Source organism: Lissotriton helveticus, chromosome 12 (assembly GCF_964261635.1).
Source record: "Lissotriton helveticus chromosome 12, aLisHel1.1, whole genome shotgun sequence".
Taxonomy (NCBI): Eukaryota; Metazoa; Chordata; class Amphibia; order Caudata; family Salamandridae; genus Lissotriton; species Lissotriton helveticus.
In genome coordinates, this window is record NC_136073.1 from 697125914 (window position 1) to 697414271 (window position 288358).

General features: G+C 46.3%; 1 protein-coding gene across 1 annotated transcript; it reads left to right on the forward strand.

Annotated features, from left to right (window-relative positions):
• The first annotated feature begins 108098 nt into the window (after positions 1–108098).
• CALB2 (calbindin 2) lies at positions 108099–234413 on the forward strand. Its single transcript, XM_078670589.1, has 11 exons — positions 108099–108326; positions 181047–181123; positions 181774–181863; positions 182838–182918; positions 186453–186509; positions 196034–196111; positions 205530–205585; positions 209832–209871; positions 216483–216536; positions 224664–224735; positions 233802–234413. The coding sequence occupies exons 1-11, from the start codon at positions 108230–108232 to the stop codon at positions 233922–233924; spliced, it is 825 nt and encodes a 274-aa protein (XP_078526715.1). The 5' UTR covers positions 108099–108229; the 3' UTR covers positions 233925–234413.
• The last annotated feature ends 53945 nt before the right edge of the window (positions 234414–288358 follow it).

Genomic DNA, 288358 nt, shown 5'->3' on the forward strand with positions numbered 1-288358 from the left:
CTCACCTGGCCTCTTCCTATTGGCAATAGAACCGCTCCTAACAATGATACGAACGAACGAAGACATAGCTGGTGTGCCGATAGGAGGAGAAAAATTTAAGCTAGCGGCGTATGCGGATGATGTTTTAATAATGACAGAAGACCCTGAGAGATCTATCAAGGCACTGACAGACACAATTGAGAGGTACGCCCAGGTCTCAGGGTACAAACTCAACAAGGACAAATCAGAGTGCAAGCCCCTAAACATCCACACAACAAGTGCAGTACTAGGAACGTCAGGCCTAGCGTGGCAAAATAAGCCTATTAAGTACCTAGGCATTCTCTTTGAGAGGAACCTGAGCACGACACTAGAACATAATGAACAGGCTATAATCCAGAAAATCAAGGCCAAAGTAGACGGGTGGTCACCCAAGTTCACAACATGGTGGGGGAGGGTAGAAACAATAAAAATGATGCTCACACCAATGGTGAACTATATGCTAGCCATGCTACCCCTAACCAACACAGATGACTTCCACAAAAAGGTAGACAAGATACTGAACGATTTCCTATGGAGAGGGAAGAAGGCCAGAATAAGCATGCAAAAACTCAGATTATCAAAGGTACAGGGGGGACTAAACATAACAAACTTCAAACGATTCCACGAGGCGTGCATAGCTAGACAGGGACTGCACTGGCTGGACCCAAGACAGGACTACACACCGGCATGGCTAACACTCGAACAGGGGTTGCTAAAAGGTATGAAACCCATCACCCTCCTCACGGCCACCAAACACCCGGCAATCAAAAACAACCCGGTACTCAGAAACACAAAACGAGCTCTGCTGAAAGTTGACAAACTTCTAAACACGAGCATCAAGGGAGGGCCCTTTGAATCCATCTGGCACAACCCAACCCTAAAATACAGGGGCAAGGTCCTAGACATGCACGATTGGTATAGCCAAGGGATATCCATAGCCAGGGACCTTAAGAGCAAGGGCGCTGACGTAACATTCGACAACCTGAAGGGAGAGTACAGCCTAAACAGCGTAGAACTATACAACTTCCTGAAGATAAAAGTCGCAATAAGGAAGGCGAACCTCAACACCCAGACACCCTCGATAATACAGCTGGCTAACAGCCTGAACACGCTAGGACACCAGGTAGCACACCTCTATAAGATCCTAGGCCCCAAACACACCAAACTTAATGACAAGGTCATAAACTTCTGGGGGGAGGCAGCAGGTCAAGCACTCAGTGAGGACGCTAAAGCCGAGCTATGGAGGTCCACTAGTCGGAAAAAGGTGACGGCCACACTGAACCAGACAAAATTCTGGCTGATACACAAGGCATACTGGACACCAGCCCGATTAGCCACAGTAGGCATTAGAGACAGCGACGTATGCTGGAACTGCGATAAAGAAAGGGGAGACTTAGAACACCTCCTACTAAAATGCCCAAAAATCAAGGACTTCTGGGGGAAGATCAGAATACTTATACACGAGATCACAGGCATAGACATACAAATAGACCTCACAAGCCTGGCCCTAGGGTTCACATCCCAGGCAATCACAAAGGCAGAGGATCGGGACCTCATTGATCTTCTGCTAACAGCCGCAGTCAAAATAGTCCTAACTAACTGGAAGGACACATCAAAGGCGGCTCCACAGGCGTGGCTCAATTGGGTCACGTTCCTCAGGGGGGCGGACAACATCACAGCAAAACACACACCGAAAACGCACAAGCAGTCTACCATGTGGGGGTCATTAGACCACTACCTGTCATCACACAAGCCACCGTAGGCGTGAGCAAGATACATCTGAGGGCGCTTGCTGAAACAGTTTTGTGATAACAGAACACCGTGCACATCTCCTACTTCATCTATATCTCTCTCTACTGTTCCCCCGGGGCGCGGGGCACAAGACGATCGATCACAGAGACGTACAAATGCCATGGAACATCAAAAAGACGGAATACGAACTATGAGACTATGAACTTGCGACCAATCTCAAGAGTACGGACTGCCGCTCCCCCCCCCACCCCCCCCCCCTTTTTTTCTTTCTTTCTTCCTTTCTCCTCTTTAGCCTATTTTCGTCTTTCTTCTTCCACTCATGTATAAGCCTCGTCCATGTATGTACATTTATATTTTTCTATATACAATAAAGAATTTCGGAAATAAAAAAAAAAAGAAAGAAAATGAATAGCTACAAATCGGAAGATCGTATAATAGAGCGGTGTAGGACACGTCAGGGTAACTGGATAGTCAGTAGATTCAAACTTCCCCACCAGGCTGACAGTCAACCATAAAACAAGCGCCAGTACCTATATGTTTTGTGTTACTTGTTTTATGTTACATGTTCACAAGTCAGAAGGGCAATGAAACGCAGGCAGATATGCTCAATTCGTAAGCCCCATAGAAATCTGCAGACAAAACTCAAAAACGAGAGCCCCTGCGAGAACAACCGCGAAGTGTTGATACATGTTATTTGTCATATACTATAATGTGAAAATACCAATAAAAATTACTACTACAAAAAAAAAAAATATATTCATTACACTGAGTTCTGCTTTCCGCTTCCCAGTCCTGCAAGACCTCCTTCACACTCTGGGAGTGATGGCCATGGTTTCTCGTTTTTTTACTCACAGGATTTAAATAGGAGATGTAACCCTCTTGTCCCTCCCGTTGGGGGGTGGGGGGCATTTAATGAAAGCAAATGAGAAAGGGAGACCATGGCAGCTTCGTTAGGGGACGGCAACATAGAGATAACATCAGAAGGATAGCACATTTGGTGGAGAAAATGAATTAGAAAGCCATTTTTGATGTAATTACTTTCACTTGATGCCGAAAATGTTTTTGATCGTGTTTCATGTCCTGCTTAGAGGCTTTGCTGTAAGCTGTTGGGCTTCACCTAAAGATGTTAGAGTGGACACTGGTATGCTATAGAGCCATCAGGCTAGAGTGTGGCTCAATGGAGGGGTATCAGAAAGCTTTCTATTGACGAGGGGCACAAGACAGGGGTGCCTGTTACTTTTCATGTTGTACACCCTGGTAGCAGAGTCCCTAGAAATAGCTATAAGAATACTCAACACACCAGGGGGGTGGAATTTGGGGGAAAACATGATAAAGTGTTCTTTCTTTGCAACATTATACTATTATTGACCTCAAGGAATCCATACCGGCCTAAGGGCTGCTCGATCAGTCTGAAAAAGTGTTGGGTTACCAAATAAGAAAAAGTCTGACGCATTAGGTTTGTCTGTACCCACACGGGCAATGAAATACCTTATGGAAAATTCTGACCTGACATAAAATGATACAAAATTAAAGTAACTATGCATCTACCTGACATGGAAGTTCAAAGGGTGGCGTGCAGCCAACTGACCAGGGCAAGTACATGTCCTCCAGATGAAAGTCCTCCTCTGTCTGTTATATCTTTTTTCAATCCCTCCCAGTCCTGATTCCACAAGTGGAACTATTAGCCCTCTAGGATAAACTAATTCAGTTTATGTGGGCTGTTGAAAAGGCAAGAGACAACCAAAATACTAATAGCTTCTAGGGAGAGGGCTGGCCTACTTTGCCCACATACGCTTAAGCAGTACCAGACAGGACATTTACGGGTGATTGCAGAGTGGGCTACTAAGGAGAGAGAGGGGAGAGGGCTATTGATGGACTGAGCAGTGGTGGTGATAACTCTCTGGGGCTGACCTGGTTACAAAAGGAATACAGATCAAAGAATGCATACTGATCAAGCACATTTAAAACTGTCCCAGAAGTGAGGCCTATCAATGTTTCCTTCACTCAGTTCACCTATTTATGACAATCCACGAATCACCCCAGTTATCAAGAGAGAAATCTTCAAAAATTGGAAGCTGCACATTATTGTCAGACCTATTCAAAGGTGGGCAAGCCAGGTTAGTTGTTGAATGTAAAGCTGAATATGGAATAACAGAAAATGATAGATTGGTATATTTTTGGACGTCCCTGACTGAGCATGGCACAAGATGGAGGGCAAGCAAAGCCTCCCGACAGTGGAAGTATATTGCCTGCATTTCTGTGGCTGGAGGAGGAAGACTCGGAAGTGAGGAGGAAGGACATTCCATAAATACTTTGTTAGCAAGGGACTTGGGATAGCACTCACATTGGTTGAAATACAAAGTGAGATTTACAGCCCTATATGTTTACATTTTCTTGAAATATTTTTATCAGGACTCTTTTTCACTACTCCTTCCTAGTTCCCAAACCAATTTAACAGATCTTGTTCATAAGTTCTTCCCATTCTCTTCTAAATCTTTCTGTCAGATGGGGATGGCTCTGTCGCTTTTACTCGCACTAGGAGTGGTACCCTCGACAGAACACAGATAAGTATTAGTATCTTAAAGAGAAGAAAAATAGTCTTGTTTCACATTTGCTTAATCCTTCTTATCTATATTCTTCTCACAACTTAGATTTATGTTTTGTGGACCAAGGTTTATCTTGCTTTTTGCAATTTTTTCTATTTCATCTTTTATTTCTCAATTGACTTTGGCTCAAGAGAATGTCCAATTGATTAAGGGAGGAAAGCAAAAAGGGAATTGGGTTCCAAATCAAAAACACAAGGAAAAGGGAGGACATAAATGATTCACCAAACCCAAAGTGGTTTCTTGTCAAAGGATCTAAGGGAATGTCAGGTTAAAGACCCTACACTAGCTGCACCAGTCATATTAATTGTGTTAATTGTGAGTGAAGGGACGCAAGAGGACACAGTTGCACTGAATTTGGTAGCAATGGTCACAAGAAAAATTGACCCATATGCTCAGAAGCATATTCACCCATGTATCAAGGGGTTTGTGTTGAAAACTGGTATCAATGTAAGTTAGATTCTGGCCTTGAGGGATAAAGGTGGTTATAGCACAAGGTATCTCAAACCCAAGGAGGTCTTCCCTGGTGCCAATGGCAAAGCCTTTGTAGCTGGTGGGGATAACATGGAGTACCTGATTACACAAGTTGAGGTAGAAATCAGTGCAAGTTGGCCTTGGTAAATATATGAATGAGAGAGAAGCGAGGTGCTCACTGTCTCTTGGTCAGTGACTTGATCACCAGTGGTTTCATACCAGGATTAGGACACAAGATGGCTTACCCAATATCAACTGTTGCCCAGAGCACAAGTTGCTTGTCAGTCTCAGCAGGAACTAGAACTATTGCAGATTTGCACTGACTAGCGAGAGGTTGTTAGTGGATCAAGGCCGATTCTGGGAAGGTATAAACCTTGGCATCCATCACCTCAGCTCATGAGGGAGAGGAGGAGAATGTACTGGAAGTGGATAGGGTGTTGTAGTCTGATGACTGTCAATTCTGAAGTGTTTATTAGTTGATGAATAATCTTTTTAGGGGGCATGGGAAAAAACACTAAGAGGAGGCCAGTAAGGGACTGGTAAGAAGGCATTAATGTTGGCAGGGAGGATAAATGTCGTATACTTGTAAAGCGCACAGCTGCCCCAGCAAAGGGGCGTCCCGGCGCTGTATACCGCTGGGGAACCCGTCCTGGCTTTCCCTGTGGGATGGTCCCTACTGGGAATCCCCAAGGTGGAGCCAGGCATCCCCGGCGTTGATGGGGCCGTTGTGGAGATTAGGCAAGCTAATGCCCAGAGTTGCCGAGTGGGACCCCAGGTTAGAGTAGGCACCGAGGCGAGAATTGTCGAGTCCGCTGACCCTGGTCCACGACCCTGCCGCGTCGGGAATTGAACCCTGGTCCCGGGCCGACTTCTGCTCCCGGGTCTGCCGCCTCTAACCAGTGAGCCACACCACTCCACTTTACAATGAGCCTGTGACGTATTAGCCAGCAAGCTGGTGATTCCCCTACTACACAAGAATTTACTGTTGTCACTGGCCTACAAAGCACTCTTAGAAGGAATACTTATGATACAAAAGACCCAAGATTGGCTGCGCTCTTTGTTCTACTGGGCACAGAAAGGTTCTGTAGAACCTGTCAGACTTGCCAATTGTCAGGAGGTAAGACTAAGGTACCATCAGTGCTGGACCCATTTTTAGGTGTTCTATTCAAGCAGGTAGATGTTGTTCTATTTGCCTTGCCCCACCCAATCTATTTCAAGCTTCTTGGTTGTGGTGGACCACGTCTACACGTTGAAAAAAAATAGTACCTCTTAGGAACACAACTACAAAGGTGGTAGCTGGGGCACTCATAAGGAGCTTTTCAAGGCTTGGATTTCCTAAGACAGTGTGATTTCTGTTGTTAGAATAAACTTTATCTCCCCATACAAGAGGAAGAAAGGGATCAAGCTGGTGGGATCTACCAGTTCTCCACAGCATAAGACCTGCAAAACCAGTGGGTTTTCACAATTCCAATGGAGGCATGTAGTAGCTTTTCTAGAGAAATTTCAGATAGAAGTTGGGTTTAGTCACTTTAAACTTCTCTTTGGGCAACCAGATCACAACACAGTCATCTTAGTCAGGGAAGCGTGAAAAGGAATGTCGGAATCACCACATAAGGATGTAGTGGACTGTCTTCTTATCCTCAGGATGTTGATGGTGCAATGCATGGGCCAGGAAATGTAAAATCTTCAGGCAAACAATCCAAGAGTTGGTGAAGCAGTGGTATGACCATAATGTTGTGCAGACAGAGGAACAGGAGGGTCAGGACGTATAGGTGCTGGAGCCAAGTTGTCCAGGAGTGTATTAAATAAGTGGTAGTGCAGGGTGTTTATCAGATAAACTACCCAGTGGCAAGTGGCACAAGGTAACCAAAGAGGATGTTCCATGTGAACCGGCTTAAGTTATACCTCCGGAAGGATTTCAAAATAAGCATCATGACAATGGCAGAGGAATTTGAGGAAGATAGTGTGCCACTTACTGACCAACTACACAGTAAGGTGAAAGATGTTCCTGTGGATGGGGTAAACCTTGCCCTCAAACTAATGCCTGGGCACTAAAGAGAAAGTAGAGCAGTGCTGGGACAATTTTTCCATCTCTTTTCTCTAATTCCAGGATTGACATGTCTGTGCATATTTTTCCAATGTTGAAAAAGTGACTTCATTATCATGTGAATAAATGTATGTAAGAGAAATAAATCACTAGATTAATAACTGAAACGACTTTGAGAAACATGCACAATCTCTTGCCCCGAAGAAGTTCTGTGTTCTCAAAAAAGGAATGAAATGTGTTGGCTGTTATGTCTCATTCGACGAAGAATAAAGATACATTTTAACTGGTAATTTGGACTTCATGTAATTTCATTACCTTTAAGAGTGTGCCCTCCCAATGCCTGTGCACATAACATAGCTTCAGGGGCTAGCTTGCCATTGAAGACTAACGTATACAGGATGTCTAACTGACTCCAGGAGTCCATCATGGCCAAGGTTGCTAAGATGTTTGACTTGGTCGTGATTGAGCAATCTAGTAGTCCTAGGATCTTGGGCCAGTAGTAGTGGTACCCAATCAAAGATCAACAGATTTACACTTTTGTGTTGTGTTCTAGGAACTCAGTAAGGTGACTAAAACCAATGCACACCCCCAAGACCTGATGAGATGGTGTACGACTGTGAGCTGTTTGCTACTTTAGCATTTTTTATTTGACCATTGGTTATTGGCAGATCACATTAACACATATGGCAAAGAGAATACTGTATTCGCTATGCTAGAGGGATTGTACCAGTTTAGGGTGATGTCCTTTGGGCTTATGAATGCTACTGCCACTTTTCCGTACCTGGTGAACTATGTACTCAGGATGGGAGGAAATCTGCATGGCCTACCATGATAACATTGCAGTCTTTAATAATTTATCAGAAGACCACTTGAGATACCTGGAACAGTTGTCGGTCAGGATACAGGAAGAGAAGCTTTCCATCAAAGTGAAAGGCGGTCAGTTCCCTGTAGGCTACTTTGGGCTTCATGTGGGTGGGCAATAGGATGAACCTGCCAGTTTGATGCCAAGAACCAACCTGTGGTGGAGTGGAAGGTTCGCACCACCCTGACTCAGATGAGAATCTTGTTAGGAATAGCTCTCTACTACAGAAACCTTGTGGCAAGCTGTTGGAAAATGAGGCAGCATCTGTGAGGCCTGCACAAATAACATGACTACATCTGTCCATCACTGGGAACCAAACACCCAATTGTAGCGCCTGACTCTCAGAGGGTAGCGTTGCAGAACAGTCTGAGGCTTACTAAAGGGAGGTGGTGTGGGCTAGTAATCGCCATTTGCAGGTGGGAAGAAATAACACTCAATATTTGATTGTCCAGTCTGTACTTTGCTTTATAAAAGTTAAGTGTACATTTATTAAACAAACAGACCACTCAATACTATGCACCAATTTACAAATATACATAAGCTGTTGGAATTACTTTGTGATATTGCATAACATCTCCACCTCTCCCACAGGGGGGTGGGGTCAAGTACCACCACTCCTGTGTATGCACATCATCTTGCCCCCAATTCAGTTAGTTGAACCTAACCTGGAGTGAGGGCCCTGCGCACTGGCACCATCCCAGTGGAGACCCACCCCATTATCTAAACAAGCATTTAAAATAGGTAACCCTGCCTTGGTGATACATAACCCTGACTGAGCATTTCCTACTGACCATGAAGTATACACCTCTACAGCTTAAGGGCTAGCAGTCTGGGTTCTTCACCTAAGCGCAGCAGCAAGAATACATGTTTAAGCATCACTTTAGATTGACAGTACTCATCACATTTGTGGATCATTAGAATGCATTGCAATTACAGCCCCTAAAGGCATCACAGATGAAATCACAGGATTACGCATATTCAGCCAGACACCCCAGCAGGAATGTCTGACAACATAACCCCACTTTGCTTATGACATCACCTTACACAGGTACTTCACATTACACATGTGACTTTCAGTCCCTCTAAAGGAAATAACGTTAGTAAATGCATTTCTGGTGCAATTACACCTCTTCACCTCCAGGGGATGCCCTTCTCCAGACATCCCCAACTCAGCCCTTCACCCCTTGATGCACTTCTCCCTACACCTCCCAGCTGTAGAACAAAAGTTCTAGCCCAGGAGGTGTTGAAATGCAAGATGAGCCCTTGAGGAGTTATTATTTCCAAGTCCCCATGAGACTTAAGGAGGGACTTCTCTTCATGCTGGGGGAAAACTGTGCTTCTCCAGCAGCTCCCCCGGCACCTTTGCACCCGTGTGGTGGTGACCACCACATGCCAAGAAAACACTGTTTGCCCTTGCAGGCCGGTCCTGGCCTGCTAGGCATTGTGGGATCTTTTGCGTGTTAGATCAACGGCTCCCCCGCGGCTCCTGGGAGAGCCGAGCTGCCCTTCTGGCTTTCCCTTCACGCCTCGTTTCTTCTGCAGTGGGGGGCCCGGTCCCACCCAGACCCCAGGTGAGTGTTCAGCTCGGGAAGCCCACCCCCAGCCGATCTGCTTATTTTCGGTCGCCCGATCCCACCCGGGCCCGAGGTGCTCTGCCTTTCTTTTAGGGGTCCCGGGACCCTTGCCTGCCCCCGTTGTTGGAGGGCAGCCTGGGGAGCCCGCCCCCGGCTGCCCCCGCCAGCTACCCACCCGGCCAGCACCCTCGCATGCTGCCGCGGGAGACGGCCCTGCAGTTCTGGTCCGCCCACTTCGGCGGGCAGACACGGAGGCCAGCGCTCACCACAGAGGCTCCTCTCTCACCACTTCCGGGGCCCAGGGATAGGGTCCCGGACACCTCCTCCTCCTCACTGGTGGGGGGGCAACAGCAACCCCTCCCCCGACTTGCGCAGCCTCTTCTTCGGGCCCGGTAATGGGGTCCTTGGCCCATGGGCCCATTTTTCACGGGTAGCGCGACGGCGCTCCCCGACTATACTTCAGCCCAGCGGGTGCTCGGTGGGAGTGCGACAGCAATCCCCCCTCCTCCGCCTGCACATTGGGGGCCCAGGGATGGGGTCCCAGGCCCCTTGCTATGTTCACGGAGAGCGCAACGGCGCTTCCCGGCGGGGCTTTGCCACATCGAGGCCCGGAGTTGGGGTCCCGGGCCCCTACAAGCTTCCTTGTCGGGGGCGCAAGGGCACTCCCTGCCCCCCCATATCGCCGAGGGCCAGGGTGGGCTCCTGGCTCCCCGCTTAGCCACCTTTATGGGGAGTGCGACGGCGCTCCCCGGCTTTTCTTCCTGTTGGGGGCAGCCCCTGGGACTTGACCCACCCTGGGGGCACAGCATGGACCGGCGGCGGAGCACCACACTCTTCGTCGTCGGTCCCTCCAGAGGTCAAAGGTCGCCTACCTTCTGGGAGGAGGCGTATCTCGGCCCCCAGGGGTCCGATTTTGATGATCTTGGCCTCTTCTTGCTCCTGGATCTCTGAGAGAGGGGATTCAGCAGGGCGCTGTCTTCACTGGCTCCCTGCACCAGGCTTTCGCCTGGCTCTCCTCCTGGGCCTCTCTTCTCCTTGTGCGCCCTGGTCCTGGTCTCTTCTCCTGGCGCTGTTCAGGATCCTCGGATAGTCAGGGGGTTCCTCCTTCCCACTGCCCATTGCGCCAGGCTCCAGCACCCTCTACCTCAGCAGACCACACTCCAGAGAGAGCTCCTCTTTTTGTGCAAGTTCTTTTAAGAAGTTGGGGAGGGGGCTGGCAGGAAGTTTCTGTTTGCCCTATCACACAGCGACACATCTCTTCTCTGTCCCTGCTCCCTCCTTCCTGCCCAGGCCTCTGGGTTTGTTCAAGATGGTGTCGTCCATGGTCTCCTGCCACATGGTTTCTGAAAAAAGCCCCTTACCCGCAGGGCTACCTACTCCCTGGTGCAGCCTGGTGCCTGGCACCCAGTGTAGCTGCTGATGGATGAGTCTGTAGCTCCACCCATCTTCTCTTCCTTGGGGAGGAGGCCTTAGCTCGTGGAAGAAAGGTTTTCAATCCAGCCTGCTGAGGGCAGGCCCCAGCCAGGCCCTGGTTATGGCTGACTCAGAGAAATTTGACATTTCTGGATGACCCAAAAGCAGTACAAATATGACTTTTGATTTGGCAGAATACTTCTTCTTACACCCGTTACAGTGGACTTTAGTGCGTGTCTGGAATTTGTAGGCCTTAGGAAAGTAAAACTAGCCCATGTGCTCCCTATCCCCATAAGAGAATAATGGAATACACACTGTAAAGCACACTGACTTTCCCTGGCATGTTGCTTCCCACAGTATAAAGCCTATTCCATGTCACCACCCAATTCTGCATAAGTCCTGTCACACCATTCACTTTGTAGCTGCTCCTGAACTGCGCACCCAGGAGTCTCTCCTGCGCAGCCCTTACACGTGTGCACACACATTTACACATGTGTCTGCATGTAACCAGCCCAGTGTCCTTTACTCCAGTTGCTGCGCAGCGGCCTGGTCAAGCCAGGGGGACACCAGTAAAATCCACATGCAGTCTCTTTCATCATCAGTTCACTGTAGGTGAGTCCCAACTTATGAGGCTCTCCCACAGTAAAAGCTCAACAATTAGGTGCCCAAAAAAGCGAAAAATCTGAGCGGCCCATATGACAGAACCACCTTCTAACACAAGCTGTGGGACTATATTGGTGCCCATTACAGCTCTGACAGCCAAGAAACAGCTTAAGAAGGGGCAGAGTTTCAGAATGCCTTGAGGACCTGAAGACAGCACTATATAATGCACATGTTAAAGTCACCTGACTATGGTCTGCCCTTCATTGTAATGACTGATGCATCAGATAAAGGAAAAGTACTGGATCAACTTGATGATAAGGTTAAAAAGCGTTAAGTTGCCTTTATCAGCCATAGGCTGCTTCCGAGTGTTCCATAGTCTGGCGGCATTGTAAGAGAAGGTGCGGCCCCCTGAACGGGCTCTCTTAATTTTAGGTACTGCTGCATCTTGAAGGGCGGGGAAAGGCCACGAGAGAGTGGTTTATCTTTGGGCCGATCCCCCAGAGCGTTTTATGTGCTACGCACAATGATTTAAACCTTATCCGTTCGTTTATTGGGAGCCAGTGCAGTTTTTTTAGTGCTGGCTTGGCCGAATGAGTGTAAGGGGTATGATGAAGCAGCCTGGCTGCGCAGCTCTGTACAACCTGCAATTTCTTGTGGTGGACTTTGTGGTGCCAAGATAGAGGGAGTTCCCGTAGCCCAGGCGGGAGAGTACCAGCGCCTGGACCATCACTCTTCGAGCTGGGGTGGGGAGGAGTGAGGAGGAGTGGGAGGATTTTTCGCAGCATTCTGATGATACTAAAACAGGATGCGGCTAACTTGACGGCCTGGCAGTTGAAATTAAGGAACTCCCAAATTTTTGATTTGATCTTTGGGGGCTGACGGCGGGCAAGCTAGGCCAGTTAATTCCGGCTGTGGCGATAGGGTAGTTACCCAAGATCATTAGCTCAGTCTTGTCTCCATTGAGCTTGAGACATGACTGATCCATCCATGTGGCCACACTTTCCATACAGGCTTCTAGATTGACTGGCATATTCATTGGGTGTTTTAGCGCTACCACTAGCTGCGTGTAGTCTGCATAGGTAATGATCTGAATCCCATATGGGAGGACTAGCTCGGCAAGAGGTTTTAGATTAACATTAAATAGAGTGGAGCTTCATGATGGGCCCTGAGGGACACCGCACGTTAGTGGTACGCGCTTAGAGGTGCATTTACCCTCAAATACCTGGAATTATCTATTCTTCAGGAAAGACTTGATCCATGCCAAAACCTTGCCTGAAACTCCCACCATTCTGAGTCTGTCAAATAAGATGTTGTAATTGACAGTATCGAATGCAGAGCTCAGGTCAAGTGGGATGACCACCACCACACCTCCTTGGTTGAGGATTTTCCTCGATTCCTCTACTACTGCTAATAGAGCTGTCTCCGTACCATGGTTAGGATGAAAGTCAGTCCGAGAAATATGCAGTAGGGAGTGGGTTTCTAAGTATTCTGAGAGAATCTTGTTGACATATTTCTCCAGAATTTTACTGGTCCTAGGTAGGAGTGAGACTGGACGATAGTTACCCCATAACTCAGGGTCAAGGTTGTTTTATTTTAGGTGTGCTCTTATCATGGCTTGTTTCCATGATAGAGGCAACTGACAGCTGGATATAGAGTAGCTTAGCTCCTCCAGAAGAACAGAAAGTACGGCTTCCTCTACCTTTCGGAGTTTATGGAGAGGGGCCAGATCAAGAGGGGATCCAGTTTTGACCCGATTGTCCCGATGAAGTTAGAGCTATTAATCGACAGTGCCAGATAGGGGCCTTCCCTGTAAGTAGAGTTAATAACGCTATAGCAGCAATAATTGGATATCGTAATGAACTGTCTTCCTCTCCCTGAATAAGACCTATGAGGGAAGCCGCACCATAGTTCATTCCTGGAAGAGGAAATGCAGATAATGATGACCTTAATGATCCCAATGCTAGAGCCCATTTTTTGTATAATTGGATATATACGCCCTGGAAAAGGACGGATGTGCTTACTTTAAAAGCCTCCTTACCAGACATACGGAAAAATCCTAGAGGATTTTATGATGATGTTCAGGCAGCCATTGATTCCTGTTTCATGACCTTAGCTGATTTTGATATGTTTTTTGGTATGATCCAGCCACCGGATATGTGGCGACTTACTCGGCAACAGGGTCATGCTGCTGATTTAGGTGGAAACTGCGCTGCCATCATAACAGCCGACAGCGATAGGAAACCTGGTCAGAAACCTAGTCAGCTCATACTGGATCTGCCTGGTAACATACTTACTTATATAAAAACGATGGTACTGGCAAGGAAAATAGATTGGGCACTTCTCACTGCTTGTAAAGAAAAACAGGGAGAGGCCGTCCCTGATTTCTTTACACGCTTTGAGGAAGTGTTCCACAATTTTAGTGGGCAAGACACTTCTACACCTATGGGTGCGCATTTGTTTGTAGATAGATTTGTAGAAAATTTACATCCTGAGATATCTGTTCACTTAAAAAATTCTGAGAGTACATGGGCTGCGGTAACCCCGAAACCTATATTAGATATGGCTCAGTATTATCAGAATCAAGTGACCACTGAGCAAGAACGGAAAGAAGGAAAACTAAAATAATTGAAAACTAAGTTAATGATGGTCCAGGCCTATGGACCCCGAGGTCGTGGTCAAACCTATGGTCAGAAATTTAGGCAAGCACCTCCAGTAGGGCCACCATGTAGACAAACTCCACTAGGGCCAGATCAATGTGCTTATTGTAAGGGGAAAGGACATTGGCATTCCAAATGTCCTGTTTTAGCTGCTAGTGGCAGAGGAAGGGGACAACTGTATGGTAACCGGGGCACTCCAGTTCTCCGACAACAGGTACAACAAGCTCAAGCTCCAGAGAAAAATTGGTCAGAAAATGATTTTTATCAACGGAATAATCAATATTCTATGGAGGATTGGGAATCAGAAGAAGCTATGGAAATGCATTTTGCCTAGGACAGCGTAGGACAAGGAGGACCAGTTCAGATACCTTTAGACCAGTCAGGACCCTATATAATAGCCACAATACTTGGGCAGGATCCGAAATTTTTAGTGGATACAGGGGCGACACGCAGTGCGATATCTCAGAAACTGGTCCCTGGGACACCCTTGTCTGGCCAAGTGATCCCATCGATAGGGTTTGATGGGACACCAACTCCTATCCCTCTGTCCCAATAATTGCCTTTGCAGGTTGAGAATGTTATTGTTTCAGCCCCCTTTTTACTTCCCCCACACGCTCCTGATAATTTGATGGGACTCGATCTTCTGAAATATTTCCATGCTACTATACATTGTTCCCCATCTGGAGTACATGTCATTTTTGGAAAAAAGACATTGCCTAATCAATATAATTTCTCTTTATGTTCGGATCTTGATTCCGTTCCTTCATGTGTTTGAGCTACTGCGGACACAGATGTGGGAAGAATGGACATTTCTCCAGTATACATGCAGGTTTGGGAGGGTGCCTCCTTACCAAGGGTCCCGCAATATAAAATATCGAAAGAAGGTGAGGATGCGCTAAAATCTATCATTGACGACATGATATGTAGAGGAGTTGTTGAGGAAGTTTCCTCTAATGTATGCAATAGCCCCATTCTCTCCATCCTAAAATGGGGCAGTGGAACAGGGGACAAGATTCACCGATTTGTGATTGATTTAAGAGAAGTAAACAAAGTAGTGATTCCTCAATATCCTGTTTTCTCTGATATTACGACCTTGTTGGCATTAATCCCACATACAGCCACTGTATTTTCTGTTATCGATCTCAAGAATGCTTTTTCTCTATTCCTATACATAAGGATAGTAGATACTTGTTTGGATTCTTGTTAAGGGGCCACTCATTTAGATTTTGTAGAGCTCCACAAGGTTATACAGAATGTCCTAGTTTTTACAGTCAGGCACTTAAACGACACGTGGATGAACTTCTTTTGCCACCAGAAGTTTCACTTGTGCAATATTTCAATGACATTTTGCTCCCACCTGATACAGTTGAGCATTGGAAAGAGGCCACTCTTTCCCCATTGCATCATCTTGCTACTAAGGGACATAAAGTCTCTAAGAATAAGTTGCAATATTGTCAACCTGAGGTCACCTATTTGGGTCACCTCTTGTCTAAGGAAGGCCGCACTCTGACTAAAGACAGAATTCAAACTATTCTAAAAATTCCCATCCCAAGTACTCAAAAATAAGTCAGGGCACATATTGGCATTACTTCCTATTGTAGACAGTGAAACCCCAACTTTTCCCTCATCACCAAACCATTTTTGTCCCTTGTTACTAAAGACACTCCCTTTCCTCTACTATTGACATCTGAATGTCAAGAAGCATATCGGCAGCTTCGTGCAGCCCTTTGATCTGCTCCAGTGTTAGGCACTCTAGACTATGCTAAGCCTTTTATATTATATGTACACGAGAGAGAAGGATGTGCATTGTCAGTTTTAACACAACCATGTGGTAGTAAATATTGTCCATGTGATTATTTTTTGGCTGTATTGGACCCAGTGGCCAGAGGACTTCCAGGCTGTCTTAGAGCGGTTGCTGCCACGGCCATTTCTACACGACAATCTGTGGGGATAGTATTGAGTAATAAGCTTATGATTATGGTACCACATTCCATAGATGCACTCCTTAAGCAGACTAAGACACAACACCTGACTAGTGCTAGACTTACAGGATACAAACCTACGCTCTTGGCACCTCATATCACACTCAAGAGATGTTTGACATTGAACCCAGCTACGTTGTTACCTTTGCCAGCTGAACAAACTCATGATTTTCACAACTGTATTTTTATGACAGAAGAACAAACTAAGGGAAGAATAGATCTTAGATCCTGAGGGGGAATTATGGGTGGATGGTTCCTACTGATGGCACCACCTCTGCATCCTATGTCATAACCACATTATAAACTGGTAGAAACAGCTTGTATTCTACAAAAATCTGCCCAATCAGCTGAACTTATTGTGCTTTTTAAGGGCTTGTGAACTTAGTGAAGGGTTATTAGTGAACATTTACACAGACAGTCAGTATGCATTTGGTGTGGCACACAATTTTGGCAAACTTTGGAAGGAACGAGGATTCCTAACCTCCCATGGTTCTAAAATACAGCATGGTGAATTGGTAAATAGTCTTCTTACTGCCTTGACATTGCCAAAGAGTGTAGCTATTATCAAATGTAGTGCTCACAAGAGAATCGCAGATAAAGTGGGACAGCGAAATGCCTTTGCAGACGAAATTGCCAGAAACACTGTGAGTATACACACAAGTAGGATGTATGTATTACGATCCCAAGCTGAGAGATGGGAAAATATGTATACAGAGATCAAAGAAATACAGCAGTTAGCTAAAGAACGAGAAAAAGCAGAATGGAAAAAGGAAGGAGAGTTAGATTATGAGGGATGTTGGAGGTCAAAAGATATGCTGAAATGGAAGTTACCTTATGCTTATATACTGCCCTTTGTAACCATGGCTCACGGACCTGCTCATGTTAGGGCCAAAAACACTATCTCCCAACTAGAACAGGTTTGGGATAATAAGCACATTCGGAAAACAGCTGAACATTTGGTTAAACATTGCAAGATATGTCTACAGCACAATCCTGGGAAGGGAGTATCAACTCCTACTGGTGGATTTTCTCCATCCCAGGCCCCCTTCGAAGCACTTCAAATGGATTATATTCAGTTAGAGGGCTGTCATAAGTTAAAGTATGTATTAGTAGTGGTTTCTTCTTTTAGTCAGTGGGTGGAAGCTTATCCAAACAAAGACAACACAGCTTTGACAACAGCTAGAATTCTGTTAAAGGAGTTCTTCCCCCGTTTTGGGGTTTGTAGAGTCCTATGGAGTGACAATTGCCCCCACTTTACTGTCCAGATAATTAAGTACCTAATGAAGGGTTTAAGGGTAAAACAAAAGTTTCATGCTGCTAATTACCCCCAGGCAGCGGGTCTGGTAGAAAGGTACAATGCTACATTGAAGTTTAAACTAGCAAAGATATAGGCAACAACGGGCCTTAATTGGCCAGATGCTTTGCCACTAGCATTATTATCTGTTCATTCGATCCCACATAGTAAAATTAGACTCTCTCCCTACGAAATAGCTTTCCGCAGGCCTATGAATCTACGGGGAACCCCAAGGCCAAATGTGATAAAGGAAATACAGTACCCTATTTTGAGTGATTATCTGAGAAATTTGACTGAAAAATTGTCTTTGATTTACCGGCAGGTGCATGAAGCTACACCAGACAAATCAGAGGGTCCAGCTCATAGTCTCCAACCCGGACACTTCTTGTTATTCAAACATTTTCAACGCTCTAAGAACTTGGAACCTTGTTGGAAGAACGCCAAGCAACTTCTGCTGGCCACCCGAACTGCTGTCCGTGTCACCAACAGACGTCATTGAATAAATGCAGTACACTGTAAAGAATCCCAGCGACTTTTCTCCAACCAGAAGGCAGAAACGATCTGAAAGACATCTTACAAACTCAGAAAAGTGTTGCTTCCCTGAATGAAAACACTTTGTTTCCTGATCAAACTACGGCTTTGGCAACAAGGTACAATTTACGACCAAGGAAGGGAAAGAGCAGATAGAGATACTGGAGGACCAGCTTCAATTAGTGGAATGGTTCGGCTGTGATGCGGTAGGATCACAGAATCAGCTGAACTAGGTTCAGAGTGGGTTGTGATATGTGTTCAGTGGTGCCTGGGTCTCTCTCTGACCTGTGGTTGAATTGATACAGAGAAGGAGAAATGCAGAGATTGGGATCCAAGCTGCAAATTAATGACAAGACTCTGTGTATGGTGACTCTGATCATATTGTTGATAATATTGGCAGCAGTTTTTTGGACAATGGAGAAAGTAATTCCAGCTCGAAACTTATTGCCCACTACTACTCCTGTCCCCACGGAACATTGTTATTTCACCCTTCCCCACCACGAGCGAAAGCACTGAATGTCCTACCTTAATAACACTTTCATACAAATGCTACATCATACTCATAATGCTACGAACACTACCAACTGCTAGGTATGTGAAATGATGCCAGCCCATCAGAAAAAAGGAGGAACGCATCTCATTCCCCTGCCATTCTCACATAATGGCTCTTGTGGAGCCTGGTTCGCACTTTTGTAGCCTTCTGCAATCAATAATATTACTCTAGCTGATGTTGAAAGACTCAATGCCCAGTTAAACAGGTCTGTTACCCCGATGAGGAAGGCCTCCCACAGGCCAAAGTAACTGTATGGGAAATGGAGTAGTATCGCAGAGGAAATTCCTCCACAAGATATGTTTTTCCTAACACTCAAACAGCCAAAGGTAATGGACCTCCTGTCATCGCTGTAACCAGAGCTCGAGCAGACCTTTGTGTAAGCAGCATTGGCAGTATTCCTGTGGGAAAAAGTGACTGTACTACAGTATTGAATATCACTGGAATGAACAATAGTAGTTTCCTATCTTCACATAACACTTATTTAATTTGTGGACACAAAGGTTATTATCATCTACCAGTCGGTTGGTCTGGAACTTGTTATGTGTCCTTTTTGCTTCCTCCTGTATTCTTAGCACCTGCATCTTATCACAAAGACCAGAGATGTTTAATGACATTTTGTGAATAGATTTAAAAGAACTATAAATAATGATGAAGTAGATTAAACTGATACAGCATTACAGCAGTACGATGATTTTAACTTGGGATTCTTTTTCTTTGTCGGGCAGCCCTAAATAGTAGGAAGATTAGATTCCTGACTTGGGTGGTAGAAGCAGTAACTAATCAAACAGCAATGGCTCTTGGAAATATTACGGAAGAGCTTCAAATTACGAGAATTGTAATGTTGCAAAATAGAATGGTCCTAGACATAGTATTAGCTGATCATGGTGGAGCATGTCGCATTATCGGGAGTAGCTGCTGTGTGTTCATCCCTGACCGCACCCCATCTGTTTATGATGCCATTTCTAAATTGCATAAAATAGCTGTAGATATACATCAAGACCAAGGAACATGGACTTGGTCTGAGTGGTTATGGGGAATCAATTCTACATGGGGCTGGAAATTATTAATGGGAATAGGTACCATAGGAATCATCTTTCTCACCTGCTGTTGTTGCATTCAATGTGCCTCTACGATATGTACAGCTTGTATAGCTACTTGTAATGATATTATCAATCAATCAATCAATCAATCAATCAATCAATCAATCAATCAGAGCATTTGTATAGCGCACTACTCACCCGGAGGGTCTCAAGGCGCTGGGGGGGGGGGGTCGCTACTGCTCGAATAGCCAGGTCTTGAGCTGCTTCCTGAAGGCGAGGTGGTCCTGGGTCAGGCGGAGGTGGGTCGGAAGGGAGTTCCAAGTCTTGGCGGCCAGGTAGGAGAAGGACCTTCCTCCTGTGGTGGCTCTTCGGATGCGGGGGATGGCGGCGAGGGCGTGGCTGGTCGATCGAAGCTGGCGCGTGGGAGCGTAGAAGTTGAGGCGGCTGTTGAGGTATCCTGGTCCTTGGTTGTGTAAGGCTTTGTGTGCGTGGGTGAGGAGCCGGAAGGTGATTCTCTTGTTGACCGGGAGCCAGTGCAGGTCTCTCAGGTGTCCGGAGATGTGGCTGCGGCGGGGGATGTCCAGGATGAGTCGTGCTGAGGTGTTCTGGATCCGCTGAAGTCTCTTCTGGAGTTTGGCGGTGGTTCCGGCGTAGAGGGAGTTGCCGTAGTCCAGACGGCTGGTGACGAGGGCCTGGGTGACCGTCTTCCTGGTCTCGGTGGGGATCCATCGGAAGATCTTGCGTAGCATTCGCAGGATGTGGAAGCACGACGAGGAGACGGCGTTGACTTGTCTGGTCATGGAGAGGGAGGAGTCCAGGATGAAGCCCAGGTTGCGTGCGTGGTCAGTTGGTTTGGGTGCGCTGCCCAGGGCGGGGGGCCACCAGGAGTCGTCCCAGGCGGAGGGTGAGGATCCCAGGATGAGGACTTCCGTCTTGTCTGAGTTCAGTTTCAGGCGGCTGTTCGACATCCATTTGGCTACTTCTGTCATCCCTTCGTGCAGGTTGGCTCTGGCGGTGGCGGGGTCGTTAGTGAGGGAGAGGATCAGCTGGGTGTCGTCGGCGTAGGAGATGATGTTCAGGTTGTGCTGGCGTGCGATGGCTGCGAGGGGGCTCATGTAGACGTTGAAGAGAGTTGGGCTGAGCGAGGAGCCTTGAGGAATGCCGCAGATGACTTCGGTGGCCTCCGATCTGAACGGGGGAGGCGGACTCTCTGTGTCCTTCCGGTGAGGAAGGAGGTGATCCACTCCAGTGCCTTCTCCTGGATTCCGACGTTGCTGAGGCGCTGTACTAGGGTGCGGTGGCAGACAGTGTCGAAGGCCGTGGAGAGGTCCAGGAGGATGAGGGCCGCTGTTTCTCCGTTGTCGAGCAGGGCTCGGATGTCGTCTGTGGCTGCGATCAGGGCAGTCTCGGTGCTGTGGTTGGCCCGGAAGCCAGACTGCGAGAGGTCGAGGGAGCCGTTCGTCTCGAGGAAGGCGGCCAGTTGCTTGTTGACGGTCTTCTCGATGACTTTGGCCGGAAACGGGAGCAGCGAGATGGGGCGGTAATTCTTGAGGTCGGTAGGGTCTGCTGATGGTTTCTTGAGTAGAGCGCTGAGTTCGGCATGCTTCCAGCTCTCCGGGAAGGTGGCGATGTCGAAGGAGGTGTTGATGATGTCCCGCAGGTGGGGTGCGATGACAGCGTCGGCCTTGTTGAAGACGTGGTGAGGGCAGGGGTCTGTCGGAGATCCGGAGTGGATGGAGTTCATCGTGCGGATGGTGTCTTCGGTGCTGATCGGGGTCCAGGCGCGGAGGGTGGTGGTGGGGGGCGGTGGTTCGGTCGTGGCGTGCGTTGGTTGAGTGCTGAAGCTGTTGTGTATGTCCGCGATCTTGTTGTGGAAGTAGGAGGCGAGGGAGTTGCAGAGGTCTTGCGAAGGGGTGATGTCGTTGTTTCCGGCGTTGGGGTTGGAGAGCTCTTTCACGATGTTGAAGAGTTCCTTGCTGTTGTGTGCGTTGTTGTCCAGTCGTTCCTTGAATGCAGTTTTCTTGGTGGCGCGGATCAGCTGGTGGTGTTTTCGGGTGGCGAGCTTGAGGGCAGTCATGTTGTCCGGTGTTGGGTCTGTGCGCCAGGTTTTCTCGAGTGCTCTGCAGTTCTTCTTGGAGCTCTTGAGTTCGTCGTTGAACCATGGGGCTTTCTTGCTGCCGGGTCTGCTCCGCGGGGTCTTCAGCGGGGCGAGTTCGTCTGCGCAGTCGCTGATCCATTTCGTGAGGTTGGTGGCTGCTTGACTGGGGTTCGTTGTGCTGGTGGGAGGGTTCTTGCTCAAGGACGTAGTGAGCTGGTCTGCAGTGATCTTGTTCCAGCTTCTGCGGGGAGCCTGTTGCTGGTGATGGTGGAGCGTGGTCCTTCTGAAGCTGAAGTGGACGCAGCTGTGGTCCGTCCATGGGAGTCCCGTGGCGTGGCTGAAGGCGATGTCCTTGCTGGAAGAGAAGATCGGGTCGAGTGTGTGTCCGGCGTAGTGGGTGGGGGTGGTCACCAGCTGCTTGAGTCCCAGGTTTGCGAGGTTGTCCAGCAGGGTGGTGGTGTTGCGGTCGTTGTTGTTCTCCAGGTGGAAGTTGAGGTCCCCGGAGAGGATGTAGTCGGCTGAGGGGAGGGCGAGCGGGCTGATGAAGTCGGCGATGTCCTCGCTGAATTGTGTGCATGGTCCCGGGGGTCTGTAGATGAGGGTGCCTCTGAGGGTGGTCTTGGGGTTGACATGGATCTGGAAGTGCAGGTGTTCGGCGGGTGCGATGGTGTCATCGGTGTTGGTCGTGATGCGGATGGTGTTCCTGTGGATGATGGCGATGCCTCCTCCTGTCTGGTTGACGCGGTCCCTCCGGATGATCTTGTAGCCGTCCGGGATGGCGATGGCGATGTCGGGCGCTGAGGAGGCGTTCATCCAGGTTTCCGTGAGGAAGGCGACGTCTGGGTCTGTGGTGTCGAGCAGGTTCCAGAGCTCGACGGCGTGTCTGTGGACGGAGCGGGTTTTGAGCAGGATGCACTTCAGGTGGTTGCTGCTGGTGTTCTGCTTGGTGGACGCTGGTGCAGTGCAGGTCCGGATGCAGGAGAACTTGCAGGCCTGGCAGATGAAGGGTCCGTGGGTGCGTCTCGGGGTGGCTCGGTAGCATCCAGGGGTTCGGCCGGCGTTGAGTGCGTTGAGGGTGGCGGCGTCGTACGTCCGGCGGGTGGGCTGGGGTCTGCGAGGGCCAGGGGTCCTGGCGCTGGGCGCGGTCCAGGCACGGACGGGCGCAGACGGGCTTACCTTTGGCGCACCTTCGGCGCTCAATCGGTGCTCCCGCTGCGCGCGTCCGCTGCGCGGTCGCTCAGGGGGCGTCATAAGAAGGGGGACGGGAGGGCGGGTCTGCTGGGCTGGGCGAGCGTCCGGGCCAATGGGCCGGTGGTGGGCGGGGCCGCAGGGGCCAGCGGCGGGAAAAGTGGCGAGCGCCCGGCTCCGCTGTGGCTGGGCCGCTCGGGGGTGCTGGGGGGGCGGCGGTGGCGGCAGGCAGGCGGCAGGCAGGCAGGCAGGGCAAGGAGGCTGGCTAGCAGGGCAGCAGGCGAGTGAGGGGGGTGACCCGGCCTCGAGAGGCACAGTGGTATTAAACCTCCCCCGATTAATGTTCATGAATCAAATCGAGAAATTATGATGCAAACTGAAATTTACGAACGTATGAATATTGACATCAGAGATTAATACATGTACTTTTAAAATGGATTCAGCATAGCCTGAAAAGGAAGGACTGTAAAATCTGATTGTCTAATTTTTTGATTAACTATGCCTCCTCCATTTTTCACCCCTACCCTGCTTCTAGCCCGGCTCTAACCTTTCACCACATCTGTATAAACATGAGTAAAGAATCTAGATTGGGGCATTGTAGGCTGTGTATACATGCAGAGTCAGTGCAAAAGAACAGCTGGCGTCTGCACGAGGTTTTTCAGACAATGGCTAATCCTCAAGTAAAGTTTACTCAGATAGCATATCTTTTTGTTCAGCCTTAGGACGTAGCAATTGCGCAAGACACCAAGACTGTTGATTCTTGCCGTTACCTCATTTGTGTGTTTTTCAAAAAGCTCTATTTACCTCCGGGCATCCCTTGTTTGTGATCTTTTGCTATAAAAACCCATGTAACCCATCGTTCAGTGTGCTTCTGCTAGAGTATCTCTATGGTGCTTGTGGGATGGGTTAAATACAATGGTTGACCTCTTTTATACCTCACTGTCAGGAAATTAGCGTCGGCTATGTCAAAAGCCTTCACTCTGCCTCCTGCTTTGATATTCGCCCAGGTTATCAACCCCCGTATCGAACGCCCGCACCTTGATGGAGATGCTGGGTTTTAACAGCATACAAAGCCGTCTATATGTGCTTCATTCCTCAGCCAGGTCTCCCGAAACATTAATATGTCATACTGGCTGATAAAGGAATGCCAGTTCGGGCATGACCGTTTAGATTGTAACCTGGCTATATTCCAGCTCAGTATTTTTAATGTGTAATCTTTAGGAGTTCTAATTACACTCGAGCCTAACGTGTTCTTTGAGGCTGGCTCTGTGATTGGGTCACTGATTACCGAGCTGGACCTGCCAGGAGAAGTGTGTCTGAGTCAATCCAACCAATCTAAACCCTGTAAGATGGTGAACGTTTTCTCTTGTATGGAATATTGCGGGGGGGGGGGGTAAAAGCCTTGTTATCATGGGTTTATAAAAATAGTGGGGGAGGCAGCAAATGTTAGTGTTAGAACCGCTGCTATCCTCCTGTTGTCTTAACAAATTGCATGCGATCGAATGTCTTCGAATCTTAACCATAATATGGGGGCCTTCAATAGTTTTCTCAGAGCGTCCAACCCACCCCACTCTCTGTTCCATCAATATGTTATTGCTATGGATTGGGTTAACGCCTTTGTGTTTTGTAAGCCAGTCAACACATTTATTACGTAGTTCCACCCAGGATTCTCTTTGAGCAGCCCTCAATGGCGGCACTCCCACATAGGTGCAAACAGTGCCAAATGTGTGCTTGTAGTTGCCGGTGGTGGGTGAGAGGGACTTCTGTTGCATTATAAGACTTTTACCCAGAGCAAGAGAGAGAAAGGTACAAAAGAGAGAAAGAATGGGAAAAAGAAAGATGGGAAAACAGGAACAGAGGGGAAAAGCTGTAATGAAAAGGTAACCTGAAAGAATGAGATGAAAAGGCAGCAAGAGTAGTGTGGAAGAAGGGAGAAGTGGTGACGCGTGAGCACGTGATTTCAAGATGGCGGCCGTTTACGAGTCTCGGAGCGTTTTTAGCCCCTTTTCAGACATAAAACGACGATTTTCATCAGAAACTTTGATTTAAGGAGGTCTCTTGATTCCTGAAGCCCTTACCTCTACTGTGGAGCGATTTTATTCGATTTCCTGCAGCAGAAGTGTTTTTTTTCCTTCGCCTGGTTCCTGCTCCCTGCAGAGCAATCAGGTACAGCCAGGCTTTCTGTCAAGGGGGCGGAGTGATCTGTCAGGAAAGGGCCTGGCTTGGGCCTAGCCACTCCCCCAGCCCATTTTAGCTGCTGCACCAGTCATTACTTGGGTTTTTCCACAGTTTCTGATTTCCCATTCAATAATTGGCTTCTGCAATTATAATTTTGTCACTTTTACATCAATATGGAAAATAAAAGTTCTAATAATAATAAAAGGAGGCAGCAAGTTTTTCCTCCTCCTGCTAAATCTAAGGTAGAGGAGTCTTCTGAACCCTCACTATCTCTAATATTGGAGGAAATTCAGGCTCTTCGAGTCAGCACAGATACTATTGCTTCAATGTGCTCAAAGAAATGGCTAGCCTGTCAATGAAAATATCAGATAATTCCATCAAAATACAGGATAATAAGGCTAAATTTTATACATTTATTCCACATGTTGCAAAAATCTCACCTATGTGTTCAGCATTACTGGACTTGGAAAATTGCAACAGACAATACAATTTACGCATATTTAATATGCCTGAAGATGTTGAAGGAAATAACTGCAGATTATATTTGGAGAATCTATTGCCTGGTCTTTTACAAATATAGGATGGCGGACGGACTTTGCCCGTCCGCAACCCCTGTTGAAAACCGGACAGTCTGCCACGTGGGTGGCGGTCCCGCCATGCCAATTATGATGCGCCCGCCACACTGGCGGGCGCATCATGCATTTTTAACATTGCAGCGGACGGTGCATTTGGCCCCCAAAGTAAAGACCGAATGCCTTTCCGTGGCGGCATTGAGGCCACGGAAAGGCATCTGCATGAGGCCATCCTAATATGGCTGGCGGTGTCTGGAAAAGCGGCGGATGGTGTTTCCGTCCGCCGCGGTCCCCCCCACCATTGTAATATAGCAGGGGGGAAATAGGTGGCGGACGGGCAAGGATGGCGGACGGATCGGCGATCCGTCCGCAATCCTAACCGGCCCCTAAGTTTCCAGAAAAAATTGAAATTGATACGGCTCATAGGATTCCCTCACATAGGAACCCTCTTCACACAAAACCGCGACAAATGATTTTTAAAGTTCTTCGACACCACCATTTTTAATCAGAAAAGCAGCTAGAGAAATTTCTTCATTAATGATAAATGGAAACAAAATATTCATTCATCAAGATTTCACCAAAGAACTGAAATCAAATCAAATCAAAAAAGACCTTTATTCGGTTCTCGTTTGTATAAAAACCATAAAAGTACATTCACATCAAATATTTAAAAATTCAACAGTTAAAAAGTTTGAGTAAAATTACAATTAATTAAAATGTATATACAGTAGAAATACCTAGGAGCGGGATCTGGTATGGAAGTATTTTCAGGTACTGCCCATGATTTCATCGTCTATTCGAGGTTAGGCCTATGTCTTACACACAACTTTTTAAATAGTACGATGTTCTTAGCGACACATGGTTTTTCAAGATATTGGATAGCAAGGTAGGCAGCTCGACATCTGCGAAGACCCATAGTTTTTAAGATCGGAATCAACCAGCGTTTCCTGAAATCCATATAAAATTTGCAAAATAGAACCAAGTGAATTGTCGTTTGTGTGGAGACATCATCTCACGGGCATAAAATTAATTGCTTAGACCAATCGTTCATTTTTGGAAAGGACAATAGGCGATGAAATATATCCAGATTAAATCGCGTTAAAAGAAACCTTTCATAGGAACTTAGGTTAAAAGTGAGATAGGGCTGAATAGTTAATGTAGTTTGGATGGATAACGTATGTTGGACTGAGGATTTGGGAGCCTCAGTAGACAACCGCAGTTGATCCAGATGGCTTAAACAAGATCTTTTAAGGGCCTTTCTGGATAGTTCTGAGATTGCTAAAGGCGAATAATAATATCTTGCTAATCCTAAATCGGTCAGGAAGTTCTTAATATAGTTAAGCCATCCAATCTTGTGGTTATGCTCTAGGGCAAGGCAATCCTGAATTAAGTCTTTGTTAAGGGTGGTTTTGGTCGATGTCCAAAGACGGTGCCATAACAATATTGGTTGCACTTTAGATACGGCATACCTAGTTCCAAGTGGGAGCTATAAGTAGAGGTGCTTTGCGGGACAGCCAAAATAAATCTTAAGAAGCTGTTTTCTACTTTTTGGAGCACATCCACCTTACCATACCCCCATACTCCGGCACCATAAATGGCGACGCTTACGCATTTGGCTTGGTACAGTTTTATCAGTTTGATTGGTGGCCTTTTCCCTAACCTTTGTGCAAAATTCGCTAAAGCTGTTACTGCCCTTGAAAAAAGCAATTTCCTGGCCTCAAAGCTTGCTTCCACGTGGATTTGTTATCAATTAGTATGCCTAGGTAAGGATAGGTCTTTGTGTTCTCGAGCTTTGTTTTTTCAATGAATGTGTCCAGTGTTTTCCTAGATCTAGGACCACTAGTCATCACAAAGGTTTTTTTTATATTGATCCTAAGATCTAGGTTCCCCATAAAACTATGGTAGCTGTTGAGAGCTCGTTGTAAGCCAAGGGGTGTTCGGGCGAGGATTACGGCGTCATCGGCGTACAGTAGGGCCGGAATTGGTAGTTTCCCAATGGATGGTAGGTCCTGACAACCCTCCAACATCACGCGTTCCAGATCGTTAGTGTAGAGCGTGAATAGGAAGGGGGCCAGGACGCAGCCCTGCCTTACCCCTCTCTCCACCCCAAATGGGGCCGTTAATTCGCCTGATAGCCCGAATCTCACTCTGGCTGTTGCATTTGAGTATATCTCCCATAGAAAACTAACTAGAGTGGGGTCAGCTCCCATTCACAATAGGATGGACCATAGTTTGGAGTGGCTCACGCAATCAAAGGCTGCCGTTAAATCGGCATACGCCAATGTAAAGGTTTCCACCCTTTGCATGGACGTATTTTCCCATGATTAGTGTCAAGTTGAGAGCCTGCTCTGTGGTTCCTAGACCCTCTCTGAATCAAAATTGGAGGTCTGAAAGCTTCTTGTGGTCTTCTGCCCACTGCTGGAAGCGTTCAAGAATTATGCGACCTACAACTTTGCCCAACGAATCGAGCAGAGAGATAGGCTGATAGCAGGCAGGGCTTTGACGATCCCCTTTTTTAAAGATCGGGACCAGGACAGATTTTGACCATGATTCTACAAGTCCCACAACACAGGAGGCTTCCAGAACTCTGGTCAATATGGGGGTCCATAGTTCCAGATTATGTTTATATAAGTCAACCGGAACCCCGTCGGGGCCAGGTGCCTTTCCCCCTTACTCGCTTGCAGTGAACGCTCAACTTCGAAATGTGTTATTTCGAGAGCTATCGGGAAAATTGGGGACGCTAAGTTAGTATTTAAATTACCCTTGTCTATAGGGGTGTCTTTATCCTGTGATGGTAAGCCAAATATCTGGGAAAAGTGTTGGACCCAGGCAGCCTCGTCGATAGCGACGTCTACTTTAGAGTTTACCCTAGCTTCAGTTAAGAAGGGTGACCTGATGGTTTTCCAAAAGGAAATGTTATCTTTGGTGGAACAGCTTTTATGTAGTTGTTCCCATAATTCATTTTTTAATTCCCTCTTCCTTGCTTTGATGGACCGGTTATACGCCTTTCTTAGTACTGAGACTTCTTTCCTGTCTCGTTCTGGTTTATGAAGGGCTACTTTTAGATTAGAGTAGGCTTTTGTACAAGTGTTATCGAACCAGCCTTTCTTTCTGTCCTTACCACCCTTAGCTTTCTTGTGGAGGGCTGTTCTAACTGTGCTAGTTATAGTTAGGAAGCTATCTAGAATTTCGTTGTGTGGGGTAGCGGGTTCTAAGCATTTATTTATAGAACTCAGGGAGTTGGACACAACCTCCCTTGTTATTAATGCTGGATCGATTTTATCCCACTTTAGGGAGTAACCGTTTAACCTGTCTAACGTTAAAAAATCTTGTCCATGTGATATCTCTGGCTTGTGTTTATCAGGATAATGTGGAAGGGTGATTGTTACACTAATAGGAAAGTGGTCACTAGTAGAGTTGTGAGGTATTGTGAAATCCAGGACAGAAGGTGCAGCATTTCTAGGGAAGAAAATAAAGTCTATAATACTACAAGCTCCTCTTCCATTAAAGGTGGCTGTGAGTGGAACAGTTGGAAACACCAACTCATTTACAAAGCCTAACTCCAGTGCAAATAAGATTTCATTTAAACATTCTCCTACTGGTGTATGGGGGAAGTGAATTAGTATGTTCTCACTCTCGTCCTGAAGTCCACAGATCAAGTTATTATTGTGTTTACAGCGGGTGAGGTTAAAGTCCCCACCCCATATTATAAGAATTTTTTGGGAGTAATCGTTTTTAATTTTCTGTAGGGTAGTTGAAATGTCTTTTAAGGTAGATATTAAATCAGAATGGGGAAGATTATTATAAAAATGTATTAGTACATAGGAGTCTTGTTTATTTAGGTCTAAAATTACTATTTGATAATTGGGTTCCAACTTGAATGGAGTAATTTTCTTAAATTCCAAGAGATTTGCAATGTATATTATGAAACCCCCCTTGGCCCTACCTGATTTAGAGGAGAGTGCTTGCGAGAAGTATGTTTTGAAGCCCTCAAGGTGAACTGGTAGTTTCACCCATGTCTCCTGGAAACAGAGTATGTTAAAGTTTCCAATAAATTCAAGCCATATCTCATTTACCCTTTTTGATTGCAGACCTGCTACATTCCAGAATGCTATCTTTGCTAAAGACTGCTCTGTGGGTTTTATGCTCTGGGTACTCCTATTTCTATTTACAGGCCCTACCCTAATGCTTTCCAGTATCTCCTGTCCATTTGAAGAGTCCATCCCCTTAGTCCATAGGCCTGTATTCGGATGTATGACGTTAAAACGCATACTTTTACAACGCCTACCATTACAACACATTTTTTAAAACGCAAAAACTTTTACAACGCATACCATTACAACGCAAGATTTTACAACGCAAGTACCTTTACAACGCATACCATTACAACGTAAATATTGGTAAGTATATAATATTTTTTTTAATATAAATTATTTAAATATAATTAAATTGTATTTAATTTTATTTAATTAATTTAATTTAAATATAATTTTAATTTATTTTTACAAATTAACCATGTACCCCAAAAACCCAAAACTGACCCTGAACCCTAAAAATATTTTTTTTAATTTAAATTAATTTAAATTATTAAAATATAATTAATTTATATTTAAATTACATTTAATTAATTTAATTTAAATATAATTTTATTTTATTTTTACAAATTAACCCTGTACCCCAAAAACCCCAAACTGACCCTGAACCCTAAAAATACCCCTTTACCCAAAAACCCAAAACTGTCCCTGAACCCTAAAAATACCCCTTTACCCAAAAACTGAAAACTGACCCTGAACCCTAAAAATACCCCTTTACCCAAAAACTGAAAACTGACCCTGAACCCTAAAAATACCCCTTTACCCAAAAACTGAAAACTGACCCTGAACCCTAAAAATACCCCTTTACTCAAAAACTGAAAACTGACCCTGAACCCTAAAAATACCCCTTTACCCAAAAACTGAAAACTGACCCTGAACCCTAAAAATACCCCTTTACCCAAAAACTGAAAACTGACCCTGAACCCTAAAAATACCCCTTTACCCAAAAACTGAAAACTGACCCTGAACCCTAAAAATACCCCTTTACCCAAAAACTGAAAACTGACCCTGAACCCTAAAAATACCCCTTTACCCAAAAACTGAAAACTGACCCTGAACCCTAAAAATACCCCTTTACCCAAAAACCCAAACATATAATATTTTAAAAATAATTATATACTTACCAATACTTACGTTGTAATGGTATGCGTTGTAAAGGTACTTGCGTTGTAAAATCCTGCGTTGTAATGGTATGCGTTGTAAAAGTTTTTGCGTTGTAAAAAATTAGTTGTAATGGTAGTTCGTTGTAAAAGTTGCGTTGTAAAGGTTGTTTCCCCCTGTATTCAGGTTTATAAGCTGGTTAAATGAGCTATGTAAGTGGAGTTTAGGAGCAGTATTATCTATGGATAGGGGGCAGCTAGAAGTGGGAAAAAGATCGATTTTGGGTCTAGGAGAGTCAGATAACAAAGACCGTGGCCTTAAAAATCTAGGAGATGAATTTTTTAGTCAGTCTATACCATCTAAACCCATGAGCGGGTTAAATCTATTTGAGATAGGAAATTCACAATTTGGTATTTGAGTTAGAAATGGACCTCTATATGTTTGTCTTCTAGTTGGGGGATAGAAGAAACCCAGCGGAAAGATATTTATACAGTTCGCAATCAAGCAATTATTTCCACTCCCCTCAAGAATTTTTCTGACCAACATGGGAGATCTAAATGTAAGGACAATGCAATCTCCTGGTAAGGATTTTCCTAGGCTTCCAACCCATTGCACCCTCCGGACCATCTTGAACTCCTGGAACAAGTGGTCAGTTAAGCCCATCTTCTAGCCAAGCCAGTGGAGTGACTTGTTTCTGAGCGACTCCCAGGTCTCGATTTCTGAGAGACCCATTTTTGGGCATTAGCCAAGACAATTACGTAAGGGGTAGCATCTGGCGGGAGATGTAAGAGCTGGTCAGTTCCAGAGTTGTCCCAGTGTTTTAGATTGTGGGAAGGTATTAGTTGTTTGGGATTCAGTTCTAGGGGGGGCAAGATGTACTGCCTATATCTCTGTCTCTACCAATGGTCTTACCAATCAGGGGGAAACTGTCAAATAGATTACATCTATTAGGCAGAAGAGAGGGAACCCTTTCTGGATGATGTGATGTGGCGGAAGATGGCACTAAAGAATCAGTATGAACCTTCTCTCGAGTATAGGGAACACTCCCTTCAGGGTCAATTGATGGTCTCGTTTGTGTGGTGTTACTGTTTTTCCCCCTCTCTAATTCAGTTAACCCAGGGGGGGAGCCAGAGCCCTGGTTCTTAAGACTAAGTATCGAGTCTTCTATGAGAGTCAGTCTGTTCCTTATTTGGTCTAGGCTAACTCTCAGATATAGGTTCAATCCTTCAACTAGTATAGTCAGGTTCTTTAAATCACCCTTATATGAGTCAGCTTTCCCACGGTGTTCGGTTGTCGTCGGGCCTGGAGTCCTCCGCTGCCCAAGCCTTTTCTTTGATTGATTGTATTGCTTGGGAGCTATTTGGGCAGTGGTTACTACAGTGTTATTCCCTTCTTACAATTGCCTTTGCTTGTCTCTGTGCATTTTAGCGGTGCGGGGTTCTTTTGTTTTTTCTGGGGAGGTGGGGTTAGTGAATCTGTGTCGCTAATCGAAAACTCGCCTATAGTGGGCTGGATACAACCATTAGAAGCTTTCGTTAACTCTACTGGGGGATTCGAGGAGGCCTTGTTGGCTACTTTATCTGATTCTGTGGAGATCTTTAGGGAATTTTCCTCGAGAGATTATTCCACTGTGAGAATCTGTTTGTTGAGTGCCCCCATGGCACCAGTGAAAAATCTCAATAGTGATTGTTGTGAATCCGATTGCCCTTTCTTCCCACCTCCCAGGTCTTGACTCATTTTTCTTTTGCCCATTCCCAATGGAGTAATTTTACCAATTTAACGATTATAGTGTGTAAGGGGACGCCCACCCTTTCACTGAGTGCTGGATTCGATTTAGAGTTATGCTAGATATATATGATTATTAGACGGTCAGTTCAAAGTGAGAGATCAGTCTTAAAGTGGTGTGAACGAATAAGTCTTGATAGGAAATTGGGCGCTTATCACAAATGAAGGTAGAGTCTTACTTGGGTGAATGCAGATAGTTTTCCTAGAGAGCCAAGAAGTTAGGCTTCTGACGGGTGCGGGACGCGATCTCCCGGTGAAATTGATGCTGGTGACGTGGGCCCTCTTTGGTTGGTTGGTCTTGGCTGAGCCTGAAAGTCACTGGGCAAACTTGGCAGGAGCAAGAGTAAGCAAAGAATCGATGGCCAGGTATTTAACAGAACAGCGTCCTGCGCAGCGCGATCTCCCGGTGAAATTTATGCAGGTGACGTGGGCCCTCTCGCGCCTCTTCCCGCGAGACCGCACTGCCTTCTGGGGGGTGTAGTTCCCCGGCAGTCCGCAGTCCGCGAGGGAAGCGCGTCTGTGGCTTTGGTTGGTCTTGGCTGAGGCCGAAAGTCACAGGGCAATCTTGGCAGGAGCAAGAGAAAGCAAACAATCGATGGCAAGTTATTTAACAGAACAGCGTCCTTCTCACCAAAGAACTCAATTCGCAAAGAATTCACTGCTGTTCGTCCTCAACTACGGAGTTTAGGCTACAAATATGGCCTTTTTGATCCGTCGACGATGCACATTTGGAAGTATAACTTCTCGAAGTCTTTTCAACGTCCAGAAGATTTGAGACATTTTTTGGAACATCAATCACAACACTCAATGGATACCAGTGACTCTGCTACATGATTGTTACCAGTTATGTTTTTCTGACACAATACTGAAATTTCTTTATAAAGGGCTCCAACGGTTCTGGTCATGATTGTAAAGCGTGCGCGCGTTTCACATCTCACATTTATGTCTTTTGTTTGATTTTTTTCCTTTTTCCTTTTTTTCCTTCCTTATTTGGAGCTACCTTTTCCCATTCTCTTGACCTTTCTTTATCTTCCTCTTCTTGATCTCTTTTCTCCTTTCTTCTATCATAGCCAATACACACAATATTAAAGTAGTTTCATTAAATGTTAAAGGTTTATGCCATCCAGTTAAACGTACAAAAATGTTAGATTATTTAAGTAGTTGTAAAGCGGATGTTTGTTTTATACAAGAGACTCATATAGATGATAACATTTTAGAATATATGTAGAAAAAATGGGTAGATGCTATTGTCTCTTCTCCTCCTAATGGTAAGAAAAATGGAGTTGCTATTTTATTTGCAAAAAAATTACATTGTCAAATTTTGAGTACAGCTTCTGACAAAGATGGTAGATATATAATTGCTAAAATTAAAGTTCATGACACATTTTTATTTTTATTAAATGTTTATGGTCCAACGGCAGATGACCCATTTTTTTGGACTACACTTACTACAGAGGTTCTAAAGATCGGTAATGCACCTTTTATTGTTGGAGGTGATTTTAATTTTATCTCTGACTCTTTATTAGATAAATTATCTCTTTCTAAGTTTCACCCTTCTAAGGTTTATTTTGCTTGCAAGTCATTTATCCAAACCACTAAGTTGGCTGATATTTGGAGATTACATTTCCTACAGAAAAATGTTTTACGTTTTTCTCAAATCCTCAGAATTCCCATTCTAGAATTGATTGTTTATTGGTATCTAGGCAACTAATTGGTTCAATAACTACTCCTACTATTGGTAACATTGACATCTCAGATCATGCTATGATTTCTTTGGTTTTGAATTTGGAATCAAATTTTACTAAACAATCTAGATGGCGAATGAGCACTGGTATAATTTTAAATGAATATAATAAACCTAAACTCTTATCCGCCATTCAAGAATATTTTATTCTCAATCCTGAAGGTTCTACTTCTATGATTAATAGATGGGATGCATTCAAAAAAAATTCACGCAAATGTTACAATTCTTCAAATACAGATTGCGAAATGTGAACGACTTTTTATCTCATCTAAAAATCCTCAATATAAATTTAAGCTACAAAAATTGCGCTATGAATTTAATTCAATCCTTAGTAAAAGAGCGGGTATCGAAATCTCGAATGCTAAAGCCAGATTTAGCTTTAATGCCAATAGATCAGGTAGACTTTTAGCTAATTATTTGCGTGTAAAAAAAGATAAAACTCAAATCAATTCAATTCACAGTCCCCATGGTAACATTGCTCTATCTCACAATGAAATTGTTAATGAATTTTGAATTTCAATTATACATTATATAATAAACCTGATTTTAATGATGTTTCATTAATCGATTCCTTCTTAAACTCCTGTAATTTACCCAAGATTTCGCAAACGGATAAAACTGGACTTGATGCGCCTATTACTAAAGATGAAATCATATCAGCTATGAAATCCCTTAAAAAGAACAAATCTCCTGGTCCAGATGGGATTCCAGCAGAATTTTATAAAGAATTTCAGTCACAACTGTTACCTTTTTTACACCAGTTATTTTTTTAATTATTGTCCAATATCCTTAATTAATCAAGATTGTAAATTATATGCTAAAATACTTGATACTAGATTGGCCCCCATATTAGACTCTATCATACATCCTGACCAATCCAGTTTTATGAAGAATAGATATTCTGCTAATAATACAAGAACCTTACTACATATTATTGAACAAAGTCCTACTTCAACCTTACCATCTGGAAGTTTAGCTTTAGATGCTGAGAAAGCATTTGATAAAATCCATTGGCAATTTTTATTTTCTACGCTATCTTCATTTAATTTCAGGGATATTTTTATACGCATGATTTCAGCTTTATATTTTGCCCCTACGGCTCGTTTATTCATTAATGGCCAAGTCTCAAATACATTTTCGCTTTTTAGAGATACAAGACAAGGTTGTCCTCTTTCCCCTCTCTTATTTTTAATTGCCATTGAACCTTTTCTTACCTCTATGATTCATCATTCATGGACTCTGTTGCTGCCGTATTACGTGACCCGTGACCCGTGACCCCGACGTGCTGTGCGTGCTAGAGCTCGAGAGAGAAGCCGGCTGCTGGAGCGGAGCTGCTGCGAGCGCCGAGTCAACTAAAACACAACGAGAGGAGCGAGGAGCGAGGAGCGAGGTGACCGGGGCCTGTGGGACCCGTGAGTCCAAGCGGTGACCTCGCCCTTGCGGAGTACAGAGCCCTGAGAGCTGGGCTAAGCCGAGATGCGACGTGAGGAGAGAGGAGCCCGGACCTGTGAGACCCGTGAGTCCAGGCGGTAACCTTACTCTCGGTAACACGAACTTGCGTGTACACTGCCCCGCAAACTGAATAAGATAGCCACAGACCTGCCATAGACCAGCGTGAGCGTGTAAAATTTGAAAAACTCCCCCCCCCCCGCCTGAGTTCTACCTGTGTCGCGGAGGTGGAGTGGGAGTAGAGGAAGCTGGTGGAAGCTGGTGGAGGCATAAGAGAGGGTAAAGAGAGTAGACCTCTTGGTCAAAACAGTAAAAGGAGTGATCCCTCTTGGCTATACCCTTATTAACCCCCATTAACCCTCATGAGAGTCAAAGCTGAGGGCGTGGAGGAAGGAAACTTTGTCCAATTGGCAAAATAAACCAAGACAAATAAATTTACAAGGAGAAGTGGAGAAGGGCACGGGGCACGAGCGCAAGTACAAGGCACAACAGAGGTAAGTGGAAATAATTCTTGCATTAATATTTAATTTAAATTAAATTAAATTGTTTTTAATTACAATGCAATTGAGGGAAGTGCTTAAGGACTAGTATGGCCACACGGTAAAACAAAAGCACTTTAGGAATAACAAGGAAAGCAAAGTCTAACGGCGAAACCCGACAAGACGACCAAGAGAGCCTGACATCACTAGGGGCCAAGGAAAAACCTAAACGCTCTCAAAAGAATAAAGAGTAAACCCCCGAAGAACTACAATATGGAGGAAGTAAGGGGAGTGTAGCGTTCCATACAATTAAGGAATTCGTGGGAAAGCACTTCAAAAGGGTTTTCTCACCGGCTAAAGCCATGGCTACCAGAGAAGAGGAGGATTCATGGAAAGGGGGCACGTCTTTAATCTTTGATGAATGTTTGGTATACTCCATAGACCTGGTCATTCGATCTGTACAGTCTCTGACAGGCCAAAAGGGGACAATAATGTCACAGCGACTTTCTTCTTCTCCGCGATTGGTACGACAGACGTCAGAGGAGGTAGTTAGCCTGGGTTCAAGGCAAATTGATGAAAGAATCCTAAACCCAGATGGAAGTCTTGCTGGAACAGAAAAGCTGGTTTTAATGGGAAGCAATGACCTTGTAGGTCTGGACAAAAATGGCGACACAAATGGCGAAAACCAGTCACTTGAGATAAACTTGGAGTCGTCAGAAACCCCAGCATCTTCAATCTTGGAATTGATGCTAATGGTGCAAAAATCGTTACAAGGATTGTTAGAAGTAACAATGCTAAACCATGATAACCTGAAAAGTCAAAAAATTTACCTGTCTAAAATTGAGGGAGAATTACAGGGTATTAGGGGTCAAATGCCCTCAATGTTAAGACCTGTCTTAGATCCGGTGGTTACGGGGCTAGGGAGGGAAGGGGACGAGGAAGGTGGAATTGTAATCCCCCATCAGTAGGTCATGTTGATATAGTCCACTCGGGTGATCAAGAAGTTTATGTGTCAAGATGGCCAATGCTGGTAAAAAGAAGAGGCGAATTTAGGAACTATGGCTTATCAAAAAGAGTAAGAGTGGCAAGAAGGGGGGTGAAAAGAAAGGTGAGCAAAAGAGCGACAAAAAAATGTGAAGAAAGGTATGAGTTAACAGAAGTAGTAGTACAAGATCCTAAGACCCAGCCCCATAAAACCGTGAGGGAATTCAGATTAACTAGAATAAGATCAGAGAATTGGGGCATGAGGCTAGCTAAAAAGGAGAGCGGTTGTAAGAAGCAAACCCACCAGGAAAAGGCGATAAAAAATATAAGACATGTGGCCCCTGAGCAAGCGAGTGCACCCGCCCGGAAGGCCCCATCTAAAAAGAAGGTACATCGGGAAAGTAGCCCGGACGAGGGACGTAGAATTAACACAGAACCACATCAGGGGGGGTTAAGTCGGGAGAAGAGGTGGATAAAGGGAATAAGTGGCTCTATTTTGAACAAGTGAAATTGGGAAGGGGTGGGAAAAAAATAAAAAAGAGCGCTTATCTAAATAGATCCCACCTTCTCAATATATTTGCGCATTGTTCAAATTTAAAAAGAATAGGCACAGAAGACCTGAGACAGGTGGGATTCCAGGTAAATGGTGATGGTAAGGAGGTTACTAAGGTACGGTTCTACTCGGCTCTGGTCATAACTGCAATAATAAATGCAGAGCAGGAGATCCGAAAAGAGGGGATTAGACTAGTGCCCAAAGAAGAGCTAGTACAAGGACTTATGGTGCCTCAGCAGAGATCTTCTTTAAAGTACCATGCAGGGCTAGGCAAGAGACAAGTGAAGCTACCAGGAAGGGAAATGGACCAAGGGCGGGGAAACTTCAATATAGTGATAAATAATTCAGACCTAGTGGAGTCCTGGAAGAATTGGAGTAATATCGTAAGCCCAGCAGGCCCCTCACAAAGCTATAAGGAGGAATCTGTAATCAATGATCCCCTAAGCGATGTAGAATAGGTAATGGGGCAGCTGCGGAGCACATATATGATCTCTTGGAATATAAATGGGTTGGGTACTCAAGTAAAACAGGAAGCTTTGAAAGAACTCACAAAAAAGAGTGAAATCATTTGTATACAAGAGACCTGGCTCTGTGGAGTACCCCCGGTAGTGGAAGGGTTCCAACAAATTTACCGACCAGCAGGAAAATCTACCTCTGGCCGCCCAGCAAGTGACTTGTTGACTTTGATTTCAACAAATTTATTGACTAAGGTTTTTCAGATACCTGTGACGTCTAAGTGGCTCTTGGCTTGTAGAATACAAACATCATTTGCTGATAAAAAATATGAAAATATGTTGATTCTAAATGTGTATATGCAGTGGAGTTCACGGAAGGAATATGGGGCCGAATTGTTATATTTTAAGAATGATATGGATGCACTTTGTGACAAGTATGGGAATGATTTGATGTTGTTATTGGGAGATTTTAATCATAAATTAAACCCAAAATTGTCTGATCAGTGGTATACAGAAATTCTAGAGGCTTATGAAGTAAAAAAAGCAGAGTTTTTGGATATTAAAATACCGACTGATGCGGCTAAGCTGGGCAATTTCTTAGCGACAAAAAGTTTGTTTTGTCTAAATGGTAGGGCAGCTCAGGACTGTCCGGCCAAGAAAACTTTTAAATATGGGACTCGGGGCGTGGCCAAGATGGCGGTGTGAGCGGACGCTTCCTCCCGTAGCTCCCCCGGCCCGGCTCAGCATGAGCCCCGGTTCCTGCGCTTCTCTCCCCCCGCGGCTGCTTTGCGGGCGAGAGAACTGTGCCGGAGTTCCTGGGGCACATTTTGATACTACTTTGACCCCCATAGCCCTGGTGGAAGTGCCCTGAAAGTTTGTTCGTAGATCAGCCCACGGAGAAGAGCCTGGATCGGACCACGGAGAGGAGCCTGAGGGCGGAGCGTGTTGCGGCGCTGTCCGCGCGCCTCGGCTGGGCCGAGTGCAGTGTGCGGGTGTTCCCGAGGGATCGGACCCGACGTGCTCTGCGGAGTGCGGGTCCCTCCGGCCGGAGCCTACGTGACCAGAGTCGACACTGGACAACGGACCCTGGACCCTCGCTGGTGCGCTACCCCTTCCCCACGGAGGTCGGTGAGTGATGCGACGTGGCTCCCGCACCTGGAGGCGGGAGACGGAGGTGTTTGAGCGGCGGCCGATCTGGGTGTACCCGCCGATGCAACTGTGAGACATTTGCTTTGCTCTTTCCTGGCCCACTGCAGCCCGGGGGTCTCCGGCGGTCTTGCCGGCTGGGCCGCCCTCCCGGGTTCCGCTCTTCCGCCATCTCGTCACTGGGGAGCTGGACCTGGCGACCCTCCCCGCGCCCTTGCCGAACGAGTGCCTCCTTTCGCCCTGGCTCCCGCACTGCCTTCCTTAGGAGTGAGCCACTGAAGGACCCTGACTTTGGCCCTGCTTACCGCTCTGGTCGGTGCTGTGATCGTCTCGCCCTGGCCTGAGCCGCCATTTTGTCGCCTGTGACGCATCACCCTTGTCCCCGGCGGGGCCTTCACATTTGGTGCCCACGAGCGACTGGACGCATCTACGGCGGCCAGCCCTGTGCTTTGCCCACTGCGGAGGCCAGGATGACTGGGAGAGGAGGCGCGAAAAGGGGAGACCGCACTCTGCCAGACATGCTCAGCAGGGCCCAGCAGCAGCGGGACAGGACGCAACCATCCCCGGGGCCCTCTCGGGCCTCGGCAGACGCCACTGGAGGCGAGCCACCGGTCACGAGATCCTTCATGGAGGACTTATTCAGCTCCCTCAGGGAGGACTTCCAGACGCTCAAGAGTGAGGTAGCCAGCGAGGTCCGGGAGGTGCGCAGAGAGGTCGAGGGCCTTGGAGAACGTGTTGACGCGGTGGAAACGGCGGCCCAGCGCCGCGATGAGGAGATAGTCCATCTCCAGCAGGACGTTCTCCGCCTACGGGAGCAATGCGTCGAGCTCCAGGCCCACTCTGAGGACCTCGAGAACAGGTCCAGGCGGAACAATATACGGGTGCGGGGTGTTTCATCCACAGATGAGGGATCGGACCTGGTGGCCTATTTGCAGGACCTGTTCCGGGAGATTTTGGGGGAAGACGCGGACTTTCCGATTCGCATAGATAGAGCGCACAGAGTGGGCCGCCAGCGCCAGTCATCGGCACCCCCCCCTGATATTCTGGCGTTTCTGCCGGACTTTCCTTTGAAGGAGCGCATTATGACAGAAGCCCGCAGGAAGCAGCCTTTAACCTTCAGAGAGCGGCCCGTGGCGCTCTACCAGGACCTGTCCGCCATCACGCTGCAGAAGCGTAGGTCCTTCCGGATCGCTACGGACTTTCTGCGGGAACATGAGACGCCCTACTCTTGGGGTCACCCCTTCCGTCTAATCTTCCGATGGAACGGAGTGTTACACCAGCTGCGCTCCCTCCAAGACATCTGCGGGGTGCTGGGACTCACAGCCACGGACGAAGACGGAGCGACGCCCGCATGGAGACGTCCCGAGAGACGGGGCCGGCGCAGATCGAGGAGACGACAATCGCCGGCGACTCTGAGTCGCCCTGATTCCCCTACCGTCAGAGCGGAGATGGCGGAGGCCTTGAGAACGGCGGCCGGGACCTTGCCTGAATCCGACGGTGTGGCCTTGACGGCCTAACTTCACTCCGGGGGGAGAGATTCTTAGCCTCTACGATGCTGGGTTGGGACGGGGGGGTGGGGGGGGAACAGTTGGAGGTGAGTGGCTGAACGTCCACTTGACTGATTTCTGCAGACTTGCCCGTTCGGGCTGGACTGAGACTATGGGGTGTTTTTCTTTGTTTATGGTTTTGGCTAGTTGCCGTGGGTTGGTTCAGGGAGGGTTTAGGGGTTGGTTTGCTGTTCGTGGGGTCCCGTCCGATACTGCCCATGCATGCGCGCGGCCGGTTCTGGCCTTCCCTGCACCCCTGCCCCGCGCGCCCCCTCCGCTGGTCCCCCACTTGCTGCATAGCGCTTCGATCCCCTGGGAGCGATGCCGTCCCTGAAGGTGGTGACCCTTAATGTTAAGGGTCTGAACAACCCTGTGAAGCGTAGGGCGATCCTCTCCCTGTTGGAGGGGACGCAGGCGGACATTTGCCTTTTGCAGGAAACCCATTTACTTTCCAATGATTGTCATAGGTTGCGCTCTGCCAAGTTCCCCACCCAATTTTTCTCTTCGGCGGCGACCAAGACTGCGGGGGTAGCCATTCTTTTAGCCAGCTCCTTCAGGGGCGAGGTGTTGTATAAATACGCCGAGCAGAAGGGGAGGCTCCTAGTGTATCGCATGCGGCTTGGAGGTATCGCCTTCACGGTCGGCTCCGTTTACAGCCCGAATGACCACCAGGATCGTTTCCTGGCATCAGTGTTGGTGGACGTCACTGCCTCGCCCGATCGCCATGTTGTCCTGGGGGGAGACCTAAATGTGGTCTTCGACTCGGCTTTGGATAGGTCTGCCCAACGCTTCCCGCAGACGGGGGAGCTTTCTCGAGCGGTGCGAGACCAGATTGCTGAGATGGATCTGCACGACCTCTGGCGCACTGTGCACCCCACCGATAGGGACTATTCATACTTTTCCCATGCGCACCGCACTTATTCGCGGTTGGACTACCTCTTGGTGAGCGGACCGCTTCGCTCGGCTGCCACGGCGGCAGACATCGGGGTCTTGTCCCTGTCCGATCATGCACCGGTTTCCGGAGTCTTTGCTTGGCCGGCAACCCCCCCCTCTAGAGGGATGTGGCGGCTTCGGGATACGCTTTTACATAGGAAGTCGGTGGTGACGCGCGTGGGGGAGGTCATTCAGGAGTACCTGGTCCACAATAGCAACTCCGACACGTCTCTAGCGACGCAGTGGGCAGCCTTGAAGGCGGTCCTTAGAGGGGAATTTATTTCCGTTTCCTCGGCGGAGAACAGAGAGCGGCAGTGTAAGAGAGACGAGCTGACGGCGCAAGTCCGGGAACTTGAGCAGGTTCACCGTCGCACGGGGGCTCCTCGTGTCTGGAGGCAGCTCAAAGCGGCGAGGAAACTCCTCTCTGCGCTGGATCTAGATCGGGCGGAATACGCGGCGTTGCGTCTGAAGCATGCCTTCTATACAGGCGGAGACAGATGCGGTAAGCTCCTGGCCCATCGGCTCAGGGCTGCGCGGCAACGCAATGTGGTGAAGGAGTTAGTGGGCGCGGATGGGGTCCCGGTTTCCGGTGACGCGGAGGTGGCGGATTCTTTCCGTAGCTTTTACGAGGCGCTATACGCCGCGGAACCCTCCCCACCGGGAGAAGCAGAGGCCTATCTGGAGTCTGTGACCCTCCCGTCTCTGGAACCCGCCCAGGCGGACCATCTGGAGAGGGACATCCATGTGGAGGAAGTCGTCTCCGCTATCGCACGACTGAAGCACGGTAAGGCCCCGGGCCCGGATGGCTACACGGCCTTGTTCTACAAGACCTTCTGCTCCACTGTGGCGCCTATCCTGACTCGCCTGTTCAACTCCTTCTCTGAGCCGGGGGCCATCCCGCCGGACCTTCTTTCCGCGACGGTGTCGGTTATTCCGAAGCCCGGGAAGGATCGGACCTTGTGCGGTTCATATCGGCCTATTTCGCTTCTGAATGTGGACCTTAAGCTCTACACGGGGATCCTGGCGGCCAGACTTGGACTGCACCTACCGGGCCTGGTGGAGGCGGACCAGGCTGGTTTTGTGCCCGGTAGGCAGACGGTCGACAACACCAAGAGGGTGACGCACGTGTTAGAAAAGGCCTCACGCGTCCCGGGGGAACGGATGTTGCTGTCGGTCGATGCGGAGAAGGCCTTTGATAGGGTTCATTGGCCGTACCTTGAGCTGGTTCTCGGGAAACTGGGGATCGGTGAGAAGTTCCGCTCCATGGTCTTCAATTGTTATAGGAGACCGTCAGCATCGGTGCGGGTCAACGGACACAGCTCTGGTAGTTTTGCCATTGAGCGTGGTACGAGACAGGGATGCCCCCTCTCACCGCTTTTGTTCGCCCTCTATATGGAGCCGTTCGCCCAGAGGATTCGCGACAATCCGGACGCTATTGGGGTTGAGATGGGTCAGTATACCCATACTGTTAGCCTATATGCGGATGATGTCCTGCTGACCCTGGATGACCCCAGGCGGTCACTCCCTGCCTGCGTCCGGGAACTGAACGCCTTTGCACGCGTGGCCGGCTTTAAAATGAACATGTCGAAATCGGCTGCCCTGGATGTGTCGCTCTCCGCGGACACCAGGCGAGCCCTCCAGCGTCTTTTCCCTATGCAGTGGTCCTCTTCCACGGTGTCGTACCTGGGGATCCTGCTTGCACCTTCGCTGCCCGAGATGGTCGAGGCCAACTATTCTTCCCTTAGCAAGAAGATTAAGGAGGAACTCGGCCGATGGGGCAAGGGCCTGCTCTCGTGGCTGGGCCGTATCGCAGCGGTGAAGATGACGGTACTGCCCCAGATCTTGTATCTTTTTCGCGCTCTACCTCTCCAGCCCCCTGTGGGTTGGATACAGCAAGCGCAAGCTGACATCTCCCGTTTCGTGTGGCAGGGCCGCAAGCCTCGGATGAAGAGGGTTCTTTCCACGCTTGCGCCAGAGGCGGGGGGTCTCGGTGTTCCGGACCTCCGGAAGTACTTTCAAGCGGCGCAACTCCGGTATTTGGTGGAATGGAGCAGGTGGGAATCAGACAAGCACTGGCTCTTTCAAGATCAGGCGGTTGCAGGTCGCACCCTTCAAGAGGTTCCATTCCTGCGGCGCGCACACCGCCCGGCTAATCTCTACGCCTCCTTTGTCACCCGGGTTCCACTACGGGTGTGGGATGCGGTTTGTGAACTCCGCGAGCTAACTACTTTCCCATCACCGTTCACGCCCATAGTTGGTAACCCAGACTTTACTCCGGGCCTGGAACCGGGAGCTTTTTCTCACTGGGTGAGTGCGGGTTGCAGGGCGCTCTTTCAGATTTACGGGCCGGAGGGCGTGCTCCCTTTCCAACAACTCCGACAGGACTTTGGTCTGCCGGAGGCGGACAGACTGCGTTATATGCAGGTCCGTCACTGGGCTCTCCAACCCCAAGTGCGCGACGTCGCGGCCCGTCAAATCACACCTTACGAGCGGTGGCTGGTGACCCGGACCTCGGATGCCAAGCTTATCACTGATTTATATAAATTTCTCCAACCCCCGCCATTTCATTACCACAACCCGGGGAGAGAGCGCTGGCACAGAGAGTTGGGCAGAACCCTGAGCCACAGGGAGTGGGACGGGATCGCATATCGGGCGAGGCACTCTGCGTATCACACTGGGCTGACGGAGACGTTTACCAAGGTGTCCACCTACTGGTATTACACCCCGGAGAGGCTCTACGAGATGCACAAGCTCACCGACAAGGGTTGCTGGCGAGGCTGCGGACAGGAGGGTACTCTATCGCACATTCTCTGGGGGTGCCCGATACTGTCTGCGTATTGGAAGGAGGTCTTGGATGAGGTGGACAGGCACTTCGAGGTTGAACTCCCGCGCTTCCCGGCATATGTCCTGCTAGGCCTTCCCAACGATTTGATGTACCCGCTGAAGTCCCGCAAGGGTAGGCAGATTGCTATTGCGCTAGGCTCAGCGGTTCAAAATATCCTTGTGCACTGGCGCACCCCCACTGCCCCCTCTATCACTGGCTGGTTACATAGACTCTGGCAGGTACTGGGTGTGGAGAAGATGTCGCTCACAGTGGCTGGTAAGGTAGATCAGTTCGAGGAGCTCTGGCACCCTTTCTTGGCACTGTTATCCACGGAATTTCGCGAGATCACATGTCCGAGGTACCTACGCCTTCTTAGGCTGACGCCGCCAGCGGCTCCAGCGGATTGAGAGGGATGGGATCGGGGGGACTGGGGGATGGGGGTGGGTGGCTGGGGTGAATGTTTCTATAACGGGATATTGGACGGGGATGTTGGGGTATTGTTTTCTTCCTTTTCTCTTCTGGGGCTGGGGGGCTGGGAGGGACTGTGTTGTTTATGCTGTGTTGTGGGACGCTACTCATGCTTAGCCTTGATTGGGAGGTAGGGGGCTATTGGAGGGTTATTCGCACGGCCTTCTTGCCTTACAGCATTTGCCTTTTTTCCCCTCCGGGAATACCGACCTCCCCACTTTCTACCAGACTTGCTGCAACATGCCTCCTCTTGTACTGTATGTACACTTGACCTCCTAATTCCCTTCCCCGTGTTTTTATGTTTTTATGTTTTAATAAAATGCTTTAAACCTAAATATGGGACTCAAAATTGCCCTATAGATTATATTTTTATGTTAGCATGGAATTTTGAGTTGGTAAAAGATTTTAGGATTGACCCCGCGGAATGTAGTGATCATACAATATTAAAATTAGAGCTTGTACTAGCCCAACATTTAGCATGTGATAGAGTTATCTCTCAAGAGATTGATTATCCAAAGCGGATAACCACCCGGTTAACTGAAAAACATATCGAGAGGCTAACTAGTCTGCAACAAAAGGTGCAATTAGGTTGCTTGTGCGGCCAAAACTTACCTTGGTACGTTGAGAAAATAACTCAAGTAGTGAAAAGCATAAGTGTAGAATTAAGGTATGATTTAAGCGTCCATAAGAATAATGGAAGGTCACAAGTAAAGCAAGGAACTTGGGGGCATATTACCAACGATTAGCGATATTTATCTCTAACGAGGCTTAGCAACGAATTTTTTAACGCTAAGCATCGCCGGAAATTATCGCAGAGATAACGTGCTATTAGCAAGGTTTATCTCAGAAGTGATAAAAATCCTCGTGCTAACTGCCAAATGACAGATTATCGCTGGAAAACCAGCGATAATCTCTCGAAGTTTGGTGTTAGCTTGATGATAGGGGCTCACAAACTTAGCCATGATATCCACCTTCCATAGGATATCATGGCTAAGTCAGGAAAATACCAGGTGTAAAAAAAGCAGTGCTAAGCGCGGTTAGCGCTGCTTTTTTTATCACTAACAGGGTTAGCGAAATCCTTGATAATAGGAGAAATGTCGCTTAACAACATTTCTCCTATTATTTTTCTCTGGAACGCCCCCTTTGCATCTCATTAGAGATGCAAGGGGAAGCATAGAGAAAAAGGGTGCTAACATGCAAATTTGCGTGTTAGCACCCTGTTGCTGATAGGGAGATAATTTTATCTCCGCTTTCTTGGCTTTTAAAGCCAAAAAAGCGGAGATAAATCCCTTGATAATATGCCCCCTGGTTTAATCAGGACTGCTGAAAAGAGAAGTTAGGCGAGAAGAGCGCAGCCTACGGAAAAAATGTGTGCAAGCTAGGGCTGAAAACCTAGTAAAAATAAAGAGAGAATATACCGCTCTAATCCGCAATGCTAAAAGGACCTATAAAGAAATGTGTTGGGGCAAATTATTGGAAGCAATCGAATCCAAGAATACACGTCAGTTCCGGAAGCTAATGCAGTCAGCTACGGAACCTTGGGTTGCTCCTATGATTTGCGCAGTGGAAGAGGGGGCGTGGGCAGAGTATATACAGCAATTATACGCCCCTGGGAGTGGGATTGGTAATGAGGCATCAAGGGATTGGAGAGGCCTAGCAGAGGATTTAAAACAAGAATGCTCAATAACAAATGTGCTTAGGACAATAAGGACATTGAACCTAACTAGAGCTGCAGGCCCAGATAACTTACCAGCCCTGATACTAAATTCAAATCAGCCCTGGTGGGCGGAATTCTACTCGAAAATGTTTGCTTTAATTTTAGACCAAGGGACCATGCCCCCAAACTGGAAGGGAGCTATAATAAGACCGTTACATAAGAAAGGGGATGTACATGACCCGAAGAATTATAGGCTAATTAACCTATTAGATATAGGAGAAAAAATATTTTCTAAAATAATTCTTAGTAAGCTAAAAGTTTGGGTGGAACATAGGTCTATCGTGCCGGTTGAACAGAGTGGGTTCAAAGAAGGCCACTCCACGATAGATCATTGTTTTGCACTGTAGGCATTGGCCAAGAAATCGATGGAACAAAACGGCAAATTCTTTTGCTGTTTCGTCGATTTCCGAGCGGCGTTTGACACAGTGGATCGAAATAGCCTTTGGGAAGTACTAGAAAACTATGGAATGCCACAGGGTATATTGGATATCTTAAAAGAATTACATAGTGGCAATTGGGCCCAGGTCATTAGAGACATAAAGGGCTCATTAACCCATAAAATTCCAGTAAAGAATGGCTTGAGACAAGGGTGCGTTCTGGCACCCTTGCTTTTTTCAATTTTCTTAGCAGACCTCCCAGCGGTCTTGGGAGTTGAAAAAAGTGCGAGCCCGCGAATGAATAGTAATAAAGTATCATGTCTCTTATATGCCGATGATCTTGTGATCTTGGACCAAACTGAAATGGGCCTCCAAAGGAAGTTAAATGTGTTCAAAAAGTATTGTGATAAAAAGCTCTTAACTGTGAATATGGAGAAAACAAAGATCCTATGTTTTGGAAAGAGGGTAAACAATTTTAATTGGTTTTTAGGACAGGATAAATTAGACGTAGTAGGCGAATATAAATATTTAGGCCTTTGGTTTGACAGCGCATTAAAGTGGAATACCCACTTGGAGGCACAAACTGCAAAGGCTTATTCATCGGTCTGTGGTCTGAATTTTTTTTATTTAATAAAGATTACGGTGATATGTCACACAGACCGATTTTAAAGGCTTTTGAAGTTATGATCCCCCCACAAGTGCTTTATGGAGCAGAAGTGCTTTACCTGAGTGGTAAAAGGGGGTGGAACCGGGAAGAAGGTAAGATTCTGAAAATGCTGCTGTCCTTACCAAATAGCTCCATGATCCAAGCTATTAGAATGGAGGTGGGACTGACAGCATGGGATGTAAAGACTCAAATGTCCTTAATAAGATTTTGGAACCGACAGGAGTCTGGTGGTGACCAGAAGATCTCAATTTAGTGCAGAGAGGAAATTCAAGTAAGTAGCTTACGCTGGGCGCGAGATGTGAGGAAAACCCTCCAGTCTGTAGCCGCGCACTTAAAATTAAGCCTCTCCCCACCTTCGTTGAATATAGTTTGTACTAAGAAAATGCTTAGAGACCAAGGGCTCGAATACTCTAGATCACAAGACATGGACTATCTGAGGCTAAAAAAATCGGTTAACTGGGTAAAGAATGAATGGGAAAAGGAGGCCCGGTTCCCATACTTGGATTTGCTGCCCAATAGATGGCTAAGACACGAAATCTTGAGTGGCCCTGATCCAACCAGACGGTACTTGTAAATGTGGTTTAGGAGTAAGAAATTATATTTTACATATACTGCTTGACTGCACATGGATTTTAGCAGTTCGGAAAGTATTTTTACGTCCAATTTTTTAAAAATATGAGGTGAACTCACGTGCTGGCGCATTGACCTCCTTACAGAAATGTAATTTTTGGATATTACAATTGCGTTGGGGAAGTTTCTGAAAGCGACAAGAGAGTGTGTAACTGAGGTAACAAATGAGGGTGGGAGAGTTTAAAATTTACAGAGTATCCCAATTTTATGTCTTATGGTTTTATATGTTTTATAGATGTGTAAAATGAATTGTGGTTTTAACTATTTTATCACTGTGTGGATCCATTGTTCTATGTATGGTTTATAGACTATTGTCTAAATAAACTTTGTTATCAATTCAATTCATTCTATAAGAAAATGTGATACTATTAAAGGAATCAATATTAAAGATGTTATTGTTAAAAACCTTGCTTATGCGGATGATGTGCTTTTATTTGTAAGTGACCCTATATCTTCTTTCCCATCATTAATGGAAATTATAACAAATTATTCTACAGTTTCGGGATATACTTTAAATACCAACAAAACAGAATTTTTTCCCTTAAATGTTTATTGCACTCCTGATATGCTTCCGATGCGTGGAATTATTTTGCAAAAGAATAAGTTAAAATATCTTGGAATCTTGTTTTCCTCATCTATAAAATCAACAATAAATTTAAATTGTGATTTCTTTCTAAATTATATTAAAAACAAAACGTCTAAATGGGCATCATTACATCTTACATGGTGGAACAAAATGTATTCCATCAAAATGACTATTGCTCCCAAAATCTTTTATACCCTTACTATGCTCCCTACAAAGTTTCCATTAACGTTTTATAAAGATGTAGATAAACTTTTGTCTAAGTTTTTATGGAACAATAAATCACCTCGTATTAGTTATAAACAATTAAAAGTACCTAAACGTAATGCTGGATTTGGTATCCCATACTTTTTTCTTTACCACAAAGCTTTTATTTTAAAAGAAAATATATTATGGTTTTAACCATTCCTTTTTAAATAATCCTCCTGCGTGGCTGTGTATTGAGAAGTCAATAGTATGTCCATTCCCATTACCTAATTTTGTGTCTATGTGTAATAATGCTACATTCTTTCAAAAATCAGCTATTATTAAATCTACTAAAATGTTATTTAATGATCTTGACTTAATTTTTCTCGTTCCCATGAATAATACAGAGGAATTATCTCTATAGTAAAGTAGTATTATTAAATTGAATAGAAATATTCGTTTCTGGTATTCATGGATTAAAGCTGGTATTTTTTATCTCAAAGATGTTTATTCCAGTAATACCTTTATTTCTTTTGAAACGTTACAAGAAAAATTTGGTTTACTTAAATATGACCTTATTAAATATCAATACTTGTGCAATTCAATATTAGATTCCTTCCCCAATGATACTCCCTCTAAGGCTACAGCTGATTTACCAATTTACATTTAAACAATCTATGCTTCATCTTATGGGGTTTCCATTCTCTATAAGAAATTATCAGATACTCCAGGTAGCAATTTAGAAATGATTTTATATTTTTGGAACAATGAACTTTCACTTTCTTTACTTATTGACACGTGGAAGGAAATTTGGCTTAGTAGTTTATCTGGTTGGCTACCTGTTTCACTTTACCAAAGCAATTCTTATGTCCTATACAATCGTTTGTGGACTCCATCACGTTTATTTAAAGCTAAACTTCTTCCCTCTGCTGAATATTGACATTGTAAATTACACCCAGGTACATTGCAACATATGCTTTTTGATTGTCATTTAGTTTTTTAATTTTGGTCTGAAGTTTGGGATATCATAAAGATTTTAAAAATTCCTATAGATGTTTCCCAACAATTAATAATATGTAAATCTGTTATTTTATCACAAAATGTACATGATTTAGACAGCAAACTTTTTAACTTCCTAATCTCTGCTGCGTTGAAATCCATCACTTTTTGTTGGAAAGATGTGTCTACGTTATCTGTTAATGCTTGGTGGTCGTGAGTTATCTTTACTAGAAGGGCGCGCAATTATCTATGAATGGGATTAATCAAAATTCAATCGCTCATCTATCCTTTTGGACACCTGTTGATGTATATTTATCTTCTTAAAGTTGTATTTATAACTTTAGGTTTGACTTTAATTCCAATATCATATTGTATTTATAGAATATAGTAGCTCTATTTATTCAATATGCATTTGTTGTTATATTTGTCCCCTCCCTCCCCCTCCTTTCAGTCCTTCTCCATGTATCTCTTGAATATGTTTTATCTAAAATACCTATTGTAATGTGTTCCATAGTGATGTTTAATTTATGGTTCGATCTTTAGGTATTTTTTGCTATTCAATAACGTTTTCTGTATTGTCTTTATTATTTGTTGGTAAACAAAAATTCAATAAAATATTTTAAACTGGAAGAAGGGAGTAGTATGAGTTGTAATCAAGGCCAGTCAATCTTAGTATTCAGCAGTGCTGTCATTAGGGAAAGCTGGGTGCGCACTCCTGGTCTTAAGTTATTTACAAATTAAACAATGATTATGAGGAAGGCTCTCAGGTTTCCGTTTTTACTGATTTTTACAGACAAATATAGAGAGAAACAATGTATTTCCTGTATGCATTTATTTAAAAAAATAGAAAAATACAGATAATTGGGCTTTTTTCTAGTGACTTTTCATACGGTCTTTCATCAATTCCAGGCTAACAGCTGAGCAGATAGATGACATGGGGAGTTAAAAAAACAGAGTGAGATTTCCTTAAATAACGACATATATCAACATCCATTTATTGTATAATGTTAATATTTACTCATGGGTGTATTGTTATGTTACATTTGGGTGCTTAATTTGCTACAACATGACAGGCGTCAAAGTATAAGTGCAAATGTATTAGTTAAATAAATGTGGAAATATACCAATTTACATCTTCATTTATTTATGGAACACAAAATAAATATGGTTAAATACTAATAAGATAGTTTCTACAAATGGGCAGTGAGGTTTTTACTGCGCAAGTTCTGGTGGATAAATACCTCCAATCTCACAATTGCAATTTGCATCAAAGGGAATCCAAACAGCCACCACCCCGACTGTTAAATTACAATTGCTAGCAATTGTGTTAATACAATTTTGGTTAAGATTCCCTGAGCATACTGTATATCTCTGTGTTATACAATGGAAATGATCAATCACAAACTTAAAGAGAAGTTAGATAACATTCAATATGAGTCCGTGGTTCTTGTATTTATTTCTTATTTCTGTGATTTTGCGTGAGGATTTGTTCAACATTCCTTCCACTTCCAGATAATTCAATCAGTACAATCTTCCAGGTAGTGTAAACCATACAGCCAACACGCGTGTTTCGTCAATGGAAAATTATCCAAAAGACTTCATCAGGGCTGCAATACATAAGTATATAAGTCAGTCACCATCTACCCACTCTCCAATTTGGGGGCTAAGCCTAACCTCCACCGAATGTAATGAGTGAAATGGAATAGAAACCGAGATATGAGGAACAAGGAGAGAAACAACACCAACTTTATGTGAAATATAGTTTACCTATCACCCGTGCGTGCCATAGCAAAAAAGCATAAAAGATATCATATCACTTAAGGTTCACAATATTAGTGAGCCACCTTCTTGCAGTACAGTGTGAATTTACCACAAATAATTCCTAAGTTCCATATCTAGAGGCCACCTGCTCACCTAAAGCAACTAATTTCTCTTATCCTTCTCACAGCTATTCATCATTTGTGTGAAGACTACACAAATACAAAAATATATATATAAAAAACTGCCATCAATATCAGTGAGGGAGTTCCGAGTTATCTAGATTATTATTTGTATTTTTATTTCATCCACTTACCCAGAGTAATTCACTTAAATTCCAATTATTCCAAATCATCCAAAGCTCGATTATTGCCACATTGGCAGAATATCCTCGTCCTATTTCAATGGTCCAAATTGTTCATTCTCATTAAATGAAATACCAACTATCAAAACAGAATTATACATCTTCCATGTTGAAGGTATTCCTAAATCTAAATATTTATCTATTATGTTACAACATCATGTCTAAATCCGACATTCTCTATTTATTTTCAACACCAGACCCCCACGCAGGTCATGATGTTGAGACCATACCGGCATGTGCTACCAAGTATCAAGAATACTCCTATACTAACATTCTTCACACCGTTTGTCATTACTAAAACAGCGTGATTCCATTCCGCCACATTTACATTACTTATTCTGGACACAGTCAAAGTGCAGTCTTAACATACATAAAACCGCCCGAAAGCCAACTAAACATCTAAAAATGAAATAAAAAGCCTGATATCCTATTGTAACAGGTAATCCCCTCTTATTTATACAATTTAAAAGAATTTTCGCAGTTCCTACCTATATTCTCATCCGATGGCTCACGGTATGTATAAGCTGGAGCAGTTGTGGCGTGCTAGGTGGCCGCCATCCCAAGCGTCTCTTTAGTTGCCTTCACGAACATAAAAAACTGACTTCTATGCCCGCAAGAGATAAACGGGCGCCATATTGAAATGGTCAAGATCTCGAAGTTTACATTCTTAATGTATGAACTGTAGTGTTCAATATTAAATACCCTATTTTGAATATCATGCCATGTAATACTTTAAAATCTGGCTTGTTGTTTCACCAGAACTTCTTTCACCCTACTAAACAATACAACAGTCCAGCCAGCATGCTGCATGTCATGTGTCTGGGACAGATACTCCATTTTTAAGAATTCAAACTGCTTGCAACTATCTTGACAATAAAGGATACTTAAATACGAATAACGTGAGAATTGGCAAGAAAGTACCTGTTAAGAAAGGATAGTAACACCCAAGAAGTGATATAGAGCAACAAGTTTCTCCATTTGGACAAAAGGAACAGCAAACAAATAAAACAAAACTTCAACTCCCTAAAGCTAATCAATTACTATACAGTACATTTGTCTAAAAATTCAAGTAAAATTGACTCGTATTTATAAGTTCACAAAGTTTGAAGCAATCTTTCATTTAGAGCAATACAGATTCGAGCTACATCCTACAACAATAAAACATTCATTGTCTTCACAATACAGATAATGCAAGTAACCTTCTCATATTGCCAATGGGAATTACAACAAATACAGCAATCCATGATATCAAACTTATTTCAACTATACATGCATTAAGGGTAGAGGGAGTTACTTACAGATATATAAATTCCATACATTTAGCAACCTAAAAAGTATTGTAACTCTGAATCGACATTGATACCCTGTTCTACTGCACGTAATTTCAGTATCCATCTGGCTTCACATTGGCGAACCTTAAGTTCCCTATTACCTCCACGGTTCTCGCTTGGTATATGTTCTATACCGTGGAAGGTGAGTGGCAGATTTCCTGTTTGGCTAGGACAATTGCTAGCATGGTTGGCCAGGGGATACCTTTGATCCAGTTTTTTTAAAGCTCGGAAATGTTCTGACATCCAATCCTTTAGACATCTGATTGTGCTGCCTAAATAAATTTTCATTCAAAAGAGGGTTGTGGATAACCACAACCTGAAACCGTAGCACAGCATAAATGGACGACGCTAATCGTCTCAATTATTTATACATGAAATTAATGCTCTTGACTCAAAAGCTCAAAGGCATATGAATTTAATCACACCCTTGTTCATGTCATATTAGTTAAAACTTCATATGAAACATCATTCAGTGTGTAAAGAATTTCACTGTGTATTCACAGTAGAAAGCTTATTTCATAAATCATACAATAATATTCAATATCAATGATTCATAGATATACAATATTAAAAAAAAAACTCAAATATAAGTCCCAATGCATTTCGGGTTCCAGGAACGAACCCTTCTTCAGGGAATATATTTGTGTACTCGTAAAGAACAGATGAGGTCCAAATGTTATGTCCACAGGAACCGATGCAATAGGTTTGAGATGCAGAAGCTTGCCAAGCGAAACAATATGCCAAAGGGGAATAGATTTACTCGATCGAGACTTAACTCAGTGAGAAAAGGGGCATCCGCTCTCGAAAGGGTAGATGGGAGGTTGTGCATTCAGGTGGAACGGTGAAGTCTCTGTCTGACTAACTGAGAGACGCACAATTAATATAATTTATTTTTATATAAGACTTCCGTTTCCGGCTTGTCAGTCTTTCTCTTGCGAAGGCTGCGGGGTCCGTCTTGGTATTGGGATCCAGGCTGCGTATAGAAACCATGGGTGGCAAATGGCACTTTCCGGTGAAGCAGGTTCTTCCACTCCGTCCGGCAGCCAGGAGAGAAAGATAGACAAGTAGGGGTATTAGATGGTTGACCGGGAGCTTGAAGTGCAAGGGCCGGGGTGAAGGAAACCCAGTGGAAGAGTGCTATTTACAAACGCGATAGGTGCTCAGTGTGCTCGTGAAAGGGAAGGGTTCTTTGGCAAACTGTACACTGAGTTATACTCTTATTTACACTGGTGTTCGGTAGCAGGCAGGCTGTATCACCCCACCCAACCCGCCACTCTGCCCCTTACCTGTTGAAGCCACGCTCCTCCTGCGGGAGCGTGGCGGGGTGCCTCGTGGTGACGTTGGCCTCCGGGCTTGCTGGAAACACCCCGGGCATCTTCTTCCGTCTCGTCCTCCTTCGTAACGCATAGCTCTGCTCCTCTTCTCCGCTCTCTATCACCGCTCTCGTCCTGTGGGGAAACGCCGTCTGCCGACTTCCTGATTCCGCCCGCATTTGTTGCCAGTGGCGTGGTGACGTCATTGGGAGGAGTCTCGTCATGCTGGAATCCTTCGTTAAAGGAGCTGTCTTTGTTTACAGTGCCGCCGGACCAAAGGGGCTCGTTTTCTTGCTGACACCATTCGTCCTGGTAGTAAGGTAGGGACTCCTGGTGAGAAGGGACACAAGCAGGTGAGAGGGGGGTAGCTAGCCACCAGTCCCGTACTCGCTCCGGTTCCCCTGAAGGTGGACCGGCTCCGGTTCTGTCACACACCTCCCCCCCCTGGATTCTCCCGATCGGGGAGAGGGAAGACCCTGGACAGAAAATCGGCGTTTCCGTTTTCTGACCCCTTTCTATGCTGCACTGGAAGGAATAAGGCTGGAGGGACAAGAACCAACGGAGCACCCTGGGGTTGTTGCCCTGGTTCTTGTACATCCACCTTAAGTGAGCGTGGTCAGTATGGAGGATGAATGGCCTCCCCTCCAGGTAATATTGTAACTTCTCTACAGCCCACTTAATTGCGAGACATTCTCGTTCCACCGTGGAGTATTTAAATTCCCGTGGAAACAGCTTCCTACTGGCATATATTACAGGGTGTTCTAACCCGTCATCACCTACTTGTGACAAGACAGCCCCAATCCCTACATTGGAGGCGTCCGTGGCTAATAGAAAGGTCTTGGAAAAGTCAGGTGACACTAAAACAGGGGCTGTGGTCATTATGTTTTTTAACTTTTCAAATGCACTCAAGGCTTCTTGTGAGGGAATCTGTAACTCTCGGGGTTTCGCATCCTTTCGTAACAGCTCAGTGAGAGGGGCAGCTACTTCGGCAAACTTGGGAATGAATCTCCGATAATAACCAATCAACCCTAGGAAGGCTCTCATGTCTCTCTTGTTGGAGGGAAAAGCCGTCTTTTCTATGGCCTTTACCTTCTCGTTTTGAGGAGCAATTGTTCCATCGCCCAGAACATACCTTAAGTACTTGACTCTGTTGAAGGCGGCACTAGACTTCTTCGCGTTGACGTGCAGACCTGCTTGTTTCAGAGCTGTAAGAATAACATGTAGATGTCGTAAGTGGTCCTCCCATGTATTACTGTATAACACTATGTCGTCTAGGTACGCGGAGCTGAACGACGGATATTTCTTTAGGATGGTATTCATGAGTCGTTGGAAGGTGGCAGGTGCCCCGTGTAGACCGAAAGGAAGAACCGTAAATTCATATAAACCTTCGTCCGTGATGAAGGCGGTTTTCTTCCGGTCTTCTTCACGGAGGGGCACCTGCCAATATCCCTTTGTGAGATCCAGAGTGGTGATGTAAACTGCATCTCCCAGCTTCTCGATTAGTTCATCAACCCTGGGGATTGGGTATGCATCGAACGTCGAGATGTTGTTTAGAGCTCTAAAGTCCATACAGAACCGTTTGGAGCCATCAGGATTTGGCACCATAACGATTGGAGAAGCCCAATTGCTCTTTGACGGGTGTATTACCCCGAGTTCTAACATTTCCTTCACTTCTTTCCTTACAGCTTCGCGTCTAGCTGCGGGATCCGGTAGGGGCGTTGTTTTACCATCTTCCCAGGCTCCGTCTCGATGTGGTGTTTGACTAAGGCGGTCTTTCCGGGGAGATCCGAGAAGATGTCCGAAAAGGGGATCAGGGTTCTGTTTAGGTCCTCCTTTTGTTGTTCAGAAAGAGCCTCGTTCACCACTAAGCGATTCAGTGTGGTTGCCGTCTTCGCAGTTGGTATCGCAAGGTTCGCACCTCTGGGGAGGGGCCAATCCACTTTTTCAAGAGGTTGATGTGATAAGTTTGGGTTTTGGAGGGTGTTAGCTGAAGTCGGTATGTGGTGACCCCTACAGTTTTGATTATTTTGTATGGACCCAACCATTCGCTCTTGTTTTTGTTGCTAATGGAGGGTAAGAGAACTAGTGCCCATTCACCGACCTTCATCCTCCTCAGTTTCTTCCCTCGGTCGTAGTTCTTTTTCTGACGATCTTGGTTCTGTTCTAGATTGGTACAGGCGAGATTCCGGAGTTTGGCAAGTTTGGACCTTAACTGGAGGGTTCTTCTTCAGTTTCCCACACATCCTTCGTTATCTCCAGCAGTGACCTGGGGTGGCGCCCATACAGAAGTTCAAAAGCCAAGCAGCCCAGGCTGCTCTGCTTCTGGGCCCGAAGGACGTAAAGAGCCAGTGGCAGAAGGCGGTCCCAGTCGGACCCTTCGGAGCTTAGCATTTTTTTCAAGGTGGATTTAAGGGACTGGTTATATCTCTCCACGAGCCCGTCCATTTGCGGATGATATACCGACGTCTTTATATGTCTGATGTCCAGCGTCTTGCAGACCTCCTTCATTAGACGGGATGTAAACGGTGCGCCCTGATCTGTTAGGACCTCTTTTGGGAAGCCTACCCTTGCGAACAGTTCCACGAATTTCTCGGCGATGTTGGAAGCGGTGGGGGACCTTAAGGGAAAGGCTTCTATGAATCGGGTCACGTAGTCGACTAAGACGAGCGCGTACAGGTGCCCTTTTGACGATTTTGGCAGTGGTCCAATCAGGTCCATACCCACCCGTTCGAAGGGGACGCCAATGATTGGGAGGGGTCACAATGGGGCCGCTGTGGGTCGGTGGATATTCTTCCTTTGGCAGACATCACACTTTGCACAGTACATCTGGACATCCTTGTAAATACCCGGCCAGTAGAAATAGCGTAGAATGCTTTCCGTAGTCTTTTCTTTTCCTGAATGCCCAGCCGTGAGGTGGGTATGGGCAAAGAACAATACCTGCTCCCTGAAGGACAGGGGCACCAACAACTGGGCATCGCTTCTTTCTGCAGGTTCCCGGTACAACAGGTCGTTCTTTATACTGAACCGAGGGTATGTCTGGGTTTGGTTATTTTGAGAGACATGAGCGTTCTCCCAGGCGATGTAGAGAGTTCTGTCATAGGCTTGGGCAAATCGGAAACTGCGGTCTATGACCCATGGTTCGGGGGACAGCAGTGCAGGCCTAGGGCCGTCTTTTCCTTGGGATGGTTGATCAAGGGTGTTCCTAAACAAGGAGAGGAAATCGGGGTTGTCTACCCCCAAGATTACATCTTCCGGAAGGGAGTCTACTACGCCTACCTTAACTGTGCATGGACCCTTGTCTGTAGGGGTTATAGTCACCAGTGCCAGGGGGTAGGGTTTAATATCCCCGTGTACACAACGTATGTGCACAGTTGTCTCGGGTACATATTGGTCCGGGAGGACAAAACGTTCCTGGACCACCGACTGCCTACAGCCCGAGTCCAGGAGGGGGCGTACTACGTAGCCATTCATCCTCATACTCACATAAAATGACGTTCCCATTTCAGCGGAGTATAGAACAGTTTTGGGTAGGTATCCCACCTCCATGGGCTCTTCGGTTGGCCTTTTCCTAGGGCACAGACGTGCAATGTGGCCCCACTCGCCACACTCAAAGCACTGTGGGCCACGTATCATAGAAGAGTCCAACCTAGGTGGCCTGGGTCTGGTTTGTTCAAAAAGGGGCTTTGGTTTCTTTTCTGTTTTGGGTGGTGGTATGCTCTTGCTGGCTTTCTCGTATTCCCACCCAGTAGTGCGTGGTTGGGCACGAGCATAATTGGCTGCCATTTCTATGGCCTGCTCAACCGTAAGTTCCGAGTGTTGCCTAAGCCATCTTTGTGAGGCGTACGGTAGTGCTTCCATGAATTGTTCTAGGTATATTTTTGCCATCACTTCCTCTTTAATGCTGGTCTCGGGTTTTAGCCACTTGTCCGCGGCCATTTTCAAGCGAAAAAATAAGGTCTTGGGGTTCTCGCCCAGGGTTCCCCTTTCTTTGCGAAAGCGCACCCTGTTGGCCACCTGGGAGGCAAACTGCGCTTCACCTGAGAGCAAAGGGGCCAGAAAGAAAGGCTACTTCTCCTCGGGCCATCCTAGTGCTCTGGCCGCCCGCTCAAAATTCAGCAAGAACGCATCGGGATCCTCTCCCTGCAGGTACTTCTGCAGCGAGATCCCCGAGGGGTTAGGGACATGTATCCGGCCCTCTGTGGGCAAAGTCACGGGTGGAGGCAGCACATTCTTCTGGAGGCTTTCTATCTGTGCAGTGATGGTATTTTGGAAGAGTTCACGGTCCGCCTGGGCGGAGGAAAGTTGCCTCTCAAGGGCCCATCCTAGCTTCTCCTGGCCCTTAATGATGTGCTGGATCAGGGCGTCCATCTCACTGGTACAGATGGGCTGTGGTGGAATGTATCCCACTTCTGACACCACTTGTAATAGGGTGGAAGGGGTAGAAGGAAGGGAGTCAGAGGCCTTAAGTAGGGATCTCAAAGAAGGCTTTATTTTTATATAAGACTTCCGTTTCTGGCTTATCAGTCTTTCTCTTGTGAAGGCTGCGGGGTCCGTCTTGGTATTGGGATCCAGGCTGCGTGTAGAAACCACGGGTGGCAAATGGCACTTTCCGGTGAAGCACGGGTGACAGCAGGTTCTTCCACTCTGTCCGGCAGCCAGGAGAGAAAGAGAGACAAGTAGGGGTATTAGATGGTTGACCGGGAGCTTGAAGTGCAAGGGCGGGGGGTGAAGGAAACCCAGTGGAAGAGTGCTATTTACAAACGCGATAGGTGCTCAGTGTGCTCGTAAAAGGGAAGGGTTTTTTGGCAAACTGTACACTGAGTTATACTCTTATTTACACTGGTGTTCGGTAGCAGGCAGGCTGTATCGCCCCACCCAACCCGCCACTCTGCCCCGTACCTGTTGAACCCACGCTCCTCCCGCGGGAGCGTCGCGGGGTGCCTCGTGGTGACGTTGGCCTCCGGGCTTGCTGGAAACACCACGGGGATCTTCTTCCGTCTCGTCCTCCTTCGTAACGCGTAGCTCTGCTCCTCTTCTCCGCTCTCTATCACCGCTCTCGTCCTCCAGGGAAACGCCGTCCGCCGACTTCCTGATTCCACCCGCATTTGTTGCCAGTGGCGTGGTGACGTCATTGGGAGGAGTCTCGTCATGCTGGAATCCTTCGTTAAAGGAGCCGTCTTTGTTTACAGTGCCGCCGGACCAAAGGGGCTCGTTTTCTTGCTGACACCATTCGTCCTGGTAGTAAGGAAGGGACTCCTGGTGAGAAGGGACACAAGCAGGTGAGAGGGGGGTAGCTAGCCACCAGTCCCGTACTCGCTCTTGTTCTCCTGAAGGTGGACCGGCTCCGGCTCTGTCACACGCACATTTGAAAGTTTTGCATGAATTATTTTAACGGAGGCCTTCTTCAACTTTGGCTAACTTAACATGAACGCACATTATTAGCCATGGTTTGATTATAACACGCTGAGGGGGGGGACTACAGCCCCCAGAGTGCCTAGCGGGACTTCCCCGCCCACCCACGCACATTCACGCACCCGGAGGCACACAAAACAACGGCTTGCCCTCGGCAGAGCGGCTGACACTTACCGTTTGAACGCCACATCTCCTGCTGAACTTTTTTGCTGCCCAGACTGCCTCCCTAATCGCGCCTCAGCACACGGACATCTTGGTTTGCTGGTCCCCCCGCCGCCGCCTTCCACATCTTTATGAAGCCGCTGAGCGGGGGGACTACAGCCCCCAGAGTGCCTAGCGGGACTTCCCCGCCCACCCACGCACATTCACGTGCCCGGAGGCTCACAAAACAACGGCGTGCCCTCGGCAGAGCGGGTGACACTTACCGTTTGAACGCCACATCTCCTGCTGAACTTTTTTGCTGCCCAGACTGCCTCCCTAATCGCGCCTCAGCGCACGGACATCTTGGTTTGCTGGTCCCTCCCGCCGCCGCCTTCCACATCTTTACGCGGCTGCTGAGCGGGGGGACTACAGCTCCTAGAGTGCCTAGCGGGACTTCCCCGCCCACCCACGCACATTCACGCACCCGGAGGCGCACAAAACAACGGCGTGCCCTCGGCAGAGCGGGTGACACTTACCGTTTGAACGCCACATCTCCTGCTGAACTTTTTTGCTGCCCAGACTGCCTCCCTAATCGCGCCTCAGCGCACGGACATCTTGGTTTGCTGGTCCCCCCGCCACCGCCTTCCACATCTTTACGCGGCCGCTGAGTGGGGGTACTACAGCCCCCAGAGTGCCTAGCGGGCCTTCACCGCCCACCCACGCACATTCACGCGCCCGGAGGCACACAAAACAATGGCATGCCCTCGGCAGAGCGGGTGACACTTACCGTTTGAACGCCACATCTCCTGCTGAACTTTTTTGCTGCCCAGACTGCCTCCCTAATCGCGCCTCAACGCACCGACATCTTGGTTTGCTGGTCCCCCCGCCGCCGCCTCCACATCTTTACGCAGCCGCTGAGCGGGGGGACTACAGCCCCCAGAGTGCCTAGCGGGACTTCCCCGCCCACCCACACACATTCACACGCCCGGAGGCGCACAAAACAACTGCGTGCCCTCCGCGTCGCAGGACGCGCGTGGGCGGCGCCGGGCCGGGGCTGGCCAAGGCTGGGCTGGGCCACCACCCTTGGTCAATATTATTCGGAACATTGAAGTAAGACTCTACCTTTTACTGTCAACAAACGTTATATTCAGTAAGGTTTTCATGCCTTTTATGCTTACTGTTCTGAAATTCCTGTATAGAAAATGACTAGCACCCCTAGCTTAGGACGGAAATCCCTAGTGGAAGGCTCTGTTAGAGGGACCTTAGATGCTTTTATTACCAGGGCCACCTCAGTCTTAGAAAAGGAAATTTTATTAACTGAGCGGCGTATATCCTCTGAGTGGCAGAATAAACGTTCATCCTTGGTGGCCATTCAGGCAGTTAAGACCCCCACACAGGATGGTTTCAGAACAGGACAAACAAATGATATAGGCATTCCCCCCAGCTACAAGATCTACCCGATCACCCAGGGAGACCCGGGGATTCCAATTTTATTGACATCAGTATTGATTCGCAAATCGAACAAACCCGGACAGAGTCTTCACCAGTAACAGCCAGTAATCGTATCAATGAGAGGGATGTTAACATCATACCATTAGGTCGAAGCACTTCTACAAAAAGAAAAAGGGGGGTAAACAAGCAAAAGGGGAATCGAGCAAAAACCCATAAGATCACCATGAGCCCTAAGAAATCTAAAGGCCCAGTTGTAAGCAAAGCTGATCAGGACCATTCCACTATAGATTTCCAGCAAGCTTTAATGAATAACATTGAGCAATTGATTAAATCTCTGATACTACCTCTAGTTGAGAGGGTAAAGCGAATGGCTGAACAACTTGGCTCCATCACAGCTATTGGAAGTGCTAATACCCACTTACTTAAAGAGCTGTCGACAAAGATCGACCCTCCGATTGCCCCTGAGCCGAAGATAGTTTTAAAAACAACTAACCATGTAATCAGTGGTAATCGGCAACTTATAGATCACGATGACATCACGGATATACAGTCCACAAACATAGTCCCTGAACCACCTAAGTCTAGGGAAGTACTAGATAAAAGCAGGGTTGGACAACCAACTAAGAAAGGCCAACAGGAACATGGCAATAAGCAGAGGACTCCCCATTTGGACAAAGAGATCATAGGCCCTGCTCAGCATATAGATCTCCCGCCGGAGGCCGAACCCTATGTCATTGTATTAACAGGGGTGCCAGAACTGTCAGGGGGGAAGTTTGAAAGCCATCAGACTCTCAAGAACAAGGTTATGCACTGGCTAAGAGTGAACAGACCATTATCCTCGAACTTAGACGGCGAAATTTTACACGTCAGAAGGCTAGGTTGGGTGGGAAGAAGACCAAAAGAGGTACCTGGGGATGCCATTATTATCAATTTTAGGGATCACAGGGCAGTAACCTACATCAGAGACTGGTACCCGGAAGGCTATGAAGGAGGTATATCCACTAGAGATTTAAGCTACTTCTATCCAAAAGCCTTAGTAGGCAACCCCCTAAGAAGAGGAAATTTAAATAGTAGGTCTGCGGTGCCCCCTATGTTTAACATCACCACCTCAAATCGTTTCTCTTCACTCATGGGAATGGAGGGGGTTGATTGACTCTCACACAGGAGTGATGGAATTTTGAGAGAGCATGATGATATCCCCACGATCATAGATGATGAGGAATTAAGTAAGAAAAAAGGCCAAAATGATGCAAATTGTAGGACAGGAGGGGCTGATATTATTGACAAGAGGACACATAAAGGCCAACTGATCATGTCCTGGAACTTAGCGGGCATGAAGAATAAAATGGACGACCCTGATTGGCTAGAGATAATGCATAAATATAGTATTCTGTGTTTCCAAGAAACATGGCTGACCCATGAGATACACTTAAAGGGATATCAAACTTTTAACACCCCAGGTACACCAAGCAATCATGGCAGAAACAAAGGTGGCTTATGTATTTATATTTCAAATGCATCTGACATTACAGCCACCAAATTTATCTCAGCAGAGTTTTAACAGGTCCTATTAGTCAGCTGGCCGGGAGTAAAAAAGCTGGCTATCATAAATTTTTACAATAACGCCCATGCTTCCTTATGGGATGGTATTATCTCTAATTTAAGGAGGCAGCTAAAGACACTGAAAAAAATAGGTGCTGGAGTCTTGGCACTTATATGGGCAGGTGATTTTAATTGTTCAACTGTACTGGCAGTGATACTGGTATCTGCCCCCTGAAGGAGAACAGGGCAGAAGCAGCGACCCACTTTGTTCATTTAGGGATAGGAGACCTGTTAAACGCATTGATCTATGAGTTTGACTTGGGCTTTGTAAATGAAAGTTGCTCTCTAGCAGAGGATTTTAAACCAACCTTCAATGGAAGAGGGGTAAACTCTATAATCGATTTTGCCCTTCTTTCCCTTAGGTATTGGTGTTTAGTCCTGTCTTGGGAGACTTTAGATCTTGCTTTCAGTGACCATTACCCTATTTCCTTCTCCTTGTTAACAGCGGGACAGGTACCAACTAATGAGGCGACCTATCAAATGCCAATAACTTTAGGCAGCACAATCGGCTATTCCATTAAATGGGAGAGAGTAGAGCATGATATCTTTTTATATAAACTGGTCACCAGAGTTTTTGATCATTTATTGATTTGTTTGTCTGAATCCGAAAGTCATCAACAAGTTCTTGACTCTTTTGGGGAAATTATGACCGAGATAAAGAAATTGATGTTAAGACCATACAAAAAACACTCTCATAAAGGGAAGGGCTGGTTCGACAAAGATTGCTCAAAGGCACATAAAAATCTAATATTGGTATTACATGAATCACCAAGATCATTAGAACGGGTAAGACAGGCGCGAAAACTCTACCGGACTACCCTAGTCAGAAGGAGACAAGAACTAAAACATGAAACTTGGCAGAGCCTCCACGAAGCTTGTTTAAAAAATGATAATAATGCCTTCTGGAGGGCTGTTAACGCTCCTTTTTTCCTAGACAAAGATATAGACATAATTGATATAGCAGTCCCAGGAGATGTCTGGGTTGAGCATTTTTCCACCTTGTATAAGAACCCTAACCCACGGGTGACTAATAATGCCATTGATAACCAGGAGTCCTCTGAGCGGTTTCCACTGGGGATTGTCTTTGAGCATAAGGAGGTAAAGAGGACTATTAAGGAAAGCTCTTCAGGGAAGGCACCGGGACCAGATGGCATTCCAATTGACATATATAAAAGCGAGCCAGCATTGTGGTCACCTCTATTAACAAATGTTTTAAATAGCGTTAATGTTTTAGGCTTTATTTCTACATGGCCAGAGGCAATAGTAGTGCCAATTTTTAAAAAAGGGGATAGGAATGATCCTGCCTTCTATCGTCCAATATCTCTTTTAGATGCCCTAATGAAGGTAGCAGGCAGAATCATTCTTAATAGGCTGCAGGATTGGGCGGAGGAAAACCAGGTTATATCCACCCCACAATATGGTTTTCGTACAGGCAAGGGCACGATAGAACAGGGCCTCAATTTAGCACTGCTGACTCCAAAATACACTCAAGCAAAGAACGAAAGTCTTTTTATAACGTTTGTGGACTTAAGTTCCGCGTTTGACTGTGTAGACCACTCTATGCTATGGGAGACGTTAGAAGGCATGGGCATAGATTAGCAGATTATACTATTCATTAAAGAACTGTATAGAGATGCAGGGGCGAGGGAAGGTACGGGAGGAACGGGGCATGCTCTGATGAATTTAGCATTAATAGAGGAGTGAGACAAGGGTGCATTCTGGCGCCTTTCCTCTTTATCCTATATATAAACAGCGTGGCAGAGCACCTTAAGACCTTTCAGTGCGATTATCCGGCTGTGGGTGGAAATTCCATTCCCATACTTTTGTATGCGGATGACGCTGCAATTGATAACTAGACATAATATCGACTCCACAATATCGAATGGACAAAATATCGAGTAAAAAATATCGACAATAATAAAATATCGATAACAAAAATATCGTTGAGAAAAATATCGATTAAAAAATGATAAAAAAATATCGAGTACAAAAATATCGACTCAAAAAAATCGACAAGACAAAATATCGATAAATAGTCAAAGTAAAAAATATCGATAATATGTAGAAAAAAGGTATAAAAAAAATAAAATTTATTAATAGTAATATAAATTGTAGTTAATGTTTAGGAGCGGGATGTTGGGTTAATAGGGGATAAGGGTGGGGAGTAATTTAAAATAAATAATTAATTAATATATGTTTGTAAATATTTTTAATTATTAATTAATTGATAAATAATTAATATTAATTAGTTAATTAATTAATATAATTGTGTACATATTTTTTATTAGTAATTAATTGGTAATTAATTAATATTAATTAGTTAATTAATATTAATTGGTTAATTAATTAATATAATTATGTACATATTTTTTAATAGTAATTAATTGGTAATTAATTAATATTAATTAGTTAATTAATAATAATTAGTTAATTAATTAATATAATTTTGTACATATTTTTTATTAGTAATAAATTAGTTAATTAATATTAATTAGTTAATTAATATTGATTAGTTAATTAATTAATATAATTTTGTACATATTTTTTATTAGTAATTGTTTGGTAATTAATTAATATTAATTAGTTAATTACATTAATTAGAGTTATGCTTTTATATATAATATTTTGTTCTTGTTAATTAATTAATTGGGAAAAAATAATATTAATTATTACATTACATTAATTACAGCTAATGTGCTAATATATTAACTTCTTTGTTATTGTTAATTAATAATTAATTGGTAATTAAATAATATTAATTAATTTAGGGTAAAGGAGTATTTTTAGGGTTCAGGGTCAGTTTTGGGTTTTTGGGTAAAGGGGTATTTTTAGTGTTCAGGGTCAGTTTTGGGTTTTTGTGTAAAGGGGTATTTATAGTGTTCAGGGTCAGTTTGTAGCCTTTAGGTAAAGGGGTATTTTTAGGGTTCAGGGTCAGTTTTGGGTTTTTGGGTAAAGGGGTATATTTTAGGGTTCAGGGTCAGTTTAAAGTTCTTGGGTAAAGGGGTATATTTTAGGGTTCAGGGTCAGTTTAAAGTTCTTGGGTAAAGGGGTATTTTTAGGGTTCAGGGTCAGTTTTCAGTTCTTGGGTAAAGGGGTATAATTTTGGGTTCAGGGTCAGTTTTCAGTTTTTGGGTAAAGGGGTATTTTTAGGGTTCAGGGTCAGTTTTCCGTTTTTGGGTAAAGGGGTATTTTTTGGGTTCAGGGTCAGTTTGGGGTTTTTGGGTAAAGGGGTATTTTTTAGGGTTCAGGGTCAGTTTGAAATTCTTGGGTAAAGGGGTATTTTTAGGGTTCAGGGTCAGTTTTCAGTTCTTGGGTAAAGGGGTATAATTTTGGGTTCAGGGTCAGTTTTCATTTTGTGGGTAAAGGGGTATTTTTAGGGTTCAGGGTCAGTTTTCAGTTTTTGGGTAAAGGGGTATTTTTTGGGTTCAGGGTCAGTTTGGGGTTTTTGGGTAAAGGGGTATTTTTTAGGGTTCAGGGTCAGTTTGAAATTCTTGGGTAAAGGGGTATTTTTAGGGTTCAGGGTCAGTTTTCAGTTCTTGGGTAAAGGGGTATATTTTTGGGTTCAGGGTCAGTTTTCTGTTTTTGGGTAAAGGGGTATTTTTAGGGTTCAGGGTCAGTTTTCAGTTTTTGGGTAAAGGGGTATTTTTTGGGTTCAGGGTCAGTTTGGGGTTTTTGGGTAAAGGGGTATTTTTTTGGCTTCAGGGTCAGTTTTAAGTTCTTGGGTAAAGGGGTATTTTTTGGGTTCAGGGTCAGTTTTCAGTTCTTGGGTAAAGGGGTATATTTTTGGGTTCAGGGTCAGTTTTCAGTTTTTGGGTAAAGGGGTATTTTTAGGGTTCAGGGTCAGTTTTCAGTTCTTGGGTAAAGGGGTATTTTTTGGGTTCAGGGTCAGTTTTCAGTTTTTGGGTAAAGGGGTATTTTTAGGGTTCAGGGTCAGTTTTCAGTTTTTGGGTAAAGGGGTATTTTTAGGGTTCAGGGTCAGTTTTCAGTTCTTGGGTAAAGAGGTATTTTTTGGGTTCAGGGTCAGTTTTCAGTTTTTGGGTAAAGGGGTATTTTTAGGGTTCAGGGTCAGTTTTTTTTTGGGTAAAGGGGTATTTTTAGGGTTCAGGGTCAGTTTTGGGTTTTTGGATAAAGGGGTATTTTTAGGGTTCAGGGTCAGTTTTGCGTTTTTGGGGTACAGGGATATTTTTAGGGTTCAGGGTCAGTATTGGGTTTTTGGGTTACAGGCGTACAGGGTAAATATAAAATAATTTTATATTAAATCAATGAAATGAATTTATAAAAAATAAAATTCCCTGATAATAGTTTGACTGGAGTAGGAATAGTAATTATTAATTGGTCAGTGTCCAGCACCTTCCTTGATATTAGCTTGACTGGAGTAGGAATAGTAATTAATAATTGTTCTGTGTCCAGCACCTTCCCTGATATTAGCTAGACTGGAGTTGGAATAGTAATTAATCATTGGTCACTATCCAGCACCTTCCCTGATATTAGCTTGACTGGAGTAGGAATAGTAAGTAATTATTGGTCAGTGTACAGCACCTTCCATGATATTAGCTTGACTGGAGTAGCAATAGTAAATATTAATTGGTCAGTGTCCAGCACATTTGCATATAATTGTACATTACCGTGTTATTATATTACAAAATAATGCAAAATGGATGTTTTCACAAAACTTTATTACATTTTTTAAATTTTTTTATGTGTACTACAATACAATCACAATCAAAAAGAACATAACATTTTTATTAATTGTAGTATTTGCAGAATAAGACATTATCATTTATGTACATGTTGTACATTATAACACAAAATTATTTTACAACATTTTTTCTGTAAATAAACATTTTTATCATCATTAACTTTGAGTAACAAGTATTTATATTGAAATAAATAAAAAAACAGTTTTTTTCAGCTTCTTCCATTTACATTTAATAATGTTAATATTATATATTAATATTATTAAATATAAAAAATTTTAATTTACATTTTTATAAAGTAAAGTAACATGACAATTATTATATTTGCTCAAGATATGGAAATACAAAGTAAGACATTTTTGGTACATATTTCAGACAATGTTGTTTTTAAATGAAACATATAAATATATTATGTTGTAAACTTTATAACTGTATAGGATAAGAATATGTTTTATAATAATATCTGGTATTGGCAAAATATTATTTATGCAATTATATACTTTTATAATACTTAGAAATTATTATAAAACATTTTGTAATAATTAATAAAAATAATAACAATTATATTTATTATTATTATTAATAATTAATAAACATAATCAGTTATCTCTTCTTTTCTGAAAAACATACATTCAGAGAAATAAAAATACATTATTTCAGGGCATTGTTTATATATTAAATGGTTATAATATTAATAACAATAAATAAGTTATATTATTTATTATTATTAATTATTACCATAAACAATTATAATGTTTAGTTATAAACAAACACAAAGTTATTCCAATAAATGTACACAATAAGAAATTATTTACATATATTATTTCAAGTGTTACATAATTTTTTTATATTATTAATATATAATAATTACTATATATTAATTAATATTAAATATATTTATATTTTTCAAACAGTTTAAATTATAATGAGTCTAGTGTATTAATTTGTTAAAATAACAATGTGTATGTATTATATTTTTTTACTATAACATTGTATTTTCTATGATACCTTTTCAAAAATGGTTTAAGGGGACTACTTTTTTACCGCGTAAGGTTATTGCGCTTCATTCAGGACTGGAGAAGCTCGCGGTTGGGAGTTGCTTCGCGTGGAGAGAGGTAAGGTTAATTTTACATACAATTTATAACTGAGTGGTAATGTTTGAGGGTATATTCGAACTGTGTAGTGTTTTTGTGTGTATGTATGAATTGTTTATGTAGCGTTTAGGTTAAATGTCGTTGTTATAGATGCGTCGTGTATGTTTTAGTTCTAGTGTTATTTTAAGTGTTAGGAAATGTCTTCTTACATGGTTAATGTTAATTGTGAGTGTATTTACAAATGTTATGGGCTATTTGTGGGTGGGTTTCGTTATGTATGTTTTTTTCCAGGTTCCGGTTCCTCGCATGAAAACTACATGGAAGGAAGCGTGTTTTTTTCCGGAGAAACTAATGTATGACTTATTATGGTTATATTTTGACATGTATCTCCTATTTTTCGTGTTTGCCAGGAGCGGATTTTAAAATTTTAAACATTTTACGGGTTTTTGGAGGGTTTCGTATTGGATTGATACATTGATATGCGTGACCTTTTTTAAAAGTTGTGTCTATATCACTTTAAATACTAAAGTGTCCACACTACTGTTTTTGGGATTTCCTGGAGCGTTTATTTCATTTTTACATAATTTTCGGGTTTTTGAGTGTTTCCCATATTGGAATTGTCCTACATTGCAATGGATTGTATGGATTGTATTTTGCTTCATTACGTCTTTTTCATCTACAAAAATTGTAAGTATTTAAAGTAGTTTTTTTATTGGGTGGGAAATGTCGATCTTTATGTCATGTGTATGTGTGATGTAATTATAAATATTGCATATTTGTTCTGAAATAATGTCCCAAATTTTGATAAGTTTCTTAAACAAATATGTATTATTTATAATTGTTTAGAAATGTTTATGATTTTTATATTTACCATTATTGTAAGAAGACATTAGTATATTTTGTAGACATTTTTATAGTAGGCTTTTAGCTATTATTGACAGGTATTCTAATCCTCTAGTTGTAGGATATAGTGTGACTTGACTTTGCAGTAGTCGGAACATTTGTTTAGTTTGTTTAGTTAGTTTTGGACCAATTTGGGTCACATATTGTTCCATTCTTAGTTCTTGATAGCTTTGTTCTTTTTTCAAAGCTTCTAGTAGGTTATGGAATGTGGGTTTGGCTCTGCTTGTGGTAGCTTGGAAAGCATTATGCCACCCTTCTACACTGTTGTTTGTTTTAGCCTCTTGGTTTAAAGTACTAAGATAGACATTCCACCAAGGGATTTGGAATTTGGGTTGGCGTCGATGTCCAGATCTGTGCAACCTTCCCACCCAAGTATCTTCGAAATAGTCCAGTAATGGGGTTAGTTTATCTTCATTCCTCTTGTAATATGTGCTGTCAATTAATAAATTATAGTGTTCCGCTACATCGGTAACAGGAACGTAGGCCAGTGCTATCAATTTTTTAATTTGATAGGCAAAGGTGCTATCTGTTGAGTATAGAATACTTAAGGTTGATTTCTGGAGATGTCTCCATATGCTCTGATTGAAATGATAGTAGCAACCCTGGATTGCTGTGTGGGGAAATGTTTTCAAAATGCTATTAATCATAGCTAATTCAAAATCAATAATTATTTTTTGTGGAAAATAATTATTGATTTCATTTTTGAGAACATTTAATAATTCTGTATAAGTGTTTTGCTGTTTGTTAGGTAGCAAACAGTAAATGAAAGGGATGTTATAGTTATGGTATAAACCGTGGATGGAATATAGTTGATAAAAAGGTTTTGGGCATGGTTTAAATGTTCCATCCATCATCCATTGGGGACACTGTTGGATTTTTCTTAAATTACTTGCAGTTGCAAACATTATGATTCTGTTTGTACTGCTTTCATTGTCAAAAAGGATAAATTTGTCTTTATTGTGTGTGATGCACATTTCTGGTGAAAACATAATTTCCTCAAAAGTAGTAGGGTTGGGTTGGGTTGTGGTAGTGAGTCTTTTAGTGTATGCAATTGTGCGTTTAAGGGAGTCAATAGAGGGTAGTTGACCTGAAGCATGGGCTGGGACTTTTAACAGTTCTTCTTTAAGGATTTGTGTTGTTGGTTTATCACTTTGTGTGCTAGCAGTTTTTATACTTTCTAAAGCATCTCTAATTTCAATTTCTGTGACATTGGGGGGATGATTGTGTTCCCTGGTAAATAACACATTAGTTTCCTCAGTAGTAGCCCTTCCATAACATTTGTTTGAGTAATATTTGGTACATTTCCAGAAAACTTTTCTACCACTTTGTCTTTCCTGATTATAAACATAACCCATATAACATAACAGTAGTTTATTTTTCTGTGACATAACAAATTCTGCACCTTCTGTCATTTTGTTTTACTTGTTCTAGGAAAGAGTAGAAAGAAACAAAATCAAAAAACATATATTTCACTTTGTGGTGTAAACATAATTAATGATGTTTTTATACTTACAGTTACTAAAAGTAGTAAACACAAATGCAGAACTGTATTTTGAAGGATTTTCTTGTATGTATTTCTTTATTTACTGTTGGTATGAAAATATCGACATGCTAAGTTAATGTTTACACATAACAAACGTTTTTCCTAGGAAAAAGCAGTTTTCTATTTTGCTTAGTAGTACATTTGATGTAAACATTACATATACTTACTTGTTTAAATAGTTGAGTTGTAGTATTTGGTGGAGTACATCAAGGTAGTAAAGTTCAGATCTGTAGAGAAGATAGAATAAATAAATGTTAAATATTATAAATAATATTTGGAACCGTTGGGAAATTGGAAATATTTAAAAGTATACAAACTTCTAAATAAGTAGTTTTGTTTGCTGTAGGTAGAATAGATGTATGATGTATTCAGAATATCTGTAGAGGAAATATAAAATAAATAACATGGTGTTAAGAACATAGTTTTCGTTTTTTTCGGAAGTTTTAGACAAATTACAAGTATACTTACATTTTTTACAAGGGTAGTCTTGTCTTTTGGTATAGTTGATGTTGGATGTTTTTATTGGATCTGTAGGGAAGATGTAATATGCAAGATATGTTGTTTAGAAAATAGCATTTTTAATATTGGGTGTTTACTAACAAAAACATATATACTTACATGTTTAATTAGTGTAGTTTTATACATTTGTAGTGTTGAAATAGGAAAATCTCAGAATATCTGTGAATAAAATGTTTAAAATAAAGAATGAATCTTGTGAAATAGTGTTTAAAAACAACAGTTGGTGTATAACAGAGCATTAATATATACTTACTATCTTATTTTCCAGGTGAAGAAATAGGAGCATGTATTAGGAATTTATTTGGAGTAGTTTCTATCAGAAATGTAGGAGGAGATAAAAATTAAATAAGTGCAATAGTTAGGAGATATAAGTAAAATAGTAGACTACTAATTTAAATTTCTAAATAATGCACTGTAACTTACTTGAATAATTAGCTAGTTAGCTGGATCTTTAAAGATGTTTGTTCAGGAACAAAATCTTCAGAGTGTTGGCATCTTCTTTCTATAGAGTTAGCAGCAACAAATGGTAGAATGTATGTATCCCTTTTATAGTATGTGTATTTTGTGTGCTTTGATTTGATTGGTTGTAGGATGAAATGAAGCATTGTATAGGCTAGTTTGAATTTTTTTTTTGTTACTTGGTGTGTTTGTTGATGTGAGAATGGTGGTATGTGGTGATTTCCGCATTAAAGCAGGTTAGTTGTTAAATAAAATAGATGTGTAAGTGAAAAAAAATAATGAAAATGTTAGTTAAATGTAAAGAATATTTTTCAAATGATAGAACGCATTTAATAGAATGTATAGCAAATTTAGATAAATAGGAATGTTATAAAAGTAACAGGTATTATATGTAAAATGTTTTTGTATAGAGCAATGACTTTTATTGACGATTAATATGGTATTTTAGACATGAAAGGGTACAAAAAAGAACTCAATATTTTATTTGAAACGATATTTGTGTACTCTATATTTTAGTAGTCGATATTTTTGTAGTGTTAGGGGTAATTTCATGAAAAACGATATATTTGTAGTCGATATTTATTAAGGCGATATTTATGTACTCGATATTCTAAAGAGTCGATATTTTTGACTCGATATTTTTGTAGTTTGTGTAATAAGTATACAAAGTCGATTTTTTTGTAGTCGATAATTTTTCAACGATATTTTAGCAAGTCGATATTGTGACCGTCGATAATATTTCAGTGATCCGCTGCAATTATATCCCGCACCGTTATCGGCCTGCAAAGGGCGGTGGCTGAATTCTCAGATTATATGAACGCACGCGGGCTATTAATCAATGTTTCCAAGACATACTCTATGAGATGTAGTGCCTCTCAAAAAACTAATAAGGCAATATTTTTGAACAAGAAAAAAATAGAAAACACCACCAGTTTTTCTTACTTAGGAGTAAACTTTGACAGCAGGGGGAGTTGGATTAAGGCAGTGTACGCCAGAAATCTGGCTTTTAGTAGAGCTAACGGTGCCTTGAAAAATTTCGCGAGGAAATTAGGTGGTCGCCCAGTTAAAGAGCTTATACAAATATATAAAGCCAAATGCATCTCCACCGGCATTCATGGCGCTGGTAATTGGGGTTTTACCAGAACTGACCAGATACAACTTAATGAAAACGATTTCATCCGTTATTTACTGGCAACACCTAAATCAACGTCTATTTACTTCAGCCATAGCGAACTGGGGATCCCATACATCGAGGATATAATTAAATCCTCCCCCCTTCTTTTGTGGCACAAGCTCTGGATTACTCCAGAGACATCCCTAAATAGGGAGGTTATTTTGGATTGCCTACAGTTGGATGGAGCAAGAAACATCAAATGGTTGCATTATATTAAAAACTTGGCAACAGACATTGGTCATAAAGAATATTTTGAAAACCCAGCGTGCTTAGAATCTGTCCCTAGGCGTACGTTTCAAAAACTGATTTGGGAATTTTTAGACAACAAAAGATGGCTTGTCGAAAAAGATAAACACACGGTTAAGGCAAGCCAGGCCTTTGTTCTTCACAAAGGTATAAAACCTTATCTAATGATAGATTCTAGTCCTTTTTCGAGAATGCTACTGACTAGGTTTCATGTAGACATCTATTATCGCCTGGTAACGTTCCCAAACTGCAATGATTGGTCCAAACATCTGGTGAAGTGCCCATGCGATGGGTCATCGGACCAATCAAATATTCATTCCATTCTCTTCTGTAAATTTTATGTGGCACCAAGAAAACTGTTTTTAAAGCCTATTTTTACAAAATGGGGCATTAGGGAATGCAGAGCTGCTTATTGTAAGTTAAAGATGCTGGAAACAGCTTTTGTGGTAAAAGCAGTGGCATCATATTTGAGAATACTAATTGCCTTGAGGAAGACCATGTGAGTTGTGGGATTTATCCCGCACTGATTGCAAGCTGCCTTATCCTCAAAATTTGCTGTTTACAAGTGCACCTTCAATTTGCCGTTCCCTAAAGTTGGATTGATTTAATCTATATGATGGATTGTTTATTATGATCGTTTTTAGCTTGTGATATGTTTTATGATTGTTTTTGCTATCAATGTCGTATTTAATGTATCGTATCTGTGCTTTAATGATTTTGCTCAAAATCGAATAAAGCAATTTTAAAGTAAAGATTATAACACAAGATAAACTAATTATGATTAGATTTAATGTATGTCACTCTTCAGATATACGTATGTAATAATGTACATTAATACAACTGTTCAGCAAAATTAAAAAATAATGAGTGTATTATGAACATAAATGGACATGTTGGGTCCAGGAATCGCCCCTTCAAATACTTTACACATGCCCAGGCTGAAATCCAATCCTGATTCAGTAACACACCAAAGCCCTCTGTCAAAGGAGCGTCAGTAAATATTACATTTGTGCTCTGAGTAGCACAGATTGCTTTACCTGTACCAGAAAGAGGTGAGGAAAGTCCATAACAGTGTGAGGTACCTTTAAAACTTACTGCACTGCAGTTCATATTACAGTTACAGCCACTGCCTGCTGATTCAGTAGAGTTTGTCTCAAGAGTAATTGTTGACTTTAACCATTGGGCCATCCATTTGCAAAGCAAAAAAGCTTTACATTTCTTTCTAAGCATTTGAAACATAATTTGAATAGACATTTAAACATGCTACTCAGATGTCACCGAAGCATCCTGTTGGGATCTTTTAAAGCAAGACATTCCAGGGATACTGAGTTATGCCTCCATTACGCACCAGTAAGCACATTACTCCAAGTGCTTTGTATGTCTAGATTAATCCCTGTATGAGAAGTGTTGCTCTTTCATACACACACTCCCAACTTTGCATATTCTATAAAGGACCCTTCCACCCTCCTCACCTTCCTGTTTTGTTGACTCTCTCTACAGTTGGCCTGGTTCAGACATGTATAATTAATCTGAGCAAAAGAAGCACTAGGAGTAATGCAATTTCTGGTAAGTAACTGAGACATTACCCTTTTGTGACTTCGTTTGCCATGAATAACTACTGTATAAGATGTAACATGCAGTGAAGACCAGGACAATGGTAATTTGCTGCTGACCAGAGAAAATATTTAATACATGTTTTAGATCTTCATCTACTACATCATGGTGGAGTGGACCTCCGGACCAAAAACATCTTGAATCCATGTCCTTAATTATTCTAGAATGTCTTGTAAACGTCGAAGGAGTAGCCCAGGATGCTGCCCTACATATCTCCGCTAGAGAAACCCCTTGAGATGCTGTACATGTGGTCGACATGCTTCTTGTAGATCTTCCTTCCACTCCCTGTGATAAAGCTACTCCTGCCCTTTTATATGCTACAGCAATTGTACATCGTACTCATCTACTGAGTTCGAGTCGATGGTTTACCTCCTTTTCTTCTAGGACCTATGGGTCTGCAGTCTAAGACTCTCCCTAAATACATTAGAATCGCCCTCTTAACATCTAATGATTGTGCTTGCTCTCCTTAGCTGATTGGGGATTCAGACAAAGAGTTGGTAAAAGGATTTCCTGTTCTGTGTGAAACCTGAATTATTTTTAGGGATAAAGGAGGGACATATCGATAAATTAATCCTATCTTTGTATACCCAAAAAAGGGTGTCTGAAGGATAAAGATCCTAACTTCCCATACCTTCTACCAGAGGTGATCGCCACTAGGAAAATAAAAATTACATGTCAAAACCCTCAGATCTACTGAGTCTAAAGGTTCAGAAGGAGAAGATTTTAAGGCTTGAAGGACTAGGGGAAAATCCAAGGATGGAAGGATGTTCTTACAGAAAGCCTGGTATTAGTGAACCCTCTAAAAAGTCTATCCTGATCTTCATCACAACACCCGCAAGAGACACTAGCCACCTACTGTAGGTTGAGAATGCTACTTTAAGGCCAAGCGTAAAACCGTCCTGTAGGAATCCAAGACTTTTGTACAGCTGGTCTGATTGAGGGGATAAACTCCTAGCTAGACCAAAATATTTGGTGAGGCAACCAAACACTGACCAGCATGCTTTTAAGATCAACGCCAAAGCTGTCAATCATGGCCCGTTATAAACCGTTGTTTATAACAAACCACGACTGAGAGCTCTGGCGTTGAGGCTGAAGGAAGTGTGAGTTGCTTACAGTGCTTCTCAGTGGGAAATAATTTTTAAAAATGAAAATATGCTTACCCCCTTCACTGGCTCACCTCATGCTTGAGTCCCTCGGCGCTGGTCTGACACAATTGTTTTCTCCACACCAATCCAGACGCTGCTCTCATTCTGCTGATTATAAGCAGCATGAGAGCAGTGCCAGGATTGGGTGGAATGGGCTGCCTTGACGCTCCCTTCAGGCACTGAGGACCTGTAGCTGCGCTCCACCCAGCTGTCTAAGCCAACTGGGTGGAATGATTTAAAGTGTGCATGTCAGGCTGGCCATCGCAATACGGCCAGCCAAAATGACATGCGCACTCTAAACTGGTGGCGTGAGCACCACTCCCCTGCTGCCAGTCAGCAGCAGTGGCCCTGCCACCAAACATGGCTCGGGCTGGGAAAGGGAAAAATAAAATGGTAATAAATTAAATGTATTACTATTTTATTTGTAACTTTTGAAGCGCTGGCAGCAGGGAAGGGTGCGACGCTACTCCGCCCTAATGGATGGGCTGCCACTGAGCTAGACACCATCTTTTAAAGGTATTCCAGTGTCTAGAATAAGAGGTGAATGTAGATCTTTTCCTTGAGGCCCGAATTGACGATGCTACTCCATATGAAAAGCTCAATCAGCCCCCTTCTTTCATCCTCCATGCAGTCAATCTCAACTTTCTGGGTCCCTTTAGTTGAAGCCTGTGAAAGGCAAGGGGAGCGGGATAATTGGCCGGCGGCCATTCACTGTCTTTGTTCATTTCTACAATTGGAGAATACCAAATGGAGCCAAGCCAGGCTGAAGCAATCAGAGGTATTGCAGCTCTCTGTGTCTTCATCTGACTCATAACTTCAGAAGAAGAGGGAATGGAGGAAAGGTGTATAACAGGCCAAGCCTTCCTGTCGACCATCCTCAAACAGAAATGAGGCAATAACGTTTTCTCCCAGCTGGCAAAAAGATCTAGCACTGGACAGCACCAAATCTAATACATCTGTTAAAAGTTGAGGTTTCAAGCAGAATTCATCGGAGGATGTTAATTTTCTGCTCAAGTACAAGGTTCTTCTTGCCCTGGATATATATGGCTGTCAACATTAGGACGTTTACTTAAGTCCACTCGATGATCAGATCTGCTATGCAGGACAGGGAGCGAGATGTTGTTCCTCCTTGTTTGTTTATGTAAGCTTTGGTAGTATTGCTGTTGGTCCTGACTAAGATTGGTTTGTTCGAGAGCTGGTGAGCAAATAAAGTTAGGGCCAGGCTAATCGCCCCCAGCACCTTCCAATTGGAGGATCTGTTTCTCTGACCAAAGCCCTTGTATTTGATGTGATTTTTGGTTGAGGACCAAAACTAAAGAATGTGTCCGACTAGTCTAGCTTATTCAAAAGGAACCTTTCCCATGGAACCAGGAATATAGTCACAGCTAGATTTCCTTTGACCTGAAGCCACTCCTCCACCATAGGACTGTCCTGTTCCGTGAGACTGGATATGTGACTTAGAATTTTCAGTATTCTGTTTTCTGGTTATACTGTTGACTGTCTTGAACCTGGGCCCTTTGTAAACCTGATTCTTTGCAGACAAAAGATATGATTTTGACCAGTTTATTAGAAAGGCATGATTTTGAAGAATTGATAGTAGACCTCTGTATGCTCTTTAGTAGTCTGACATGAGAATGATGTAAGTAAACAGTTGTTGAGACATGTAACAACGGATATCCCTTTGTGATGCAGAATCACCATTAAATGAGCCAGCGTATTTGTGAACACTCGAGGTGATGACTTGAGACTGAATGGTAGCACTCTGAGTTGGAAATGTTGAGGCCCCACTACAACCCTCAGATATCTCTGATGGGATCATTGTATCGGCACAAAAAATTGTGACATGAAACGAACAATCAAATGAGAAAGCAGCAACACGGGAAATCTTTATATCAAAAGATTAATAACCAGCGAAGAGATGGACTTAACAGTCGATGTTTCGTTCTTATGTTGGTTACATCAACCGTGACGGCCTGTATCTCGTTTACATTAACTCTGGGAATTCCTGCCATTATCAGTCTCTATATGGGGTCACAGTTACAAATATATGTTGTCCTGAAGAAGGTCTTGCGAGTAAACAACATAAGACCGAAACATCGACTGTTAAGTCCATCTCTTCGCTGGTTATTAACTACACATTTGGCTTTCACTATAAGAACAATAGGAGTCATTTGTCACTAATCTATTTCGATTGGACTTTTTATTCAGATGTTTGATAGGACAATTTATTTATTCCTTTGGCATTTGAATCTTTTGATTTAATCTATGATATGATTTGTACCCTTTGAATTTTTAATATTTACATATATAAAATAATCTTTTGATATAAAGATTTCCCGTGTTGCTGCTTTGTCATTTGATTGTTCATTTCATGTCTCACAATAAGGTTGTTTGAGATAAATCATGCACAGATCCCAATGTGGTTAAGTCAGATAAATTGATATTTGTTATCCCAAGATGGCTGCCTGGATGTGGTGAGGAGGCTGTGTACTCCTCTGGCAGCATTCCTTGCTGTTCCTGGCTGAGGGCTGGTCCCATTTTTGGACCAAATAAGACATGGTGTCCTGCGCCTGGATCGATGTGCTCTTTTTTCAGTGTAGCACACAACACTGCTGGCTGCCCGTGGTCCACGAAGGGGACCCTCATAAGAGGGCGGCCGCCTTAGTGCCACATGAGGGCACACAAGACAGTCTAGTGGTAGTGCAGCGTCACTTCCGGTAGTGGGTGGGCGGGGATGAGGTATAAGGACCTCTCCCCGCTCACCTAGTAGCCTCTTTCCCGCTGCCCTTGACGCCGTTGCATGGTCAGCATCGAACATCCAAAGTTGTACTTACTAAAGCAAGGCGGTAGCTATCCTGTTGTAGCCAGGCTAGAAGGGCATTTTCACCCGGGGATAACAAAGTGAACTAGGGCTATTGCTGGTTTTAACACCTAGGGTCACAGTTGGTCAGAAGTTAGGGGGTACCTGGGAGCACACTACAGTAAATAAGCCTGGCGGACTTAGAGGGTATATAATGCTGGAAATTAGGACTCTTGCGCTGAACTGTACCAACACATGTTTTACAGGCAGCGGAGCAGGGCCTTTTATTACTGGTTTCTGCTGGCTCAGCGATGACTGTGTCCACTGTGGGGGCTGGGGTTTTGACCTCCCGGTCACGGTTCCCCCCCGTGGGTTTCCCTCAGCTGGCATCTCCCTCTTCAGCTCCAACATGCCCACAGGTTCAATCACCCTGTTCTTTGGAATATGCCACTTGCACAGGAAGGGCTGCAGCACAAGGAGCAAAGGCTACGAGTTATTGGACATTGGGCATTCCCATATTTTGAAAGGGCAGGCAAACTGCTTGTATTGATCGCTCCACTCCAGTAGCTTTGCTACACACAGGCCTGCATTCTGGTATACGTCATGCAGGAGTCTGGCCCTGGGCTACTTCATGTTAGGGTGGGGACCTGGGCCAGCAATTGGGGACGGCATGCTCCCTGCAGTCGTTTTAACTGACTATGGTGATGCAGGGGAAAGGTTGGCAGCATGCGCCGAGGGATGGGTCCTTCAACACCATTCATTGTGTTAACCTGGTTAGTATTCAGGCAAGAAGCGAATGCATGACCCCTGGGTGCCGGAGAGGGTTTTGGGGTGGCAGGTTTTCCCAAAGCTTGCACAGGTTGTTGCTTCCGCAGAGATTGGGGGCAGGTTAGCAGACTTCATCTTGTCGCTGCGGGTTTGAGGTGTCTGTCGGGTTATTTGACCAAGTACAAATAGGCTCTATTCAGTCAGCTGGGGCGTGGGTTGCCATTCCCAAAAGGGTGCTGTTATCTTAATAGTGTTGAAATAGAGGGTTAGGATCACATAGACGGACAACTACCAGAGCACATTTTGCATTCATAGTTAAGAGGGTACAGGTACATTGCTCATAGATCTACTCCATGTCATCAGATCCAAAAGCTTTGCATGATACAGGTTGCTTCAGTAAGCAAAATATCCTTGGGGTGGGCAGCTAACAAGGGGACTACTGTCCCAAGTTATGGCCCAGGAATGCGGGCCGGGGTGGTACTCCCTTACAGGGGAGTAGGGAGAAGGGCAAAATCCGACCAGGCTCGGTTGAAGGGTATTCTGGTTGGACCAAGCTGGAAGATAGATCTTTGGCCCAGTGGGTCTGGTCGCCTTCTACCTGGCCCCTCGCCTTCTGGAGAGGGTTACTCTCTGGTTCATGCGGATAAGAAGCCCCTCACCAACTTGGGTTGAACAGATATGGAAAGCATGATTATATATGTCAGGCAATGGGTACCCTGGCAGGTACTTTGCAGTCAAACTTTTTTGCAGGGGCAGCACACCCTGTGTCTTGGGCGGGCTTGTCAGCAGAGCGCATCTTGCAGGCGGGACGATGGGAATCCCAATGTGTTAAAAGGTACATCGTCCGCAGCCACCCAGGGGAGTGGCCGGAAGACAGGTTATGTGTTTATGTACAGGCAAATGTTGAGGAAGTGGTCCCTGAAGGGCCCTCCCCCTTTTGTGCACTGGAACATGCGCATCTGTGGTGGCCAAACTCTTGCATTACAAAGATCAGTATCACATTCTGAGCCAGCCCAGATTCAGAGGGGACATAACTATTGCAAACCATAAGGTAATGATCTTTCCAGACTTTACAAGAGACGTCCAGCAACAGAGAGGCTCCTGTAGGGATGCCAAGAAGCACCTCGGACAGCTAGGGATTTCTTGTGCCTTTTATTCCCTGCCAGCTTGTGATAGACTGCGGGGGATGCTGTGCAGTTCTTTACATCACCTCAGTTGCTGTTGGCTGGATAGATCGTCTCCCCCAAGCGAGGGATGATGCTGCTGCTGGTGATTGGCAGGCAGCCCGGACACCTCCCAGGAAGAAAGCAAGGGGTGGGGCTGGCATGGTCTCGTCTTGATCCAAGGCACTACATGAACTTCACCGAGCGGTGGAGGTGGTGGCAGCTATGAGTGGAACATGCCCCCCCTTCTGTAATTGGCAATTATGAGGCGAGGGACACTGACTCTGAGCAAGCTCCATCTCCACGCACAACTCAGATGTCTCACTACCCCAGGTTACCCCCAGCACCTCAGACAAGATTATTTGACAGAGCCAGTGTTAGCTGTGTACAACAGTGCTCTGTTTGGGGCACACCTGTGTATGGGGACAGTCCTAATTCTTCCACTATCCTGCTACCGAGTTAAATGTGGGATTATATATCCTGTTTGCCTCTTTAGGATGGTGTCATTTAAAGTTAGGAGGCGTCTTGGCTGGCTCACCCACCCCCGTACTGAGTTATGTGTGTGAAGATTGCCTGTGTTTTGGAGGTTCTTGCATTGGTTTGGATGTGGAGTCGTTTTCTTCTTGTCCTGGGGAGTTGAGTCAGTAATTATTGTTTTAGGGTTTTTGGGGGGATGCTTCTGCCTGCTCTTCCTGGATTTTGCTACTGTGGCTCCTGGGCCTTTCATCTGAGGGAGGGATTAGATCTTATTCCTAGGGAGCCGGAGTGTTACTATTGTTCCCCATTATGGCATCCATCATGATGTATCATATTATTACCTGGAATGTTCAGGGTCTTAACAACATGATCAAGAGATTTAAGTTGTACACATACCTCAAGAAGAAAGAGGCGGATATTGCCCTCCTGCAGAAGACCCATTGTACTATGATTGAGAGTGAAGCGCTACGCAAAAGATCGCTGAGTCAGCTATATGCTATGACATATTCGGCCTTTGCCAGAGGTGTGCTGCTATGTTTACGACTGGGGGTGCCCTTTCAAAAGACAAGTGAACTGATAGACCATGACTTGATGTACGTAGTAGTTCTGGGGCGTTTGGCAGGGCAAGATTTGGCCGTTGTTGTGATCTATGCTCATAATACAGTTCAGGAAGAATTCTTTGCTGAGTTATCTGGGATCCTGGTCCCGTATATGACGCAGGCTATACTGTTGGCTGGAGACTTTTACAGTGTTGCCGTTCCAGTTCTTGATCAATTCCATCCACCACTGGGCGATTCCTTGGTTCTCCGTTTAGCTCATATATTCTTGTACTGGCAATAGCAATGAGGTTGGCAGATTCTTGGAGGCAACTGCACCCTCAGATAAGGGATTATTTATTCTACTCTGGTATGCATGAGCTCCATGTCCAACTTAATACTTTTCTGTACTCTGCTGGGGTACATGGAGCAGTACCCAATGTAGATTATCTCTGTTGGACGGTCTCAGATCACAACCCATTGTTGCTTTCTCTAGGTTGGAACATGGAGGGCCCGGTGTCCATGACTAGCGACTGCATGTTAAAGCATTAGAAGACCCTGTGTTTCCGCACTATATCGGTGCAGCTATACGAAAATACTTTGTGGATAATACGCCTGCTATTGCTTCACCCCTGATTGAGTAGGATGCTTTTAAAGTTAGGGGGCTCTGTATTGCTGAGTTTGTGGGGGTCGCACGCTAGTGGGTGCAGTTGAGGCCCAAGAGTGAGTACCTCAGGACCCTCAAATAGCCAGGCCTGCAAAAAAGCAAGATGAAAGTAGCTTCTACTAGATGCTAACAAACTGTTGGCAGTTCAAATTGAGAAGCTCTGCTGCTTCAATTATTGAGAATTCATGTTCTGTGTCCATGCAGAGCATGTAAAGACAAGAATGCTGCTGGTATAGCTACTAGTACAACTTCCAGGAGCTCTTTAATCCTGGAGGTGGAATTGGACCCTGGTGAGCACCTATATAATCAGGACAGCATTAATGGTTGTTTCGGGGAGTATTACACATTCCTCTATACCCCCGCCTCCCTTCACCCCCCATATCATTGGTGAATTTGTAGACCATGTGGCCCTACCGATGCTTACGCATGAGGAAACTAATTGACACCATCACACTCTAAGAGGTGCGAGCTGCAATTAGGGCTATGGCACGAGGCAAAGTCCCTGGCGCGTATGGCCTACCAGTAGAGTTTTAGCACCATATGCAGAGTAATGGGCACCTAAACTGGTCGAGGTATATGCTGCGGCTCAATCTGTGGGACACTTACCAGAATCCACTTGCGAAGCCCTGGTAATCCCGCTATTGAAGCCTGGCCACCCCCCACGATATTAGGGCATACTATCCCCTGTCCGTGCTTAAAATAGTTTACAAATTACTACGTCAGATGTTGGCCATTCGCCTTTTACCTCACATGCCTACATTGTTCATGTTGACCAAGCTGGGTTTACACCAGGGTGCAATACCGCACTTAACATTTGTAAACTTTTCTCACTCCCAGATGCTGATTTTTTAGACAAGCATAGGGCGGTAGTCATGGCGATAAACATTGAAAAAGCCTTTGACAGTTTGCAATGGGATTTTCTTTATCAGGTGATGTTAAAGATGGGACTAGGGCCAGGATTTGTCCAGTGGACTAACCTCCTCACTTCGGACCTACAGCACGGTTACGAACCGTTAGGTCGATTTCAAACTCTTATGTGGTGGGGCAGGGAACCAGACAGGGATGCCCACTTTCCACAATGCTGTTTGCTATTGCAGTAGAGTCATTGGCTAGTAGTGTGTGCTCTGGCGTGTCCTATCGAGGGTTGGAAATCTGGTGCATCTCACACAATAGCGCTTTATATGCCAACTATATGCTCTTGCTCTTACGAGATGTTGGCATAGACCTACCGGGAGCGATAGCTCTCCTGGAGAACTTTGGGAGGGTGTAGGACTTTTGTATTAATTGTCAGAAGTCCTGTTTGGTTCTACTTTGTAACGTTGTGCCTCAACCCCAAAACCCATGTGACTCACATGGGAGGGGACCTGCCTGAAATACCTGGGTCTTAATATCTATCATGATCCTTAAGACCACCTGGACAGTAATATTGGAACAGCCCTTAGAGCTCTCCGAACTAGCATAGACTTTTGGAAGTCTTTGCCGCTGTCCGCAGTGGTTAGAGCTGCTGTGGCCTAAATGGTTTACAACAAGGGGTGGTGATGGACAGAGTCTCTGAATTAAGCAGAGTACTCTCACCCAGTCAAGAGATCAGGGCTAAATCCAACACCGTTTTTTAGCGCATTGCACCATCCCAGTTTCAGAACCTGGCTGTATGCAAATTAGTCTGTCCCTGGCCCAGTGCATCATGGGAACAGGGCAGACCAGACTACAAAAGCCAATTCTTACACTGGGAAGGAAACAAGCTTCCGGGGACCGGTTTCTGCCATTTCAGGCGTCTTCGGCCCGGCTTGCTTGAATCCTGATGGTGCAATGAGCAAGGGACTCACATCTGAGTATACCCTTCCACGCTTAGGGTGGACAAAATAATTTACAACAAGGGGTGGTGATGGACAGAGTCTCTGAATTAAGCAGAGTACTCTCACCCAGTCAAGAGATCAGGGCTAGATCCAACACCGTTTGCATATAGCCAGGTTCTGAGCTGGGATGGGGCAGTGAGGTAAATAACGGTGATGGATCAAGCCCTGATCTTTGGACTGGGTAAGAGTGGTCTGCTTAATTCAGACACTCTGTTCATCACCACCCCCTTTTCTGAATCGTTTTTGGCCACTATAGGTGTGGCAGGGTATACTCAGACATGAGTCCCTTGCTCACTGCTCCATCAGGATTCAAGCAAGCCGGGCCGATGAGGCTGAAATGCCAGAAACCGGTCCCCAGTAGCTTGTATCCTTTCTGGTGAAGAATTGGCTTGGTAGTTTGGTCTGCCCTGTTCCCATGATGCACTGGGCCAGGGACAGACTAATTTGCATATAGCCAGGTTCTGAGCTGGGATGGGGCAGTGAGCTAAATAACGGTGATGGATCAAGCCCTGATCTTTGGACTGGGTAAGAGTGGTCTGCTTAATTCAGACACTCTGTTCATCACCACCCCCTTTTCTGAATCGTTTTTGGCCACTATAGGTGTGGCAGGGTATACTCAGACATGAGTCCCTTGCTCACTGCTCCATCAGGATTCAAGCAAGCCGGGCCGATGAGGCTGAAATGCCAGAAACCGGTCCCCAGTAGCTTGTATCCTTTCTGGTGAAGAATTGGCTTGGTAGTTTGGTCTGCCCTGTTCCCATGATGCACTGGGCCAGGGACAGACTAATTTGCATATAGCCAGGTTCTGAGCTGGGATGGGGCAGTGAGCTAAATAACGGTGATGGATCAAGCCCTGATCTTTGGACTGGGTAAGAGTGGTCTGCTTAATTCAGACACTCTGTTCATCACCACCCCCTTTTCTGAATCGTGGCCTAAATGGTGGCATTCCCTAGCTACTGTATCTTTTTTCTACATTGCCACTACTTATTCCCCGCTGTATCTTCCGGGACTTTGATTCACTGATGATTAAGCTTTTACAGTGGACAGGCAGACGTAGAGTAGCGATGTCCAAATTACAGCATCCAGTGACAGAGGAGGGACTGGCGGCCCCAGACCTGGAGGCTACTCGCTGAATAGTGCTTCAACACCTCATCAGGGATAGCAAGTACTATATAAATACAAACCCTTTCCTCTTCCATACCACTTCTATCCTTTTCAATCCAAATAACAGACTAACATGTCCACAGCTCAATTTACTTTAATGTTTCACTATACTAATTCATAACTAATCCTTTTTACTACTACTTGCCGAAAAAGCTTTTCCAAGCCTCGTATGGAGTAGTAAGCGATATATAAATACAATTACCTAGTGGCTTAGCTACAGTGGTGCAACCAATGGATTAATTCCCAGATGAGCTCTGGGGAAGAAGCCCGTGCTCGGTTCTAAGGTCTCAAGCCCTGTTTCAGGTCCTTTTGAATCCTAGACAACAACTAGGACTTACTGGTTGTTTGGTGCTGCTGACAGCGAACGCATACTTGTGCCTCTTATTTTCTGGATCTGCCATTGCAGTGGCTGGAGCTAGTGGCTTGGGATGGTGCCTTGAGGGGGCTCATGGAGTGGGCTGCTATGGGGTGGCCCATGTGTGGGATCTCTGCAGAGACGGAGAACATCTTCTGTTTGAAGGTCTGTCTGCGACATTTGAGATACCGGTGAGCCAATTCTTGTTGCATCGGGTGGTGGTTGCAATGCTTCAAGGTCATTGGAGGGCTAGCACCGCTGAACACCCTACTCATAAATGCTGCTTCCGGGCTGATATTAATACGCCATTAGTAGATTTGTAAGAGAAATGGGAAGGGGACGTAGCACGACGAGGAGTGGGACACGATTCTTGCAAATACCTCTGCATTATCTAGAAATGCCAGATACAAATTAATCAGTTTTTATTTTTTGCACAGAGCTTATCTCCCCCTTGTAAAATCAATAGGTTCTACCAAATGACCGACGAAATTTGTCCCAGATGTGATGAGCATTGTGCTGAATTTCTCCATATGATGTGGACCTGCCCCCTTCTGACTGGGTTTTGGGCGTGCAAGGTAAATTGTTTTATTGACTTAATTACTTACCTTATTCCTGCCCGTCGTATGTCAGACTCCACTACACCCCGCCCACCCCACCACCCACCGGGCGAGCCGCCACTGGAAATAACTATGTTTTGTAAGGCCCGCAGGGGCCCTAGACTACCCAAATGGAGAGACAACCGTGTTAAATGGGCAGAACTTGAAAGTGCCATACTACTTCAAGAGGTGAAATGGAAAAAAAATGTACATCCGTATTTGTAAAGCGCGAACTACTCACCCTTATGGGTCTCAAGGCGCTGGGGGCCGTCGTGGAAATTAAGTGAGCTATTGCCCAGAGTCACATGGTGCTGAGCTGCCACCGGAGCCAGGGATCGAACCCTGAACCCTGTGCTCTGAAGTCAGCTACCCTGGCCGCTGCACCACACCTCTCCACATTATGAAGCGGGGGTGCGGCTCGATTAATACAGCCTGAGCCTGGGAACATCTGGTGAATTATTTTAAAGATCCCAAGCTGGACACCCCAGACCAGTCCCCTCTACCTGCAGCCGGATAAGTTGTGGAGCATGTCTGGAGCCGCCCGATACCTGAGCAGTGCAGAATCTGTGAGTTCTTGAACATGGTGGAGGACTGAGCAGACAATGTGTACATATCGTAGTATGTTTTATGGGACGGCATGGACAGAGGCATGGGCTTAGGGGGTTAGGGTGGGGTGATGTCCTCTTGTAACTGGAAAGGGCTTGTTCTTGTATTGCAGTATGTGCATTGCTTCAGTATCCTGTGATATATTGCTTGCAGCTGTACTATGAATAATGTAGAAAACATACTGACATGAATGTTCCTACTAGATTGAGCCCGGGATTGTGTTGATTGTAATGATAAAAATAGAAATGTTCTTTTTTATAAAAAAGTGTGCGTCTTGCAAATCTATTATCCCCTTGACAAATTAGAGGTACCACTTGAAATGACATTCTGAAGTGAATAGTCTTGATCCACATATTCACTCCTCTCAGATATTACAATGGCCTGTAATCACTTAAGACCTTTTTTTACTAGGAATGGGATAAAGTAAACTCCTTGTCACCTTTGTTCTATTGGAACCAGACGAATTGCCTTCTTCTATGTTAGTGCCTGAATCCCAGACCGAAGCCAAGACTTTCTAGAGGGTCAGAAGGGATAGTTGTATGGATGATCCCCGGCTGATGGCAGCGAGATGAATTTGGTTTGATACCCTCTCTTGAGTGTACTCAACACCCACCAATCCTTTGTTGTTACCTTCCAGATCTCGTAGAACTTTGAAAGTCGCCCTTCCACTAGGTCTGTCCCATTCGAGGTAGGCAGATAGTGGGGAGCGATGCTTGGACGTGGACCCCGGGGCGAACAGGTCTGGATCCTTAGTTGCATTCAGAGAGGTCTACTGGAAAGATAAGATCTTGACTCCGTTCTGGAAAACCCTCTTGAATATGTGTTGTTATATAGTAGAGTATGTTTCCTGTCTTTGTCAAACTTCCATAAAGGAATCTAACTGAGCCCCAAACAGTTTATTGCCCTCAAAGAGTAGCTTCAGGAGTGCAGACTTCTGTTTTCCGATCTTTATAACTTGTGTTGGGCTAGCACAGATGCAGCAGATACCAAATCTATTGATCTAAAGATATCCGATCAATAGATTTTAGCTTGGTGCCGGGGAATATAGGAAAAGTCTGCGTCTTCTTGAATTGTGCCGGACGAAGTCTCAAAGTATTGGGTTGAGGCTCTTAGAGTTACATTTATTGTGTTTAAGTATTTTCTTGAGCTGTGTCAATTTTACTGTCTACTCCCTCTGATGGAGCGCAGTCATTATTATTAGGGATGGGAGGAATTTGCGTAGTCGCGCTACGCAAAGCTCCGCGAAATTGTAACAAATCCCTGTGAGCACGCAAAAGTTCTGCAAACACTCGGAATTGCTTGTTCCGCCCGTTTGCGATGCTTTTTTCCTGTTCGCGAACGCTGTTTGCATGCTCGGGGAGAAATATCTAGTGAATACGTACTTTGAAAGCGCGAACAAGCAAATAATTCTGCGAAGCCGTGGATTGCAGAATTTTTGGCAATTCCGCGTTCTCCGCGGAACGCGAAATTACCCAAATTCTGCAAATTCCGCAAGCAGAACGGAATTTACCGCCCAGGCCTAATTATTATTCATAAAGATTCTACCTATTAACCTCTTAAGTGCTATGGACGAGATGGCCTCGTCCTCAGCTCAGCCAGCCCCAATGGTGCTGAGTACCAGACCATCTCATCCTTGCACTTGAGGGGTCAAATATGCTAAGATCCAGTCCACTTCCACACTAGTTGGAAGCGTGTCTTTCACACCGGCCTGAGTATACATTCTCTGTAGAAATCTGGGTACTGAGGGGCCGTCCACCTCTTTCCACTGCTCGAAATCAATTCTTCAATTGGCTTGTACAAGAAGAGAGAGACTGACACAGGCTTTCTATATTTATGAACAATCCTTCTTCCACCTCACCAACTTACAGTACAATGACCCGGAACTGGGCCGTTAATAGGCATTATTCTCATTACTATTATCGTCTTCAACAGTATTATAATCGCTAAAATCTACTTTCTTATCAGTAGTATCATCATCAATATTATCGACACCCATCATAATTATTCCTATTATTATTATTGCTATTATGGTTAACAGTAGTTATTATCATTGCCTTTATTGGTGAAACTATTTCTTTTATTATTATTAGTGGTAGTAGTGTCACCCTGACAACTGTTACAATTATTAATGTTACTATTACAATAATTACTACTACTAATATTAATGGTAGTGTTGTTAATTTAATATCATTTATTTTATTTTTGATTCTCTTTTTGTTATAGCTGCAATCTGCACATACCTGTGCTGTCTTATGACAGTCTGACCAGGGCCCTGCTTTCACAACTAGCTGCTAATCACGCCAATGAAACCCCCCTTTGAAGCCAAAGTCATTAGCTTGGAGCTTATTTCCAGACCCACAATGTCTCTTAAACCAGTCCCTCCCTCCTTTTCTTTCATTCAGTAAACCAGCCCCTTTGCTCCACAAGGCACTGAATGAACAGGCAAATGCTTGGCCTTCAGTGGTATACAAGGAGAGGTGAGGCGATGTCTTGTCACCTACTGTTAGACTTGGCCCTCTTTGAAGGGTCACTTCCAAACGTTTTGCCTTCTCCCCTCCTGTTTTGCTGAATTTGTATTTTTTGGCCTTAGAACTCTGTGCACTTTAGCACTGCTAACCCTTTCTAAAGTGCTTGTTCTCACTCCCTAAAATACGAGAATACTGGCTTACACCTTAGTGGCATATTTTATTCACTCATATGTCACTAGTAAAGTGATATACCATATACCCAGGCAGGGCCAGACTGGGAACCACAACCGGCCCTGGCAAAGTGCTCGGCCGGGGGGGGGTTGGAACTGCCGCTGAGATCTTTGCCAGGGCCAGTTTTTGGCCGATTTTGGTACAAGACCGATTTTGCAAAACCAGCCCCCACCCGTGCGGCGCACCAGGGGATTGCCCAGTGCCCACTATGGCCAGTCCGGCCCTGTACCCAAGGCTGGTACATTAAATGCTATTCAATCAATCAATCACGTCGCACTTGTAGAACGCGACTGGGGGGGGAGCAGTGAGATGAGACGGTAGTTTTGGAGCTCACTGGGGTCTGCAGAGGGTTTCTTGAGGTGGGGTCGGACCTCCACGTGTTTCCAGGCATTGGTAAAGGTGGCTGCGGTTATTAAGGTGTTGAAGATGGTGGTGAGCTGGCGGCTGATCTTGTCTCTTCCGAGGTTGAAAAGCCGGTGGGGGTCAGGGCTCGGTGGGTGCTCCAGAGCAGATGGAGTTCACAAAATGTCATAAAACATCAGGTCAGCGTTGAATCCTCAACCTGCTTCCACTTGCTCCACAAAGTTTTCAAGTGGCTCCCCATCAGCACCAAGAAGACGGTGACGCAGGCCCTCCACCAGCCGACTGAACTACACCAACTATGCAGGCACCACCACTGTGTGTAATCAGCGTAGGATACGATGTCCTCGAGCTGTGTCATATAGACGTTGAAGAGGGTCGGGCTGAGGAATGAGCCTGGGGGGATGCCTCAGATGGTGTGCTTGGCTTGCGAGGTCAAGGGAGGGAGGTGGAGTCTCTGGGTGCGCCTGTGAGAAAGGATGCCATCCATCTAAGAGCATCGTCTGTGATTCAAATCTGGTGTGGTCGATCGATGAGTGTGTAGTGGGAGATGGTGTTGAAGGCTGTGGAGAGGTCAAGCAGGATCAGGGCCACTGATTATCCTCTGTCGAGTAGGGTGCAGGTGCCCTCTGTTGCGGCAACCAGAGTTGTTTCGGTGCTGTGGTTGGCTATGAAGCCTGAATGAGAAGGGGCCAGTTGTTTGTTTCTCTCTAGGGGTTCGGTGAGCTGGAAGTTGATGGTGTTCTCCAGGACTTGGGCTTGGAAGGGAAGTAGTGAGATGGGACGGTAGTTCTAGAGCTCGCTGAGGTCTGCAGAGGGTTTCTTGAGGAGGGGTCTGACCTCCATGTGTTTTCAAGCATCAGGAAAGGTGGTTGTGGTTATTGAGGTGTTGAGGATGGTGGTGAGCTGGTGGCTGATCTCGTCTCTCCCGAGGTTGAAAAGCTGGTGGGAGCAGAGGTTGGTGGGTGCTCCTGAATGGATGGAGTTCATAAGAGTGGTCGTGCTGGCTTGTTCCCTTGCATTGAGCGGGTGGTCGGCGGTGGTGGTCAATGGGATGCGGAGGAGACTGGCGGGCTGGGGAATTAAGTTTTTATATATGGTTGCTATCTTGTTGCTGTCTACTAGTGGACCTGCAGCCCCTATTATGTAACCCACTTAAGTAGTCCCTTGAAACATGCCTTAGACCTGCCACTGCAACCTGTATGCAGTTTTAAACTGCTGATTCGATGTGGCAAAATAATCCCAGTGATAACACTAAAACTTCCCTTTTATTACATATGTCACTCCTATTATAGGCCCAGACCGCCCATAGGAAAGGATGCAATGTAACTAAAAGGATGGACTTGTTTTTATTTTATTTTTTTTATTTGAAAAGTTTTATATAGCGCTACTAGTACCAGAGGTATCAGAGCGCTTTACATGAGTTACAGCGAGTTATAGGTTACATAGTTACATCAATTAAATCAAAGAGTCACAGGGGGAGGAGGAGGGGGTGGGATGGAATACACAACGGGAAAAACTAGGAAAACAATGTCAGATGTCCGGCTGGGTAGGTGGCGGCCGGCGGGGTGAAACCAGGGCCAGACTCCTCTTTAGCTGCATATGAAAGCTCCACCGGGCAACAGCCAAGGTTGCTTGTGTATCGAGGTGAGTACAAACAGTTTTGACGCCCATTGGACGTCGTCAAAGCTCCAACAGAAGTTCAGAGGAACGTTATTTATGAGTTATATATACTGCTGGCTAGACCCGTTGGTATCAGAGCACTTTACATTAGGCTACACAATGTTACAGAGAATGAAAACAAATACACATTACGTCATAAATTAAGCAACAAATTGGGAGAGGAAAGAAAGGTGAGACACATAGAGAGGAGGGGGGAACGAGGGAAGTGTGAAGGGGAGGAGGAAGGAAAAGGCGGCCGGAGAGATGAAAGGAAGTCTGCCCAAAGACCGACTGGATAGGTGACATCCGAGGAGGGAATCCACAGCCCATCACCCCACTAGATAAACAGGTAGCGCCATTGGGCATCAGTCAGATTTCTAGGTCTCAATTGACGAGGGAAATTTACCAGAAGAAAGTCCATTGGATAGACAGGGTGGGAACTGTGAGCAAGGACGGGTGAGGGCAAAGGTCAATAGCTAGAAAGAGGAGAAGAGTAAAGAGGCGGGGGTAGGGGGTATAGTGAAGAGGAGAAGGGAGAAAAGTCCAGTAGAGAGACCCAGGAGAGTTTGCCCACAGACCGGCTGGGTAGGTGATGGTCTAGGAGGGAAATCCATAGCCCATCTCCCCTTTAGCTCGCGAGGTAGCTCCACCGGGCGTCAGTCAAAATGTCTAGGTCTCAGCTGGTGATGGAGAGATCTCCAAGTCCAGTGTCATGGAGGGTGAGCATGAGCGGGGTCGGGTGAGGGCTCAGCCAGAACAGGATGATTACCAGAGATTTTAGATCAGGAGAGATACTTTACCCCGTGGAACGTCCCACCAGCTCAGTTTGGGAGTGCCCCAATACCTCAGGAGTCCCCTGCAGCGGTAGTCAGGACCGGCCCCAGTCGCCATCTTGGGGAAAGGGCACTGCAGCAAACTCCACCTCCGCCTGAGATGCAAGCATTGTGAAAGGCAGAGGGGAGGGGGACCAAGAAATCATGGTAGCCTTTCCAGTAGGAGACGTGGACCAAGGTCCAGCAGGTCGTTGGGCCAGGAATCCAAAGGTGTAACAGGTACTCACTGTGGACGGTGAAGGTTCAGCTGACCGTCGGGTGCTCCTCACGGCAGCGATGGCACAGGCCCAGGATTCTATCGCACGTGGCATCTACCAGCTCCCCAGCCGCAGCGACGCTGTGCAACCTAGGCTGTGTTTGAATTTTGTATTGTTGTTTATTTCGTTATTTTATTTATTTTTATTATTGGTGTCCCACTGCTGGGGGTTCGAGCAGACTTTAGTCTTTCCATTGTGCGTCCTGTACCAGCACCATTTTAGGTACAGGCATGAACAGAATGGTAGTGGAGCGCCTGTAATTGCTGCTCTGCCTCACACAAACAGTCCCAGTGTCAGAGCATTTTTTAAATTGTTTTATATGTTTTATATAAATTGTTATGATGATGTATTTTTAATTGCCGAATGAACTTGTATATACTTAATAAGAGAATAGAAATTGTAAATTTTTTACCATATTACATTTTGTCATGAGCCTCAATGTCCAAAAATACCAGTAATGCTAAAACCTCATACTTATGTTCTGTGCACTGATTTAATTTAAAGAAGTTTATGTTGTTGCCAGTACTACGTACGGACTTTTTGTAACTTTGCCTCTCCCGCTGCAAGACAGCCTGTCTGGGAACCACATAGCTATCTACACTACACATGCAGGATAACCTAAGAGTATCCAAGTAGGACGTTTTTGTCTTTTCCTATTCATTCCCCCTGGACTTTTGTTTGGGAACAGGAAGAAACTCCTGAAGTTTCTTACACTTCAAAGGGGCATCAAGTATATAAATAGGGCTCTCAGACCCAATCTTCAGTTTACTTCTGACCTGGAGATGGTACTCCTACAGGACTTCCCTGCTGCTGTGGCCTGCTGTATACTTCAGAGGAATTCCCTGCTGCTTTCCTTCACAACACAGAACTTCCAGAATTACTCCAAGGGCTAGTTGGTTGGCCTCCTGATTAGAGCCTCAGGGACAGAAAAGGCGTCAGCCATGTTGAACCTGCACCTGGACCCAGCCTGAATGAGTCCTAGTCCTCCAAGTGGTGCCCCTCCAGTCCTGGACACTCTAAATTGATGATAAAGGTGCCCAGATAGCCCAAATCCAAAACTTGTGACTTAGAAAATGTTCTGTCAAAAAGTGCTCTGAGAACTGGGAGGAGACTGGTACCTACTTGCTCGCCGCTCCACTGAAGGTGCATCGCCAGTCAGCCTGACTTCACGGCAGTTCCCGATATGTTCTACTCTGCAACAGCAAATCCTGTTCAGCAGCTCCTCACAGAAGGGGTATCCAGCCTCAAGGAGCCCTCGTCTACTACAGCCTGCACATTCATCCTTCTGGAGATTTTTGACTTCCATGAAAGAGACTAAGTCTGAATGTAGAAATCTTTACCCCAACTTCCTCCAGCGGCTCAATGACGACAATGCCTTCTCCTCGAACAGCGCCCACTGGCTTGCCTGGCTGAACTTTACCTTCAGAACTTCGAAACTTTACCTTCTCAGACATTTTTCTTCAATATTCCTTCTGAGTCCAAAGGTACATGGAGACCGGACCCAATCCACTTTGTGTGTCCGACCTGCACTACAACCGAGTCGGCTATAACTTTCGACTTTTCCCTGGTCTCGTGGGACAGCAGTTAAGCCTGACTCCAGAAGGTTAAGCACATTTTAATTTAGTGTCTTTTAGTGGTTCACCATGACAAGGATTGTGGCTGTTGCTTGAGTAGGATTTCACCCCCCTCAACCAACAAGCCAATTTCTCACACCAACTGACTGTGATCTTTATGAAAGAGGAGATGAGGATGGCTCCAGCCAGGTAACATTTTTTTGAGTTTTTGTGGGGGCAGCAGGTGATGTAGGTGATGTGATGGGTAAATGCAGTGCCCCATAGAGGGCTACGGCGATGTTGGGTTTTACTTCAGATGATAAGCTGACACAAATCTCTTGCCATGGTAATACTTTATCCCTTACAACAGTGGACAAATGTATCATTTTAAAGCGTCACTCTTTGGAATTCACTTATGTCTCTTTGCAGATTAATAGTGTGCACTTGTATCCCAGTGATTCAAATATGTTTGAGACCTCATAGTTCAGAATATAAAAATTAGGCATCCCGCTCTGACATGTGGTGCCCACTGCCCTAAACCACGAAGCTTGTAGTCCAGATTCCGCGGGAACAGTGTATGTTTCCATGCTGCTCTGATTCCACTCCCTACAATACACTGAATAATATGTTGATTGACAGTGCTTCCATTAAATACCCTCCTGCCTAAATGGTATGGCTCATCAGTGGTTTGTAATCTGTGCAAAAATGGTCTACAAGATATTAACCATGTATTATTCATTTGTCCTGCTTTGTTATTATGTCGGCGGAAATGGCTGAGGCCAATATCTTTACAGTTATCTATTCTCTCAGCCGTAGTACAATCACGTTATGGTCCTCCTAATAAAATATTTTATAATAGAATTTGTTCTTTTTTAAATTAATTTAAGGTGTATTATTACTATGTAGGTTGTAGAGGCTGATAGAGGTTTTTTTTTCTTTTTATGTGGTGATTTTTACCTTCTATGTATTAGTCATTCGTATTTTGATTTTATGTGGACTTCTTCGGAGTTCTGTAATCATAAATAAAATACAAATACTTGAAAACTTGATTGGCAGTAGATTTGGAGAAAGGGGAAGCAGAAAAAAGAGAAAATAGGCACACTGGACATCTCCACCCTGACTTGACATAAATCGAGGAACTGCACTCAACTGGATGTGTTCTTATATCTACAAATAAGTAGAAGGGGAAACATCCTTTACGACGCAACTTTTACCACGCAGTGCCTTTACAACGCAGGTTTTTCAACGCAAGTCATTACAACGAATTGCGCTGGGGGGCGCTCTAGGATAGGTAAAAGTTTAATTTACTATCCAACACCTTCCCTACTATTCACGGGGACTGGAGTTGGAATAGTAAATTAAACTATTCAATATCCAGCACCCCCCAACGCAACATGTAAACCAGACTTCTCTAACATGTCCCCACCTCCTTCCCTGGTCCTTCTGCACCTCTTTTGTTATTCAATACCGCTATTGTGTACTGAGCTTTACATAATAATTACATTTTAGCTGGGTAAGGAATAGAGAGGTAATCCCTGAATTAAGCTCATATCTCACAGCTCAACTGGTATGGTAGCAATATTTCCCAAAAGCCCTGTGGTTACCATGCCACTGTATGTTAGCCGCCTACACTTAGGGGGGGGGGGGGCTCGATGAGAAATCCTCGTCTGCTCACATCTCCTCCAGTAGTCCCTCCCATGCTTGTGCAGTTTCAAGAGGGCCTCTACCTTTCTTTGCCTCCTGTAGAAGGTGGCACTTTCATATTTGGCCCATCTGATCAGTCCCCCTTGCTACTTATCCACCCTTGGGCATACACTGACCTACGTTTGAGTGGGATTTGCCGTTTTACCCATATCAAAGGTAGATGGATGTAATCTTATGTTTGGTAGGGTGTGGCTACGGTCCCCCTGTAACACCGCTACCTCAATCTTTCCCCTCCTACAGCACCCCCCCTGCATCTCCTTTAATAGCAGTCCCCTTTCATAAGGCCATCTCTCTCTCCCTGCCCCTGTGGCACCACCCACTTAGCACGCCTCTATCGCTCCGTGCCATCACCTCCATCCAGATCTTCAAAGCGGACCTCAAATCTCTTTTATTCCAAAGACACTTTCAGAACTAATTCCCTCCTTCTCAGACCCTGCCAGGAAGTTCTTTAGTCATTGTAAATGTGTCACATATGTTTATATTTTTGCTTATACATCCTGTGCTTGCTGTGTTTGAAATTGTGTTCCTTTTGCCTGCGTTGTTTTTATTCTATGGCCTGCTATTGTTCGCAAGGAAGTTCTTTAGTCATTGTAAAATTTGTCATATGTATTCTTACTTTTGCTTATACAGTCTGTTCATGCTACTTTTGTTTGCTCTATTCCTGCAACAGTTCTCTCATGTAACGTAACAGGTTATATTGTACAGTGCTCTGACATCTTCGGGTAAAGTCCGCGCTTTATAAAAATGCATTAAATAAATAAAATAAATAAATAAACTCCCTCAGGCTCATCAAATTAGACTCCCTCTCCCAGCCCCTTCTCCCTGTTACGTCATTCCCTCTGCTCCCTCCTGAAACACCACCACACAATCCAGGCCCCTCCTAAACCTCCACCATCCTTTACAGCCCCGCTTAATGGCACCATCACCGCTTACAGTCCTTTTATCACATGTCCCCCATCATTTCCCTTCTATAGGAATATCCCCACCACCTCTCTTGGGTGTCCCTCTCTTGTTCCTCCTGTAACACCATCGTCCCTATCTGTCCCCTTCAATAATATCACTACCCTTCTTAGACACCTCATAAAACACCTCTACTCTCTAAACAACCCTCTGATAACACCACAGCTCTCTCTCCTTTCCTACAAGATCACCCCTCTTAGTACCGCCCCCTAATATGACATCCCCTCCACTTACTGTCAACCTCTAGCTTCTGCATGCCTACCATTCCTGTCCTAAAACTAACCTACCCCTGTTAGCTCCTCCCATAAAAACACCACACTTTTCAGTCCCCTCTATTATATCACACCCTTTTTTCTGGCCTCACCTCAAGCTCCAACACTTTTACCCCCCTTTTAGAATATCACCTTCTCATTTCCCCTCTATAATGCTCCCCATCCCTCCCATTTCCACTCTAAAACTACACCATCCCTCTTAGACCTTTTTTAAATCAAACACCCAGGTCAGAGGCCTCTCCTATAACACCACTGCCCTAACAGGCCCCTCTTATGACAACGTCTGTTAGTCGCCGCTCCTATAACACCGCCCTTGCAGGCCACTCTTATAACAACCGCCTGTTAGAGCCCACTCCTATAACCATCTGAAGCTGAACTCGGACAAGACAGAAGTCCTCATCTTCGGCTCCACCCCCTCGGCCTGTGACGACTCCTAGTGGCCCACCGCACTGGGCACCGCATCAACACCCACCGACCTCGCACGCAACCCGGTGTTCATCCTCGACTCTACTCTCTCCATGACAAAACAGGTCAATGTCGTCTCCTCCTCCTGCTTCAACACACTCCGCATGCTCCGCAAGATCTACAGGTGGATCCCCATCGAAACAAGAAAAACGGTCACCCAGGCCCTCGTCAGCAGCAGGTTGGACTACGGAAACGTCCTCTACACAGGAGCCTCTGCCAAACTCCTGAAACGACTCCAACGCATACAGAACGCCTCTCCACACTTGATCCCTGACATCCCTCCCCCGAGCCACATCACACCCCACCTGAGAGCCCTACTCTGGCATCCCGTCGACAAGAGGATCACCTTCAAGCTCCACACCCACGCACACAAGGCACTCCACAACACCGGACCACCATACCGCAACAGATGACTCAGCTTCTACACCCCCAACCACCAGCTCCGCTCCGCCAACCTCGCCCGCGCCACCGTCCCCCGCCTCCGAAGAGTACCGCCGGCGGCAGATCATTCTGCCACCTGTAACACCCTCCCCTTCCTCCTACGGCAGACCCAGGAATTGCGAACCTTCAGGAGACTACTCAAGACCTGGCAATTCGAGCAGTAGCAGCATCCCCCCCCCCAGCGCCTTGAGACCCTCATGGGTGAGTAGTGCCCTATACAAATGTCTTGATTGATTGATTGATTGGATGATTTATTGATTGATTGATTGATTGGTTGATTGATCGATAACGCCACCGCCCTTACAGGCCCCTCTTATAACAACCCCCTGTTAAAGCCTACACCTATACTGCCATCACCCTTACAGGAACCTCTTATAACAACCGCGTGTTAGAGCCCACACTTATACCGCCACCACCCTTACAGGGGACCCTCTTATACCAACCGACTGTTAAACCCTACAGCTATAACGCCACCACCCTTACAGGCCCCACTTATAACAACCGCCTGTTAGAGCCCACACCTATAACGCCACCGCCCTTACAGGAGCCTCTTATAACAACGCCTGTTAGAGTCCACACCTATAACGCCACTGCCCTTACAGGACCCTCTTATAACAACCGCCTGTTAGAGCCCACACCTATAACACCACCTCCCTTACAGGACCCTCTCATAACAACCGCCTGTTAGAGCCCACACCTATAACACGACCGCCTTTACAGGCCCCACTTATAACAACGCCTGTTAGAGTCCACACCTATAACGCCACTGCCCTTACAGGACCCTCTTATAACAACCGCCTGTTAGAGCCCACACCTATAATACCACTGCCCTTACAGGACCCTTTTATAACAACCGCCTGTTAGAGGCCCGACTATAAACCCACCGCCCTTATATTCTCCACTTATAACAACCACCTGTTAGAGGCCTGTCTATAACGCTCCGCCCTTACAGGACCCTCTTATAACAACCGCCTGTTAGAGCCCACACCTATAACACCACTGCCCTTACAGGACCCTTTTATAACAACCGCCTGTTAGAGGCCTCTCTATAACGCTCTGCCCTTACAGGACCCTCTCATAACAACCGCCTGTTAGAGCCCACACCTATAACACCACTGCCCTTACAGGGCCCTTTTATAACAACCGCCTGTTAGAGGCCCAACTATAAACCCACCGCCCTTATATGCTCCACTTATAACAACCACCTGTTAGAGGCCTGTCTATAACTATCCGCCCTTACAGGACCCTCTTATAACAACCGCCTGTTAGAGGCCCGTCTATAGCGCCACCGCCCTTACAGGACCCTCTTATAACAACGCCTGTTAGAGCCCACACCTATAACAACACTGCCCTTACAGGACCCTCTTATAACAACGCCTGTTAGAGCCCACACCTATAACACCACTGCCCTTACAGGACCCTTTTACAACAACTGCCTGTTAGAGGCCCGACTATAAACCTATCGCCATTATATGCTCCACTTATAACAACCACCTGTTAGAGGCCTGTCTATAACTATCCGCCCTTACAGGACCCTCTTATAACAACCTCCTGTTAGAGGCCCGTCTATATGCCCCACCGCCCTTACAGGACCCTCTTATAACAACGCCTGTTAGAGCCCACACCTATAACACCACTGCCCTTACAGGACCCTCTTATAACAACGCCTGTTAGAAGTCCACACCTATAGCGCCACCGCCCTTACAGGACTCTCTTATAACAACGCCTGTTAGACGTCTACACCTATAGCGCCACCACCCTTACAGGACCCTCTTATAACAACGCCTGTTAGAGTCCACACCTATAACACCACTGCCCTTACAGGACCCTCTTATAACAACGCCTGTTAGACGTCCACACCTATAGCGCCACCGCCCTTACAGGACCCTCTTATAACAACGCCTATTAGAGCCCACACCTATAACACCACTGCCCTTACAATACCCTCTTATAACAACGCCTGTTAGACGTCCACACCTATAACACCACTGCCCTTACAGGACCCTCTTATAACAACGCCTGTTAGACGTCCACACCTATAGCGCCACTGCTCTTACAGGACCCTCTTATAACAACGCCTGTTAGACGTCCACACCTATAGCGCCACCGCCCTTACAGGACCCTCTTATAGCAACGCCTGTTAGAGCGCACACCTATAACACCACTGCCCTTACAGGACCCTCTTACAACAACGCCTGTTAGATGTCCACACCTTTAGCGCCACCGTCCTTACAGGACCCTCTTATAACACCGCCTGTTAGAGCCCACACCTATAACACCACTGCCCTTACAGTACCCTCTTATAACAACGCCTGTTAGACGTCCACACCTATAACACCACTGCCCTTACAGGACCCTCTTATAACAACGCCTGTTAGAGCCCACACCTATAACACCACTGCCCTTACAGGACCCTCTTGTAACAACGCCTGTTAGAGTCCACACCTATAACTCCACCGCCCTTACAGGACCCTTTTATAACAACGCCTGTTAGCGTCCACACCTATAACTCCACCGCCCTTACAGGGCCCTCTTATAACAACGCCTGTTAGACGCCCACACCTATAACACCACTGCCCTTACAGGACCCTCTTATAACAACGCCTGTTAGACATCCACACCTATAGCGCCACCGCCCTTACAGGATCCTCTTATAACAACACCTGTTAGAGTCCACACCTATAACACCACTGCCCTTACAGGACCCTCTTATAACAACGCCTGTTAGAAGTCCACACCTATAGCGCCACCGCCCTTACAGGACTCTCTTATAACAACGCCTGTTAGACGTCTACACCTATAGCGCCACCACCCTTCCAGGACCCTCTTATAACAACGCCTGTTAGAGTCCACACCTATAACACCACTGCCCTTACAGGACCCTCTTATAACAACGCCTGTTAGACGTCCACACCTATAGCGCCACCGCCCTTACAGGACCCTCTTATAACAACGCCTGTTAGAGCCCACACCTATAACACCACTGCCCTTACAGTACCCTCTTATAACAACGCCTGTTAGACGTCCACACCTATAACACCACTGCCCTTACAGGACCCTCTTATAACAACGCCTGTTAGAGCCCACACCTATAACACAATTGTCCTTACAGGACCCTCTTATAACAACGCCTGTTAGACGTCCACACCTATAACACCACTGCCCTTACAGGGCCCTCTTATAACAACGCCTGTTAGAGCCCACACCTATAACACCATTGTCCTTACAGGACCCTCTTATAACAACGCCTGTTAGACGTCCACACCTATAGCGCCACCGCACTTACAGGACCCTCTTATAACAACGCCTGTTAGAGTCCACACCTATAACACCACTGCCCTTACAGGACCCTCTTATAACAACGCCTGTTAGACGTCCACACCTATAGCGCCACCGCCCTTACAGGACCCTCTTATAACAACGCCTGTTAGAGCCCACACCTATAACACCACTGCCCTTACAGGACCCTCTTATAACTACGCCTGTTAGAGTCCACACCTATAACACCACTGCCCTTACAGGATCCTCTTATAACAACGCCTGTTAGACGTCCACACCTATAGCGCCACCGCCCTTACAGGACCCTCTTATAACAATGCCTGTTAGAGTCCACACCTATAACACCACTGCCCTTACAGTACCCTCTTATAACAACGCCTGTTAGACGTCCACACCTATAGCGCCACCGCCCTTACAGGACCCTCTTATAACAACGCCTGTTAGAGTCCACACCTATAACACCACTGCCCTTACAGGACCCTCTTATAACAATGCCTGTTAGACGTCCACACCTATAGCGCCACCGCCCTTACAGGACCCTCTTATAACAATGCCTGTTAGAGTCCACACCTATAACACCACTGCCCTTACAGGACCCTCTTATAACAACGCCTGTTAGAGTCCACACCTATAACACCACCGCCCTTACAGGACCCTCTTATAACAACGCCTGTTAGAGCCCACACCTATAACACCACTGCCCTTACTGGACCCTCTTATAACAACGCCTATTAGAGTCCACACCTATAACACCACTGCCCTTACAGGACCCTCCTATAACAACGCCTGTTGGAGTCCACACCTATATCCCCAACGCCCTTACAGGACCCTCTTATAACAACGCTTGTTAGAGTCCACACCTATAACACCACTGCCCTTACAGGACTCTCTTATAACAACGCCTATTAGAGTCCACACCTATAACACCACTGCCCTTACAGGACCCTCTTATAACAACGCCTGTTAGAGTCCCCACCTATAACTCCAACGCCCTTACAGGACCCTCTTATAACAACGCCTGTTAGAGCCCACACCTATAACACCACTGCCCTTACAGGACCCTCTTATAACAACGCCTGTTAGAGTCCACACCTATAACACCACCGCCCTTACAGGACCCTCTTTTAACAACGCCTGTTAGACGTCCACACCTATAACACCACTGCCCTTACAGGACCCTCTTATAACCATGCCTGTTAGACGTCCACACCTATAACACCACTGCCCTTACAGGACCCTCTTATAACAACGCCTGTTAGAGCCCACACCTATAACACGACCGCCTTTACAGGACCCTCTTATAACAACGCCTGTTAGAGCCCACACCTATAACACCACTGCCCTTACAGTACCCTCTTATAACAACGCCTGTTAGAGTCCACACCTATAACACCACTGCCCTTACAGGACCCTCTTATAACAACGCCTGTTAGAGTCCACACCTATAACACCACTGCCCTTACAGGACCCTCTTATAACAACGCCTGTTAGAGTCCACACCTATAACTCCACCGCCCTTACAGGACCCTCTTATAACAACGCCTGTTAGAGTCCACACCTATAACTCCACCGCCCTTACAGGTCCCTTTTATAACAACGCCTGTTAGACGTCCACACCTATAGCGCCACCGCCCTTACAGGACTCTCTTATAACAACGCCTGTTAGACGTCCACACCTATAGCGCCACCGCCCTTACAGGACCCTCTTATAACAACGCCTGTTAGAGCCCACACCTATAACACCACTGCCCTTACAGGACCCTCTTATAACTACGCCTGTTAGAGTCCACACCTATAACACCACTGCCCTTACAGGACCCTCTTATAACAACGCCTGTTAGACGTCCACACCTATAGCGCCACCGCCCTTACAGGACCCTCTTATAACAATGCCTGTTAGAGTCCACACCTATAACACCACTGCCCTTACAGTACCCTCTTATAACAACGCCTGTTAGACGTCCACACCTATAGCGCCACCGCCCTTACAGGACCCTCTTATAACAACGCCTGTTAGAGTCCACACCTATAACACCACTGCCCTTACAGGACCCTCTTATAACAATGCCTGTTAGACGTCCACACCTATAGCGCCACCGCCCTTACAGGACCCTCTTATAACAATGCCTGTTAGAGTCCACACCTATAACACCACTGCCCTTACAGGACCCTCTTATAACAACGCCTGTTAGAGTCCACACCTATAACACCACCGCCCTTACAGGACCCTCTTATAACAACGCCTGTTAGAGCCCACACCTATAACACCACTGCCCTTACTGGACCCTCTTATAACAACGCCTATTAGAGTCCACACCTATAACACCACTGCCCTTACAGGACCCTCTTATAACAACGCCTGTTAGAGTCCACACCTATAACACCACCGCCCTTACAGGACCCTCTTTTAACAACGCCTGTTAGACGTCCACACCTATAACACCACTGCCCTTACAGGACCCTCTTATAACCATGCCTGTTAGACGTCCACACCTATAACACCACTGCCCTTACAGGACCCTCTTATAACAACGCCTGTTAGAGCCCACACCTATAACACGACCGCCTTTACAGGACCCTCTTATAACAACGCCTGTTAGAGCCCACACCTATAACACCACTGCCCTTACAGTACCCTCTTATAACAACGCCTGTTAGAGTCCACACCTATAACACCACTGCCCTTACAGGACCCTCTTATAACAACGCCTGTTAGAGTCCACACCTATAACACCACTGCCCTTACAGGACCCTCTTATAACAACGCCTGTTAGAGTCCACACCTATAACTCCACCGCCCTTACAGGACCCTCTTATAACAACGCCTGTTAGAGTCCACACCTATAACTCCACCGCCCTTACAGGTCCCTTTTATAACAACGCCTGTTAGACGTCCACACCTATAGCGCCACCGCCCTTACAGGACTCTCTTATAACAACGCCTGTTAGACGTCTACACCTATAGCGCCACCACCTTTACAGGACCCTCTTATAACAACGCCTGTTAGAGTCCACACCTATAACACCACTGCCCTTACAGGACCCTCTTATAACAACGCCTGTTAGAGTCCACACCTATAACACCACTGCCCTTACAGGACCCTCTTATAACAACGCCTGTTAGAGTCCACACCTATAACTCCACCGCCCTTACAGGACCCTCTTATAACAACGCCTGTTAGAGTCCACACCTATAACTCCACCGCCCTTACAGGTCCCTTTTATAACAACGCCTGTTAGACGTCCACACCTATAGCGCCACCGCCCTTACAGGACTCTCTTATAACAACGCCTGTTAGACGTCTACACCTATAGCGCCACCACCTTTACAGGACCCTCTTATAACAACGCCTGTTAGAGTCCACACCTATAACACCACTGCCCTTACAGGACCCTCTTATAACAACGCCTGTTAGAGTCCACACCTATAACACCACTGCCCTTACAGGACCCTCTTATAACAACGCCTGTTAGAGTCCACACCTATAACTCCACCGCCCTTACAGGACCCTTTTATAACACCCACCTATTAGGCAGCAAGCACCACTAATGAGGGGGTTCCGTTAGTGTCGGAGTGGAAAATAATGACCCCCCGAAAATGTGATGAAGGTCCCGAGTCTCCCATACCGCACACGTTTTCATTGGCCTAGGGCTGATGGAGGGCCCCTGGCGCGTAGGGGCCTTTCAGTGGTTGCCCCGCCCCCTCCATCGCGTCGCTGGGGCAGCCGGGGCCTGCGTTACACCGGCATCCCGCGTGGGCCATAACTCGAGCTGAGCATCACCACCGTTTCTACTCCCAGACATCTCTCACCTTTCTTTTCTCGTGAGTTCGCCCTCTCCCTGTCTTCAGTCTTTCCTCACCAGCAGCCCCTGCTGTCCTTTACACCTGTCCGTTCCTCTTCATCCGCCCCCTCTCCCTCATTAGTATCTGCTCCTCATTTCACCCGTATTCTCACTCCCTTGTGTGTTCCTGCTGTCCTTTTCAGCAGTCCAAAATCTATCTCTTGCTCATTCGCCTCTGCTCTCCTTTTATCCGCCTTCCCTCTCTCTCTTATTAGTCCCTGACCTCTTTCACTCATCTGCCCTACTAGTTGGTCGTCTCCTTTCACCAGCCGATCACTCTCCGCTCACACATCCCCGCTCTGCCTCCCGCCTGTCGCCTCTCCCTCACTAGCCCCTGCTCTCTTTTAACCAGTCTGTCCCCAGTCAGTCAGTCTACTCTACAGTGAGCGCTCCCTGCTCGCTCCCCCTTTCATCCGCCTATCTACTCTCACCTCTCGCCTCTTCACCCCGTCCTCTCCTGCTCACTACTAGCTCCCGTGAACCACTCCACCGTCTGCCCCTCTCCCCACGCTGGTATTTTGTATCCATTCACCATTCGACGCCCCGACCCCCTGCTTTCACTCGCATCCTTCTGTCCTGCCTCTCCCTCGTTGGTATCCGCTCTGCATTTCATCCGTCTGTCCCCGCTCCTGTGCTTCTTTCAGCAGGCCGTCCCCGCTCCACTCACTGGTCCTCTGCTCACCTTTTCACCCGCCTCCCCCCACTAGTCCGGGCTCCTCTTTTCATCATTTGGCCTCACTCCCATCTCTACTAGTAGTTCTCCATTCGCCAGTCTGCTCTCGCTGCCCTACCCCCAAATTCGACCCTCCTCTCCGGTTTGTCCGTCTGTCCTCTCTCCCTCGTTAATACCTGTCCGTCTGTCCCTCGCGCTCACCACCGCCTGCACACTGCTCTCCTTAGCATCACTCCTTAACATCACTCCGTCTGTCCCTCGTTTGTCCCTCCTCTCTTTCTCCTCAGCTGGTCCCCTCTCCCTCTTTAGTCCCCGCTCTCTCTTTTTTCACCCATCTGTCTCCTGCTCCTCTCGCTGGGTCGCGCTTTGCTTTCGGCAGCCTGTCTGTCCTCTCTCCGCGCACTCGTCCCTTTTCTCTTATATTCATTCGCCTCCCTCCCCCTCACTATGATCTGCTTATCTTTTCAGCCGCCTTACAACCCCTGCCCTCATTTCACCATACCAGCTCCCCTCTCACTAGTCTCTGCTCGCCTTACTACACCCCACTCTCACCAGTGCCGGCTCCCCCTTTTCACCCAGCAAGTTGCTGCTTTCCTTGCCTCTCCCCGTTAACCCTTCGCTCTCGCAGTATAGATTCATTTCTATTTCTGACCCGGGCTCACCCATCAGCCGCCCCCCAAACCATCCAAGCAAGGGTGCAAGGACGTGAAATGTCCCGCCTCCCCCAGCTGGAGTGAAGCGGGGCCCTCTCGGCCCCCTGGGCCCCGGTGCCACACCTGCACAAGTAAAGGGGCGCCATAAATGTAATATAATGTCCTCTGACCCCCTCGCCCCTATTCACATTTCACCTAACCCGCTTTGCCGCACTTTCCTGATGGGTGTCTCTCTTCCCAGCAGGTGTCTCGGGTGCCTGGGCATTGCCCCCTCTATCATGGTCTATTTTCCCCCTCCCTGAGTGACCCTCCCGCATCCTGGCCCCCGGCTCGGCCCCTGCCCCCTCCCTTCTCCCTGCCACGACCCCCCGCACAGGTCTCGGACCCGCCCTCGCACATCTGGGCTCCCTCCCGGCCTCGGGTTTCCAGAGCGCCAGCGCCCTCTGGTGGCTCCGGCAGGAACGGCCCGCCTCCCCCAGGGGCGGTATATAAAGGGCGAGCCGTGGAGCGCGGCCAGGAGTCTGCGGAGAAGAGTGGAGCGAGGGGGCGCAGTCGGGAGAGTCTGAGCATCACTCACCTGGGCAGCATCACTCGAGCCTCCCCCACCCCTGGGTACCACCGCCCCGAGGACCAGAGACCCCCGAGGACGCCTGCCTGGCCATGGCCCTGAAGCAGAAGTCGCAGCCCCCCTACCTGCACCTGGCCGAGCTCACAGCCTCCCAGTTCCTAGACATCTGGAAGCACTATGATTCTGACGGTAAGCGCTATACTCCAGGCTCTCGGCGAAGGGAGTGTGTGCTTTACAAAAAGAATTCTGGGCACCTGTCACTAGACTTCTCAATAGAAGTGCGGTGCACCTGTCGCACTCCTGTACTTCACGGCGCTTTACTGTGATTGTTGCAAAGTTTTTTCAAAATGTATGTCATTCTGTCACCAGTGCCAGTACGTCTCGTAAGTCAGCTTGGGCGCGCCTTGAAACATTGCAGGCGCGTATATTCAAGAGCAAAATCACAAGCAACTTTCAAAGGCACATTTTGGGTAAAAAATGAGTTTTACTGTATGCAGCTAGTGGGTACCTTTTATTCCAGTAAGGTCTCATATACCCTTTGGGGCAATAGCTGAAGGTACAGAAAAACACGCGCACGTTTGTTGATACAAACCTAGCGTCGCGAAGGCGTCTTTTGAAACTGAGTAAACCTGATGAGATTATAGGCGGCATCAACTTTCCAGACAGCTTGTGTTGGACCAATACAGCAACTACTTGGCCCAACGCGTTAACGCAGTTAATATAGAGATTCGCATGTTTATTCGTTGATGTATGTAGTTCATGGAAAGCGCCTACATGCGGTGTGATTGCACCTTTTGGGCGCTTTGGGATACATATAGGTAACAAGGCAGTCGCTGGGTGCAGGGAGCGATACGTTTTATGTGAAATAGTGCAAAAGCTGGCCAACCACTCCTTTCATACCAACAGAACAACTCGGCGGCTCGGTGGGTTAATGCACCTGCTGGAGCGCGCTCGAGGCGCGCGCATCTATGTGTAAAGAAGGACACACAATGCGGCCGGTGACGCGTTTGGGTGGAAAGGAGAGAGGGGAGGCTTATCGCGGGTTTGACAAGCACAAAGATGTTCTCCGACAATTAATTTCAGGACCGATTTGTATTTGTATTTCAACAACACAAAACGCAGAAGTTTTAAGACTAGTAGGCTGTTGCAATGTCCTTTTTATCTGGAAAAAAATTAAAATTGGAACAATTCTTTTCGAGACCAACTTACGCCCGGTCAGCTAAAAGAGAGCGACAACTCGGATTAATACGCTGCCACGTCGAACCGTATGGCCATGGAATTAATTGATTCATAAACCGATAGCCTTGGGCCGCCTCAAGGCGCTTTCGGCAGACGAGGGGGCAGTCGTGGGTAGTGAAAGAGGCACGTCTTGGATGCCGGCCGTAATGGTGCCTTCTGCTCTTGTGGTACTCGGCGTTGTCTTCCACGCTACGAGAATCAGACAGCCACGGGAAATGGTTAATCTCGCAGGTGCCCTATGCTGTTGGACATGAGAGGATGTGGCATAACGACCAGAGCGGCAACTTTGGAACTGGGGAACAGAGTGCGAGTCTCGGCGTCGGCTCAACATCCTGTGATCCTGGGCAAGTCACTTAATCGCCCCCTTCCTATATATGTGTCTTTATGTAACGTGACTGGTGCTCACGTAAAGCGCTCCAATGCCTTCGGGTCGAGTTTGCGCTACATAAATACTGCAAAAAGAAATGCTAGTCGACCAGTTGTATATGGATTCCATTAGACCCAGTTGCTTCCTGGCTTTAGGGTGCTTGGGGCAAGCGCTCGACTACTATGGAGGAGTCCCAGTCGTACCCTGGAGTTTGTTTGAGCAGTCGGGGTTTTAATTCGAGCAGCCCGGGCATATGGTCAAATGTACATATAGATGCTGCAGCTGAAACCATTGGCGAATTGTCCTTACCATTTTCCCCCCAGGGATGCCCCGTATTAGACAAACGGAACAAAAGCGACGCTGCAGGTGGCCTGTGATCTTTGGAGAACCCCGTATTGACCGACTAGAGAAATGAGGCAGCGCGGTGGGTTGGCGTGCCGGCTGCCGAGTAGCAGGTCACAGATATTAGCCATGGTGAGCTCGGCTCAGCCTTTCATCCTCACCAGGGGTAGGCTCAGTGATTTGGGCAGTAGTCATAGCCGTTGCTTATAATAGTGCCACGGAGCCATAAGCATGTTCTAGCATGTGAAATAAAGAAGCAAGCTATATATATATTGTTAAACGTTAACCACGGACAGGTGCCTCGTGAAAAGTGCAAATGTGTGGAAACAAAATCCCCCACCTGTGAACAAAACGAAGAGCGCGTGCCCACCTAATGTAAAAGGGTAGACTCCACCCAGTAGCCGAGCCAGTGTGTCATGGACCCCAATGCAAGGAAAATAATGCTTGAATTCTAAAATACAGCAAACATCAGGGTTCAGTGCCCGCTCTGGGCAGGCCGCCGGTGCAACTGCACCTGCTGCACCAATGAAAGCTACGCCCTTGCTCCAAGATCTTTTCCTCCTCCTAAACCTGCACATTTTCGAGGCATTCCCCGTTCAATCCAGGTTGTTTTGATTCCTCTTTTTCGATCCCGTTCTTATTTTGTGCCCTATTCTTGGCACGGCTCCACCTCGCCCGGGCAGTAAACCCTTAACGTGCAGCGAGGGTCTGTGAGCCCCACGCCCACAGTGCGTCTCGTGTCCCAGGGTGGGGGGGGGGCAGCGGGCTTTGACGGGCTTGGGGTGGATTCAGTGCACAGTGAATTAAAAGGCACTCCAAAGGGGGTGGTGATGGACGGAGCATCTGAATCAATTAAACACTCACACCCAGTGAAAAGATCTGGGTTTGATCCATCACCGTTCTTTAGCCCACTCTGCCACCCCAGTTCAGACATGGCCATATGCAAATCAGTCTGACCCTGTGCCTCATGGGAACAGTCCAGCCAGAACTGCCAAGCCATGCCTTCCCTGGACCAGAAACAAGCCTCCGAGGACCGGTTTCTGGCATTCCAGCCGTCTTCAGCCAGGCTTGCTTGAATCCAGAGGCAAAGTGAGCAAGGGACCCACCTCTGAGCATACCCTGCCAACTTGTGGCGAACAAAGCGGTACAAAAGGGGGTGGTGATGGATGGAGCATCTGAACCAATCAAACACTCACCCCCAGTCAACAGATCTGGGTTTAATCCCTCACCATTCTTTAGCCCACTCTGCCACCCCAGTTCAGACATGGCTATATGCAAATCAGTCTGACCCTGTGCCTCATGGGAACAGTCCAGCCCGAACTGCTAAGCCATGCCTTCCCTGGACCAGAAACAAGCCTCCGAGGACCGGTTTCTGGCATTCCAGCCGTCTTCAGCCCGGCTTGCTTGAATCCAGAGGCAAAGTGAGCAAGGGACCCACCTCTGAGCATACCCTGCCAACTTGTGGCGAACAAAGCGGTACAAAAGGGGGTGGTGATGGATGGAGCATCTGAACCAATCAAACACTCACCCCCAGTCAACAGATCTGGGTTTAATCCCTCACCATTCTTTAGCCCACTCTGCCACCCCAGTTCAGACCATTTGCAAATCAGTCTGACCCTGTGCCTCATGGGAACAGTCTAGCCCGAACTGCCAAGCCATGCCTTCCCTGGCTTTGAGCATCTTTCCTCATAGCGAGTAGCTCCATTTAGTTTTTCTTTCAAACCTCCTCTGGCGTCTCTCCCCCCAGTAGACCCTGCTTGCCTCCCCTTCCTCCCCTCCAAGCAGCAGCTTCCACCACATCGTGCTTTATTATTATTATTATTTACTTTTCTGACGCCTTCTTCCCCCGGCTTTTCCTGCTCTTCCCCGCCCATCTCTCCTCAGAAGTTCCCGCCCTTCCCGCATTCCCAGCCTGCATCGCTTTCTAAGGCACGCGGACGCCCCCTGCCCCTCAGCGCGAGATTGCTTCATTTGCTCCTGTTTTTGCAGTTTTAAATAGCATAGCACAAACTTGACCCAGGGGTATCGAAACGCTTTTCACGAGCACCAGATTACACTACACTTTTCTTAGGCATATGGAGATTACATGATTTGCCTAGAATCACAGGATGTTATTGAGGGGAGGCCAGGACTCGAACCTGGCTCCGAAGCCTGTAAGCCCCATAGTTTAGGCCGCACCTCCTCCACATGCAGGTGGTGGGCAGGGTAGCTCCTTTTTGGCGACCCTAACTTGATCTTCATGTTTAGACCTTTACCCAAAGCAACAGAAAGCAAGGTAGAAAAGGGAGAAAAAGAGGAATTGAAGGCAGTGAAAACGGTGACAAAGAGAGAAGGCAGCGATGAGCATTGATTGCCAAAGCAAATACGTCTGCCTTCATTTTGAGGCCTGACTAAAACGTTTTAAAATGTTTGATGACGCGAAAAAATGCCAAAGTTAACGTGTGATGATTCAGTATACTTTGGAAAGGTAAAATACTCCATTTTATGCTGCAAGCACTCCGTGGAAGGGCCGGGTGAAAGACCAAACAGCCAGTGGCATGCGGTGAGAAGGGAATAATATTGGGGGACACATCACAGTTCATTTCAGATATATGATAAAAAATTGGTAGTAATTGGTCTTGCAAACAGCTGTGCTGTCAATCCACACCTACAAGAATCCCCACACGTGATGAAAACAAAGACAGTGTAGGAGGGGGAAAACGTGGCATGAGGTGGAATCAATATGTGTTTATTTATGGATTTATTTAATTCAAATTAAGCGCATTCTCTCCTCAGCAATCCTGCTCTACACACACTTTTTTAACCATAAAAAGGGGAAAAGAGCTCGTACAGGAGAAAACAACGGCAGAACGTACCCACCTCTCATTACGAAGGGAACTAAAAACACTACTCTCCCCCATGGGGCTCAAGAGCCTCAAAAAGCACCCTTATTATATTGGAGAATTCTTTGATGGACCTAGTACGACGTCTCCTTAAAAGGTTACTGCTTACATGCATAATAATTGGACATTTTCTTTCCACAAGTCAAATAAGCATACCTATTATACCGAGATTTATACCGGTGTTCCCATGCCGGATGTATGACGGTACAACGCGTGGTATTACCACGCGTACCGTTACAACGCAGGTTTTTCAACGCAAGTCGTTACAACGACTTGCGTTGGGGGGCGCTGGATAGTGAATAGTTTAATTTACTATTCCAGCTCCAGTCCCCGTGGATAGTAGGGAAGGTGTTGGTTAGTAAATTAAACTATTCCCTAGCCTAGAGCGCCCTCCAGCGAAAGTCGTTGTAGCGACTCTCGTTCTAAAACCTGCGTTGTAATGGTGCCACGTTGTTAGGGTTTCATTGAAAAGGATGTTCCCCTCCCAGGCCTCCCAAAATGTCATTCTCTGAGTTAAGCAGTTGCTACAGTCTAGACTATTCACCCATTGAGTTGATGCTGGCCAATCCCAAAGAACCGGAGAGTTTGGGTGCACCCATATCTAACAGATCTCCCCGCGTGCTACAATATTAGCACAAAAAGTAAGGATGACTGCTACTTGCGCAGGTTTAGAAGCGACCCCACCCAATCTGTGACCCTAAAAATCACCAGTGCCAGTCTTACCTTAATTTCCGGTCCCATTACCGCAGAGAGCACCTTACCCTCTTCTTGCCAAAAGACCTGGATGAAGGGGCACTGCCAGAACATGTGAGCATCATCTGCCTTTTCCATGCTGCACTTAAGGCCCTATTTCAGCTCTCGACTCACCAGCATCACAAGTCTTTTCGGTGCCCAGTATGCCCTGTGCAGTGTAAACAGATGTTTTTTCCTAAGGGGGCAGATTTGGGGGACATCCAAAGAGTAGACGCTCTACACACTTTTCGGTGGTTCCGGGCAGTCATGTTTTACATCCATGTGTAAATGTGTCCTCCACAGCTCCCGCCTGCACCTTTCTCGCCTCAGCAGGTGGCGCTCTCCCTGCTTCATCAGACAAGATGGCACACTCTGCCAACAGTGTGATTTCACCACAAACGCCCCCCCCCCCAAACGCTCCAAATAATCGTGAAGCATTTATGTGTTCAGTGCTAGGGAAAGTGCTATTCTAGCAGTCCGCCAAATGTGAACATTTTACACCAAAATGAAACCCACAAAAGTCCTTGCCTTAAACTCCCTAAGTTCCAATATAAAGTATTCATTACCAAAACAAATTAAAGTCATCCTGTACAATATTCCCATGAGATATTCTACCAAAATCTCGCAACTTGTAATTCACACCTACATTTCAGTTTACCTTCTTGCGTGCTCTCTCAACAGCATTGCTCCTGAAAGCCCCTGGCCCAAACCTACAATGCCCAAACTCTGCCCACTCTATAAGTGCCCTTGCCCACACACTTCATCTGTAGAAAATCTGCCTTAATTTCTTTAACACAGCCAAACCAAACAACTGCACTAAATCATTCTCGCCTAGATGTACTGCCAACACCACTGGGCCAGGGCTACCCATGATCACTCAGCCAACCACAGTAACAACTGCCCGCAACACATGCCACTATACCTCACAATTGCACAGCAAGCGTACACCTTAGATCTGAGGCATAAGCATTTTCCGTAAGGCCAGAACCCCACCTGTTTAGCTGCCCATGGCACTAAACAGTGAGCAGGGCACAAGTCCTAAAAAAAGAAGTGGGGGGACGCTGTCACCGGAAGTGACTTCATGACAGGAAGTTACGTCACGAAAAGGTGCCGAACTCCTTGTCCCAGAGAGGCCAAAGAGTATAGTCCAGCTGTTTGGCAGGGGGGACAGTACCCCCCCCCCGGTAAAATAAGTGGGGGGACGCCGTCCACCCGCGTGGTACCCCGACTCGAGCCCTGACAGTGAGTAATAATTCAGATGGTGACAATGGCGGATAAAGGTCCCCGGACAAAAATCAACGTAGCAATAAATCTACTAGAATACCTAGACAAGACCATTAAGCCTGACACACCTTTCATCACAATTCTAACCCCAACAACCAGACCTCTTAATGGCTGCCCTAGGAAAGCAAACTCTCCAATTCTGTGACTGCCGCAAACCCAATGCAATGTGTGCCAGACTGGCCAGCCTCCTGACGCAATGCATAACTGAAAAGAAGCTGGCAATCAGGACCCATCCTTATGCCTCATACCTTCATGGCAAACCTGGAAACCACCCTATCGTCACACAGCTAAAGGACCTAGCGGGCTACCTGTACATGAGTCATGCACCTTTCCGTACCTTTCTGCTCTCTGTTTGAATGTCTCCGCCGGTGAACAACACTTACAACGCAACTTTTACATCGCAGAGCCTTTACAACGCAACCATTACAACGCAAACTATTACAACGCATTGTTCTGGGGGGCGCTCTAGGATAGGGAATAGGTTAATTTACTATCCAATAACCTTCCCTAGTGTCCACGGGGACCGGAGTTGGAATAGTAAATTAAACTATTCACTATCCAGCGCCCAAAAGCACTATTCGTTGTAATGGACTGCGTTGTAATACTTACGTTGTAAAGGCATGCGATGTAAATGCATGCGTTGTAATGTCATACATCCGTCTCCGCCATAACCACAATTATGTGCTCCTCAGCCAAAGTTCTTTGTACCACATGCCATGTCTTGTTCTGGTACAATGCTGAAACCCTAAACTCTCCCCGGAACTACCAAACCAAGCATGACTTGAACAGAATAATGTCAAAGCCTGGCACAAACCTTACTGGCCCAATATCTGCTAGGTGGTAACCTGTTCAAGTTCTTCCTTCTAGCGTAACCTGCCAAAATCCCAACCTGGCCTGGCGCCAACTCCCTGTCCTCTGCCACGGCTTCCCACCCGGCCTTAGATGGGACACACTAGTAAAAGCCAATGAGCCACTACTGGCATCCTGCTTACCTATGTGATCCTGGTGCAGGCCTAGTCGCCCATCCATTATAGCCACAGCGCACTATCTGTCTCTTCCCTAAGTTTATCCGGATACACCCCCATACATCCTCTAAACTCCTCATCATTCTTTAACCATGTTCGGTCTGTGAGCTCCAACTGCGCTTTATGAATAACTTCCAGATATTTAAACAGGGCCACATATCTTTATGATGTGTCTCGCAGTATACGCTGGGATCAATCAGCAATGTCGAAGACCATATATCAGTTATTAGTCACGCGGGTCAGCTGGCCAACTCCCATTCCTCTTTCTTATACCCTTATGTAGCCTTAATCTCTTTCTGCACCTACTGAAACACATCTATAAACTCCTTCCACTCAATCTATTTGGTAAATAATGACAGGTTAGCCCACAAGACATGGCTGCTTCGATATACCGTAGTTTTTTCCGCATGGTCCTTATTCTATTTTTATCGCCATCCAACTTCTCACTTACCCACCAGTTTTCCTGCCTGTATTTACTGGCTGCTTCTCAATCTTCTTAGCAGTAACATTCACCCCCAACCTTGGCGCTGGTGTTTGGGTCAACTTTTTATCCGCCTTCCTTGTTTACGAACCTTCTCCATCCATGCCCACTGCCTTTTCGACACACCCTTCTTACCTTCAACTCTATGGTATTGACAGTACCCACACACACTGCCCCATCAATTCCTCACCCATCATCCTTGCTTGCTACCCACACACTGACTTCAAACACTCAGTTACTTTGTTTCAACCAAAATGATCACTTTCCATGTGGCTCATGTTCTACTTCCATGCCCTTTGGCACCTCACCAGCCCTTTTCTTGGATGTGGGCTTATCTCTCTTGGCTGCCACACTCTCTACCCTTCACCACCCTGTACCCCATATCCGCCAGCTTCTCGGTCTCCCAGCAGCCTGTTGAGACGTAAGAAGTGAGAGGAAAGTATGAAGTGCAGGAAGTGCTGAGAAGTACCCTGAAAATGCAAGGCCAGGAAGAACTGATGCAACAGATTGAGTTTTGGGGAGAGGAATGGGCTACGGAGGAGGAAAATGTAAGGCAGGTTTGCGGAAGTGCGAGTGAGGCGTGATTATGGAGGCACAAAGAAAAACCATCTGGCCTGTACAAGCTACCCTCCACCCGTTGGATAGAAAACTTTAGGTTTTCTTTATAAAAACCCTCACCCACCAGGGTTGCCCCTTGGTGGTATGCTCCATCGTAGGGTCTATCCTGTTCCTCTGAGGAACGGGGTGTGCTGCGACCTATGAGAGAGACAGGAGCACTTAAGTGGTGTATTCACCTATATGATATGGAATAGGTTTTGGAGGGGTTTGTAGTGTAAGGTTAAAAATACCTGCCTAGTGGGTAAATACGTTTTAATCCGTTCCCCTGGCAGCATGGTTAAAACATTGGGGAGTGTAACATTCCTAAAAATAATGATGATGAGTCCTTTGGTTGGTAGGTCCAAATGTGGGTTTAATCTTGGAATCAAAGGTTGATGTACAGGATACAAGCAGGAATGTAATTCAGTAAAACGCCCAATTAAGGCCCCACTGGGAGAAGCTGCACATTTGCTCAGCCGAAGATGTAACTGACCATCATCTCAAGCATACACAAAAAGAGCTCTAAGTGACATCATAGATGTAGGCTGAGCAGCTTAGAACAAACACTAAAAAAGGACAGAGAGGGAGGAAAAGTAGGATGTAACAGGGAGATAAAGGTATTGGCTGCAATGTGCCCGCCTAATTATGGGTACATGTTTCAAGCCAATCCCCATGGCTTTTCTTCAGTACCAAGGATCATATACCTGACCACTCCTAAGTTCGTACTGGTGTGAATTGACTGCACACACTCTGCATAGCAGAGCGGGATGGACCCTATGATGAAGCATGCCACCAAGGGGCAACCATGTGGGGAGGGTTTTATAAAGAAAACCTAAAGTTTTCCATCCATTTGTTGGAAGGTTAGCTTGTACCAAACAGATGGTCTTTTGTTGTTTTTGAAGTTATATGATATCAGGAGGACGAGCCCTTCTAAGCAGCGGTGGTCCGTACAAATAAGAGCAGTGGGGCCGGGTGGGGGGATTTCGCCAGACTACTACGAGGGAAAATTATTTATTTATATAATGTTCCCTCGTGGACGTCTGTCGAATCCCCCCCCCCCCCAACCCGGCCCCACCGCTCCTACCTGCACGGGCTGTGGCCGCTTCTAGGATATTCCTCTTGCCCCCCCTTTGTAAAATGACACAAAGAAAGACACAGAAAGGCCACAAGGGAGAAATGAAGAGAAACCTGTAGCAAGTTCTTTGCAGGATGAGGAGAAGACTCGTAGCAATAACACCAGAGCGGGGCGGGAAACCACTGCACCGTAAGAAATACATATTCATAATACAAGCCTGCACAGATCAGACAGAGCAGAAACAGAGGCAGACACACTAAGCAAGCCTGTCGGAACTGCCCCACTGCACGCACCCTTTTCTTCTGCCCCAAAAACACTCATAGTCATAACTCGGGCAAGTCAGGGGTAGCGGCATACTGTTTGAGAGTACGCAAAGTACAAAGTGATCCTGTTGTCCGATCCAGTTCTCAGGTTATGAACTAAGAATGATATCAAATATCTGCAATGCTGCACTCCAAGGGGCCACAGTCTCACTTTCAGAAGACCGACTCGCCAGCGGGGACAGGGCTTAGATGTGGCACTCTCATGTTACACTGTTGTTGATAGTTGCTTGCAGTGCTTAATTTGAGCCTGTGGTTTCTGGTGCTTGGCACTGGCACTTAATTGTCAACACCAGTGCTTGTGACAGTCTGCCACCAGGTGGCGCTGTCTGGCTAATTCAGAGATGACTACAGTAACATTTAATCATTCATGCATTATACATTAAAAATGAGGATTACCTGCCGCCCAAACCGTTCTTATAACTTTGGGAGCCTGGAATAGTCTGAATTGTCACACTTGAAGGAGAGTAGTGGTTAGTGGTTTTTGTTGTTACTGTCTCTGGTAGCATGGCAGGAGCAATGGGTGGTGCAAGCTGCCGTGGCCTCCTGACGAGAGCCCTGGCACGTATTTTTTTCTTTACAAAGTAAGCACTGTGCTTGGGCCTAGATTCCATGGTCGGTGCAAGGCCTGCAATCGGAGTGAGACCTGCTGCTCTGGTTTTGAAGATCATAGAAACATTGTGGCCAGGAGACACATTTGTGGTTGAGTTTACTAGAGTGGCTTCACCGGAGGGAAAAACTCAAGGAGACAAAAAGTTAGAAGCAAGCAAACGATATTGACAAGAAAACCAACAATTTCAAAAGCAATGGGCCAGCCAAAACCCACTCAACGTATTGGTTTTGCACACAAAAGATCTTTTGCAACAAACAGCTAAAGCTGTCTCTGGGTAAGGCCTAAAAACACGTGAAAACACTGCACCCATTTTAAAGCTCCACCCACTCTTAAAGCACCAACACCTTTTTTCTTACATTTGTTTCAAATGGGGAATTTCATGTGTATAAAGTAGTACACAGCATTTATAAACAAGTTGATTTTCCAATGACAGTAAACCAGTGAGTGGTTTCATTTTCACACCTAATTTTGTCTGATTTCTGAGATTTTTGTTAAGAAATAAAGGTCATGTTATTTTATACAGATGATAAATCTACATTACCCTTAGAATGATAGGTGTTTCTTTATTACTTCACCTGTAGTAATCATTGTAGTGCACGCATGTGTACTAACCTAGTGTTCTAGAGCACGTGATGGACTTACCGGCAATTTTCACTCTTCCGAAACGTGCCTATTTCGCCATACATTAAGTCATTACACTGGTTACCTGCGCAAATCACTTTCAAAGTTATACATATGGTTGATTGTGATTTCCACAGGATTGGTCCTCCTTTCATGCAAGAAGCATTTAAAGCACTCTAATCCATTTGACACCTACTATCCTCAGGAAATGTCCTTCTCAGGCTTCCGTCTTTTTAAGTGATCTAGAGCTGACAGTAGATCTTCATTCCCAGGGCACAAAACGGAGCCCGATCCGTTTCTAGGCCTCCTTTAATAAAAAACTGCCGGTGCTCAGACCCGGTGAGACCCGACCCACTTAAAGCCCTGCGCACCTGTCTTGTTAAAGTGACTTTTTCATACAATTCTGTGTGCGGGAGGCGCCCCTCTCATCTCGGGTTTGAGCGCGCAGCACACGAGCAGCAGGCGGCTGCAGAGCTTGAGGGTAAAGCCCTCGGGATCGGCGGATTCACGGAGGCGGGCGAGGAGATTTGGGGTGGCTTGAGGTCATGGAGGGAGCAGCTACCGCCAGATTCAGTGAGGGGCCGCACTCGAATGCAATAAGGCACAGGCTGCTGTTCAATTGATGTCACTGCGATGTCTCGTCTTAGAGGGGCCTTGCGTGTTCCCATTCGGCCCGGGCCCCACAAGTCCGAGGTCCAGACCTGTCTCCGAAAACCGACCTGCCTGAGACTGGGCGAGGCCCAGCGGCCCTTTGTGTAAGGCTGTACAAAAGGGGGTGGTGATGGACGGAGCATCTGAACCAATCAAACACTCACACCCAGTCAAAAGATCTGGGTTTAATCCATCACCGTTCTTTAGCCCACTCTGCCACCCCAGTTCAGACATGGCCATATGCAAATCAGTCTGACCCTGTGCCTCATGAGAAACAGTCCAGCCCGAACTGCCAAGCCATGCCTTCCCTGGACCGGAAATAAGCTTCCGAGGACCGGTTTCTGGCATTACAGCCGTCTTCAGCCCGGCTTGCTTGAATCCAGTGGCAAAGTGATCAAGGGACTCACGTCTGAGCATACCCTGCCACACTTATGGCGGCTAAAGAACGGTGATGGATTAAACCCAGATTTTTTGACTGGGTGTGAGTGTTTGATTGGTTCAGGTGCTCCGTCCATCACCACCCCCTTTTGTACCGCTTTGGCCGCCATAAGTTGGTAGGGTATGCTCAGACGTGAGTCCCTTGCTCACTTTGCAACAGCTGCATACAGAATCATTTTCAGCCTACCCAGGCAAACCTCACCCGCTCAGACGTGAGTCCCTTGCTCACTTTGCAACAGCTGCATACAGAATCATTTTCAGCCTACCCAGGCAAACCTCACCCGCTCAAATCAGGGTCGAATTTGGCATCGACCAACAGTTCCTGGCAAGGCAGGGAGCCTATATGATAGCCTGGGATAAAGTGAGGAAATCAAAACAAGGAACTCTGAACGAACACCTGTGGAAGGAGTTAGAACAGCATCCTTCCTCAGCAGCAGCTAAGTACCTCACGGGCAGCCTGACTAATACAGGTCTAGAACAGCTCTGGAACACCTCAACAAATCATACAATATTCAAAAAATTGATTAAAAAATCAGTCAAATTACAATCATGGTTGCAAGACAAGGAAGCCCTCTCGAAAAGAACACATGGCTGGCTGACCCTGAATTCGTACATAACTAAAGCACAACAGCGCTACCTGGCCGAGGGATACTCCAAAAGTGTCAAGATGCGCTTTCTAAAGCACAGGTTGGGCCTGCTACCTTGTTCTCAAAATCTCCCACGCTGGCTCAAAATCAAAGCCGATCCCCTATGTCGGCTATGCGGCTTGGCACAAGAGGACATGCTGCACTTGATATGTTCTTGTGAAAAACTACGGGACGAACGGAAACGCTGGTTAAAGCACCACTTCAATCGACAAGGGATCCGTACAAGAAGGACGGTAGTCCTTGCTTGTTTTCATCCTAATGACCCTGGCTTGAATTGCAGCTTTGTAAAATTTCTGAAGGCAGTTGAAAAGAAGATGCCAAAAAACCCAACCCACAACTGTCCCAGTTCAAATGATTTGACATCACTCTGCTGACTGTTTTACTGACTTTATGAGCTCATGAGGACACTGAGCAACACTTTACAAATACGAAGTCCAAATATCCCTTTTAAAAACTTTATCGCTAAAAAAAAAAAGAAAAAGGGAAAAGAACTAATATAAACATGCACATTTGTCCCAAGGAAATGTGAACATTTTAATTTCTGATTCTTTTAAAACTGCAGTTTTATCTTCTCTGTTCTTAATCCATTTTATATTGCAATGGTTTTAAGTAACTATGCCAAATAAAGATTACTTACTTACCTTGCTCACTTTGCCACTGGATTCAAGCAAGCCGGGCTGAAGACGGCTGTAATGCCAGAAACCGGTCCTCGGAAGCTTGTTTCCGGTCCAGGGAAGGCATGGCTTGGCAGTTAGAGATGGACTGTTCCCATGAGGCACAGGGTCAGACTGATTTGCATATAGCCATGTCTGAACTGGGGTGGCAGAGTGGGCTAAAGAACGGTGATGGATTAAACCCAGATCTTTTGACTGGGTGTGAGTGTTTGATTGGTTCAGATGCTCCGTCCATCACCACCCCCTTTTGTACCGCTTTGTGTAAGGCTGGGCAGTAACTCTGTGTGGACAAGGCCCAGTAGTTCTCAGCGAGACTGCACACTGCGCACTAGCGGACATGCATGACCTGTGTCCACTCTCCTCCACGTCAGACTGTGCACAGTACATTTCAGCCCAGTGCTGGGACAGGGAACAGCATAAGTGCTTTTTGAAAAGCCCCTAAGAACAGGGCGTCACGTGTCAGTGGTGTACAAAGTTGGCCCAGGAGAGACGGGTTCATGTCAGTTTCTCCAGGTTATGCGTATCAAATACATTGTAACGCAGTAAATGTAAATGGCACTGATTTGCATAATGGCCGTCCTGAAAATGTGGCTGGATCCACGCATCAAAGACCTAAATCGGGCACTCTTGGGTTAATGAGCCCTTTATCAAGTGTGTAATCGTAATAATGACCCCGTGCATGCACCCGTGGGGCACAAGAGTCTTATACATGCCACTAAATGCGCGTCTCCTGCGCGTGCTCTGATTGGTCAGTGGATTAATGACCCGTGTTTGACACCTGGTCACAGTCCGTGTCCCTTGAATCCACTCTTTCTCACACACCCTGAGGCCGGTGAGACGAGTCCTATGAATGAACAAGGAGCCATAAACACCCGTTATGTGGAGCCAAGAAGCCTCTTGCCGAGTGGCCGAGGCGCTTGCTTCAGACTCGACACTGCCAGGAAAACTGATGCTGATGCTGAAAAATGCTTTCTCGTGGTAAGTTCTGGTTTCATTTCATGTGAAGCACTCGTGCAATAAATACATCACTAATAAGTGCTCAGCAGCGGAGTTATGGGCGGGGGGGGGGGGGGGGGGGGGGCTGCGGGCTTTCCGGCTGTCCGCGTCATCGCTCGCCCATCACTGGCTGAGTGAGGCTAACAGAAGCGGGCAGAAGGACGGAGACGGCAAGCAAAGCCCCGGCCTCGGCCTCGGAATGGGGATTCGTGTCCCGAAGTCATGAAAGACGAAGCCAATCATGGAAATCACTGTCTGCTTCTCCGCTCCCCGACACGGGGCAGCGCTGAGTGACCCGTGGAGCAGAGCTCAGCGCGTGGGCAAAGGGTGGCATGGGCCCAGCAAGCAAACGATCCCCATGCCCCTGCCTTGTGACTGGCCAGTGTGGGGGCCGATTTGTTAGCAGTTTGTGGGCTGGTTTTGTGGCCAGGTGGGCTGGTTTTATGGGCAGGTTTTATGGGCAGGTGGGCCGGTTTTATGGGCAGGTGGGCCGGTTTTGTGGCCAGGTGGGCTGGTTTTATGGGCAGGTGGGCCGGTTTTATGGGCAGGTGGGCCGGTTTTGTGTCCAGGTGGGCCGGTTTTATGGGCAGGGGGGCCGGTTTTGTGTCCAGGTGGCCGGTTTTATGGGCAGGTGGGCCGGTTTTGTGGCCAGGTGGGCCGGTTTTGTGTCCAGGTGGCCGGTTTTATGGGCAGGTGGGCCAGTTTTGTGTCCAGGTGGGCCGGTTTTGTGTCCAGGTGGCTGGTTTTATGAGCAGGTGGGCTGGTTGTATGGGCAGGTGGGCCGGTTTTATGGGCAGGTGGGCCGGTTTTATGGGCAGGTGGGCCGGTTTTGTGCCAGGTGGCTGGTTTTATGGGCAGGTGGGCTGGTTTTATGGGCAGGTGGGCCGGTTTTATGGGCAGGTGGGCTGGTTTTATGGGCAGGTGAGCTGGATTTTGCTGCTGTTTTCCCTCATATTACCACAAACATTGCCTGCAGCAGGGCACAAGTCCTAAAAAAGAAGTGGGGGGACGCTGACGTCACAACAGGAAGTTGTCACGAAAGGTGGCTTGCACCATCAGACTCATTGCCTCCCCTTGCTCAGCCCTTAGATGCGATTGCATCAGAGAAGCCAGCGCGTGAGTAGCGTTCCGCATGGACTCGGATCTCGCCCCAGAGAGGCCAAAGAGTGAATGTGTGGCTCCATTTCCTCCAGTTATCGAGCTCCCGGTAAAATAAGTGGGGGGACGCCGTCCACCCACGTGGTACCCCGACTCGAGCCCTGGCCTGCAGCAAAGATAAATGCATGTAGTCTCCCCTACCTTGCAAAATACCCACACAGCATGTCTTTAGAAGTTCAAAACTGGCCTGATATGCAAACGCGGGCTGCTTTTTTTGCTATCCGGGGCTGTATTACACATGACTGCGCCGGTGCTAGTTGTCGATGTGCACCAGAGTATGTGCTCGATCGCATTACAGAGGATTGGTTTGTAATGCGCCATGATGTTGGCACGGACTTTGAGCTCTGTATTTATGTGTGTTTGCATCTGTGCGCATATTTTATTAGCGCACAGACGCAAACGCACATAAACACAAACATACTCTGGCACACATTGAATACTAGCACCGGCGCAGTCCTGCGTAATAGGGCCCCTGGTTCGATTATGAGGGCCCATTTTTACTTTCAGGTCCTGGCCAATTTTTTGCCCCAGTCGGCCCCTGTGTGCAGTGCCCCTCCTCAGACCTGTCAACTTTTACAATATGATTGCTGTGTGAGACACCCCTATATACCTCCAAAAACAAAGCAACTGATGCTGAACCCCAATCCTGGAGAGGTGCAACACTGCTGATGGACCTCAGCCTTGCAGAGCGTCCGCACACAAACTGGAAGCCCACGCCCTGCTGGAACCTCTAAGTCACTGTTACTTTCACTTCGTGATATTGGCTTTTCATTCGGAGAACATGTGAAGAGAGCTGGTATCAAGTGACCCACAGAGCACTATTGATGCCATACCCATGGTGGGACTCCCAATGTGAGATCAGAGGCAACTGTCCAACATAGTGGCTGCAAAAGTAATGTAGAGCATGTGTGAGCACTAGCATCTGGAGCCTGTCAAAATACTGCAAAGGGGATCAGGGCCTGGTGTAGGAAGCCTCAGATGTGCTGAGGAGTGATAGTACCGTGTCAGTCAATGTACTGTTGCCATACTTGGACTGCTGGTACACACCAGGAAAAGTATACCAGCCACAGGAGAGAATGTGGCCAGCGCTTCCGACTTTGGAACTGGGGAACCAGGCCAAGTCTTGGTGTCGGCTCAATCTTCTGTGATTCTGGGCAAATCACTTACTCTTACCTTCCTAAAAACTAGAAATTTTGAGGAGCTAGAGATTGACAGCAGCCAGCCGCCACACGGGGTGAGTTTCCAAGTTTCTTTTGGGGGGGGGGGTGGCTTGGGCGGGCAGCCGCTCTTAGTGGCGCGAGGAAAACGCAGTTGTGCTACTTGTGCTGTGTGAAAGGAGCACTTCTGTGCGCGGTGATGGGCAGTGGAGCCGACGGTCGAGGGGGGAGGGAAAGTGAAAGTAAGCAGGAGGCTTGCAGGGGAGACAGGAGATGGGTGTGCACGCGTGTGTTTCAGGCATGCTGTCTGCGCGCGACCTGATCCGATTCCTGAGGCTGCGCGTGCCCATCTCCTGTCTCCCTCTTGGCTCCTTGTAAGCAGAGCCGACAGCAATAGGTCTTGCACTGCGACAGGGCTTTCGCCCTGTATCGCAGGTACGAGACCTAGAGAATGTGACCTGTATAATGTAACTGGTGCTCAGTTAGCGGGCTCCAATACATTTGGGTCAAGTTTGCGATAGGTGAAACTGCCTACATTTCAAAATTGTTTCTCTGCCCATCTACAGCATAGTATTCCTGATGCGAAACCGCACTACTATCCCAGTAGAGTTTTGCAGTCCTGCTGAGAAATCCCACTATTGTCCCGTAGAAGCACAGGGGCCCCATTTAAAAGCACTGCTACTGTCGCTTTAAGAGTACCATCACAACAAAGTATAGCAGCTGACAAGTGCTAGTCCTAGTGTGATAAAAATATAGCATTACTCCTGAGAAGTCCTGACACTGTCCCTTTAAATAGAGGGCCTGGTCTTGGGATGGAAATGTCCCCTCCAAGGCTCTGGAAACTGTGCGCCCCTGCCCAATGTTCAACTACTGATGAGGCTATGGTATGTCTTAGCAGGTCTTTGTTTCCTCAGAGAACAAGACGATAGTGCATGATTCCCGAAGGCCTCGCCTGTAAATGGGTTGAGACCCCAGAGCATGGGTCACATACAAAGTTCACCCCAACTAAGTAGCATGACTACTGTCTTCTGACTGGACTGAGCTAAACTGACAAAGATGGCAGCATTCATTTTTTTTTTACCAGCAAAATGTTATCAATTTTTTCCAATGTATGCCTCCCTGCACATACATGCCCTCTCACAAACATACAACAGACTCCCAAGCAATGGTCAGTTCTCCGTAGGCGTACTGAGGATCAGTGGGATTGGGAGCTGGACCTGGGGCCCAGGAGGATGAAGACTGGGGTGAAGTGTGCCGGTGTCCAACGGAGATCACCATTAGGGCAGCACCCACCTAGTGCGCTTGAAATGTTGCACTGTGTATATTTTACTAGGTCCAGACTTTTACCTATGGGGAAAATGGACAATGATAGCTGTATGAGAGGATGTGGGCAGTCGGGGACGCTGATCCGCCCCTTGTGTAGCTGACCACGGGTAGGACGTCAGTGGGCCAACTGAGCTCTGTGATTACAGGGGAAAGCCTAGTCCTCCATCTTTCCTTAGCGGCATTGGGGATTTGTGGGGATCAGACGCCACCCAAAAATATAAGGTGGATACTCTGTTGGTCACCAGGAGAGTCCAGCTGTGGGGAAGCACCACCGCCCCGTGGCTGGAGCTCTGGATGACCAGCATGGACTGGTGTGTTTGCAGGCGTAAGAAACTGTAGGAAGCACGTGTATGTCCATGGAGCGACATTCGGGAAATATTAGAAGGAAGTGGCCCATACAGGCACTGATAAAAGCAATGCCTCAACCAGATGGAATAAACTTAGGGGAGGGGTCTTGAGGGACACTACCCAACGCGGTTTTCGCTCTCGTCCCCTTGTGATACACCTATAACTTAACGTTAATGTTGGAAGGCAAACAGTTGGACACAACTTTGCAAGTTGTTATCTCTGAGCTATTGAGAAGTGAACACAGATGCACAGGATACATTTGAAGCGTAAAACACAGATTCTCTTTTTAATGTGTATGGGGTACAGCCATCCCGCCGGGATTAATTCTTAAACTCGATTCATGTGATTGTGCATTCTTCATATGGTTGCAATGTCGCTGGCTCCTTCAGTGGAGTGTGTCCTACCTGTTGTATTCCATGTGATTACTTTAGTCACACCATATTATGGAGTGTTTTTAACGGCTGCATTTATAAACCTCTTTGTCTGGATTTGTAAACCTCTTTATCTGGAAGTGGGCAGCTTGGCCCATCCGGACATATTCATGCTGAGGCGGGGGGAGTCACCCAACACCCACCAACGTACAAGCCCTGTATCTCCTTCAGTATTCCTAGAAGCACTATCTTGGGTGTTGGGGTGACCTGTTGGTTTGCTGCTGCTGACAGGGTTCCCCCATACGTATCGCCAGTATGGCTGAATATGTGCACAGTCCCATATCACAGGAAGGAATGTACCGGTGGCTGGGCACCTGGTGAATGCGCGTAGTGTTCTGGTTCCCATCTTCCATAGCCTTTCTGGGGTGGAGTAAATTCTGTGTAAGAATTTAAGTTGGATTAATCTCAGTCTTGTGGTATAGCAGCATGTGAGGGGCCACTTTGGCTTCCACCCATTCGTGTTCCACCGTGGGGTCTATGTCTTTCTCCCATTGGGTACCAATGTACCTGAACTATTGATTAACAATGCTCCGTAATGTTCTTTTATGACTTTCGGGGCCAGTGCTCCTGATATCAGTTTGGTCTCCAGGGGGTTGAATTCGAGGAGACCATTCAAACCATCTCGGTACTGTATTGCTCAAATGCGTGTCGCAGTTGGAGAAATGGGAAGAACTGTAAGTTGTTTCGATCTAATTCTTTGTTGAGGACTTCAAAGGATTTCATGTGTTCTGTATGTCATATATCTCCTAGGCGTCAAATCCAAAATTAATCCCACTTGTCAAACCCCTTCAACTTCAGAGCGTCTGGTAGTTGGGTGCCAAGCCCAAGGGCGTCAGCTGTGTCGGCCTTAGAAGCCACCCTTGTACCTGAGAGAGTCTCGCCTGAACTTTAGAACAGTCATTGTTATGTTGGGTATTGAGTTTGGTGACCTTGTTTCATAAAGGTAATTGTATAATGCACCTCCACCATCTGCGGATGGGAAAAATCCAGCTTCAATCTGAGTGCAGGATCATCTTGATAGGTGTGCTCCCATTCACTGATGTTAACCATTAGGGTTACCCAGTACTACAACGGCATATCAGGAGTTATGATCTCCCATCTTACACCAACTGGCCGCTTTTACGAAACAAGACCCTGGGTTGTTTCCTGGCCCATGGTAAATTCCTACGGTTGAACCTGAGGCTCTTAACCCCTCCCATGCTCATGACGAGCTCAGCTCGTCATGAGCCACAGTTTCCGTGTGCTCATGACGAGCTGAGCTCGTCCTGACCGTTAGAACGCTCACATGCGAAGCTAATTCCCCTGCTGTGCTGAGCGTTCTAAGGAAACGGGTGTGGCCGTGACGAGCTCAGCTCGTCATGAGCACACAGGCACTGTGGCCCATGACGAGCTGAGCTTGTCATGAGCACCGGAGCGCTGTGAGCGCTCCCACGCCCCCCAGCACAGCAGGGGAATCAGCCCCGCAGTGAAGGGGTTGAAGAAGTCTGTGTGTAGGCTGTATAGGTAGTTTGACAGTACGTACAAGTCTAGGTAGAACTGCCATGTTGAAAAAAGCATTATTACCCATTATTGACAATAGAAAGTTTGACTAGCAGCACAAATCTCCTGACGGTTTGGCGGATCGAGTGGTGAAGATTTAGTTGCCAACTCTCTCACGAAGAGCGGGACTTAGACATTTTCATGTATTCAAAATGTCCCTCGTTTGGATTTCTATTGTCCAATTCGCTTATTTTCTTTGCGCCACCACTGCAGATTTCTCTTGATCAATTGACAAGCCTGACACTTCACAGTACAGTCTCGGGATCTTAATCAGCTGGTTGCAAGCTATGGGAATGTCTTGCATGAACATAAGTACATCATCTGCATGCAACAATATGCGGTCCTCTGCCTGCACAGCCCATTGGAAGCCCTTTAGCCCATGTGTTTGTGTCTATTCCGCTGGTATCCCTATCAATAAGGCGAAGAGCAGTGGTTAGAGCAGTCATCCTTGTCTCGTCCCACTTTGGACTGCAAAGTGATCCAAAAAGGCTACACCTATTTTTACACCAGCCCATGTGGCCGTGTGTAATGTTTTAATACATTTGATGAAGTGGGGCTGGAGCTTATTTTGTGAAATACTTGGAATAAGAAATCCCACCTAACCATGCCGAAGGCTTTCTCAAAGTCAGTATGACCCAGTGCACACAGCTGTTCAAGTTCCCAATCAATCAAGCAATAAAGATGATATATATATATATATATTTTAAAAAAAGTTCCCTGTATCGAACGAGTGCTAGGGGTAAGTGCCTAAGGTTAAGCCTAGTCCCCCAACCCTGCTTAAAGGCGTTTTGGCTATGATGTACCAATTGAGAGATAACTTTAGCCAATTGATTGGCTAGAATTTAAGCTAGGATTTTGGTTTCTTAGTGGTATTGCTCTACAGGAGGACATAAGTTCAGGAGGGCTATTTTGCTTCAGGATAACTACTGCCTCACATAAATGTTCCAAAAGAGCGTTGGTGTATTGCATCATTAAACAATGCCAAGGGTTGATAAGCAGTGGGAGAAACACATTTTTTATACAATTCCATCAAGAAGCTATTGGGGCCAATCGTTTTGTCCGGAGTGATCAAGGGGATGCAATCAGTCATTTTGTCTACCGTACGATCAGTTGAGTGTGGTAGCCTGATTGGAACATCAATGATCAATGTTTGAAGCCATTCAACCTCTGGTAGTGGGTGTGAGGCATACAATGTGCTGTTATAGTTAACAAAGGTATTGGCTATGTACTTCGCTGTGGACACAGAGGGGCATATTTACAACAGAATGGTGGAGCGTGGGGTTATGCCACAACTGATAATGCCACTCACCGACATTCTGAAAAAGCAGGGATGCACCATATTTACAATAACACGGCTCACCTGTGTTTCCCCTAGCGCTGGAGCTAAATTTAGCTGCCTAGCGCCAACACAGACATCCTTGCACCATAGTGCAAGGGTGCCTGCGTTGCAGGGAATGATTGTTCATGTGCAGGTAGGTGTCCCTTTCTGCACATAAACAATCACGAACGGTGATTTGTAACTTCTATGTGTCTTTCAGAATGCAGCACATAAAGAAGTAAAAACTTGTCATTATTTAATGATTGTTTATATGCAGGAAGGGACACCTTTCTCCACATGAACAATCACTAATGGTGATTTGCTCTTTCTATGTGTGCTACAGCAAAATCGAGGAGAAATTTCTCCTGTTTGCGCCAGTTTAAGACCAGGTTTTCCTTGGTCCTATTTTTGCCACTGCCCCATATTTACGCCAGCCTTGTAAATAGGCGGCAGCATAAAAAAGCAATGCGTGATGCAGGAAATTCCCACTGCAACACCCATTGCCTGCCCCTTTCACGCTAAGTGCTGTGTGAAAGGGGCATTATGTACAAGGCGGCGTTAAGCCACGTTAAGTAGCTTGATGCCGCCTTGTAAATAAGGCAAAAGGGTTATCGCCAACAGAACGTTAAAAAAACGATCATTCTAGTAGCAATAAGCCCTTGCAAATATTCCCAAGAGACTCAATTCATCATGTGTATACTGGGGATTATTCAGGTCAATATTTCTTGGGTGGCCAACCAATAAAGGAGTTTATCGGATTTGCCCCCAGGGATGTATACTCAGCTCTGGGAGGCCATCCAGAGTTATCAGGCCATGTCCAGGTCTAGTTCCCTCACACTGGCTGTGGTTGTGCATTAACTAGTTTCCTCAGGAGTGGGATCTCCTTGGATGTTAGGGCCAGTCGCTCCAGAACCTTAGTTTTAGGAGCTACTATACTGGCCTCGCATGAGACATAACTTTGCCCATAAGCACCACATTTAAAGTCTACCAGAAAATCTTGGGGGAAGGGTGGAAGGTTTACAAAACCAGTGTTAATGTCCGAAAACAGTAATATCCACCATCAATTTTTTGTGTAAGAGACAGGCCCTTTTTACATGTCACCTTCAGGGAGAGATGCCTAATAGTCTTTTTGGTTAAAGGGTCTGTCAGTCTCCATCAATCAGGTTCTGCGATTTATCCATGTGGGATGAGGGCGGCAAGTGTGTGTTCACTTCCATACAAGTGTCATAGCTGAGCATGGAATCTGCGCTTTACATCCTGGGCAATGGAATCCATTTTGGGATTCCTTTACATGGATGGCTACATAAATGTTGCCTAAGTTAGACCCCCATGTACTTTTGATCAATCTGAGAGCGGGAACAGAACTTTACTTATCCTTACCCCATCTGTATTACTGCGGCTGGGCTCTGGTGGCTGGTGGGCAAGACTGGCATATCCTTTGTTTTGTCTTACTCCTACTGAGCGAGTCCTGAAATCTTTCCGCTCTATCGCCAGGATTCTCACTGTAGGCAGGTTTCAGTAGCTTGTTGGTGGGAGTGTCCATTTTCCTTCCCTTTGAACTATAACCTCCTGTTCCCTGTCAGGGCACTTCCAGCTCCACCTGTACTTCCTGTTAACATCACCATAAGAAAGCCTTTGGCTGGACCAGTCAGGATTCAATAAACAACAAGCAATGGCAAAGCCAATAGATCTCGGCAATGCTTGAGCTATTGCTCTTGTCAATGTGAATATCTTTTAGCATGTTGTCTAGCAGAACATCTGCTGTTCAGCATGGCTGAACGTTGCTGAAAGCCCAGAATCACAGGATGTTGAGCTGATGTCTCTTCGCCCCCCTTGTTGAGTTTGTCTTGTTCTGCTAGTCCTAACACAAAAATGCGCTATGACGTGACCTGTGCTGGCCGCATTATAGAGTTTTTTTCAGTGACTTTAAGCCATGCTGAATTTCAGATGTGCTGCTATACAACATGGCCAGTAGACATTCAAATCAACAAGGCCAAAAGCTCAGGCATTGTCGAGATCTATTGGCTTTGCCAGTGTTTGTTCGGTGTTTACTAGGTCTTTCTGAACAATCTGGAAGCGATGGTGAGGCAGAGTTAGGAGATTCGAAGTGTAACAAGGATGTTGCATAATGGTAAGAGCTGCTGACAGGGGAACTGTGGAACCAGGTTTGAATCTCTGGGTCGGGTGAAGATTACGCTTCCCCCTGCCTATGACAATGAATGTCTCATTGTGTAATGTAACTGGTGAGCACTTAAAGCACTCCAATACCATCTGCTGGTGCTAGCACTATGGCAAGATGAAGGATGAAACAAGTGCTCCAATACCATTGGATCATGCAAAAAAAAAAGCAGCAGTGACGAGGGAGGTATTGGGGGGACGGGTCAAGCAGGGAAGCTGGAGTGGATGGGGGATGATCAAGCAACGACTGGAGGAAGCCCACCAATACCATTGGCTTGTGTTCGCACTATGGCAAAACAGAGGACGGAGTGAGCCTGCCAATATCATCGGATTATGTACAAAAAAACGAAACAAGTGTTCATATTTGAACAACTTTTTAAGAACTGCATTTGTTTATGTACACATGCATGCATTTTAGTGGTATGTGTGCAAGGAAGATGGCCTAAAAACACAAGTACTACTTTGGAATACTTAAAAACAAAGAAATAAATAGCTCTGCACACCAGAAGCAGGTTAAGGAGACATATACTTGCTCCATGCGCTGTTTGAGGGCCAAATAGAGGGCATGACACCTGCATGCCATAATGAATGGCATCAAAGTAAATGAAAGCTACGCTGAAGTTTACCAATGGAAGAAGATGGGCGGCCTGTAAGCCATAGATAGAACACAACACATCTCTTTGAGATAGCGCATGTGCAGTCTAGTCAAGACCTAAAAATGTAGGCACTGCCTGAAACTAGCTCTAGGCAGGGTTTTCTTTAAAAATGTCCACATCTGCCAGATGTAATTGAACAAACTCCTCCACATTTGAACATTATAAAGAACCAATTGGCCAAATGGAGAATAAATACTGAGCTGTTTCTCTGCTCTGGGTGCTAGCGTGATTCGCAGGACCTGGGATCAGCCACGGCCGGTGGTAGGTGTAACTGCAGGGCGGTGACGTAGGGAGGGGGAGGGGCAGGGTGGGGGGTTGTAATGTATGGATTACGGACTTTAACAGGTAAGTAAACATATAAATAAATAAAACGAATTTTGTTGCGCGCACTGCATCGCATTTGGTGATGCAGTACACACAATGAAATTCGTAAGTGCTGCATCAAGTCCCTTAAAGAATGAGCCAAGTAACGAGTGCTGGAAGTGGGCCTCTGTCTAGAAGAGGCAACCACAGCTGAGCAAGGACAAAGGACTGTGATCAATGCTGCAGGTGGCCCAGGGTAAGCATCAGCTCTACACAGACACTGTCTCCCAAACCCTTTGAATACCCCAGTAGAATCTGTAGCTTGCTTAGTTGTACAGCTTAGTTTGAGCCAGTGGTTTCTGGTGCTCAGCACCGGCACTTAATCAACAACACCGGCGCTTTTTATAAGCACCAGTAAAGGACACACTCATTTACGGGGAGATTAAGTGATTTGCCCAGAATCACAGGATGTTGAGCCGACCCAGCTCCGAAGTCTGCAGCTCTGACAAATCCTCTCCCCACTTTCATGGTTAGTAGTAGGTTCTGTTTTAGTCAGCGCTAAAAGGAGAAATGGGCTGGTGCTAGCTGCCTCCTGAGGAGAGCCCCAGCACTCATTTTTTTACAAATTGACCGCTGCTTTTTTGGCCTGGCAAAAACCAGCTGGGTTTTCTAGACGCTGCCAAGCTAAGTCAATGGTCATGCTTCGTGGGGGCCCTTAAGTGCTTGCCTGTGCTCCCTGCAGCTCTGGAAAGGTTTTGGCCTTCAGCAACTTTTGGAATAAGGCCCCCAAAAGTGCGCTGCATTCAAAGAAACCTCAACTGTGTTCAGTAGTTTAGTAGATGTTGGCTTTTGAAGTGGGTCAGCTTTTGAAGATATTAACTACTTTCGACGAGTTCAGAAGCATCGGTGTTTTAAGTAAATCCCATGTTCAACGTTGGTCCTTGGTTTCGTGGTGTTTGGGCACCATTGAGCAATTTTAGACCCTCATCGGGGACTGCCTCACATTCATATGACCTCCCCCATCAAGAATCAGTCAAATCTCTAACTGAGCTGTAGGCAAAGGTATACTTTTTATTATAACCAGTTATTCGAGTCAGTATGCAGAGGCTCGTGTATTGTGAGGACCATCCAAGCACATAGGTAGAGGTCCATTGATTGCGATAATGTGAATTGTTTAGGGATCCCATTTATCCATATGTATTCTGTACCAGTGGGTCCCTCCTAAAGAAGGCTTTAGGTTCTGGCATTGTTTTTTGGGTCCCGTTTGACAGTACAGAAGTCTTCATCTTATATTGCTACCATTTTTTTACCACACACATGAAATGGGCCTTGACTCCGCCTAGAGGAGCATCGCTCTCTCACCACATGCTATTGGTTGTTGGGTGTATTATTACGCCTGCTATGGACTGCTTGCCTTGCATTCTATTTCTCAAAAGGACGCTGAATAATCCCATTATTTATCGGATAGTTGCATTTTATAGTGAAGGCTATCATTTCTGTTTTTGTTTCTTTCATTGTAGCAAGCTTTCTTATGCTTATGTCAGAAGTTAAACTACATGACAGACCCATTGATTTTGTCACTGCTTGTTCTACACTAATGAATTAATCAGGACATGTTCATATGAGAGCTCAGGGTTGCTATTCATTGCATTCCTTTCCCTGGGATGAAAAGGCTGAGCTCAAAGTTAGGGCACTGGGACCCGGCATCTGGACACAGATAACGTAGCAAAAGATGGAGACAGGCTTACCTGCCAGGCGCTGGTCTACGAGGGAAGTAGTCGTTTCAGTTCAGTGTGACTGCCACAAACCCGACATGGCAGCCATAAATCCACCCATCCCCCTAACCACGCCCACCCCTTCCCTCGCTTCTACGGCCATCTAAAGCCCAGGGGCATCAGCTGCTTCGCCCACCCCCACATCATCATGATGTGTCCAGATGTTTGAGGTCAGTTTAAACCTTAAATGGCCTTCAATCGCGTAGAGTGCCCTCTGCCATGGGCAGGATAATCCGGGGGGGTTGGGGATTCTGTTCTCTTAATCCTAACACAAGCATGGTTTTATCGGAAGATATGTAATTCAGAAGGTCTGGGATGTGCTCAGCCAGGAGGAAGCAGAATATTTTTCAGGCCATGCCTGGCTGCATTTCCACCCTCCCCCACATGTAGTCTCTCCACAATTGGCTTAGTCCCTGCTCCTGCTGACCCTCAGTCTGATCTTGGGAGCATTTCCTCCGCTGGCCGTTTTGCAACTGAGAATAAGGATTTCGAGCACCGAGCCAGCACGAGAATGTAGTTCTGACATCAGCTTGACGTGATCCGCACTATAGAAACCCTGAAACAGCTAAACCGCTGTCTTCATAAGATAAATCCTCAACTAGGGTTGCCACCTTTCCCGCAGAAAAATGCCCGCCAGTTTGTTCACATTTTAAGATTCTGCAGAAAGCCCAGACACAATATATAAGGTAGAGCTATATATGAAATCGTTGGTATTTATTTTTGACATGCCTTGCCTGTCTTTGTTTAATTTACTTGTTAGCTAAAATCATTTGAAGTGCTTTCTTTTTCTTTTTACTGTTTAAAACATGTAAAGATGAGGGGGCAAAACATGCCGGCTTTAAGTTATTTTCCTAAATTTTGTATCGGGCAGGACATTAAAATGCTTGTCGTGCCGGTATAATACCGGCCAGGTGGCAGCCCTAGCCGCAAGCACCATCCTCACAAGGGACACCATTGGACGTATTTCACCAAAATTATAATGGTAGTAGAAATGGGAACACACTCCCTATAGCCTTATTGACCACCAGAGGAAGGGACATCACAAAGAGACTGCCCCACTGAAAACAATTGTACTTAAAAAAAAACAGTTATTGACACTCAAAGCTGCAGCATGACATAAACCAACAGTTACTACTAAAGCAAGCAAAAAATAAAGGCACACTGTGCTGTCTTAACGCATGGGCGCGCTGGGCAGTTGCCCGGGGCCCTCACAGGCATAGGGGCCCAATGCAGATCAGAACGTAACACTTAGGGCTCGAGTCGGGGTACCACGCGGGTGGACGGCGTCCCCCCACTTATTTTACCGGGAGCTCGAGAACTGGAGCAAATGTAGCCACACATTCACTCTTTGGCCTCTCTGGGGTGAGATCAGAGCTCATTCAGAATGCTGCTTACGCGCTAGCTTCTCCGATGCAATCGCATCTAAGGGGTGAGCGAGGGGAGGCAATGAGTCTGATGGTGCAAGCCGCCTTTCGTAACATCACTTCCTGTCATGACGTCAGCGTCCCCCCACCTTTTTTTTTTAGGACTTGTGCCTAGTAACACTCATTTTCAGTTAAACATTTTTATTCCTGTGGGTGCTTGTGTAGGCAGGGCCCAGTGCACTGCTTTGCCTAGGGACCTATAATGCTGTTAAGAGTGCCTTGAAGGCACACCTAATGCTAAAAGACTATTGGTCAGATTGGTTAAACCAAATGTGCAAAGCAGCTTGCAAGGTCTGCGACCTGCAATAACTGTACCCAGTTGCAACTCCCGGCGACCTTTAAATGAATCCCTCGAGAGAGGCAGGGCTGTATTGATTTCTTTTAATGGTTTTCTGTAACACGAATAGTTCTAGCTGCGAGTAAGCGCGTCACCATTTTTGCTTCCACGTGTTCTCCACCACAATGTCACTGCATAACTCGAGCGAAAGCCAGTAACTGCCAAGCAGTGGGAGGAAACTGGACCGGAAATACGGCTGCCTCCTCGTTAATCCTAGTAGCTTTCATGAAGCCTCACAAGGGACTGGCTCTTTCGGCCGTCCCAAACTTCAAGTATCCTGATGCGTGATTATCTGTCCCAGGAACTACCCCCTTTAGGAGACCTCACATGTGACTGGCTTTGCCACAGGTCGACCAGTCATCAAGTTGCCCCATCCTGACATGTAAATGACCTTTGACACAGCTTTGGCATTTTTGATGCCTACCACGTGACTGGCTTTAGGTCAACTCTGGTACACTTTTAGAGGACTAATACAACTAGACATGCCCCACTGCATGGCTAACCAGGTTCCAGCCTTAAAGGCAACCATTTCTATTTTAGTCCTACTCGCCCTTCACTCATACCAGCATTGTGTGTGACTGACTCTACCCCAGCATTTCCTGCCTTTCCTTTCAGCCTCTCTGAGGCATGTTTCTGGGGGAATCTTCCTAGGGGCTTGTCTCCAAGGACAAGGAGACATGTGGCATTGCCATCGGCGATTCACTCCTGACTTGCAGACCACACCCTTAATGTACTGGGAGTTGACACACCTCAGCCCAGAGCTGTGCATCAACCCCCACATGTTTAGGTTTAGCCAACAGACAGCTGTTATGAAAGGCCTCCTGTAGACCCTAATAAAAACGTATAGTGAGCTTTGGGTCAGCCCATTGCTTACTGCTGGTTGCCTTTCTTGTCACTGTGATTTTCTTGCTTCTCATTCAATGGCATTCCGTCCTCTTCTGTGTCTGTCCCTCCCCTGGAACATAAGTTACTTTAACAGCTTTTTAATTGGTTGACTTTTATCCTTCCCTGCTAAAATTCTGGGCACTACTTGTTGGTTTCATGTCAGCACTCCGTGCAGGTGCATGTGGTTCTTGCTCTCTCCCTCAAGTGCTGCTTCCTCATCAAATCCCTGTAATCACATCTTTCCATGGAACTTTCGCCTCTGTTGCTTCCCCTGCTCCTCCCAATCGGAGCTTTATTTTTTTAAACATCATCACCCCAAGCTTCTTGTTGCACTTCTGCTCACAGTTCTCTGTGCGACAGCATCTGTTCTCTGTCCCCTGACCCCAGCTGTCACCGCCCAACATTTAAGCCGCTGCCTGCCCAACCGCACCAATGTGGCACCCCCACCCCTCCGCGTTTGTGTATTTTTTACCTTTTTTTTAAGGAGTGTCTACCACCTGCAACGTTCTACCTGGGTGGGGGCTCTTTTCTCAGAAAGTGCTTTCTTGCCCTTTTAACTAGGGTGACCAGAATTTAAAAGCCAAAAACCGGGACATTTCACAAAAATAGAAGAAGGACTACAATTTTACTTCAAGCGGTGAGAGTGATCCTCAGCAGAGAATTACAAAACAGGCAGTAAGATCATACATAAAATGCTATTTTTGAGCCCAGTAGCTTGCCTGTGAATTAAATTGCTTTCTTGAAACAACTGCCAAGTATCCCTGCTTTGTAAAACATATAAAACACCTACCACCGTTTTCTGTCGACCCTCTCCAAAAACGGGGACATGAGCTAAATTTCTTGAAATTTGCTGGGACAGCTGGTTAAAAACAGGGACCGTCCTGGCAAAACGGGGACGCCTGGTCACCCTACTTTTAACCTACTATTATTTTATTTACCACTTCAAGATTGACGCCCGCGCTATTGCAATGGTAAAACAAAAATGATAGTAGTGTTGTGACGCATACGAGTCATCGTCCCATTTCTTTTCTTTTTCACAGCATCGGCAAAAAGCATTGGCAAATCTCATACATCCATACTAGCAGCTAACACCAACACCGATTGGCTTTTGCCAATACTTGTTTCTGCCGGGCGCGCTTGCCAACATTGCGGCAACAGCAAAAACGGGGCATTTAGACAGAAATGATTATTCCCCACTGGACTCACTTATTAGTGTTAACTGGCAGCCGAAAGAAGTCGGAGACGTAGGACTCTCAACTAACGGGCCGCGTCTCGAGCGCCCGCCGCCTTCCCGCCATCGAAAAAAATAAACAAGAAAACAGCGAGCCGCTCCGGAGCCGCTTGAAGGCAATTTAATTGTGTGCTGCCGAAGAAACCACGTTGTCCAGGCCTAGGGTTTCCTCGGATACACACAATTAAATTGCCTTGAAGCCGCTCTGCAGCGGCGCGCGGTGTTTTTCTGTGAAATGTTAACTGGCGCGTGCGGAGCCCGCGCGCCGCTCTCTTGACCCGCGCGCCCACCTTACGCCAACCCGCGCGCCCACTGTACGTCATCCCTTGCTGAGGGGAAAGTAAGGCTGCGCGCCATGTTTACTGCTGGTCTGCGACGCAGAGAAGTGTCACCGCACTACAGGTGGTGTTTGTGGAGGGAAGGGGAGTTTTTGTTTTTTTAATAAACAGAGCCAGACATAGCTTGTTGGCTGGGAGAGTAGCAGCTGGGACCCAGGTGCCGGGAAGGCATGTTTACCGCTGCCTAATGTGACGCCCCAGGCGAGGGCTTCTAAGAGCTGCCCCAGAGGGCGCTGGTACCAACAGGTCTGACTTCACCTCCCATGGCGCTTGCGACAGGAGGAGACTAGATCAGGCAGGCTGCCCTGTTCTGCGCCCCAGAAACCGACAGGCGTCCAGGCATTATCCTTGCCATCTCTGTATAAATGATGCCCTAAGGAGGTTACAATAGGGGAGCCTAGGTGGTTCAGCACCTCCAACACAACGATGCTGGCGTTTAGAAGGGGAAAGAGCAGTAATGCCACCTTTACATTTTATTTGTAACTTGATACATTCGTAGTGCGGTCAACTATAGAAGTTAAATATCAGGCCATGTCTTCTGACAAATTGCTGCTTATTCTTTTAACATGGTGATACCAGGAGTGTGAAAGAAAAGGTTGAAGACTACATTTTTCTCAAACCCATACCATTTTAAATACCTCTAAATGAACTGTACAAATATTAAAAAAAGTATCAGCAGTTAGGGAAAAAAACAAATGACTTTTTTAGTAATTCTGAAGAGTGAGGAAAACAAAGATTGTGTTAACAAATCAAGGCACTTTACTCGGGGCTGTGCAAACAAATATTTGCTGAAACCCGATTTTCATACAGTATTATTTGTAATCTATGGTTTTATTAGTACAACTGCATGGCCGTACACATTTTGTGCCCATTTCAATGGAAAATGTGCTGTCTGTAAATGTAATACATTTGCAACAGTGTGCTCCAAATGGCACCACTAACTACATATCTCACCCGCACCACTCTCCTGCAGAATGGACGTGGTTCATTTTCTATACTTATTCTTTGTGAGATGCTTGGATTTTTCATACTCCATTTGACTTCAGAGATGATCACAGCACTCTCCCCCGAAAATTGTTCCAGCACCACTGCTGCTACTTCCTTCTCTGTATCTCTTCCATCTCAGTCCTTTTTCGCCAGGAATCAGCCATTTTTTCCTACTGTTTTGTTTCTCATTGACTTTCTGTTTCTTAATCTTTCCCCAGTCTCATCACATTTTTTGTCTAACTTTCTCATTTCCTTTCCTTCATCTTGTTCCCTTAATACTTGTCCACTGGTATGATTCTCTCTCTTCTTTCTTCTATTCATATGCTGCCTTCTTTGGTTCCAGCTTGGCGCATAGGCTGAAAAAACACAGACTGCAACACATAACTTTAAAAGCATAGAGTGGCAAACTATCAACCAATGACATCTCCTTACAAAAAATGAAATCTAATTTAAACTCCTAAATGAAGGCAAGCTCACTTCTCACCTACATATTTATTTATATATGTATTTATTTATTGCACAGCGCAACATTTCGATCAAAAACATGTGGCATCAATGATGGTACATAGATCAACGTGGGTGGGATGTTTAATTTAGTTTAGACATAATAACAGTTATAATATCTGTTAATTGTGATAGGTGGTAGAGAATAGAGATGTTAACACGTTTTACTAAAGCCATAACTGGATAGATGACCAGACAGGCATTGAGTATCCATTTTCAAGGTTAGATGGGGGCAGTGGCGGCTGCCTCGAAACAGGTGTGGTGTGGCGGGGGACGGAAAAAAAATAAACTTACCTGTCGCCGTTGCAGCAGCCGCCACTGCCCCCTCTCCGTCTGCAGAAACAAAAGCACCCAGGCTTCTTGCCTCTCCCAGCCAATCACAACGCTGCGTGAGCAGCGTCATGATTGGTGAGTGGCCAAACAGGCTGCTAGGCGTTGCCGGGGAGCCTGGGAATGTTCTCCAGTGGAAAACATGCTAAGTGCGCATAGCGGTTAGCCGGCCCAAAAGGGGCGGCCAAACCATCATGCGCACTTAAGGAGTGCAAACCACTCCTCACTCTGCTCTGATGGCACAAGCAAGCCCCTCCCATACCCGCCCAACCTGACCTGGCTCCAAGTCCTTTTATTTTTATTTTTTGCACGGCTCGCTGAGCAGTGGAGCGACGCTCCTCCGCCTTAGCAGAGAAGCCACCACTGGTGGCGGGGTAACAAATGGTCTAAGTTATAAACATTTAAGATAGGGTATAAATATCCTCGTCACTCAATGTGCAAATTGTGACTTTCCAGTGTTATTTAGAATTCTTGAGAATTGGGCAGATTTAGTATTCTAATTCAAATATTTGCCTATGTAGAGTTTAGTGTGGTGTAGATACAAGTGAGAATTTTACGTAGGTAGGTATTTGGTATTTTGTCAGTCAAAGTTTTTGAGCCTATGAGATTGATGTATATAGTTTGTCATATGGAGTACTGTAAGTCCGGATGGCGAAGGACATTACCTCTGCCACCCTGGCGGACCACTGTCTGCCGTATTTACAGATGACTGACTGCCCAGCAGTCATCTCTGTATGTTGAAAGAAACCAACATGACAACGGTTCCCTTCAAAGTATCAAAAGTTTGGCGGGTGGTTGCCATTAATTGAGATTAGTGTCCTTTAAAGTTTTTAAATTTTATGTTTTTCAAAAACTAAGTTTTCCTACAAAAAGAGTTTTGCATCAATAGCGCCAGACGGGGCTCCATCGACGGAAAGCTTATGGGCTGCCCATCCCTACTTGAAGCAAGAGGTCAGAGAGTTTGGCAGGCGGGGTACTCCGTCACGTGTGCGACGGAGACCCCTGTCCACCAAACTCTGAATCAGGCCCTATTTTTAGGTCAAGGACCGTAGGCTGCGCTTGCGCAGTTCGGTCCGAAGATTTAATGTTTCTTAGTTAGGGGGCTTGAACCCGCCCCTCTTCTCCATTAGCTGGCCTCATAAATGCTGGCCAGCCATTGGAGGAGAGGGGCGTCACTCCCTTTAAGCCCCGTCTTTTTCGGATTCAGGGGGGTGTTTTTTGCGTTCTTTCTCACGTGACGTCATCTGTCACTCAACAAAAAACACGCCCCTCAGTCTGAAAAGGACGGGGCTTACATCAAAATCCTGTGGGGCTCCTGTTGCGAGGAGGGAGCCCCGTATGCCGCCCGAAGTCCTGCCGAGGCCCAGTGATTGGGGCCGATGGGTAGTGCTGGTGCGGTGCTCCTGTTAACGATGGGAGCCCTGCGATGTGCATCGTCAGGAAGAAGGAGCATGACGGCTGGTTGGCGGCTTACAACAAAATCCTGTGGGGCTCCCATTGCGAGGAGGGAGCCCCGTGTACCGCCCGAAGTCCTGCAGAGGCCCAGTGATTGGGGCCGATGGGGAGTGCTAGTGCGGGGCTCCTGTGAGCGATGGGAGCCCCGCGATGAGCATCGTGAGGAAGAAGGAGCATGGCGGCTGGTCGGCGGCTTACATCAAAATCCTGTGGGGCTCCCGTTGCGAGGAGGGAGCCCCGTGTACCGCCCGAAGTCCTGCCGAGGCCCAGTGATTGGGGCCGATGGGGAGTGCTATTGCGGGGCTCCCGTGAGCGATGGGAGCCCCGGGATGTGCATCGTGAGGAAGAAGGAGCATGGCGGCTGGTCGGCAGGGCTCCCGTGAGCTGAGGGAGCCCTGCAGCATCTGGAGGAGAAGCCGGCCGAAGAGAAGCGTCCCGGAGCCTTGAGTGCTCCACACTCCCGGTCCCGAGATTGTAAGGGCTGGGCTCTCGTGAGGAGAGAGCCCCGGGAGTGCCGCCGCATAGCTGCCCCCGCCGCGAGTGAAGGAGGAGCGTAGACCGGCAGCGTTCAGAGCCGGTGAGTAGGGCTCCATGGGGGCGATGGCTTTTGGGTATTGTAGTGCCCATGAGGCCCAGTGTCAGGGCGTCCCCGGTCGCACAGTGGGCCGCAGGGGTGCTGATCTCGCCGGCTCACTCGCCCTGCTGACCCCCAGTAGGTACCCCCCGTGTTGGTCCTCTTAGTGCTGCCCGCCTCGGAGGGCGCCTCCAGTGGCCTCTTCCTGGAGTTGGGAGGGTCCAGGTCGCTCTCCTGCCCCCTGGCTGTGCTTGCTTCCCTGCCCCCTGGCTGTGCTTGCTTCCCTACCCCTGGCTGTGCTTGCTTCCCTGCCCCCTGGCTGTGCTTGCTCCCCTGGCTGTGATTGCTCCCCTGCCCCCTCGCTGTGCTTGCTTCCCTGCCCCCTCGCTGTGCTTGCTTCCCTGCCCCCTCGCTGTGCTTGCTGCCTTGCCTCCTGGCTGTGCTTGCTTCCCTGCCCCCTGACTGTGCTTGCTTCCCTGCCCCCTGGCTGTGCTTGCTCCCCTGGCTGTGCTTGGTTCCCTGCCCCCTCGCTGTGCTTGCTCCCCTGCCCCCTCGCTGTGCTTGCTCCCCTGCCCCCTGGCTGTGCTTGCTCCCCTGCCACCTGGCTGTGCTTGCTCCCCTGCCCCCTGGCTGTGCTTGCTCCCCTTCCCCCTGGCTGTGCTTGCTCCCCTGCCCCCTGGTTCTCCTGCCCCCTCGCTGTGCTTGTTCTCCTGCCCCCTGGCTGTGCTTGCTCTTCTGCCCCCTCGCTGTGCTTGCTCTCCTGTGTGTGTGTGTGGCTGTGGGTGTGTATGCGGCTGTGGGTGTGTATGTGACTGGGTGTGTATGTGGCTGTGGGTGTGTATGTGGCTGTGGGTGTGTATGTGACTGTGGGTGTGTATGTGGCTGTGGGTGTGTATGTGGCTGTGGGTGTGTATGTGGCTGTGGGTGTGGCTCTGTGTGTGTGTGTGGCTCTGTGTGGATAGTTTTTTTTGTAGGTGGCTCTATGTGTGGGTGGCTCTGTCTGTGTGAGGGTGGCTCTGTTGGTGACTATGTGAATGACTCGGTGGGTGGCTCTGTATGTGTGTGTGGGTGGCTTTGTGTGTGTGGCTCTGTGTGGGTGTAAATGCAATAGGTCATGCATTTGCGAGCGATTAAGCTATTGGCATTGTAAATGACTGCCACTTATATAACGATTAAGCTATTGGCAATGTAAATGACAATGCCATTTATTTATGATTTAAAAAAAAAATGTCATGAGCAATGCCAATAGCTCTACCTTTAATAATGCTGAGACCATTGCATGGTAAATGCTTGTTTTAGTCTGTTTCCACATGCTGTCCTTCTTTCTTGGTTACTCTGCAGCTTTGTATTTCCTACCAGCCCACCCTAAAGAAATCTCAAGCTATTACAATGACACACTCTGCTCCACTATATAAACACGCATTTGCAATGTAATAGGTCTTGGATTAGGAAAGTTTGAGCTATTGGTATTATAAATGACAAATTTTTTATTTATGTGTTGGTTTTGAAAATAGCAAAATTAATAGCTTTGTCATTTACAATGCCAATAGTTATAACTTTTGCAAATGTGACACCTATAGCATTTGTAATGCAATATGGGTTGTATTTACGTGAGTTAGGTGCTTCCAAGGCCTACCAGGGGCTGTAGCACGTATTGTGCCACTCCTGGCCTGGCCTCCATATTTGACACAACTGGCTGATCACTCAGCTGGGGTAAGTCGGTGTAACCACCCCTTACTTAGGTGTAGTATGCCTATACCTAACCTAAAATGGACACATATGTTCCTATCAGTCACTCCTATGGAAGGCCTCATCAGTCCTGGAGGCAGAGTGCTTGGAAATATGTGAGATGGTGCTCTGGCATGAGCTGAGCCTGTCTGCAGCTTTCGGAACCATGTCCTTTAGCTGTTTCATGATACTGCCATACCATATACTCTTAAGTGCATTATAATCCACGCGGTTAAATGCTATCTTGGGTTTGGCTTTATCAAAACATGTCGAGTAAGGTGTCATACGAATTGGAATACTACCCCCTCGCCAGTTCTGGCGACGGGGATAGCATTCCACCCTTCTAGAGGGACACGACATGTACCTAACCTGAACCCCGGTTAAAGTTAAACTGGGCCTTAGCATCACAAAATGGATGCTGCCACCACAGACACAAGTCTGACCTCCTGTTGCTAGGAGTCCTTCCAGCGAGGGCAGCTTGGACAAAGGGTTTCCTGCCTTGGGAGGTGCTAGCACCACCCCAGACAGGATTTTGTGTATTGGGTAGGACAGGGCTGAATAGAATCAGACATGCCTGGGGCACACAAGGTGTCCCTGTGCATAGGCCAGTTCAAACCGGTGCTGGGACCTTCCAGCCCCAGTCCTGGCGCGAAACTGGACAAAGGAAAGGGGGTGTAACCACTCCCCTTCCTGGTCCCACCCAGAGGAGGGACCTAGTAGGTGATCCGGCCCCCCAGATTCGAATAAGAGTGGGAGCTGTGTCCTGAGACTTCAGATCATCCTGAAGCAACTTGAAACTAAGAAGACGACTGGACTTCGACATTCTGCTGCACAGAAGACTGAAGAGCATCCCCCTTGTGGCCTAGGAGTGGCCACCCTGTGAACACAGGCACCATCCAGCAACTCGACGTCTGCTTTGCCGCCGCCGGAGCCCGAGCCCAGAGCCTGACAAGACCCAGACTTCTCACAGCCCGATCCACAGCCCCTGCAAAGAAGGGACCCGTGGAGGCACCGAGAGACGTGGGACCGGACCTCTTGAAAGACCCCCGAGAAGCTGACTGCGCAGTATCCGAGGCACCCTCGACACTGTGCTTTAGGGTTTGAGAAGCCCCAACCTCGAGCAGCCCTTGCACCGAAGATCAGCCCCCCGGCATCTCCACGATCTGCGTGGGGCCCTTTTGCACCGTGCCACTCGACGCGCCATCCCGGCCACGTGCCTAGCGGCCATCTTGGCGACGAAAACGACGAACTACACCGCTGGTCTGGTTGCTCCAGACTGGCCCTTGCTCCCCTGAAAAGGAGCAGCCGCTCTAACCTTGCTGGTCCGAGTGAGAAGCTTGAATCACTTCCTGCGTGGCTTGCTTTAGCCAAGGCCTGTTTGCTCCAATCAAGTTGCCGACACCGCCATCAGCGAGAGCCTTCGTGGGACAGCTCGTGACCAACGCCTGGACGTCCTTGACCTCTTCGTGTCCACGTGGCTGCAGAGACAATCTTCACGACATCGCCTGTTTGCACCCGACATCGCCTGGTTCCTTCCTGGTTCCACGGTAGTCACTGGCTAGTGACTTTGAACATTGTCCCCTCTGCTTTCAGGTCTTCACCTCTTCAGATCCACCCTTGGATCCACCGGAACTCTTCACATCGAGCCGCCTGCAGCATCTTCAGCTCCAAGCACCATCGACCTGCGTGACGAAACCCGACACTACTTCGACCCTGTGCACCCGCTTCCTGTGGGTGAGGTAACTCAGCAACGCCGGTGTTCCCACACTGGTACACACCTCTAGTGTCTGTGTCTAAAGTTTCATCCTTCTAGGTCACTCGGAAGGTTCCTTAATAACTAACTTTGTAACTTTTACGCACCATTGACATTGCATTGGTATTGCGTGCACTTTCCGCACTGCACCCGAGTCCCGCGGGCCTTTCCCGACTTCTTCACTGCTAGTCCCGAACAGCTCCAGCGATTCCCCAGGCCCTAGGCCTCTTCACTTTCCCCATAGTGGTTCTTATACCACTATTTTAGTATATGGTTTAGGTGGCCCCTAGGGCTCATCCATAATTGTGCAACTTTGGTATATTTAAACTGTGTTTTGTTTTAACGCATTTGCTTCTGTGCTCATAAAGAGTATAGGGGATATTTGTAGAAATAAATCTATATATATTTTCAATATATATCTGTGTGGTGTCCTTTCATTTGGTATTCAAGGGGATTGTGTATGGTAAAACAGCTTGCTTCACATGCCTTTACAGAGTTTAGCCTAAGACTGCTTAGTCCATGCTACCCCTAGGATAGCTTGTCTATAAGGTTGACTTTACAACCTGCACCAAGGGGGTTGCTTGGCATGGTACAAGGTGATCACTAGAACTAGTGAGCATCATATACCAGGCCAACTTCTCACAGATGCGATAGATAGAGTGAGTGCGATAGATAGAGTGAGGGCGATAGAGTGAGTGTGATCGATAGAGTGAGGGCGATAGATAGATAGAGGGAGGGCGATAGAGTGAGGGCGGTAGATAGATAGATAGATTGAGGGCGATAGATAGATGGAGTGAGGGCGATCGATAGATAGATAGAGTGATGGCAATAGATAGTGAGTGCGATAGATAGTAGACAGATAGAGTGAGGGCGATAGATAGATAGAGTGAGGGCGATAGATAGAGTGAGGGTGATAGATAGATAGAGTGAGGGCGATAGGTAGATTGATTGAGTGAGGGGCGATAGAGTGAGGGCAATAGATTGATAGAGTTAGGGGCGATAGAGTGAGGGCGATAGGGTTAGGGCGATGGATAGATAGATAGTGTGAGGGCGATAGATAGAGTGAGGGCAATAGATAGACAGAGTGAGGGCAATAGATAGAGGGCGATAGATAGAGTGAGGGCGATAGATAGATAGAGTGAGGGCGATAGATAGAGTGAGGTGATAGATAGATAGATAGAGTGAGGGCGATAGATAGAGTGAGGGCGATAGATGGATAGATAGAGTGAGGGCGATAGATAGAGTGAGGCTAACAGATAGATAGAGTGAGGCTAACAGATAGATAGAGTGAGGGCAATAGATAGATAGAGGGCGATAGATAGATAGATAGACTGAGGGCGATAGACTAGGGCGATAGATAGATAGAGAGATAGAGTGAGGGCGATAGATAGATAGAGTGAGGGCGATAGATAGAGTGAGGGCAATAGATAGATAGGATAGATAGTGTGAGGGCGATAGATAGAGTGAGGGCGATAGATAGATAGAGTGAGTGTGATAGATAGATAGAGTGAGGGCGATAGATAGAGTGAGGGTGATAGATACAGTGAGTGCGATAGATAGATAGATGGTTGTGTGTGTGGTTGTGTGTGTGGGGTTGTGTGTGTTGTGTTTGGGGTTGATGGTTTGGTTGTGTGTTATGTTTGGGGTTGTGTGTGGTTGTATGTGTGCTTGTGTGTGTGTGTGGTTGTTTTGGGGGGTTGTGTGTGTGTGAATGCTGAAGATGGTTGGTCAGTTTTGGCATACGTTTTAAGAAAAAAATTTCAATGCAACAGGTATGAAAAATAATGGAAGAAATGTTTCAGAAAGGGTGGGTTCCTGTGTAAATTATGAAAGTTAACATGTCCAGTTACCATGGTCCAGCATAAAGAAGTATATGCATCTAATGATGTTAGACAAAGAACATCACCCCTATACCATCCGTGAGGTAATGGGATAGTTAAGAGGGTTAATTTGGTGATATTATACAAGTGTGGTGAGATTTGGATAAAGACTGGAAAAAGTAGTTACTAAGGATGATCAAGGCATGTAGGCAAGCACTTGCTATACTCTAGGATTGGATGAGTTGTGTTTATGTTATTGAGGAAAAATTAACCTACCATATGCATCCAGTCTGCAGTAGAGTTAAAAGAAAGTGTGTGTGCTCACGCTTGTGTGCGAACACACACACACACACACACACACACACACACCACCAATGCCCAGTGCAGATTATGATAGGATAAATGTTTTCAGGGATGTGAAACTTTAAAGTACAGCAACAGGTAACATTTAAATTGCCTGAGAGGGTGAGCAAATTAGTTCCTGGATTGTCTAAACGGATTAGAGTTGTTGAATTAGCAACTCATCCTACAAGCACAGATGATGGAAGGGTATGGAATATAGAATAAGTGGTCAAGCACAACAAACAAGCCAGACTTTGTAGCAAAATTGACAAAGCAATAACTAAGCAAAAGTGGAACTACGTAACTACTAGGCAAGGAGAACAATGTATTATTACATTTTGATCACTGTGCTTTTGTTTTTCATAGTTGCGCGCCATGGGAAAGATTATATAAAGTTCTCGTGAACCGTCTGTTCAAGAGTTGTGTGAACTGATTCAGAATAGAAATGTACAGCCAAGGATGGGTACCACCTCAGAGTGTTTTCTGGTTCATTATGAGAAGAGTCAAGTAATGGGTGGAGATGACAGAGGATGTTTACAACAGAAAGCTATTAGTTCATTTGAATTGGATGCTCTTTGTAGACTTACCACATGAATTTCTGAGTTTTAAAAAAAAGTTTTTTTTAAATTTCTTTATTAGCTGTTCCTCCATATCAACAGATTACATACAAGTATCAGCATTAGTCTCTGTCACCTCAGCCGAGGCGGAACACTATTTTATATCAGTACCAATTAAGATTTAGGCCACCGATGTAGCCAGCGGAGGAGACTCTTATTTCACATTCCTGCACATTTTATAAACATTTTCAAAAACATAACTGCAACTAACCACCCCCCTACTCCCTTCCCCCTAACCCCCTCCACCCTTACTCTCCCCCTCCCCGCCAGGTCTGGGCTCCCCGAGGTCTATACTTCGTATGATCTATACTGGGTCCCTTTGCGTCTGCCCACTGTGTCTCGGGGACATCCCCCTTGTGGAAGGCGTCAGTTCCTCATTGGCTTGTGTGGATTGCGTGGTGTGCCCTGTTACCTCTTACATCTTTGTTCCCCATGCCAGCAGCACTTCCAGTAGTTTATGATCCCTCCTGGTGTTACGCATATGCACTTCTTCAGCCAGTGCCCACTCCCTCAAATCTGTTCTCCACTTCGCCACTGTTGGCACCTGCTGAGTTAGCTAATGGATCGCGATTCGCCGTTTGGCTATAACTAGTCCCAGGACCAGGAACTTTCTACTTGTTTTGCGCTTAGGATCTCGTGGAATCAAGCCCAATATGCAAACGAGTGGGTCCAAATCAATTACCCATCCCGTTATCCTGGCCAGGTCTTCTATGACCAGTCGCCAGTAGTCCTTAATTGTTGGGCACAACCACACCATGTGCGGAAAATCCGCCGGAACACTATGACATCTGGGGCATTGTGGATCCCTGGATGCCTCAATGGCATGAAGCCGCTTGGGTGAGAGATAAGTCAAATGTATCATGTTATATTGGATTTGTTTAAAGCGGTTGCATACCGATCTCTTCCGGACCCCTTCATGTATCTTTTCCCAGTCACGAGGCGTTATCTCCTGCGAACACACCTGCTGTCAAGTATTTTCTATTTTGAGGGGGCTATTCTTCTTATCTTCTCGAAGTGCCCTATGGAGGTGAGTAACAAACTTCCGAACCCCCAGCCATGGCGAGCATCGTGACTAGGGTGTGCGAGTGCTCCGGGGCTTCTGGGAACGTGGGCCACAGGGATCGCGCCATCACTGCTATCTTAGCATACTGCAGGAACTGCCCCAACCCCAGCTCAAAATTACTCACCGCCTCGTGCTAGGTGATGAACTTATTATCCGGATAAAGGTCAGAGAGCATCAGACAGCCCCCATCTTTCCACTTGTCCGTGGACATCACCTGGTCTATGTGGGCAAAGGATGGCATAAGCCAGAAGTCCACCTCCGGGGCAAACGGTCGACCCCCAATCAGGCGTCGCATCATCCGACTCCACAAAGCCGCCCCAAGAATCACCAGTGGAGGGTTCTGCTCCCGCCGCCCCCCCGCCCGCCTTAAAAGTGCCCCTAGCTGTCGATCCCCAAAAGTACCCTCTAATAGTGATCTCTCCCAGGAGCGGTCCGTGTCCAGCCATGCCATGACATGCTGCAATTGGGCTGCAAAGTAGTAAAGTTCCAAATCTGGGACCTCTAGGCCCCCCCTTTCCCCACCTACGCTTGATAATCTCCAGACTCACCCGACATCTCTTCCCATTCCATAACAATAAGACCAGGAGTGCATCCAGTTCCTTGAATACTTTGTGTGGGACTTCAAAGTGGATTTCTGAGTTGAGTCTATATAGGTATTAATGAAACTGAATAGTGTTGATGGCACATTTCATGTGTGCCGTGACAAGGATGGGTACTGATGGTACAGCGGATGGCTCTGGGATGGCATTGGGTGCTTTTGGTACAGAAGATGATGCTGTGATATGAGATGGGTGGTGATGGTGGAATAAATTTGATTAGTGAAGATGAAACAGCAGATAATTGTGGTATAGGTGACTGGTGCCAATGGTGCAATAGATAAACAGGGTAGGGCATTGATGCTGAGGGCACAGTAGAAGAATTCTGGAAAAGAAGGTGGTTGCTGTTCCAGATGCAAGGTGCTAAAGTCACAGCCCCCCTGAAAGCCTGTCTCAATGCAGCCACAAGACTTATAACTGGCTCCAGAAAATTCTACCACATCACCCACATCTGAAAGCGCTTAACTGGCTGCCTTACAAAGCAAGAATAAATCTAAAAATACCAGGTATCACTCCCAAAGCGATACACTACAATACACCACTGTACCTAGCCCAGAAAATCACACTATCAGGAGGATGCAGGGTCTCCCGGAGTCAGGGAAAACTACTACTGAAACCGGCCCGTTTCCGTATGAAAAGAACTTATGACCGAGCTTTCTCATGTGCAGCCCCAAGAATTTGGAACGCTCTCCCCCCGAACAGTAGAATCATTTCGTCCAGCTCCACTTTAAAAAATAAAGCCAAATCTTTCTATATGAGTGACTATCTCCCATACTCTCAGCAGACTCTCCATTATCATTGATCCTCCATGTTCATACACATGCTAACTCTCATATAACATTAACCCTGCTGTGGTTGGTACATATGTATATTAAGCCTTAAAGTTTTTCTCAAAAACAATGTACAAATACGGATGACTTTGTAACATAACTGTTTCTTGATATGCAAATGTAAAGCGCTCTGATACCCTACTCAGCGTCATGTTCGCGCTATATAAAACACCAAACATAAAAATAAATACAAGTGAGTGTTTGGTTATTAGAAAGGCTATGATTGAAAAGTTCATGACTATAAATGTGTTTCAATTTAATACAAACAAATGATAGTTTGCTACATAAGTGGCAAATAACAGCAATAACATTTGTGCTGGGAAAGGCAATGGGTTCAGATTAGACAGTGAGTTGCTGCTGGAACTGGAGTTGGGTACTCTATGTGAAGAAGACTGCATTGGCACCATATGGGTGCTGTGGTAAAGTACGTGGGTGTTGGACTAAAAGGTGGTTGCTGACAAGGACCATAAAAAGGAGTTGACATTGGGATGGCTGCTCCTAGTAGAGAAGTAGAGTGTCTGGATAGGAGATAAGTGCAGGTGAATGCCATGGACAAGGGTAGGAATATGTAACCGGTGTTAATGATACAATAGATAGGTGCTACATAAAAGTTTTGGCATACATGATGTGTGTTGATGGTACAGTAGAAGGGTGTTTGAACGGAATATGGGTGATAATGGTACAACTGGTGCTTTGGCAGGTTGTGGGACTGATGGGTGTCACAGAGAGGAACTGACATGGGTTGAGTGCTTGTTGTAGAGGACATAGATCTGGGGGTAGGAGATGGTTACTGCACATTAGTAACTGCATATGGGAGGGATGGTACAGTAGATGAAAGCTGGAATAGAAGATGGGCTCTGCTGATACAAGGATGTGGCCTAACGGCTAGATTGTTCGACCTGGAAGCTGGGGAGCCGGGTTTGAGACTCGGCAGGGACGGTCAATCCTGTGATTCTGGCAAATCACTTAATTCCCCCATGCCTAACAAAAATGAATGTGTCCGTCTGTAATGTAACTGGTGCTCATGTAAAGTGCTCTCATACCTTCGGGCCGAGTACGCGCTATATAAAAACTGCAACAACAAAAAATAGATGTTTGGATGGGAGGTGAATGCTGCTGGCAGGTCCCATCCACTGCTGCTGGGTTTATGCTAGAGAGTGAGCGAGTCTCTATTACAATGAGTGTGTCCCTAGGTAGATTTGTTTTCATTCCTTACCTGACTGTATTATGCTCCTCAGGATGAAGTTGCTGAAGAGCCACTCTTACAGGGGAGGGAGATGATGGAAATGGGGTGGGCATGGGTAAGCGAGTCCAAGAAGCAAACTGAAATAATTGTAAGCATATTCAATGGATAGAAAGAGAGGCCCTGTTCCCACAGCAACCGTGTCTGTAAGTCTGCATCCATACCAAGAATATTTACATATTTTAATTATCCTTGGGTAGTTATCTGTAGGGAATATATCTGGTGTCATCGCACCAGCTTTGCGCAACACACACATTGACACTACCCAGAACACTGCTTGGAAGGCCACCTTGCTGGATACATACTACATCTTCTCTGTTGCGCCACACCGATCATAGAACTCTCGGATACTTTCAGCAGTTACCTGGTACCGTAATCCATTGTTAGCATGATAGCTGCTTACCACCAGCACTTGGAAGAACATTTACAGGGAACAGGCGTTACTATGACCAAAAATAATAGCATTCAATTTACAGAACTAAAGAAAAGAAATTGAAAAATGTGTCGGCCAGGCTCAGATTTCAACTCACGACCTGCAGATCACCACAACAGAGTGTTTGTCTCAAAGAGTCATCTAGCCTAACTCGCCTGAACATTATCTTTGTGTCTCACAGATGGGCACCGACTGGCATCTCGTGAGTCACCTGGCACATCTTAGCTGTGTCTGGCTGATGAACATTCAGAAGCACATCTATGGCTGTATTACTTAAAGTGACACCAGGACTCAATGAGCATTGTGCCCGCTTTCTGTGCCCTAAAGGCACTTTGGTATTACAGAAGGGGTCACAGCCCCTTTCTTACTTTACTGCAGGAGTTTCATCATTGTCCAGGGGCATAGCCCCATTGAAATGGGGGAAGCACTTTGCTCCTATCCCCACCCTGTATTATGCATGTGTATACTTCATTAATAGGGATGCAGGCACAGCGGCGAAGAGGCCTTCAGTGGACTCACGGACTGTGCACCACAAAGAGGTGGTGTAGAGTCAGTTCTCCCAAGTGAAAGTGGAGAAAGGGGGTCCCAAGGATCCAGCCAGATATCCCCTGCAGGCAAATGCAGTCACTCATTGCACCTGCCTGCAAGGGTATCTCTGACGCTCCTTGAAAGTGCAGTTCAGGTGCCGCCTGCACTGTGAAAGATGGAGCAGCTGCTTCAAACACATTTGCTACATCTTACTAATGAACTTCCCTCAGGACAGCTATGAGTTTCTTTTTCCGCTTGTCCCACCTAGCTACTCTTCGGACCACCTTCCGGCCAGAAGTGAATACTGAGCAAGCTCAGGATCATGTTGGGGACTACCAGGTGCACACACTGGGGGTCAGGGACTAAGGGAGGGCTCAACACAGAGTCCCTTTGCACAGGTGATTCCCCCCTAGGACCATCATTGGTGTTAGGTCTTTGCCCGTTCTGCATAGCTGGGGACGTCTCTTCTGGAAAGCGTCCTTCTGCAACAGCACACTTTCAGCACCCCCCTACCCCTCATCCTTCTCGCAGCAAGTTGGATTGTTCCTTTAAGCCAAAGCTAAGTAGCACTACTAGCAAAGTCAGTCCCTTTCTCCTAGTTCCCATGCAGATGGGCTCTCCTTCTCGGGTATGCAGCCCAACAGTATCCTGTCCTCAGTGAGCAGTTCATATTCTCCATGCAGTCTACAGTTCTTCTTGCAGGGGTATTGTCCGGATATGACTTCAAACTCGAGGGAAGCCAACAATCAAAGATTCTGGCCCTGGCAGCCTGTCTCCTCAGTCACTCTGCCATGCAACCCTATGCCCGGTCAAGAGAATCCAGAGACACAGAAGAACATCGTGACAGCATACTCCCAGGCTGAAAAATCTGCAGTGTGCACCCTTAAGATTTTAGGAGACTCCACCAATCAGAGCCATCAGGACACCTACATGATCAGGTCATGCTAGTGGGGCCTGCTACATGCACACTTGAAATTGTGGTTTCAGGTAGATCCTGTACTTTGTGTATTGGACCCAGACTTATCAAGCCACAACCTTTGTTAAGGTGATGCATCAAAGAGTGGGTGGATCTGACCATGCTCTGACAGGGAACAGAAGGCTGTGCTTTAAAAGGAAGGGAAAGGCATCCGCATCCACCAGCTCCTGACAACTGACCACAGTGACAACGTTGTGGGAAGGAGCAGGAAGATTCTAGAGCTCACTCCCAACTGAGGCTACACAAATAATGTCACTTCTACCCACCAGCTCTTAGAGCCCAGCTATAGAAACACCACTGTGGAAAGTTTCATGAAAGTTCTAAGCCTGTTCCTAGGCTTTGCCTAAGCTGTCATCTAATTTGTGTATCTATCCACACAAAGGAACTCAAAGATGGATTCCTGTTCCAAGTTAGTAAGGCTCAAACACACACAAGCTCCACTTTCCTTACCTCACACATGCACTTTCCGTCCTAGTCACATATTGATGGAGTGAAGGATCAGGTTCGGTCAATATAGCAGACATTTTATTGAATTTTCATGGTACATAATGGGCCGTGGCCCGCTGTATACATTTTGATGGCATAATATATCAGGAGTATCAATGAATACATGAAACTGTAACGCCTGCAAAACCCGCAGGCAAAACAACACAAACATGGCACAGGTAGTTCTAGACCCCACGAAATACAATACATCTGAATGTGTGTAGATTCGGACGCCAGCCTTTCATCGTCTAGGCTGTTTGGTAGCCAGTCGGGTATATAAGAGCGGTCTAATGATGTCTGTGTATCTGTGGATGGTAGGAGGGTAGATCTATGCCCCGGTAAGACGCCCAGCGAGACCATATTTTCTTCTTCTGGGGACAGCCCCGGAATATAGGAGACTTTTTAATATGAACGTCCAGTAGACATGTCTCGCCTAAAGGGGACCGGTAAAAGAGCTTGTTCCTTCCACTTGAAATTAATGCTGCCACCAGTTCCAATCTATCTTAGCCCGGCAAGAGGACAGTAGTCACTCTCAAAAGGAGGGCTACACTATCAGTGCTCCTCCTGACACAGAGCTATGGCATGGACCCTCAGTTCATTTACATTACAAAACCGCATTAGAAATGTGTGAAAGTCATGTTCACAGAAGCAAAAATCAAAACCCTGAAGACCAAAGCATGCCCTTACAAGGAGGTGAAGAGAGGGCATGGGTGCACACTCTCCCGAGCCATGCAGGGGACATTACCATCCCAACTTCCCTAAACTCTCCCTTAAATCCCACGCCTCTGCCTCTCTTTACTAGCATATATATATATATATTATATGGCTACCCCTACACGAGACGCACCGTGATACAAGCCCTCATTACCAGCCGACTGGACTATGACAATGCCCTCTACTTAGGAATCACTGCACACCTTCTACAGAGACTTCAAACCATACAGAATGCCGCATCCAGACTCATCCTCAACCTGTTCCAATGAACCCACATCACACTCCACCTCAAGCAACTCCACTGGCTGCCCATACAGAAGAGATGCCAGTTGAAGCTACTGACCCACACACGCAAGGCTCTACACAACCAAGGACACGCTTACATTAACCACCCCCTGAACCTCCACCAACCATCGAGAAGACTACGTTCCGCCTCCCTTTCACTTGCCCATACGCCCCGCATCTACCGAAGCAAAAGTGGAGGACGCTAATTTTCCCACGTCGCAGCAAACACCTTGAGCAGCCTCCCACGTATCTCCGGACCATCACCTTACTTACAGAATTCCGAATGGCCCTCAAAACCTGCCTATTCGAATAAGCCGCTGGGCCTGTAAGCGCCTGGATACCCTATCGAGGGTGATTAGCCGTGCTTTATAAGTCCTGTTTGATTGATTGGTATACACCACAGTCCTCCCCTCTCACTTCCCCCACCCATTCACCTCTGGGTTACAAGTAAAGGCCTAATTAAGTGGCACAGAGCAGACAGGTGAGGGTACAGCACCTGCTATAAAGGGAGTGGGGGCTCCAGCCAGGGGCAGCCTGGACAAGGGCACCCAGGTAGGAAAGCCAGGGCATCTCAAAGCCAGGGGCACCCAACTGTGCACCATGAGTGCGCTGTGAAGCGTCACTTACAATGTCAGCAGCAGTCCCTCACTCTCTAGAATCTGAGGACTGCTCAGGGAATGGGGGATGTGAGAATTGAGAGACGTGAAAGGAAATAATCGGTTCAGAGGTAAAAGAAATAGAGGAAGGGAAATTAGGAGTAGAGGGAAGATGATCAGGGAAAATAGAAAGCAGTGGGAGAAATTAGAAAGGAGGGGATGAGAAAAGAGAGGGGCGTTGGAGGTAGAGTCAACGGAGAGAAAAAGGAAAAAGGGCTGGAGGGGTCCAGGGAAAAAACGGAGGGGGAAGAAAGATGTAGTGTGAGGATACGGTTGGCAGGTGGGGCGGTGAAGAGCTTTAAGTCTCTACCAAGGCAGGTGTGATTAGCTCTCCTAACCCTAGCTCCACTGCATTCTTTCAGTTGTAGTTTTGAACTGACAAACAAATGGAGCAGATAATCTACTAACACCTGACATGAGCCAATTTAAAATCTCTGCAGGAAGAGGTGCGATTTCATGGAGCACCAAAGGGAGGAAATTAAAGGAGGGTGGGAAAGAAGGAATTGGGAAACTAGAGGGGTGGAAAGGAGGCGGGCGGATTGAGCGACACGAAGGGAAATAAAGTGCAATGTCAGAGAGAAAGTAAATGGAGGCATAATAGAGAAGAAGCAGAAAGGAGGTGGAAGGGCTGAATGACATGAAGAGAAATAAAGTGCAGTGAGAGAGGGAAAGGAAAGGGAAGCATAGAGAAGAAACAGAAAGGAGGTGGGAGGACTGAATGACACGAACAGAAATAAAGTGCAGTGTGAGGGAAAGGAAAGCAAAGCATAGAGAAGAAACAGAAAGGAGGTGGAAGGACTGAACGTCACGAACAGAAAAAAAGTGCAGTGTCAGAGGGAAAGGAAAGGGAGGCATAGAGAAGAAACAGAAAGGAGGTGGGAGGACTGAATGACACGAACATAAATAAAGTGCAGTGTGAGAGGGAAAGGAAAGGGAGGCATAGAGAAGAAACAGAAAGGAGGTGGGAGGACTGAATGACACGAACAGAAATAAAGTGCAGTGTGAGAGGGAAAGGAAAGGGAGGCATAGAGAAGAAGCAGAAAGGAGGTGGGAGGACTGAATGACACGAACAGAAATAAAGTGCAGTGAGAAAGGGAAAGGAAAGGGAGGCATAGAGAAGAAACAGAAAGGAGGTGGGAGGACTGAATGACACGAACAGAAATAAAAAAGCAGTGAGAGAGGGAAAGGAAAGGGAGGCATAGAGAAGAAACAGAAAGGAGGTGGGAGGACTGAATGACATGAAGAGAAATAAAGTGCAGTGAGAAAAGGAAAGGAAAGGGAGGCATAGAGAAGAAACAGAAAGGAGGTGGGAGGACTGAATGACACGAACAGAAATAAAGTGCAGTGTCAGAGGGAAAGGAAAGGGAGGCATAGAGAAGAAGCAGAAAGGAGGTGGGAGGACTGAATGACACGAAGAGAAATAAAGTGCAGTGTGAGAGGGAAAGGAAAGGGAGGCATAGAGAAGAAGCAGAAAGGAGGTGGGAGGACTGAATGACACGAACAGAAATAAAGTGCAGTGTGAGAGGGAAAGGAAAGGGAGGCATAGAGAAGAAGCAGAAAGGAGGTGGGAGGACTGAATGACACGAACAGAAATAAAGTGCAGTGTGAGAGGGAAAGGAAAGGGAGGCATAGAGAAGAAGCAGAAAGGAGGTGGGAGGACTGAATGACACGAACAGAAATAAAGTGCAGTGAGATAGGGAAAGGAAAGGGAGGCATAGAGAAGAAACAGAAAGGAGGTGGGAGGACTGAATGACACGAACAGAAATAAAGTGCAGTGTGAGAGGGAAAGGAAAGGGAGGCATAGAGAAGAAGCAGAAAGGAGGTGGGAGGACTGAATGACACGAACAGAAATAAAAAAGCAGTGAGAGAGGGAAAGGAAAGGGAGGCATAGAGAAGAAACAGAAAGGAGGTGGGAGGACTGAATGACACGAACAGAAATAAAGTGCAGTGTGAGAGGGAAAGGAAAGGGAGCTATAGAGAAGAAGCAGAAAGGAGGTGGGAGGACTGAATGACACGAACAGAAATAAAAAAGCAGTGAGAGAGGGAAAGGAAAGGGAGGCATAGAGAAGAAACAGAAAGGAGGTGGGAGGACTGAATGACACGAACAGAAATAAAGTGCAGTGAGAGAGGGAAAGGAAAGGGAGGCATAGAGAAGAAACAGAAAGGAGGTGGGCGGACTGAATGACACGAACAGAAATAAAAAGCAGTGAGAGAGGGAAAGGAAAGGGAGGCATAGAGAAGAAACAGAAAGGAGGTGGGAGGACTGAATGACACGAACAGAAATAAAAAGCAGTGAGAGAGGGAAAGGAAAGGGAGGCATAGAGAAGAAACAGAAAGGAGGTGGGAGGACTGAATGACACGAACAGAAATAAAGTGCAGTGTGAGAGTGAAAGGAAAGGGAGGCAGAAAGGAGGTGGGAGGACTGAATGACACGAACAGAAATAAAGTGCAGTGTGAGAGTGAAAGGAAAGGGAGGCAGAAAGGAGGTGGGAGGACTGAATGACACGAACAGAAATAAAGTGCAGAGTGAGAGGGAAAGGAAAGGGAGGCATAGAGAATAAACAGAAAGGAGGTGGGAGGACTGAATGACACGAAGAGAAATAAAGTGCAGTGTGAGAGGGAAAGGAAAGGGAGGCATAGAGAAGAAGCAGAAAGGAGGTGGGAGGGGTGTGGGGCGGAATGAATAGGAATGAGGTCCTGGGGAAGCGCTGTAAGGTATCAAGAGAGGGGGGCGAAGTAGCGAGAAAGAGGCGGGGAGCATTGATCTGAAGTTATGCCACCTGACGTCTGAGGAGCTTCTCTAGTCCAGCTTTGATCTTTGCATTCTCTCGTTTTTGGTTTTGCATTTCCTGTCGTGTTGACGTTTCTGAGGTAATTGGGAGACCAGGAGGGAGCGGGAGGGAGCGGGAGAAACAGCAAGCAGAGGAAAACGAATGGGTGAAAATAGATGCAGAAGGTAAGTGAGAGAGAGGCAGGGAAGGAAGAGGGAAGGGCATAGAGACTCAAGAAGGAGAAAGGAGAGATGAAGTGCAAGGAAAGCAAAGATGAGCCTTAATTCCTTTAATTTACTAAGGGCCATGTGTGCAAACACAAATTCCCATAGACGCAGAATAGGCAAAACCTTTGATACATCTGCCCCTTAAAGATTCAATTCCTCCCTCCATATAGACCGCACCTTCTCGAGTATCCCAAAATCACAACCACCCCTGGGACCAATGTTCGGTTACCAGCATAATCCCCCACACTTGGACCCCGCTAGCAGCCTCAGGCCCCTCATACATGCCTTCCGTTACTAGACTGTGCATCCCCAGCTCCAAAGTGCCAGGGCCTCTACAAAATACATGCGTTCCCCGCCCCAGGTACCAGTTCCTCTTTACTGGTCGCCATTATTTGTGCCGCCAGCATTGCCAGTCTCACCTGTGCCAGCTCCATTACCAACCTACGCCTATCCCACCTGCCCCAGCTCTAGCCTTGAATTATTTTATTGTAGTTAAGGCTCTCTGTTTTCCGTTTTTACTGATTTTTACAGGTAGACACAGAAAAGTATGCTTCTTTTGGGTGACTCTCCACGACAACAGCTGAGCATATACACAGAATGGGAAGTTAAAAAACACGTTCTTATTTTCCTGAATACAGGCATCTGTTAACATATATGAATATTATAATGCGAATATTTACCTTTTGGTGTAATGTTTCCCTATATTTGGCTGCTTCATTTTCTAAAAATTGCAAAGTTTGAGTGCATGTTTATCAGTTAAATAAATGGGGAAATATACTGTTTTATGACTCTATTTATTGCCAAAACACAAAATGAATATGGATTAATACCATTGAGATGGTCAAAAAATGAATATGGATAAATACAGAAGGAAATGTTTAAAAAAAACAAAAAAAACATAAAACCAGGAGCCCTAATTGTAATGCTGCATTTATATAGAGCTTACTACCCCTACATGGGGCACTGAATCGTTTGTCTACACTGGAAGCACACTACACGTGTAGGGTGTGTGGTTGGAAGGATGTTGCTGGCCTTTATACATATTTTCGTACTGCACTAAACATGTACCCTCACTCTCAATTCTGTCTATCCAATGCCTTCCTGACAGTGTCACATATGATGTAATTCCACTTCCTTTGATGTCACTTCCTGTGAACGCTCCCTGTGATGCTACCTGATTTGCTTTGATTGTGGAATTTATATAGCGCAAAAATGCCCTGAGGCGCTTTGCGGAGGAAATTGCCGGAGATGGTATATTTTTAGTTTGAAAAGAGCCATGTCTTTAGTAGTTTTCTGAAACCGAGCAGTGCTGGGAAGCTTTTGATATTTTCAAACTTCTTGTGACTTCACTTCCAGCAAATACCCATGTTCCCCACCCCTCCCCCTTCCCCAGGGAGATTTGGAAAGTGCCACATCTGGAAAAGATGGGCCTGGAAGTGGACATTCTTGAAGGGCATGGCATTTCCCTCGCACTGGCACCCTTGGAGAACTCCATCATGTTACTCGAAGAGCTAGTTGGAAGCCCACGGTTAGAAAAAACAACGGCTGGCATTTCTGCAAAGTGTGAATATCAAATTGTGCCTTTCATAACACTTGGCCATATGGTCCCTTGTCTCAGTGAGAGCTGAGGGGGTTAAAGCTTGCAGGCTGCGCCCCACACCGCACCTGTGCATGCATACTGCACTCCTCCGCACCTCGGAGAATCCTGTGGGGCCCTATTTATATTCCTTTAACAGAAGGCCTCGTGACTTTCCATATTTATGATAATAAAGTTGCTCCTGTATTAATTACAAAATGTTACCATTTTTGAGAAAACATAAAACCACTTTTGTGTTAGTTATTCGGTACCTGCTTCAGGAAAAAAAAGGAAAAAGTGCAAGCAGAGATTGACAGCACCGCCTGAACATATTTTTACATTGTTTTTCCAGTTTACAAGCATTCCCAGTAGAACGCCTGAAAAGATACAGGTTTACAGGACTATTACTGATAAAGGGATGTGCCTTGTCCCCTGGGTTGCTGTTCTCTCTGTGCGTAAATACACATAGCATAGATTTAAGATCAGTATGAATGGTACCTGTTGTACAAATAAAGATTTTTGTCTTTTTTTCCTCCAAGGTGGACAATGATTTCCTGTCGCAAAAACCCTTCCCTACACTGCCAGTATGGCATCAAATATCAGGGTGATCTGTTCCCCTTCCCATCTTGTAAAAGGAGCCACACCATCCCTCGGCTAGAGTATATTTTCTACCATTTCCCCTTTCATTTTAATAGAAAAGGAGGCTGCTGATGAGGGGGGTGGGAGCAAAATTGAGTAAAATGTTTTGCTAGATATTTTGCAGGCGTGGACGGGTAGGATGACCAAATGGCTCCATGTCAGCAGGACACTACATTCCCATTTCTGGACTTTGCTTTTGTATATAAATGTTATCAGGTGTATTGGTCTAATTGGAATTAAAATTAACAAAACTACAAATCCCAAAATGCACTGATATGTAAAAGCAAAGTCCAGGAATGGGAAAGTGGTTTTCCGGTAATGTGGTGCATTGGACATGGTGCCATCTGGTCACCCGGATGGCTCCAATTCAACGGGAAATGAAAATGCTTGGGCTTTGCCTGTTCTACAATGAAGATTGCCGTGTGGGCAGTGCTTAATTTACACTGTGGTCGCAAGTGGTGGGCACTGTATCTCTATATTCGGGAACCGATGTTAATTTTCATCTCCAGACTTTGACCCAGAGCAAAAGAGAGAAATAGGCAAAATAAGCGAGAAAAAAATAGGAAATTGATGACAAAGGGAAAGCACACTGTGAAACAAGTACCTTCATGAGTGAGATAAAGAAACAAGAAGTGCAGAGTGGTGAAAGATGTATGAGGTGGAATCAAAAATAGGCAGTCTTGGTATTTGGCACCCATGACGTACATCTGCGCTAATACTGGCTCCTAGGGGAACTGCACTGACTGCTAGTGACAATCAGGATTGATTGTAAGGTTTTATGCCAAGCCCTGCCACGGACGTCCGTTCACCCCGATGCCATGGGCAGCAGAGTTGGCATTATGCACCATTGGACCACCAAAGACATGACAGGGCTGACCCCTACTCCCACCATTGGTCCCTCTTCAGCCTTCCAATTGCACAATTGGAGGCATTCCACATTGACAATGCCTTTTTTATTTATTTTTTCACATGGCTGCTGGCGATTGTGCCTGATGCACCGAGGCCTCCTTGTCGGCAGAAGGCGAATGACGTCCTAGTGAGGAGTGCAGTGTTATTCTGCACTGGCATTGACATATTTCACATTTTACGAGCCGTGATAGATTGAGACTACGACTTGGCGAGAACAGTTACCATATCTAGTTTACATTTAAAGACCATTGGCGCAATTATTTTGAGACGTACATGGGGTGTAACCTACACCCACACGATGGTGGTTTGGTAGTCGGATGTCTATGTCCTGATTAGAGCCCTTAACTAATTCAGGGTCGAAACGTCATCTCACATTTACAGTTAACAAGAAGGGATTGTGAATTTGTTCATACTTCTCTTTATGTCTTTGTTTTGAATGTACGAATACAACCATTGGGGATTGTACAGTGTCCTTTGTATCAGATGTTGTAAATGTAATCACCATTTGAGCACTACGTCGTCTGCACTATATTCATCTTTATCACATTACACTGGATATGTATGGATTGAATACATGTATGACGGAAATGTTTCTTTGTCCTGTTTTGTTGCTTTGGAATCGTTTTTGCTGCTAAATTTAATTGTATGTAAATAATGTCTTTAATTAGGTGGTAGAGTCCCCTAACCAAGAGACAAAGTCTCTCCTTATGAAGGAGCCCCACGTGCCGCTTTCTTCAGATGGGTGTATATTGACTCCTGTCCCGTGGGCACATAGGGTTGACCTTGTCGTATGCGCATAGGATGGACTGAGGTGATCACTGCAGATAATCTTGCATGTGGAGGCCACTAATCTCGTCTGACGTGATCACTACTACAACACTAATAATATTAGTAGCTCAGAACGATTTTCATTGAACATAAGTAACTCTTGTAGCAGGAAAAGGTTGGAGACCCCTACCCTAGACTTAGATCTCAGCGATGCTCATGCATGACCACGAGACTCTGAGCGCCAAGAGGCCACCTCGATGACAATGTTGTGCTATATAACCACTGTTGCGTAAACAGATCACGCAATACTTCCTAATAAAACATTCAGTGGCTCGGCTGAATCTAGGACAGAGGAGTGCTCTGCTCACTGCTTTCAAAATTAGGACCACATATGTTTTCAGGCATGAATGAATATGTATGTTGTTTTTAAATGGCAACATTTGGGGAGCCATTCACGAATCATTAGCGCCTAAGAACAGCTTCACAAACAGTACATGTCTCATCTTAAGTTAACATGTCTTGAGACAGGACGCATCTGAGCCCCCACCCCTTATGTCAGGGCAGTGTAATTACAATTTAGTAGGGCACAGAAGGCAGCAAGTGTGACAGAATGACAATGGGTATGATCTTATGGAATAGTATTAGTATAGTATTAACATCGTGCCTACTACACCTGATGAGGCGCTGAAGCTCTCCACAGACGCATAGTGCGCTACTCTGGGGTCTGTGACTTAAGCTGCCGAGAGATCCGGTCTGCAGAGCAGACCCTTTTATCTCACAATGTGTATGTGCGTGATGCAAGCTGTGAGTTACTTCAAGCTCTAAGAGATACATCCTCCTGTATGACTTCAACTGAGTAAAGCAACGGGGTACCTAGGTGAGAATGAGTAGTCAGGGTGGGGCCAGAATGACCTTTGACCTGGGGGTTTCGGGTGAGTGGCGTGGCCTGAGCAGACCCAGCAAGGGATAGGTCCCAGGGGTTGGAGGATGGGCTATGTCAGCGTCCGCCTCTTTCCGACTCACCCTTTGACAAGTGGGGTGTTTAGTCTGCTGCAGCCACCCACCTGCCCACTGGACCTATATGGATGTGGGTTTTAGTTCTGAGTGGGGCTTATTTTGATAGAGTGGACAGTAAGTAATCTTTTTTCCTTTTAGTTTTGCGCTGCTAGCTTTATGGTAGGCACCATTCCTTTTAGCGCTTTGTTTTAAGCTCTGGCCACTTTGTTGCGGTTTTCAGGTTAGTGGGCTGTTCTTTGTTGTTGGTACTTTAGTACAGACCAGGGCAGGTGGAGGTGATGATGATTTTTATTTATTTATTTATTTAATGCGATTTTATATAGCGTGAACATTACCCAAAGGTGTCAGAGTGCTTTACATAAGAACCAGTTGCGATACATACGGACTCAGGATTACGTATGTTGCATAAAAGATACAAACAGAAAAAAATTGCAAATGTACAAGTTATAGTCACACAAGGAGGAGCACTCAAGGAAGGGATACGAATGGATATACTCTAAGAGTCACATAGGAATGGTAGAGAGTACAAAGGTCTACTGCATATACTAGTGATTAGTTATCTCTATATACATAGGGAAGGGATACGGATGGATATACTCCAAGAGTCACATAGGAATGGTAGATAGTACACAGGTCTACTGCATATACTAGTGATTAGAGTTATCTCTATATACATAGGGTAGGGATACGAATGGATATACTGTAAGAGTCACATAGGAATGGTAGATAGTACACAGGGCTACTGCATATACTAGTGATTAGTTATCTCTATATACATAGGGAAGGGATACGAATGGATATACTCTAAGAGTCACATAGGCATGGTAGAGAGTACAAAGGTCTACTGCATATACTAGTGATTAGAGTTATCTCTATATACAAAGATATACAAATAGTAGATTTTCTCAGTTCAAGACCCAAAAAACCAGGAGAGCAGAGTTCCATTAAGTGGGGTCGGAGGGGGGACGCAGTCACAACACCAAGGGAGGGTGGGAGGGATACAAGGGTATGGAGAAAAGGCAAATCAGAAAAAGGAAGAAACATTTAAGGATCGTCAAGGGGGAAACGAGGGAAAAGGACGAGGGAATGGACAAGATGGTGGGTCAGGGTCCAGAGAAAAGCAGCCTTGAACAGCAACAAAATGGCGGCCAGGACAAAAGAAAAACCGTAAGTCCATGAGGGTGACCCAGTGAGTATGGATTAGAGTGCCAGGAGAAGTCCGGGGGGTACATAGTTCAGAAATCAAACTCAGGAAGCGCTCTCCTGAGTAAAGGCTCATAGCCTGCATGTTGCAGTGGTAGCTCCCTGCGCTGGAGCTGCTGTTGTGGCTGCAGGGCGAGCTGTAGAGGGAGTCATTTCCGGGCGAGTAGTTGAGGGATAGGGAGGGAGGGATGCCAGTCCTGGGTGCGGCGAGGAGATCGCTCCCCGCCCCTTACGGGGAGCCCCGCAGCGAGGTCATGATGTTATCCACGATGAAGCCCTGGCCGTGGTGCTGCGGGTGCTGCTGCTGCTGGTGGGGGTCGTAAAGCAGTATTCCTTTATATACCCCCTGATTTAGCACTGCACACAAGGGGGGTGAGGTTCGCTTCTCAGACAGTGGAAGTGTTTTGCCTGCATTCCTGTGGCTTGAAGACGTAGGCCAATACACTGAAGTGAGGAGCTTGGATAAATAAGGGTATTCAGATGCTTTGCATTAGTTATTAGCCTATGGACCTGCCATTATAAATTGGCTTCTTACACTTTTGTTGGAGGTTCTGTAGTCCGTTGCACCATCTCGCCTGAATAGCTGCAATGGGTTTAGTTGGTGCCTGTACAATTTGTGTTATGTATAGCAGAAAGAAATAACAAAACAGTGCTCTACTTTGAACTCAAGGAAGGAGATGTGTCCCTCTTACCCGGTAAATGTACAGCATACATGCCAACATTTCAGAAGGGGAAAGTGGGCAAAGTAAAATAAATACATTGAGAGAATGTATTTTCCTTGTTGACTTCTATTGAAAGAGAGGCAATTGTAGGTGGGACATAGACAAAATAAAGCTATTTTTGGCTTAAAAAATCGTGAGTCTCCCGCCTGAATCGGGTCTATTGGCATGTATGGTACTGGTTATATTAATTCACTGCAGAGCGAGAAGCTCCTTGTCAATTATAGCGCAAGCATGCCCAATGCCAATTAACCGATACCTGCTCTCAGACGCCAGTTCCTTTAAACACTACATATTGTAGCTCCACTTCTCAAGAAGACATTTAAAATTTAAAACAGCACTAAAAGCCAACCGGGTCTTGTGGTGGCAGCGAGCAGGTGAGCGATACAACCAGTATGCATATGCATCAGAGGTCTTTGCATACTCTGTGTCTACACCTAGCGATTATTTGCATCACAGAAGCACTGTTTCCCCTATTGCTTTGGCGCAGAGATTTTAGATTTGATTGTGGTCGCTGGTGGTGCAAGCAGCCATTTAACAGCAAAGGCGATGTGTACTTGTGCTAAATACTGTGTTTGTATTTATGCCGTTTCGAAAAAAAGCACTTGGTCCATTAAAACATGTTATTGATATCAAGCAAGTGTACTATTACCAAAGTGCATAGATCAAATTCCATGTTATCCTAAAAGTATGGCTAAAGCAGAAACTTTTGACTGTGTGACTAAGCATCACGCAAGCACTGAGCCTGCTCAACACCTCGCTCAAAGTCCGTCCTTGGCCTGAGTGTGTGACACAAGGCGTTCAGGAGCATAGATTCATGGGGGGGGGGTGGTGTTTGGGGTGTTACACCCCACTAATAAATGTATTCTGCAGTAAATAGTTGGGTACTGGGGCTTTCAGTCAGGTATGGTGAGGTGTCTGCCAGATTTCACCTAGGATTTTTACATGCACACACACCTTTTCTCCTCTCTGTTTTGAAGTTCTTAAAAAATGTTGGTTATTTAAAAAAATATTTAGTTTTTAAGTACCGCTAACGGTCCTCACTGCGCTTGTTCCACTGCCCCGTAAGCCCCCCTCATGTTCTGCTTCTTAGATAATGTATGTTAGCAAGAAATGTCAGCGTGATTGTTGTGAAATCTGATGCTCACACTCCCTCAATCTTACTGACCAACCTACGCCCCTGAAGGCGTTGGAACACTCGGCAGAGGAGGGCGGAGCTCTGAGAGGCCACAGCGATCCCATTGGTGGCCTGTTTCCTTTAAATATGTTGCACACAGGGTGGTGTGTTGGTTTTGCTCACAGGGGTCATGCTGTTTGGATCGTTGGGGGTTTTATAACAGCATGACCTGCAGTTAATGTCCCAGCTGGTACAAAAATTAGAAAAATCACATAAAGCCGGTATTTTTCCCTTTATAAGTAAATACTCTAAATAGTAAACGTAATAAGAGAAAACACTTTAAAATGTGTGCTACAGCTACGCTAATAAAACCTGACTGATAATTAGACAAAGGCAAAAAAGAAAGGGCATGTTAGAAATGAATGTGGACAATTTCATACAAAGTTATGCATTAGAATAATATCCAGGGTTTTGCAGAATCTTAAAACGTGAACAGATGGCCGGTATTTTTCTCTGGAAAAGGTGGCAGCCCTACTCAGGAGGGGGTGGAAAACCAAAGGGCAATATTATTTTTTAAAAAATATCAAAAAAGTCGTTCTTTTTTATCAGTCCCTTTCTACTACGAACTACCTTATGCTTGCTTCCACAGGTAATGTTCCAGAAAACCTGTCTAGTGCACACCGGGCCCCAGCTAATTAACCTGGAGCCTGCCTCAATCATTGGCGCATTTGGAGAGTGCTTAATTAATCTGCCTGAGGAAGGTCCTGTGGTCACGCGCGCTCCCTCAGGCAGATTAATTAAGCGCCCCCTCCCAATGCGCCAATGATTTCTTCTTTCTCACGGTTAATTGTAAACCGTCCTAATAAGCCAGCGAGTTCTTCTCAACAAGTTTCCTCATTGGTTTCCATATTCAGGGTAGTGATGTCATTGTCAAAGAAACAATGTGAGAAATGTCTCTGCTTTTGGCTTTCAGTGACTGAGGGGTTCCCCCATTTGTTCCTTTGTTGTGCAGCCCAAGTCTGTCTTCACTTTCCAGTCCACAAAAATGAGTACTGTGCCAACCATCTGCACAAATGAATAATTGACCTTTTGGAGGTCGAAATAAAGTAAAATGCATGTGTTTTCTGAGAAGAACTGGAGGCATGAATGAGAATGAGAAGTGAATGCAAATCTTTTACCAAGTTATCTCACTACGATACAAGATAATATTATGGAACTGTCGTGCTAGATTTTCACCGGTTGGCGACATGTAAAAATCCATGTAGCCTTATTTTATAGATTATTAGCTTACGCGTTGCTGCGATCTCTGAAGAAAGGAAATTCAAGGAAACTCGTTATGATACCATTCAATTTACATTGTGTCATTTTTATTGAAACCTATTCATTTTAATATGGAAAACATTTCAAAGTGTTGTTTTAATTCTATTTATTTATTCGAGTGCTTGTGGATACACGATTTTTTGTTTTTCCGTCTGGTGCGTACATCAGTATTCGAAAGATTATGAAAGCCTGGGGGGGCCGACGTTTAAAAAAAATGTATGCCAGAAACCTTTGCGGGAGTGTACTCAAAAACTTCCCAAACTTTCCTGGCGATCGGCTGAATGCTGTTTTAATTCTATTTATTTATTCGAGTGCTTGTGGATACACGATTTTTTGTTTTTACGTCTTGTGCGTATATCAGCATTCAAAAGATTATGAGGGGCCTGGGGGGGCCGATATTTAAAAATATTTTATGCCAGAAACCTTCGCGGGAGTGTTCTCAACGACTTCCCAAAGTTTCATGGCGATCGGATGAATGGTGTTTTAATTCTATGTATTTATTCAAGTGCTTCTGGATACACGATTCGTTGTTTTTCCGTCTGGTGCGTACATCAGTATTCGAAAGATTATGAGCGCCCTGGGGGGCCGATATTTAAAAAAAATTATGCCAGAAACCTTCGGGGAAGTGTACTCAACAACTTCCAAAAGTTTCATGGCAATCAGATGAATGGTGTAGTAATGCATAAAGGACAAACAGACAGACAGACATACATTCGTTTTTATATACATAGATGTGGCAGCATGCAAAATTGTGACAGTGGACTTTAAGGGCACAATTTGAATGACCTGGGAATACTCGATACAAATTATTTTCATGGCTAAATGGGACTGGGTAAAATCGGTGAGCGGCTCCACTGTTGTCTGGTGCGTACATCAGTATTCGAAAGATTATGAGCGCCCTGGGGGGCCGATATTTAAAAAAAATTATGCCAGAAACCTTCGGGGAAGTGTACTCAACAACTTCCAAAAGTTTCATGGCAATCAGATGAATGGTGTAGTAATGCATAAAGGACAAACAGACAGACAGACATACATTCGTTTTTATATACATAGATGTGGCAGCATGCAAAATTGTGACAGTGGACTTTAAGGGCACAATTTGAATGACCTGGGAATACTCAATACAAATTATTTTCATGGCTAAATGGGACTGGGTAAAATCGGTGAGCGGCTCCACTGTTTCAAACTAATCCCACAAATAGGGATTATTCAGTTTAGAAACAGTGGGCTGTGGGCATGTCATTGGCAAGTAAGGGGTATTAAGAATGGTATTAGATGGAAGCAAATCAGATTTTGGTGCAGATTCTTTCAATATAGTGTAGGCACAAGTAAATGTCCAGTGGTTTAGGCCACATGGCTTCCAAGAGACACTATACTTACCTTTAATTGTTGTGGAGAGAAACACTGCAAGCCTCACTAAATGACACCACGTAAATGCTGTGTTTTCTTTTTGTAAATATTACTTTTAAAATATATATTTTTACTAAGCATAATACAACCTCAAAGAGCAAACCATATTTTCAGTCAGAGACACATAAATAATGAACTAAGTTATAAAAGACTCAAGGGCCAGATGTAGGTCGCCCTATACCGGTCGGTAACGGTCGAAATTACTGAATTTCGGCCGTTATCGACCGGTATTAGGCTTTTCAGATGTAGGGGCCTAATGTTAGCATTCTGTAATTTACCGAATCAGTAATTTAATGAATCGGTAAAATTACTGAATTCTTAAATACCGATTCAGTAAATTACCGAATCCTTAATGTAGGGAGCACTCAAATGAGTGCTTTTCCCATTTTAGGATTCGTTATTTACCACCAACTACAAGTTGGTGGTAAATATCGAAAACCGCAAAAGAAGCAATGTTTTGCAAATTATTACAGTGCCATGTGGCAGACATACATGCCCTTAGGGCATGTATGTGTGCCACATGTGCACCATACACTATCCAGGGGTGCAACAGGGTGTCAAAGTGACACCCTGCCACCCTTCAATGTGTTCCCCCTTTTACCGAATGGGTATTTACCGATTCGGTAATTCACATTCATTCCTATGGGCCTCCACGCCCATAGGAATGAATGGGAATTACCGAATCGGTAAATACCGATTCGGTATTTACCGAATCTTACCGATTCGGTAATACTTACCGAATGAATACCTACATCCCATTTTACCAATTCTGAAACACCAAATCGGTAAAATTCAGTATTTTAGAATCGGTAAATCTGGATTACCTACATCTGGTCCTTGGGCACTACGATGTAATCACTTTTTGTTAAAAAAATAAAAGATGGACATAAAAGCAACGAGATGTAGTGATGTAAAGAATGGGAGACACAATATAAAACACACACACATAACACACACACACACATCCGCTAATAGCTGCCAGCCTGTACTAAGAGGGTGAGGCACTCTTGTAATACATCTACTTTTGCTGTGGTAAGAGTGTGAGGCAAGCTTGTAATACAGCTACTTTTGCTGTGGTAAGAGTATGTATCAAACCTGTAACACATCTACTTTTGCTATTGTAAGAGAATGAAGCAAGCTTGTAATACATCTACTTTTGCTATACGAAGAGTGTGAGGCACGCTTGTAATACATCTACTTTTGCTGTGGTAAGAGTGTGAGACAAGCTTGTAATACATCTACTTTTGCTATACGAAGAGTGTGAGGCACGCTTGTAATACATCTACTTTTGCTGTGGTAAGAGTGTGAGGCAAGCTTGTAATACAGCTACTTTTGCTGTGGTAAGAGTATGTATCAAACCTGTAACACATCTACTTTTGCTATTGTAAGAGAATGAAGCAAGCTTGTAATACATCTACTTTTGCTGTTTTAAGAGAATAAAGCAAGTTTGTAACACATCTACTTTTTCTGTAGTAAGAGAATGAAGCTAGCTTGTAATACATCTACGTTTTCTGTTGTAAGAGAATGAAGCAAGCTTGTAATACATATACCTTGTCTGTAGTAAGAGAATGAAGCAAGCTTGTAATACATCTACTTTTTCTGTAGTAAGAGAATGAAGCAAGCTTGAAATACATCCACGTTTGCTATTGTAAGAGAATGAAGCAAGCTTGTAATACATATACTTTTTCTGTAGTAAGATAATGAAGCAAGCTTGTAATACATCTACTTTTGCTATTGTAAGAGAATGAAGCAAGCTTGTAATACATCTACTTTTTCTGTAGTAAGAGAATGAAGCCAGCTTGTAATACATCTACGTTTTCTGTTTTAAGAGAATGAAGCAAAATTGTAATACATTTACTTTTTCTGTAGTAAGAGAATTAAGCAAGCTTGTAGTACATCTACTTTTGTTGTGGTAAAAGAGCGGGTAAGAAGCTAGCATTGTTTCTGCCTTTGTGGTAGCCTGTCTGTATGCCACATACTGTGCCAGTTCTGCTTCTACCGATGCAACAGGCTGGTAGTGACTCATACCCTGAGTCATATTCGCTGGGCTCTGTCGGTCTTTTGTGGGCCTCTGCTTTGGGCTAGAGAACACGCACCTGTAACTGCAGGTATTTTTCCATCCCTCCTCCGATGCCCCCCTCTGACTCACCCCCCACACCCGTCTGCCATGGACAGAAGTTCAACGTCTTTTCAAGCTGCCAGCTCCGATGACTCGCCCGTCCTTTGTCCGGCCACACGAGTGTAACCGGACCAGTCGTGGGTGGGAATTTGACCTCCATCATTGTGTTGCTCACAATTATCAATTTTGTTGTGGAAATAACCTGTCTCTGACAGTGAAGCTGCAGGATTAGGAGTGAAATTTAAGCCGAGAGGCCTGGAGAGTCGAAACCGGGTGCCCTCTGTTCCCCTGGTGCCACTCGAATACCTTGTCCACTGTTCAATGGGCAGTGATCCCCTTGCCTGTCCTGAACCTGGGTCGCATGGAGGGCACCTGACAGCAGAGAAGCTGGAGAGGAGATAGACCGGCTGCTCTGCATTGGCACTGTGTCTATTGCAGCCTTCAGAGCCCAATCAATCAGCCATATATGCCTGTCACTAAATGAACATTGGTCCACCATAGCTACTAAAGATGCTTCTATCTACAGAAGAAAGGACGCGTGTAGCTCACCAAAGATCTCAGAGTATATCTCAGTATACAATGGTCCATGGGTTAATGTGGATGCCTCCATTCCCTTTCGAACTTTCCATCATAAACAGCTGACGTCCTTCTACTTAGGCGTTTCTACGTAGATGCTGTAGGGAGCTTCTATAACACCCAGTCTCAATGACCTGCTTCTAGCCGCTGGCCTCAGGTTCTTATGAAAAGCTCCACACATAGACTGGAACTTCTCTCTCGTTTTTTCCACCATCACCTCATCAGTGGTGAGACATGATGAGCAAAGTCTTACCCTGAGGAGGCAGGTCTGCAGGCATAATCTGTGTGCTTTATTGGTTCAGATGGCTGTTCTTGTGCCTATGGATTTAGCGTCCACATCAGAAGCAATGATGAACCCTGGCCATGTGACCGGATGCTTGATTCCTATTTGTGAAATAGTAAAGTGATAAGTCTAAAGATGCTGGCTCTGAATTGGATTGGCACAGCTGTCAAATTTACTAATGAGTCCCTTGCTTATGTGTTGAGACCTAGAGTTATGTTAAAGCAACAATGTTTCAGGGAATAATTTTAAAAAAAACTTTTTAGCACAAAACATGTAACTGATAAAGGGCAATTAATCAAAGAAAAATTGGAAAGGATGAAATAAAATACCCACAACAGTTATGTGAAAGGCGTTTGTTATTGAAAATTACTCATAAAACACAAAAGAAAATTACAATAATCAACTGGTGCTCACACGTTTACCCAAGACATACACAAATGGAAAATGCAGACTATAGTGTAAGAATAGGACAATGGCAGAGGAAAAGTTAACATAAAAATACGTTTGTCAAGTGACAGAAACAAAACACAATATATGCTTCCTCTTAATTTGCCAAAGGAAGGCGCCAGCAGCGTTTCGACATGGTAATTCATTAGGCCATCATCAGGACAAAAAACAAGCGTTGAGAGCAACAATCAATTTCAGTTTGTAAACTCTAGAATAAAATTAGAGAGAGCTTCCCAGAAAAAAACAATATTCACGCTACCAATAAAGACAAATGTAAGGATTAGGTTGGCAAACGGGGTCCTAATGGCATTGGAGTCAGCATCATCTCCGGGCTAAAGGTCACTTTCAGTTTAATACTTATATTATTGCCAGCTCCTTTCCAACGAGTTTCCAGGTGCCGGCTATACCTAGAATGGACCATGGCTAGAGGCTGGCTTGTATAAATTCCAGAAAAAGTCTTTCTTCACGGCACTTCAAATTCTGCAAGGGTCTGTCATGGCTTTGGTCACATCCAGTTGACCATAGGCTTTAACACTGGGTTGGAATCCCTGCTTTTGTAAAGGTGCCCTGTGGAAAGCCTTCGTTTGTTATGACATGCCTGGGGAGGAATGCATTTAAAGAAATAGGAAGTACATACAGTTTTTGCGCTCATTCTATATATGCTCCCATCCTAAAGACGTTTGGCTCCCCCAAAGGTGTTCCTGCGTGTCTGCACGGATAGAGCCGAGACCGATGGGGCTACTGTAGAGGCTGGTCCATCGGGCCAATTAGATGGTACGTGAATGCAACCTGTCAACAGCCCAACATTACCAGGTCTTTGTGATTCACTGCATGATATGGGCATTACAGAAATTGCCACCTTTATTCTGAACGCTGCTATATGACTTGTTTGGTGGATGTCTTCTTCTTCTTCCACCCTTGTTTGCCCTCCCAATGTTCTTCATCTCATGCAGTGGACAATTTTGGACAATATCTCCTTTACTATAATGCAAAATTGGATCGCTGTCACTTTTGTAATTGATGGTAACTGTCTACCGTAACCTCTATATTGTTTGAAAATCTCAAAACAGAACTCCCAAAAAATAAATAAGGAACAACCATGGGTGTCTATAGGGTTCCTTATTAAGATATTCTATACGTATTAAAATATTCTATACAGATATATTTTCTAATATAAATATATAAATAGTATGTTCTAAATATAGTTTATAGAATATCAACCCATGTAGATTTTCACTATCAGTGCTGGTTGGGGAGCAAACAGGGGCTGCGGGGCTCCCGCTCGGCCCTAACAATGTGGGTGATGTTGGTGCCCTGGGTAGGCACCGGGGCACCCACTTGGCAAAAAAAAGGAAAAGGGAAAACAGAAAAAGAAATTTGCGACAGGAGTCACTCGTTTATTATTCGGTACTCTGTTGAAGGAGCGCCCCATAATGCCCTAGGGTATTTTTCAATATTTTGTTTTGTTCCTGGTGGTGCCCCTAGAAGGGGCAGGAGCACTACCAACCATTTTTAATGTTGTAGGGGGCCGCAGGAATTACAGCAACTCTCCAGCAACATTAAATAAAAACACAGACAATAAGACTCCTGGGTCATTGAATGTATAACCACAGGAGAACTTACCATATTTTCAAAGCATTACAAGCTGGAGCTGTATGCTCTTCAGCTGGAGCACAATGACTGCTTGTGTGTGGTTCTATGGCTGCATTTTGTGGTTCGAGAAATGTTAAAGACTCAAACACAAATGTTTTAAATTAAAAATGCTTTACATGAAGTAATTTGAGACAATCACTATTACCATTGCAATGTGTGAATTTATGCCATAACATTTGCTTATAGTTGTTACCTTTTTTACAAAGTCAATAGGTCTGCTTTATATAGGTTGATGTGCTGACCACTTTATAAACCCAATAGGCCCACTGTAGTTTGTATTTTGTCTCTTTAACAAAGCCAGTAGGTCTGCCTTACTAAAATAACGCCATTTATATTGTTACATTACTTAGTAAGCCATGTGCAGCAGTGGGTGGTTGGTACAATGCCTGGCCATATGAGAGGCCCCGCGAGGGGGTAGGGTGCAGGGGGGGCCTTAGGCAGCATGGGATTGGACACCCGGAACCCCACGCCGTGCACGGTTATGGACATTTAACTTTACGTTAAAAAATCACATAAAAAAATCAAAGGTTAAAGTGACGTTATAGTCAGGGTCACAGGAATTATATGATTGTGCAACCACAGCGTTTCTCCGCAGGATTATAAATCTGCTGCATTTACCACATAATCAGTCATATATTGCATAATCTGCAGATCCTAACAAAGAAATGTGCTTCTAGCTCAAACGGTTCAAAAGTTACTAAAATGAAAGCAACATGTGTTCCCACACAGTGGAAGGCCATTTGCAAAGGTTGATTTGTCACTTTTCTATTTCTTATTGGTATATTTGGGTATTAAACTGGTAATGCCAAGGTGCAACCAATGTTCAGACAGTATTAACAAGTGTAAAAATGACAAAATATTGAAGTAATATTAATGCTGCATAATTTGCCCTTTCTTGCCACATAAATTAATCAACCCTTCCACTTAATTTGGCCCTCCCCTGCCACATAATTCTAGTGGCCCTGGTTATAGTTGGGAATTGTATCTTACTTTACAGTTAAAAAACCTTAAATAATCACTTCAAAATCCGAAGGTTAAAGGTATGTTTTAGTTAGGTGAAAATAACATCACTGCAACATCTGAAATTACATCATTGATGACAAACACTGTGCATTGCAGGGTCTTGAGATATAGTTACTTAAGGGTATGAGTTATAGTTAGTTGAGAAAAATATAATTGATGAGTTTCAGTGGTTTTGTTTGTTTAAAATGGTACATTTTAACTGACATTTTCATGTAATTCAAATGTCCCTTTAACCTTTGTTTCTTCATGATATATGTATGTATATATATATATGTGTGTGTGTGTGTGTGTGTCTGTGTATGTATGTATATCTATATATATATATATGTACACACAATGAGGTTCAAACAACCAGAGCGCTCAGCAGCGGGTGCAGGCATGAGGCCGAACCCGTGGCCTGTATTAATTTTAGAACCAAAGATACGCCGCACTCAGGAATCTTCTTTTGATGTTTTAATTAACAAACAGAGCCAGTCTGTCACACCGACACGTTTCGGCCACGCAGGGCCTTGCTCACAGTTGGAGGACATTACCCATAATTCTGTTTTATATCACTCCCAGCTCACCCACAATGTAGCCTTCTGGAAGATGTGGTTTTTGCCATTACTACAGTCCTTACTATCAAAGACAGACTTGTTTACCATTGTTGATATGAGGTTGACTTACATACAAAACATATGAAATAGATTAAATGTGGTGGAGTTACTATGTGTGAACAAAATCATGTCATAATTCCCTAATTGATGTTAAATACATAATGACCGGTCGTGAGATTTTGTAATGCATAGGCATTATGCTTCACCCGCAGAAGTATCTAGGTGGCAACCGGTAGTAATCTCAATTGGTAGTCCATTATTAAACACAATGTTGTCAAGGTGATACCTTATAGTATTAATGCTTTGAACAACAGTACTGATGATAATAATGTATGCATACATGATACTTAGTAGATACTCATGTTATCGTTCACAAGATTACAATAGGGAAATGAATTATAAGCTGTGTGCAATAGAAGTTTGCAAAGCGGTTTCTACCGAAAATTCACAAAACTCTGTGTGATCCCCCAGCGCGACCGATTGTTTCTACTTGTGAATCACTCTATGAGAGCATCTCTACCTATGTGGACCATTACTTGGCACCAGTGGTCCACAATCTAAGCTCATACATAAAAGATACAGGTGATTTCTTACGGATCCTGGCAAATACCACCTGGAATTCCAACTATATGATGGCCACAATCTATGTGGTTTCATTATATACATCAATTGAACACAAAATTGGTCAACATGCGTGTGCATATTTCCTTAAACAACGTAACATCACGGAACTACAACACTCAGCAATGCTCCTCACTATGATCGATCTTTGCCTTAACAATAACATCTTCTTGTTCAACCACAAACTATATCAACAACTCTGTGTAACTGCCATGGGCTTTTCATTTTCACCAAACTACGCCAATTTAGCAATGGGCTGGTGGGAGAAACTGTCACAGTTTGTCAATTAAAACATCAAAAGAAGATTCCTGAATGTGGCGTATCCTTGGTTCTAAAAAATTAAATAAAAAATGATAATATATATAGATACACATGTATCTCTCTCTCTCTCTCTCTAATATATATATATATATATACATATATATATATATATATACATATATATATATATATATATATATATATATATATATACATATATATATATATATATATATATATATATATATATATATATATATATATATATATATATATATATATACACACACACACATACATATACACACACATTACCTACTGGTCATTGCCAGTAGGAAGTTATAGTTAGGACCTAGTTTCCATAGCAAAAGCGTTTTTTTTACTTGCCTATATCTTTGGCGTCGTTTGATGAATCTTCATGAAATTATCCCCCAAAAGTGCCCTGGTGATTCTTGTTGCACATGAATGATTCTTCAAGCAAGGGCCAAGAAAAGGGGAGGGGGTTTGAAAAACGTGCATTTCCTATGTTAATTCCTATAGGAATTTTAAACACGACTACAGCCCAAACTGCCTAACGGAATTACAACAAATTTGGCTGAAAGGTGGGTGTTGGTCCAGAAAGCATCCTTTTGTAAATTTGTGTAAATCTGTTCAGTAGTTTTGGAGTTATTAATTAGAGGAAATTCAAATTTGTATATACAGGGGCACGGATCCTCCAAGGATTGAACAGTCCCGTGCTCAAATCTGATTGGCTGCTAACACTTCAAACCCCAAAGTGTTGGCAGCCATCTTGGGACTTGGCTTGAGCTGAGTCCCACAAAAAAAGTTTAAAAAAGAGAACGAGTCATCGTTGGAATACCCTGACCCCCTAAAAAGCTTCCCTATTATTAAGCCCCTGGGTGGGCTAGGTCCAGGGGGTATTTGGCCATTAATGTTTTAAACAAAAGGGATGGGTCTCATGTACCCCGTGCCCGCGGGACCGTCACCTCCCCAGGGCTAAATTCTATTTTTTAAAGTGGGAGGGGGCCACATTGCACCCCTCCTGAGTCATTCTCAGCCCCGATGACCGCCACCTCCCAGAGAGTGATGTCACTGAGCATGTCATAAGTAATAATATGTGAGGTCATAAGCAGTACATTATGGGGGCGTATGTTATGGTTAGCTCAGGTAACTATAACTGCTGAATTTCTCTTGTTTTGTATGAGTGAAATGCCAGCCTAACTATAACGTCCAAGTAACCTTTGTTTTTTTAGTGCAATATATATAAATGTATGTATTTATGTATATATATATATATATATATATATATATATATATATATATATATATATATATATATATATATAGACACACACACACACACACTCAACCACGGATGACCATATTGTTTTTACTGTGACCAAAACGAAATGATGGGCAGAGGTTATTCCTGTCTAACCTGCTTGCATAATTGAGGTAGAGTAGTCCAGTGGACCTTAGCCCTAGGAGCTTTGTGTGCATAGCATAATCAGTCCTGTTGAAAGAGAGATACTCCCTGCCGGCCCTTGGGCACTGAGTACGCAGAACCTGTCAATTATAGCCATTATCTGCTTGCTGTGCATTAATCTCTGATGATATATGTGTGTCTTATAAGGATTTTGTGAGGCATCAAGCAATAGAATAAAAATGCCAAGAACCAAGATTTTTAAGGACACAGAATTCTGAGGTGAATTCTAGCTTTTAATATCTTATTTTTCATGTGGTTGCAAGAATACATGGTCACCTCACATCACCACAATAACTTGAGGGTATATTTGCTCATGTTTGTGTGAGCGTAGTGCAGTTTTGCACTTTGCTTGAGGACCTTTATAAAGTATAAAGGCACGACATGAGTGCTTACGTAAACACTTTAATAAATCATATCTGAACTCTCTTGTAATACAACAACTATATTACTGTCTACCCCTGAGTTCACAAATATCCTGAAATACTGAACTTTTGGTCAGGAAATAACAGGACATACTTTGGCTTCTTATGAGTCCACGTTCTCCTACGGGTTCTTCGTCCCACCAATCTTGTTGACTTTGTTGTCCTTTGGGTGGGTTAGTCCAGAGTCAGTTCTAGAGTTGCTTGTTCTCACAGCCACCCCACTTCGACGTCCAAGACACCTGGACCAGTGCCCTGCTGTCAGATGTTGTAATCGCCTGAACACATCTTCAGTGGTACTGATCCATCTTGCAGTTTCCATTTGCCCTTGAGCTCTAATTCTGCCAGCACATTAGCATTTTGTATCACACACCTTTGCTGTAATATAGACACTGGTCATTTGTACACTAAAATCTCTGTGAACTTGTTCTTATGTTGCAGGAAATGGCTACATTGAAGGGAAAGAGCTGGAGAATTTTTTCCAAGAATTGGAAGCCGCACGGAAAGGAGCTGGAGTGGTAAGAATGCTAAATCCGCTAACTTCCCAGAAAAGGGATGGTCTGCGGGAAACTCCAAAGGAGACTTTTACTTTTGAATAGTCGGTAGGTCATGGCAAAGTCACCACATGAAAAATTCTGTGGCTGAAATAGGCAGTACTCTCCCTGGTCCAGCTATTTTAGTGGCCTGGGTTCTAAGGGATATTTTCCAAATTGTGTCAACCAGTTTGCACCCTGTTATGCCTTATCCCCTTCCTCTGCTTTGGGAGGGAGTTAACATGACAGTCATAGTCACCAATATAGGACATAGTCATTGCTGGGAAAGGAAGGGCAGCTTTAATAATCAACAGCATCGTCAATCAATATGTTTTAAACTGTGGCTAGTGAGCTTGGTCCAAGGAAGCTTGAGGGCTGCCTGGTAGATCATCCTGGAATTAACAATGGTGTAGGAGTGTCAGAAGGGGAGGAGCTTGAGGGGTGTGGCAGAGACTGAGGGTAGGGTTGTAGTGTGAATAGAAAGTCGGCACACCAGCTAGGCCATCAAGGTCAGACTTTAGCTTGTGATAGAAGGCAAAAAGATTAGCTAGCAGGGAGATGAGAGAGATCTGCCACTACTTGTTCTAGAGCTAGCCACGGCGTGAATCAAGCACACTACTTTTTCCTCTTTGCAGGACGTGGCAAGTGTGAATTTTGGAGAGAAGATGAAGGAGTACATGAAGAAGTATGATAAAAACTCAGATGGGAGAATCGAAATGGCCGAGGTGGGTTTTACTTTTTTGTTGATTTTTGTGTGGCACCACTCAGGAGAGAGAAGGGTGAGTATAGCAGCATGCTCAGGACACCCATTGCTAGGCTCCGAAACCACTGGCGGGTGCTATTATTGCATGTGTATGCCCACAGGGCGAGGGTGAACTATGATGGCAAAATGATGGATTTTTTCAGGAGTGCCAGCTGGGAGGAGATCTTGAGCACATTGTACAATTCACCTCATGAGCAAGTGATATTTGTCATGAATTTAAACAGGGTTCTTAGTCCACGTCCTTCAGATACTGACAGAAAAAACATACTATCCCGGGTTTGCTTACTTAGTGACCCAGTGTTCTCTGCTGATTAGTTGCACCAAGGCTTGCCTTGTCTCGTCACCAATGCCACTGGGACAGCTCAAGTTTTTCTGACAAGTCACCTTCTTCTGAGGTGTGTCGCAGTGCTTTTGAATATGGGAATTCAAATACCGACTTACCTCGCGCAACCTTTGCATGCATGTGACAAAAGGGAAGACCAATCCAGCAAACACAGCACAACAGAACACCAAAACAATCCCTCTGTGGCATTCATAATCTCACTTGCTGCCAGATACATATCAATCTGACCACATTCTTTCTTGCCCTGAAGGGTTTCCTCCATGAAATACACCGACTCAGTTATGATATTCAGACACTACTTTTACATATAGTTTCCCCTTTGTAGAAGCTACTTCCACAGCACTCTCCTAACACTGAAACAGCTTGTAGGTAACATTCATCGTCTCACCCACCTTCAGAGTGCAGATCCAGCCATGGCCTTGTCTTGCCATGGTACCTCCAACTTGATGACTGTACTTGGGGGCTTCGCATGCAGCTTATCCGACATACACTTGTTGTATTAATGGAACATTTAATACAGTTGTTTTGCATAAAATTGTCTCTAACTTTCACTTTAACAACTTTGGTTTGACGCTTGTGTTGTTTCCTCACAGCTGGCCCAAATTCTCCCCACTGAGGAAAACTTCCTGCTCTGTTTCCGGCAGCATGCTGGGTCCAGCGCTGAATTTATGGAGGTGAGTAAGGGACTTTTACAAGTCTTTTGTACTTCCTTTTCACATCTATGAATTCCAAGCACAATGTTAGGCGTTGAGCAATGATTTCAGTAGACTAGAGGTAGACCATTCTGTGTAAGTTACGCCGTAAGTAAAGTGGAGGGGCCCAATTTAGATATTGTGTTCCCCCAGTTAAATGTCACAAAACAAAACAACACTGGAGATAAACTGTGATTACGCTGCCTACACAAGGAGCACCATGTAACTTCACTGGAATGGTTTACATTGTTACTCATTACACTGGATATAAACTAAAATAACAGAAGAGATGCATTACATAATACTTAATACTGTTGTAGCTAGATTTCACTTCCACATACATGGATGTATTTGCAGCTACACTGATTGCATTACATGTGCCCTTCTCACACCATGACAGTAAACGCATACATTACACTGTAGGCACAATTTGTAGCTTTTACATAACCTTAGGTTGCAAGCACTTTTCGTATTACTTCCCTGCATTGGAGTTAAACATCTCCTTGAATCCATCAACAATTCAATAGGGGTTTTATAAGGACTTTCAATATTTGAAAAAATATAGTTTGTTATCAGAAAAAAAATATGTAACGGTTGATTAGCTAGGTAGTAGGTACACAGCGCATGGACAACACATTTTGTATCCAAGTAACTTGTTGGAAATGACCATGCTTCATTAAATTGTCACAGCATATCAGAAAATCAATGCACTACCTTCTTAACAGCCTGTAATCCTTAGCTCTCATCCCATTCACCAGCTTCTGGTGAGATTGGATCGCTTTATTACTCAAACATGGAGCAATCAATGTTGCTAAAGGAGATCTGCCGTTCTCAAACCCAATAATTCAGTTGTAGCTAATGCCTCATACTCCAAAGAGTTGTCAAAGATCTGGGGGCACATTAACTAAACTTTCACGTGACACAGGGCAGCAAGCAAAGTTGCTACACTGCATTGCATGAAAAGGAGGAAGCAGAAATGCTCCGTATTTACAAAGATATGGAGCTTTTCTGCTCTCTCCTTGTGCTGGCATACTGTGTGCAGCCTAGAGCCAATGTGGATGTATGACGGTACATCGCGTACCGTTACAACGTGTACCTTTACGACGCAGGTTTAACAACGCAAGTCGTTACAACGACTTGCGTTGGGGGGTGCTGGATAGTGAACAGTTTAATTTACTATTCCAACTCCAGTCCCCGTGGATAGTAGGGAAGGTGTTGGATAGTAAATTAAACTAGAGCGCCCTCTAGCGAAAGTCGTTGTAACGACTTTCGTTGTAGATCCTGCGTTGTAACGGTACTGCGTTGTAACGGTTCCGTTGTAAAGGATGTTTCCCGCCAAGGTAGGCACGCATGCACCAATAGTGCCAGGGTGCGTGCATTACAAGCAGGATTAAGGGACCTTCCTGCACAAAAACTATTTTTAATGGCATTTTCCTCTTTCTCTGTGTGCTGCAGAATGCAGCACAAATGGAAAGGGAATAATGAGGAAAAATAAACATATTTCTCCTTGTTACGCCACACGCGGGAAGGCATATCAGTTTTACATGTCGTTGTAAATCTCGGATTGCGCCAAAATCTATGGGTGGATGCATGGAAACGCCCGTGCTCCACCCATGGAACACCTCCCAAGTTGAAATGTAACATAACGCAACGCAAGCCGCTGCCTTGCGTTTTATTTCCTTGCAAAGTAGGTCACACAAATCAGGCCTTGCATGGCTTTGTAAATATTACTAAAGCCTTTGAGTTGTTCCTGATCTGTGACTAATATTCCTTTGACTTTGGATGGAAGGGTTTTAAATGTGTCAGGTTCTGATGTTTAAAACAGCTAAACCAGCTCCTGGTAGTTATAGATATAAAAAAATTCTCAGGTCTTTCTAAAGAACATGTAAATTGTGTTTATTGCTAAATATTAAGCATGCTTCTCTATTAGCCAGGGGTGGCTCCTCCGTTTGAGCGGAGGAGCATCGCCCCACAAACAAAAGCCCCAGGCCAGAGCTGAAAATAAAATGGTAATAAAGTTTAATTTATTACCATTTTATTTTTCAGCAACCGACCTGTCCCAAACTGAGCATCAAGACAGGGTGGGCTTGAGTTTTAAAATGTGCATGTTTCTTTGGCCCCCCGTCTTGCGAAGACCACCCAGGCATGTGTATTTTAAACCTCTGTAGCCCAGGTTTGTTAAGACAGCTGGGTTAGAAAAAGCAAAGGCCTCCAGTGTGAGCACTGATAGAGGCTGCTCCCACCAATCCTAGCACTGCTGCCATGCTGCATGAGTGCAGAGCCAGGATTGTCCTGAAAGTCGAGAGCCTGCCTGCCTCGATGAGAGAAGGGTCTAGGAGGACGACGGGTTCGTATAAAAGGTAAGTGCCTTTTTTATGTGCCCCTCCCAACTCACCACCCTCGGGACATGCCAGCCGCCACTGCTATTAGTAGCAATCAAAACTCCTGGCATCCTCTTCCAGGTTTGTGAAACCTTTCTTTCAATGCCTAAAAGCATCTAAGAGGCTGATCCTTGAAAAGCCTTACACACAAAGTGAAATTTACATGCGGAAAGGATTGCTTCATTGCCCATCCATGACAGTTTGATTGACAGTCAGTTTCTGCAAAATTTGTACAGCATCAGATGGCAGTTACTACAGTGGATAATCTGCCAAATGACCATATTTTTCACAATGAATGAGGGGCGGAGAACTGGATTCTTCCCTGGAATTTCCACTGGATGAGGCATTACAAATGTGGCGAACATCAACAATATCATGACATTGTGGGTGTTCACAAACTTTTTTTTAAATTGCACTTATTTTAAAAAGGCATCAGTCATGCAGTAAGCCAATGAAATCACCCAGAGACCCCTGAAAACACTTTTCCATGTGGGTTAAATAGGGAAAATAAAAATTAATCTACCATTGCACACGCAATTGCATTATTCATTGGTGTCCCATTAATTATGATGTTTGTGGTAACTCCTTTTACTGCACATATCAGAAGTACGGGTTTTCTAGCACACACAAGAACCCCACCATTTTTCCTAGGTACGTTTTGGTAGGTCAAACTTGCTGAAATTTACTGGGGAGAAATAGCCTCTAAAAACAAGCTCATGCAGATATTGCACCCAAAAGCACAGAAAAACACTTCCTGTGCTCCATTTTGAATGGCTGAACTCATAATGGGCATTAATTATTGTGCACGATAAATACTGAACCGAGGAATATCCGATTTTATTGTGTGCGATAATTATCGCCAAACCCTCTGTGGCATTTGGTAATCAGGCACTATGTATGTAGAATGTATGCCCTGCAAACAATTCACAGTGGTAGTGTTAGTGTTGATAGGAGTACCCTAGCTGCCTGCTAATTCAGTCATCATTGAGAATCCAAAAAAGAAGTAATGATGTATGTATCTCAGGCGTGTTCCAGAGGAGGTCCTCTTATCCTCCCACCTCCATCTTTCTCCAGCATGCTTGTCTTCCAAGATTGGTAGGAGTATCATTAATGTAATTTACGCTTCTTCTTGCAGGCCTGGCGGAAGTACGACACTGACCGCAGCGGATACATCGAGGCTAACGAACTGAAGGTACCGCCACAAAAAAGAGGGAGGGGGGCACTGGGTGTGACTTGGGTCCTTCTGCTGCTCCCATGCAGATTACCCAGAATATTCCTTGGAAAGTTCTTAAATTAGCAGCACCAAATTCCTTTTATAGAGCTCCTCATTTCCTCTTATGTTTGGGGACAGGAGCAGCCAAATACCATCTTACTCCACTCTTAGCTATCCACCCTACTCCGTTTGAAGCAGCTTGTGTCACTCAATAAGCATTTATCAATATTTGGTGTTCACCATCCAATGGCACAGCCTGGCCCAGCCTCACAAAAAACGTACAGAGCCTCAACGAAGAGGTCAACATCATTCGGCTTTACACAAGTGCATTCCCATCCTCACCCAGCGTATAATCAGAGGGTCGGTTATGTCTCAGAAACATGTGGGCGTAGGGAGCACTTGGGAGTGTCACCTGTGAAACCGCACGCTCTCCCTCCTTTCCTAAGAACCTGGTACTTGGAGTGCAAGGGTCATCCAAAGCTCCCTTTGTTTCATTTATTCTCCAGTTGGACCAGAGGTCAAGGGTTACTCGTAGGAAGTCACCTGTAGGATGGTGCCAGTACTTGATTTGAACTGGAATAAGTGCCGGTGCCCCGGGCTATCAGCTCTGAAGCCTGCGGCTGGTGCCATTACACGTCGGCGCGCCGAATACCAAGGCTGCGTAGTCCTAACTGCATCCCATGCTTCTAACCCACTACATGACACCCGTTGCCCATGTATCTCACTCTCGCAAGCTCAAGCCTTCTCCCTGTGTGACGGCATGTCATGTCACTCTGTCTCTTCCTCCCTCTTTCAGACGTGTCTGATTTTACCTCTCTTGTCCTCTGTAAATATTTGAGGAGGAAACATGAGTACTGGTTGCTAAAAATGAGTACTGGTGGCCTCCACTGGTAACCACCACCTCAAATTAAGCAATAGATGACTCCAACTACAGTGTAGCGCAAATTATCACGAGCAGTCGTGGGCAGTATCCAGAGAGAGGTGTTATGTGTAAAATCAATGTTTTTTTAATATATATATTTAGATCTCTGGTTCACAAATATGATTGCAAATAGTTTTACAACAGATTGTAGTGCTGCAAAAATGGCGTCTGGTGTCTATTAAGTGAGTGGAAGTAGTTTTAACCTATGGACTGTGTTCGTGACGCTCAGAACCATATACAATTCCTTACTCCCTTCTTTGCTGTAATTTCTGGTCAGTGTTAGTAAAGTGATAGGCCCAGGTTTTCACAGAAATCAGTTCCACTAGCAATGTTATAATTAAGAGACACCAAGTAACAGTCACTGTAACAAAAGTGCTGTGAAATGTTGCCCTGGTTGTGGAGGGGAGGGCTCAATATATGTATGTTGGTTGGAGGGTTTGGTGCCCCAGGGGGAACTTCTACCTGCCTGGTACCTTGCAGACAGGAGTAGGAGTGTCACATAACCTAGACAGGTTTATATCTGGTACTACCAGGAGTTGTAGGCATTCTCCATTCACAGAGCATTAGGAGCACCCCACCCCCAGGTCTGTGCTCCTTAGCGTCAGCATTAGACGTCCCTTGATGACTGTATCTCAGCGCTGGTCACTCACAAACAGCTTTTTCTTGCACCTAAGAAAGTGGCTGCAGAGAGCAGGGGATCATGATGCTGACAAAGCAAGAGATCTGCTGTTTGAGGATATTTGAGTCAGTACAAGGGCAACTGAAAGCTAACGTCAACACCACCAAGCAGAGGTCAAACCGGACGCAAAGTGTTCTGCAACACGTTCACAGCACATTTTGCATTTCCCATGCCCTGGTTCAGTGGAGATGTCTTCTGGAGGCAGCTGAGGGTATTTACAGGGTTTTTGTGCAGTATAAGTGTGCCCATCATAAAGGGTTGCTGCTAGGATGCTGAAGATGTTGTCATTGTGGGAAGTCTTCGGAGTAATCTATTGTGACATAGCTGATGCCTATTCACTGGGCAGCTCTGCAATCTCAGGAGGCAGCAGGCTGGTCCTGGGATAATCCTCATGGTCTCTTGTAACTGATTGATTCTTCTAGTCCACATGTAAGCAATTCAGACTGGAAGGCAGTTAAAATCATGGTCAAAAAGCAAAACCTTGCCCATCTTTGGTATCAACTGGAGGAAGACAATCAGTACATTACTCATCATTTGGGAAATACTCTTTGGGCCCAAAGGTGCACCCTAGTGTTATCCTTTAAAGTACTAGCTGCAGGGGAACAGTACTTTTCCACTTCAGAAAAGAATGCTGCTACCAGTCATAATGGAGCATTTCTAGATTATAGGTGGATAGTTATTCACAAAAAAAGGATTTCCACTGGCTTTTTCTTGGACATTTTAGGAACAAGGTTTTCTTACTTACAACCTCACCCAAGCATGGCCCTGGTCTCACAAAAACTCAAGTGACTCAAAAACACCATCATGTAGAACCTCATCAAATCACATATCACCCAGGCTCACTCAAGCTAACATCTCCAACCTTACCAATGTTCAATCCCTAGCCTCGCCGAAGATCTCGTATCCCCTTTTATCTGAAATAATGACTCCAGATTAGTCCAATCACATATCCCTAGCTTCAACCAGGCCTATGTTTCTAACCTCAACCAATTAAAGGACCAACACCACTCTCACACAAGCTAATGTCTCCAGTCTGACCCAAGCTTATGTCTCCAGCATTAATCAAGTCCATGTATACATCCTGCCCCTAACCCATGACCATAAGTCTACTAGCCTCAGTCAGAAATGCACCCAAGGTCATTTCCCCACATACAACTCTACTCAATGTTCCCAAACGCACACTGGTTCATTTCTCAAAACTCACACAAACTTGTGTTCCCAGCGATCCCCGGATCAATGTATCCAGTCTTACCCAAGCGCATGTCCCTAGGTTCAAACACGACATGTGAACAAAGAACAAAGAACAAACCCCGCCAGTGGATAATGTGGTCCCAAGTCTGGGATCCTAATGTACATGGGGTGATAAACCTAGAAGTTGGTACTGCACATTACAAAATTAACATAAATCAATTATTTATAAGAGACAGTTTTTAGCAAATATATAAGTATTTTTATTTTAGTGTAGAAAACATTTATGTACATCCATAACACATAATTATTTTATAAATATAATACACATAATCAATTTGAAAGCGATAAAAAAGTGGCAAAATTACATACTTATTTCGAACCTACCCAGTAACATTTTCATACTTCAATCATACTATCATTCTTTCAGTTTTTCAAAGCCTAATCCTACCTAAGAATCAAACATTCCACTCTCATTCTTCAATCAATACAGGTAGTTCTGTTTTATGCCACACAAAGATGGTAAATATGTGGCATAGAGCAGAATATAGTTCCAGACAATTGATCTTATCACGGCATCTAATCGATACTCTATAATGTGTCGTATTTCTGGAACCACGGGCCGACGCGCGTTTCGGTGAATGGCCGGGTGGGCCACACCTTCGTCAGGGCTGGGAAATGTTGACTGGGAGAGAACAGGATAGTAATCTAAAAATAAAACACAATGCCTTAGTATTTATCTACATCACAGTCAAATTTATCAAGGCATATCTCATTCTAATAAATTTCTCTTTTCCAACATAGATAAAATTTGAGCACATAATTGTCTTTTTTCTGCTCGTGGTTTATATATTCGTCACAATGACAGCGTGCAGTACCAAACAACACTAGGGCCACTCCCTAAGTTAGTCTCCCACAAGGTGAGATCTATAAGAGGCAATTTGGATAGCCTGGGCTGAGCAACCAAAAAGAGAGCATTTAAACAGTTTAACATCTTTCATAACTTCCATTTACTCACATTGTATACCATAATCATTCTCGAACACATGTTGACCAAACGCAAAAGTATTAGGGTTATTGTACTACAAGTTGGTAGTTCAGAAGAGCGACATTTAAGGGCCAGACTTTTAGTATCTCTTGGACCTAACATGTCTTGGATGTAACATAAAGTAAAGTAGGTGATAACAACTAACAACGGTATAGGATCGCATCTAATCAATTTAACTGCATATTAATGCCCAAAATGGGCATAATTTACCTATTAATAGTTTTTGTTTTAAACAAACAATACAAAGGCTAATAGCACGGTCTAGGTTTCAGATTTACCTGCGATAGTCCGTAACGGATTCCTTAGAGCAAAGGGCGCATAGGATGTTTTTTCCCCCCTATTTCCGCAATGCAGGACACTGTTTAGATGAAAAAATGCTTTCCGTTTATAAATTATCCTCATTGATTAATTCCTACCAAACTGCCAGTATGTTTTTAGTTCCATTACCTGAGTCTTTAAGTCTGTTTTATCAAGGATAGAATTCCACTAAGCACAGATTTATAGATGAAAAAGTGGCCTGAGGATTGCTATACAATGCAAGTTTTTTCCTCTTCCCCGGAATATCAAGCATGAGTCCCTACGATAAAAGGATATTATAAATATACATACTACCCATTATTAACCTAAAGCGGAGATGCCATTATTTTATAATTTATACACACCATGAATGTTGAATCAGGGGCGGCTAGTCAGGACAAATCTGCATCACCCAACACAGCTGGCATATATCCGCCTAATGAGGAACAGTGATTGAATAAATAAGGCGTGCAGGCACATTTTGTTTAAAGAGACCATACTATCAAATGATCACACTTACTTAACTTGGATGGCACGCTGTCCGTAGTTTAAATTCTGTTGATTTTGCTGGACTGATAAGGTTCACTAGTTCCCTTAATTAATTAGTCCTTGCACGAAGCTGCCTAATGTTTAAAAATTGAAACAAAAGGTGGAGGCAGAGTGAGGAAAGTCTCTACGTGCATTTTACTTAATAAAGACCGGCGACTAGGATAAAGAGCACTTACTCGGGATTCCTGAACAAACGTCCTACGTTGGAGTTCTGTTGCAGGCGCGCTTAGTCTGGAGGTCTTTAAGGGGAGCTGCCTAAGGTTTAAAAGTGAAGAAAGGCAGGATGAAAAAACCTTCTTTGCGCATTCTAATTTGGCGTCAGCGGGGATCCTCAACAAAGCGTACTTACTCGGTGTTCTTTGCAAGGAGTCCATAGATGGGGTTCCGTCGATTGACCCACTCGACCTATCCTCGAACGGGGCAGGACTCGCAAGGGCACTAAGCCTACTCGGATTTAAATAGCCCAAATTCCCGCGCCGAACAGGCAATCAATCAGCTGCTTCCGGGTAGGACGGTCAAAGACGGACTAAGTGATAGCTTGCCGGTAGGACGGTCAAAGACGGACTAAGTGATTTGTCAGTGGCTCCGGGGCGGCCATCTTTTAGTGGGAATTAGTAACTGGTATTATGTTGCTGTAATCACCGACTTTAAACAGGATTATGTAATTTCATTTATATTCATTATAAGCTGGGAGTGCCAACATATTAATTTTAGTGCATTTTAAACGCACTAATAAGGTGCCACGGATGCAAATGATGAACCTCTCAAACAAGTCCGCCATGCAGATTAAGATGGAAGTGCCAACATATTAATTTTAGTGCATTTTACACGCACTTATAAAGTGCTACAAGTGCAAATGATAAACCTATCAAACAGGTCACTAGGCTATCATCCTCATGGATTTGGCGATATTCATAGACGTTCATGGCATTATGGATATAGATCATCGACCTATTTATAAGGTCACTTTGTTATTGCTCTTAGGAAGGTAAGCCAGTCCCTATAGTTTAATTCAAGATGCGGTATTCTATGTATATTATAGTTTGCTGTTCACTACTAAACCCTTAAATTAATTATCCAGGACGCGACAGTTGCTTCATAGTTCTTTACATCTTGGTTATGTAAAGAAATATTTTTTCGTTTGTCAATATTTATTTTTTACATGAACGCCTGATGCCAAGGGCATTCTTCGTTGTGTCCTCTGTTTACAGTATCCAAGTAGAAGATCCAGAACACCTCCCGTTTTTTTCTCAGACCTTTGGGGTCAGTGCCTGGGTCCGCTTTTATTTTTTCTAGGATGAACCAACGTAGATCATGTTCACTGTGCTCTTTTTCAAGCCAGTGAGTGACCAAGGGAGCCGTGGTTTTTTCGTTCCTGATGTTCGATTTGTGTTCCCCTATTCGCGTCCTACATTCTCTGCCCGTCTCCCCAACATATGGGAGGTTGCATGGGCACAGGATTAGATAGACGATATTGCTTGTGCGACAGTTTGTCATGGTTCCATTCCGTCGCACAGATATCGTACGGTCGTTGGTACTGACTGTCTCTCCAACAATAGCTTGAGGACAAATGTGGCAGGTCCCACATTTATGGTTTCCATATATCGGTTCAAGTCCGGTCATAGAGGTTTGAGTATTTTCCAGTGTTTCCTTGAATTTCCCCCTGACCAGGTGGTTCTTTAAGTTGGGATTTTTTCTGAAGGCAAAAATCGGTCGAGTTAGATGTGGTTTCTCCTTTTCTGCATTCAAAATATGCCAACTAGAATTGACCGCTTGTCTTATCTTATGGTTCATTTCGGAGTGGCGAGTTATACATACAAGCTGGTTGGTTTTCTCAGGGTTTCTTGGTGTGAACATAGCCTCTCTGTCGGTGTATCTGGCCCGTTTAAAGGACTGTTTGATCAGCCTGGCTGGATAGCCTCGAAATCGAAGTTTTTCCTGCAGGATATCCGCTTGGGTCAGGAAATCGTGCATATCCGAGCAATTCCTCCTAATACGCAAAAATTGGCTATAGGGGATACTATCCCTCTGGTTCCGCGGATGAAAGCTGGAATACTGGAGTAAGGTGTTTCGAGCCGTAGGTTTTGTGTATAATGATACTTTAATGGCTTTTTTGTCATTTTCAATCCAGATATCCAGAAATTCAATTTTAACAGTGCTGGTATGGCTGGTAAATCTCAAATTAACATCCGCTAAGTTGAGCCATTGGATGAATTCAGAAAGTTGTTCTTCCGTCCCCCTCCAGATGAAGAAGATGTCGTCAATGAACCGTTTCCAGTTCATGACGTTCTCAAAGAAGGGGGCCAGTTCATTGAAAATGTTAATTTTTTCGAATTCACCCATGTATAGACATGCTATACTAGGGGCGCAACTCGCCCCCATGCTGACTCCAGTGGCCTGCCTGTATATGTTGTTATCAAATTCAAAATAGTTCTCAAAGAGAACTATCCTCAGGCATTGCAAAATAAATTCATCGTTGGTAATCTCGGGCTTTCTAGAGAGTATGCTTTCAATGGCTTCGTATGCTCCTTTCTGGGGTATATTAGAATACAATGATTCCACGTCAAGGGTAACCATTATTTCAGAATTCTCCTGGAATGGTAGTCCCTCTATTTGTTGAATAAGATGTCCTGTGTCCCTTACGTACGAATCTAGTTCAGTTACCAATGGATTTAAAAATCTGTCGATATATTTTGACAGTGGCTCGGTGGCAGAGCCAATGGTAGAAACGATAGGCCGCATGGGGGGATCGGTGCTGCTTTTATGGGTCTTTGGCAGCCCATATATGATGGGCATTTTGGTATAGCTTGGGGTAAGGAATTCTGCTTCCGCCTCACATATGTAATTTTGATCGACCCCTCTTTGGACAAGTTTTAGAATTCGTTTTTTCAAAGCATTTTCAGGATTCCTGGTGATTCGAATATAGTGACCAGACGCGGAGAGCAGCTCTGTCATTCTTCTTTTATAGTCTTTGGTGTCAAATACAGTGATCCCACCACCTTTATCACATGATTTAATTGTGATATTTTTATTCAGTTCAAGCTCCTTAAGAGCATTTTTTTTCAGATAGTGGCAGGTTTGCTTTTGGTATCGGGACATATTTCGTCACCTTATTGATTTTGTTCATGACCGTTTTTTCGAAGATGTTTACTTCCGGGCCCACCATTTCCAGTGATGGTGTAAATGAAGATGGGGGTTTGCACCCAGATTTATTATTGTCATTGTTAGGGGGTTGGGTTTCCAGGAAGAATTTTTGGAGACGCACTTTCCTAAAGAACAGTTGCAGATCCTTATTTAGCTCAAACTTGTTAAAGTTTGCTGATGGCACAAAGGATAGGCCCCTCGTTAGATGTTTTATGGCCATTGGGTCAATAGTTTCACTTGATATGTTGAACACAGGGAGCCCCCTTATGTTCGCCAATATTGTTGATGGCGAGTCTGTACGTACATCTGCGGCTGTCCGCGACCCTGATGGTAATTCCTCGTCTGAGGCGCTCTCGATGGCGGACGGGCTCTGCCCCGGCGGTTCCCTAAAAAACGGTTTTGCTGGTGATTATAGTTACCATTCCTGTTTCCACGGTTGGTATTATGTCCTTGATTGGAATTCTGACCTTCATCATAGATGGGGTCATAGTCGTCAGGGGCATCCCCTTCGGAATCTGTAGTTTCTGAGAAAGTCGTGACTTTTCTTCCCTGGCCCCACCTAGGGGTTTGTCCCCGGGGTGCACTCTCTTCCTGGGCTGTATAGAAGTTGGCAGCCAGGTAGGGGTATGCCCTTTCTTGGGTAAACAATCGGATATCCTTTCTCAGTTTTTCTGTTTTTCTTTTAAGAAGATAGTCAGAAAAGGATTCCAGTTCTTTTTGGATCTCCTCTAGTTTCCTTTTACCGTCGTCTACCGCATCACCATCCTTCAGCTTATCCTCTAGTTCACGGATTTCCTTATTGAGGATATCTATCATGGCACGTGCTGTTTCTACAATGAGCATCATCCAGTCCCTGGAGCAACGGTTGGAAATAAGTGCCCATCGCTCCAGGAACTGTCTGATTTCAATGAACATCCCGGGGATATTCCGGACTCTAAGTCCAATCGGGATGGTGCCAGCTCGCAAATAGTCGAGCATGAATTTGGCATGCAGTTCTGTTCGTTTAGATTTTTTGCGGAGGTTTAACAGTTTGTTCCAATCACCGTTTAGTCCTTTAGGAACGGTGAAATCCTGATTGCCATCTGCCGGAAGACCCAGCATCTTGGCAAAGTCATCATCCGCAAACACGACATGTCTCCACTTCACCCAATTTCCTTTTTTAGTATCTTTTAAACTTGTGTTCTCAAACTCACCAAAGCTCATGTCCAAAGCATATCTCACCCAAATGCAAATCCATATCCTTCCTCAAGCACATGTCCCAACCTCACTCATCCCATAACTGCGACCTCATTCAAGCACCTCTTCCCAATCCGCCTGAAACTCAAGTTCCCAGTTTGACTCCATCCTCATCCAAACAAATTTTACTCTGCATGCCATCTTTGCTGTGTGACTTGGCAACCAATAGAATCCTAAACAAGGCAGATGTCCTTTCTCTGTCGAAGAGCATTCACTTAGCTTCAGCCCAGTTCTCACCAGAATCCTGACTATCACTTCACATGTGTGGCGGCTACCTACGACACACTGAGCTGCCAAGATGCTGCACAACAGCCGAAAATACAACAGCTCACTGCAGAAACAGTGACAGGTCATACCGATGCAGCATGCGGAGAGAGGGTCTGGCTAGCGAGTGCAATCGTTGTATTCTCTGTGTGAAATGATGTGATCTCTGTTCACAGGGCTTCTTGTCAGACCTGCTGAAGAAAGCCAATCGCCCATTTGATGACAAAAAGCTCCAGGAGTACACACAGACCATAGTAAGTATGAAATGGACAAAAGCTCCCCTTTAGGGGAGGTGAAGGCCCCTCTGACTGAGATGTGTTTGCGAGAGAGATCCTTGACTGAGATGTAGGCTCAGGGTAGCTATCAGATCCCACTAATGAGCTGTGTGTTTAGGGGAGGGTGATGCATGAGCTTCCAATCTGACTGTCAATCCCAACACGTGAAAATGACTATAATCAAACATTTACCAGCTGTCTTCATCCCAGAGCAAAGGCAGGATGTGCTGCACCTTTAATATTTAAAAGGTTCTATGTATGTTAAAAGTGGCGTCTCGATTGGTCAATAACATGCCCTTTCGCAAGAGGTAAATGAAGTGATGCCTCGCTACTGAGCATTTGTTGCATCCTAGCACCATTGGGGTACCTTCAGTATAGAAACAATGCACACACAGTGGACAAGGTGTTTATTTTTGGACTCTTCAGGTAGATACAATGGAAATAGTATATATCAATGAAGAAGAGTATAGGGTGAACATACCCTCATTGGCTTTGTAATATTTACCAAGCCCTATAGTTTTATCACAGCACTCTCACATCTATGGCATAGTAACTAGATGCAAATCAAATCTGAGTTCACTCCAGAGGGCTCCTAATCTCATAATGCTCTAAGAAGATGGATGGGGTTTTAAGACATGGGAGTCTTCGTATCTTTTTCTGTGGAGTCTGTTGAAATGTCTTGTAATTTCTTATGAGCATTATTCTTCTTTCTGTGGCCGGTACTAGAGCTGGTGGAACATTTGTGAATCATAACCTGCTGTGGACTCTTTTTTTTAACTGGTAAGAGGAATGTGCGTTTGGAAAGCGGCATAGTGAAATCCTGATGAAGATGCTGCCCTAAATCTAGGAAAATGTGTCTACGTTGGGTCATTCAAACCGGGCACCTCTGCTCTTCTTGAGAATGAAACCCCTTGTCGCTATCAATTCATCAATCACGTTAATTCTCTCTACTTGCTTCTGCTCTGGATCCAGGATGTCCTAGCTCTCACTTCCTTTGCTGACCTCTCAAGTGCTGTATTATAGTAAATTGATCTTCAAGTGGATAGCATAACACATCTCCACAGAGAAGCAAAGTTCTTCCTTCTTGCCCAGGTTAGCTGAATTCATCTGCTCAGCCCTGTGTTGGATTTATGGGAATTTATGTTTTTTCCAGACGCACCATATATGATCTCCAGAATGAGGTGAGCGCTTTCGGTATGGATGCTCTCTCAACACTAAAGGGGTTTCCTTGCAAGATATAAAACAACCTCTGGGTGTAACGCATATTTAAGGAGTGAATAGTGTTGAACGAGTGTGGGTTTTAGAAAACCACAGGATCTTCTGAAAGAGTTAAGTTTTGAGTAGGTTATAGGACCTCTATAATGAGGGGTTTATTTAAGATGCATATAGAAGGCCATGGATGAGATCATGATACAAGGGAGTGTTTTTCTCTTGTGAGGGAAATCTAAGATCTGCTGAACGTAGAGTGTTCAGTACTAAGGAGGAGTTTAAGCCCCCCCATCCAAGTGAGTGTTTCCAACAGATTATTCTTCTTGCAGATTCCTCACATTAGAAATTATCTGTTCCAAGCTTCAGACCAGAACAAAAATGCTTTTCCCCAGCAATAGCTGTACAGTGGCACCATGAAGGGCCAGTCACATTTCCACCTCCAGACATGATGAGACCAAAGTATTTAAGGTTTCAACTGGCGCGCTGGTGTCAGTTTCGATTTTCTATATCTCATTAACATGTTTCAAAGCTCTTTCTTGGTGGCTTACTGGCAAAATTCCACAGCATTAGACACTGGCTAAATCAAATATCTCCTCCAAAATGTTCAGGTTTTAAGCCTTGCTGCATATGCCACAAAATGTCCCTTTAGGATCCACGTGACAAATGCATTTATTTATTTATTTATTTATTTATTTATGCAATTTTATATAGCGCAAACTTTACCCGAAGGTGTCAGAGCGCTTTACAAAGGACCCAGTTTCAAACATAAGGACTGACGGTACAAAAAGAATTTGCAAATTGTTGACTTACATAAGAACCAGTTGAAAACATACGGATTGAGGATTACATGCGTTATAGAAAGATTTAGGATTACATGCGTTATAAAAAGTTACAAACAGAAAAAATTGCAAATGTACAAGAGATAAAGTCACACAAGGAGGAGATACAAATAGATAAAATCTAGGCCTATACTAGTGATATCTCTATCTACTTAGGGAGGGGATACACATGGATATACTCTAAGAGTCACATAGGAATGGTAGAAAGCACAGCGGACTCCTGCATAAACTAGTGATTAGAGTTATCTCTATATACATAGGGAAGGGGTAAGACTGGATATACTCTAAAAGTCACATAGGAAGGGTAGAGAGCAACGCGGACTACTACATATTCTAGTGATTAGAGCTATCTCTATATACATAGGGAAGGGATACACATGGATATATTCTAACAGACACATAGGCGACTAGTCGTTAGAGTTATCTCTATATACATAGGGAGGGGATACACATGGATATACTCTAAAAGTCACATAGGAGACTAGTCATTAGAGTTATCTCTATATACATAGGGAGGGATATGACTGGATATACTCTAAGGGTCACATAGGAATGGTAGAGAGTACAAAGGTCTACTGCATATACTAGTGATTGGAGTTATCCCTATATACATAGGGAGGGGAAATGAATGGATATACTCTAAGAGTCTACAGCATTTACCAGTGATTAGAGTTATTTCAATGAATCACAGAGCAGAGTTCCAAAAGTGTGGATGCAGTCACAGCACAAAGGGAGGGTGGGAGGGATTCAAGGGTAAGGAGATAAGGGAAAGCAGAAAAGGGAGAAAACATTTGAGGATCATCCACGGGGATAAGGGGTTAAAGGGCGACGGAATGGAAGGAGGGCTAGAGTCCAGAGAAAACTGTCCGAAAACAGCAGCAAAGTGTCGGCCAGGACAGAACAAGAAGTCAAGAAGTCCAGGAGAGAAGGTGGGAGTCCAGGTGGAAGATGAAGCTGGAGGCCAGCTGCAGGCGCGTCGCCAACTTGGAGAGCTTGCGGTCAGCCGGCTCGGTGGGGGTGAGCTTGCGCCAGGTGGTGAAGGCCATGTTGACGCTGTTGGTGCGATATGTTAGCGGGAGGCTCCGCTAGGAATCAGCGAGCAGCCAGCGACCCTACCTCCCGGGTTGTTGTCGTCGGGTGGGCATCTCACAATAAGGCACTGCAAATGTCCGGTAGATCGTAGATGCAGAGGCAGATGCAGGCAAAGGTCACCGCCAAGGATCCTTGAGGAGGGATCACCCCCTCAGGTATGAGACACAGAGAGAGCTTGCGGGGTCGCCTATGGGAGAGGCAGTAAGCGCTGGCGCCAGATGGTCAAGTAGAGGCGCCGACCGATAGTTGCATATCACACCCGGCCGCCATTTTAAGGTCAGGCAGGCGTGGGAAGGCAGATTGTGACGGGGGCCGCCCCCGGTGTCTTGCCGCTACAGAGGCCCCCCGAGACTATCCTCAACTAGAGGCAGCCCCTGCGTCCCTCAAACTTCGCCCGTCAAGCGTACCTCCCACTGAGGGTTGAAGTCATCGGCGCTCTCATCAGGGCTCCGGCCGCCATTTTGCCCGAGGCCGTCCTCTCCTCGCTTCTCCTCGCAGATCCAGCCGCTTCAGCGGCACCAGGGGCGATCGGAGCAGCCCCGCAGGTGCCCTGCACCTTCCGCTTCCGAGGCGTGCCGAAAACAGCCCCCAGGCCACTGGGGAACCGCCAAACCAAGCTCCCGAGCAGCGCTGGAGCCGGGAGCCGAGACGGATCACGACCGCCCGGCATTCATGCATGCGGCGGCTTGGATCGGAGCACAATGGCGCTGCATGTGATTCTTGAGTTTCTAGCTAAAGCCCCCACAAACATGCTCAATTGCTCTCCTTCACACACAGGTAAGCACCTATAAGGGAACGATCTACTTAAAGATCTTTACACAAAAAGCGCTATAAAAAGAAGATGCCCTGTTCTTCCTTGAGGAAAGAGTCCTGCTCCCGGGACCATTTCGGAGCTCAATATCTGTCTCAGATGCCAAACTCCTCCTTATTGTTTGAGATGATCCCAACTATGAGGGTGAGACCTGGGCTTCTATGTCCATTGGTCCACTCCAAAGTTGTCAAGAGCTTTTGGCACGCTTTGCTGGATCTGTTCAAGGCGGCTTCTCCATTCTCTGGGCGGCTGGGCCACTCCCTAAAGTGCAGCACATTGCTGCAGGCTTTACGACTCACACAGCACTGACACCAATGCCTCCCGATGCTGCAAAGTCAAACTCTGCCAAGCTGTTGTCCCCACCTTCGGTGATGACCCAGACACCACCCATAGAGCCAAGTGCAACACTGCTGCTAAAGCCCTCAACATCAGAAGACAGTATCCATATGGCAAAGGAAAACATTAAGGTGAACTTTAATGTTTCCTTGGCAGATCACCACACTAGTGCTCAGAGATTTGCCTAGATGTAGGACATTTTCAACTGCAAGCCAGAGGCCCTTGCATTGACTGATAATAATTATGTTCAAATAAAGGATGATGATGATTCAGAGGCTGATAAGCTCCTTCACAGTTATAATGCGTACGCTGGTTTGCAGCTTTACTTATAAAATGTGCATGGCCTAGGCACCAGTCCCGTAGGGCACATAAATGCCCTCTTTGGCACTCCATCAGAGGAAGTCTTGTTTGTGACTGTGGTGCATAAAGTCGCTGAAGCCTGAGAAATGGCCATGCCCTGCGTGGACACAAAGACCAACATTCCAACGGAGATCTTACAACCCCATTCCTCTGTGGTGGACCCCCTTGCTTCCAATCAGTGAAGCGCTCTTGGACCGTGTCTTTTCTGCAAAACAGAAGCGCTTTTTGGCCCAGCAGTCCACACGCATATTGTCCGATGCCACAGGTCTGCTCCGGGTGACCCATACTTTTTGTCCTCTCACCATTCACCGGGAAATGTGGTCCTCCTCAAAGCAGAACCCAAATGTCTTTCCAACTCTGTCTTCTGATTGACAGGTAAAAAAAACTGGCCTCTAGGGGCGCAAAAATCACCGGGTGGCTTGGCCCTTTGTATTGCTAATGCCATCTGCCTTCTGGGTTTCAATTTTGAGGCCTTTGGAAATTGGCAAAACTTACAGGGATCTGCTTGCCAGATCACATGAACAAGCTGTTTAAAGACTTGACCAATAAAGAAAGGCTTAGATGCATCCAAAAAGATGTTGAAGTGTGGCCTGGATTCTGTGCACACAGTTGATTCATCAGTGGACACAGCTGTCACTCTGTGTCAATATGCTTGGATGTGGTCCATTGAATTTTCCGGAGATGTCCAAGCCACACTCGTGGACATCACCTTTGATGGCAAGCAGCTGTTCCAACAGAAAGCCGACTCCTCCCTCGAGTGCTTCAAAAACACCACAGCTCACGAATAGAGTTTAGCCTCCCAGTGTGACTGTTTTATCACCAATGTATGTTGTATTTGTGTTTACCCCAGGACGGTGCAGTACCGTCAAAAACACAAGCTTCCTAGCATGTCCATACACCAAAACAGTTGAACCATTGTTTTGGGGTAGGGGTGATTCTAGGGGGATATTTCGACTGCAGCAGCAGATGTAGTCTCCACAATCCTCTGCCAGCTCTGTCACCTAAAAATATTTCTACTGCCCTTTCACATCACCATCTTCCATTGGAGAAAGGGACTCCCTTTTTTCCACGAAATGGAAGGCAATGAATTCAGACAAATTGTTCATCCAACTGATCCACAGAGGCTATGCCTAGCTCTTCCCATCCCTCCCTCCAGACCATCCTTCATTCAAAAGGCCCTGCTTTTTATCACACATCTCCATGTTTGAGGTGGAAGTCCTTGTCCTGTTGAACAAATTGGCTGTCGAGGGATCTGCACATTCTGAACATTGACAGGACAAGTTCAAGATGCTGTCCCTGAGTCAAGTCGTACTGGCCCTGAACGTGGAAGGAAGTTTGTGGTGAGATCCTGGCACTTCCAGTTCACAGTCCATGTATTTATACATTTGGATGACTGGCCAGTGCACATGGAGACCACAGTTCTCAGCAGAGGATGACTCTCCTCCACATCATAGGTTTTACCATAAATGTCCAAAAGTCCCACCTCTTTCCTGTGCGGAGGCCAAACCTTCCCAGACATGGTACCAGGCACACCCTGCCTGAACGCCCTTCCTCCTCTTCAGACGCTCACAGCTATTTGGGAGATGATTCTGAGATTTTTAACTGAGGCTCAGGCTCTGCAACTTCAGTGTTTGCTTATCTTAGTGGCCCCCCTGTGCAGCCTCTAGTGTCAAAAGCCAGATAGTGGTTAAGTGTTCTTCAGTGGTGCCTGAGGTTGCAGTGAATCCACCATCAGGAGAGCCCAATTGTCCAGGGGCAGCCCTTTCACCCTGTTAATCCAAATCAGCACTCGTGGAGGGACCCCTCAAGCCTTTTGGTGAGCCATACTTTCAATCCTCAAATTCTGGCTACCATTGTCGTAGATGCCATCTCACTGTGCAGGGCCACAGAGCCATAGATCAATGTTGGAGAAGCACCTGCACAGAATTCTGCTTGAGCTGCAGGTTGTCCATCTTACAGGGAAAGTGTTTGTCCCTTCTATTTCGGGGGGTAACATTCAGATTGTACGGCCAGTACCATCACTGCCCATTATATCAACAGATAGTGTGATGTGGGGTAGTGGATCCAATGTTGTGAGGCTTTGTGTCTGTGGAAGTGGGCACAGCAACAGAGAATCTTCTTGGCAGTGGCACACCAAGCAGGCTGTCTCAGTGTGAGGGCGGATGCTCGAACTCCATCATATCTCACTAAAGGACCATGAGTGGGCGCTGCAGCCCAAAGTGACAGAGGTAATCTGCTCCAGATTGTGGTTTCCATTTGTGAATCTCTTTGCCATTGACCAGACGGAGTTGTCTTACATTTCCCTCTCAATGAGGGATGCCTTCAAGTTCAACTGGTCTCAGGGCCTGCTGTACGCATTCTGACAATCCTGCTACTAAATCAATCTGTGGAGTTCGCTGTAACAAGTTTGTTCAGTAGTGCGATTGGAAAGGCATCAGCCTCTTGCTTTCTAATATCTTGTCATTTGTGTTGTCCCTTACACAGCTGGGTCTGTTGGTGGCTACACTTAAGGGCTGTCTGGCAGCCTTGTCTGCCTTTAGATCGCCACTAGTAGCACATTTTATAGAAGGTTTTCATTCCTTGTTTTCTCCCACTCTGTTTATTGCTCCTCATGGGATTTTGAATCTCTTTTTGACTTTCTTCATGGCATGTACAGTGCTTGATTCAATTTTTTACCTTGAAGACAGTTTCGTTGGTGGTAGTAATTCCAACTCATAGAGTTGCGGAACTTCAGGCCCTATCAGTTAATTCACCTTTAATCGTGGTTCTTCTCACCTGCTCAACCATGTTACTCAAAGTGGTTGGTTTCTGCATTCTATATCACCTAGTCTGTTACACTTTCCTTCTCCTTGCCTGCTTCACATCCAGCAAGGGGGGAGGGATGAGCGCATAGACTTGACCCCAAATGTGCAGCCTACCCTGGGCAGGACAAAGTGTATGATTAGTTGTCTGTGTGCTCTTCCAAAGCTAAGAAGGGCAAGGTGATGAGCAGAGGCGCAACTAGAGTCAAATTTCGGGAGGGGCTGATAAAAATTTGAGGGGGGGGGCTAAGTCTTCCAGCAGTAGGCAGAGTGGAGGTGCAAGGGCTCTAAGAAGGTGTGAAAACACAACAAAGCCTCGTAAACAACTAAATGGTCTTTTAAAGACCTGTGAAGTACTCGTGTGCGGCTGTGTGTGTGCTCAGGAATCTGCCTCAGCCCGAGCTGACACATACGACGTGGGCGGCTAAAGCCCTTTGAGCCCCGAACCACTTAATTCTGGGTCATCCTCTGTATGAAGATTTGCCATGCCCTGGCCAAAAAAGACCTTCTTGAGGGAATTTATGACCACTCCACCAGATCGGTCTCTGCTTCTACAGTCCATTCTGGAGGCATTTTGGTTGCTGACATTTTTCAGGCACCTTCGTTGCAGACTTTGACAAGCACTGCTGACTCATGTCTCAGGTACACATTGAAGGATTCTTTGTGCGAGTTGTGTAGCATACCATTCTTGGTTAACCGGCTCTACTGTCCCACCTCCCAGAGACTCATTCTTAGGGTGAGGAATTTGGAGGTAAATGCATCTATCAGAAAAAAAGTTACTTATTTTCGTTAATAATATTTCTGATGGATACATAATATTCCTGAAGTTTTCTCACTATCCTCCCCACTTCCCTGAGGAGATAGTGGCATGACTAATAAGATTTCAGGCAATTTCAATAAGCTTTATTCCATTTTCACCATATAGAAAAATCATAAAAGCAAGTACATACAAATCTGCATCCTTACAATTAAACATCAATAATATCATTTAGATTAAAAAAGTATTAAATCATTACAGTAAAGCTATCGAATAATTTTGAATTCATAATAAATTCTGTGATTTTAAAACGCTTTTTAAAAACATGGTCATAGTCATTATACATAAAGGATTCCCCAGTTGCTGCAAATTCAAGTACGCAGGCCTGCATTGCCGCCAGGCACCACCTCTCAAGTATTGTTTGATCCACCTACAGCGTTCATTTTTATACAACTTGCAAAACAGGACCAGATGGAATATAGTTTGGGGAGACATGTTGTCACATGGGCATGCGGACAGGGTTCTATGACTAATAAGATCCCACGGTATGCGAACATTTTATGTGCTGTAATTGTCGCAGTCGTTGCTCTCTTGGTTTCTCTCTGCGCTTCTTGAACGGATGCAGAAGAAACTCAGGAACTAATGCCAGATCACCAGCTAGCACCAAACATACTCTATAGAGCCATCAAGTTTGGGGGAAGAGTCTTACCTGCAGCCACGTGGCACCACATGGTGGTGGTGGAAAACTATTGCTGGGAAAAGCGTCTTCTGGACCAGTTTGAACCCTGTGAGGGATCATTCTTAAGGTAAAGAATCTCTAGGAAGATTATGTAAGCACCAGACTTGTAGTTACAACATAAACGTTACTTTTTCTTTTATCAGGGTGGGGGTGAAGGATCTTCTCATCTAGATTAGTGTTTCTATCACAGAAGAGATCTAGGAGCAGCTGTGTACTGTATGTTTCTATTTGGTAGAAGATTTAAGATTCCTTTACTGAGATGCCTCTTTCTATCAGGAAAGAAATTTAGAGTTGCTGATCATTGTGTTTTTATGAGGGAGGAAATGTGGAACCTGCTGATTGAGGGGCATATTTCCATCAGGAAGCGATTCGGTGGCCTCTGATTGCATTTTGTGTTCCTTTTGGGAAGAAGAGAAAGGTACCGCTTATCAAGATGTGCTTCTCTCTCTGCAGCTGCGAATGTTTGACATGAATGGCGACGGGAAGCTGTGTCTATCAGAGATGTCCAGGTAAGAGGCCCTAGACTGTAGAACTAAAACCATCTACCTTGCATTGTACTGAGCACAATATTGGGACTACCTCTAAGAGAAATACTTTTTGATGTGTTGAAATGAATAGGATACAAAATGCGATTCTAACTTCTAATTGCAGATACCTGACCTTAGAATACTCTCCAGGCACCAGACTGGATCCCCAACTTTTCTCCAGAAATGCTCCTGTGTGCTACTAGACGGTGCCATGAGATTCCCCCTGGAAGTGACAGATTTACGCACCAACCCTGCACTCTGATATCAATTGCTTTCTTTCTGTTGATTCTGATGGAGATCTGGAGTTCCACACCCTGCTTCATCGGCCTTCCAATAACTTATAAACAATCTAGTGCGCTAAAGAATGATATTCCCTTCTAAAACAACAGGTTCTAAACCATGCTGTTACTGTAGAGAACAGATGTCAGTCAGAATCTGCACAAGATGTGTCTGTCATGCCTGGGTTCAGGCCACTGCTCAAAGTCATGTGATAAATGTGCACTTATGCACCTTAAAGGCAGTCCGGGACCAAGAAATGAAGCTGTGCGTGGCCAAACATATTGCATTGTATGAAGTAGTGGCCCTTGCTTTAGTCACATTCCTGCTCAAATTAAAGCGTGCAGTTTAGGTCCCACTCTTAGGGCCGTTAATTGTGAGCAATAAACTTTGTGAAGTTCTCTGATAAGTTGAAATCAAAGTCCAACCACAAACATAAAAAAGCCATGTGGGATTCAACTCTATTCTGTCAGTCTGTATCCAAAGAGAAGGTACAAGGGCATTATGATGTCAGTCTGTATCTCTCTAGGTATACAACCTTTACAACGAAACTTTTACAACGACCTACCATTACAACGCAACTTTTACAACACAAACTATTACAACGCATTGCTCTGGGGGGCGCTCTAGGATAGGGAATAGGTTAATTTACTATCCAATAACCTTCCCTACTATCCACGGGGACTGGAGTTGGAATAGTAAATTAAACTATTCACTATCCAGCACCCCAAAGCGCTATGCGTTGTAATGGTATGCGTGGTAAAAACCGCGTTGTAAAGGTAGGCGTTGTAAAAGTATGCGTTGTAACGTCATACATCCATCTCTCTATAACCCAGTCATGGAGCTGATTCTCCGAATGATTCTTGTTGGTCCCCGGCCAACAGCGACGCCACAGCAGACGAAGGCCTTGAAGGAGGTCATGTTGCAGATTTTTTGTGCTATTCCGGCTCCCTCTGGTGTTTTCGGGCCCCAGGGAACTGCAGAGCCTCCAGTCGGGTACTGCCTTTGGACATATACTCAGCCGCCGTCTTCTGACCCTTTGAGACCTGCTTTAGGCCATGTATCGACTCCAGTACAGTATTCCATTCCAGCTTCAAGACCTGTGCTGGCCTTTCCACGTGAATGACAGTACAAAAGCCACTGGTGCCAGAAGAGGATCTGGTGCTGATCCCAATATCAGGCACCAAACTGACACTGAACTGACTTAGGTCCGATCTTGAGAGATGTGCCACAAGAGTACAAAAGCACAATCAGTCACCATGCAGCCTAAGTCTAACCCAGTGTCTGTACCAGGGTTGGCACCACACTCCAGTGGAGAGTCCATTCTCTTTTTGGCTCTTACTCTAAACAAAGGACACTTGGTGATGGTGGGGAGGAGGATAGTTGTCTCCCACCTTACTACACAGATGACAACTTTTACATGGATCTACAGGAGGCCAATGGGTTTGATACCTCCCCAATGGAAGAGAGTGTATATCATGTGCAATACTGGTACGGCAGGCAGCTGAGGTTCTATGATTACTTCTGCCTTCAGACAAGACCAAAATGAATGTCCTTATGTAAATCCTGCAGTCAGGGAAAGCCACATCTGAGCCCTTGCTCACCTTTAAGAAGGTCCTCTCCAAGACCTTTTATGGGCATTTGGTAAAAGCCCTGTTCCTGCCCGTCTGGAACAGGCAGGTGGCCAGGCCTCAAAGACCAGATCGTGTTGACCCTGGTTTTCTTACTAAACATACTACCATGAAAAGCCTTGTGGTTCTAACTTCCAACCAATAAGGAAATCCCAAATCTTTCTGCATGAGTTCTCCAGATTGTGATTCCAAGACAATTGAGACATTAGGCAAATATATGTTCTACTCTGCAAGCTTCGCATGGGGATCTGTAAATGTTGTATGTGTATTGGTTGCTACATATGTGTTTTAATTGACATGGCTATTGAGCTCTTGCCAGATGTCACGTAAGACCCTAGGGCCTCTCCTCGCTTAGACAATCCATAGGATCCAACCAAATATGTGATATGTACTGGCCTAAATACTACTGATTGCTTGGGTAGGAGAGCTGGCACTCATGCTGTGTTCCACCTACAAGCATGGCTAAATTCCGCAGGATTCTCCGGAGATTAATATATGCCTTTGGTGGCACACAACTTTTTCAGTGAAAAGGCAGATTCTGCCTTGAAGCACTTTGAAGCTAGTAGAGCCATGGCACACACTTTTGCGTCTGTTGACCCCTGCCAAGAAGTTCCTTCATTAGTTCAGAAAGTTCAGAGACTACTCCAGTGGGCTGGAGTCTAGGTAAATGCAGTCTCCCCAACCAGTACAGCAGTCACCCCAGTCCCGTTGAGGTCGTGGACCCAAGAGTGGGACAGCAAGATCATTAACCCTCCCTTTCCTCTTCCACTGCTGCAACAGCATCACACCATGTTAGGTTTCCCTTAGTGGTACACACCCATCCAGTGAGGAGCAGGATCAATCCTTTCCTCCCATTGGGCGATCCATGATGTCCGACAGATATGTCTTTCAAATCTTTCAACATGGCTATGCCCGCCTTTTCTATTTGCCCTTCCAAATATTCCCCTTCAACAAAGCAAAACTCAGGTGAGCACTTGTCCATTCCCAAGAGATGGGAGTGTTGCTGTCTAAAGTTGCTATTCACATGGTAAAGGACTGGGAAAGAAGAGAAGATTGTTACTCTTGCTAGTTTCTTATTCACACTCCGCGTCAGAGGGCGCAGAAGGAGATAAACAATAAAGTGACATCAGCGTACATGGCTTCTACTAATATGCCACTCAGCTCCATCACTTCCTGGACAGTACAGAGCCAGCAAGAAGCCACATGACACCATCTAGTGATGCGCTGCAGCATTGCTGTAGAAAAGTTTCCAGGTCCAGTCTGGTGCCTAGGGAGTATTCTAAGGTGAGAAATCTGCAGTTAGGTTCAGTATCCACAGGAAAGAGTGTAACTAAACCTGAGTCACTCGTTTGTTTGCCCCAACTCATCTTACCGAGTCTTGTATTTGGGCAATGGAAAATTTGGATCATTAGAGAGAATTGACTGTAGTTTACTTCAGTTTCAGTGCAGCCTTGAAAACCATTTCATGTGAAAGACTCGTTAACAAAGAGATAGCTCTAGGAGATGGGTGGTTGAATTGTAATCGAAGGTATTGAATAATTTTAAATGGAGGAGAAAGAGTGCTAGTGATGGGGGTCACGTAGATTTTGATGAGTGATGTTGTTACTCTTACTGTAGCGGACATTGTGGCAACTATTGGTGTCCTAGCACAGGAGTATGAATGGACAGTCGGCCTGTGGAAAAAGTGTACCAAGATATGTGATCTAATTCATTTAACATGAGAAGTGGAAACAAAAAGAAGGGACTTTAAAAGGTCAGATGAGTGTCCTGGTTAAAGAAGGGTGGTATTCAATGTAAATAAGAGAACTATTCTGTGCTAAGAGCAAGCGGAACCCCAGAAATAGAACAGAGTGGCATCTGGTGATGTCCTGGAGAAGAGAGTTAGTGGAGTTTGGTATAGAGTAGGAATCAAGTGACCCAAGAGGAGCTAGTCCAAGCGTTCATTGTGAAAATGCAGAATATGTGAAAGTTATAGTCAGCAAAAGAGACATTCAAAAGCTGTGTTAGGTTAGGTCGATATGGGTTTGGTTACAATGGACTGCATTGTCTTAATGTACATTATGTTACATAATGTTATGCCATATCATCTTATTTGATGTTATTTTATGCTGCCAGCATTACTCCATGCTATGTTGTTATTTTGATCTAGAACAGACCTCTTAGTGCCTTGGGTCCTTCGTGATCCCCCTGGGGTGAGAGGCTGGTAATTTCAAGCCTGGCCATCTCCAGGGATCAAGGCGTGTTGTGATCTGAGGGTCCCTGGGGTAGATGTAATTCAACAGCTCTCATTAGCAGGCTGTGTTCTCTCTTTCTCTTTACAGGTTGATGCCCGTTCAGGAGAACTTTCTACTGAAGTTTCAGGTACGGTCTTCTGCACTCTGTCTTTCTGTCCCAAATCAATAGTCAAGTGTTATCTGCACTTCCATCACCTCTGGAATATATCAGGCCCTCACAAAACTCCTGGCATAAGGACATAGGGTCCTGGTGTTTATGAGCTTGCCGGATCTGATGAGAACCTCACAATCTGGTTGGCCTGCGAGATGCACATATCATCGTAGGGTATTAGCTGCATATGAAGGACCAGAAGTAAGGACAACAGATGTAAAAAAAATGCTCAAGCACTTAGGCATTTTGTGTATAATTAACCCCTTCCATGCTCATGACGAGCTCAGCTCGTCATGGCATGCACCTCTCAGGTGCTCATGACGAGCTGAGCTTGTCATGACCACACCCGTTTTCGTTGCTTTCCAGCACAGCAGGGGAAACTAGCAAGCAGCGATGTGGTTAACAACTTAGGATCTGATATTAAGTTCCACTGGTAGTACTCTGTCCGTCAGAGTGGAAGAAGACGTTCCCTCCATCTTCCTGATGGACTGCCGTCCATCAAATTTAGAGATGACCGCCGACCCAACAGTCATTTCTGTACATTGAAGGGAACTGTCGTCATGGTGACTCCCTTCAAGGTACAAAACTTTTGGTGGATGTCCGCCATCGGCTTTAAAGCAACTCTACAAAACATTTAAACATTTTATGCATTACAAAAACAAACTCCTGTATTTGATCCCAGGGTGTGGGGGTCATTATTGGTTTTTTCTGTCCCTCACCGTCAGGTTTGTTTATGGCAGTGACAGACAGGAAAGAGGACATTACACCATCCCCTCTAAATGCAGCGGATGTGCCATCGTTGTCAGTGGAAGCTTTCCATCTAGGGAGCCAAGGGGAGCCAACGTGGGCTCCATCAACGGAAACCTTATGATCCATACAGCTCTAAATGACTTAAACATAACAGAGTACCCTATCCGCCAAACTATAAATCAGGCTCTTAATCTCCCAATGATTCAGTGTCCATATCTGCCATAACTGAGAGCACTTAGAGACAGGCTAAGTGCTGCTGGGAAGCATCATAAATAAATGGAAATCGTTATTCTTCGTCCAGCATTTCCTCTTTGTTTGTGCCCTCCTTCACTATGATACATTGGCTTACCTTGGGACATTAGCTATTAGCAAATACCATCAAAACCTAGCTGTGCTTCTGAAGAAACTCTCATATTAACATCCTTGTTTTAAAGAAGTTACAACTTTCCTTACAATGTCCATTATATGGCTACAGAAACTGCACTATTCAACAGTTCATCACTCATATATAGTACTTTATCACAAACAGCTAGTGCCCTATCACCCACCTGTACCATTATATCTCATGTAGGACTCTGCCTTACTCGTATAGGGCCCAATTTACAAAGGTAAACTTAGATGGACCAAACATCTACGTTTACGACTTTGGGAATTCACAAAGGGCATTTTTGAGTACTATCTTTATGTTCGCACTCGAGGCAGAGATCTTGGCCTTTGTGAATTGGATCCATAGTGTTCTATTACACACATATAGAATTCTATTGCATTTCTGAAAAGTTTGATCAGACATAGTGCTGCACTGAAATACTTTGTTCTTTTGTACACATTAAGGGCATTATGTTCAAAGCTATTTTATGGTCGCAAATGCTCTGATTCATAAAACTGGAGACTGTACGAGTGCAAACTAGCTTCTGGGTATGTTCAAAACCTAAATTGTGATTCAGTAACTTGTTAACCGAAACACAAAATAGGTTTGCAATTAAATGCTGATTTTCAAATTGAAAGGGGCGTATTTAAAGCGTCCCTTCCAATTTGCGTTTTTTTGTGGTATGTTTCAATGGTTTGTGACTGCAATTGCGGTTGCAATCATTGACAGGTTACCGACATATGAAAGGAGGTAGTAAATTATTCGCAAACAGGAAGAGGTCTCTTAGGGACTCCTTTCCCCTTGTGAATATTGTGAAAAAAAAATTTTAGGAGCAGGTAATGGTCTTTGGCACTGCCGCCCACTCGTAAAAAAATAGTTCTTGACATTTTTTTTTTTTAACGCATCCCATTTTTCTTTAAGGAAAACAGGCTGCATTTAAAAAAAAAAGAGATTTCTTTATGTAAAAGCAATCACCCCAGCAGGCCACCATCCCTGTGATGGCAGCAATTTGTAGTAGTTCACAATTTAAGAGCCATAATGAGGGAGGGTCAAAGTGTGACACCCTACCCCTCCCCTACGAGGTGGAATTTTGTGAACCAACCAGTGTGAACATATGTTGGTTCTCAAAAGACCAATGATTTCTGTAAAAGTCGGGGTGTAGATTGCGACCATTTTTACAGATTGCATTGTATGAATAAGGCCCAAAGTGCTCTATTTCACGCCTGATGTGTTCTCTTTGAAATGTTGTTCGGTCATACTGTTCACTTATAGACAAATTCTCCCTCAAACAAATATCTTGTGTGCTGTCTAACACCCATAATGATGTATCGCGCAAGTAGAGCACTTCATCATACAGTGGTCAGCTAAATATCTATAGTGAGCTATGGCACATCTATAGTGTGCCTGCATTGACCCATAGTGCTCTATCATACCCCTAGTGTTTAGTATACATATGTAGTGTTCAGGTATACACCTGTGGCAATTTATCAGACACTTTAAGCGCTAATCATGCATTAATGGCCTTTTGTTATAGACCCATAATCCCCTATCAAAGACTTATAGCGCTCTGTCATATACCTGTGATCTGATATTTATTTATTTGTTTTTACAGTTTTCTATAGCGCGAACATGACCCGTAGGTATCAGAGCGCTTAACATCATATGGTCTGGGTTGCAAATACAATATATATAATGTAATAAGATTGTCAAAGTCTGTAAGTGGAAAACAATAACAGGATGGGCTTAATTGAGAATTAAGTTACAATGATCTGGTAGTATTACTTTAAGGTTCAGTCAGTCAAATCCTGCTCCCATATAGGGTATACAGTCATATAATCAGCGTCCCCGTCTTCGGTAGAGATTGTCTTGTTATGGAAGGAACTTGCTCATAAGATGGTTCTTGATTTCCTTCTTGAATGTTATCGTGTTTGTAATTTACACTTATAGGGATCGATCACACAGTGGTAGTGCTCAATTATACAGTTATTGCGTTCTATCAGACATCTGTAATCCCCACTCATACTTCTGCATTTCTTTTTCATAACACATATCGGGCTGTGGCGCAACTACAACGCACCAGTGTGCACAGTCTTACACAATTGTAGGCTGATAGTAGTATTCTATGATATATCTATAGAGTTCTACAATACACAAGTAGTGACTAAGAAAATTACATTCTTTATTGAATATCTAAAGCACTCTATCGTACACCTATGGTGCTTCAGCTTACGTCTACACTGTAGTAACCCATACCTATAGTGCTCTATCATACTCCATTAGTGACCTACTATAGATAAATAGCGCCCTATCGCAATCCCAGACACATCTGTAGTGCCCTATCGTAAACCAACCGACCTTATAAAACTCATCCACACTACTATAGTGTTAAAAAATATTCCTCTAATGTTATAGTGTAAACCCATAGAGGGCGGTCATACGGGTACAGCAAACTAGAATACAAAAGTAGGGGCCAATTCACAAAGAAAGTAGGAGACGTAGAGGCAGAGAACTTTGCCTGCTCATACTTTTTGTATATTTTCAAATTCAACCAAAATTCCTAGGAATACGCCTGGAAACCTCCTCCAGCAAAAGGATTTCAATCGTACTTCCTCGAAGAGCATGTGACCACCCCACAGGATCCTATTCCTTCTGTGCAGAGTTCTCCATAGTGGATATCTCCGCACAGGGGGGAATTAGGTTTCCCCGTAAAGCACACTTTTTCTGTGGGGAAAATATTTTATCTGGTGGTGAAAGACCTTTTTCTATACCCCACCAATCTTGGGGTGATCCTTCCTGCTTCCCACTCTGGAAAGATTTGTATGCCAGGCCTTGGCTGGAGGAAAAATTCATCCCTTTCCTGGGGAGGAAGGGGAAATGAAATATAGGAGTTTGCGAATCTCTGCAAACATCCATGCTTGTGGATGCTGACCAATGTCCAAGGCTAACCATATCTTGGAAGGCCTGTTGTCGCACCACTTGAGAGGTACGGAGAATACTATTCGTGGCGGAGATATGCACACACATAAATTAGCTTATGCCTGCCAGGAATGCCTTTGTGATTGGCAGTATTGCAAATGAGGCTGTTAAAATATGTTTATGACCAAATGTACCTTTGTCAGTAGGCCCCATAGTGTTGTAACTCTTATGCTTATTGTACTGCATCATACATATAGTGTTCTAACATACATTCACAGTGTTCATTCGCAGACATACTATTTTCAAACTTACACTGATGGAGCTGTAGTACACACCTATGTGACTGTCAGGCGAATCTATTCTGGTCTATGAGGCACAATTCTGCATCTTAAATTATTAGTGCTCATCCCACACATTTAGTGCTCCATCGTCTACCTATCGGGCTTAGACACACGTATGCTGTACTCTTATAGTACTCTCTTCCTTACATTGTCCTGCTCTGTAAAACGCCTATTGTGCTCTAATATACAACTGTACTGCTCTGTTGTATGCTCAAATATCTCATAGTGAATTATGGGATTCTGTGGCCTGGAAATTTCCAGTATAATTATGGACTTTACACATTTACCACATAATTAATGAACTACTGTACAATTTGCGGTGTATATATAAAATGTTGCTTCTAGCTCAAACAGATCAAAAGTTACTAAAAATGTGGCAACGTGTTGTGCAGTGGGAGGCCATTTCAAAAGCCGACTGGTCATCTTTCTTTAGCCTGTTGCTGTACTTGAGTGTTAAACTGCCACTGATGAGATAGAACCTTTCTCCAAGACAGTGTTAATGTGTAAAAAAGGCAAAATAATGCAGTAATACTGTCACAATATGTGTCGCCTCACTCTGTGTTATTTGTGTTTTCTTGCTGCATAACTTAGGTTAACCCTCCTGTATTAATTTGATCATACCCGTCGCATGATTACAGTGGCCCTGCCTATGAGAAACAAGTATAATCCCCTCTCTCTCTCGATCTTTTTCTGTCTCTATCTTTAAAACACCCCTACGCTTCTCCAGATTTACAAAACCATGTAAACCTGGGGATGCACCAATACCATGCACCTTTCCAAGCGAGGCACAGCTGGGAGAAATTACTTTATTTCTCCTCGGTTTTTCCTCTTTCCTTGTGTGCTGCATTCTTAACACATAGAATGAGGAAAAAGTCTTCCAATATGGTTTGTGTGCAGGAAGGTGCCCCTTCCTGCACAAAAACAATGCCTGCCAACAACAAGGGTGCCTGTGTTGGCGCCAGGATGCCGAAACTACACTAGTGCTGGGGAAAGGACAGGAATGCACCAAATTGGTTAAATACAGTGCATTTCTGTCCTTTCACTTTGATGTAGGGCAGCACAGCAAGGTGACTTGCTGTACTGCTGTACACCAAAACCCCATAAACGAGGCGACGAGGGTTATCTAAAGTACACATTCAGCGCTCTGACATATGTCTATAGCACGCCAACACACTCATAGTTCTTTATCACACACCTGTGTCACTGGTTTATCTATCTGCAGTGTGTCGTACCCGCACAGTGCTTAATATTAAACGTGCCCATGGTGTGTGAGTTTCCCATCACCCCCCAGCAGTGCTCGAACATAAACCTGCACTCAGGGCTCGAGTCGGGGTATCACGCGGGTGGACGGCGTACCCCCACTTATTTTAACGGGAGCTTGATAACTGGCGCAAATGGAGCCACACATTCACTCTTTGGCCTCTCTGGGGCGAGATCGGAGCTCATTCAGAACGCTGCTCACGCGCTGGCTTCTCTGATGCAATCGCATCTAAGGGGTGAGCGAGGGGAGGCAATGAGCCTGATGGTGCAAGACACCTTTCGTGAGGTCACTTCCTGTCGTGACGTGAGCGTCCCCCTACTTCTGTTTTTTAGGACTTGTGCCCTGCCTGCACTGCTCGGTCAAATTCCTTTATTGTTCATTCAAACACTTATCACGATATATCATACACTCAGGGAACAAGTCGTAAAAAAGAAGTGGGGAGACACTGTCACCGGAAGTGACGTCACGACCGGAAGCGACGTCACGAAACGTGCTGAGGTCCTCGTCCCAGAGAGGCCAAAGAGTGAAGTCCAGCTGTTTGGCAGGGAGGACGGCGTCCCCCTCGGTAAAATAATTGGGGGGACGCCGTCCACCCGCGTGGTACTCCGACTCGAGCCCTGCATACACCCCTTTTGTTTTCTCTCATAAACTCTGCCATACACCTGTAATGCTCTGTCGCACAACTCCTTTCCATCCCGTGCATAGAATACCCGGTGCTACACCTGGGGGCGGGGCGCTCAGGGCCACACGCCTCCCCAGAAAATGGCAGCTGTAGATCATTCCTGAAGGCACGAGGTGACATTTCACGCTGGTCTCCGTCTCCGAGGCGCGCGCCCTTCACAGCTCACCGCTCCCGCCCCCAGCAGCCGGCCTCACCTCACCCCTCCCTCCTCGGCACCCGAAGCAGAGCTCACTTTTAATTATACGTCCTTCTCGTTTCTTGTTCTTTCAGGGAATGAAGCTGAGCTCAGAGGAATTCAATTCCATCTTTGCGTTTTATGACAAAGTGAGTAATGTAAAAAGAATTCAGCTCCTCGCTGGCAGAGAAGAGTCGGTACTATGCAAGCGCTGGGGGGTTATGGGGTCTGTGGAGGGGGGCAGGACTCAGAGACACAAAGTCCCATGACTTGGACACACGAGCACTACGGGAGTACAGAGAGGGAGACTAAAAGATACAGAGCCAAATGACTACAATTGCACCAGCATCAATACAGAGCAGGCAAACAAAAAGGAAGGGAGACTCAAAAATACAGATCCCGATGACTGAATTTAACAGGATTCAGTACAGAACAAAGATGGAAACTCGAATGCACAGAGCCAGAGGACTAGAACAAGGACAGCGTCATTACGCAGGAGGTATCATCGGACATACCCAGGCCCAGGACTGTAGCAGAATCACTGCGGACAGAGGAGGGAGATGAAAAATGCAGAGCCCCGGCACTGCAGAACAAAAGCATTAATTATAAAGGAGGGTGACTGAAAAATACACCCCTAAGCCAAGACTGTAACTCAACCAGCGTTAGTGGGGAGGGGGTGGTAGACCCGGAGATACAGCACATCAAGACTGCAACAGAGCACCCTAAGGACTGTGAAAGTCTCAAAAGTACTAAGCACAAGGATTGTAACAGACCAGCATCACTGCAGACTTAGATGGGGACTGAAAAATACACAACCCCAGGCCTGTAACAGGACCACAATCACTGCAAACATAGATGGGGACTAACAAATACACAACCCTAGGACTGAAACAGCACCAGCATCCCTGCAGACATAGATGGGGACGAAAAAATACACAAACTTGGGACACAACAGACCAGCATCACTGCATGCATAGATGGGGCTAAAAAATGCACAACCCCAGGACTGTAACAAACAGACCAGCATCACTGCAGGCATAGATGGGGACTACACATTTACAACCCCAAGACTCTAACAGACGAGCATCACTGTATACATAGCTGGGGACTAAAATACACAACCCCAGGACTGTAACAGACCACCATCGCTGCATGCATAGACGGGTACTAAAAACTACCCAACACCAGGGGGCACCGGGCAATCCCCCGGTGCGCCGCAAGGGTGGAGGACGTTTTTTGGCTCCTGGGAGCCGTTTTTGTTACAGGGCCGTTGTGATGTTCGTCATAAAAGCAGACAGGAATAGTTGAGGAGTCAAACGGCATTTATTTGGGTTCGATATGCCAAAGGATAATCAGCGACCCCAGCCACAGCACAGGCCACAACAGGTGGCAACTTCACACTGCCCGCCGGCGCTCGCCTTGGAACGCTGGTCGCGGTGACATTCTAAGTGATGTCACCGCGAGCAGCTCCATTACATGCGGAGACGCCGGGGGGAAAAAAGGTGGGAAATACCACACATCCCCCTTCCCTGCAGAATGAAACATCAGATTTCAACAAGAGAACCAATGGTGAAACCGAACATTACATCATCACATACTGTTCTAAATGTCTGGGAGGTCTGGTCATTCTCCGGCTAGTCATTACACCCGGGTGGGGGACCAGCCACTGCTCCTTGGGAGTGGGACCCATGTTTCCCTTGGAATCACCATTACCCTCACATTCTCTACAGGAATCCTGCCCAGGTGGGTGAAACCTCACTACTCTTCCCAGGTTCCAGATCTTCCCTTCCTGGGTCTTCACTGCATTCTTGAACAATTTAGTGATCTTGGTGGGCCTACTGTACTCTGACCATCTTGCCCTGCTCGTGGGTGTCCTGATCTTAATGTCATCTCCTACCTTAAACTCGGCCTCCTGTGTAGAGTTGAGCCTGTCGAATCTTTCTTTCCTCCCCACCATAACTCCTTCCTGCCTCACTAATCCTTTCGCTTCCTTGGAGTGATCTGACCATCCCTTATTCCACCCCATCCACCCTGGGGATAGTTTTGTGTTGGGTATTCTTGCACGGAGCAACTCGAATGAGGTGACCCCCGTCATTTGGTGCGGGGTGAACCTGTATGCTTCAATCCGCCTCCATACATCTTCCTTCCAGTTCATGCCACTGGCCTTTGCTAACTGGATACTCTCCTTGAGGGTCTTGTTAAAACGCTCAACCATGCCATTGGTCTCCGGGTGATACAGGGCACACCGCTTGTGTGTGATTCCTCTCTCCTCAAGGAAGTCTTCCATCTCTTTCGAACACAGTTGCACTCCATTGTCCGTGAGTAGGCTGCTGGGTAATCCTTCCCTAATAAACAACCCTTGCAGGAACTCAATGACGACCTTAGTTGTGACTTCACTCACCAACTTCACTTCCGGCCACCTGGAGTACAGATCCATGAGCACTAGAATGTACGGCGTGCGCACTTCTCCCGTCAATGGACCAACGATGTCTAACGCCAACTCTTCCCAGGGTCCAGAAGGTGGTGGCCTGCACACCATTGGGGGTGTCTGTTGTCTCAGTACTTTTTCACTGATGCTGCACGGAACACAGTCTCTTACTTTTCTCTCAATTGCGAGATCCATGCCCGGCCACCAGTAGTCTTCTCTCAACCTTTGTTTTGTCTTGGTGATGCCCAGGTGGCCATCGTGAGCCATGTCTATCAGATTCTCTCTCACAGTCGCGGGAGGTACCAATCTCGTCCCCCTGAACAGGCATTCTTCGACTACGGACAGTTCATCTTTGATAGTCCAGAACGGCCGCATATCCTCATCTCGTTTATCTTCATGATTCCATCCGTCTTTTACTCTTTTGCACACCTCATCCAAGACTTCGTCTTTCTTTTGTGCACTTCTCCATGTTTCTTCTCCTATCGCCTTTTGGATGGCGCACACATTTTCCATCTGATAGTTTTCAATTTCATCATCCTCCTTCTCATTTGCTTCACTTGCCTCATTTTCTTTCACAAGCCTTGACAAGCAATCTGCAGCAAAATTACGCCTTCCTGGGACGTACTCGACATAGAAAGTGTATTCCTGGAGACTGACCACCCAGCGCCTGATCCTGCTAGAGATAGCATCCAGGCCTTTCTTGCTGAATACCTCCACCAATGGTTTGTGGTCAGTGCGAAGGGTGAATTTTGTGCCCCACAGGAAATCCCTGAATTTGCCCAATGCCCAGAATACCGCTAAGGCTTCTTTTTCGATCACCGAGTAGTTGTTTTCTGACTTCTGAAGGGATCTTGAGGCGAAAGCTATCGTTTCCTCTCCGTCTTTGCTTACTTGAGTGAGGACTGCCCCCAACCCTTTTGCGCTAGCGTCGGTAGTGACTACTGTCGCACGGTTGGGTATGAAAGACTTTAGGCTGGGTGCTTCTGCAAGTGCATTTCTCACGTCCTCAAACTCTCTCTGACACTCTTGACTCCAGTCGAACGCTGTCTCCCTTTTCAACAACAGTCTGATAGCATACGTCCTTCCTGCCAGGTTCCGTATGAATTTCCCGTAGAACTCCAGCATTCCCATAAATGACTTGATTTCGTCCTTGCTCCTAGGGGGCACCAAATTTACAATGGTGTTCTGGAGCTCCGCTTTGGGACGGATACCTTCTGCCGTCACCTTGTGTCCCAAGAAATCCAGTTCCGCGCAGCCAAATACGCTCTTTTCCCTCCTCACTGTTAGACCATGCGACCTAAACCTGGCCAGCACTCGTCTCAGCCTCTCATCATGTTCCTCATGGTCTTTTGCAAACACCAACACATCGTCCTGATAGCATACGACTCCAGGAATCTCTTTCAGGATATTTCCCATGAGCCTCTGGAACACGGCTGCCGCAGAGACCAACCCGAAGGGCATCCTCTTGAACTTGTACGCGCCCATGGGCGTCACAAACGCTGTGAGTTCTTGCGACTCTTCGTGCAGCTTGATCTGAAAGTAAGCTGAGGTAAGGTCCAGTGTGGAGAATACTCTTGCACCCTCTAGCATGCTCATCATCTGGGTGATGTTGGGCAGCGGGAATCGGTCGACCACGACCTCTTTGTTCAGAGCCCTGAGATCAATGCATAGCCGAACCGACCCATCCTTTTTCTGGGCGGCCACGATGTGCGCCAGCCATTCCGTCGCTTCCACCCGTTCGATGACTCCTGCTTTGCACAGTTTCTCGAGTTCCGTCTTCACCGCTTCTTGGATGGCAATGGGTAGCTTCATGACCTTGGCCACCACTGGCTTCGCGTTTTCTTTCAACTTGATCTTGTGGCAGTAGTTCTTAAAACATCCACGCTCTTCGCTGAATACCTCCTTGAACTCTGCCACTAAATCTTCCTTTGGCTCTTGTATCTCCTGTATTAAGATTTGGGGATTGCTATTGGGATAGACCCCCAATTCCTTCTGTGCCTGCCAACCCAAAATGTTATCACCAACTGTAGACACATACACCTTAGACACTGTTGTCCTGTTCTTGTATTCAACTTTGTCCCAGAAGTAACCTTTCATTGAGATGGGGCGACCAGCATACCCCCCGGGCCTCACATCCATTTTCTTCAAGATTATCGACCCACGGCGCCACTGGGGTGGCTTGGTGAGCAAAATAACAATGGATTAAACCCAGATCTGTGACTGGGGGTGAATGTTTTGCCATTGTGCAACATTCCATCCATCATCTTGTGTGTTTTGCTGTTCACCCTATGTGGGAAGGGTATGCCCAGACGTGGGTCCCGTGCTCACTAAGGCACTGGAGTCAAGCTATCCTGGCTGATGAAGGCTGATAGCCAGAAACCGGTCCTAGGATGCTTGATTCAGGTCTAGGGAAGACATGGCTTGGCAGTTCGGTCTGGACTGTTCCCATGAGGCACAGGGTCAAGACTGATTTGCAAATGGCCATGTCTGAACTGGGGTGGCTTGGTGAGCAAAATAATGATGGATTAAGCCCAGATCTGTGACTGGGGGTGAATGTTTTGCCATTGTGCAACATTCCATCCATCATCTTGTGTGTTTTGCTGTTCACCCTATGTGGGAAGGGTATGCCCAGACGTGGGTCCCGTGCTCACTAAGGCACTGGAGTCAAGCTATCCTGGCTGATGAAGGCTGATAGCCAGAAACCGGTCCTAGGATGCTTGATTCCGGTCCAGGGAAGACATGGCTTGGCAGTTCGGTCTGGACTGTTCCCATGAGGCACAGGGTCAAGACTGATTTGCATATGGCCATGTCTGAACTGGGGTGGCTTGGTGAGCAAAATAACAATGGATTAAACCCAGATCTGTGACTGGGGTGAATGTTTTGCCATTGTGCAACATTCCATCCATCATCTTGTGTGTTTTGCTGTTCACCCTATGTGGGAAGGGTATGCCCAGACGTGGGTCCCGTGCTCACTAAGGCACTGGAGTCAAGCTATCCTGGCTGATGAAGGCTGATAGCCAGAAACCGGTCCTAGGATGCTTGATTCAGGTCTAGGGAAGACATGGCTTGGCAGTTCGGTCTGGACTGTTCCCATGAGGCACAGGGTCAAGACTGATTTGCAAATGGCCATGTCTGAACTGGGGTGGCTTGGTGAGCAAAATAACGATGGATTAAGCCCAGATCAGTGACTGGGGGTGAAAGTTTTGCCATTGTGCAACATTCCATCCATCATCTTGTGTGTTTTGCTGTTCACCCTATGTGGGAAGGGTATGCCCAGACGTGGGTCCCGTGCTCACTAAGGCACTGGAGTCAAGCTATCCTGGCTGATGAAGGCTGATAGCCAGAAACCGGTCCTAGGATGCTTGATTCAGGTCTAGGGAAGACATGGCTTGGCAGTTCGGTCTGGACTGTTCCCATGAGGCACAGGTTCAAGACTGATTTGCATTTGGCCATGTATGAACTGGGGTGGCTTGGTGAGAAAAATAACGATGGATTAAACCCAGATCTGTGACGGGGGTGAATGTTTTGCCATTGTGCAACATTCCGTCCATCATCTTGTGTGTTTTGCTGTTCACTCTAGGTGGGAAGGGTATGCCCAGACGTGGGTCCCGTGCTCACTAAGGCACTGGAGTCAAGCTATCCTGGCTGATGAAGGCTGATAGCCAGAAACCGGTCCTAGGATGCTTGATTCTGGTCTAGGGAAGACATGGCTTGGCAGTTCGGTCTGGACAGTTCCCATGAGACACAGGGTCAAGACTGATTTGTAAATGGCCATGTCTGAACTGGGGTGGCTTGGTGTGCAAAATAACGATGGATTAAACCCAGATCTGTGACTGGGGGTGAATGTTCTGCCATTGTGCAACATTCCGTCCATCATCTTGTGTGTTTTGCTGTTCAGCCTATATGGGATGGGTATGCCCAGACGTGGGTCTCGTGCTCACTAAGCCACTGGAGTCAAGCTATCCTGGCTGATGAAGGCTGATAGCCAGAAACTGGTCCTAGGATGCTTGATTCCGGTGCAGGGAAGTTCGGTCTGGATTGTTCCCATGAGGCACAGGGTCATGACTGATTCGCATATGGCCATGTCTGAACTGGGGTGGCTTGGTGAGCAAAATAACGATGGATTGAACCCAGATCTGTGACTGGGGTGAATTTTTGCCATTGTGCAACATTCCATCCATCGTCTTGTGTGTTTTGCTGTTCACCCTATGTGGGAAGGGTATGCCCAGACTTGGGTCCCGTGCTCACTAAGCCACCGGAGTCAAGCTATCCAGGATGATAGCCAGAAACCGGTCCTAGGATGCTTGATTCCGGTCCAGGGAAGACATGGCTTGGCAGTTTGGTCAGGACTGTTCCCATGAATGTTTTGCCATTGTGCAACATTCCGTCCATCATCTTGTGTGTCCGGACTCAGCATGGGACTATGATAGAACCAGACTCAACATGGGACTATGATGGAACCAGACTCAGCATGGGACTATGACAGAACCAGACTCAGTATGGGACTATGACAGAACCAGACTCGGTGCATCAAGAACACAGAGGGATACTCAGGGAGATATAAAGGAAGCCAGTGGAGTCTGCGGACTATGATGGAATCAAATTCTGCATGGGACCATGATGGAACCAGATTCAGTACATCCAGTACACCTAGGAAAACTCAGGGATGTGTAAAGGAAGCGAGCAGGCATGGGGACTATGACGGCACCAGATCGTGTATAGTACAATCAGTACACAGAGGGAGACTCAGGGAGCATAAAGGAAGCCATTTGAGTGTGTGGACTGTGATAGAACCAGACTCAGTGCATCCAGTACACAGAGAGAGACTCAGGGACATAAAAGAAAGCCAGCAAAGTCTGGGGGCTATGACGGGACCAGACTATGTATAGTACATCAAAGAGACAGAGGGAAACTATAGGACACATAAAGGAAACCAGAAGAGACTGGGAACTGTGATGAAACCAGACTTTGTATAGTACATCCAGTACATGGAGGGAGACTCCATTTTCGGGGAGGGAGAGGAAAAATAGGTCTTCAGGACTACACTAAAAAAATATTTAGTGCCAGATGTTCCACATGGAGTGGAAGCCAGCAGTCTCTTAGGACTGTAACAGAATCAGCATCAGTTACTGTAGCAGAACCAATGGGTGCGGGAGCACCACAGCACCCCAGGACCGTGTTTACCATTCTTTATTTGAGGCACAAAATCATAATTTCATCACCCCAACTTTGAACATAGTGATCAAACCCTAGTATGAGCGCAACAGGTATAGGAAACCAATCCAATGAGATCTAGAGAAGTTGGATCATGCTAGCGAAAGACAGAAAGCCGGGGCTTGAGAAAGAGGGAGTAGACATATTCAATAATTGAATTGTTTATATTTTATATAGCACACTGCACCCCAAAAGGGCAATTTGCGATAGAAAGCCAAAAGATGTGTTGTGTCTAGACATGTTGAGATATAAATAGATGTTAAGGACTCAGGTGGCTGAACGTACTTGCCCTTTAAGAAGTTAATAACTAAGTAACAGGCCAGAGTCTAGTTTGTTATAGGAAGACTGTGCTAAGGGCAGTCAGACATAGACATTTGTTTTAGTATGTTGTGCTGGCCGAGTTGTTCTAGCCAGGGTCAGGCTGATCTGGGAATGCTCCATTCTGTAAGTGTTAATGATGGTAAATGCACCCCTTATATTACTAGCCATTGTTAAGCCCAGAATTGCCATCACATTTTTCTTTTCAGTTGATTTAAAGCCTTACTTGTTTGTGTGAGTGCCCATGAAGTTACCAGATAAAGCTTGTTTTAATCTGTCGATCTCTCCTCCGCCTCCAATCCCCGACCCCCCCTAGGACGGTAATGGGTTCATTGATGAGAACGAGCTGGATGCCCTCCTGAAAGACTTCTTCGAAAAGAACAAGAAGGTGAGATGGGCTCATGTGCTGGGGACAGGCTTGGCATGCTTCCTGTACTCTCCAGTCTCTCAGGCCAAGGAGGCAAGAAGACAAAGTTAGAGTTCTCAAGGATACAGGAGATGCAGCAACATGGGCCTTGAACTGGGGGCAGCTATGGTTTGATAAAGCCCTGTCTGTTCCAGTCTATCCTCATGCCAGATGAAGTCCAGACCATTCTCTGAAGAGATAATGATTTGTCCTTTGCCAGACCAGATAAGGCCCCGTCCATTCTGAGGCATTATACAGCCCGGTCTGCTCTGTGTTGGATAAAGCCACACCTATTCGTGGGTCGTGTAAAACTCCATCCATTTTCAGACCAGAAAGAGCCCAGTCCGTTCTCAGAAGAGATCATGATTGGTCCTTTAGTAGGACATATAAAACTCTGTCCATTCTGGAGATCCTTTTGAGAGATTTTGAATTTGAATATCTGGGAATCAGACTAACTAACTCTAATTCATGGACTTCCCAAATCTCCCCCTTATGAAAAACAGGGCTATGGCTGTCCTTAGTTTTGCTAAATGCACTTCTTCACACCTGATATGCAATGTAACAGAAATGTATAAAGCCCAAGTAATTAATTCTACCCTCTATGGTGCAGAACTCTGGGAGCATTGTGACGTGACAAACCTTGGGATCGAAGAGAACAACTTTATAAAGTCCTTAACATACCTTGGCCAGATGACCCCTTAATACCCTTAGGGTTAGATCTCGCACTGAAGCACATTGCAGAGCTTACCAAACTGAGGCCTATACTGTATTGGCTTCGTATTTGGTCTGTTGATGAGTTAAGACCATTTAGGGATGCGCTTCATGATATCATGATATTACTCAATCATGAGCATTGAAGATTCCCTGGCTAAGCTATATTAAGAGGTCTCTATTAGATCTTGGCCGTAGAGACAATTGGTATAACCCACCCTTTACTCGTCCATCTGCAGTTACCAGACCAAAAGCCAGGTATTGGGAATCACTCATGGTGAAGAGGGAATAATTTATAACACTTTAGCACAAGCATTTTTGGACCATAAAACTGTCTTTAAGAGCGAGCAAATCTCATATCATATCAACCCAGCCCTATTAAGATCGTGGTATTTAAAATCTAAATGGGGCGTTTTGCCATTAGCTACATTTATATTTACCTAGTCACCAGTCACCATTAGATTCAAACTATGTTGTTTGTGTCAATAAGAGGAGCATTTACTATTTGTACGTGCCACATATTCTAGACCTGGGGCTAAATGGGTCAAACCAGTATGTCAGTTTATGGGCCTATCGACCTCATAAATGTGCTAAGAATATGGAAACCTGACTCAAGAATGGACACAGTGTTTGTGGTTTCTAAATTTCTGTACACAGCGTGGCTGATAAAACCTAAAACACCGGGTAAGGCTAATATTTGTAATGTATAACAGGCATCTGCTGTTTTTGTTTTGTTTTTACTAAGTGTTTTTATCATGTGTTTTAGAATTTTAGAAACAACCTTTTATCAACTGCATTTGTATGAGTTTAGGTTTCAATGACTGTTTGTTATGCTGCATCTTGTTGATGGATTTCCTTATCCAATCTGAAAATAAAGATGAAACGCTAGTTTGTTCTCGGTTACATAAAGCCTCATCTATTCTTATCAGTGCTTTAAATGGGTCGATACTGTCCGGTACTGATTACCAGCACTTTTTTTTATTTTGAGAGGGACAGTACCTGCACTTCTCAAGAGTAACGTAATACTTTTAATTGGAGAATACCGGCACTTCTCAGAAACAGGTACTCTGTTATAGAGTACCTAAACTTCTATTTTTCCATTTCAAGCATTCTTGGTTCATATAAAACCCCATCCTTTCTAAGGCCATATACGTCCCAGTCCATCCTCAGAACAGATAATGCTCAGTCTCTGCCCAGGCTAAAGTAGCTTCATCCCTTCTCAGGCCACATAAAGCACACTCCATTTTTGGGTCATATAAAGCTCCATCCATTCTCAGGCAATATGAAGCTGAGCCCATCGCAGTTCAGGTAAATACTGGCCCATTCTCAGGCCAGAAATGCCCAGTCCGTTCTCTGTCAGGTAAAGCCAGGTCCATTCTCAGGCGTGATAAAGCCCTGTCCATTTTCAAGTCTGTAAATCCTAGTCTCCAAAGATTATGAAGTACCATTACAGTGTCAGTTTTACTGTTCACAGTACCTCGATAAGTAAAGGACTACTACCAATCTCGATATTGCTGTGTGTGTCAAACCTGTAGTAGACAAAAGATCTGAAGCGGTGGTTGTTGCATTACAAACAATATTGCTTATACATCATACGTTCAAATAAGTTTAGGTTCCTGTTTGTAAAAGTTACACAATGTTACACAAAGACTATATTTTTAATGTAGTACAGATGCAAACATGGTAACTTGTGGTTAACGAGGAAAATTGTTAACGCAGCCTAACATAGCCTTACTGTAGAATGTGGGCCTTTGGTGTCATGGCGGTCACATAGGTGACGAACTCTGGTGCTGTACGACCTGTGGGGAAATTATCCTTCCCTTCTCCCCCATGGGCATCTGACCTCCAGTGTCTTGGAGGATCGGGGGGAAAGCCTGGCTCACTCGGACAGTGGAAGGAGGCTCCCCTATGCGGAATGGATGGTGAGAACAGTCGGGCACAGCCCAAGGTGAAAACCAAAATGGCGGGTGCAGTTCAGGGCAGGCGGTGACTAGCTCGGCCCGGTGCAGAAGCGTGGCACCCAGAGAAAATCGCCCACAGTGAGCGATGTCAAGCACAGCAGGAAGTGTGGTCCCCTTTTTGTTAGAGGACTTGACAGCAGGGAGCTGTGAGGCTGGGGGCCTAAGCTGGCTGCAACCAGTGGGGGCTCCTCCGCTAGGAGCGTCACCCCACTACACAAAGAGGAAAAATAAAATGACAATAACGTATCGTTATTAGTTTTCCTAATGCAGTCAGTGGCTCTCAGGTGGGGCGGGGCTGGCCAGAGCAGGGGGAGGAGTGGTTTGCACTCCCTAAGTGTGCATGATTGCTTGAACAGTCATGCGCACTTTACATCTTTCTCAGCAGGCTGTAATGCACAGCCTGGTGGTGAACGTGCCCAGCCTCCCATGTCCCATCTGAGTGCCAAACCACGGTCCTCAGATCAATTCCAAAGGGGAGCCTGGGTACTTCCCGCTGCTGGGACCGGAGACAGGAAGAAGAGGACGGGAGGGGAGGCGGCAGCCAGCCGTAGCAAAGGAAAGCGTGTTTTTTTTTCTTTCTTCATCCTCCACCCCACCACCCGGATCTGGTAGCAGCTGCTACTGGCTGCAACATGGACGCCTGTAGTGCTCTCACGGCCCGGCATGGGAGGGGTGTAGAACGACGAGGGATTTTCCAGCAGTTGCCCTCACTCAGGGGAGTGCAGCAAGGCCGGTCAGCATCCCACTTTCTTGGTACCACGGATGAAGGTGAGGTGAGGGGCAGAAGCACCTAAAAGTGCATAAAAAGGCCAATTCCTGCACATCACAAAAAGGCACATTACAGGACCAGAAACCCAGGGGCAGCACTGGTGGCTTGGTGAGAGGTCTGTGGCCCCCTTGAGAGTGGCTGGTGCCTGGGGACAATTGAAGACAAAGAACCCAGGTTGATCGTGGACCCCAGCCTCTCCCCATTGGTTTGCACTGCAGATGATGAGGAGGCTTGAGGTGAGGTCTAGGTGGTCCGGGAGAAGTGGGGTGTTCGTGCCACGGGGTTTGGCAGCAGGGAACCATAACAGCGTGGAGACAGTGAGGCAGGGACACCAGGGGGTGGTGGTCCCATTGATCCCTCAACAGCCATAAATGGGCCAGTGAGCAGACAGTCAGGAGAACCCACGGCCTGTGGCATCAGAGTGTGGAGGCCTTAAAATGGTGAGGCCAAAGGTGACAACACAACAATTCCCTGGGGAATTCAAGTGGAGTGAGGTGGAAAACAAAGGCCCCTATGGTGGTGATGTGGAGCTGACCTTGAGGGTGCATACAGCAACAATACTGGCGGCATTACAGGAGACGATTAATGCCCTGGAGCTAAAAATGGATGCAGTGACCCAGGACGTTGGACTGGTGAGAACTAATGATCGCACATTGGCAGATAGGGTGTCGGGGATGGAATTCACACTCACCCACTTGAAACCAGCAATGTCAGCAGAGTAAGCACATTTTGAGATGCTGGAAATACTGTGGCAGCCCTATAAAACAAACTGGATGATGCAGAAGGGTTCTTTCACCGCAACAATGGGCAGTTTGTGGGGTCCCAGAGAAGGCAGAGGGCCCCTTCATGGAGCAGTTCCTGGAGGACTGGCTATCCTTGGTGCTTGAGGGTAAATAGCTCAAGTGGTTTACAGTGGAGAGGGCGGACAGACTCCCTGGTCACCCCCCAATACCTGGTGAAACGCAGAGGGCAACGGTGGCCCCGCTGCTTAATTTTCGTGACTGGGACAATATCCTGCAAGTGGCAAGGTCACACAGTTCATGGTCACTGGAGGAGGAGTGTGAATATATACCCAGATTACAAACACAACAACAGTGCAGAGACAACGGGAATCCTTTCTGGGAGTCAAAAAGCACCTCCGCCTTCTGAACATTCAGTATGTCCTCTTCTTTCTGGCAAAAATCAGGATTGTTGACCGTGGAGCCTCCACTTTTTCATGACGGCAGAGGAGGCCTACGCCTGACTGGAGGCCAAAGGTGTAACGAAACTTGAGGGGGCCCCCATGCAAAGTACCTGGAAGGGGCCCCTACCGGACTTACTCGGAAGCCCTCAGGCCAGGGCACTGCGCTGAGGGGCCCCCTGGAGCACATACTCCTGCACTGCAGGTGGTGTGGGGGCCTTTGTTACACCACAGCATCGGAGGGTTGAGCTTTTCACCCCTATGGTTTCATCTGTGTATGTAGTGCTGTATTGGGGTGCATAGTATGGTTGTAGTGAGTGCAAGTGATGCGTATGTAGAAGACTAAGAGGCATGTGTGTATGAGGGTGTTTGTGAGTCTGGATGTGTTCATGTAACTGATTTCTGTAATTAATATACAAATTTTGTTGGTCTATAAGATCAGTATACACTGCACCTTGTTTATTTTTGTCCGGTTTTTGTGTAAAATATGTATCATGAAATTGTGGATTGATTTATCAATGTGTAAAAATATATAAACAAAAATATATCCTTTTATAAAAATATAAATCTACAAAATAAAATATGTACAAATGAAACTTTTGTTCTGTGTGTAGCAGATCATCTTTTGGTGTGCCCCGTATGTGAGCTTATTTAGCCACTTGCAAAAGAAATTTAGGTCCAGAGGGTTACTATCTCAGGATAGTTCTTATTGCTGTTTTTTTCCCCTTTCTCTGACCTCGCAGTTACCTTATAGGGGGGTGCCTTATCTACTTAACACCACTGGGGATACCCAAACCAGACGGGAATGGGGGCCTGAGCAGGGGGCTGGCGGGAATCCCATCGGCGCCATAGGGTGCGTGGACACCCCTTGTTTGCTCCTTTGAAGGAACAGGCAGAAATGGAAAGGGCTAGAGCGGTTGCAGCTTTGCAGCAGACCGGACCCTGGAGTAGGTCAACTGATGGGAGGTCCTGGAGGTGGACTCGGGAGAATCGTAGAGTGGATCATGGTCCCAGAGTGTCTAGTAGGGTGTGCCGCCGCTCCCCACGTGACAACGATGACATCAGATGAGATATTCTGAGGGGGACTCCGGACAAGGAGTTTGTCTATGTGGTGCTGGGGAGGCCAGCGGGAATTAGTGGAGGCTCCGATGCAGTGTAGCATACTTACTTTACATTACTTTACGAACAATGTGGGGACGGTGAGCTCTAGTGAGATAGTTTGGGAAGCGTACAAAGTGGTTCTGGGGGGAGACCACGTCCGGGAAAAAAGCAGGAAAGGAAGTAGGCATACTGAGAAGAGGAGGGTGTGTTGGTACGCTTGGAGGCTAAAATTTGGGTCTCACCCTACAACAGAACAGATACGGGGTTGGAGGTGCTGAGGGATGAATACCGGAGTCTGGCCCAACAGGCAAGGCAGCTCTTCAGAAACAAACAGGGCTGACTGTATGAAATGGTAAATAAAGCTGGGAAGCTGATGGCCTGGCTGGCCAAAAATGAAGAGGGCCAAAGATGGGTACATAGGGTATCCACCCCAGGAGGATCCCGAGTGGAGACTCCAGACGCTATAGCACAGGTCTTCGCGGAGCACTTGAGTGGAGGGTCCTGCCCAAAATTGGAGGGGACCTGTTCAACATGGGGCAACTCGTTAGGGACCTTCCAGTTCCTCTACTTCAGGAGGAGGTGAATAGGTCCATAGAGAATGATATAACCAAGGAAGAAGTCTCTGCAGCGGTGTCGCAGCTTAGGAGCCGAAAGGCCCCAGGCCCTAACGGGTTCCCAGCGAAGTTTTTCATGGGGGGGAAATCCCACATAGTGGCCCTCATGAAAACAATGTTTGAGGAAGCATTGCAGGAAGACATCCTTCCCATGGATTTGAGACAAGCAGACATAATGCGCATCCATAAGGAAGGGACGCATAGAGAAGAGGCTTCCTATAGGACGATCTTCCTACTGAACATAGAAATCAAAATTCTGGCCAAGGTTCTAACATCCGAGGCTCATGAAGGTGACTGACACAATAATATCCCCAGACCAGTCAGGCTTTATACTGTTCAGGGCAAGCAAACATAACCTTTGTAATTTGTTTGGTTGTCTGGTCCGGAGGGACAGGATTTGTGAGCCTTCGATACTACTATCACTAGATGCCAAAAAAACATTTGATTCAGTGAAATGGCTGTACCTGATGGCAGTTTTGCCTTTGGACCAAGGTTTTTGAAATGGGTTGGGCTGTTATAGCAAGAACCACTGGCCCTGTCCCAGGTCTGCGTGAATGGGGCAAGGTCAAGGGAATTTAAGCTTGGTAGGGTCACTTGACAGGGGTGTCCCCTATCACTGCTTTTGTTTACACTTGCGGTGGAGCTTCTGGCAATTTAAACCGGGGGCACACTCAACTCAGGAGCCTAAAATGGGACCCAAACTCAGAAGATGTAATATCGCTTTTAGCAGACGATATTCTATTGTACATAACCGCCGCAGAATGCTTGATTCTCCTGCATTCTGCATTTCCTGGAGGTGTTTGTGCATACGCTGGAATCCGCAGTAATTGGAACTAATTGATTGCATTTTCCCTGATGGAAGGGATCCCATCTAATGGATAAGGTTGTCGAGAAGGGGGAGGACGGGATTCAGGTTTTTGGGTGTCTCTGTTACCATACGGCGGGACACCTTTGTCCAAGAAAATCTGGAGAATATTTTGCATGACAGTAAAGGGCGGTGTCACACGGGAGAAGTCTTCTGATCGCCGAAATAGGCAGAACGACCACTCACAAAATGATATTCCTCCCTAGGTTTCTATATATACATTGCAAAATACACTGTTTAAGGTCCCGCGCAAATTTGTTAGAGAGGTTGAGGTGCTGACCAGGTAGCTGATTTGGTATGAGGGTCTGCCAAGGATTGCCCTATCTGTATTGACACAGAAGTCAGAGAATGGGTTAGCCCTCCCAAATCTGAAGTTATATTACTGGGCAGCCCAATTGCAAATAATCATCGACTGGGAGTTTGTGACGCAGCAGGAACCATCACTCTATGCAAACTGGCGGGCAATGGACCCGGGGGGCTACAATGGCTAGCTTTACAAGACAGGTAGGTGGAACACTTTGCCAGACCCAGCTTCCCAGGTGGTAGGAGTATGGTGGCAAGTGACAAGAGCACTGGGTTGGAGGGTACGTTTGACGCTGGAAACCCCACTCTAGGAATCAGCATTGCTAGCGCACCTGAATTGTGTGGAAGATCACAGGAAGTGGGATGTACTGGGAATATCGAAGGTGGGGGACATCTCTAGGGATGATTCCATTCACTGGACTCCAAGTGCAATTTAAAGTGATGGGGGACAGTATTTACACTACTAACAGGTCAAACATATCCTGCGGGGCTATGGTGACCTTCTTTGGGAGGTGGCAGAGGAAACGCCCCTGGAGAGTGTTGGGGGCCCACTTCACAAACACACTGTTTCTCAAGCATATGCCTCCCTGCTGACGCACACCCTGCCCCCACTAGACGCCCTGCAAAGTAAATGGGAAATCGGCTTGGGGAGAATAGGAGATGATGCCTGGGTGGAGGCCTGCAGGTATCCCCAAGTGGTAGCCATCCGGGCAGGCTTTTGGCTGGTGCAGCTGATGCTACCCCATAGGGCATATTACAAGTTAACGCGCCTCCTCCGGATGTGGAAGGTAGATAATGATCACTGTCAAAGGAGATGTGGGCATAAAGGGATTCTAATCCACACCCTGTGGGAGTGCCCAAAAATACGGGTTACTGGGAGAAGATGAGGGGGGAGGATCCTTCGAATCTGGGCCGTCCCCTCGCTCTCGACCCCGCAATTGGTGGTGTTGGGTATTTGGGGGGAGCAGATGTTGAACAGATGCCAGCTCCTGTTCTGCAACGTGGCGCTAATGGTGGGCAGGAGAGACTCAGCCCGGTACTTGGGCGGGCTAAAGTCCCCACAGTGGTAGAATGGTCATCAAACTTGAACTGGTGCACGAGGGCGGAGGGGTTGGTGTACCGCGCCAGGGGGTGCCCGCATACATTTAAGAATGTGTGGGCCCCATCGAAAGAGACAGAGGATGTCTCGGACAGAGAGGAGGTATAAAAGGGCAATAGATAGTTCCCTGGACATTACGGAAAATAAGAGGGGGGGCCTGGAAAAGAGGTCAGTGGAAAGCAATGAGGGACTGCAACAGACCGTAGCAAAATGGAGCTGGTGGCTGAAGGGAGGCAGGTTCCACCAAATAGCAGAAGGGTTTGCGAGCTGTACTGTTAATGTCTTTTGTGTTATGTTGTTATGAAACTCAATAAAAAGATTTTTCTTTAAATAAAGAAAGTGAGTCTTTCCCATTATGAAAGGTAGGTAAAAATGTATCTAATTCGGTGACACACCTTGAAGGAAGTCTGACATAGCCTGTTTGTCTATTTCTTGTCCCCTACAGGAGATCAACATCCAAAGCCTGACCAACTACAGGAAAAGCATCATGTCACTCTCCGACGGAGGAAAACTCTATCGCAAGGAGCTGGAGCTGGCGCTGTGCAACGATGCCCGTTCCCCCATGTAACCACTCCTCTCTTATCCACCCCCTTCCCACCCACCTTCAACACAACCAGTAGAAAAGGACATTAAGAGAGAGGAGGGCATGCACTAGCTGCCTCCACCCTGTATCAGGTGCCACCAAGCTACCGTGGGCCTGGGTGGGGTCGGAGGTCATGGAGAAGGTGGTCACTGAAAGGGGGAGTAGCAGGAGCTATGTACGTTGTAAGTCACATTTCTACTAGCAGCAGATTGGAGACCGACCAGAGGTTGGGTCTGAATCTCCTAGGGTAAAAGTGGTTTGTTTGACGCATTCTTTTTGTGGGGAGGGGGGTTGGATTATTTTTGGGACTTGCTGTGGCCTCCTGGGTATTGCTTATTTTGGGATTTTGTGTATTCTTTGCTCTGAAGTGAAAGGACTGCTCTTTTTTTTCTTTATTTATCTCTTCCATACGTTTGTGTCCTTTTTCACCAAAGAGCAGTGTACGAATAAAACTGAGGTTGACTGCTAACAGAAGTCTCGGCTATGTGTGAACGCCATTGGTCAAGGGTGGTGCAGAGGACCTTGACAACAGCAAACACTTCTTGGGAAAAGAAGTAGGGGGCCGAAGCATGCCTGTATGAATATACCACAGTGCCAGAAGGTGAGGGCGCAGTTATGGCAGGTGGGATGTCAAACCCACCAGGTCAAGCGTTATCATGGAATAGCCCTTGAATAGAGCGGAGAATACAGGGCTCGGTGCACCCACTCTAGGCAAGAGGATGTGCTCTTGGAGTGCAAAGCCATGGGGGAGGGTGAATATTTAAGTGAACACCTACTTCTGGTTCTGAGAGCAGTGGTGTAGGGTGCATGCCAAACAGTGGAGTAGGGTGCAGGACCAAATGGTGGAGTAGGGTGCACGCCAAACGTTGGAGTAGGGTGCACGCCCGCCAAACGGTGAAGTAGGGTACATGCGAAACGGTGGAGTAGGGTGCACGCCAAATGGTGGAGTAGGGTGCGTCCCTCGCCTACTGAAAGGATATGGAAGTGCAGCATGGGCACTAAGAAAGTACTCATGAACAAGCATTTACAATGCAATGGTTTCGCCTTTGGAAAAATTAGAGCTATTGGCATTGTAAATGACAAATTTTGTATTTATGTGTTGGTTTTGAAAACAGATAAATAAATGGCATTGTCATTTACATTGCCATTAGCTTAATCTCTCGCAAATGTGAGACCTATTGTACCCTCCGCACTAACCTCGTGTTCTGGATTGGGTGGGGGACCTATGCTTGTAGCCCAAGGGCCCTGAGGCGGCCACCCTGCCACGTTAGCAGCAGGTAAGTCTTTTTTTATTGTATTTATTATTATTCCCCTAACCCTCCCTCACACATTTCCCCATGCCACCACTCCACTTTAAGTTGGCCGCCATGGAAAGCAGTAACAATCAATTAACCAGCCACCTCTCCTATCCTTCATTGTATTCTTGACTCAGACTGTGTACCGCGTTCTGCTGTCCTTTCGGCTAGGTTCACCCTGTACGAATTTCCACATACATACATACATACAGCATGAATGATCCACTATGAGACATTATCACAGAAGAAACTCAAACATGGCAGAAGCAGTATGGATCAGTCTTGCTTACCAATTTGGTCTCCAGGAATGAGGGATTCCATGGGAGGGTCCAGCTCGGAACTCTGCGCCAAGTAGTTTTTGACTTGGGTCATGAATTGCCGCACAGTCTGAAGTATGTCTGTGACTGACACGTGACACTCCTTGTTTTCCTGCAAGAAGCTGATGTAGTCCTGCATCAGAGATCCAAAGTATGTCCGTTTGTCCCGTGAGAGCTCCGCATTCCTCTTCACCATCTTCTTCTCGGGGGTCATCAGAGAGCTGAACACCCCACTCATTTTGCGGAGCTGCGTCTTCACGATTTTGGGAAACCCAAAGGAGCTGGGCCGCTTCTTCCTGGGCTTCAGGGGGGGCGCCTTGCTCTCCTGGTCACTCTCGAAGCTGTCCCCATCGTAGTCGTAGAACGGGATGGTCCGGTCACGGTCCAGAGAGTCAGAGGAGGACGTGGAAATCCATTGCCGCATAATTCCAATGCACGCATACGGGCAGGTGCACGGTCAGGTGAATAGATGGCCAGGCAGACAAAATACGGACAGGGTAGACAGACGGGTGGACATACGGGCAGGTGAATGGCCAGATGGATACGCACATAAACAACGGGAGGGATACACATATGGACAACCGACAAATGACCGAACAGACAAACAAAAGAGCAGATAAACAGGTGGGTGAGGAGACAGACAGAAGGACAGAAGCATGACCGGTGAACTGGTAGATAGAATTCGAACCGGACAAACATACAAAGGCTGCAATAGGTGAGCAGATGGAGACAGGCTCACCTACGTGGACAGACGGTTGGACAGGTAAATTACCAGGCTGGTGTACGGATGGGCGGTTAGTAGAAAAAACACGTTTGATAATGGACGAAGAAGTGGGGAGGCGGACATACGGAGGGACAGGTGAATGGATATTATTTACACTAGCAATGTTGGACAGGATGACGAATAAATAGATGGACGTCCATATGTGAAAATGATTGAATGCCCCGCTGTAGTGCTGTGAAGGTCGTCCGGGTTAGTAAGCGCTATATATATGAAATTTAAACACAAATTGTTGCATCTTATTAGTGTAAAGGCGGGAGACCGAGGTGAGGCCAGCAGGCCCGGACCCTTTGGCTCACTCCATTCCTACAGCGCTTGGTGTCTCTCGGCCTCGAAGCACTTTGGCCTCCACTGCTGTTGCACTGCTCTGTAAGACGCAGGCTGCAGCAGCAGTAGGCCTGCTCTGCTCTTCGCGGCTGGGACTGAGTCTGGACTTTTAAAGAGTGGGGCCGTCTTGAATCGCCCTAAGTAATAATATGAAACGCGTCATCAGGACGTGCGTGTTCCCCGCTGCGCACAGCAGCTTCACCCCTAGGAGCGCTCCTCCGTCAACATTGGCCCCTAACTGCCCGGTCCCTGCCCCAGAGGTGCCTCTGACGTCAGTTCCTACAACAGCACAGTCACGCCTTTCACCAAAAGGTGTGTGCAGGGGGTGGGGGCAGGAACTTCCTGAAATCCAGTGCCTCTACCAGGGTGGTAGCGCTGTGGTAGCAACAGGCCGGTCCCAGGCACTACACACTTGGTTAATCCAATCATTCGTTCACATTGCCTACTCATCTCATGCTTTCATCTCGACAGCGTATTGTTTACATTAACGTAACTTTCGCCTTTCGATCTTCGGAGCTTGTAGTTTGTTGCAGCGGCAGACATTCCACGGGTGCCCTGATCCTGTCTGAAAAATGGTGCAGCGGGTTGGTGCACCTGCTGCAGAAATGTGTTCGTCACCTGAAAGTGTGAGGAGTTCACTCACCCTGCATGTGAACTAGTGCAGCTGGTTAATGCACCTGCTGCAGAAATGAGTGCGTCGCCTGAAGGTAACACAAGCGCACTCATCCAAGCTGTAAAATAGTGCAGCGGGCTAGTGCATCTGATGCAGAACACCGTGAGTCACCTGAAGCGGACACGTGTGCACTCATCCTGTTTGCAGAATAGCGCAGCGGGCTAGTGCACCTAATGCAGAAATGTATGTGTACGTGGTGGCACAAGTGCACTACTTATCCTGCCTGTAAAATAGCGCAGTGAGCTATTGCGCCTGCTGCAGGAACCTGTGCAATCCCTGGGGGTGGCGTGCGGGCCTGACTCATGACCTTCTTGTTCTGCTGTCAATACAAATATCTTTAATCTCTGCCAATAACAGAATTTCTGTTATACAGATTCATATATTTTGTAATGCGCTTAGACACCCAGGAGAGAGTACTTTGCGCTATAAAATAACTTTCAGTTGTTCTGTCACTCAATACTTCTGATAAACTACAGTCCTTTTTTGGGGTTGTTGAGTGAGACAGGGGCCCCGACGGCCATAATGGGATCAGTGTTCCATTACAATGTATTCTACATTTATTCTGAGTCGCTGCTCTGTCTTAGGTGTGACTAACTCCTGGACTTCAAGGCCAAACTCAGAAAGCGTTTGGTGTGAGTAGTTGGGTTTCCTCGTGCCTCAGGTGTGATTTACGCCTGACTACCCAGCCTGATTCAACAACCGTTCGTATGAGCAGCCGAGTCCCGCCGCAGCCTGGGGCGTGAGGTGCTCATGGCCGCTGACTCACAAAGCTGTTTGCTGTGAATAATTCTGTTTTACTCCTGGAAATTCATGAATATGTCACACCTATGCATGGTGTAACCACAACTCACAGAAAAAAGCTTTGTGAATTGTACTCAAGGACTGCCAGGGTACCCCTGCTTTCTCCCGCTAAGCACTGCTTATTTTGCTCGTCAACAAACCATTGTGTGCACTCATGTTTGTGAAGGGCGCTCGTTGGCCTGGACAGAGGGCGAGTAAGAAATGGATTCCACGTGCAGAATGACTGCAGCCAGCGCCAAGAACGTGTCTGTGTCTGTGAGACACATTGTTCCATGATTACTGTAGAGATGGAACCCTCTCCGGACCGAGACACGGCTGTGAACACGGGGCACGGTGGTCCCGGTGCACAAACACGTGGGCACACCAGTAGACTCTGCGGCTCTAAAGTTGGTAGGTTGCTTCAGTGAGGTGCAGTGACTGAGCTGCAGATTGTACATTTAGGCAGGGCCCGTTTAGGCGTCCATGCTTCCAAGGTCAGCAGGTGCAGGACCCTTTAGCTGGGTAAGTATAACGCATGATATTTACAGCGCTTCGAACTGGGGTGTGAGACGCTATATAAAGCCAGCTGTTAATGCTGTATCCAATAAGCGTTCAGAATCCCAGAGCGGGTCCGCTTGCGCCTAGAAACCCGAAAGAGCGGCTCGGCCATGATAGTGGGCGCTCTGAGGTCCTGGTCTCCCGCACTCACAGATGCAAGACCGCACCTCGCTTGTCTTTTAAAGTAAATAAATTACGGGTCGGTCTGCGAACTGCTGACTTTTCAGAAATGTTGTGGGACGTTTTAAAAGCACCAGTTTGGTATTTTCTGCCGGTGTGAAATGGCAACAGCTCCTGCTGGGTCTCGCCTCGCAGTCTGCAGCCGAAGCGCGGCATTGGGGCAAGAGAGAGGCTCCGAAGCGATCCTCGCACCCGTGTCCCACTCGATGAGCACGGACTGCTTCTTTCGACGCGGTGGCGGGATCGGAGCTTGCTTTTTAGCCGGGGGGTTGCTGCGGGGGGGCGGGAAAGGCACGGACAGCGGGAGGGGGGCGGGAAAAGCACGGACAGCGGGAGGGGGGGGCGGCGGGAACGGCCAGCACTCACCTGGACCTGGACTTCCTCCGGCGGCGGTCGGCCGCGGAATGGCCAAAACAAACATGGACGACAAAAAAAAATAAACCCCGCCCACGGCCGCATGACGTTGTCAAAGGGGCAGGATGAGTAAAAATGGCCGGAACGCCCCCGAATCTGCTCCGCAATTGACGGACATATCTCTGTTCCAATGGCTAGCCTCCATTTATGGAGCTAGCCAATGGAACAGAGGGGCGGGACATGAGTACACATCTCTAGACATAAGCTTTCGCCTTGCGCAGAAAGTCTGCTGCGCAGCCTTTCGGCGAGGCGAAACCTAAAAAGGAGTCAGTGCCCATATACTGTGGGAGAGAGAACATACCAATGAGGGAGGAGCAACTTAGCCAGAGAGGTATGAGCGCAGCAGAGCAGACACACTATTGGACCAGAGAACAAGGCCACACCCACCAGGGGAAGTACGTCATTGGGGCCAGGAAGCATGGGATGGAGCCATTGGCCTGGGAACAAACTCCTTGGTGAGGAGTTCATGGCATACTTACTAGGGCTTTCGATGGTTATGTTGTGAACTGCCTGTCGTTCAATCCCAAATGAAAGATTTACACCCGCCGTAATGTAAAAATGGCTTCCTCAGTTAAAGACTGCCTGTAAAAGCCAGATTTCTTCCAAAATGTTTGCCCACTCCTCTCTCTGTCACATATCTCACTCTCGCCCGCACCATCCTGTATTTACTCTGCAACGAATCGCGGCAAATCTGTGTATTTTTAGCTGCCAACAGATTTCCTATTCAAAAAAGACCAGTAAACACTGCAGCACGCGCTTGCAACGAAGCGCGTATGCAAATGCATTCTGCGCTGCTCGGTCCTGATAGGCCGCGCTCCCGGCGTGAATTGTCTCAGGGACGCAGCATTTGCATGTCTCGTGCAAGGAGGACGAGAGCAATACAGACACACCTGCCTGTAATTCTAAAGGCCTCAGGAAAACAAACTCCAGGAGCACGGCGCGCGCTGACTGGAATTCAGAAGGGAAGCCTGAACGCCATTGTAACGCCTGCTGTGAATCCAAACACACACGACATGTCAGGTGCTGAGACTGAAGCTTTGGATGTGAAACTCTGAAAGAAAGTGGGCTGTGCATTAGAACAGCTGAGAGAGCACACATCCAAGCCTGGTTGAGGCAGAGGGCACACATCCAGGCCTGGTTGAGGCAGAGGTCACACATCCAAGCCTGGTTGAGGCAGAGGTCACACATCCAAGCCTGGTGGAGGCAGAGGTCACACATCCAAGCCTGGTTGAGGCCACAGTGGGAACCGACACGATGGAGAAAGGGTGCTTTCCTGAAGAAAGGCAAGTAGGGCTGGGGTAGTGTCATACACAGGTTCTAAGTCCAACCCCCATCTTCCCTCAGTAAGGGTGTTCTACCACGCACGCGCCTAGGTTGTGGGGAGTGGAGGAATATCTACAAGTGGAGCGCCTCCAATCATGAGCTAGGGCCTCAACGTGCTTGTCAGGCGTTTTCTCCTGACCCTGTTGTTTTCGAGAAGCACATAATATCAGGGATCAACAGCATTTTCTCCCTACTGGATAAAAACACTGGGTTCTAGGACTGCCTCGGCCATCCAAGATTCAACAAGCCTCTTTGACTCTCCAGTGGTAGTCGTGACCGAGCAGTCGAGCCTTACTCAAAGGAGAGGGTATGAAGGTTGATAACAAATACAGTAGAAGATATTATTACACCCAATAAAGGGCAATGTCCACTAAAAGCTGTTACTTTGAAAAACCATGTTTTTATTGATAAAGTAGAAGCCTCCCTAGCCCTTATGCTTCAAGTGTTACAAGACCGACTGTTTTTCTCGTAGAAAAACAAAACCTAGCCCAAATGGAAGCACCCCAACTCCTATCAATGAGATGAAGCTGATTTACAGGCGTGCACTTTTAAGCCTCAGAAACACTTGGCCCTTAATGGTTGTGAAGCACCCATGTTTAAAGAGCTTAAGTTTCATTTACCCCTACTGGTTTCCATTTGGCAGTCAACGGGTGAGGGTTACTACGGGAGCCACAGACATGCCCAATGTGAGTCTGGCTGGACTGCAGTTCTTGAAAGTCGGTAGAGGTCTGTAACCTTTTGGAGAGGGCAATGAGGCCCTCCCACTAATAGGTTGCCATGTATTAGATTGTTGTTACCACGTATATATGGGTGGGAGGAAGGCTCATTTTGGGGATACAGGGATTTTACAGAACTGGAGGTCAGCAGACATAATCTCTAGGGGTAAAGAAAAACCCATCTAAGGTCAAAAACATATTAGATGTGCCCATCTAATGATAGACTAGAACCAGCCCAGCAGTATACTCATAGCCAGGCAAGAAAAGCCCCGGTTGAGATTTGGGAGAGACACAGGTGAGATTAGGCAGAGATTCAACTTGAGTATCCCCAAGGCTCGTTATAGCTTAAACGGAAGCTAGGAAGCATGTAATACCTACACCTGGTCGTGTCTGATGGTTACAGACCATCAGCTAAATATCAAAATTGAAAAAGAATGAGCTGGCTACATAAGTCAGCACCGGCCTTTTATCCTTCCAGCTTTTAACGGTATGGCAGGGTACTTGGAGACTACTAACACACACACACCCTGGGAGAGGAGACATCCCTACGGCCTCAAACTTGATGCCTCCATGCGAGAGCCGAAGGTTGTGAAGCGTGATTTTCAAACAGAAGTCACGGTATATTTAATGATAAAAATGAATAATGAATTACATCTGTTCCTTAAAAACATGTTTATGACATGGAATAAAGAATTGTTTGCAATCCAGTAGTCATTTAAAAAATAATTAATTCATAAATGGGCGCTGATTTACAAATGGCTTTGTGAATAAAGATTTAAAAAGCATAAACTCAATCCATATAATGAATAACTAATGAATAACTTCACTCTGTAATGCATGCAATAAATATATGTAAGCAGTAGATGTGTTTCACACTCAGCGCTCCAGTCATCTGGTTGACGAGAAAGAACATATGGCCCTGGATGTCAACCACCAGCCTCACTTTGAGGAGGATCCTCTGAGTGAATGCACCGAAGTCCATAAAGACACGTTAGACATTTGTAACCAACCCTTTTGGGTCTCCCAGACTTCCATGTGATAGAGATCAGGCATAAAATGAAACTCTGGCAGGCCCCATCATGCTTCCAGAAGCGCCAGTGCATCGGCGGGCGTCAATGTCAGGAACATTTGAGTTGGGTTTTGTCACAACCTCACAGGGCACAAGAATTGATCTCTTACCGTCAATGTCAATTGGGGAATGCTTGGGATACCAGCGTCTACCCATTTTGTTCTATTTGGTACCCTTCGCACTACCCTTGCTATGACTGAATTTGGGGTCATGATGACAGCAACAAAAAAAAGCGGTGCTAACGTTCTGTAATTTTCATTCCTTGCATTTCCGTAGCCTCCTCATTAACGACTAGGACACTGAGCAGATAATGGTGGGACAAGGGGTGATGTCATCAAAGATCAAAGGGTTCATGATGTTGTTTTTGATTCCACTGGTGATTTGGTAATTAGTGTCTATGGTTCTAAGTCTATAGTAGCCCAAGTCATGTTTCAGTGACCTTTATTGGCTTCTATAGAAACAAAAAAGTTTCCCTGGGATGGGTGGTACTTCCAGTCTCATTCAATGCGGTTAAAAGACCCTGTACCAACAAGGAGGCAGATCTCTCTTGGAATGTGTGATTTCTCTGCTTGTTGCAGTGGGATGGGAAAATGGTTTCCATGTTTTCTGGAGCACGTCCTCTTTCAAAAGCATAAGTGGGATTTGTGGCGCAAGTCCAAGCTCAAAATGGAAATTTTTAGCCTGGGGATGCCCTCCGACTCACCTATTGCACACTAAAATCACACACTCACAATTCATTGCACACAACGGCGCTACCCAACCATAGATGGACCAGAACATATCATCAAATTTGACACAGACTCCAGTCTGTCATGGAAACCACAGACTTGCATGCTGAGGCGCCGTCAATAAACTGTCGGGACTATGAGGTCTACTAACCGCTGACTGTATGTTGAACAAATTAAAACCTATCTTCGTTTTGACAGTGCTATCATGCCATTATTCTTCTAAATGTCTCCTCATACCCCACCTCATGCTTTTGCACAACTGCAATACACACAGGGTCTTAAGGACAATAGCAGGACCCCCCTCCCCTCAAGCTGGCAAGAACATAGGGTCAGTACTTGGCTTTTAGGAGAACAAATTCTGGCCCATACCCATCAGAGTGTTCTCAGTCCCTTCCAGCTAACCTGTGTACACAATCAGGGAGAGGATGTGGTCTCACGGCTAGACTGCCGACCTTGGAGCTGGGAAGCCAAGGTTCGAGCCTCGGGGTTGACTCCACGTCCTGTGATTACGGGCAAATCACTTAATCTCCCCTGCCTACCAAAAAAATACAAATAAATGAACGTATCCTTGTGTAGCGTAACTGGTGCTCATGTAAAGCGCTGCAATACCTCTGGGTCGAGTTTGTGCTTTATAAATCTGCAACAAAAAAAAATCAGGTCATTAGCGCATACTTGGCAACCCTGCTGACTTCGTTGGTAGGCTACTGCATTTCTAGCAGCCCTAAGGCCTATGGATTGAAGCATGTGATCATATGGCTTTGTTTTAGGCCAGAGCAGGGTGCAGCAATCAACTGTCCTTTACAATAAATAAAAATAAAAATAATTCCCAGTTCTGACAACCTGCATTTAAATCCAGAAAGCCTCTCTGGGAAGAGAAACTAGAAGTGTCAATCAAGATGAAAGGTCACTAAGGGGAGGGTCATTAGCCATGCTACTGCCTATAACTGCCTCTGATTGCTTCTAAGAAGTATAATCACAAAAAGATCCTGGACGCCTGGATCCAGCAAGACACTCCTAAATGGATCACCTCCTTCCTTACATGACGCACACAGAGTATCCGCTACCTCCCTTCACCTCTGCACCCAAGGACATCATATGGAGTGTACCCTAGGGATCATCCCTTAGCCCCACCTTATTTAACACCTACATGACTCCCCTCACAGACGTCATCAGATCCCATGGCCTCTACATAGTCTATAATCTCCGATACAGACAACACTAAACTTATCTTCTTGCTCACCGTGGATCCCCCCTAAAGGCAAATCCAACGCCATGATCAATGTAGCCAACTGGATGAGAGATAACTGCCTTAGGCTCAACTCCAACAAGACAGAAGTACTGATCTTCGGGAACAACACCTCCGTCTGGGACCATAGTTGGTGGCCAGCTGAACTCAGACCAACATCAACATACCATGCACGCAACCTAGGGATCATCCTTGACAGCCAACTGACCTTGAGGCGACAAGTCAATGCTGTCTTCAGATGTATTCCTATTAACACCAGAAAGATCGTCACTCAGGCCCTCATCATTAGCCTCCTCGACTACGGCAACGTTATCTACGCCGGCATCTCAACCCTGCTCCTCAGAAGACTCCAGACTATACAGAACACATCTGCCAGACTCATCCCTGGCCTCCCCAACAATCACACACCATCCTCCACCTCAGCAACCTCCACTGGCTCCCCATCCAGAAGAGATGCCAGTTCAAGATCCTCACACACGCCTTCCAAGCTCTCCACAATCAAGGGCCATCCTACATCGACACGTTCACACTCCCCGCATCCATTGCAGCCATTGCGGGGCACACTCTTTCTCCTTCATCGCCGCCAAGGACTGAAAAGACCATCACTTACACCTCTGAACAGCACCTTCCATTGTGGACTTCAGAAAGAGACTCAAGACCTGGCTGCTCGACAGAGACATGCATCCTCAGCGCCCAGATATCCCTAGGCGGGACAGTGCTGCGTTAGACAAATACTGATTTATTTGTTTTATTTATTTATTTTTTAGTTTGGGTTTTATATAGCGCGAACAAGACTCTTACAAGTATAAGAGCGCTTTACAAACAAGTGTAAGAAAGAAACAATGTAATAAAAACAAGGGATAGGTGCAAAACATGGTACATAACTTAAGCATGTAAAGTCAGTTATCATGACAGAGCAAATGTAAGCTAGTTTAGGATAAGTACATAGATAGGAACAATAAAACAAAAAAAATAAAACATATCTTACGGGGCATGTGTTTTTTTAAGCTTAGACTTGTCCCTCATGCCCAGGAGGCTGCCATAGATGGTGCCAGCAGTTGGTGGTGAGTAGAGGAAACTTTCAGCAGAAAGATGCATTGATGGCTCGAATAAGCAAACACTAAATGTCTCCCATAACTCAGACCATCAGTAAGAAGCTGCTGTTCTGAAGTATTTTGAGCTAGGCCCTGGAATGGGTGCACAGTTCTATTTTGCTTACCTTGGATAGGGCCGTGCTCAGTTTGGGTTAATGCCCCTGTGATTGCCAAGTAGCCCACTGTCATTGGAAACTGACACCATCAGCCAGTGGCTTTTTAGTTAACAGCAGTTTGATAACGCTAGAAGCTTTAATTTACACTTACAGTTCTAACGGCACAACTATTAATCCCAGAATGCAAGATGCTGCTGGCTAAAGAAACAGTGCTGGCTGGAGGTGTCAAATACTTGAAGCCTGCAAGCCTGAGCTTGCAGATATCAACAAGCATTTGTAATGCAATCGGTCTTGCATTTGTGAAAGTTAGAGCTCCTGGCGTTGAAAATGACAATGTTTTTCACTTTCGTTTTTTTATTTGCATAGTGCTATTGCCATTAGTATGACCTCGCGGAGCTGGACAACTAGAAAGTGCGAAATAGGTTATGAGGGAGGAAAACAAGAGTAATATGCTGCCTGAAAAAATATAGCATCCTGGAAAAAGCAAACACTCATAGTGGTGTGATGGACGCCATCAAGCGGGTGTGGTGGTGGAGGTCAGACATAGTGAGGGAGCGAGCCAGTAAAGAAGAGGAAAAAGGGAAGGGCATGCTCGTGGCAGGCAGAGGGTGAACACTGTTAGGCATAGATGTGATAGATAGGGATGGAGAGAAGTGCACATAGAGGTTGAGAGGGAGCGGGAGGGAGGGAGGGTTTGGAGAGAGGCATGTAGTCATAGAAGCGCAAAGAGAGAAAGGCTTAAAGTTAACAGGAGGCACACACACATGCTGATAGCAATGGGTTTATAGACAGTCAGAGTGCGAACAGGCAAAGAACAGACCGGAACAAAGGGAGAGATACAGGCAGATAGAATGGAAATGTGTTAAGAACATTACATTAGGATGTCAAACGAAAACTAGTCATGCCAGTGATCTGAAGTCATTTGGTAACCAAACTTTGGATCAGAGGTGAAATTCTGAGAAATTTTGCACTATTAGGAAGTATACTTTCGGTCCAACCTCAACAGACTTCTAATGATATCAACACAAATACCTTAGAACTGCAATATGTTGTTGAGCACAAACCTCTATTTCATCAGCGGATGGGTTGTTAGAGGTTTCAACTCGGCCGCATCTTTCTGCTGCTCTCTAATCCACCTAGCTACCTTTGCTCCCTATGTCTTCCAGCCCTGCTGCATCCCTGGGCTCACCTGAGTCCACCTCTCTCTGCTCCACTGCCCAGCAGCAGAAGCCGGGAGCAGGGGTGCCATCCGGTCACAGCCGCCATCTTACAGGAAGAAGACCAACTGGCAAGTTGACAGGCGGCAAAAATCACCGGCTGTCAACCGCCATCTACCTCTCCCAGCCTCTAGGGCAAGAAGCTTCTGAGGTATCCCACGAGTTCCACTGGAACAGGAGGTTTATCACAGCCATTTCCTACTCAGGGTGAAAGTCAAACGATGATGCCGGCCTTCTTGCAAAAAAGGTGGATGCTCAACAATCTATGTACTACGAGATTGCCATGATAAATAAAAATGAGTGGATAAAATGTTTATCAAGTTGCGTTTCATGGCTGAAAGCAAATGAATTATTTGCTATAGTATGTTTTTTAAACGGTGTGCGTGCACCTTTGCTACAGTATTTCTGTGACTCTGTTTCCAAGTAAGGTCGCTCCCCACACTGCTGCACGGCTCTGCCTGCATTGTTTTTGCCTAATCTTGTATTTTTCCCCTGTGCCTAACTTGCTTTCTTGCCCAGACTTGTTTTTATTCCCCTGTGCCTGTACTTGCTTTCTTGCCCAGACTTGTTTTTATTCCCCTGTGCCTAACTTGCTTTCTTGCCCAGACTTGTTTTTATTCCTCTGTGCCTGTACTTGTTTTCTTGCCTAAATTTGTTTTTCCTTTCTGTGCCCAGTTCTCCCACGGCCCCTGCCCGTTTTTCCCGCCGCTGCGTCCCTGCGGCTCCGCCCACCTGCAATCCCATTTGCCGCCCCGCTCCCGCCTCTCAGCTGCTCCTCCCTCCCACATCCCCTCATATGGAAGCCGCACAGCGGTGAAAGGAGCGACCTATGACCCTGCTCGCAGGCAGGTCGTTCCCCACGCTGCTGCACGGCTCTGCCTGCATTGTTTTTGCCTAATCTTGTATTTTTCCCCTGTGCCTAACTTGCTTTCTTGCCCAGACTTGTTTTTATTCCCCTGTGCCTGTACTTGCTTTCTTGCCCAGACTTGTTTTCATTCCCCTGTGCCTGTACTTGCTTTCTTGCCCAGACTTGTTTTTATTCCCCTGTGCCTAACTTGCTTTCTTGCCCAGAGTTGTTTTTATTCCTCTGTGCCTGTTCTTGTTTTCATGCCTAAACTTGTTTTTCCTTCCTGTGCCCAGTTCTCCCGCGGCCCCCGCCCGTTATTCCCGCCGCTGCGTCCCTGCGGCCCCACCCACCTGCAATCCCATTCTCCGCCCCGCTATCGCCTCCCAGCTGCTCCTCCCTCCCACATCCCCTCATATGGAAGCCGCTACTCGGCGGCGCACCGTGGGCGTGCCACTGGCGCGCCGCTGGCGCACCTAAGGCAAGTCCGTCTGTGCCCATCTGTGCCTGGACCGCGCCCAGCGCCAGGACCCCTGGACACCACGAACGCCACGACGCCCGACACCGCTACGATGCCAGAACCCTCCACGTACTCAACACCGGACGATCACACACCTGCTTCCTGGACGCCCCGAAGCGCACCCACGGAGCTTTCACCTGCCGGAACTGCAGCTTCACAAGCATCCGCCCCACCATGCTGCCGACCAGGAAAGAACCCAACCACCTCAGATGTATCCTTCTCAACACCCGCTCCGCCCGAAAACATGCCGTTGAACTCTGGGACCTACTCGACTCAACCTCCCCAGACGTCGCCTTCCTGGCAGAGCCCTGGCTGATGCCCACCTCGGCACCCGACATAGTCATAGCCGTCCTGGAAGGCTACAAGATCACCCGCAAGGACCGCACCAACAGAGCGGTAGGAGGAATCGCCATTGTCCACAGGAACACTCTCAGAGTCTTGACCAACACCGACAACACCCTCAGCACCGCCGAACACCTGCACTTCCAGATCCACACCGATCCCAACACCACCCTCAGAGGAACCCTCATATACATACCGCCCGGACCACGACCAGAGTTCAGCGACTCCATCGCCGACTTCGTCAGCACACACGCCCTCGCCTCCACGGACTACATCCTCCTCGGGAACCTGAACTTCCACCTCGAGAACAATGACGACACTAACTCCACCACCCTGATCGACAACCTAGCCAACCTCAGGCTCAGATAACTCATCACAACACCAACCCACTCCGCCGGTCACACGCTTGACCCCATCTTCTCCGCAAGCCCCCATGTCTCCTTCAACCATACCACCGAACTCCACTGGACCGACCACCGCTGCATCCACTTCACCTTCAAGAAACTTACCACGCACCACCGCACCCAACAGATGCCTCACCGCTGCTGGAGCAAAGTCACCGAAGACCAGCTAACCACCACCCTCGCCCAGAGCCCACCCGCCGACCATACCGACCCCGACACCACCGCCCGCAACCTCAGACAGTGGATCAACGACTGCGCCAACACTCTCGCCCGATCAAAAAACCCTCCAACAATCATACCAACAAGAAAGCCAGCTGGTTCACTGAAGACCTCTGGGCCTCCAAGCAAACCTACCGAAAGCTGGAGAAGATCTGGCTCCGTGAACGAGCACCGGACAGCCACGCCGCCCACAAGAATGCCACCCGCAGACACCATCACCTCATCAGATCCACCAAAAGGGCCTCCTTCAAAGACCGCCTAGACAACAACACGCACAACATCGTGAAGGAACTCTCCAACCCCAGCTCCAACACCAACGACGTCCCACCCTCCCAAGACCTGTGCGACTCGCTGGCCACCTACTTCCACCGCAAGATCACAGACATCCACGATAGTTTCAACACCACGCCCGCCCCGACAACCACTGAGACCTCCGCCCCCACGACCACCATCCGCACCAACCGCCTGCTCTACTGGCCCAACATCATCGATGATGACACCATCAAGATCATAAACACCATCCACTCCGGATCTCCGTCAGATCCATGCCCACACCACATCTTCAACAAAGCCAGCACATCCATCGCACCCCATCTCCGGAAAGTCATCAACACCTCCTTCGAGACAGCAACCTTCCCGGAGAGCTGGAAGCACACCGAGATCAACCCCTTACTCAAGAAACCCAAGGCGGACCCCAAACACCTCAAGAACTTCCGGCCCATCTCCCTGCTCCCGTTCCCGGCAAAGGTTATCGAGAAGACCGTCAACGAACAACTGACCTGCTACCTCGAGGAGAACAACATCCTGGACCCTTCCCAGTCCGGGTTCCGCAGCAACCACAGCACCGAGACTGCCCTCATCGCCGCCACCGATGACATTAAGTCCCTGCTGGACAACGGAGAAACGGCGGCCCTCATCCTCCTGGACCTGTCAGCCGCCTTCGACACGGTCTGTCACCACACACTACGAACACGCCTCCACAACGCTGGGATCCAAGAGAAGGCCCTGGACTGGACCACCTCCTTCCTCTCCGGCAGAACACAGAGCGTCTGCCTTCCCCCCTTCCGGTCCGATGCCACCGAGATCATCTGCGGCGTACCCAGGGCTCATCCCTCAGCCCAACCCTGTTTAACATCTACATGGCACCGCTCGCCCACGTCGCCCGTCGGCACGACCTCAACATCCTCTCCTACGCCAATGACACTCAGCTGATACTCTCTCTCACCAAGGACCCCCAAACCGCCAAAACCAACCTTCACGAAGGAATGAAGGCCGTTGCTGAATGGATGAGGAACAGCCGACGGAAGCTGATCCTCATCCTCGGATCCAACCCTTCGGCCTGGGACGACTCCTGGTGACCGACCGCACTGGGAACCGCTCCAACACCCATCGACCACGCACGCAACCTAGGGGTCATCCTCGACTCCACCCTCTCCGTGACTAAACAGGTCAACGCCGTCTCCTCCTCCTGCTTCAACACCCTCCGCATGCTCCGTAGGATCTACAAGTGGATCCCCACTGAAATGAAAAGAACAGTCACCCAGGCCCTTGTCAGCAGCAGGTTGGACTATGGAAACGCCCTCTACGCAGGAGCCTCGGCCAAACTCCTGAGACGGCTCCAATGCATCTAGAATGCCTCTGCATGCCTGGTCCTCGACATCCCTCGCCGCAGCCACATCACACCCCACCTGAGAGACCTGCACTGGCTCCCGATCAACAAGAGGATAACCTTCAAGCTCCTCTACCACGCACACAAGGCACTCCACAACACCGGACCAACATACCTCAACAGACGACTCAGCTTCTACACCCCCACCCGCCAGCTCCGCTCCGCCGACCTCGCACTCGCTACAGTCCCCCGCTTCCGAAGAGCGACCTCAGGTGGCAGATCGTTCTCCCACCTCGCCGCCAAGACCTGGAACACCCTCCCCATCCACCTACGGCAGACCCAAGACCTGCTGACCTTCCGAAAACTCCTCAAGACCTGGCTTTTCGAGCAGTAGCAGCAATCCCCACCCCAGCGCCTTGAGACCCTCACGGGTAAGTAGTGCGCTTTACAAATTATATGATTGATTGATTGATTGGTGTTTCAGGTGGGCTTGCATGCTGATAGTAAGCTCACGCATACTCAGTGAAGGGGTACTGCTTAAAAAGTAGCCCTTGAGTGCAGTGTCTCCCTTCTTTACGTATTGTGTGACTAATTCGCAAAAACCTGATATCCCGATACTGTGCTTTCACTGAGAGGTTCTGCAATGTCTTGTGGTGCAACGGTGACTAGCTCTCTTTGCCGTACACTCGACGGGTTCCAGTGCAAACAGGGTGGAGGTGCATATACGAGTACGTTAATTAGTAGTTTAGAAAACATGGGCAGAAACCAAATAAGAGAATCAGCGACGGGTGGAAAGCAACAATTAAAAAGGAGTTCTCCCAAAACAACAGATAAGGAATGCAAGCTTAATGAAACTGTACTTGGCCGGTGCTCCTCAGCCTTCAACGGAAGTGAGATATCTGCTGCACGAACGAGTTAGGAGGGAGAAAAGAAGACCAACACTGGAGTGAACCTATGGAGCAGGCGGGGACAAAGTTGTTTTGTTGATTACAGCAGTTCTTGCAGACAGCGCATGTGTACTGCCTCCTCTCGACCTAAAAATATGGCTGCAGAAACACCCACTGATCTGCTTGTTGGTCTGGGGGGCAATGAGGGAGAAGACAGGAAAGAGCAGCGAGGATGGAGATAGGCAAATCATCAAGAAGAGGGAGATGGGTAAAGTATGTGACACACTAGAACCAGGAAGGGACAGGAGGGAAGGATGGGGAAAGGACAGAGAGTCCGGGTTCATAGTGTGCCTTGGAAAATTGGCGCTTTGGCAGAAAGGGGACAGTGTTCCCATGTTGCGTGAGACACTACATTGAGGACAGGCTACAAATGTCCAGGTGACCCCTGGGTTGGGTGTGATCATAGGCAGGTGCCTGAGTGCTGGCCACGTGTGTTAGTGGTAGGACTCTGTGCTTCTGTTGCCAGAAATAAATCCATAAACTGCTTCTGTGTCCATGAACTGGAATTTCAGGTGAGATAGCTCCTTTTATTTTCTCGAACGGCATCACAGGGGCAAAGGTCACATGACGTCTTTTCCGGTAACATCATTGTTATGCTATTTAGTAATTTTTTAAACCTGAAAAATCCTACCTCTTTGTGGACACAAGAGGATAGCAAGTATGTTAGTGGACACTTATCGAGTGAGCTCCACCACCACTGGCAACCTTACCCAGCGCAGTCCTGATTCCCCCACCAGAGCGTGTGTGAGGCCCCACGGTGGCAGGCCAGAGCGTGTGTGAGGCCCCACGACACTCCAGCGTTAACTCTTGGGATCTGCTGAGAAACAGCACTGCAGAAGGAGCCTGTGCGAAACTGCACCATTTAGGCCCTTGGACAGTGGTGTAGCTTCCACTGGTGCAGCATGTGCAGTGGCGCTGCGGTCCACAGGCCTAAGGGACCCATTAAACCCTGATTATTGTTGTAGTTTATAATTCAAACAGCAGCCAGGGGGCCCATTTCATTCCTTGCACTACGGTCAATGACACCCAGGCTAAGCTACTGCCCTCAGGGGTGTAACACAAACCCCTGCCACGCAGGCCAACACACAATCCTCAAAGGGGCCCCCAGCCCTAAAAGATAACCCCATTCGGACCAAGGTCAATGAATATCTGTGAGATATGGGAGGCTAAGTGGCCCCTCACCACATTCTGCAAGGGGGCAGTCATTTTGTGTTACACCACTCACTGCCCTAGGAGGCATTTAATTGCCCAGTTTGTATGTAATGCTATATGTTAGCATTTTGTATGTTTCTAAGCACTCTCGGTTTTTGCAGGTGGAGGAACTGATGCACAGCCTACACTTTCTCTTTCGAGTTGTGTTTTTCGTCTCTCAGTCCTTTGCCCGCCTCTCCTGTCCCAGCAGCGCATTAAAACAGCCTGAGGGCTCATCAAGCCCTCTTAACGGACCAACATAATGTTAAATCATGTTTCATTTTCCCATCGCCCTCCTGTCCTCTCTCTTGTGTGTTCATTCCATCTCTAGAGGCTTTTTAAAGCATGGGGAAAGTTAGCCACTGACCAGGGCCACCACCTTCTTAAGGCTCCCCCCTGGGAAAGTGACTGGTCTCTCTAAATCAGCTCTATTTCTCCATCTCCCCCTCTTCCCCTTTTTCTGTCTGCTTCCACCCAGTGCCATATTATAATTTTTGGGGCCACAGGCCCTGTTTCTGTTAATTTAACATGTAAATCAATATTGGTTTGTAACTTGTAGGCTTCATTTTGCAGAAAATGGGCAATAACATTTAAAGTTGATCCGAACTAGGGGCCCCAAAATATGGCTGCCAGGGACCCCAAAATCCTTAAGATGAAACTGCACCATGCAGCACTTTGAAATACCTTCTGAGAGGCATCATGCGCTATGGAAATCCCAACATGACTTCATGATATCAGCGCTCCTTTTTGACCCTGGATGGAGCAATGGTATGTTCTTCCACTGGGATGTGTTTTTTTTTTACTCCACACGGTCTGTGATGTAATACACTTGCAGCACTGAAGCACAGTACTTTTATGAGATTGTCCTAAAGGTCGTGATCACTGCTTGTCCTACTCAGAATCTGCTCCAGAGTATAATATTACCTGCCCGGTGGTATCGGAAGTCTGTTAGGAGTTTACAGTGCAGTACAATATTTGTCACAAGCAAGTCTTAGTCAAACAAGCTTCAGATCCAGAGACAGTGATTGCATAAAAAGATTAGGGGCCAGATGCATCAAAGGGTTTTGCCCATTCTGTGTCAATGGGAAAATGTGTTCATGCATATGACCCAAGAAGTCGACAAAATCGCAAATTTGTCCCCTCATAAATTAGATGTAAAAAAATACATGAAACCTACATTCGTCAGTAATTGGGAATTAAGCAAGAATACATTTGTGAAATGATTTTATTTTTTGCCCGGACATAGAAAAAACTAGGAGATCATCTAATCTGTGAGTACCCAAGTGGTGTGCGCTGTGTCTTAGATTAGATGCCATTGGTGAAACCCAAATGAAAAAGGGTCTTTGTGGTCCCAAAAGCTGGTGAACTTCAGATTCTTTGCCATTATTTGCAGATCAGATCAGGTATCATCGCTTAGGCCATATAGATTTCTCTTTTACAGCAACCTGCTTGGCAATAAGCAAACATTCGCCTAAACATGTCCAGTGGTGTGCTACTAGTACATTGCGGACGAAATATTGACCTGCAAAAATATCACATCTGCTATATCGACCATACCAGTATAGCACAAGGCAAGCCTAGGTAACTGGATGTCGAGTTAAGAACAGTAAATATATACTTCTATTGACTATGTAGTGACAGACAACATATTGTATGGAATATTTTTGTAGGTCGATGTTTTGACCAAGATATAGTGACATACAATTATATTCAATCATGTTTGTTACTCTAACAAAGAAGGTTATATTCGTTATTCCTATATAACAAAATACTTACTATGTATGCTTGTGGATAATTATTCTGAATTTATTAATCTAGCCTCTTTTTCTGCTGACCCCAAAACGCCAAGTAACTACCGGCCCATATCGCTGCTCCCTTACTTTGGAAAAGTGCTTGAGTCACTAATTAATAAGCAACTCACTATACATCTAGAGAAGCATGGACTTCTGGATCCCTCACAGTCCGGCTTTAAGGCTGCATAGCACCGAAATAGCACTGGTTGAAGTCATGGATAACATTAGACTAGCCCTGGACAACGGGCAGTCAGCCATGCTCATCTTGCTGGACTTGTCAGCCGCCTTTGACACCATCTCCCACAGCATTTTTAAGCAACGACTCTGGGAGGTGGGTGTCAGAGGTATAGTTCTAAAGTGGCTTTGTGATTACCTGACAGACCGGACCACTACTGTTCAGATCGGAAATATGGTCTCTTATAGCTGACCAGTAAAGATGGGAGTTCCGCAGGGCTCTATCTTAAGCCCTCTGCTCTTTAATCTTTATGTGGCACTGTTGGCTAAGATGGTCAGAACTTATGGTTTTGATATAGTGTCATACGCTGATGACACTCAGCTTCTGATCACCCTAGGACCCGACCCCATCGATACTAATTGCCACTTTAAAAACTGCATGATCCATATAGATGACTAGATGAGCACCAATGATCTACAACTAAATAGGAGCAAGACTGAGGTCATTCTTTTTGGTAGGGCGCAGGAAGTTTGGTCAGAGGACTGGTGGCCTCTCAAATTAGGTCCCTGTCCATCACCAAAAACAGTAGTGCGAAATCTGGGTGTGTTGATTGATAACCAACTATCAATGAAAAATCATGTAGATCACCTAATAGGTACTTGCTACGGAATTTTGCGTAGGTTAAGAAAAATCTTCCATTGGATCCCAACTGACTCAAGGGAGCCACTAATTCAAGGCTTAATCATAGGTCGTATTGACTATGGTAATGCCTTGCTGGCCTCAATTAATGAAGAACTCTTTTCCATGCTGCAAGTCCTGCAGAACACAGCGGCCAGACTGGTATTGAATCTGCCTTCCAGGGCTCCATCAGCCCCCAGCCTGAAGCACCTCCATTGGCTCCCCATAAGGAAAAGTACTCGTTTCAAAATCCTTTATCTAGAACATAAAACTATGCACGGAAGAGGACCCAGCTATTTGACGAAAAAAATTAGCTGGTACAGGCCAACGAGGACGCTCAGATCTAGCACTAAATTCTTTCTTACTTCACTTAGAGTGTGCACCGCAAAGAATTGCGGGAGATCGTTTCCCTTTCTTGCCCCCACTCTCTGGAATAAAATTCCATCCCATCTGCTCTCTATCACAGAGCATCATCGATTTTGCAGAGAAATAGAAACATGGTTGTTTGATCACTAGTACCTTACCATCTTTCTCTCAGCAGGATCTGGAGTCGTGCGCTAGAGCCATGAGACCCTTGGGTGATATGTGCGCTCAACAAATATACCTGATTTGATTTGATTTGATTTTTCGAGGAGAGATTGTTACAACCTCCACCACCAAGGCTGTTCTTATTCCAGTCTCAACCAGGCAGTGAGGAGCCTATTTACGAACTTGTTAGGCAGTGCAGCACAGCAAGTCACCTTGCTACCCTGCACGGCATGACAGGGAGATGGCAGGAATGCACTGTATTTAAGGCAATACAACACATTCCTGCCTTTTCCCCAGCGCTGGTGCCCTTTTGGTGGCCTAGGGCCAACGCAAGGAACCTTGCACATGGTGCAAGGGATACATTCCTTCACAAAAACAATCCTGAGAGGCATATTCCTCTTTCTATGAGTGTATTCATCTTTCTATGTGTGCTGCAGAATGCAGCACACATAGAAAGAGGAAGTAACAATGATAAATAAAGTTATTTCTCCTCATTACGTCTCTCCTGGGAAGGTGGATCTTTTTGACACAGTCCCAGGTCTACCTGTTATGCTAAATCTGGGAATGTGTAAAAAAACATGGAGATTGCATGGGAACACCCATGCAACACCCATGGAACGCCTTCCAAGGGCAGAGTAAGGCAACGCACAATTTGTGCTGCATTGCCTTACTCCAAATGTATAGATTCACTCAGGGCCATGCAGAGTGGCCTTGCGTGGCTTCATAAATCGTACTTAATTTTTCTGTCACGCATGTAACACGTTGCTTGGTGCAAATGTGACACAAACCATCTTGCAAATAGGCCCCTCGATATATTCCACTGGAAGCACTCCTTCCGCCCACTTTACTCTCCCCATCTGCCGTTCACTGTAGGATGTGCTCAGCTCAAGGACTTCTCCTCTTTCACATGCAATCAAACACCATGTGCATGCAGAGCAGGTTACCAAGAACTTCTCCTAGACCGTTGTCATAATCCTGAATATTAGTGCAAGCACAAACACCCATGGCTTACCACAAACTTATCCTCTGGTTTAGCCTCTTGAGGCTCAAACACATAACTTTCTCTACTTCTCTCTTCCTCTAACCATGCCAGCTGATGACCACACTAGAAGAAAACTCAGCGTGGACAACCCAGTGAGGTAACCAACTAAGCAGACTATAATCATAAGGTATACTATATAGAGACCCACAGAGCTGTCAGGAGGTGCCAGTGATCTGGAAACCGCAAACTGTGCATCTGTCTTTCACATCTCATCATCCACTACACTGCTATGCACTGCGTCCATAACATGATAACCACACCTTAGTGGTCATCACATTCGGCATGGAACACTGCCCACATAGGATTACAAACTAAAGACAACACCCCTCCTACCAAACACCCTACATGGCGAAGCTTGCTGCCCATGTTGGTAAGTGCTTCAGTGACCAACTTAGGGGTAGTAAATGATGCAATACAACACCATCTCAAACTACCTGTAAATTAAACACTCCTTTGACTGATCCTAACTCTGAGATTTCCAATTCATGGCTTAATTCTCTATAGTAAGCGTGTCTCTAGAAAGAGCTGCTACATCACAATTGCAGCACTGTATTGAGCTCTGCAACATGATCACCTCCTTGCAGAAAGCATTCTGGCCCACCAGTGGGTTTAGTTGTAGGTGACCTCTGGATTTCGGTTGAGAGTGGAGCTGACTCTGCCCTGAACATCTTTGACTTGTCAACCTAATTCGACTTAGTGAACTTCTAGATCTCCTACGCTGTTTCCCCAAGAGCAAGATTGTAGGATTGATACAAAACTTTCGCCACTTCTCCCTCCCCACAGAAACCAACCGGTGTCTCTCCCAACCTTCTCATTCCAATCTCACATTTAGGCAATGGGATCCCACAGGGCTGTACGCTATCCTCATCCTTTCTAACATAAACCTCCATCAGCTGGCCAACTCATGTGGTCCACTGGGTTCAATTCTATATGCGGAGAATATCCAAATCCTACTCATGGTGGCTTCTGTCGCACAGGCAACTATGCAGGAGCCAGTTCTCCACTCGAGAATTCCTCACTTGAAATATACTGTTGCCACCTTCTTCAAAGGCTGATCTCTAAAATAATTTGTTATGCTATCTGCTGTTTCTGTACTTCATCTGTTTCCAGTATTTCATTATAAAAAGAATACAACTATACATATTTTTCAAAGGAAGTGGTGGTGGTGATCCACTTGAGGTGGTGCTGGTTAGTCATAGGGTAACAGAATGATGGTGGACCGGTGCATGGCATAATGAGGCCAACTGGAGAACATGATAAGAACATGAAGCAGCAAGAGACATGGTGATGCAGGGGTAAATAATCAAAGAGGAAAGGGAGAGAGTACTGATGGTACATAGACAATAACATTACTGACAAAAGACTAGGGGGGTGGAACCCTCTCTCACAGGTGTAGAAGAGGGTCACAGGAAAACCGGCACGCAATACCAACAACAAAACAGCTCCTGCACAGAATACCATGCAAGGAGCTCACTGCAGATTCTGCTTGCACGAAGTATGGCCCCAGGTACACATTCTCTGGTTCGTATTGTGCATTTCCAAGATAAAGCTCCAAAGGACACTCTGCTGCCTTTTGTTCAAGTTTGCGCTATAGAAATACCACACACAAAAATACAGATACATAAAGAGGAAAGTGGTAGATGGTGTGGCAGAAGATTAGGCTGATATTGTCCGGCGATCCAATGGGCCACTCTGTCCACAAACCCCCTACCAGAGCAATGAGCTTGAGCTCCACAATGGACAATTTCTTATTCACTGCACCACAAATAGTGATAAGCTCCTGCTTTATTCTGTTTAAATTGTTCAGCTAAGTCGTATCCTTCTTTTCCAACCACATGCTCCTATAGCACTTGATTTTGTCCCATCTCCAATACAGAAACTCTATTATCCACCCCACAGAACCAACAAAGGATTCCTGTACTCAGCAGTTAACATTGGCTCCCAATTATTACCTGGATCATGTCCAGATCTCTTTCGTCATTTCATATCCCACAAGCAAATTGCCATCTACGTAATGGACCAACATCCACCTCTTGAGCCATCAAAGAACCTTCAGTTCTGCATCATCAAACTGTGTTATGGAGCTCGAGAGGTGGGGGAACATCCTATAAGGTAAAGAAATTACAGACTAAAACACAGAGAGATTGTGTATGGATGCAGAGAAGCAGACATAGACATACATGCCTTGAGAAAGCAGGTATATGCCAGGCTAAATAAGCAGCAGAAAAACAGGACAGATAAGGCAATGCAACAATAATGTGTACAAAAGAGAGGAATCATTCAAATATTGACTAACACTCTTAGCTACTATCAGGAGAATACACAAGTAAGACTCTGGATTTTCACTGGAGCCCCTCTTGTTCCAGACAGAAACTCAATTCAAGTTGGAAAGAAGATTGAAATATCACACAGTGACAAGGTTTTTAAGACTCAATTTAACTCGAGACAAAATGACAGGGGAGAGAATACTCTTATCTAAGCAAGCACAGGGAAGGAAGAATGAACAGGAATGCAAGCATGGGATGAAGCAGACAACAAGGAAGAACAGGAGACTGAAAATAGTAGAGGAAGTGCAAGATACCTGACAACTGTAAGAAGAAAGCTAGAGTTAAGGTAGTGGAGACTGATCAAAGCAGGCAGAATATGGAGCCTATAACGGTAACAAGCAATAGATACAAACAGCAAGGTAGACAAGCAGTGAAAAACAAGCAGCGGACAGAAAAAAACCAAGCATAAATAAAGATTCTGGATAAGGAAACAGGCAACAACGTTCCACAGAAGTTCACGTAATAATAGAAGTGTGACTTGTGGGAGGGTGGCGTTTGAGGAGATATATATAAGTCACAACTTTAATTCTAGAAAAGTGTGCATAGATAGATATATGCAAAAAAAGAAGTAGAGAACTCTGGGTTGTTCTCAAGTTTAGGTGGAAAGCAGCTCCAGTACAGAGCAATCAAAGTCTTTAAGCATAGGATTATCACAGTGCTATCCATGCCGAGCTGTGAAATGGCCAAAGCCTTTTACCACTCCAGGCACAGTATTACAGCTTTGGATTGGTAAAATACCATCCAAGCCAACCTGAAATGAATAAAAGCAACACCTGACCCGTGTTTCGCTCTCATTAGAGCTCTTCAGAGAGGTATAGCTTTGTCCAGACACAAGCGAGCACCCAGTATGAGTCAAAAGAATACCCTTTCAGGCATATAGTGATGCATAAATTAAGCACAAAAAAAAGAAGCAGAGAACTCTGAGTAGTTCTCAAGTTTAGGTGGAAAGCAGCTCCAGTATAGAGCACTCGCAACACCAGCGACACTCTAAATTTCCTCACCTCAAATGTATTTAGGTGGCACCCCCAGAGCCTGAAAGTGAGATTCCTGACGACCGACAAAGCACGGACACCAAAGAGCCACAACAGCAAGAATATAAATGACCAGTGATTGACTAGCCCTGAAGGCCTGTCTGCTGCCTTTCACCCCTGCAACAAAAGTCGTCTCATCCTGCAGGACCAGCATCCTCCAAAACCCTGGGAGGACTGCCTGCCTTCAATAAGGACTTCAAATCTCCTGTGGACAGTGGGCCTGTCCAGAAGAAACCATCTGCCCTGAGGAAGAGCTCTGTCCTAAGGAACCGCAAAACCGCTTACCAGACCCATCCCTGCACCCAATGCCTACAGCCCGAGTCCAAGTGGCCCACCGGTCCTCCAAAAGTCTCTCAGTGATTCTTAGCAAGAGTCCATTGTGGGTTGACACCTGCCGGACTCGCCGTCAACACCTGACGGGCTCCCCGTCGATGCCTGTAGCCTCTCCACGACGACCCCCTAACCGCAACCTGCTCCTGTAAGCCTTTTCCGATGTCCAAGGACACCCCGGCACCCGAAGCCCCTGGGTTTTGGAGAGCTCGACCTATGGTGCCCCTACGTCCTCAAGCATCAGTACTTACCTGGGCAGCTGGTGGTTTCATTTGCCCGACCTCCTGGCCAGAGCCTGCAGCTTTTGTGTGAAACCGATCTCCTCCATTGCTTTGCATTGGGCACCAAGGCTGAGTTGGCACTCTGCACCCGGCCACCCCTGTGCTGCTGAGGATGTATGTTTGGTGCTGCCACTCCAGTGCTTACTTAAACCACCAGAAATTGACCCCTGACACCGCTTTTACTTACTGGTAAATAGCACATCTTCGATTACCCCCAGTCTCAATTGGTTAACATTGGGCACATAACTCTGAATTTGACCTCTGCACCCAGCCACCTCTGTGCTGCTGGTGGTGCAATCTTGGCACTAACTTGAACCTTGCTTTGTGTTGACCTGAAACCCCAGATAATGGATTTGTAAGTCATGTACTTACCTACAAAACTGAATTCTTGTCTTCTTGCCATAGGTTAACATTGCTGAACTGAAAATTGCACCAAGTGTCCACTTTTTAAAGTGGAAAGTATTTCTTTAAAAAAAGTTTCTTACCTTTGAACGTAGATCTTGGTCTGAAAATAAACTTAAAAAGAAGCTTATCTTTCTAAAATTGGCGTGGCTCTCTTTTTTGAGCCGTGTGTAATTTATTTGTCACTCTGTGTACAACAAATGTCTTACACTCCTGTGTGTTAGGCCTAAGGCTGCTCGACCACACTACCACAAATAGACTACTTTGGGTATGCATTGAAACCCTGTATACTTCTGGGGGAATCTCTGGACTCTTTACACAATATAACCAATTATTGGTATATCACATAAAGAGCTAGCTTCCTACACCTGCTAACCAGGTTCCAAGTACCAGTGTTCTTTCACTAAATCTGTACCACAATTGGCACAATATCAGCAACCCCTATAAGTCCCTTGTAAATGATATCCCCTGGTACCTGCGGCATTGGACTGAAGAGGGCCCCCTAGGGCTGCAGCACCAATTATACCACCCTAGGCACCCCTTGCCAAGACCATGTACATTGCCACCTGCGTGTCTTGGTACAGAGAAAACCAAAGAGTCGACTTGGCACACAGCCCTGTGCGCCATGCCCATAGACAGTGCATGAGGTATAGGTAACTCACCCCTACTGCAGGTCTTACAGCCCTAAAGCAGGATACACTATACCCCATGAGTAGACCTATCTGCATGAGAAGAAATGACCCTACAATATATATCAAGTCCATTCTTGGATATTGTAAAATCACCGGAAACCTATAGAGACTACATGGGTTGCATACTTTTCATTACAGGTTTCTTAGCTCGATGATGGCTTTATTGTACCCTAAGATATTTGGTATTAAACATCTTGTCTTAATAAATCCTCACTGATGCCAGTGTTGGATTTATTAATAAATGCACACAGGAAACACCTTAGAAGGTCCCCAGAAAACCTACCAAGCACTGGTGTGGTCTCTGACTAGTCTTAGCCAGCCTGCCACCACCAGACATGTTTCTGACCTCATTAGATGAGAGCCAGCCTCTCAGAGGCCAGGAACAAAGCCTGCTCTGGGCGGAGGTGCTTCAGGATGACCTTCAAGGATAGAAAGCTGACCCAGGCAGTTCCATATAGTGGTGGATACCAACCCCCCTTTCCTGGTCCACATTTGCTGGGAAGACAGGTGGGAAAATGTGTTAAATAAGGAGGTGGGTCCCCATTCAGCCAGCACCACCCCTAAGGTGAGGCAGGTGATGTGGAGCCCACTTTTAATTTCCCTCCATCTTTATTTATGATGTAATTAGCCAATTAGGGTCAGGGTAGTGCCCCTTCCCACCGGAAGTGGTCACTTAGAGAGTGTAGACACCCTAAAGGTAGGTATCCCGTTGGCTACTACTTGTCACCCCCTTTAACATCCCTAAATTTAGTATTTAGATGGCATCCCTGGACTCTGAACTTAGATTCAATGGACACAGAGAAGAAAAGGACAAAAAAGAGCTTCTGACCCAAAGACTGAAGCCCTGCTGCTGAAAATTGGCACCAAAGCCTGCGAGGACATCTTGATGCGTGCCGCCCGGTTGACCTATCTGCTCTGCACCCTGCCCTTCCAGCCTTGCTAATGACGATCCAGAGGTGTTACTGTGGTCCTAAGGACCTTGCAACCTGCTCCGTCAAGCGGGACCCCTCAGACTTACTTTTAAGTCCCTTTGTGTGTTTTCAAGTGGCCCCATTCATCGTAGCGCAGCAGCTACGAACAACCTCAGCACCCTGCTCCCGGGCTAATCCGAGATGCTCCCGAGAATCTTCTGGTGGAACATTGGGCCTGGCCTTGCTACTTAATTAAATCTTGAAGGCGAACGTTGAAATCCAACTGTGTGATTTTATATGCATTTTTCTATTTTCTCCCCATGACTTCAATGGTGCGTAATGACGCACAAATGTAATTCATTTTGCAAACTTTGAAAATTGCTATCTTAAAAAGTACTTACTGTAGAATGAAGTTCTTGGTCTGAAAAATTACATTAAAATATTTTCATAAATTGGTCTCAGATTTATTCTTGAATTTGTGTCTCATTTATTGCCTCTTTGAGTACAGCAAATGCTTAGGACTGCCCTCTGGCAAGTCTAACTGCTCGCCCACGCTGCCACAAATGGAGCATTAATTTTATCTACTCTTGCCTCTGTATACCAATCTGCGTCTCACTGGACTCTCTACACAATGTACTTCATTTTAGTGCACTATATAGAGAGCTAGCATCCTACACTGTAGGATTGCCAAAAATGGTGAGCAATACTTGGTGGTCGGTGACAACTGTGAAATGCTTTCCATATAGGAGCACATGAAAATACTCACATGCCCAAACCACAGAGAGACTTCTTTTTCAGGTTGTGAATAGGCATGTTCCATCAATGACAAACTTCGACTAGCATAAGCCACAATGTGTCTTGGGGCATTGGAATATCTAGAGTGTGAGGCAAGGATGGCACCCAAACCCATTGGGCTTGCATCAACAATAACCTCCATCTGCAATTTCAGATCAAAGTATGCCATTTCAGAGGCATTCTCAATTGCATACTTCATTTTATTGAAGCTTTGTTCACATTCATGTGACCATCGAAATGTCACATTTTATTTCATTAAGTAGCTCTGTGGGGCACTTACAGTGGCAAAGTCACATATATACCTTGAACAGTAACTGGCCATACCAAGGAAGTATCACAGAATAGTTACATTTTGTGGGAGAGAAGTGGATGACAAGGCTTGTACTTTCTTTGCATCCCTCACTTTTCCTCATTTAAAGTGAAGCCTGCATCGGCAAGTATGCAACACACTTGTGTAACATCTTTATCATGTTCCTTTAGAGTGGGCCAAAAACTAGTGTTCAATCACTTCACTGTAATTGAAAGCATTTGTGACTGGCTGTATTATGCGTAAGACTCCGTTTTCTGTTTTTACTTATTTTCACAGATAAATAGACAGAAAACCATTTACTTTCTTGTCTGTCTGTATTTATTTTTAAATTTGGATAAAAATGGAAATTAGGTTGCTTTTTGGGTAGTTCTAAATGCTCTCTGCCATGACTGCCAGGCCAATAGTTGTGTGGATTGATTGGTAAAGGGTTTAAAAAAGAAAAGAATTGGGATGAGATCCTATCTCACATCAAAGACATGCTGAGAAACAAAATCACTAGTAAGTTCCTAGATCTGGGTCTGCTGCTGGGGAAGCGAGCCATAACGTCCCAATGGAAAGCAAATAGGGGGCCCACAGTGGAGAGGTGGCGAGCGGAACTCACTAAATGGGCCAGCTGTGAGGGGGAGATACGTCTGCAACTGGCACTTAGGGCAGGCACTGATACTGCTATGGATCGGGCCCGGGCCTGGGGGCGGTTGGTACTGGAACTCACGATGCCGACCTCTGACAGCGAGGGCTCCCCCGCAGGTAGCCCTGGCCCTTAGACACCATGGCTTGGGTAAGTGCTCGGCCCAAATCCTTCCTGGGTTCGCCCCGCGCCCCACGTGTTGACTAAATTTTCCTACTGCCTACTCCTGATTGTCGGTCCCGGACCTGCTGTGCCCGCGGAGGCATCGAGCTTCCTCTTGTGGACCTATGACACGCCAGGGGGGAGGGGTGGGAGAGGGGGGTTTGGTTGGGGACTAGGGGGGGTAAGAGATGGGGGAGTTTGGGGGGGTATGTGAGGAGGGTGGAAAGGTGTTTGTTATTGTTCAATGCTCCCTGGACCAGGTACAGGGGGAACCGGATGTTTAGAAACGCAGCCATATGCACTACCTGAGAAACAGCTCTTTGTGAGTGCCCTTACACATCTTAGCGAATACTGCTCTACTGTATACTGCCGCTCGACCTCCGGGGTGTGAGCTGAATGGCCATGTTAGACTAAGTTTTCCATATCAGAACTTTTGTACCATGAACATATGATGCTGCCCTCATTGGGGGCTAGGTTGTACATGTATTCCTGCTGCAATAAAAATTCTTAAAAAAAAAAAAAATCAAAGACATGCTGAGGTACCCCGTTCCTACCACCATAGACTTTTTTGGGTGTAAGGGATCCAACTTTAGAACACCAAACCAAAGCAGACAAGGCGATCATGTGTACCTGCCTGGGGGCGGCCAAACTCACTATAGCAGCTGCTTGGAAGAAAACAGAAACCCCAGTGGTATCATTGTGGCACGCCCAGTTGTGGAGGATTCTCTCCATGGAACGCCTGGCAGACATCTTTAGAGATAACTATAAGGGCTTCGAACTTAGCTGGGTTCCATTGGTCAGCTTTCTGTCCAAGGGGCTGCCCTCTGCAGTCTGCCCTCCCTCTATGCGGGCTATGGACCTTTTTCAAATTTAAGTTGACCCTAGATCATTTTGTAACAACGCGGCCCTTATTATACGACCTGAGGGGGCCCTACGCTACTCATTCTACGCTGAGGCAATGCTATAATACCTCAAGATTCTACCACAAAATCTAATTACCACCGGGACGGGGGTGGGTCGTTTTGGGGGGAGGGTGAGAGGGTGTTCGGAGGACAGGTTCTAGGTTGAAGAACCTCCTCAGGGTTATGTTTGCTCAAAATCAGCATCAATCATTTTGTTCGGGGGGGGGGTGTGGAATGACCTGGGGCTGTATGAAGCTGAACCCAAAATAGCTGACTGTTATTCAACCTCTGAGCCTGCGCGCCCTTGAGTAGAACTAATGTCAATATCTTTGTTTTGCTTGATGCTTAATAAAAATACTTTTTTTTTAAAAGAAAGGAATTTTAGTAAACAGGATTAAACAGCAGTAGATATGCACAAGGGTGAAACTGAAATTTGCTTATTTTGATATAAGTTCATTGATTTATCTTCTGCAAGTGTTCACATCACTGAAACCTGGCAGGCATTCAAGCATGAGTGCATATTTATTGGTTAAATAAATGTCGAAATATAACAATTTCAGCTTAATTTTTCCCACAAAACTCCAAATAAATATGGATAAATACAGATAAAATTAGCAAAAAATAAATATGGATAAAAACAGACGGAGATGTCAAAAAAATAAATACCTAAAACTGGGAGCTCGTATTATGCAACAAATGACATCCTGAAAGAGTTCTGCAGCTGATGACACTCAGAAACTTAGGGGCATAGTAACAAGCGGCAGCGATAATTATCGCTGACCGCTGTTAGCGTGAGGAAATCTATCGCCGGCTATCACTGGCGATAATCTCCATGTTAGCGTTGTATTAACAACGCTTAACGCCATGGAGATAAAAAATCCCAGCGATAGTGGGGATTATCGCCGTTTTCAATGGAATATCGCTGGTTTTCCAGCAATATTCCATTGAAAATGGCGATAACCTTGTTGATAGGGCCTGTGGTTTTAGCCACATAATCCAACCCCCATTACAGACATGCCTAAGTCAGGAATTTAGCAGACGTTAAATTCCTGAGTTAAGCCCCTGTTAGTGATATAAATCGCAACGCTAACGCTGACGGGCCTCGTTGTTAATATCACGAAGCCCCGTCAGCGATAGATTTCCCTGAGGATTTCCCAGACACGCCTACCACATGCCTACCTTGCATCTCATTAGCGATGCGAGGCTAGGCGATAAAAAATCCGGTCGCTAAGCGTTGAAAACCAACGCTAAGTGGCCTTGTTGATACGGCGATACAATTATTGACGCTTAGTGTCCGAAAATGGGCGCTAAAGCGGCGATAATGTATTTATCACCGCCTTGTTAATATGTCCCTCAGCCTTTTATATCTAAATAAACCAACATGAGTTGAAAAGGTAGTAATGTACCTGCAATATGTTTCCAGTTTGAGTTGGTGGTACCCTTTATTCAATTCAAGGCAGGAAAAGACTTTAGCTAGATTCAGCTGCGTAATCATGTCAGCAATGACCAGACCTGGATGTCATTCTCTTTCAATTTCCTCATTTGCTTGGCACATATCAATGCAGATGATCATAGCTCTTCCACAACTTTTTTTCAGCACTACCACTATGGGTGATATCCATGGCGTTGGACCAGTGGATTGTTCAGTTATATGGTGTTTTAATAGTGTCTCAAGTTCTTTCTCAACAGCATCTTGTAAATGAAATACAGTTTGACAATGTTGTTGAGCAACAGGACGGATGTCCGTATTTTTGTGTAGTTGCACTTTCATGGTCTTAAGGTTTCCTAGTCCATGAAACAAGGACGGAAACTGATTCATTATCTCATGATTTTTTTAAACTTATTTTTATTGCCTTTTGTGGTGTACAAAAACAGACATGGTACATTAGGACACAATCAGATCAGTTGCATTCTTCATGTTGGATATCATTATGCTTTGCTAGTTCTGCTATATATGAATATTCATCCAGTCATTGTTAAGGTCCAATATCAAACAAGTCCTGCAAAGAACTGGGGTGTGGAAATCTGGGCATCAGTGGTGAGTGGGGTATCAGGGCGAAATGCGCCTCGCTAGGTAGCGTATCAGTTTGACTCTGGGAGTGAGGGGGAATGTCAGGTCGGCCCTGCTCCAGTGTCAGGCCTTCAAGTGTCGTGTGGTGCATGCTAAGAATCGCATGGACATGCGTGTGCGTTGACGATTTTCTGCTTATGGGCACGTATTCGTTGGGCTGTGAGGGTGGTCATCTGGGTCGTCATGGGTATGTGGCTGTTTGAATTGGTGCAGCAGCATGGCCCACTCCATGAAAATGGGGTTTTTGCGTGTCCCCTTCACCTCCTCCTCCCTTAGCATTTTTTCCTCTGCTATCGCCCAATTGTGAACTGCTCCCGTCCACGCCGCAATCGGTGGGCCTGTGGGGGGTTGCCAGTGCATAGCAATACTCCTTTTGGCTAACAGAATTGCTAGAGAGACAAATAGGGTTGGCACTTTGGGTTGTTTTCGTTTTCGGAAAATACCTAGCGCACAAGCCTCTCATGAGTCCAGCAGTGTAAGCCCTGTAAGATCTCGGAGCGATTTGTGAACTTCGTGCCAATATGGTTGTAGTGTGGGGCAGCTCCAAAACATATGATGAAAATCCGCTGCCTGTGAGTTACATCTAGGGCAGAACAACTGGGTGTCAGGGTAAAATATTTGGAGACGTGCCGGTGTTAAGTGTGCCCTGTGTATGATATAGAATTGTATATTTTTAAACCGTGCATTTCTAGTCACCTTCTTGGGGTATTCAAGGGCCGTCTGCCATTCTTTGTCATGCAGTGGGTGTCCTAATTCTTCCTCCCAGGTGGCCAGAAGGGCTGCCAAGGGTCTGTTAGCAAGTTCTCGAATTGCTTTATAAAGCCACGTGGTCAAATGTCGCCCCACTCCCATATGGAGGATTGTGTGAATTACCGGGTGGGTGACAGGCTCCCCAGTCGAAAGGTCGTGGTGCGAACGATAACTCTTGAGGAGTTGGCGGTGAAGTATGAACTGACCGGGGGAAGATCTTATTCGTCCATGAGCGGAACGGTTTGAGTTGTCCGTCCTCGAATAGGGACTCCATTTCAGTGAGGCAGCAATTCGTCCATGTTCGAAGCAAGTTGGGGGTGTAGTAGTGTTCATGTTTGGGCCAGCCAACCAGCGGTAGCAGAGGAAAGTACGGAGGTCTCCCAGGCGCCATACGTTGTATCCTTTGCATGCATTTGCGTGTCACATGTATGGTATATGTGCGCTTCGGTTTAGTGCCTGGTAGCAATAGGCGGCATAGTTCTGGGGTGGGCACACGGCCGGTTGTGGTGCATATTTCCCCTGTGTGTCTGTCTGCCGTCCAGTAGGATAGCCACTGTAGTTGTGCGGCCAAGAAATAGGATTCGAATGACGGAGCTCCTAGTCTCCCTTGTGTGGTAAGCAGTTGTAACTTTGATAATGCTATCCGATGTCTGCCTGATCCCCATATTAGTACACTAAGGAGAGAGTCTAAGTCTCTGAAAAATGCTTTGGGCGGTATGATCGGTAGATTCGTAAAGTAGTACAGCAGCCGTGGGACCATTATCATTTTGGCTATAGCCACGCGGCCAGTCGAGGCCAGCGGGAGGTTCTTCCAGAAACCCACCGCTTATCTGACACCGGCCAGTACCTTGCGGTGGTTGCCTTCGAATAAGTTGGTTATTCATTATCTCATGATAGGCGTTTATATAGTAGGTTATGGAAATCTGCCCCATGTAAGCAGCATACTGAAATTGGGTAAACATACATTCAAGGGAGTGCCTTGCAGAATATGAATTGGTACTTGTACTTTCGTCTTTTTATGCTTCACAGTTGCCAAAAATGAACCTTGACTTTACAGAGGCATTGACGCAGCCCACTTATATACTTTGGTTTTCAATGGGGTTGAAGAGGCACTGGAGACAGTTCATTGTACTTTTCCGCTGGCATAACGTTTATCGACGCGCCACAGTATCCAAAGGAATTTTGCACTTGCACTTGTCGACCTAGCTTTGACCGGCATTCTTCCTTGCAAGAAGCTAATCCTACATGTGCACATCATCCAGCAGTCAACATTGACATTGCACACCCATCTTCCTCACTTTCACTTGACAATGACTGTGACAAACTTGCAGACGAAGAATTTGATGAGAATCGATGCCTCTCAGTTTCTACTTGCCTCAAGTGATGTTGCTGCTGGCCTTGTGGGTGGGGTTGGAACATCTCTGGAACTTTCTGGCATCAATTTTGTTTTGTCGACGTGACACACTTGATCTTTCCCTCGCTTTGCAAACCATTACAAAATGGTGTTCTTTCCTGCATCCTTTGAATATCTGTTCAATGGCGGGACATTTACCTTCATATGGAACGAAAAATCCACATCAAAAACTCAACTTTTTCTTTGGAGACATTACTTCTGACTTGTATTTCAGCTTACTTTTCACAGTCAGCGTTGATCAATTTTGGACCGTTTTGGCCTCCATGTTAGCTGCTTGTCTGTCAGCTCTTTCTTCCCCCATGGCAGTCATGAAAACTTGCTCCAAGCTTAGTGTCTCTTTCAGCATGTGTCATCTGAAGGAATCTGAGAGGCAACCATCTATTACCCTGAGACACAAGGCCTCTTCATCATTGAACTCACTGAACTTGCAATGCTTTATGAGCAAATCAAGTCTTTCTACAAATTCATCCATCGTTTTACCAGCTCTCTGCCTTTTCTGACTGAAGATGTACCTTTCATAGGGGACATTCAGCACTGGATTGAACTTGGTGCTTAACACCTCTTTCATTTCACAGTACATCACTTCATCACCAGGATATATTTTCTTTATCCCTTCTTTTGCTTGTTCACCCACCAAATTCTTCAAATATTTAATGATCTTTTTGTCATTTACTTTGACCAATGCATCAATGAAATCATTGAATGTTTCAATCTAGGCAATCCATCTGTCACCAATATTTTGATTTTTGGGGGTATCGAAGGGAGGTGGTGGTTTAAAGAAGCTGGCAGTGCCATATGTTGCACCCTTTTAAGCAGTCATTGTCAAATTTCACTATTTTGACTGGCAGGGCTCGACAAATTCACTCGACCGCTCGCATTTGCGAGTGAGATTGATTAAGGACGAGCTATTTTTAGGTCCTACTCGCCCTTTCTGGCGAGTAGGAATACAAACTTGACACTTGACCTCTGCCTCTGAAAGCAGAGGAAATGTGACAAGATAGGAAGATTTAAAGGCATCTTTATTGCTCACAAAGTAAATGAGCAATAAAAATGCTTTTAAATCTTGTTAACTTGTCACATTTGCTCAGTTTTCAGCGTTTGAGGTCAAGTTCATTTAAGTTAGGTCGAGGAGATTTTGTGGTTTACTAGACCTGCAGGTCTAGAGCATTTTTTATGATTTGTCGAGCCCTGACTGGTGCTCATGGCCTTTCAGTCGGTCCAACGGGATTCAGCAGTCTCGTAAGTACAACCCCAATGCTTCTGCTTGTATTGCAGCGCCTGGTGCTGAAGTCTGATGGCTCTCTTTACTGAGGTTCTAGTAAGCATGATCGTATTCTCTATAGGTTATCGCCACCTCTAATGTTCCTCTATGTTTACCTGCTTCTGCTCACAGCGTTCTCTTGCACCTGGCTGTTGCCGCTCGCACTTTCCGTCTTGGTTGTCACTGCCTTTAGTGTTTCTTGGTGTCAGAAATGTTTCTGCTTTTAATGTTTACTTGATTTCTGCTATATCAGCAATTAGTGCTTCTCTGTACCTGGTTGTCACTGCCTTTAGTGTTGTCGTACTATATGAATGATGCATCTGTGTTGCGCTGCGGTGCAGTCACTCTTGTCTCGACTTTACCAGCTAATTTCTAGCTGATGACAAACAAACTTTCGGTAAGGCCTTCACTCAGTGGCGTCACTAGGAGGGTGCGGGGGTGCGGACCGCACTGGGTGACACCAGCACATGGGGTGAGACCAATCTGGTTATGCTGGGCTGGCTGCTGCCAAACTTTGCAGCCTCGCCTCGCCTCTGCCATTAAAAGGGCTCTCCAGTCCTTTCAGTATTACCTTCTGGGTCGCTCCAATGTGGACTTACTCTCTCGCGCTCCGGTGGACTCTTGGTCCGATCGGCGAAGCCTGGTAGGGGAGTACTGTAAGGAAAAGGCCTTGGGGGCTTGTGGCGGGAGCCCCGTGGGCACCAAGGAATCCTGCTTCCTTGTCTCTTCCTCTGTTGCCGGTGTAATACTTCTGGTGCAAGGGGGAGGAGGGACATTATATTCCGACGGCCCGGAACTGCGAAGGGGAACTCGGATGCAAGGAGGTGAAAGCAGGAGAGCAGAGGAGGACAACACGAAGGAGGACGCGGTAGCGGATGCTACCGAGGAGAAAGCGGTGGGAGAACCACCAGCGCGACCAGAGGCCGACGGATCCAGAAGGGACAACCTGACCAAGGACTTGGACGAATGGGAGGTCTGCTGGAGCCAGGATGACCACTGGGAAGGCGTGCCGGACGAGGCGGCCTTGGCTCTGTCACAGAGGAGGTCCATGGGGTAAGTTGTGAGGCAGTGACACCATGAGTTACCTGCACTGGGTGATACCAATCCTAGTGACGCCACTGCCTTCACTTTCTTCACAGGCCTTGGAGTGACGCATTGACCCCACATACGCCAACTTTCCATTTTCGCTTCGACTGAGCCACATATGGTATGCATATAAGCAGTTTGCTGGACCATGGCAAACTCTCCGGGAGAGCACTCTTGGTTCTTCGGATCACTGGGTTTACATAATCCCATATCTTGACACCTGCTACAGCATCCTCACCAGCCTGGCTACATGCCAATGATTACACCACACACTGGGCTTGGTATTACACGTCTTTTTTTCATCAGCATGTAACCGTTAACTGAACAGTCTACATCCTGAATTCTATCATCCACGCACTCACCGTTCTACAGAGTCCATCAGGAACCTAAAGGGTCCCATCATCTTTAACTCACAGGACTCTATAGAGATCAGCAGGCAGAGTCCTTGAGTATAGAGGCAATAAAGCATATTAAAGAGAAGTTCCATTTTCTTATGCCTGATGCCTTCAGCTCACAACATTTCTCCAAAGAAGAAGGCTGTGCAATCCTTTAATCTCTTCCCATTGTGTTTTATCAGAGTTTCCCAGTCCAAAATGGTGATAATCCTTTTTCCTGTGATGTTATTTCCTCTGCTATTCATATACAAGGAAGGCTGCTCTGTAATGCTCTTGTATTCCTATTTTATATTGATTTCATCACCCACTTATACACTGTGAGAAGTTGGCCTGATATATGATGTTCACTAGTTCTAGTGATCACCTTGTATCAGTCCAAACAACCCTTATGGTGATTGGTTGTAAGTCAACCTTATAGACCAGCTATCCTAATGGTAGCATGGACAAAGCAGTCTTAGGCTAAACTCTTTTGGCATGTGAAGCCGGCTGTTTTGCCACAATATAATCCCTTGAATACCAGATGAAAGGACACCACACAGGTTGTTATGAAAATAAACAGTATATTTATTAATAACAAACACCTCTGAACTCTTTATGAGGTCAGAGGGCTAAGCACATGACAATCTCTTAGGAAAAATACGACAAGTTGCACAAAATTACAATGGTGCCCTAGGAGCACGGCAAACCATATACTAAGTAAGTGGAATGTGAAAGTCAATAGAAGAAATTGAGCTGTCCAGAGGCTGTAGGACCGCTGGGACTACGCTATCCTAACCTTAGGTAAGTAATAGGAGGCCCACGGGACACGGGTGCAGAGTGTGAACTCACACGCGGGATGCGTAACGTCTATGGACAGTACAGTTCAAGTAAAAGGTAAGTACGGACAATCCTGACTAGTAAGGACTAAAACGACTGTGGAACTGGACACTGGGACAGTTAAACTACCCTTGAGCACCGAAATGCTCTTGTTACCTCACCCACGGGCTGCGGGTGCATAGGTGTCAAAGTGTGTCGGGTTCTCGTGTTGAAGTCAATGGAGCCTGAAAGAAAAGATGCTGCAGGCGACCAGGAGGAAGATGTCCGGTGCGATCCAAGGGTGGATCGGTGAAGAAGAGGACCTGAAAGCAGAGGGGACAGTGTTCATAGTCACTAGCCAGTGACTGGAGTGGAACCAGGAAGGAACCAGATGTCGTCGTCGCAATCAGGTGAAGAGTGGACGCTTGACTCTGCAGCCACGTGGACCAGGAGGTGTCTTCGACGACCAGGATGGAGGCACGAGCTGTCCCACGCAGGCTCTCGCTGTCGGCGGTGTTGGATCCGGAATCGGCGTCAACAGGCCTTGGCAAAGGCAACCCACACGTTGAGTGGAGAAAGCGTCTGGTGCGGACTAGGAGAGTCCGGGGTGCCCCTCTTTTGGAAGGGAGAAAGGGCCAGTCTGGAGCAACCAGACCAGCAGCAAAGATTTCAAGATTCAACTTCTAGGAGGCCACTAGCCAGCCGGCAAGTGACCAGACAACGCAGATCTCGTGGATGCTGGAGGGCTGATCTTCGGTGCAGGGGCTGCTTGGGGCTGGGGCTTCTCAGTACCCAAAGCACTTGGTCAAGTTTACCTCGGGAGTCGTGCTGGAAGCGAAGTGCAGGTTCTTTCAAGATTGCCGGTCCCACGTGTCTCGCCGCACCCACGGATCTCAGCTGTGCTGCAGATGTAGGTTGAGGTCGGAGAGGTCTGGGAGTCCGGGTCTCGTCGGGCTCTGAAGTCTGGATCCTTGAAGGAAGACGACAAAGGGAAGCCGCTGGACGCTTGATGGTGCCTGCAGTTGCAGGGTGGACACTCCTTACCCACAAGGGAGATTTCTTCAGTCTTCTGTGGAGCAGAACGTCGAAGTCCAGAGTTTCTTCTTGTAGAGTAGTTCACGATTAATCTAATCTGGAATGTGACCAGCTCCTACCTTTATCCTGCTAAAGGGGGCTGCACTACTGACTAGGTCCCTCCCCTGGGGACCAGTAAGGGGGGTGGTTACACCCCCTATCCTTTGTCCGGTTTCGCGCCAGAGCTGGGGCAGGGATGCCCCAGCAACTGGTTTGAACCGGTGTATGCACAGGACACCTTGTGTTCCCCAGGCATGTCTCATTCCTTTCAGGCCTATCCTACCCAATACACAAAATCCTGTCTGGGGTGGTGCTAGCACCTCCCAAGGCAGGAAACCCTTTGTCCAAGCCTCCCTCGCTGGAAGGACTCCCAGCAGCAGGAGGTCTGACTTGTGTCTGTGGTGGCAGCATCCATTTTGTGATGCCAAGGCTCGAGTTAACTTTAACCGGGGTTCACAGTTACATACATGTTGTGCCCCTCTAGAAGGGTGGAATGCTACCCCCGTCGCCAGAATTGGCGAGGGGGTAGTATTCCAATTTGTATGACACCTTACTCGACATGTTTTGATAATGTTATACCAGAGTTAGCATTTAACCGCGAGGTTGATAATGCACTTAAGAGTATATGGTATAGCGTTATCATGGAACAGCTATTAGGACTTGGTTCCGCAAGCTGCAGACGGGCTCAGCTCATGCCAGAGCACCATCTCACATAATTCCAAGCACTCTGCCTTCAGGATTGTTAAGGCCTGCCATAGGAGTGACTGATAGGAGGATATGACTCCATTTTAGGGTTAGATATAGGTATGCTATATCTATAGCAAAGGGTGTTTACACCACATTGCCCCAGCTGTCGTGCAGCCAGTTGTGTCAGTTTTAGGTGGCCAGCCAGGGGTGACATAATACATGCTTCAGCCCCTGGTAGGCCCTGGGTACACCTATGCCCTGGATACCTAGGGTACACTGTACAGGGACTGATAAGGTGGCCCAGTACCAATTGGTAAATGCACCTAAAGTACATGGTTGTCAATTTAGAGAGAGAACAGCTAGGCTGTGGGTCTGATTAGCAGGCCCACAGCCAGGGAAAGTCGTAAACCAGTGAAGCAAAAAGCAAAAATCTGGGGTGACCATAGGATTGCAGACCCCACTCTCCTACATAACCCCCCCCCCCCAACTTAGGGACATTAAACTAACCTTGACCAGGTGAGTCTTCCTGTTCTAAGTGGAAATACCTGGAGAGACCATCTGCATTGCCATGGTCAGTCCCTGGTCTGTGCTCCACTGTAAAGTCCATCCCCTGTAGGGAAATGGACCACCTAAGAAGTTTGGGGTTTTCACCCTTCATCTGATTTAGCCATAAGAGGGTCTTATGGTCGGTCTGAATCTTGAAGTGAGTTCCCAACAAGTATGGCCTCAACTTCTTCAGGGCCCAAACCACAGCAAAGGCCTCCCTCTCAATAGCTGACCAACGTTTCTCTCTAGGGGTCAGCCTTCTGCTTATAAAAGCAATGGGCTGGTCATGACCATCAATATTCAGTTGAGATAGAACAGTTCCCACACCCAACTCAGATGCAGCTGTTTGGACAATGAAGGATTTGGAGTAGTCAGGACTCTTGAGAATAGGTGCAGTACACATGGCCTGCTTTAGGTCATCGAATGCCTTCTGACAGCTAACTGTCCACTGAACTTTCTTTGGCATTTTCTTGCTTGTCAAGTCATTAAGTGGTGTCACAATGGACCCATAATTTTTGACAAACTTCCTATAGTAACCAGACAGGCCCAAGAAAGCTCTGACCTGTGTCTGGGTGGTTGGAGGAGCCCAATCCTTTATGGCCTGTATCTTGCTCTCCAATGGTTGAACCAGGCCTCCACCCACAAGGTGGCCCAGGTACACAACCTGACTCTGCCCTATCTGGCACTTGGTGGCCTTGATAGTGAGGCCTGCCTTTTGCAGGGCCTCCAAAACTTTCCTCAGGTGGATCAGGTGATCCTCCCAGGTGGAGCTAAAGACAGCAATATCATCTAGATATGCTGCACAAAAGTCATCCAACCCAGTGAGAACTTTGTTCACCAACCTTTGAAAAGTGGCAGGTGCATTTTTCAAACCAAAGGGCATCACCACAAATTGGTAATGACCTCCTGGGGTAGAAAATGCTGTTTTGGCCTTGGCATCCTCAGCTAACCTGATCTGCCAATAACCAGCTGTTAGGTCAAATGTACTCAAGAAAGTTGCAGAAGCCAACTTGTCTATCAGTTCATCTGCCCTAGGTATTGGGTGGGCATCTGTCTTAGTGACAGCATTGAGACCCCTGTAGTCTACACAAAACCTCATCTCTCTCTTACCATCCTGGGTGTGAGGGTTTGGCACTAGAACTACAGGACTAGCCCAAGGGCTCTCTGAGGGTTCAATGACTCCCAACTCCAACATCTTTTGAACTTCTTTCTTAATGCAGTCCCTGACGTGGTCAGGTTGCCTGTAGATTTTACTCTTGACAGGCAGACTGTCACCAGTGTCCACCTCATGGGTGCACCAGTTTGTCTGACTGGGGGTCAGTGAGAACATTTGTCTAAAGGATTGAAGAACCTGTTTGCAATCCTCTTGTTGATGCTCAGAGAGGCTGTCAGAAAAGACTACACCATCTACTGACCCATCATCAGGGTTCTGAGTGAGCAGGTCTGGGAGAGGGTCACTCTCTTCCTCCTGCCCCTCATCTGTGGCAATGAGCAAGCCCATGTCCTCCCTGTCAACAAATGCTTTGAGCCTATTCACATGAAGCACCCTGTGGGGGCTCCTGGGAGTTCCCATGTCCACCAAGTAGGCGACCTCTCCCTTTTGCTCAATGATGGTATGGGGTCCAGACCATTTGTCTTGGAGAGCTGCTGGGGCCACTGGCTCCAACACCCACACCTTCTGTCCTGCATGATATACAGTTAGGACAGCCTTTTGGTCATGCCAAGCTTTTTGAAGTTCTTGGCTGGCCTCAAGGTTTTTGGATGCCTTCTCCATGTACTCTGCCATCCTGGAGCGGAGACCAAGTACATAGTCCACTATGTCAAGTTTAGGCTTTTTGAGAGGTAACTCCCATCCTTCCTTTACAAGACATAGGGGTCCTCTTACAGGATGCCCAAACAGAAGCTCAAAAAGGCTGTAACCAACCCCCTTCTGTGGGACCTCTCTGTAAGCAAACAGGAGGCAGGGTAAAAGGATGTCCCATCTTCGCCTAAGCTTTTCAGGTAACCCTTTTATCATCCCTTTGAGGGTCTTGTTGAATCTCTCAACAAGCCCATTGCACTGTGGGTGATAGGGTGTGGTGAATTTATAATTGACACCACACTCCTTCCACATTGCAGTCAAGTATCCTGACATGAAGTTTGCACCTCTGTCAGAGACAACCTCCTTAGGAAACCCCACTCTGGAGAAAACTGCAAGCAGGGCCCTGGCCACAACAGGAGGCGTAGTGGTCCTAAGGGGAATAGCTTCTGGATGCCTGGTGGCATGATCCACTACCACCAGTATAAATATGTGCCCAGATGCTGTTGGGGGGTCCATAGGTCCAACAATGTCTATCCCCACTCTTTCAAAGGGTACCCCCACCACAGGTTGTGGTATGAGGGGGGCCTTTGTTGTGCCACCTGATTTGCCACTGGCTTGGCAGGTGACACATGAGCGACAAAACTCTTTAGTGTCTTCAGACATATGAGGCCAGTGAAAGTGTGGGGCAAGCCTGTCCCAAGTCTTGTTCTGGCCTAAGTGACCTGCAAGGGGAATCTCATGGGCTAAGGTGAGAAGGAAACTTCTAAGAGACAAGGGGATGACCAGCCTCCTGGTAGCACCAGGCTTGGGGTCTCTTGCCTCAGAGTATAGGAGTCCATCTTCCCAATATACCTTATGGGCACCTGTAGCATTCCCTGCAGCCTCAGCAGCAGCCTGCTGTCTGAGGGGTTCAAGAGAGGAACAGTCTAATTGGGCCTGTCTCAAGTCTGCCCTGGAAGGTCCCCCTGTCCCAAGAAACTCAACCTGATCAGGTTCAAGCTCTTCTAGGACAGTTCCTTCTGCGGTCTCTGGGTCAGCCTCCTGAGAGGGCTGATCCTCAACCTGAGGCAGGGGGGCAGGCTCTGCCCTAACCCTACCATTCCTTCTCTTGGGTAGTGTCTGGTCCATTCTTCCAGGATCCAGCACTTGTTCAGCTGGGCATTTCTTGGCCTGTGACCTAGTCACAGCAAGGACATGTGAGGAGAGACCTAGCATTTCTACATGAGTCCTGTACTCCACATCTGACCACAGTGAGGATTCCAAATCATTGCCCAAAAGACAATCTACTGGGAGGTCTGAGCTAACTACAACCCTTTTGAGGCCAGTTACCCCTCCCCAGGAGAAATTAACAATTGCCATACTGTGATTGGTAGTGACATTGCTAGCATTGGTCACTAGGTAATCTGAACCTAGCATGATCTGGTCAGGGTCCACAAATGTTGGTGTCACCATAGTGACACTGGCACATGTGTCCCTGTAGGCCTGAGCCATTTTTCCATTAATTTAAGGCGTTTGCCTGTATTTGCCCAGAGTACTAGGACTTACAGTAGGGGCCATATCCATGTCCCCAGTACAAACAAGAACTGCATGAGTAGGAATTCTGACTAAGTCAGAACCCAACTCAGTTCCCAGGATTAACCCAACTATAGCCTTGGGAGGTACACTACCACTACTAACTGTGTACTAGGGGGTGCAGGTGTCTTAGGGACAGTAGTGGTAGGAGTTTGGCCTTTCTTGGTGCACTCACTAAACCAGTGAGTTTTACTTTTACAGTATTGGCACCATGGTTTCTTAGGACCATCATTCTTCTTCTTTTGGGAATTTTGGGACCCACCCTCCTTAGGTTGTTGGGGCCCTGTTGAAGACTTCTGGTCATTTTGCTTATTCTCATTACCCTTCTGGTCTGCTTTCTTCTGGCCACCACCCTGGTTCTGGTTCTGCTGCTTGACCCTTGTCCTGACCCATCTGTCTGCCTTCTTTCCCAATTCTTGAGGAGAGGTCAGATCTGAGTCAATCAAGTGCTGATGCAACAACTGGTTCTGACAATTATTTAAGATTTGCTCTCTCATAATTAGATTATACAATCCTGTGTAATCAGTAACTTTACTACCCAGTAACCAGCCTTCCAAAGCCTTAGTGGCACAATCAACAAAGTCAGTCCAATCTTGAGCCTGAGTTTTCTGGGTGTCTCTGAGCATTAACCTGTACTGTTCAGTGGTTAAGCCAAACCCATCAATCAGTGCATTTTTCAAGACTTGGTAATCATTAGCATCCTCATCTCTAACAGTGAGGAGCTTGTCTCTACCTTTACCTTCAAAGGAGAGCCACAATATAGCTGCCCACTGACGCTGGGGTACCTGCTGTACTTTGCAGGCTCTCTCCAAAGCAGTTATCCACTTGTGGATATCATCTCCTGTCTTATAGGAGGGCACTATTTTACTCAGGTTTCTAGTATCAAAACCCCTTTCTCTATCCCTAGGGATATTGCTGCCACCAGTGGGGACTATCCCACTCAACTGTTGCTCTCTAGCAAAGGCAAGCTTCTCCTTGGCAAGGGCAAGTTCTTCCCTTTGGATCCTCAGATTAGCTTCCTTCATCTTTGCTTCATGCTCTCTCCTCTGAGGGGAAGTCATTCTCCTCCGAGCAGTTGCATGAGAGTGCACAGATCTATTGGAGTCCCTAGAAGGAGATCTATCTCTCCTAACCCCAAAGTTAGGCCTGCTAAGGGTCAGTACTGGGGGTCCCCCAGTTCCTTCCCTATGCATGTCTAAGTTGGCCCTGGTGAGTCTGCTGACTACTACAGGACCTTTATCTGCCTCATCCCCAGAGGGTTCCTCCTCCTCCTCCTCCTCATCTACATCTTCTGTTTCAGGGAGATCTGGTTCACCACGAGTACCTTCTAAGGGGGGCATGCTCCTATCTGGATTAGAGGGGTCTGTGTCAGCAGCCCTTCTGGCATCATATGTCTCTAAGAGACCTAACAGAAAAGGAGTGGTAGGGTTAGAACCCTGTTTCAATTTCCTGGAGGTACACAATTGTCTCATCTCCTGGAAACTGAGAGCTGCATATCTGGAGGGTCACTAACCACTAGGGGAGTCTCTGAAGTCTCTCCATGGGTAGACATGCTTTCTAGTGAGGTGTAAGTGATGCACCTACCTACACTATGGGTTTTCCTACTGATTCCTTGCTAAGAGTTGTAGTCAGGGTGTGCTAGGCCCTTTCTACTACAACAGCTGGTTCAGTAGAACTCAGAGTGTTTCTAAGCTTGTTATATGTACCTATAGTATCTTATGTGATCTTTCAAATGATATTTCAAGATTATATGTGGTAAAAACAACAGCAAGCTCAAATCCCAACCGCTGCACACCAATGTGAGAAGTTGGCCTGATATATGATGTTCACTAGTTCTAGTGATCACCTTGTATCCGTCCAAACAACCCTTATGGTGATTGGTTGTAAGTCAACCTTATAGACCAGCTATCCTAATGGTAGCATGGACAAAGCAGTCTTAGGCTAAACTCTTTTGGCATGTGAAGCCAGCTGTTTTACCACAATATAATCCTTTGAATACCAGATGAAAGGACACCACACCGGTTGTTATGAAAATAAACAGTATATTTATTAATAACAAACACCTCTGAACTCTTTATGAGGTCAGAGGGCTAAGCACATGACAATCTCTCAGGAAAAATACGACAAGATGCACAAAATTACAATGGTGCCCTAGGGGCACGGCAAACCATATACTAAGTAAGTGGAATGTAAAAGTCAATAGAAGAAATGGAGCTGTCCAGAGGCTGTAGGACCGCTGGGACTACGCTATCCTAACCTTAGGTAAGTAATAGGAGGCCCACGGGACGCGGGTGCAGAGTGTGAACTCACACGCGGGATGCGTAACAACGTCTATGGACAGTACAGTTCAAGTAAAAGGTAAGTACGGACAATCCTGACTAGTTAGGACTAAAACGACTGTGGAACTGGACACTAGGACAGTTAAACTACCCTTGAGCACCGAAATGCTCTCGTTACCTCACCCACGGGCTGCGGGTGCATAGGTGTCAAAGTGTGTCGGGTTCTCGCGTTGAAGTCAATGGAGCCTGAAAGAAAAGATGCTGCAGGCGACCAGGAGGAAGATGTCCGGTGCGATCCAAGGGTGGATCGGTGAAGAAGAGGACCTGAAAGCAGAGGGGACAGTGTTCATAGTCACTAGCCAGTGACTGGAGTGGAACCAGGAAGGAACCAGATGTCGTCGTCGCGATCAGGTGAAGAGTGGACGCTTGACTCTGCAGCCACGTAGACCAGGAGGTGTCTTCGAGGTCCAGGATGGAGGCACGAGCTGTCCCACGCAGGCTCTCGCTGTCGGCGGTGTTGGATCCGGAATCGGCATCAACAGGCCTTGGCAAAGGCAACCCACGCGGTGAGTGGAGAAAGCGTCTGGTGCGGACTAGGAGAGTCCGGGGTGCCCCTCCTTTGGAAGGGAGCAAGGGCCAGTCTGGAGCAACCAGACCAGCAGCAAATATTTCAAGATTCGTCGTCTAGGAGGCCACTAGCCAGCCGGTAAGTGACCAGACAACGCGTCAAGCAGCAAACATGCAGAAGGGCCCCAGGCAGATCTCGTGGATGCTGGAGGGCTGATCTTCGGTGCAGGTGCTGCTCGGGGCTGGGGCTTCTCAGTCCCCAAAGCACTTGGTCGAGTTTACCTCGGGCGTGGTGCTGGAAGCGAAGTGCAGGTTCTTTCAAGATGGCCGGTCCCACGTGTCTCGTCGCACCCACGGATCTCATCTGTGCTGCAGATGTAGGTTGAGGTCGGAGAGCTCTGGGAGTCCGGGTCTCGTCGGGCTCTGAAGTCTGGATCCTTGAAGGAAGACGACAAAGGGAAGCCGCTGGACGCTTGATGGTGCCTGCAGTTGCAGGGTGGACACTCCTTGCCCACAAGGGAGATTTCTTCAGTCTTCTGTGGAGCAGAACGTCAAAGTCCAGAGTTTCTTCTTGTAGAGTATTTCAGGATTAATCTAATCTGGAATGGGACCAGCTCCTACCTTTATCCTGCTAAAGGGGGCTGCACTACTGACTAGGTCCCTCCCCTGGTTGGGACCAGGAAGGGGGGTGGTTACACCCCCGATCCTTTGTCCGGTTTCACGCCAGAGCTGGGGCAGGGATGCCCCAGCAACTGGTTTGAACCGGTGTATGCACAGGACACCTTGTGTGCCCCAGGCATGTCTCATTCCTTTCAGGCCTATCCTACCCAATACACAAAATCCTGTCTGGGGTGGTGCTAGCACCTCCCAAGGCAGGAAACCCTTTGTCCAAGCCTCCCTCGCTGGAAGGACTCCCAGCAGCAGGAGGTCAGACTTGTGTCTGTGGTGGCAGCATCCATTTTGTGATGCCAAGGCTCGAGTTAACTTTAACCGGGGTTCACAGTTACATACATGTCGTGCCCCTCTAGAAGGGTGGAATGCTACCCCCATCGCCAGAATTGGCGAGGGGGTAGTATTCCAATTCGTATGACACCTTACTCGACATGTTTTGATAATGTTATACCAGAGTTAGCATTTAACCGCGAGGTTGATAATGTACTTAAGAGTATATGGTATAGCGTTATCATGGAACAGCTATTAGGACTTGGTTTCCAAGCACTCTGCCTTCAGGATTGTTAAGGCCTGCCATAGGAGTGACTGATAGGAGGATATGTGTCCATTTTAGGGTTAGATATAGGTATACTATATCTATAGCAAAGGGTGTTTACACCACCTTGCCCCAGCTGTCGTGCAGCCAGTTGTGTCAGTTTTAGGTGGCCAGCCAGGGGTGGCATAATACATGCTTCAGCCCCTGGTAGGCCCTGGGTACACCTATGCCCTGGATACCTAAGGTACACTGTACAGGAACTGATAAGGTGGCCCAGTACCAATTGGTAAATGCACCTAAAGTACATGGTTGTCAATTTAGAGAGAGAACAGCTAGGCTGTGGGTCTGATTAGCAGGCCCACAGCCAGGGAAAGTCGTAAACCAGTGAAGCAAAAAGCAAAAATCTGGGGTGACCATAGGATTGCAGACCCCACTCTCCTACATACACCATTTCTGTTCCTGAATTTTGCTTCATGTTTCCCCAGCACCATTCCTGGTTGCTTAACTTTGTATGCATGCTCTTTCTAGAACCAGACCCATGGTACTTTTGGTGCCTTGCTTTTCAAAGCTTCTATCAATCCTCATCTTCAATTAAGAATTACTAATATTACCACAGAGTTTTTCTACCCTCTGTATCCTTTTCCTCTTTGCTGGGATACGTGAGGACCCTTTTACATGCTTACTGAGTCAGACCCTCCAGGATTTCACAATTACACAGTTTGCAATAAAATCTCAAAATCTGCACTTTTGTATAAAGGATGCATTTCTTATAAAGGTGCCCACGAAATGTAAAGAAATGCAGATCCTTCCTTGCATTGGCTTGCCACGGGCCAATGGAAGCAGGGTCCTCACAGCAGGTAGATGAGATGATGTTTATTTACTCCTCACCTGCCCTGCTGCACCTGACCTCACCCACTTTGGAGACCAGGGAGACACCAGGTAGGTGGTTATCCCAGTCCCGGCCTCCTGAGGGTATTTCTTTTTTTATGTTTTGGGCTCGCTGCACATGAGGCACGCGGTGGGCCCAGGGTGACATACATTTTTTTTAATGTTGGGGCCCGCCTCATGCCCCGTATCCTGCCGGCACATGAGTAAATTTGTATCTGAAAGAGACACGTTAGTATTAGATTCCTTACCTTAGAATATCCCCAGGCGTCAGACTGGATCCGGAAACTTTTGCGTAGCAGTACCCTTGCGCGTCGGTAGGCGTCGTCTGCAGCTCCGCGTCTGTCGTCGTGGGCGCCGTGATGACGTCGTCGGAGTACTTAGACGCCTCCTCCGCGTGCTGACGTCAGTTCTTCTTTTTTCCGCGCCAGCAAGCGTAGATCTGGAAAAAGCAGTAACCCATAGTCAATTTTTGACTAACTTTTTGTGTCATTTTTGATCATTTCTCGAAGTCTACGACTCCGATCGGTGCCGTAGGGATGCCTGGCTTTAAACACTGCGAGGATTGCGACCGCACGATGTCGGTCACGGATCCTCACCACCCGTGTCTAACTTGTCTAGGCGTCGACCACGACGACAAGGCCTGCTCCGACTGCCGGGCCCTCTCTTCGAAAGCCAGACGGGAGCGGTCCCGCAGGCGACTCGAACTCCGGCAGTCAGTCTCGCGCCGCGAGAGGTCTCGGTCCCACGGGAGGTCGAGGGACAGGTCGCGGGCTCGGAGCCACCACCGTTCCGAGAGTAGGCCGCACTCCTCCGGGTCGAAGTCGTCGTCAGGTAAGAAGCACAAGAAGTCCAAGAGGTGTCATCGATCTTCGGACTCCCCCCGACGCTCGCGCGATGCGGCCGGGGGTTCGGGTGACACCACCCATGCGGCTCCGTCGGAGTCGCGCGCGCCGCGTCCAGCTCCACACCCTACGGTCCCTGGGCTAGACACGACGCCGGAGGAGATCGAGCGCTTCCTCATGGCCATGAGGAAACTCTCTCCTCCGACAGGCTCCGCGGCGCCTTCGGGCCCAGCGGACCCGTCTGGGGCCTCTAGCGGGTCGGGGGCTTCGGCCCCGACGCCGCCGACGCCTTTGGGCCCGGCGCCGCAGGGCCCCCAAATCCCGCCGCCGCCGGTGCCTTCGGGCCCGGCGCCGCAGGGTCCAGCGGTCCCAGCTCTGCCGGCGCCTTCGGGCCCGGCGCCGCGGGACCCCCCCTAGACCTTCGGGATCTGGATCGTCGCTGGTGGACCTTACGACCTCCCCGGCGTCGGACCATCAGGTGTCGCCTCCGGTGCCGTCCTCGGGCGGCGCCGTCCCCGATACCTCCTTCGTTCCTGTTCCGACGTCGGGACTGCCCCGATCGGCGCCGCTCCGGACGTCGTTTGGAGAGTTTCACTTCTATGAACAGGCCCCATTGGTTGAAAACCCTGAGTATCAGGAGATGGGTGATGAAGGGGATTGGGAGGGGTCTGAGGACCCTCTGACCCGAGAGTGTCAGTCTCATGAGGACTGGGCAGGAGACCTTGGGGAGGCCAGTGGTCTGGACACCTCTCCAGACACTGGTTTTGTCTCCCCTCCTTCCGTGTCTTCGGAGGAGGGGGCAACTACAGTGTGGTGTTGATGAGGGCTGCCAAGGCCTTGGGCCTTGAGCTCCCCGTCGCGGCCGTGAGGACTAACCTCCTCACTGAGGTCCTTAAAGCGCAGTCAAGCTCGGCCGAGCCTCTGCTGCCCTTTAATGAGGCCTTGACCGACGTTCTTCTGGGCACTTGGTCCAAGCCCGCTACGGGTTCGCCCGTAGATAGGAACGTGGCCAGACGCCACCGCCCAGCCCCGGGCGACCCATGTTTCCTGTCCACCCATCCCACCCCCGAGAGCCTGGTCATCCAGGCCTCCAATTCCCAGACCGCATTCCCGTCGTCGCCGCCGGACAGGGAATCCAAGAGTTACGAGCAGTACGGTAAAAAGATCTTCTCGTCCCTTAGTCTGGGTCTGCGGTCTTCCAATACCGCATACCTCTTGGGCCGCTACACCCACTCTCTGTGGGATACGGTTGCGGAAGTGCTGCCAGAGTGTCCGTTGGAGGTATGGGCCAAACTTGGCCAAGCCCTTGTGGAGGGCCGGGATGCAGCCAAATATTCTATCCGGTGTGGGCTGGATACCACCGACTCGCTAGGTAGAGCGATGGCAACGACGGTGGCGGTCAGACGCCACGCCTGGTTGAGGTCCGCCAACTTTTCGGCCGATGTCCAAAACACTCTGATGGACATGCCGTTTGATGGCCGTCGCCTCTTTGGCGACAAGGCAGACCATGCGCTTGAGCGCTTTAAGGACTCCAGGGCTACGGCCAAGTCCTTGGGCCTCTCGGCCCCGCGCCAGCAATCGGCTGCCTTTCACACCTTTCGTGGCCACGGAAGGGGTGTACCCACATGTGCGGCCAGCCACGCTCCGCAAGGTAATACCCAACTCGGTGGCGGCCGTGGGAACCGCCGTCCCGGAGGTCGGGGACAACGGCGAGGTCAGTCCACACCTTCCCCCGCAGCATCCGCCTCAAAACCCTCCTAGTCCGTGCTTTTAGGCCCAAGTGATGCCAGTGGGGGGCAGGGTTCGCCATCACCACCTCCACTGGCGCACTGTCCCTTCGGACAGGTGGGTGCTGCAAATCGTCCGAAGGGGCTACTCCCTCCCCTTCGAGGCGACTCCTCCAGCCATGCCACCGCAGAACCACCGTGTATCGGGGGATCATTTGTGACTTCTGCAGGAGGAAGTTACGGCCCTCTTGGCCAAGGGGGCCATCAAGCGCGTTCCTGGGCCAGAAGTAGGATGTGGTTGCTACTCCCACTACTTTCTGGTACCCAAGAAGGGCAAGGGGGGCCTACGCCCTATCTTGGACCTAAGGAACGTCAACGGCTTCCTCCGGAAGGAGAAGTTCAAAATGCTGACACTGGCTCAGGCCCTAGCTGCCCTGGACCCAGGAGACTGGATGGTAGCGTTGGACTTGCAGGACGCTTATTTCCACATCCCCGTCCTGCCAGCCCACCGGCGCTACCTGCGGTTCACGGTTGGCCACGAGCACTTTCAGTATACCGTGCTCCTCTTCGGCCTTACCAGCGCCCCACGGGTGTTCACAAAGGTGATGGCGGTGGTCGCAGCTCATCTGCGCAGTTTAGGGGTTTCAGTCTTCCCCTACCTCGACGACTGGTTGTTGAAGGCGGGCTCGCCCCAGACAGTCATCAGCCACCTCCAGACTACGGCAGATCTCCTGCACAGGCTGGGGTTCTCCATCAATGTGCCGAAGTCACACCTGTGCCCCTCTCAGAAGCTCCTTTTCATCGGAGCGGTTCTCGACTCGGCGCGGTTTCGGGTTTATCCACCCGAACAGCGGGTCCGGGATATTCAGGCTCTGATTCCCATCTTTCAGCCGTTATCCCGGGTCTCGGTCAGGTTGACGCTGCGGCTTCTGGGGCTGATGGCCTCCTGCATCCTACTGGTGCATCACGCCAGGTGGCGGATGCGGGCTCTGCAGTGGGACCTGAAGTTTCAGTGGGCCCAGCATCAGGGCAACCTGTCCGACCACGTCCTGATCTCGGAGGGCACTGCGAGACAGCTGCAGTGGTGGCTCACGGACCGCGATCGGGTCAGCGGCAGATCCCTCTCCTTTCCCCAACCGGAGCACGTAGTTGTGACAAACGTGTCCCTCCAGGGATGGGGTGGCCACATGGGAGAGGCGGAGATCAGAGGCCTCTGGTCTCCGGCGGAGGCCCGGCTCCACATCAACCTGTTGGAGTTACGGGCGATTCGTCTAGCGCTGAAGGCATTCCTCCCCTCTGTCAGGGGGAGTGTAGTGCAGGTGTTCACGGACAACACCACCGCCATGTGGTACTGCAACAAACAGGGCGGGGTGGGGTCGTGGTCTCTTTGCCAGGAGGCTCTGCGCCTCTGGCAATGGCTGGAACGCCAGGGCGTGACCCTGGTGGCTCAACACCTGGCAGGTTCTCTGAACGCCAGGGCGGACGAGCTCAGCCGTCGGTGCATGATGGATCACGAATGGCGTCTGAACTCGTACGTGGCGCAAGGCCTCTTTCAGCGAT

What these genes read in the sequence shown, in the direction of transcription:
- CALB2 (XM_078670589.1), top strand. Translation starts at nt 108,230, where the DNA reads ATGGCCCTGAAGCAGAAGTCGCAGCCCCCCTACCTGCACCTGGCCGAG. An exon ending in GAAGCACTATGATTCTGACG is followed by an intron (nt 108,327 to 181,046) that starts GTAAGCGCTATA and finishes CTTATGTTGCAG; the next exon opens with GAAATGGCTACATTGAAGGG. An exon ending in GGAGAATCGAAATGGCCGAG is followed by an intron (nt 181,864 to 182,837) that starts GTGGGTTTTACT and finishes GTTTCCTCACAG; the next exon opens with CTGGCCCAAATTCTCCCCAC.